The 288,358-nt window shown below is 30.8% G+C and overlaps 3 protein-coding genes across 5 annotated transcripts; 2 read left to right on the forward strand and 1 right to left on the reverse strand.

The window, feature by feature from the left end:
* Positions 1-611: 611 nt before the first annotated feature.
* On the reverse strand, positions 612-240,919 carry LOC134688378 (uncharacterized). 3 transcript variants are annotated; one of them, XM_063549057.1, is made up of 4 exons: positions 240,858-240,919; positions 145,250-145,299; positions 101,433-101,485; positions 612-2,286 (listed from the first exon to the last, which is right to left on the reverse strand). In XM_063549057.1, exon 4 carries the CDS (start codon positions 2,142-2,144, stop codon positions 996-998), a length of 1,149 nt encoding a protein of 382 aa, XP_063405127.1. In that variant the 5' UTR covers positions 2,145-2,286; positions 101,433-101,485; positions 145,250-145,299; positions 240,858-240,919; the 3' UTR covers positions 612-995. The 3 variants fall into 3 exon arrangements, with proteins under 3 accessions (XP_063405127.1, XP_063405130.1, XP_063405129.1); XM_063549060.1 differs by lacking the exon at positions 101,433-101,485; XM_063549059.1 differs by lacking the exons at positions 101,433-101,485; positions 145,250-145,299; positions 240,858-240,919 and adding an exon at positions 31,595-31,660.
* LOC134688073 (uncharacterized) lies at positions 133,288-140,386 on the forward strand. The gene is made up of 2 exons (XM_063548541.1): positions 133,288-133,305; positions 138,239-140,386. Exons 1-2 carry the CDS (start codon positions 133,288-133,290, stop codon positions 140,384-140,386), a joined length of 2,166 nt encoding a protein of 721 aa, XP_063404611.1.
* On the forward strand, positions 141,405-143,735 carry LOC134688074 (uncharacterized). Its single transcript, XM_063548542.1, has one exon. It carries the CDS (start codon positions 141,405-141,407, stop codon positions 143,733-143,735), a length of 2,331 nt encoding a protein of 776 aa, XP_063404612.1.
* Positions 240,920-288,358: the final 47,439 nt, after the last annotated feature.

Raw genomic sequence — 288,358 nt, forward strand, 5'->3', positions numbered from 1 at the left:
ATCGTTTCATGTGTACTTAAGTATAGACGCCATCGAGTTTACATATAAAGACTGTTGACAGTCATATAAGCAATATAAATATAAATATTGATATAAGAATATGGCGAACTCGTGCAATTGGATTTTTTCTATGTCTGTTTAATTTCATTTCATAGGTTAAGACTATATGTTAATTATCAATTTTACCTGAATATAAATGACTTTTCGTAGATCGAATCAGTCAATCAAATGATTTAACTTAGTTTCGCTTAAAGTACTGACATTCTGTACCCTTTGATAACTGAACACACATAATTTATGATAAATCCATCTTTAGCTAACGGGTTAAATAGAATGTCACATGAATACGAATGCGGTCGAACTATTCACTTATACGTGAATAACTCATCATCTATGTTTCTTATCTTATTTTGACACAATTGAACCATACTGGCTGCTAAAAGAGGATATTGTTTTCACTTTTTTACTTTCATCAATGCTTGATAATTTTGTTTTTAAAATTATTTCAATATCTCGTATCGAGTGCCCCTTTACGTGGGTGTTAATATGGTTCGGAAAACAATTTGCGTTGCGTAAAACAATTTTGTATCTTATATAATTCGACCATTGAAATAGATTGATAATGATTTATTTACAAGATAATAGTATTACTCATTTTTTTTGTCTGTGTTATGTCGTATCTATTCCATGGTAGACAGCAAGTACAGAGAATACAGGAATTTTAAGAGTTATATATTCTACATAATAGACTTATCTAGACGGATATCATACAGATATTTGGTGATAAAATAATTATTTTATAAAACTATTAGGAAAGTTGACTGAGAACTTTCCCGACGTGATCGCTGATCTCATAAAACTGTTATGCAAACGATATACATGTTTTTTAATGGTTTTGTCTGCATTCCTTTGATTTATTGTATGACAAATCACCGGTGAGTGGCTAGGCGTGATATGAAAGACGAGAGTTGATCTCAAGACACAATGGTGCGACATTACATGGTTTTCTCAATAACAATCTCTATTGCTCTTCCATTGTCAGTTTGTTGACTAACTGTTTGCATTTCAGAGAGAGAAGAACTTCGAAATAATCTTTTACATATGAAAGTTTGTTTCAGCGCTCTCCAAATCTCTTTTCTATATGGCCTTGACCCTAAGATATACAGTATTGGTTTGATAGAATATGAAATTGTTTGAAACAATTGTGCAATTAAAATCATTTCTGGGGGCTGCATTATCATAAGCACTCGGAACACTCCGTTTGTAATACTGAGAAAAAATGTAACGTAGGCCACTAACAAGAGTAACCCTGATGTTTTGTATTCCTTATCCTGCGGCACATATGCTGTTTGACGTCTGTGTAATCTAAAACCTGTTGATCTATTTCTTTTATAAAATTGCCATGTTTTGACACCTATAAGGCACGAAAGACAAAATATTAGCACATACGGAATCACCGAGACCACAACCGCATCAACTTTATTCAATTTGTTCCATGTTTCAAATAACTCATTCTCTGGCCATGGGTAGCAATACATGTAAGGGTAATCTGACCCAACAGTCCATGTAACATAATGATAACAGACAACGGCAAGAATCGCTAATCCGATGATTACACATTTAGCACGGAAAACAGTACAAAAATGGGCCTTCTTTGATGGCCAATATAATCCAATGAATTTCTCTATAACAAGTGAAGCCACATACCATATCGACAAAAACGTACAAATATGATTAACATACATAATCAACGGACACAGGCCGTGCACGTGGTACACACTTACTCCCCACTTTGTCAAATTTGTACACAATGTTGACAATAAGTATCCAATATCTACGATTGATATTGCTGAAAAATATCTAGACGTTGATACTTTTCGCAGTTTTGACTTTGTAAATATATAAAAACTCACTACATTCCCAATTACTCCAAAAATTATGATGAATAAAAACGCCCATCGGTTAAATTCCATTATATCTAACAACAGCTGACTCGGTGGTGGCGGTGGCATAAATCCTTGATAGTAATCGTCAGTTTTATTATATAGCACCATCACTGGAATTTTTGTATCATTCATACTGGTATGGTTGTATGATCCAACATAATAACTTCCCATCTCGTAATTGTTAGGGGGCAGACTCATCTCGTAGTAAATGTCTTATCTAAGTCTCAAATTAAATCATTTCCTGATTTTACAATATAAACGAAGAGTGTAATGATAGCGTCATTACAATGATTTCTCTATCACTTCTTGTCTACTTTAGCGATGATCGTCGTTTAGGAATCTGAAATGACAAAAAACTCTCAATTATAAAGGATCATTGTACTTTAAAATAGTTTGAAATGTAGAAAAGGGGCGTATAAAATAAAAATTGCAATAAATGCTGGAAAAAAAGACACCTGTCTAAAAGTACAGATCTTATGTCATTTCTTTGCACAAATCAATTAAATGTAAAGATTTAACCATCACAATTAACAGTTAGGTTTTCTTTCTATCGTTTCTTTCCCTAGAAAAGGTCGTTCTAATTATATATGTGACTATTTGTAAAGACATAACTAAGTTTGAACACAATTCCAAATAACATTTTCAGTTGTTTAACGTACGGCAACACATTTTTATTGACATCTGGAGTAATGCCACTTTGTCCTGTATATTTGAACACGATCCTAATTGTTGTTTAAGAAAAGACATATGACCATCTTAAACCTATTTCGTCTGATAGTTGCTTGTTATGTGTCCTTTTGGCTAGGATGTATACATATATAGACATATCCAGTCATACATATACCATCGCATTCAATAATAAGAGTAGTTCTATAATAGTATCGCAATATTGAACCATTTGAGTGAGAAAAAGAAATATTTCAGAACCTAAGTACTTAACCCTCCTTTTCCTGTGAAACTCAAAATTTCAATACTTTCATCTACAAGAAATGGGACAAAGGATACCGGACGGTCATTCATACTTATGGACAAAAAATAAACTGACAACGCCATGGCTAAAAAATAAAGCGGCAAACAGACAAATAATAATACACAAGACACAACATAAAACAAATTAAGACTAAGCAACTAGAACCCACATATGACGTGTTCCTATATGATAATGTTCGTTCTGAACTTGCATTGGTTTCTTGCATCTGTCATTAAACAAATGAACAGTCATTCAAGTAATCGAGGAAAAAGATACTATAATTGCTAAGAGGTCTTAAACAAATGGTTATAACTGTGACCAATTATCATGCTTGTAGAAATTGTGACGAGATAAACATAGGTTGACTTATTTTTTTATTTTAAATCGATCTTAAAAAATCCAGCGGTGATGTCTTAATTGTTTTTGTTTTAAATTACAAAAAAAGGGATCCTGATTTTAGCTTTTAATCTTTTTTCGACTGTTGTATTTTTTAACAAATGTATTACATTAGAAGAAGACCGTTTCAAGTATAAGGTTAAAGCGCTAATTTACTGAAAATTGACTACGTCATTCGTGAAGACATTTACAAAATTATATACTTATATTTCATTTTATCATGAATGCTATACATCTGATCCGTTTATTGTTTAAATCCTTGTTTTAAGTATATATTAGCAGATTAAGATTTCAATTACAAAATAATACGGGGGAAAACAGTGTCAGACAATCACCTACAACTGACACCCAAGTTACTCTGCAAAATAATAATTGTCTGAAAACTCGATCAATTGACTGACGTGAGAAAAAAAGGGTTATGGTAGAACTATTTAAAACCCGAAAAACAAAGATGTGAACAATAATTCTGGCATGAAAAAAATGTGAAAAACCGACAAAGAGAAACTTACAGCTTGGAATGTACTAAAGAAAAAAAAAGAGTATATAACATGACAGAAAATAACCAAAATAAAACTATTTTTAGCATAATTAAATTAATTCGACAACTGAATATAATAAAGCCGACACGTAAAATGAGTAAAATGATGATTAAAAAGACTAGAATGATCAGCATCAATATGTGCAAGTTCTGTTAAAATATTTGTTTCTAGCATTCAATTGAATTCGGTCATAATAACTTCCACTGCCATTGTTGTAATAACTGATCGTGCGAGAATGTCGCATTAAATTGATTGATTTCTACTAAATACTTTTTCCAGTTAGTTCATTTCTACATATTTCATATTTGTTTTAATGGAAAAAAAGTATTTATAGTGTGTACTCAGTGTTTAACTAATTCATTAACATAAATGGCAACACTCAAAGTGCATTATCGCTATTTCCCCCTCTTTCAATGTTTTGTAAATTGATAGGAAAAACAATAAAGAATCATTATCGCTAATGATGGCTTGGAATTCAAATGTAAGAGTTTTTGTAATCTGTAAAGTTGCACTATTTCATGCCGATTAACAATTATGTCTATTGATTATTTAAGGTGGTACCCAACACTTTCACTAAAATTAATTTGGCTCGTTTAATTTTCATAAAATTTTGTCAAAGTATCTTCTTTGACCTTTTAACAAAAATATTAAAATATAAAAAAAATTGAACCAACCGTTTCGTCAGAAAAATTACACTGGTTATATAGCAATTTGACAAACACCAATTTTGATCATTGAGAAGCTTAATATTCCTTTTACAACAAAACGTAATTAAAACGTTGAGCTGACTTTACAGAGTTATCTCCCTGTAGTGTTAGGTACTACCTTAACATTTAAAAAGAAGTTTTATCTCGATGAAAAATAATAATTTATGTTTTATCTATTAACATAACACAGTATAAAAGATCACGTTCATAATGTAAGTTCGTCACGTAGTATTTTCACCTCTGCGTGCATGTGACATCAACTATTTTCTCCTAGAACGTCTGATATTCAAATTTTTGTCACCCATTCATTCTTTCGTAATTGTACTTTGAGTTACATGTTTCCTTATAATTGTAAATGGCTAGTATATAATATTGATGCGAAACTCTGGATTATGTAAAGCATTGATTTTAGCTACAAGGTACAAGACACAACTGATTACAGGTACAATCATCGAGCCATGTGAAAATATAGGTTTAAGATTAAAAAGAAACACCAACAAACATCAGCAAAACGACAACATACAGCAGCAAAAAGAATATAACAAAAAATTCGAACTCCAAGGAAAATTCAAATTGGAAAGATTCTTATCAAATGGCAAAATCAGAAGCTCAAAAGTTTAACAAATGATACAAAATAAGAATTAAACTCAAGATTGGACACCTCCTGTAAAATCAAAAAGGATCATTGATGTGTGAATATGAAATGCTTACTTATTTATTTCACAAGCAGCACCTAAGTTGATCTATCAATATATATTTTGAGAAAAATAAATTGACAGTTATTACTTAAAACTGATAGTAAAATATCTAGTTGATAAATGTTTGATTTCTTTATTTGAGATTGATGTCACTGATAGAATTTTCATCAGGTTTTTCCAAATTCCTGTCTGCTTATATCTTACATTAAATTTTTGGAATGTTTTTGAAACAATTGCAAGATCCTGCCTGATGCTACTTCCAAGAATATTTTTGCAGTAAGGTCTTTCAGATGTCATCGCACGTGTTCTTGCTTATTTTTTTTTATCAACATTTGTATGCTTCTTTTATTATAAAATGTACTTGTCTTTATGCACTCGTTTACTCTCCAAACTGTAAATTTATAACATTCTTGTCGTATGTTGTAAAAAGGATTTCATGCAAAAAAAAAACGTAATTAAATGCTTGAATGGGTTAGGTATTATAATACAACTAATGTAAGCATAACCATGATATTAAAATAGAAATGATGAAAAGACCTACAATTTCAACTCGCTTGGGTAAGTGGCAATTGTTAATTTTTTTTAGCCGATTTAATTATAAAAATTGACGTCAAGTATTTCAAATTTTTGAGTTCAATGTTTCTGGTAAAGGTAAAACTGGAAAGCACTTCAGAATGCCCAACTTTTATAAATCGTATTTTCATTAATAAACAGTTTAATAAATCATTTTTGAAATCACTTCTGACACTATGGCCTTCAACGGCTATTTGATTGATTAATTTGTTTACGGTTTCTATTTGTGTAATCTGATAGCAGATTATCCCGTGCAAGTTTTAATCACTCCATGTTATTCTATTGATTTGGGTGAAATTCATATCCCTCGCCCAAACAAGCAGAAATTAGAATACTATGGACCTGCCTTTGAAGCAGGTACTTGACTTAAATATTTGTTTTGAGGTGGAACTCCTCCCTCTGCATGGATTATCAAAGTCCTTTTTGTTATGATTACAAATTAATTGTCGAATTGCACAATAACAAAATAATAATATTTTAAGAAATCATATTTAACATAATAACCTCACCTATTATATTGATTGAGGTAGACTAAAAAAAGTAAAAGCAATATCACAACCAAAAAATAAAACCGCATTTTTTGTCCTTTTTTTTTTAAAGCAACCTTCAGCAAACTTGCATCTTTTCGAAAATAAGTGTTTTAGAAGGTTAACGACATTTACTTTCCTGTCAAAGAACATTTAATGGACATTTGTTAGTCTTCTATGAATTATAATTACTGACAAACAACTTTGCATCAGCATTCACAGGATATTCACTTGTATTCAGACTGTTAAATAGAAACAAATAATTATAACGCTAAAAATGTATACCAGTCGTGTATAGAAATTATGTTTTTTTTCCAAAGAAGCGTTCTTTAAATACATGGACAATTAAAACAAAAACCAATTATAGTAAACTATATACAACTGCACAATCTAACAATTTTCATCAAATTATACTGTTACTGTTTTTGGACTAGTCTTCTATGTAAAACTTAAACCAGATTCGATTGTTTCAGAAATTCAGCAATGAAAGTGCTTCATCTAATAAGGGGCTTAAATGTTTATATCTTCGAGGTTACGAAATATAAATCATTTCATTTAAAAAAATGTATAATCAAGTTGATACATTTGTGGATATGTTAAAGGGATACAACCATGTTCAACCCAACTCAACCCACCTAAAGAATTTTTATTGCCATCTTCTAGACTGCGTCAATACAATTTCTTGTTAGTGCAGAAATTCAAAACGCAATCTGTTTTGCAAATAACAATACACGTTGTGTTTTTGAAGTACTGGTCTTATTCTATTGATAAATCTACCATAATAAACAGGATTTCAATTCCACAATTCCAACTTTTTTGTGAGTCTGTAATGTTCCGAGTAAAATAAGAAAGATTCGACGTATCATTCAATAGTGATTGTCTCTGTTGAAGTTAAGCTTTGTTTAACAATTTGAAACAAGGGTTATGATCAGCATTAGATCTATAAAAACTTCCTATATTAACCATTCGATAACAAATGTGTCCGAAAAAACGATAAATGTATTGGTTTTTTGTTATGAAAAGGTTTTCCACTAACCCTAGTATCAACCCCCTTCTAACTAGATTAGTGGGGAAAGATTATCAGAACATGTGAACTACACAATTAGTAGCTAAGAATAAAACCACAAATCTAATAATTGTGTAATTAAACAACAATTCTTGCAGCTGCGTTATTATTATTTCACATAGAAATATAAGCCAAATTACTAGTAAAACATTATCATTTTCATGAAATGAATATTTCAAGCATCTTCAATACCCTGCAGTTGTGATATTAATGCTGACTTAGATTAGTGAATTTGTACATCTTCTGCGTGGCATTGTTCGCACACCATTATGATTATTTAAATATATTTGTTTAATATAACTTATGATCATAAACATATTGTCAATGCCCTTTGGCACTTTTTGTGAAACGTTAAACTTTTCATTGCTTAATAGAAAATTAAAATACTAGATCAAACATGCCAAAAAAAAAAAGTATTTCTGTATTATCAAAATAAAATTCTTTTAAAAGGGTAATTTTGTGCTCTCTGTAGTTTCCTGATGTTGTACTGTCTTGTTTGTCACGAAAAAAAATAAACAACGATTTGGTAAATGTTTCCCAATGAATTAATGCTCTGAAAGCAAAGTGCATCTGTCTTTTTTAACTGACAGTAAAAAAGAAGAATAATTTGAAATTTTACCTCTGAGGAAAACTATACCGTACAATATAAAAAGCTAATAAACAACATTATATGAAGTTGGATAAGATATTTATATTTTTGTTCATAGTAGTTTGAAGATTACAGCAGTTCTGAAAAAATAATATCCGTAGAAAACAGCCTTACTCTAATTATAGCAATACCTCATGCAGACTCTTTGTTTGTGATCTTTCTTTTAAAACATCTGCTTTGATTCTATAGTACATCAAAATGAAAATGAGGTTTGCTGACTATTACTATTTTCAAGGTTGATATGCGACATCTTTCATGCCCAATTATAATATGATAATGATAGGTATAAAACAATGACATATACATTTTTACATCTATAATTGACAACAATTACCAGGATATGATATGTTTAGAACTGTTGTCTCTTGTTGGTTCAAAAGTCATAGTGATTGTGAGTTGTTCTTTAATTTATAAGACATATCACATAATGGGCTAAAATAAGTTGAAACGAAGCTAACGCAGTAAACCAAGGTTTCTTACTGCTCAAAATTCGACGCAAATAATTCTTATATTGACGCATATCACAAAGCAAAAAATGTTATTGCTTACCAAAAAAATTAACGAGTTGACTTATATAATGTGTCAGTTGAGTCATTGGTAAGCTCCATTCCAATCAGTATTGGTAAAAGTCGATAGTGTATACACTATCCAGGACACAATTTCCTCTTAAATGAGATTGGAAGTTTTTTATTATGTCATATCAGTCATGTTTACCATGAACTTTCAAACTAATATGTCGATAGAACAGATGTAATAGATTCTATTATTTGATCGTATTAATCTAAATGCAGCTTTATTTGTATAGGATCCATTAAGCGTAAAAGTGAAACTTATGTAATGTATTGCCACGCTCTGGAGGACTTTTTTCAACTGGTAATCAACAATAGTCTTTAAAAATTCATAGACAAACTATTTTATTCTGTTTATAACTTCTTTTTTCATTAGTTTCTAATTCAAATTCAGATAGTTTGATATATGAAATAGAACTTTTCGTTAATGATATATTTAATAATTCCATAGAGGAGTGTAGAAACATAGTGCACTCATATTTAAACGAACTTCAATATGCAATTATATAAAAAACTATCAGATTTCTAGTAGTTAAAATTAATATTGAATTCATCAAGCTGTTTTTGTTCCATTTTCCACACTGTTAAAATACCTATCGGAATTCACAAGGGATCTATTATTGAAGTGAAATGAAACATCAAACGTATTGCTATATCCTCGAAATCGTTAGTTATATAACAGAAAATGTAAAGTACGGAAATGTAATCCAATAATTAACAATAATATCTAAAAATTAAAGCAGTTTTTATGCTAATTAATAAAAATAATAGCTTTATATTTTACTTACATTGTTTTATATATAATTCCTAATAATATAATTGACCTAAAAGTTTAGCACCGGTCATTTGGAAACGAGTAACAACAATGATTGAATGCTACGTGAACATTGAATAAAATAAAATTTGAAAACACCTTACCTTGAAACGACAGACTGTTGTAACTAATAAGCCTATCCTTAACGTATTTGTTATTAGTTTAAATAAATACAAAATAGTATTTTGATCCAATTTCCTTCAATAACTAGACTAAATGATGGGTATCCTTGGTAAGTGTCAATGTATAAATGATTCCATACTAGAGGTTTGGGTTTAATTTAAAACCAATGATTACTATCGACACGCACGAGTTTGATTAAAAAGGCTTACTATCGGATTTCGTTATTGCAATGACGACAAATAGTTACTGTGGACAAACATAATTTTATAGCTTAAAGGGCGAAACCTGAAAAATGTTGAGAGGTTTAAATGAATGAGGAGAAAAAAGTTATAAAATGGTAGATTTATGTCGTTTTAGATAAAAAGAATGTTATTTTAAGGTTATATGCTGCCAGATAGGTTTACGTTATGAAAGAAGATTTAATGTATTTATTGGTATTCATACACTAACGTTCGAAGTTCGGGATTCGAATCATTTTATTGTAGAAAAAGAGGGAGGGGCATAATAAACCACAAGAGTACCAATTTGTTTTCTGATTGAAGGTGACATATGCTTTTTGTGTCAATCTCAATCCGCAACAGGGGAAAAAAAAACAGAAATAGGAAAAGAATTAAACAAATCTACACTTTTTTCATTACAATCCCAAAAACTGAAGACTGAGTAAAGAAACAAAAAACTGGAACAAACGGTTTTCCATTTTAAAAAGACGATATTAAGTATAGTCGAAGATGAGCAAATTTTTCCAATTTTACACATTTAGGCAGCAGCTCAAATGATGGGACCAGACAGGCTTAGAAACATGACCCTGTGTTAAACAAGTTTTGTTAGTATATAACTCTTTCGAATAACATATATCAGTTTAAGAATCATGAGACATGATTCAAGAAGAGGCAATAATAAAAAACGATTTTGAGACAAGATAACAAACAAAACAAAACAAAACTAAAAAAAAAAAACCACAAGAATACATGCTTATATAATTAATTATTAAAGGTATCAAGCATAAAATTGATCCGTCAGACGCACGTTGTCGTCTACATACAACTCACCAGTCAACGTTATACTATTTTCCTTTTTTATTACAGTATTATTACATTTGCGGCGACGAACAATTTACACTTGAGGCATCATTAAACTCCATATCAACACGAGACTAAAACAGTTTCATCAAACTTATCCAACAATGATGTAATAACTGGTAAAAGCTGAAGTACAACCTTAAGACACAGTTTAATACCAGTGTTGAAAAAAAAAGAAACGGTTCTTTGGACCATTATCTCGTTCACATAATCCAAATAGGTAAGACAATTGCATTACTTTGTCATTTCCATCATTGATGTCGAGTCTAACATCCCTTTGCTAGTGACAGTAAAGCATAGTTATAATTGTGTAAGCGTCATATTTACAGACTTTACTGAAGTGTCCACTCTTGTGTGCATTGTAGCTTTAGACAAAATTTTGGTATATCCAGGTCAATACTTGTTACAAAAATTAAATAAACATTATAACACAAGGACCCTCTCAAATGAGGTATTTAAACATGTTGATACAATGAAATTTTAAAATGAGACAGAAAACTGATTTTTCCTCTCAAACATTGCATTTTTGAAACATTTCTTATAATATGAGAATAAGATTAAGATAGAAATTATAATGCTAAATGTTTATTGATATAAAAATAAGAAGATTAAGAACAACCAGACATAAACGTCGACTTGATGTTGATGAAAGTGGTATGTTTTCTTACATAGATCCCACCCAAATAGTTAGAACAGGAATATCATTGCATTTATCATCTTTATATTTCTTTTCAGAAAATGGAACCTTTTAACCACTACTTTTAGAATTGTCAGGCGTATGTATTATATTGGCAATATTATTACTTAAATTAATGCCGCATCCCATGACAGATAATGTTTTTCTTTTAATATAACGTGTTTCCGACTTAAATAGTTCCGGAAACTCAACACTATTTACTATTGGATCAATTCTGGCAGCGCTATATCAGAACCGAAGCGTATTCCATTAATACAAAACTTTCTCAAAAATGTCAAAATCTGAAGAAATACTCAAATTTTATTACAAAAACCCGTTTGTGTTTAATTGTTTTTTTTTGTGTTTTTTTTTGTGTGTGTCCAAACGATACGTATGTTCTAAAATCCAAACCTGCATTTTTGGCTTTAAGCAGTGGTACTGAATTGGATAGAACTAGAAAGCCATAACATATTACATAAATTCGACAACTGTTGTTATATAGATTTCCTCTTAAAATGACTTATTTTAGAACACATGTCTAGATTATAAATGCACCAAAGTGATTTAAAACTGCTGTTTTGATTATGCCAATTTAGTTTTATTAATACGATACATAAACATTCAAAAACAAAGCACAGGATCCAATAATTTCAATCCACAAAAAGTATGTCAAAAAGAGGTCATTAGGAAAAATATGTAGCTTGAAACTTTTTTTTTCAAATTCATTAAAAGGAACGAATTTGTTTTTTAGTTTTTTTAGGGATTCATAAACATACGATGAATTGAATGTTTAAAAAGAAAAAAATGAAAGAAACAAGGAGCGAAGATACATAAGGGTCATTAAACTCTCGTAAGTCGAGAGAAACTGACGTTGCCATGGCAAACCAAAAGACTACGAGAGTCAAACAAGTTTACATAACACAACAGAGAAATCTTGAAACTGGTGGTTTGCATGAGTGATTTGAAATAGTTATAAACAACATATACAGAACTCCAAAAATAATTTAAATCAGAAAGTCCCTTATCTAATGGCAATTTCAAAAGCTCAAACACATCAAACCAGTGAAAAACAACTGTCTTTGTCCTGACTTGGTACAGGTATTTGCTTATATCAGAAATAGATTAACCGTAATTTAATATCTATTTAAATACCTCACTTAGAATAAACTCACATAAAATCCCATTGACAACAATTTTTGGAACAAAAAGAACTAACGTAGTAGGTAAACATTTCAAAATTTGGAATAGAGCCGTCAACACTGTGGTACAATCTTAATCTCAATCACTATTAAACAACCAAATATGTATTTAACCAATGGCATCCTTCGTGTTACTCTTTGGAAGTCCAATTTCGGGAATGATATTTGCTGTTTGAAATATTTTTTGTGATTACTTTCGCAATGAAATTTAGAGCTGAACTGTATGGACTGCTAAAACATGGTTATACAGTCTTTTATGCATGAAAAACCGTTTATATAATATATATTGATTCAAAAATCCTGTAATTGGTTTATCATAATTTTTTTGAGTTCAATCGCCGACTTTTTGAACAACATATAATGGTAGATATACTATGCTGCTTAATTCAATAGAACAAACGGTTTACTTTTTTAATGTCATAATCTAATATGTAGTGTTTTTATGTCCTAAGTAATGATCTTCCTTCTTTCGTTTGAATTTTCCCCCGGTCGGTGCAAATTACATAACTTGTCAAGCTATGCGTTTGATGTATAATCCCTGCCATCAATTATTATCGTCCTGCTGTTATTTGTCCTACATTTATTTATGCATTAATTCGTCATAGATAATATCCCATTTCACCATTACTGAATTTGACATAAACGATAACCTTTGTTTATACTTGAATGTAAAAAGTTCGTTTTTGGTGATGTTTATTTTTATGTGAAATTTTAGGAGAGTAAATATGATATGAATGAGTTTTAACAGCGCTGGATATAATGACGCCAATGTATGAATATTTAACAGAACCTAACACGCACTTTAATGAATACAAAGTACATCGCAGTTTTATACTCTATAAAGTCACATGACCAATCACTGACTATCTCTCTTTATTACAGCCATGTGAAATAGACACATTATCAAAATGAATAACTTCTACATTATATTTGTTAAATGATAAATGCTGATTTAATAATATGTCGTTTATCTGCTTGAAAAATCGAAGCTACAGTCGATCATTACAATAGATATTACAGAAACATTTTCTTGTTAGTCATTCCTAATCTTACATGATCTGTCTTCCTGAAACTGAATATTGCTTATGTAAAAAACATCAGATTTCATCCAATGTTAATTTCGATTTCGATTTTAAACAACTGACTATTTCAATGGGCGTTAGTTGTTATCAAATGGTACCAGGTTTATACATTTATATATCAGACGCACGTTTCGTCTTATAAGACTCACCAGAGGGGCTCAGATCAAAATAGTTAGGAAACCAAGCATGTAAAAGTTGAAGAGCATTCAGAGGCAAAACTTTATCTTTTAAAAATATGCCGCGAAACCATAGGAGACCTTTTTTGTATTAAATGATATTCATACACAAGAAATACATTTTTTTGGTGAGAACTAATTCGGTTATATGTGTTACTTGTTGCTGTCAGAATCTAAAAAAAGTGGACGGCATTTTGCTTACAAAATTACAAAAATATCAAATGTCAGTGGTTATCTGTGCTACAGACATCTCATACGGTCATTCAACTGAAAAGCCTGGCAAACGTTCATAAAGGAGACACCAATTTTGACCACTTTGAATCGTTAATTGAATAGCTTTCTTATAGGCAGCTTATCAATATCCAAGTGTGAAATATGTTCTCTTAAGTGATTTGCAGTTGTTTACGTCGTTCGTTTAAGCTTCAAAACTTCTTTTACCAGAGGTGTTATAAATTGACAATACAGTCTGTAACGCATTACAACACATGCGTTTAAAGAATTGATATTTTATCTGAAATTATGTAATTAATTTATCATACACTGTTCTTCATTTTTTCTATCGACTTTTTGAACAACAGCTGATGGTAGAGATTATACTGTGCTTCATTTATTTATTTTTATATGTCATAATCTATTATATACTGTTTTTATTTCCTTAGTAATGATCATTTGATAGTCTCTGTTATTATTTTTTGCGGTTGCTCCAATTTGCACAACCTGTCAAGCTATTTGTTTGATGCATAATGACTTTTATTCATTATCATGGTATTGCTGTGATTTGAACTACATTTATTTGTTATATAACCTTCAATATGAAATAAGGTGATGTGGTATGAATACCAATAAAACAGTAGCAATAATAGACAAATTCACGAACTTCAACAATGGGAAAACCCTATATCTCATAGTCGGATAGAAAATCTACGACATAAACATTTAAGAAACAATTCATTGGAGAAATTTACCTATAACGAAAAACAAGTATAACAATGCGAAAAAACGACAAAAACTGAAATACTGGCTTCTGACTGATGACAGATACATAAATATGTTGCGGGGTTAAACTTGTTTGATGGACTTATTCCTATTCTAATCGTGGACATTGGTGTACCAGTACAACATAAAAACGAACTACATAATCAGTTAAGAAAGGGCTTACGCAATGAGATGCTTAGCATACGCATAAAAATCTATCTAAAACAAAGACCGGACGTGTGATTGTATTCACAACACAAAAAAAAACCGCAGCAAAGTTCAGATCTGAGAGTACGGGCAGTTAATTGACCTAAATAACGTTTGTTAAAATATTATATTATCACAATGAACGACTTATACATTATATTAACTAAATTATAGCTGCTATTTTAAGAATAGGTCGTTAATCTTCTTTAGAAATGGACGCTAGAGTAGATCACAACAAAATCTATTACGGATACAGTTTTGTATTATCAATAATTATTCTTGCATGTTCTGTCTGAATGAAATTGCATATTGGTCAAACAAATAACATGAAATTTCATCCACTGCTAATTTCATTCCGATTCTGAGGAGCTCACATTTTTCAATGGGAGGAAAATCAATTACTTGAACTACATGTATTTATAGCAGCAAATGTATAATAAAATATTGAAATAAAATATTTAATGCACACCAAATATACAAGATTCTAGGAATACACAGCGGAACAATTCTGCTAGCCTTCATCAATGAACTAACGTACAGTCATCTATGAAAGCCCGACAGGAAACAAAAGTAAGTTTCCTTTAATTGTACCATATGATAGGGGGCGTTCAATTTTAATTTACCTCGAAAATCGGTATTTGTTTTTTTTTTTTTTTTTTAATTTTGTCTGACGGAAAATAATGAAACGAACACAAGTTGTTGCAAACTCAAGTAAGATACCAACCTGTAGTATTCTCAATTTTTTTACGATAATGTTATCGTTGTATCGATATAAATTGATGCTAACCTTCACGTGCAGACATACATAAACACTAAGGAAAGTTACCCAGGAGAGAAGTTGTGTTCTTCTTTCACCATTACAATTACAACGAAAACGTACTGTATTTATAATAAAATATTGAAATAAGAAAACTAATTCATACCAAACATACAACGTTTAAAATATCTGCTTTCTCCGACGGGAAACTTTTGAACGATCACAAGATGCTACAAGCGTCAGTGACAGATATGGTGTCCTTTAACAGAGGAGTCATTTTGTCGATACCTTGTTATGGTTAACTAATGGATCTACATGACTGGTTTTTTCATCATGCCTAAAGTTTGGTTGTTATTGTATAAAACAGTCTGGACTGTTAACATAATGTACGACAGTTTTATAATCACACACATATCGACGTTTTGAAAAATATGTATATGCGTTCGGTTCAATGTCAATGTCAGTTGGGCAGCAGAAAAAAAGGTGGCATGTAAATTATTTAAGATCATGTCTGCTGTTTGGTCGGGTTGTTGTCTCTTTAGTCTATTCTCCATTTCCATTTTCAATTTATTCCTAATTAATACTGAAATGAATATTCAAGCTCGATAATGAACCGTGGAAGTGGATTTGATAAAGCTGCATGGAAAGAAATATTGCAAATTATATTCTCTACAATTTGAAAAGTAACTATTACCATAGCTCATCTTATATCTATAAATATAAGGGTGATGATATACACTGAGACTACATATAAACATTTCTCATATTGTTGTTTTTAATATAATAATTATGTCACATATTTTGACTTCATTGTTTATGTTATCATCTAACATTATGTTAATCATGCAAAATAAAGACCCAAGTCGCTACCAAGTTTTATCAAAATCTGCTATGCAACCTTTAGTGGATATCATTTTTTAACGGAAACAAACGTCAAACGAATCCAGTATATATATAGTGTCCTTAAAAGTTCCAATGTCCCGGAGTTCATTTCCTTAATCATGTAACTTCCAGTACATATAAGCTGTCTAGGATATTTATTTATTTAATTTGATTTGTTGTAGCATCCAGTAACTATTCCACTGTACGTATTTCTGTTTTCTAGCTAGTGCTTTAAGGATTTAATTATCAGTGTTTGTGATAAAGCTAAGTTTAATAACACAATGAATAACCCATTGTAAGGCCGCCAATAATTCGTTAAAAGTATTATATGATTCACTTTCCATTGAGGGCGATTGTGTCACCTTTGGCAACTGGAATTTACATCAAGGACATTTACACATTGTAATCTAATAAGTTAGATTTGTGTAATATTTACTTATAACATGGTCCTTTCAATCATCTTGGCGTCAATGTGCTACCCCTATCATATACATTTTAAAATGCTAAATAAAGTATCATGCATTAAATTTCTACGAAGTCAACATGTTTCCTTACCATTATGAATCTTTAAAAATAAGGTTTAAAAAAAATAGCGGTTGATAAATATTTTGTTCAACTCATTCACATACGCATTCATGTTCAGGAGCCTAGATAGCAGTGTTTGTCGTTTGATGCCTTGTTACATATTCTTTTTTTGGCACATTAATCAGTCCGTTAGTATTCTCATTTTATTTGTTTTACATTTGTAATTTCGGGGTCTTTTATAGGTGACTATGCATGGTCTTTGTTCATTGTTGAATGCCGTAAGTTGACCTATAGCTGATTATGTCCGTGTCATTTGCTCTATTGTGGAGAGGTGTTCATAGGCAATCATACTGCATTTGTTTTTGTAAGAATTATTGTCATAGATTTTCGAGTTGATAGTCGTCTTTAAAGGATATCTTCGTAAAACATGTGAATGAAAAAAAAACGTTTATTATATGCTACCGTTGTCAATTTTCATTTTCTCTATGTTTTCACTATTGGTGTCATACCACCAATTAAAAGTCCCTATCTGTTTAACCAAATTTTACAATTTTCACAGCTTTCTAAATACTTTATCTTAAGTTGAACTTCATTGAAACCAGGTATATCATGAATCGTGCATGTGTCAGCTTTCTACATGCCAATTTTCAACAGGTGTTTAAAATCATATAAAAAGGAAAAGGTCTTCCATATAGGGGTACCACTAAAAATAACCCCTGGTTTTCTGGAAATCTAAAATTAGTATACAATGGAGTGCATTTATCCTCAATTTTGAATGCAGACTCATAAACATGTAAAAAGTAAAATCACAAAAATACTGAATTCGGAAAGACCATAATCACATGGCAAAATCAAATAACAAAACGCATCAAAAACGAATAGACAAGAACTGTCATATTCCTGACTTGGAACAGGCATTTTCAAATGTAGAAAATGGTGGATTAAACCTGGCTCTATAGCGCTAACCCTCTCTCTTTAATAACAGTTTCAACAAATTCCGTTATATTTACATGATGCGTTAAATAAAAAGTCACAATTAATAAAATAGTCAAAATATGGGTACATCAGTCATCATCGCATAACAATTTTAAAAGGGACAATTTAACAGAACACAAAAACATCTTTCTACGAACACATGGATTGACTTGAGTGTCTGACGTCATAATTTTTTTATAAGTCACATAAATTTGTCGTTCAATGTGCATACAAACAGTTTTAAAATTTACATAGGCAATGTAAGCATACAGAGTTAAAAAATCAAAAGTTTGTAAGAACAAATTACAGAAATAGACCGAGATTTAAACTAGTTCAAAAGTTATAGGTAGAATTTATGAGAATCCAAAAATAGTTAATTCCACTACGCGATTGAATGATTTTGACGTTTGTGGTTCAACGTATATAGTAATTCATAATAGAAATATATCATAGATATAGACCAAAATAATACTGACGGGATCTTTTAAAGTACAGAGTCACGTAATAAGAACAAAATAAATCCAAGAGTCGCATATACAAAACAAACCACCAAAAAATGAAAGCCAATACACACACATTGACGAGATGTATAAGTACCGAGCCACGTCAAACGGATATCACATAAAACCATTCAACAGTAAAAGTAATATTAATAATAGAACAAAGACAAATGACAGAACAATAAAACATGTTGTTAAGATGATAAACAACATCAGTACGCAGAATCTATACATCTAGACCATCGTGTATTATTTGAGAAGTTGATACGGAATATTTATCAACAAGGTCTTGGTACCTTCCGATAAACTTTTTTAGAAAAAGGACGAGACGTTCTTTGACATACCCCTGGTTCACCAACTTTCTACTCAGACACTGATGACGTTTTACAAAGTCTGAGTAGGAGCTGCAAGCTCTTGAATATCGAATAAGTTGGGAAATATATATCCCATATGCAGGTGAAGTTGGTATGTTGCTACTAAGGTGGGGGAAATTTATAATTTCAAAATTAAAATCGTCTCGTTTGTCATAGATTCTGGTACTGAGATGACTGTGTAAGTCACATTCGAGATATAAGTCTAAAAATGAGGCGGAGGAAGCGGTGTCTGTTGTTCTTTAATCTCTAGTTCTGGGGGATATATCAATGGAACCCAATCAGAAAAGTTCGGATTGTTTATGGAAAGAACATCATCAATATATCTGAAAGTGAAATTAAATAGTCTGGCTTCTCTGATCCTCTTGTTTTTGACAAGTGTCTGGAGGAACTCCGATTCATATGAAAATAAGACGAGGTCGGCAAGAAGAGGTGCACAGTTTGTTGCCATACGAATGCCGACAATTTGTTGGAAAAGTCTACCTCCAAACTCAACAAATATGTTGTCGATAAGAAACTCCAGCATACTGACCACTTGTTCTTCTGTGTAGCATATTTCACCTTTTTGTTTGTCACTATTAACGAAATATGCCTAATGAAATCCCAAAGTAATAAATGTATAGCGTATGCTACTATTGTTATGTTGAAAGGCATTGTGGATAATTTCTTTTAGGCGATTTTTCAATTTTACATGGGGAATGGTGGTATACAGGGTTGAAAAATCAAAAGTTTTGATGGAACTAATTTCAGAAAAAGACCGAGATTTAAAATTGTCTAGAAGTTCTTTAGAATTTTTAAGAATCCACACATGGTTAATACCACTACGCAAGTTAACAGTTTCACAGTATTTCTGAAGACCCTCTTTCACTGCGGACATAATCTTAGTCAATCTAATGGACAATTCTTTAGTGGAACATGAAGATGAGCCAGCAATATACCGTTGTTTGTACGGAATTTTATGAAGTTTTGGTATCCAATACAAACAAGGTAAGTCCTCCGATTTGGTCTTCATTGTAATGTTTATTGAAGCCATGAAGGACTTATGATTTGCTAAAATCTCATCCTTGTCAAATGATATGTCTTTGTATGTGGGAAAACCTGAGTGCTCCGTTATACCCAATTCTTTTACAAGACATTCGTAGTAATACGATTTACATACAAAGAAAATATTATTTGAAGCTTTGTTCGCAGGAACAACAACATACTTATCATGAAAAGTTGATAGACATTTCATGGCCTCTTTGTCTCAAAATGGTCTTAATATATTCTTTTTCACCAAAAGTTTCATTTTTGCCAATGTGTTGGTTAGTTTAAGTAAAACAATGACATCAAATGCACTATGTTTTGTCCGAGAAGGTCTCCTTTCACATACGTTCTAAATTTGAGGGAGTAATTGGTGGTATGACACCTTTTTTAACAAGTGAAATAACTGTTGGTCGTAATTTTATTACGAAGTCAAACTTTATGGTTTCTTAGAAGTTTTCTATTGTGGCGTGATAAAAAGAGACCATGTCTTTGTGTTAAACGACTGTATTCAAATTAATGGTTTCATTTATAAACTTTATTAATAACAAAATTAATACGTCAATTATATATTTTTATAACAAACTAGTTTTTGTTAAAATGGTGTAATCACCATAATTCAAGGGTTTGTCAATTTTGTGATATAATCTGGGTAAGTATAAAATTTTTTCAAATTTTTAAATTAAAATGCAAAGACGAATATGCATTGTCCTTTGTTTATTCCAAGAATTGATTTATAAAGGCTACATATAATTTGTTTTATTTTTTGCAAAGCGTGTGTCTTATCGCGTAAATATTGGTTATTTATATAATTTAGCAAGACCTGATTATATTCTAATACGATTACGACACGTTGCTTCATATGTTAAGTAGAACGCTGTTAAAACACACAAGCAAATTGACGATGGAAAACTAATAATTCTGAATAAGAAATAAAAATTAATATTATAGAACATTTAAAGAAATGTAACTGATCAAAGAGTTAACGATAAGTTTTACACTTAGAAGCAGCCACACAACACTACACACGCGTGACCCGATGCATTGTTATAAATCCCTAGATAGTTGGTTGTTGCATTGTTTTCAGGATAGTAGATTATAGATCGTATCAAATAATGTAATGTGATTGAGTTTTTCACGAGTCCATCTGCCTCTTCATGTGACTTTTCAACGATGAGTAAATTTGTCATATCATTTTTAATAGCAATGAAACCATCCAAATTCAGCTACTTAGTATATAATAATAAATCTAGTTAAACACATTGATTTGTGAGTTTCATTTATGAGAGAATAACTACCAACTTACCAGGAAAGTACATGTGTTCGACATTTTATCAATAAGCGGAATCAAATATCCCTTGAGATTTTTGCTTGCCGTATAATAGATCAAATAGTTTCGTGCTATTTCAAAAGTGTTACTGAAAAACAATTAGATTATCTTTTCAGAAATAATTGCATCAGCTCAATTGATCTGAATAGTAAACCATGAACGATTGTAAAGATTAAATTTTGTGGTGTAAAATTACATTTTATCAAAATATGACAGTGCAGCCCGATATCTTAACTGTATAATATTTTTATACTTGCTTATCTACAATGAGCTATTATTTAACCGATGGAAATCAAATTCAAATTGATTGAAAAAACAGCAAGAATTCATCTATTTTTTTTATAATGGGTAAATTGTTTACAAGGAATAAATATTGGTTGACAAGGAAACCAAAATACTGTAATAATTTTTGAGGGTTACTGTAAATGGTGAAGCACAGTTTTGTGTTTGGAGCACACCGATGTTTGGCTTCATGAAGGTATAAACAAGACTTGTTCTAACTGTAGTTTTGTAGCCTTGATCCGTTTAGGTAAAGTGTCTAGTTGTTTTTAAACACAGTGAAACTTATGGTAAAATGGTAAATGAACTAACTAGAAACGATAACCAAAATAAATCAATAGAATGACCACCAATATAGCATATCATTAGTGATCTGATAAACGAGAAGTGTCTCTATATTTTATTTCTTCTAAAATGTCTACTTATTTTGATCTGGTTTTGTGCGTTTTTCAACGCCAAGGTGGTGGGTGACAATCACACAAAACAATGTCAAAAGTAGAGTACATAATAAATAGATATAGAAAGATGTGGTATGAGTGTCAATAAGACAACTCTCCATCCAAATAACAATTTATAAAGGTAAACCATTATAGGTCAATGTACGGCCTTCAACACGGATCCTTGGCTCACACCGAACAATAAGCTATAAAGGGTCCCAACATTACTAGTGTTAAACCATAAGTTCTTTAAAACATAAATGTTGCCACGTATATTTAATTTCAGAACATAAAATGTAAAGTATTATGCAATATCTAATTGAATGGAAAGGTATGCTTTCTCACTTATCACTTATAAATTGTGATTGGTGTTTTTTGACCAAATAGTTTGCAAATTAAGCGATTCATAATTTAATACCTCATCTTGAACGAATTCATTGTCTGATTAAAAATGATATATGAAGACTATACGTGACTTGAAATAACTGATTGATTTAGGCTTAATAAAAGTAACTACTTGATGCAACACATTTGTACTGCCTTTTATTACTTTTAAACCGGGAAAATAACACAAAATAAAAGTTTTCAAAGAGATTTTGTTTTAATTGAAAAATAAAAGTGTATCTTTTAACTGTTAGAAAATTAATGGCCCGTCTATTGAAATAAAAATTTCTTAATCCGCTTTTTTCTTGCACTCAACGTTTTTTTTAACAAATGAAACATCTTTCAAATGAAGTGCACAGTACTTTTTCTTCTTTTTTAAGTAAGCCAATATTTATAAAACTATTTTAATACTTAACAAAACAAAATGAACAATCTAAAGCTCATGTTCTCAAATTTTGTCTGTGAGTATTCATTTGATTTTTTTCAATCAATGTTAATATGACTAGATATGAATAGTATTACTCTGAAAACTCTTAGTGAAGTAGATATAGTACTTAAATACAGAATATTATTTCATTGTACAGTCTTATTTGTCAATATTGTTTTTTAAAAGTACGCGTAATTCAGATCTACTACCTATGAGTCTTAATTTGTAATACGTTTGATATATAATTTGTAGGATGACAGTGTATATTTTAATAAAGGATTCCTGGACTGTTATTCCATGTTTTGTGCAGCTGGAATTTAGTTAAATCAACCGATGGTTTGGTATTCATTTGCATTTGGTCGAATTCTATCCGACGTCGCTCTTATTATCATTTATTTTTGGTTTGGCTGCGACATAATTCCGGTTGCATTACATTTATATGCAAAGTATGTAACTATTTGAAAATTAAGTGATATAAGAACCCTACAAAACAGACTCAAATTCATGAATGTTCAGCTCTGTGCTACTTAAGCTTAGTTCATAATTTTGGTGGTACTTGGTTTATTTCATTTTAGATTTTGCTGTGTTCAGAAATTTCATCCTATTTAAGTTCATTACATCAATTATTTTTGCCATAACTCTTTAATCTCAGATAAAAAAAATAAAAAATATGAGAATCCTGCATTTTGTATCCAATGGGAATCTTCTTTGTGATGATTACAGTTTGTTTTATATTAAAAGATTCACTAAATAACGTTTAAATTTAGCAATTTAGTCAACCAAGGAGATTTCATAACTTATTTACATCCAGGATTGGAAATATGTGTCAAGTTAAGAAGAATAAAAACTCGAATGTCTGTCCCTTATATATATTACAAATCGCATCAAATATACCAGAATTTTCGACACATGGAAGAAGCTTAAGGATGTACACCTCTGAATAGCCAAAAATTCTAGAATTAAACTTTTTTTCTAAGCCTGATTTTTGGGATCATAAGACTGTAACAAAATAATTGGTGAAGAAAAAATCATATGGTGGTGCACTTCTTTTTTTGCTACAGCCCTTTGAAAATGCCCAATGTTGATGATTTTTCCATTTTTCATCGATTTTTACCTATTTTTGGGCTATTATCGTGAAACAAATCACAGTTCCACAATTAAACTTTTTTTCATACTTTCTATAAAGATGAAGTGGACCAATCTGAATATTTTTTTCTAACAAAAACTATAGGTAGGTGTTAATATAAGAAAGTTTTATCATATTTTGACACTTTTTTGTGTAAAATTTACCTTGCTGTCAATTTTGTATTTTTGTGATTTTTCTCCGTTTTAAGAACAAAATGCATATTATTTTAACTTTTTTGTTATAAATGATTGACAAAATACATATCTAAGAAACTAGAAAAGACCAAAATGATATGGGATGTACATGATTCTTGTAAAATCATTTTTTGTATCCCTCACCCATTTTCTCAAAATTTTGGCTAAAAATACTTACTTGATTGGACGCAAAATTTGAAAACTGGATTACTCAAAAACCATTCATTGTAAATACAAAAAAAATTCACAGATTTATGTTTGATTATAATATTTTTAAAATTCATTGATATTTTCCACTTCTATCACATGATTAGGAAATAATTCAAGAACGAGATTTCAATGAGACTGAACGAGACTGAAAAGTCAGAAGAATACATCCTTAAATCCTAAAAGATCAAATGGCCAAATAAGGTTAAAGAGCAGTTTGTGTACTAAATATCAGTGAACTGAAAAATAGTAAGGTCAGAACACATGTCGACAGAAGCGATACGCTAGATAAAACATAAACATACAATTGCTTTGATACATCATTTACAGTGTTGTAAAATGGAAGTTAGCTTAAGGACGTTAAGAATGTGAAAATGTTTTGTTTTCTATATACAAAAATGTACTTTGAATAGAATTGTTAAGAAGGGATAAAATTACGATACTGTTATCAGGTCATTAAAGATTGCATATGTTGGCGTTAATATTGATTCACTTATAGGGTATTTGCATCGGAACTAAACACATTTATTCAATATATATATGTTATGATGGTATGATACTAAACCCCTAACCTGAGGAATTGTGTCTGATGTTCATATGATGAAATCATAATCTTTCAGTCAGTCTAATTGGAGTCTGGAGCTGGCATGTCAGTTAACTGCTAGTAGTCCGTTGTTATTTATGTAATATTGTCATTTTGTTTATGTTCTTTGGTTACATCTTCTGACATCAGACTCGGACTTCTCTTAACTGAATTTAATGTGCGTATTGTTATGCGTTTACTTTTCGACATTAGCTAAAGGTATAAGGGGAGCATTGAGATCTCACAAACATGTTTATCCCCGCCGAATTTTTGCGCCTGTCCCAAGTCAGGAGCCTCTGGCTTTTGTTTGTCTGGTATTTTTTTTAAATTTTAGTTTTAGTACAACATTAGTTCATTATCACTGAACCAGTATATTTTTGTTTAGAGACCAGCTGAAGGACGCCTCCGGGTGCTGTATTTTTCGCTACAGGGAAGACCTGTGTGACCTTTTGCTGTTGTTTTTTCTATGGTCGGGTTGTTGTCTCTTTGACACATTTCCCATTTCCATTCTCAATTTTACAAAATAAATTCCTATGAATGTGTAAAAGTTTAAAGGAAGCAGATCTAGATACACTTTTTAAGGTTACAAAATGAATAATGGTATACTAGTAATTTTAATTTAACATTACATGACAAATATTTTATGGCAAGAACTTCTCTCTTAGAAATATTTCATAAAGCTGACTAAATAGCAATAATACATACAATAACGACAATATTTCATCTCTGTATCGTATTAATATACAATGAACTGTTGTTGGACATCATAATGCTTTTGTAATATTTGCATTTTGATGACTGTTTATTATAGTGTAATACAATATAACGTTTCTGTCCTACCCCAATCAAGGCTTAAACTGTAACATCACAGATTCATAGGCTTCGAAGGAGATATAAATCAAAATAACGCATTAGATTATATCACACGACTGTCCGACGGAGATTGAAATCAATATGAAAATCTTTTGTACAAGTTTCTCAATATTATACCCAAGTTAATCATATCATTTTCATGTGTTATTTCAAACAATTTTTCGTCTATGTAGTACACAATAACCCATTCACTTTACTTGTGTTAATAACACAGAAATATTGTATTCCCTTAGTGCTGATAGTAACGAGGTATGGTCGAATTAATTACAATTGATAGAAAATAAGACATTAGTCATTCTTTAAAACAGAACAACATATATTTTGCATGCACTTTTGCCAAAAATTTGGTTGCTTATTATGATCAAAATCAATCTTAATGTAACTGTAATGAAAAATGTAATCAACAAATGTTAGTTATCCGGTTGAAAAAAGAAAAAATAGTTTGAAATGTTAACGTTTATTACAGCAAAATGAGATGCTGTTGTACATACGACATCAAACGGAGGAATCAATCTTGCATACCATGAACTTAATGAACTTAACAAAAATGGGTTTAAGGGAAAACACAGAAGTACTTTGTTACAATGTTAAAATATACATTATTAAATTCATATCAAATAGATATAGGAAGATGTGGTGTGAGTGCCAATGAGACAACTCTCCATCCAAATAACAATTTAAAAATTAAACCATTATAGGTTAAAGTACGGCCTTCAACACGGAGCCTTGGCTCACACCGAACAACAAGCTATAAAGGGCCCCAAAATTACTAGTGTAAAACCATTCAAACGGGAAAATCAACGGTCTAATCTATATAAACAAAACGAGAAACGAGAAACACGTATATATTACATAAACAAACGACAACTACTGTACATCAGATTCCTGACTTAGGACAGGTGCAAACATTTGCAGCGGGATTAAACGTTTTAATGGGCCCAAACCTTCTCCCTTTTTCTGAAACAATAGCATAACATCACAACATATAAAAACATACGATAAAATATCAATTAGCAGACTTAACTTTGAAAACGACAAGTGTTATTATAAATGTTTGGCTAAGTGAGAGTGAAATGAAATGTAGAAATGTAATATACAAATAATTGTTTGAACTATTTGATATAAAAAAGTACTATCTTCTAACAGATGGTTTTTTGTTGTGTCTATATGACATTTTCTAAATCCATCGTAGTGTATAGAAAGAAGAAATACATCTCCTTTTTGGGACACAATACATATTCCACCAGATCTGCTGAGTTTGGATATTAGCTGTGATCAATTGTAGAAAAGACAAACCCCAAAAATAATACCAGTTTTCATGCTGTTAGGCTACCGGACTGGTAGAATGCTCGGGGACAGATTGTGCACTAGCAGAGATTCCGGTCCGGTGTTGATAAATACAAGCAACAGTAGTATATCGATGTTCGAATTCATTTACTAGTTTTAATGCTGTTCGGCTACTGGACTGGAATCATTCCAATTGTCGCTACCTTACTCCCGCCTGCCTTTATGTATGTCCTATGAGACATATAATTGAACACACAGTGTGATACATGTGTATCCGCTTGTGCTCAACCGTCTAGAATATCCGAGAGCATCCCCTTTTTTTGCCTAGGTAGACTGGTACATGCATTGACAATTATAATCATTCTATTAATTATACCATGTATGAGTGTCAATTAGACAACTCTTCACCAGAAACATATGCCATAGAAGCTTACAAGTATTCAAATAACATGTTTTAATTATCATTTATCAAGTATTCTAAAATATTCGTTTTACATAATTGCTTATCTTCTTCATTTTATGATAAAGATAAAATTAAAAACAGGACCCGACCACGTTATTACATTACGTAGTCCGTTATTTATTGACATATGAGTTAGAATGTCACTCTGGTATATTTTGCCTCTAAAGTAGTTAAAATAAACCCAAATTACAGCCAAATAGACTAGAATTTAGATCTTGACATTGATATCAAGATTTGAAACACTATCTTACAAAAAAACAATGATAGAATATAACAAGATGTAATCTCCTTTTAACGAATAACCGATTTTAATTCAAATAATACAGATTAAACGGATACATGGTATTTCAAATTAATTCGATAATCTGTCGGAGTGTCGGAAATTTTTCTAGAGACAAACTTAGAAATACTTTGAATGCCCCTCATATCAAACTAAACAAATAATATAGATTATTTATGTTTGTATTTAAGCAATTATCATTTGAGATATTAATCAAACAACGTACAAGATGAATTTGAAATCTCTAAAGATATCAAAAGTCATTCAAAGGACGTATTTCGAAGCATAAGCAATATCATAAAATGAAAACATAACCAAGAGCAATAGATTCACACAGCAATGCACAGAAAACAAAAGATTGAAAACAGTTCACTCCCAAGGTAAGTTCAGATGGTCAACATATCAAGGAATATACTTTATAAGAAGAATAGAGAAACTATTATATATTGAATATTATTTCCGTTTAATTGTTTCGTTTAACTATAATTATTGTTAAAAAAAGTACAATTTATCTATATTCAACAATTGCAGTTCAAATTAGATATGCTATTAACGTAAAAAGTTAAATCACAAAATACTGCACTCCTAGGATAATTCTAAACGGAAAGTCCCCAACCAAATGGGAAAACTAAATGATAAAACACATCAAGCGAATGTACAACGACTGTTATATGTCTGGCTTGGTACAGGCATTTTCAAATTTAGAAAACTGTGGATTGTATGACAGTCAAAGAGAACAATTCATACATCTCTCCAATATTTTGTTTGAAATACAAAAGACTTGAACTAACCTTTCTTTCAGCTTTTATAACCTTTATGACCGAATAGGTTCTGCTTTTGCATCACGCAAAAGAATACATAGAAAGTTAATTGATTGTTTTGTTGGTTATGATGTCTTAGAATCAGTGGTATGGTTTCTTAGTTTGATTTAGTTTACGAAGGATATTTAATAAACTAGTTGACGTTTCCATAATCTTTTAAAGCAGAAACAATTTGTTAGCAGTACAATTAGATCAATTTCAAACTCTTTTATAATAATGAATAGAACTCCTAGCTAAATTCATATTTGATAACAATCCAGCAATATGATCTTTGAAATAATTTTAAAGTGAGCTGCATTAATTTCGAATATTGTAAAATTATACATTGTGACCTTAAACTTAAAAAAAAGTGTCCAGCTGCGTTTCCTAGAACGTGAACTATATTTAGTTGACTTCATTTTGTCCTTATCAAACAAATACAGCTAAATCCAGAGTGAATTAAGACTTTGAAATGTATTATTTAATGTCTCTCTTTCCTTTTTGTATGAACTAAAAATTAGTCTTTCGACTATTCACACTATAGATAATTCAGCTTCGATATTTTCTTATTTGTATCACGTTGAGATATCCCTTGTTTTGAATCTTTATTTTCTTTTTCGATTCTTAACGTACCTTGCATCTCTAAATTTAGTATTCACGCATAAAAACTGAATTGATTGAATACTGTCCTCTATCTGTTACAATTTGTGGGATAATAAAGCACAAGCTTAAGTGATTAACTTTTTTCTCCTATGATATATATCTTTTGTACACTCGATAATGTATGCGTTACAATCACTCTATCTAATTAAGTTTTAATTTAAAATGCCTATCTAATAACAAGCTTGTTGTTCGGTGTGAGCCAAGGCTCCGTGTTGAAGGCCGTACTTTAACCTATAATGGTTTAATTTTTAAATTGTTATTTGGATGGAGAGTTGTCTCATTGGCACTCACACCACATCTTCCTATATCTAAACCTAATGTTTTAATGCATCTTGACAGAAAAACAAGTCTAACTGAAATACGAGAAACAAAGTTTCATTATAACAAAACTCATGAGAACTAAAAACCGTCTGATGAACCCATACACATTCTTACAAACACCTCACATTAATCATTGTGAGCAATATATTCCAATTTACAGTCAAATTAATCAGAAACTAGATCACAAGATGTAAGGTTATAGCCGGTCATGGTTTCTTATTTGAGGAAGGATGGATATAATATTAAAAGTTGTTTATTATTATCAGGTTGTGTCAATAGCTACGATTACTTAAAGATTAACATGCTTAAGCGACATTTGTTTGTAATCGGAAGACAATTGTACAATTCATTTTCCATAACAATTAAAATAACCTAAACAAAGTGTAAGACATTGTTTAAATACCATGTTCGTGTAAGGGCTGCATGATTTTGTTCAGATATTTCAAGAATTAATGACTTTTTGATAATGAAATAACTTCTTCCAAACATAACATATGCTGTTAATTGTATATAAAATTGAGAATGGAAATGGGGAATGTGTCAAAGAGACAACAACCCGACCAAAATAAAAAAACACAACAGCAGAAGGTCACCAACAGGTCTTCAATGTAGCGAGAAATTCCCGCACCCGGAGGCGTCCTTCAGCTGGCCCCTAAACAAATATATACTAGTTCAGTGATAATGAACGCCATACTAATTTCCAAATTGTACACAAGAAACTAAAATTTAAATAATACAAGACTAACAAAGGCCAGAGGCTCCTGACTTGGGACAGGCGCAAAAATGCGGCGGGGTTAAACATGTTTGTGAGATCTCAACCCTCCCCCTATACCTCTAACCAGTGTAGAAAAGTTAAAGCATAACAATACGCACATTAAAATTCAGTTCAAGAGAAGTCCGAGTCTGATGTCAGAAGATGTAACCAAAGAAAATAAACAAAATGACAATAATACATAAATAACAACAGACTACTAGCAGTTAACTGACATGCCAGCTCCAGACTTCAATTAAACTGACTGAAAGATTATGATTTCATCATATGAACATCAGGCACAATCCTTCCCGTAAGGGGTTTAGTATCATACCATCATAACATATATGAGAAGAACATAACCCGTGTCATGCCAACAACTGTTATTAGAATAAATGTGTTTAGTTCCGACGCAAAGACCTTATCAGTGACTCAATATTAACGCCAAAATATGCAATCTTTAATGACTTGACAACAGTATCGTAATTATATCCCTTCTTAATAAGTCTATTCAAAGGTTTTGTAAGTTTATGAGGTGAATACTGACACCTTTGTGCTTTATAAAGAATATTTCCATAAAAAATTGGATGTGAAATACCTGAACGTATAAAAAGTCTGCATGTTGAGCTATATTTACGAATGATGTCTTTATACCGATGATAAAATTTAGTAAATGTTTTGACTAGTTTGTGATATCGAAAACCCTGGTGTAATAATTTTTCAGTAATACACAAATTTCTCTCGTTAAAATCTAAAACATTGTTACATACACGAGCGAATCGTACAAGTATGCACGCTCAGAATATGTTGAATTCTCACCATATTATCAGTTAAAGTGATGTGTAGAAATTATTTTGTATTTGTCAATTTCAGATAAAGACATTTCACTAGATGAATTCAAACATCCACAATGTCTTAATAACATCATATTATTTTACACAAAACCATCGATGCCTAAGACATGTAGAGCGATATTTTGTGATAATTTTATGACATCTCATTACAAACTATAGTAAGACATGTGTCCGTAAATTAATGAATTTTGTCGAAATTTCAAGAATATGTCGTAAATGTTATAGCCGATGTTATCTTTTACGCTATGCTTGTAAAACTGTCTTATAATTTATAACTTTCAGATACCATGGATAATATTAATGAAGAATGTTAACATTTTAACACACTTACCAATTTATTACATCTTTATTTTTTCAATGCAATGTTGATATATTGGCACAAATCTGAAATGAAATTTAGAAATGTACATATATATTTGTGTACCACATATATTAGCCAAAAGGAAAATGTTAGTAAATAAAGGCAATGGTAGCATAACGTTTTTTAAAAGTCTATAATCAATTAATCGAAAGCAAATCCGGGTCACAAACCAATACCGCGGCAAAAATTATAACAGTGATAAAAAACACCAACGAAATTACAAAAAAAAGAACTGTATCAAAAACAAATCCAACATACATATAAACAGACTATCTCATAACAAAAAACCATAGAGATAGTAACACAATATGTTTCTTTTAGAAGTTAAAGTAGAAAATCTGTCGATTAAATTTAAATTCTATTCTGTAATGAGTAATTGTATAGATTTGTAAAGAATGAGTTCAAACGCGGGTTTATGAAGATGATGATTAACCTAACCATATCTTTTATACTTTAGATTTTAAACAAGTGTTTGCTTTTTGCTTTTTAGGAGTGCGGTGATAGTCTCAAATAAACGTCTGAACACAACATACTTTTTTAATTGCATCTAATATAAGAGTATGTCAATAAGCAAACCCATGTTATAATTCGAAATCTAATACCACTATTTGTTCGCCGTCATACAGAAAATAGCAGAACAACTAACGCAGCGTTTGATAAAATACACAAATGACAAAAATCGTTTCCAGGAAGTGCGTAAAAAGTAAAAGATGAACGTTTATGAAAATACTGCAACAGAAATGATAAAACAATAACACCCCCCCTCCCCCCGGTACTGATAAACTTTAAACCAAAGTTATAAAAATGAAGAAAATACACAAAATAAAGAGAGGATATCAACCTAGCAAAACCCGAAATTATATAATTATCTCATATAAACTTATGTGATAACTGCTAAACAATCCGTAAAAAACAAAGAACCAAACACATTGGAAATTAAATTAATAAAATTGATCTTCATTAAGATTGGTTAATATCATTTATAAAACTGCAGGAGTTTCTTCAAATCAGAACCGAACAATCAGAACAATTGCAAATTTAGTTATAAGTGACAATAAAAGTTTCAGATATAATTGCTGCACCACGGACCATCTTTAATGAGCAAGTTTCCGAGTACACAAAAAGGGAATGAAAAAAAAGTTGAATTTTTGTTAAACTGCGTGTGATAATTTAAATTGTTCGTTTGTTACTTTGAATATTTTTTTTGTAATATTTTATGCATGAATTGGAATTATAAAATATCTTATATTTGTCTATTTATTTTAATAAGTTATGAATTTTCTATCATTCAAGTTCTTTTGTTTGAAATAAATCAAGCAAAACATTGCCCTAATTGCATGTGTTTATTTTTTTGCGTTCCAAATAAGAATTACCATATGCTGATGTACGTTTTTGTTTATTTATTGTTATCAAAAACAATAATTGATACACCTAAGAACATAAAACCAAAATAGATTTCAAGAGGTTAACATATTAAGTACAGAGTTCATGATTTTCCATAGTATTTCTACAAACAAGATAATAAATTATATGATATTACAATTAATCATGACAAACTGTGTATGGACTGTACGAGAAGTACTTCCCTTAATGTTCCTTTCAGACTGATGTAGGAGATAGTTAATTTAAATCACTTAAAAAAGTTAGTTGGAAAAGATGTTCAAAAAAATAATTTCTTGTTTACTTGCTTACTGCAATCAATGTATATCAAATAAATAAGTAAAGGACTACAATAACTTTGATCCTGAATATTGTATACTAAATTTGCACACAAAAAAAACAACATGTAAGCATATTGTCGTGATAATTCGTTCGATATTTGTATCATCATTTCAGCCCTAATCTTATTGTTTTAATTTAACGGTTGGAATTTTCTTAGCTTCTGAAATCGCATCCAGTGTTAAATTAAATGCGAAATAAACAGATAACACCATGCCTAAAAAAGAAACAGACAAACCAAAGTACAAATGAGACAACTTAGAAAACGCATGACTGAGCAATGCGAAACCCAATAAACACTTAAGGTGATCTCGGGTGCCCCGAAAGGGTAAACAGATCACACTCCATAAGTTGCACCTTTCGTGTTGCTAACTTTAAAACATATAAACATGCCTTAGGGAGTAAAAACTTTAGCATCTTATTAGTCTAACTACGAAGCTTGTCCATCTATTTCATTTGAAAAATGTCACGAAAAAAAAAGGTATATCGTTAAAACAACTTTAAAAGTATGTCGAAAACTTATTCCGATTGATCAGAGAACCCAATTTGCGGTTTACATGTCTGATGTAAAACTTTATATTTTGTATAAGTTCTGTAACATAAAGAAACTTCGACCACAAATCTGATAGAGTTGATTATATACAAAAAACTTACATAACATATATTCATTGAAAGCTTGCCATCAGGAAAATAATTTGGTTTTACCGATACATTTTTATGTTATTTACATGATTATATCACTACATGATAGATATTACGTTTATCTTTTACACAGAGGGGCATCTTCTGACAGATAAAAACATGAAAGTTTCTAAAATGATAATCATTAGCGGCTCTACTTATTCAATGCAACATAGTGTACCAAAGGGTGAAGGATCGTAGAGGGCGCAGTTGTTTAACCAATAACATAATAGAGTACATAACATATGTGTTACGTATAAGGAAGAGTATAGTCCTTGGAATACTGGTGATGTGGGTAAAACATATTGTCTATACATGCAGCAAACAAATACCACAAGGAAATACAAACTGTAATCTACAGCACAAATACAAATAATGTTACAAACCACATTCATATGACAGACACTACATTGGAATAATAAGATGAATGTTGTAATTGTACACAATAAAAGAGAGGCAAATGATACCAACAGATATATTAACGTATAAGTAAAAAAAACCCGGAAAATACGAAAAGACTGACAGCAGTTTACAGGCCTCAGCATTACAACTGAAGACTGAGCATCATGAATCCCACAAAAAATCGAATATGGTCTCAAGTGCTCCTGAAGGATGCTTATGTCTTGTTTCACATGTGACACTCATCGTATTTCACATGCAAGTACACACATGATAATATGGTAAAATCACTTGGTCAAAAACTGGCACAATATGACGGGAATGTGTTACCACACTTTGAACATATCTTTTGTCACTTATGAACACATATTAAATAACGGTCAGATAACTGTTGATAATATCTGTAAAAGTTTGAAATTTCAGTAGCTTCCTTGTACGCAAACCTCTAATATTCAGCAAATGAAGATAGTGAATGCCACCTCTGAATTATCGCGTCAGCTAGGATATATATACTCAATACGCAGGCGTAGTTTAAATGATATTACAGATAAATTGAAACTTGTAAAATGGAAAGCTGGAAATATCAATGTTGTCGTAGAATTTTGTTTGAATCGATCTACATTATTTTCAATTTCTTAGTTTGAATGTCCCTCTGTTATCAATCGCCCACTTTTAAGCCTTTATTTTGTGAAAAAAAAACAGTTTCAACATCATACGATGTATGAAAGGGTCTTTATGGTTTTATCTCTAGTTGGCCTCCATGACTACACATCACAGGAAGTCAAATAAAAAAGTTCACTTCTGATGACTGCATTGCTTAACTTTACAAGGCTAACGTTGTTGTATAACGAAGATAGTGCGTCAAAAGCTCGGGTAAAGGTAGCAGATTCCCACAGAGTGATAAGTTATATGGGTTGTCTGCTTGTGCATTCCATTATTGATATTTCATTCGTAAATTAAAACTAAAGCCTTTGCTTTTTAGAACATTTGTATCTAATTGAAAAGCTTTCTTTTCGAATGTTTTCTACAGAAACTTTGCAAACGCAGAAACTTTACGAATATTCCTATTTCAATAAGGATGATTCCTTCACACATTCAATGGACATTTCAACAGAACCAAACATTACATTTGCCTTTTCTACGTTCGATGTAAAGGTAAATACAAATGCAATATGTTTATAAAGCTTGATTTGAAGATGTGGACAAATGATGTAATGTGTACCCATGTTTTATTAGCAAAAAACATACCATTTAGTATGCCTGTATTCAATCGAAATAAATCAATCGAGAGTAATCAACAAAATGCAATAGACCTTATAATCCTCACGTAACTAGTCAATGTCTAATGTCTTATGCAGACATAAAACATATATCTAAGTGACAAAACTAATGATTTGTTTTTCTTTTTTAAGCAACAGTATTGGTAATACATTTACTATACAGAAAGTACAGTTTCCGACTCTTTTGCTTGACTCTTTTGCACTATTATTATAGCAAAGAGCTAATGCCGTTTCGTCTTTTCACTCCAAACAGTTATATACTTTTATCATGTTTTGTCAAATCAATTATAAAATCATTGCATTGTAAGAACGCTATATTAAAAAGGAAATTTCAAACTAAAATAGTTGGAAACACTTACCGTCAATTATTGATTTTAGTACTCCAAATTAGATATTAAAAAAAATATTTCAACATTAAACAAGAAACGCTTACAGTAAATGAAGACGTTGTTTAAATATTGTGTAATATGTATGCTTAATGTACATATTGTATGCTTCGACACTGCGTGGGTAGAAAAAAAGACAGAAGGCGTCTAAAGCACGTGCAATACCATGTATTGCCACACCTAAAATAAAAGACAACTTTATTATGATTGGAACTGTAGATCTCTTATATTTATCGATTGTATATTGCCGATATAATCCATTTTTTGAATACTTAAATCATACTACAAGTTTACTACTATATGTAAGTATAGGCCCCAACTAAAAAATAATCAGTTTATTTGTGATGATCCTTAATATTCCACTGGGTATATTAACAAAAACAAAGCTCCGTTAAGATAATGTTTTATAGCAAGCAAGATCCGTTTGTTGTATTTCAAGCCAAAAACGGAGTATGTCTTTCACAAATAAACAAATGTGATGTTTTCAGCTTATTATTTCTTCTGATACATTACTTATATACGATGTTAAATAATCTCTCAAATTATCTATGAGTCGAATAAATTACTGATTTTGATCAACGAAGTAGTGAAAAATGTGTCCATAGCATAATTTTTCTTGACAGAAGAGCAAATATATATAACTGAAGTTGTACTGTTTGATTGCATTACTTCGAACTATTTATCATTGCTGAAAGATGCATAATTCACCTTTTCAAGTGGTAATTCTAGAACTATCGAGAAGCACAAATCAGTAATCAAATTTTGCTAGCAGCTGAACTTTTCAAGTCTTTATTTACGGAATAATCTACTGCTGTTTGTCAATTCTTTAAAATATACATCTCTTTATAGTGGAAGAGTTTTCCAGTCTGTTTGTAATTATATTTCTGCAGTTGTTTTTGAGATAAATGCTGACATCGGCACTACACTATTTCAACGGTCAACTCCATGAATTGATTGACAGATACGATACGATATGTCTATAAATTTGCACTTTTTAGTATTTACTATTAAAGAAATAGGATTTTTTTAAATGGTAGAATTGTGTGAAATAATATTGTTATCTTTAAATGCTTTGCATGTCCGATTCTCAGTGTTTAAGACACACTCATATATATATATTCATGCCTTTCAAATGTCCTGGTTTGAAATTTGTTTTAAAGGTGATTCTAGAGTAGAATAGTGGACGCACGTTTTTCACAAAGTGTTTGCTTAGTTGAGAAAGTTCTGAAAACAAATTGTACAAATTAACATAATGCTTTTTCTGTAGGTTTTTGTTTTAAATCTAAATGATTGTCTGCAATGTGAAACCAACAAATTAGGACTAAAATGTATTTTCAAGTAATGATATGACAACATTTAACTTATATAAATTTTGTTGTTCATTTAATATGAAATTTTGACAGCAATATTTACACACTCATGTAAATGTCGTTCTGATCAATCTAATTTTACTTTGTCGATTACGGTCCTTGGAAATGTGTGACAATTTTTTATAGTTTTTAAGAGTACACTCAGATATATTTACCCTTTCAACACTATAAAGCTTCATATCCGTTAAAAGGTCAGACCGAAACTGCTTAGTTTCAATCTTCAAGGAATGTTTTATTTATGTCATAGAGTTTTATTTTGGATAAGCAGTTAATTTCCTGCAATAACATCAATAACTAATTGTCAAGTCGAGTTGCGTGTAATTGTTTTACGCAAATACAGTCCATTGATGTTTTCTATATAGTAAGTATAAAAAGAAGAACTTTTAATATCATTTTTCAGGTAATAAAATATACTTATCTAAATGTTTAATTATCTCAAATCTCGTTTTGAATGTAAATTTAAGTAATATATTTATTGATCGCTTTTATCTATCTAGCATAATGATATGCAGAAAAAAATGTTTTCTTCTGATTTCACATTCTATCAATTATAACAAAGGTTCAGTTTGAGACTGAGCGACACTAAATTTCATGCGTTAAACCTCATAAAGATGTTCAACGATAAACTTTTAACGGGGTTTGCTCATTGTTGAAGACCACACAAACAATAGTTATTATTTTCGTCCCTGTTTGTTTGTCAATAAATTCGTAGTCATCATATGTCCTTGTTTGTATACCTCTATATTACCTTAAATCGCCGACCTTGTATTTATGCATAATATATTTCTACGTGATTAGGAAATCTAAGGTTGATATTAGGATAATGATTAAATGCAGTCACCTTATTGAAAACAAATTCAACAATTAAAAATGGTGATGACTTTTTCACAAAGATTTTAAGATATGATAGGAATAAAATTAAACTTTTTAACAAAGATTTTAGGATATGATAGAATTAAAATTAAATAGGTTGTAACCCAGTTGAAACACTGCGAGTCGGCTTCCATAGCTTCATGAAAACGTTATCATTGGGTCGACGTTCAACGCATTCAGCTTAATCCTTATTAGGTTGTAGTCACTTCCTATATACAATGACATTAAAGGCACATTTCTAGTCCTGTTTTCCAGGATCGTTAATAGTTGAGTTCCTTTTACTTGATTATAAAGTCTAATCAACATGGTGGTTTATTGTTTTGACGTTTTATTACTGTTTTAAATAGAGGACCACAAATACACGTCTTGTAAATAAAAGCAAATTCCAAGTATCCTTCATTGTAAGTTAAATAATGAAAGCTGGAATTCATGTCATCTTTTTCTGAACTATTAATGCTATTAAACATGATAGTATCTTCAAATGCCTAAATCAAAATCAATAAATCTGATAAAAATACATTTTACATGAAATTGATAAATTAAAACTAGGCGGTGATATGCATTCTTTCGGCAGAATTTCCGTCATACAATGAAAGAAACACAGACTAATTTAGAGCAAATATGATAATACGTTGAATACAGTCCCAGATAAAATGTCTGGTAACGAATATGTTCCTATATCTCATGAGAGGCATCGTTACTTTGAAACGGAAATACATTCATATAAAGCTGAGGTTTTGCACGTCGTAAAATCGAATTGGACCCAACACTATCAATTTTCAAGAAAGCTTTCAGAATAGAAAGAAAAAGTAAATAAAAAGGACTGGTTTTGGAAAATATAACACATGTCTGAAATTGCAGTTTCTGCAAAATGTAGAACAGAGTATGTTATGAATAGTTAGTCGATGTATATATTTGTTACAATGTTTACGTAGTTATTTTTTTTGTGACTTGCGAGGGAGGTTCTAGGGAAAACGTGTCTTGCTAAAATTCACGTGTCTTAACTCGTGAATAGTCGTCTAATGTAAAAAGGTAAATAAACAGTTATTGTTCTGAAAAGATGCGTTTTTCATTTGTAGTAAATCCATCTCCGGTATTAGAATCCCAACAGTATCGTTATAATCTATTTTAGACATGACGAAGATCTTAATTGAAAAGAAGTTGGCTATATATATATATATACAATGCAGTAATCTATCAGCCACATTAACCGCTATTACGTCTTCATGCACTGTTCTTCACGTACATGTCGAAATCAAATTGATTAGAATAGTTTTACGTTTGATAAACAATACTGTTTATTTATGAGCCACTGTATCTACATGCACTGTTTAATTACGTACATGTCAAGTTCAAATTAACTAAAATAATTTGATATTTAGCATACAATGTTGATATTTCAGCAACTATTTCGACTCCGTGCACTGTTTTTTAAATACATGTTACATTCAAATTGGTGTAAATATATTGCCTTAAATTTACTCCCCCATGCCAATGCAAAAACAGCAACAGTCGTTTACCGTTATTCAAAAGACATAAATCGATTGAGAAAAAACGAAATCAATGAAACAAAAGAAACATTGAAGTGCAAAAAAAAACAACACAAAAAACGACAATGCAACCCACACAGCAACAACATATAAAATAATAACTGCCATTTTCTGACTTTCGAAGTCGGCTAGAAAAATGTTAAATTATTGTTTTCAATGTATCAATGATACTGTACATCACATCGATGCCAAAACAATATGTACAATTTTGTTATCTTAATTCATCGTTATCGTAACCTTTGCACTTGAAATATGAATACAGTGTCTTTTCAAATTCATGAAACAAAAATTTGATTTTAGAAATTTTACTTGCAGTATACAAAACAAAAGGGGAATATAAAAAAAGCGAAAAAAAGATAGAATTTTGAAACGAATTGTAAGAAAAGAGGTTTTATAATAAGTTTTGAGAAAAATAAAAGAAAAAATGGTTTCACCAAACTGTTTTTCTTGCTACAAGTGAAAATACAAAATTTCACTATCAGTCCAATATAATGTTTTTAATAAAAGAATTATCTACTCTTAAATGACTTAGTTGACAAAATAATTTTTCTAAAAATAATTATTGGCCATTTGTTTTTATATTTTGTATAATGCAATTAAACACCAAGTTTTTAAGTATTTAAACAAACAGTCTGACCAATAAATTGCAGATCTGTCTCCAAATTTGCAGATTTGGGCAAATAACTCGAACGATTGTGTACTGCGATTGTACAATCCAAGATGGCGGTATATCAAGAATCTACCATAAAACGTTCCGAAGGTAGCGAAAACCTTAGTACAAGCACGATTTAATCAACATTATTTTAATTATTCGGTGCCATCTTATATGAAAACCAGTTCGTGACACGTTTTTGTTATGGACATTGTAAATGTTTATATTTTTATACCAGGTTCACATTATATTAAAAATATGCAGTGAAAATGTACACGACTAACCAAGATTTCCTGAAAAATAGAACTTTTCTTAAGTATGATCAGAAAGCTGTTCTAATTGACGGTCGAACTTTTATTGACTATTTGGAAAATAAAAGAATTATCAAAATTTACTTTAAGATTATTCAATAACTAAACAAAAATGATAAAATTGAATATACTATTCGTCCTCAAATTGCAATGAGAGACATATGTGTGGGACACAAGAATAAAATAGATACTATTTTCAGAAACATACCCTATTTTTTAAGAATAATAGTCGAATGGTTGACAAATGATTTAAAAATGAAGAATAAAGTATAATTTGCTTTCCTCCTTTAATTAAAGAAATATAAAATGAACCAAATGGTGGGGTGTCATAATTATAAAAACGAAAGGATACGTCTATCTGATCTGTTTATCAATGACCAGTTAAACTAATTAGTAATAATGATGAAAGCATACCTTATAGACACCATACAGATAAGAAGAAGCGAAATTGTGTAAAAGATCAGATTTCGAGACCAATTAAAATTATCTAATATAAAATGTGTTTAGTAAGTGCAACAATTATTTTCTGTATTTCTCTGTCGGGAAGACATATAAATTGAAATTAACCGGTTAAAAAACAAGTGTCAATCTACATTATAATGTTTGTTGAATTAGTATAATTAACGACAACCAATATTTCAGCTCTTGATTTTAATGAAACTTGTTCATAAATCCAAAGGTGAATTCATATAAACTTGATATTAATGGCAAAATATCATCGTACAAGCAATGTCTAAAACTTAAATAATAATCAACAATATTCCGTTATTTATTTTCATTTCTTACTGTACTACTTAACAAAAAAAAACGCATCATAGATACTATAATTTACATATAGTGTATGTATCGTCTACAAAAGACTCCTCAGTGACACTCGATTCCAAAACATTAATAATGAAAAAACTCATCCATGACAGACCGCTTTAAAATTATTCACTATGACATTGTTGAAACATTTGATCAAAAACAAGAATTATGATTATTTCCAAATAAAAAAGCAAAATCGATGACAGATATGAACCAACGACAATCACTGTTTAACAGCCTCCTCACTTGGAACAGCAACACAAATAATGCGGAAGAAAGATGTTGGTCACTGTGAATGCGATATATGTTTTATCCAAGTAAATCCAAAAATTATTAGTCTTATTAAAATTGTAACACGTGTAATTGTAGAATAACCAGACGTATTTGACAGTTTAACAGATGATAAAAATACCACCCACCAATTCACCTGCAAACGTACAAAAAAAGACAAACAGTATATAACAACACATGGCCCAGGTAGCAAGCTGACTTTGTACACGCACCTTTATGCACGCAATAACCTTCTCTATAAAACTGTGCTAATAATATAAATAGTTATCATAGGTACCAGGATTATAATTTTGTACGCCTGACGCGCGTTTCGTCTACATAAGACTCATCAGTTACGCTCATATCAAAATATTTAGAAACTCAAACAAGTACAAAGTTGAGGAGCATTGAAGATCCAAAATTCCAACGAGTGATGCCAAATACGGCTAAGGAAATCTATGCCTGGGATAAGAAAATCCTTAGCTGTTCGTAAAATTCAAAGTTTTGTAAACAGGAAATTTATAAAAATGCCCACATTATTGATATTCAAGGCAACATCGAAATGTTAACTACTGAGCTGGTGATATAAAACATATTTCAAAATTGTCATGTTTGATACCCTTTATAGGCTGATGTTCTGCGTGAGCCATAGCTACGCGTTGAAGGTCGTACTTTGACTTATAACGGTATACTTTCACAATTTGTGACTATGAAAGAGCGCCGAAGATTCATTTTGCAATCCACACATCTTCTTTTGAATTTGAAACATTATATGAATTCCTTTTGTATTTGTAAAGTTTTACACCTTCTCTGAATTAAAAGTAATTGATGTCGTATTTCCTGCATGATTCGTCTTTGTGCGGAAGCCTTCCCTTCGACATAATTAAATTCAAATTGAATGCTTAAATAAATGAGTCATTTGAATTGCAAACTGAATAATCTGACTGAAGTTTTAAGCAAAAGTTCAGTTTTATATACTAGTTACGCATTTTAATCCTTGACGGCGAAGAACATTTTCATGGCACGTTTCTAAAGATTTACTAAAGTTGTTAGTATATGCCGTGACGAAATAAAAGGTGTTTATATTATAAATTGAATGAAGTAGCAGCATGACCGCAATTAATTTAAAACAAAAACAAACCAACAACCAATAGTCTATAGCGAGAAAGATATATATACATATATAATAAAGATACGCGACGTAGTTATACTTATTTTTTTAAAATGTACTTTTCAATAAGTGCTTTGATACAATAAACAACGTAAACATTAATCTTACCGCTAACACCAATACATAAACACAAAAAGTAATGCAATGAAATGAATAACCATTGCTTCATATATAGTAACTAGTAAATCATGAAGTCATACGTCTTATTGTAATGCAAGAAGACATTCAACCTTGTAGACTTTGGTTTTAATCAATTTACTAAATCCAAGTCAGACAAAAGTAAATTACACCGGAGTATTGTTACAAAAAACATCACAATAAGTGCATATAGGTTACATTCATAGAAATATATGCAGTCAGATCTTTTAAAAATTGCGTGTTTTTTGTTATTTGTGGACAATGCATGTCCAAAATGTGTTCCGTTTTTAACAGTAGAAACCTGATGAATAAACGTAGACGAAACAAGAAATCTCACTTATTAGTTCCGCATTATGTAGTTGATAGAATGCTGAAATATTTACTGAATATGTATATGTGTGTTTCCAATTTAAAAATTAAAAGAGCAGATCGTAAATTATTGTGCACTTACGGAGTCAACTCTTATAACAAGTAAATGAGCTATAATATCTTCCAATGTGTTTTCTTTTGAATTCGAATGAAATGTTGTAGAAAACAACTTACCACAGCTGGTATCAGATGCCGACATAGTATAATCCAAGAGTTCATTTGACCTAAAACATATCAAATAGAGTTTTTTTTCACATTTATTGTTACTCCGCTACGACATGCAGTCCACTGAATATAATTTATAATTAGCTCACGCTTTTACATCAGCATCACGTAATCAGTTTAAGAACTAAATGAAACTTATGTTTCGTATCTGAAAATATAATTTATATGTAATGTGTTCTCTGTTTAAGCATTTGCGGTTTTAAGATTTTACGCACAGAAAAATAATTGACAGCAATCAGAACTAAAACATATAAACATCGTCATCACTACGGTCCTATATATACTTTACGTATCAAACTTCATATAGTTTGATTTATACTCATGTCTTTTAGAACTGATAAGCAGAAGGTTTAATTAATTTTTGAGAGGGGTAAAAAAACAAGAATCATTCTCTTGAAATGTTGAACGCCCTCAAATCTTGCTATGTGCACTGTTCTTTTGATAGTAGATTCAGAGAATGAGTTTTTGTTTGTAGCAACAATTCTATATACCAATATCGAATTCATTTGTGTTTGAATGAGTAACAACGGGTTTCCAGTGTTCAATCGTCGTTAAAAACGTTATTGGATAATCGTCTTTTTCTGTGATGTAATACTATCAGCATTGTGGCATTACACATGTACAGGAAATGCTCAAATTTCAAAGTCAAAGTTCTGTGCAGACTAACAATTGTAATCTTTGATTTTAATGATTCTCAAGTATTTCTCTCTAACAGAAACATGTCAATGTGTTTACCACAGTTTATATCGTTATATCGTGTTTTCTGTTTTCATAATCATAATTTCTCTAAAGATAAGAGCACTATTTTATGTATTACTATATTGGAATCAGGGTATTTATAACTAATCAACCTGTTAAAATGTTGGTATGATTTTTGACAAATGTCATTTCAGCGTAACCAATGTATTAATGTATTTTCATTTGTTTTAATATAATGCATACATAAGTGAAAATTTACTCAGACTTTCGATGTCTGAAAGTAGCAATAAAACATTGCATCGAAAAATTCGTAAATCATGTTCATTAGACCGAACACATTGTCATTTGATATATTTGGTTTGAATGGCGGAGGTGCATTCTTTGTGCAGTTTATAATATTTCGCCAAGTAATATTTCAATGATCTTCTTGAAAAAGTATACGTCATTTATGAATTTAAATGACTATGCTGACGGTGTTATTCAATACAAAAAATTCATAAGATTTACCTTACTTTTTTCAACCTTTACTAGTATTTAGTTAACTTTAGATTTCTCTACTTCATTAAGTCTAGGTAAAAGAACATGAAACCAAAACTATTAGGTTGAAAAGTTTTCATGAAACAGATGAAAAAGGGAAAATACTTTTATTGAAGATTAATGAAATAAAAATCATAGTTTCAATGGCAGCAGTAATAAGAATGCCATTTCAAAGCTTACATCGTCTTACGTTTTATTAGCTAATACAGATAATGACCTTGCCATGATTAATCGGATATTGCGACGGAATTATTTAAAACGATTGTTTGCAAATTACGACAAATATCCTGATCAGCTTTCGGACTGTTTTAAAGTTTTATTAAAAAAATGTTCATACTTATTGACTTTGGTCTCTTTTGCATTTAATATTGAAACCTTTCAATGTTAAATAGGAGTTCAAAATGTCTTTTTGTGCTTTTATTGGGAGGTAAAAAAAAATCCCCGAACACGTTTTCTTTGAACCTCGGAATCTTTGTAATGCTATAACGAAGCTTTTTATTTGTTATTTTATGCATTATCGTCACGTTTTGACTAAGAGCATAGGTAATATATACGACGATTTAAATATATCTTTTCGAACGCCTCGGTCAATTAAAATTACAGTTCGTTTGAAACTTATTTCTAATGAAATTATTAAAATTTGACAAAAATATTGAAACCAACTATTCTACATAATTCTCCAAAACCAAATTAATATTTTTTTTAGAGTTTGGTGATAACAACAGGTGTATTAGGTACTTATCTGATTTATTCACAATTGTAATTAATGATGCATTTTCTATAGTAAAACGATCCCATGACAAAGTAAGTAGAAAGGACGATACAGATTTTAAGCCAGAAATGCATTTTCAGGAATGTCAAATTGTCAAATGATATTAAACTGAAAAGTGTTGTTAAGTCCTCAACAGGGAGTATGTGTCATGTGAAAATTTAGATGAAAAAAAAAATGAATATTTTAGCTTTGCACATAATCGATTTAACTTAGATTGTACTATTTACATTTAATTATTGAATCATACATATTAAAAAGGATACTATTAGCTTATATTCCACTGTTGTTTAATCTGAAAGTTAGAAATCATGTTACTAAATAAAACGCTAAAACACCTACGGTAAACTAAACGCCGACCATTTTAAACGACCTGACAGTTGACATGGTTCAGTAATCTGCTTGTATTGTAAATCCCGATTTATATCTTATCGTCCAAAGAAAAGATATAAGAAAACTCTGTTTAAAGTTCAACCTCTATTGGAAAACTTTTTTAATGTTTTTATTTATCGTATTGTTCTATATATCTAATTCAGTCACGCAGTGAAAAATCGTGACATACTCGGAAACACCCTTTGTAGTATAACCTGCTTCTAAACGCATGTGCATGTACGAATAGTATGACCGAACAAGAGAATCAGGTATTAGTGCCAATAAATAATTAAGGAAGAATGTTATTTTAAAACGTATACAAAATCATTTAATCTGAAACCATCGAGGAATTTTGTTTCCATGTACATTTATCTGATTAGAGTTTACTTATAAAAAAGAATTGCATCTCTTATTGGATTGGCGAGATGAACTCTTATCGGCTACGAAATTAATTCGGTTTATAGATAAAACATATCAGTATGCATGTCTTCAAACTATTCTGCTGCTCAAAATATAAGATTGTAAGATATACTAGTGTCTGCTTTAAATTGAAAAATGTTTTCATCAATCAAATTTTCAAAACAAAACAAAAAAATGCAATTTTATTTATACTGTTAAATTTCATTTTGTTACTAGAAAATACTTTTATTTTATATTGAATCGTACGAAGCCATTCTATTACAGATATTTGTGAAAATGTTATATAATGCTAATAAAGATACAGTTTCTGATGTTGGTATTTTACGAAATGTAAATCATGTTAACATCACCCATTGCTAATCAGCACACTTCAAAACCTGAGAGGCATCATCGATACGTTTCTATTAATGTCGTAAATCTGACAATTTTGTCTATCATAAGGTAAAACAGCATGATTTATCAACGATATATAAGGGAGCTGTCATATAGGAAGCCGACTTCATTTAGAGAGTAAATAAAATTAGATCTGTCGGAATTCCTTGGTTATATTTTCTAAGTATGAATAAAGTAAAATGTTGATATCATTGAAACAGAATACGGACGATACAAAAGTGATAAGACATCTATCAAACATGTAACTTACTAGCGAAGTATCAGACAATAAAAACACGGAACAATCGAGTTTGTCTGTAGTTTGATATTGACATTTGTTATTCGAATAGGACGATATCCCTCAAAAAGTGGCGTTTTTTGCAGAGCTAGAAGACTTGATTTTGATAGGCTACTTTTCTCCCTCAAATTCGAAAAAAAAAAAAATGGAAAAGACATGCATATGTATCAAACACGTGAACATGATTCAATAATTCATACAATATCATTCTGTAAAATAACAATACTTCTATTTTAAACATGTTAAATATGTTTTTCTTCTGTATTGTACTTTTATCAGTGATTTTAATTATGACGAAAGTGGTTTAACGCTGTTTAAAAGTCATATATGGATTGATAGAAAACACATTCCTATTACAAATTAAAGCCAAGGGAAACACATCAATCAATGGAACAACAGAAACACTAACGTGTTACAACACACACACGCCAACATACATATAGTTACAGACTATACGATTACAACTGCCTTATTCTTTTTATTTATATTTTGTTTTTGTTTTTGTAAAATTTGTTTAATTTATTTCCTTATAAAAACAACAAAAACAGTATCATCTGAAAGCTTTCAGTGACATTGATTGATATCAAACTAATATGTACAGAGTAAACACATTACCTCAAGAAATATGATACCCTTAATGTTGATTTCTGTACATAGTTTACAAAAATTCTATAAAAACCTCAATTACAAAATCTCCAGTTCAATATTCCATTATGTCTTATATATATAGCAAGTCTTTTTGCTTTCAATTGAACAATATACTAATTGTGTTAGATGGTATTCCCAGTGGTTAATTTATATCATATACAGTTCATACATTTCACTAACACTACACTTATACGCAGCTCAGTATAAAAGAACAAAGACATTTATGATGTAGAGAATTGATTTAATGTAAAAAAGAATCATAATCCTTAATAACTTGATAAGACATACATTTGTATCATGTTAAATGAATAACAAGTGATTTTAGATTATGGAACTTGTCTGTAGAGTGTCATAGTCCTGTAAGATAGTGATACAGATTTGACAGTTAGTTTGTCCTTCTCCAAAATGTTCTCTAAATTCTACGTTGAAAAACTAAGATATTAAAAAGAAATAAAGGTTACTCTCGAAAAGCAAAACCTTTTTTTCAAGATATTCAGATATGCTCTGTTACTCCCAGTTGTTCACCAATCGTACAAAAACGTTACCGTGAACTGTTTGGGTTACACCGTTCCCGATGAAAGTAAACTGCAAAAAGCATCTAGGAAATGCATAAAAGCTCACGTCAAGACATCAAAAATTTTCACATCTGTTTTTTTTTATTATTGTATCCACTCCGAGCTGAAGTAAAAAATAAATATCAAAATAATTTGACCATACACATCAAAGTTTGATTTTACACATCAACTTTCCATTTCAGACCTTATTTAAATTTACTATTATTATTCCTTCATATTATGTAACTAAATAAATATGTATAACAGTTTGGTTAAAAGGAATACAGACATCAACTTTAGAAAAGTAATAATACAGATATTTAAACGAGTAAATTACAAACTCGACACATAATCAGCTTACTTTTCTATCATATTAATTGCTCACAATCAAAAATCGCTATAGATTTGTACTGCTGCTTTTATGAAAAGCTCATTTTAAAGTTTGCTTTATCAATTTATGATATAACTTGAATTTTGGACAATTTTGAAGTAAAAGAAAAAAGTCATTTGGTAGCTGTTGAACTAGTCCACATTTCGAACTGCTCTCGGAAAACCAAAGCAGCCTAGATTCCTACAAACATTACGCAAAATATATTTTAGTGAGGTAAACTAACTTATTTGTCCATTGAAACTGTTTTTAAAGTATACATTCTGTTAGTCAAGGATAAGTAGATGTAATTAAAAAAACAATATATGTACAACACACAATGCAGTCATGATAGCAATCACATTACTTAAATGAATGTATTAGTAAGTATTTTTAACCTATATAAGATTATTGTAGAGAGACATGATATATATAGTATTGTCCTTAAGATTTTGAAAAAGTCATATATTCAAAAATATCAATGACTATAATACAGATCAATTAAATTTCAATTTTCTATCGATGTAAGTTTACTATATAAACAATTCAGTTTTTTCTTGGTTCATCTGTTACAGATGTCAATATCAAACAAATTCATTTCGAGTGGTATTTATGTACTTTGATGAAATTGTGAAATTGTGAAATTTAGCAATGTTGTTATTCGAAGTTTTACTTTTTTCAAATTAGAACTAACAAGCGGACATACAAAGGAAGAGGATGTAAACAGCTATAAATCAAAACACAGTTGTCAAAGATGAATCATTAACATATGTAGGTTAAAGTGTCAATAGTTCAGATGGGAAAAAACAAACAGTCTTAATTAAGTAAAAGTAATATTAAGACAACAGCCATCAATGATTTAAAGAACGTCAGAGTATTAAATGTCACATAAAAATAATGGCGGGCTTAACTATGATGCTGCTTTCAATCTAGGACAGGGTGTATAGCATCAAAACATATCACAAAATGTAAAAATCTAATAAATTGGATCGAGACAAAGCACATAAACAACGAAAGATAAAAGCACAAAGTAACAATCGGTCTCCAGCTGTTAAAATCATATCCAAATCAAACAAATTCCAAGTTTCCAATGGAAAATAAATATGGGATGTGATACCATGAACGCCGTGAATAGTCTTAAACAATTAATATGGGGGAAAATGATTAATTATAACTCAGTCAACATCTCATCCCATATAAATGTTTATTTTCTGTTTTAATTCAATCAGCTTGATATGTCACTGCTCCAAATATGCATTTTACATTTCGACATCTGTTTTGTCACGAATAAAAGATTAATGGTACTTCATGGAGGATGAGATCATCAATCGGAATCGTTTCAAAATAATTTCGACAACGAAACCTGAATGTGTTCATGACATGTAAACATTTGAGTCAATATATTAACTTTGAGCGGTCAATCTGAAACTTGTTCAATAGAAAGTTTTCGTTTTGATGTAATGAAGAAAGAAAGAAAGAAAACCGTAATTTTAACTTTATCTATATATATTTTTCTTATATATACCATCAAGAATCCGTGGAATATATATTGCAGAAATATGTTATAAAAAAGGTCTAACAAGTTTAGCATGCATTCATGATATAATATCAACTTTTCATGCTTTAGTTGAAATATTAGGTTTTTTACTTTATTTTTGTATCGCTCTGCATATCTGTGTATATCAAAACAAACATATTTGAATATATTTTGAAGAGAATTTATTGGAAAACCTGTAATAAAAGGTAAGGAAATGCAAATATGAATAGCAATCTTTTTTCTTAATATATTTACAGTTTTATGGTTCTCTTTGTCATATTGCTTTTTGATGTTTTTGGTCTTTACCATTATAAGTATTCGAGCGTCCCACATTTATGGTAAATCCAGAAAAGTTACTCAGATGTATGAAACTTATTGTTGTTTTAAAGTTTCTTTAACCATTGTAGACTATGACTGTGCATAGAAAACTACGTTATATGTTGAGACGATTTGCGGGAATGTACTTAATTTACAGTAACCTTCTCTGACTCAAATTGAGTTTTCACAATAACTTATTCACTATCAGATATTGGAATGGAATCAATAGATATAGGAAGATGTGATATAAGTGTCAATGAGACAACTCTCAATCCAAGTAATAATTTTTAAAAGTAAAGCATTATAGGTCAAGATACGGCCTTCAATACAAAGCCTTGGCTCACATCGAACAGCAAGCTATAATAGGCCCCACAAATTACTAGTGTAAAACCAACCAAGCATATATTTTTTTAAACATTTTACTGTTATTTCCAGCCTGCATTTTCACAAACACCAAAACAAAGCCAATCATTGCCCCTGTGAAAGCAAGGGAAAATCCACTTTTCGTCCATTGTAAAATATTATACAGATTATTCAAATGTGTCTTAATTACTAGAGCACTAAGTCATATTTATAAGAGTATTAACTCTGTCTTCATTCTATCAATTCACATACCAAATAGATTGATAATAATCAAGATCAACATAATATTGCAAACAGGCGAAACATGAAGATATATAGTTTGCTTCACGTGTTGTTTCTCTTATCGTCAATTTACATTAGGGAAATAAAATACACACTACAAATGTTATCGTAAGAAATCATACATGTTTCAAATCATCATATTTCTTTCTTCAGAGTTAAACACCAGGAATTAAACGCGAGAGAAAAATAATCTTTTCCACAACAACAGATATGAAACGAAAACACATATGTTGCTTGTTTCGGCTTATGACAGGTAGTTTACGATTGTTGATAGGTTACACAAATTTGTTACAACTATGATTATACCTTTCCATCATATTATCTAATTGAAAACTACATTACATTTTCAAATATATTTTATTTTATTCATCTTTAAACCAAAAAGATGATCCAAAAATGTTGAACGAGGAATACCGCTTTCTCAAAAAAAGCTAAGACAGGCCTAGGAATCAATCAAATTAAGATCATTGCTCAAGCAATTTTACGGTCGCCACCATGAGCTGATTGACCACTTTGACAAAAGTGTGTCAGAAATCATATCTAGTATTCTTCCACAGTCATAATAACCTTCCATCATTACCGAACTAAACAAAGAAATAACACGACGGGTGCCGTGTACGGTGCATGAAATGCTTACCCTTCCGGAGCACCTGATTTCACTCCCGGTTTGTAGTGGAGTTCGTGTTGTTTCTTATGTATTATTTAAAAATGTTGATGAACATGTCCTTTAGTTATGTGAGTGTTGGGTTACTCCTTGGTTTTGCTAGTTATTCTCATTACCGAACTTGATATCATGACAACTATTTATAGTCCTACTTCAACTGACAAATGATAGATCTCGTTTACAAAGACGAGATATCAATCCTTACGTATACGTTATTTGTGTAAAATATCTAATGGTTCATCAAAATTAACCTAAATCAATGCCAAAATGTAGACTTCTGATGGATATAGGAATACAAGCATAACATCGAATAGCAGATTCTGTTTAATAAAGTGTTATATAACAATATATTGTATATATTATAAATTATTGATATGCTTCCATTTTATTACACAATTTCATTTTATCTTAAAACTTTCACGAAAATCGTTGTCAGGTGTAAAACGTAAAGGAAAACTTCTGTCATTATTTATAACATTTCCAAGTCATTAACTAGTGCTTCTTTATCTTCAAAGCGTCATACCTTTATGCGTACACGCATATCAACTACGTTTCATTCTTTAATGAAGAATCAAATAATAAATCAAAATTGTCGAACATGGACGGTTAAGAAACAACATGCATGTCGTGCACAAGTTGGTATGACTGAAAAGGTAAAAAGTAAAATTATAAAAATACCGAACTCAATGGGCAATTCAGAACGGAAAATGGCAAAATCAAAACTTTAAACACATTTAACGAATGTAAAACAACTGTCATAATCCTGACTAGGTATAGGAAGTTTATTATGTAGAAAATTGTGGATTAAACCTCTCACTTGTATGACATTCGCATAGAACTGAATAATATTGACAACAATGTGTGAGGAAAATAAAAAGACGTAAAGGTAAAACTGTCAAAAATAGGGGTACAGCAGTCAACATTGTAACATGATCGCGATAAGTATTGATTAAAACAAATAGCTGAAACAACAGAAAAAAACACAATAAGGGATATAGACAAAGTACATATAAGGCAGAAATTATATACAACAGCAAGTTCTCACTAGATTACATATACTAGTCAATTGCAAGTAACATTCATTTTAATTTTTGGGTAAAAAAGCGATTATGGTGAAAGTTAAAATCAGTATTTTTTTTTATATAGAACTTTTATCGGTTTGTAAATCAGCTATGTTCGTGACTATATATAGGCTTCGATGTTATTTGACAATATATCTTTTTTTTTAAATGAGTTGAAAAGACACAAGACCTTAACACTTTTTTACGATTGATAGTGTAATGTAATTTATGTGTCACTTCTTAATGCATTACTTCTTGAGATTTGTATAGCCAATCAATCACATTCGAAACGAATTAATACTTTAAAGTATTATGGTGAAAACATAATATGCTGTAAAATATACATTTTATTTCCGTACTACATGAAATGTATGACGACATTACGACTTGTATGTATTATAATATTATAAAGTTACTAAACCCATTGGCCAAGTGAAAGCATATCTATCACAGCTTCTTCAATTTTTGTCAGCTTTGATTGACTTCTCAGATATTGGGACAACCACTGAAATACTGGCTTATGACTGAAGACAGACACATCGAAACTTCAATATCAAATCCGTATATCTTTAAAACATTATAAGTAAAGGTTTCAAGATGTTGGTGTTATTAAATTTTTGATAAAAAAAATGCTAGTAATGCATTTATTATTTTTAATGAAATCAAAAACGTCGCATCTAACAAGTCATTATATGGTGCCATCGAAAAACTCCGTTCACAAAAGTAACATTAACAATGAAAAAAAACAACACTTTACTCATTTATGCCTTGTTCTGGTTCAGCAAAAAGGTTTTGCTTACGGTAAACTGAGGTACCAGAATCATTTTGAATAACAATTAGCCCTCTCTGAATGCATGTAAATTTGAGATTTTACCGATGTCCGAAATAAATGATACACATACGTCTTAATTGCGAAAAACAAAATGTTGATATGTAAAGTATAATATACTTAATGCATTCTTTGTTAACTATGGAACATTTTAAAGGACTTTATAAAAAAATACATATATTATAGAAACATAAATATATTATCAGACATGCATTAAAAAATTTACAGTTAGTTATGAATCCCTTACTCTTAGTTTTAACCACTTCCATCCAGAATTGTAATAGACGAAAGTGTTGTATATTGAACTTGTTCATAGCCGTAACATTTATTTTATATGTGTCACTGCACGTGCACGTTAATAAAAAGTAAATATCATTATACAATTGCTTTCCACAACTCGTTATATCGGATCTATTTTAAGTACATCACAGCGTATTAACATTATTACAGCTTGCTTTATTTACTATTGGATTTTAGGTGAAGATTTATTTGTAACTTTTTCACATTTAAAATAATAACCTGATGTGAATCGATTAGAAAAATAGTTTTTTATATAGTCGAAAACATTTCCATGTACATTTTATAAAAATGGTTTGTTGATTGTGATATAATGAACTTGCGTTTTCAAATTAAATGTTCATCTACAAATTATTCAAATGTAGTACGCTATATTTATTATAGTCGTCTATGAATGTGTTGAGCTCTTGTAAAGTCACGATGACAACAATGCCACCAACTTTTCGTCTATTTGAATTTTTAACTGGTTAAATAAATCATATCGTGCCTCATGAAATCATGGAAGTCTACGGAATAGATAAGAAGAAGTAAGAGCATGTCATGATTTGGACAAATAAAATACTGTTATAAAGAGCAGGAAATATGTAATCTTGATGATTTATGCTCAGCTTCTAAATCACCAGTTATATAACATCGATTTAACAAGTAGATTTAAATTCCATTTGTCCGGAAGATAAACTACTAAGATATTTAATGCAATAAATACTTTTCGTAAAATTAGTTTTTAAACTTAAAATAGTGTTGATTTTAACAGCCTGATATCACATTAATAAGATAACGTCACTGTCGGAAAACTCATTCTCTATGATTTAGTTTTTTCTTCAATATCGGTAACACCAAAGACCCTTCAAAAGAATGCAATTTCAATTTTCAATTTGAACTTATAAATAAGTGATCTGATATACAGGCGCAATTGACCGTCGGAATCTCAAAGTTGATTGGACTGACACAAATAGATTTCGATATGCATGTAAAGTAAATTTAAATCAATTAATTTTGAAGGATATTTTTCGTTGGTATAACAGGTATATGAAGATAAAAGAGACAACACGATCGCGCGATTCAAATGTATAACCAAAAAATATCAAATGCAACACCTGTAAAGTTATATCCTTTATGAATGCATGACTTACGTACAAAATTTCGGTAAACTGGCACATACAAAACCAACGAAATCAAGAAGTATGTACACAAGAAGGGACCAATACAAGGTCAGAACAAATCGTGGACAATTATCAATAGAAATACTGCTTTTTCTGTTGTCGTTTTGTTTTAGGAATACCATGCGAATTATTATACTAATGCCATAACAAAAGGTTTTGTCCATAAAGAAAAAAAGAGGTTTTAAAATGAAAAAATAAGACCCTATGGCAATGGTAAAGACAAATCAACCCATTTACAAACAAAACTATGTGACAAACATTAAGTTAAATGTTTTTCAGTCACTGTTGTTTGTTGCAAAACAAAACGCTTGCTATGTTCTCCAACATCTTCCTATCTAATATTATCAATTTATTCTCGTTTTGGTTTTAACAAAAACAGAATTTTCGTTAAGGATAGTAATATTTTAATAAAAATGTTGACTAAATTATTGATGGTTTTTCGTCTATATATACATTGAATTTCCCTTTCCAAGGCCTTTGGTATTTTTTTCTTTCTTTTAATTAATTTATATTGTGCTAGTTATTTTCAAGCAGAGAAGGGAAAATTGTAGTAAACACGAATGAGTGTATACTTTCACCACTATGTAATTAACGACGCAGTATTCCAATCCTCATATTTTAGCGTCAATATTTGCATGAGCACAATAATGCTGCCTACAGTACAAGTTTTATTACCATACTTTCAATGTGGGTACAAAGAAATTCGAGCTTTTACTCATACGTTTTTCTGAACAGTTTATATGTTCTGTATAACCGTGGAAAGTTTATTAAGAAGGCGGTTTGAAGTATCTAAAAACTACTGCCGAACCACATTAATTACTTGTAGATGAAAACTAGTTAACACTAGTTGTAACCAATAAGAAACCTTTCAACAGACCAATACGAAATAGAATTAAGATCAGCTGCTTCACTGGTTAAACACTTAATTTATGTAATTTTTATCATTTATATTTTAAGGGCATGCTTTCTCTCTCAATGTCCAAATGCCTCATTTACTTTTACACGAAACACCCTTTTATCCTTGCGGTACCATACTGTTTTCCCTATTACATTTAACATTGATGGAATACATACAAATATTGAAAAGAATTTTGTAATCTAATAGCTATAAAGAATCTAAAATTCGATAATAGTCCTACCTATTTGTATTGAAAATGGATAATGGTTAAAAATACAATTAATAATCAACAGGTGCCCGTAAATTATATCATAGGCTGCTTCCCGTGCAATTCAGCAACATTAGAAACAGTTGTTTGTACCATTTAGCTTCTGTATATCTCACTTGATTAAAGAATATTTTAATTAAATTTGAAACTTATCAAACGAAATGAATTTGCTTGTTTTTCAAAAAACTTAAACATGTACTTTATCTTAAGATTGGCATGCGATCATGTTTTGCTTAATGGTTGTTTTTTGTAAGGTTGTATAGTTCAACATGAGAAGGAAATTTAAACTTGTTTTTATATAATATGTTTTTCTTTGATAAAGTTGCATAGAAGTATTCATATATGATTACATAAACGAAACTGGATTATCAAAGGTCTATCAATCTGCTGGCAATATATTTTTTAAAACTTGTTTATTCCATATGTATTATTTAATGTAAAAAAAGGAAAATAAAGGAAATGAGACACCTATAGACAACTACAGATAAATTAACAATTACAGGTCACTGACGGCCTTCAACAATGAACAAAGGCCATAACACAGTCAACTACAAATGACAATGTCAAACAACTCAATCGAGACTCTTTAAGCAAACCCGTCAAACAAGCAATATTTATTTCTGGAAAAAAAAACATGATCAGAATCATCTTTTTGAAATATTTAAAAAAAAAAAAAAAAAGTCTTTGGTTTTTTTAATTATGATCAATCGTCAATGGGTTCATTGAAGTTTGATGATATAGTCTTCTGTAGACTTCCATCAAAACATTGTTACATTTATGCATCCGTTTTGCTATGCAAATTGTATGAATTAAAACAACTTCCGTTTAGAATTCAAATATTAAATCTGAATCATCGTGTAAGGAAAGTACCACGTTCTGTGTACGAAAAACAAACTTATCTGTGTGTAGCCTATTGCAAGACATGTGTTCTCCAATGAAACTTACTATTGTTTTCAAAGTTAGTGGCAGCTCAAATTTTATACATTTTATCCATGTCGTCTCACTTTGCTAAACGTATATATTGTATTCAATATTTAAACCATTGTATGCTTGGCAATACTAAATAAACTCATCTTATATTAGATACCAGGATTAAAATATATTTACATCAGACGCACGTTTCGTCTACAAAAGACTTATCAGTGACGCTCGAATCAAAAATTGTTAAAATGCCAAATAAAGTACGAAGCTGAAAAGCATTGAGGACAAAATGAAAATCAAGGAAAGTAAAACAGCCATTGTATACTCAGCAGCTTTAAATGTTCAGGTGTAAATGTAGCAATTCTGATTGGATTTTTCCTGTTTTAATGCAAAATGTGAGATTTTAACGTTTTAAGCTATTTAAGATTTAACATTAATGTTTCTCTGTCAACTAACCAGATTCCCATTAGACATTGACAGATAATGTCAACAGACCCAGGTCTTGATAAACAACATGAGGGAATAAAATTGTTTAGTTATAGAACTTAATAAAAAATGAAAACGAAGTTACACTATCATTACTTGATAAAATGTTGATGTCAATTTTTCTACCGATTGCACCTTAAATCATTAAGGTCTTTATTTACAGTTGATATCTGCTCTTTTTGGGGTCATTTGTTAACATTAATGTACACTGTGACGCAAAGGATGAGAATAAATATCTATATATGGAATCCTGTCAAGCTAACAGGAAACGGACACAAGTTCAGTGTGAAACGTTAACAGTAATTTTAATAGATTTTATGTCATGTTTCTGAAACATCTTATTTCTGCAATATACAGTTATACATGTAATAGAAAAGAGACGACCTAAGTGTTAAAAAGCATAAAGTGCAAGATACAACAAATAGAATAATTTGATAATTATCAACTTTAATTTTAGTTAAAATTTGTTAAATTCTGACGGCTCTGTGTCCTATGACTCATGAATACGTAATCCAATTTAATGGCATTGCATTATCTTAAAAGTTTTTTTATTTTTGTTTTAATCAAGTTTTTAAATGAAACAAATGACGTCAAAACAGAATAAATCATTGTAACGAAAAATATTAGGGGTCAATTTTTTAAACGAAATCAACCATGATATTTAATACTGTCGCGTTTTATTTATTAAACACGATCATTTTGCAATGGATGCCCTTGCAATATTTTGATTTAACATAAATATTGGAATTAGAGTTAAGATCAATGAATTTTTATTTTTTTATTTTGATAACTTAGGAAATACACACAGTCATGAATACGCTGTGAACAGGAATTAGGTATAAACTAATAAACTTTTTAGTAATCTGAATTAAAAAACAAAAGTTTTACAATTAACTAAAGACATCAGTGTCTGTATATTCCGGTTATTTTACAAGTAAACTTTAACAAATAATTATCATTTTCACAAACATGTGAAGGGTGTAAACGCAGATTATGTAATGGGCAGGGCAAATGACATAAAGATTGATAACACAGAAACATATTGTATAGACAGATAGAGACAACGTGTTAATTACCAGCATTGATGTTAATCACTGAGGTGTGTGTGTGAATATGAAATAGAACGTATAGGACGATAACAGAACAGAACAGAAATAAAACTACATGTATATAAGCTTGTATTCGTAAGATATCTATTTGTATTTAAAGATTGTTGACATATCTGTTCATTTGTTTTTAAACAAAGAAGTAGTTTTGCACAGAGTATCAAACGATGTATAAACAATGTGTCTTCTCAGCTTTATGAGAAATAAAAAATTCGAAACATCGGTAAAATAAGCAAATATTACCTAGAAACGTCATACAACCAAGTATGGTCAATTGTAAAATAAAAACATTGTTATGCTCTTAAATAGAAAATTGTACATCAACTGCTACTACAGAGAACAATTCACATCAGCATTATTGGTAAAATGACAGTTATTAACACACATACTTGTTACTAAGAATAATTGACCTACGGAATATCTGTACTTTTTACCACAAAGCCTACTCAATTATAACGGGGAACTTTTTACACTTGAATTTATTATGATATGAGATAGTCAAATATAGTCAAATATGAGTAACTAGAGCACATGGTAGGTTATATTAAGTTTGATGTATGGACTTCTTTTTTATTATGTTTTATAACCTTGTATTGTTTTGGGTATTTTATCTCATATATAAGTTATTCTGAACAGACATAATTTATATTATGTAGAAAAAATAGTGTTAATGTATGGTTCTGGTATTTTCACTGACCTTGATCGATTAAATATTGCCTTTGCATAGCATCAAGGTTATTAAAAGGTTAAATAAAAGAGACTGATCATGTATTATGTGATGCCTTACCATCAGATACGTGTTTTCAATACTCTACGGGTAATTTAGGTGACGCATCTAAGATCAAGGTTCATGTCGAGGTTTGTTCTGTCCATAACGTTTTTTATGGACACTAGTACTTCTGTATCTATCTATTATTTGTTCTCGTGTATCGTCTTTTTTTTCTCTTGATTAATGGTTTTGATTGACCTCTGCATTTACTGTTTTTGTTCTAATGAACCTTATTAAAACGAAATATTTGTCTGGTGTAGGAACAATATCAGCATGGTATCTTTGATTAGTTTTTATAACTACAGGCACGTTGCAACTTCTGGTTAACGGTTCGTCACAGAGGGAATCACAATCTCAGAAGTACGAACTCTTGTTTTGTAATGAATTCTCATCAATACAAAATGTTTTCATTTTGTGTAAATTACCTATATATACAATTAAAAGTTATTAGAAAACTTATAAGGTTATATCTCCATGGCAAATGTTGCTTTGGTCGTTATTGAATACCTATTGACGTCCTGGGTTTTTTTCAAGTTTAACAAATTCGACAACAGATTTGAATTTTATTTGCCCTCTTTCTGTGTTATTAGACCGTCAATGATGAGACTTATGTAGACAAAACATGCTTTAGGCGTTGAAGGTATTAACCTGGTATTGTTATGAGGTTTTAAAACTTTGGTTTTCAATTTGTGTTACTGATTTTGTAACATGTACAGCAGTGTTGTTTCTTCTATGTGTTACAATTAACTGCACGAAGGGAACATTTGCCATGAAGATGCAAACCTAATAAGTTTTCTAAACACTTGACGGTAAATATGAGTAACGGAATAGGTGAATTAACACTAATGACACCCCAAGCCAGCACAATGCAATCTTTTTAGTAGACAACTAAACAAAAAACTCGTAAATCTCATCCTGCATTGGACACAAAAATTAAGTTATAACCATACAACATTATCCTGTAACGAGATTTATTTACTTTGGACATCAACACTTAGAGTTTGAGATTGACACCATCTTATCTTTATCGGTAGTATTACAAAAGGAACAAAATCATGCAGATAATAGTCCAGTAAAATGTGCATTTATCAATGCTTTTACAACCAATAGAAGGACAAACAAGAAAATGCATTCTTTATTTGAAGTTAACATGAATAATTTTAAAAAAGACAATATTTATAAGTCATTGCCAAGTTGTGAATGGATTCAGTGGTTGTCGTTTATGTGTTCCATATTTGTGTTTTGTTAATTTTTTTAAATAAATAAGGCCGTTAGTTTTCCTCGTTTGACTTGTTTTAAATCGTCATTTCGAGGTATTTTATGGCTTGTATAATGTAAAGAGCCTAACTTGTGTCGTATAACTTCAGTTCATTAATAAGATAAAAAAAAAAGCATTACTTTAAAAAGAAGAATACCATCTGCAGTAAAAGTTATAATAAACGTTACTTGTAATGTCAATAGTAAGTGATGATTCAACTCATATAATTTGGTTTTCTCCTCCTTCTCTATGGAGTCAAATTGATACAATGTAATTTGAAGGAGAGTTCCGAAATTGGTTAGGTGATAAACAACCACCAGAAATCTAAATGCCAAATGCAAATATATATGAAATACGTTAAGATGGTGGAATCATTTATCGAAAATAAACCTTATAATTTTGATTAAATACAGCGGGCATTTTGACCAATTTCTTACATGTTTATTGCTTCGTAGAATATTTTATTTGGCTTAGTGAGAAAAAATACTACGTGTACAATGATTGTAAATAGCAATTTTCTAGACTTTAAAACAACAATAAACTTAAAGCATATAGACTTTAAGAACATATTACACTTGAGAAGAGCGTTTTCAAATATTGCATGCTGAAAAGTATGCATTAGAGGTACTTTGAAGCTTTATAACACATTATAGTATTTCGTTGACCGCGTTCTTTAATGGTTAATTGGTTTAAGTCACTCGTCTAGACTTGCTTCAAGTCTCTTTCTTATCAGTTTATTTTCAATCTATAACCTATCAAGACTTTGTTATTATAAAACAGAATCTGTTTGCTGATAACTGACCTTATCGCCTATACTTATAACCCTGGGATACGGTCATCCCTCTCATTAATTATCAGCACAATTGCAATCAATTTGATTTCAGTACACTTGTTAAAAGTGTTTCAAACAAGATAGTAGATGTTTTGAAGTCCAATTGTTTTCCGAAAAATAAACATAACACCGAACCTAAGTTAATTGCTATGCGCATGAGACAATTTTCTCGATTCGTTTTATTCAAAAACATTTAAACATGAGATTTGAATACTAAGCGTGTGTAAATATCTGAATATAGCTAAGGATATACAATAAATATGTAAACAAAAAATTAAAAACACCAAACAAATTTGGCTTCCAAAATTAAATGGAAGTGTAATAATTCCAGAGATTTGCCATTAATTAAAAGAACCATGTTGTTTACATAAAGGTTGTTGACTTTGATGAAGTCGATTTATTATTTGATACTGATTGCCTCTCTGCAAAACATGTCACATTTGTGCGTTGTCAAAAAGATCGATATTCTACTATTATCTTAGGGTGGAATACCATATAAAATTGTTACCCGGTGCAATAGCAATTCGGCATTTTATTCAAGTAAAAAGGATTCAAACTCATCTTATCGACGACATATAAATGCTGACGTAGACGTCTTTCGGTCTCTAGTACAGATTTGTCTCATTGGCAATCATACCACGTCTATTGTTTTCAAATTTTACATATCTAAGCATAACAAAAACAAATGTTCAGCACAACATACTTGATCTTCAAATCCCCGTTTCCAGCAACAAAACGAGGTTCAATAGTGTTATGATTGAAGCATGATTATGTAGTACAAGGACAGTTCAAGTCACTTATCAATTAATGATATTAATTACCACTTTAGAAGAAAATGTCATCGTAATATATTGCAATTTAAAATAATTATCATTGACATGAAACGCATATTTTTTACTGTATTTGTCATTATATACAGATGGAGTCATCACGAATAAAATGAGTAACACACAATGTAACATAGTATCAATTTTTATTTTTAAATTTGTAAAAGTTTAACTATTTTAACACAATGAGTGCAGTTTTATCAAGTAAATGAAATGAAAGGCGGGAAATATCAAAGTTGATATTCAAACGTATGCGTCGACCACACATGCGTCGATAAACAACAATAAAGCACAAACTATACTACACAAAACACATATCATAACTACAGACTTACAAGAGGTGATATGAGATGATTAAAGCTGTTAATTTTCTCCTTGATAATATATATGTACGTTTCGCCATCAAAGTTTATCGACATGTTGTAGGTATCCCCATGGGCACTAATTGTGCCCCTTTAATAGCAGACTTGTTTTTGTACTATTACTAATCACAGTTTATGACTAAATTCAGTAAAGACCCGTCGAATTTGAATTTTATTGATAAATTCAACAAAACGTACCGTTATCTTGATAATATGTTTTCGTTAAATAATCAAGAATGTTCTCAATATACTGCTGAAATTTACCCAAAGGAACTTTCTTTAAATAAATCAAATTTATTTGGTAATAACTGTCCTTTCCTGGATTTAGATATTTCTGTTTTAAAGGAGAATTTTTCTTTTTCAGATGGTGATGTTCCTTTGGCACATTTTTACGGTTTTTATATTTCACAACTTGTTCATTATGACCGTGTCTGATGTGACGTTTTTGATTTTAACGAACGCAACCTATGTATTACTGGTAAATTATTAAACCAGGGATATCGTTACCATAAATTACTTTTACTAAATTTGTCCATAGATATAAAGATTTGGTATTGAAGTTTGGTTATACCTGTAGAAAACTTATTTCAAAAGGGATAGCAAATCGTCATTTTTACGGGAATGTTGTTAACCTTGCCCGGAAATTTAGAAATGATCCATGTAAACTTGTCGCTTCTTGAAATAAACTTATTCTAAAAGGTTACCTATTCAACACTGTAATACGGATTGATAGTTTAGTCTTAGATGCATGATATTTTTATTGGTTGTTCGTGACTTTGAACTAGCTGTCAGATAACTGCAAGTACTCTCAGTTCTGTTCATTGTGTCTTTTTGTGTCGGGATGTATAAGTACCCGGCCACGTCCACTTATATTTTTGTCCATCTGATGAGTTAAGCCTTTTTCAACTGATTTTTATAGTTTGTTCTTATGTTGTACTGTTATACCACTGTCCCAGATTAGGGGAGGGTTTGGATCCCGCTTACATGTTTAACCCCGCCACATTATTTATGTATGTGCCTGTCCCCAGTCTGGAGCCTGTAAATTAGTGATTGTCGTTTGTTTATGTGTTACATATTTGTTTTTCGTAGATTTTTGTACATAAATAAGGCTGTTAGTTTTCTCGTTTGAATTGTTTTACATTGTCTTATCGGGACCTCGTATAGCTGACTATGCGGTATGGGCTTTGCTTTGTTGAAGGCCGTACGGTGACCTATAGTTGTTAATGTCTGTGTCATTTTGGTCTTTTGTGGATAGTTGTCTCATTGGCAATCATACCACATCTTCTATTTTATATTAGAAACACGAACTTTACTATCAAAGAAGTGAAATGAGGTGCTACGCAAGGATAATCAGATCCTACCCTTTAAATGCATGACACCAATCATATTTTTTTTAAATGTCAAGTCTTCATATTGAAACATTAGGAGAAACAAATAAAGACTTGTATATTTTTCAGAATCAAATCATACACACAATTGGATTTTTTTGCGCTTGGATTAAACCTGATCAAACCTGGATCAGCAAGTTAATGTTTTAAAAAAATAATTCAACATTTACTTATTGTTCGCACATTTGGATAGTTCAATTCAATATCGAATCTGTTTCTATATCCATTGTACTTTTAATACACACAATATATCTAAATACTGAAGACAGTCTAAAAATCTGCACAATATTCAGCTTGAAAATATTTTTTTTTGTGATTTAGGCACATTCCTCTTACAAAGGCAAAGTCTAATGAATTTATTTTTCTAATAAATAACTATTCAAAATGTCATTTCCAAGTGATATAAATAATTATCAACAACAATAACTTTCATTCCATCGTCAAGTATGTACGATAAACAAACATGTAAATTGAGGAATTAATTAAACGTAACATCTTTATGGTAAGCTATTATATAATTACATTAACACAGCTACGTCAAAATATGACCCTGAAGAAGTACTTTTATTTGTTACAACAACAATTAAGTGTTCACAATTGCATGACCTCGATCATAACGATAAAACTTTATTTAAATGTGTGCTAAATAAAATAAAAACGAAATTATTAGCCTCTTTTTAGGCGAGCATATCAACTTCTCTATGCTGAATGTAGGCTTAACAGAGCTTGATGTAAGCAAAACCCCATACTATATAAAGCTGAGAAGGAAAAGAAGAATATGTCATAGTTACAACAATACAAAAACACACAGAAGAACATACTTGGGAATCAAATAGGTCTTTAACGCAGGGAGAAAATCCCGCAACCAAATGCTGGTTTCAGCTGACTCCAAATACATAAATATATACTATGGTCGGGTGGTTGTCACTTTGACATATTCACCGTTTCCTTTCTCAATTTTAGTTCAGATTATGTCTTCATCATGTGTAAATCAAGCACAAATCCTGCCGTTAGGGGATAAGTAACATGCCTTGATTTATTATTAACACTACCCATACCAAGATAACAACTGGTTTTAAAATAATTGTGTTTATATTTCAGCCAAGCACCCATGAGGAAATAAATTATCATTTCAAAAATTCCATTTTTAGTGACTTGATATCAGTATCGTTACTTTATTTTCTCTGAAACAGTCGTTTGGTTAGCTATGGAGCCAAACTTTACAAACTTTTGTAGAATATTACCTAAAAAAATTGGACACGAAAATCCTGAACCTACAGTGTATGCACGTTAATATATATTTGCGAATGATGGCCTCGTACCAAAAACAAATAAAGAAGAAATTTTGCGATATTGAAAAAGCTGTTGTCCGAACTTTCAGTAAAACAGAGATTTCTTTCGTTCAATTCAAGTACAATGTTACATACACAAGGAAACCGAAGAAGATGAGATATATGAATACCAATATATTGTTCCAGGAGAATACCACCATCTGGGAACGTAAAATTAACAAGAGCAAATAAAAAGTAATTTCTTTTATTGTAAGTTATAGTAGTAATCGTCCCTTTAAGATTAAAAAAAATGATGATACTCACATTTAGTTTTTGCGATATTTATGCGCAATATCGAAAGGTCAGAAACTCCTATTCGAAACCTTTGACCAAAACATTATTATCAGCTAAAACTCTATACAATATAACACAACACGTTTCGTAAAATTAGTTTTCCGACGTTATTCTTTATGAACGAGAGCAGATTTATCGACCAAATGAAGACGTATTGCAATTTGTTTTACAAAAAAGTTCTTACTCGATATACAAAAAGAAATAAACTAATATATTCTGATTATTTATCAATTGCTGTTATAAGTCCTACCTGTAATGATGTATAACATATTAAAACTCGTCCACTCCGTGTGTAATACATTCCCAAAATTACAAAATCATAAAAAGATATCGACTTCTCCATACATCCTACCGATCTAACTAACAGACAAAGTTTGTAAAGAGATACACGTTACAATTATAGTGAAACAGCTTAAGAGGCTACGTTTTTGTTTTGTTTTAGAAACAACATACAATTCTATTAGTTATCCGGAAAATGGATATGTTCATTGTTGAAATATAATTAAGATTGAAGTGCTGTTAATTAGACTCTGTTGTAGTAATATTATCTAAAAAGATTAGTCCGTTTCGTGGCTGCAAAAGACTTGTTTTACCGATTTAATGATTTTCCTATGATACCAAGAAAACTATCTATCGGATATCCTGCGGTAAATGCCATTTAATAACTGTATTACGTGTTTTGAGACAAAGATGTAAAGAGCTATCTTTTAGAGCTTACCAAACATTGATCATTGACTACTAAAACCAAGTGAAGAATGACAAAATAAAGACCAGGACACATTCAAAAACAAATAGTTGTTTCTGGAATAACTTGAATCAGGTTAACTCTTATCGAAAAGGGTTGGAAAGTCAGAAATACTAGTATACATTTTTTGAAGCATTTCGACCAATTCGCAAACGGGTCTCATAAATCAGTTTAAAAATTTTTGATAGATGATAACATACTTTATAAGTTAAATGGTCATGAAACTACCAGAAGTAATTCTTATAACGACAGATAAAATTAAGGAAAAAGCGAATGAGTTTTATGGTCTTCTAAGCTTTTGAAATAAGTACAAATGTATTACAGAAAATGTCAATGGACACGGAAGTGTTTACTTTACGCAATCGTCACATTTACACGACATTAAAGATGAATCAAATTGAATCATACTCTAAAATGCATGGCTTCTTTTAGATATAATTCAGACTGATTTCTTTATTAAGCTCATTAATTTATCTAATAAGTTAAACCTTAACAAGACATTACAAGTTTGTAAGTATCGAGATGACATTTTCGATTAACAATGCCAATTGAAAGTGCCAGACAAGATCTGCTAAGGAAAATAAACAAATATTATCATTTCTGATACAACTGTAACAGAGAAGTATTTAAGAACATATTTTAATTATTTGTCCGTTTTGGAACAAGACAATCCAATGTCTGAATATTGTATCCCATCATTTAAAACACAGAACTTTTTTCTATACGCAAAGTTCATATCAATTTTTCTCACCAAATATCTTAAAATATTATAGTTTTGTCTTTCAATACCCACTTTCGAAAAGTAAGTTGGACTAGAGAATATTTTACTACTTAATATAATAGTTCCAGGTTGAACCAGATTTTTACAATGTGGAAATATTTGAACAAACTACTTTTCACGTGACAGTTATTTGCTTTAAAACTTTTTGAATTGTTAATTGTAAACATGTTTGATCGACTGACCCCATTTTGCTAATTGTCTATATGCCTTTTGTGGGTCCTTGTTAAATGCCGTGGTTCCGTACTTATACATCCCGTCATTGTGCTATTGTACTATGGTAATTTTTGTATAGTTTATTTCATTATTAATCAAGTGCTATATATATATGATTTATTGTGCATCTTTGAAACCTTTTTGTTTGTTTTTATAGTGACTATGATTACAATGTTGACCGCTGTACCTCAATTTTTACCTATTATAAAATTGAGAATGGAAATGGGGAATGTGTCAAAGAGACAACAACCCGACCAAATAAAAAACAACAGCAGAAGGTCACCAACAGGTCTTCAATGTAGCGAGAAATTCCCGCACCCGGAGGCGTCCTTCAGCTGGCCCCTAAACAAATATATACTAGTTCAGTCTGTTTGTTTTATTCACACAGTGTTGAAACTATAAACTGGAATTCTATGCGACTTTCATACAAGTGAGATTTTTATAAAACAAGGTTTATTCTACAATTTTCTAATTAAGTAAATGCCGGTACCAAGTCAGGAATATGATAGTTTGTTTCCCGTCGTTTGATGTGTTTGAACTATTGTGTTATGCCATTTGTTTATGGACTTTCCGTTTTGAAAATTGCTAGGAGTTTACAGACCAACATACGAAACTAGAATTCATAAAACATAAAACCTTGATTTTGAGTTTAACTACCATATGGCGATAACCAGTAATGGTATATTGATGAAGCAGAAAATAAAGATTGCAGTTAAATTATTGATGTTGTACAAGATTTGCTATTAAATGGCATACCATGCAGACTGATAATTTGCAATAGACACGAAGTTTTCATAACGTATGATTTCTTGGTTGGCATAAAATATTACGAACGAATTTCGACATGTTAGTTGATTACAATTAAATTAACTTATTCTTATAATCTCTGAACTATTGACATACCACAAAATTATACCAATTTAACTCCTTTTTCGTTATATCACAAACACGGAAATTTGAACAGCTTTGTTATTACGGGAAAGAAGAAATTGTCACATGCGGTCTGTATTTTACAGTCCCTTTCACTAAAGTCACACAATTATTAAGATTAGTTATTGTCTGAACATGTACAAATATTGTTAAAAAGTATGGATTATGGCTAATTTCGTCCTCACATTCTCGGCTTAGAGAAAGTATCTCCACAAAAGATCTATGAAAGCATACGATTTTTCTGTTGTTTTCGTTTCTTATCGTTTTTGAATAAACAAATTAATGATAAAGCTGTTTATCAAGTTAAAACAACATAATGAAAAAAAATATTAAACATTAAGGCTACTGCAATATACACCTGTTCAACAGTCATAAATCGATTAAAAGAAAGAAAAAAAAACTGGATTATAAACTGAAACTGAGAGATACAAATCAGCTATAAGAGGGAAACAAGAAAACAACAAGAACTTTAAATTCAAAAATAAAAGCAAACGCCAACATACAAATTGTTATTATATCGTAGCTACTGGATGTCTATATTATTTGTTTTGTAACGATAACAAATCTGGGTATCAAACGTACCAATCGTGACAACAGTAATGCTTAACTTTTTGTCAACTGTCGTCAAGTTAATTTGCAGTCACTAGTTGTGTTTCTTCTATATAAAAGTCAAATTTATTCCAGATAATTACTTTATCTAATATTGAATCCCACACATGTAAAAAAGTAAAGAAAATTTCTAAAAGCACTTAAAAAAACTATTTTGATAAAAACGTTCATCGAAAAATAATATCTGCAATTATATTATCTTTCATGGAAAAATTCTTTTTTGAAATTTTATAATGGGAAATCATCATTAAAGTAATACGGATTTGCCAAAAGCAAATTAGCTTATTGGAGTGACGTAGACATCATTTACTGTAAAACTATGTCAGCCCAAATATCATTTTGCACTTAATTTATAGAATGACGGTTCATGAAAAAAAAAAAATTATTCATACGAAATTGGTTTTATAAAGCTTAAGTAGCATATTGATGACAAAATGTTTGAAATAACATAAAAGTGAATTGTATATATTTAAAATGTTTAAAGAAACAGTAAAGGGATAACATATTGAACACATAAATGAGATTAAATGGTCTGCTTATTGTTCACGAATTATCACAGAACTGTATATTTCCTGCATTCATACTATTGATTCAACATTTTGAATAACACTGAAAATGAAAGTAAAAAGTTATCCGTCAAAACTATAGTCAGGAATGTATTCAAAAAAACAAAACGGTTGTATGTTTTCCGGAATTTACGATAATTCTAACTTTTTTCAAAATTTGCCACTTTTTATTATAAAAACCATGATATTCAATGTTATATGCAAAAACAGTGTGTATACGTTGATATTATGGAAGTAACTTTCTTTAAACTGTAAAGCGATACATAACAATTCGATCAGTGAACTGTTTTACTTTTTAGTTGCTTAATTGTGGAAATCTGATGATTACAAATGAACTAAATGAACAGAGATGATGTGCACACAACGTTAATATGTTTTGAACGTTTATAGTTTCGAAAGAGCAAATAACAGGCGGAGATATCAACGGGACATAAAGACTGGTAAGACGAACGGAAACAGACATCGGTATTGCAAAAAAAAAACCGACAAAAACAATCAATTTTCCTGGTTTGTAGCCATCTTTTAGTTATCCATTTATTTTTCACTTGTTTATACCATGTTCGATTACATTACAATATGATATCAAAAACTGTTTTCCCTACAAACATGAACTTTTAAATAATCTCTTCCAAAAGCAGCATAAAAGCCGACTTTTGAATCAGCTGTTACAACCATAGTCTGCAATAAGTTTCGAAATAAATGAGAAAAATATAATTAAAAGTACCTCTTCATCAACTATACCAGTAACGGATATGTTTTAAAATCGGTATGGAGTATACTAATTTAATTTAGAAAGCAATTAGTATCGAACATAAAATATAAATACTATTTTGGCATTTGGGCTGCAGACAAGCAGTTATTGAAATGAAAAGAAAGTATAAGCTTTTCATATCGCACTTATAAGTGGTAATTGGTGAATATATGCCAAATCAATGTTGTTAACATTTCGTTGGGGATGTTATGAGACCTAAAAAAAAATACTTTCAAAATACTACATAAATCATCAAATGATTAAATCAGCCATTTGTCAATAAATGCATGAAGACTTTAAAATTATTAATACATTTTTCGTGACATATGATTTGAGATATATAGGTTATATTATGGCATTTTTTCATATCAGACCCAATATCAGTCCTATGTCAAGATATCAGCCCTACCTTAAGGATTGGTTTGACCATAGGTTGTTAAGGGGTCTGATATGTGAAGTTCTTTTTATCATATTCTTCAGCAGAAAACACACAGTCTAAGGTCTGTGTTGAAGACCGTACTTTTACCTATCAGGATTTACTTTTATCAATTGTGAGTTGAATGGAAAGTTGTCTCATTGGCACTTATACCACATTATTCGATATTTAAAACTTTTTTTTTTAAACGTTGAAATAAAATATATGTTGTTATATTTGTTTTGCATTTTCAATAATCACAAATTTTCTTGTTACTTAAATTTTTTTATTCAACTTTGTTATGTTTTACACAAATAAAACCGTACCGTTGAGGTGTATTTCGCGGAATTTGTCGAATGACGTCGAAATGTCATGCAATAATGTTACAAAAAAGCATGTCATGATAACCGTAAACAGTTGATATTAACGGAAAGCAATTAATAACAAAAGACATATTACACGGCTAAGGAATTCTTCAAATTTAATGATGAATAAATATATGTACAAATTAGTTTTATCATGAGTATAAGATGATTTATTATCAAATGACATTATCAGCACAGATAACTTATTTTTTTCCAGTACTGCCTGACGTTACACGGCATTTGGTGTTCTGTGTATGTCTTATTCTGCTCGCCAAAGTTAAATTTGCCAGGTTGTTAAAACTTATGGTCATGTTTAGTTGTATATGTTTTTATAGAAACATGTCATATAAATATTGAAGGTCATGCTTTGAACGAAAATCATTTAACAACATGCTATCGTACGATTCCATTTTACACTACAGGCTTTAAAACATATACGAGATGTTATTGACAACAAGGTGTTGCTGTTAGTACCATCTTTAATGCAGATGAAATTAGAATGACTGTGAGAAAATCAAAGTAATCAATATGTGAAAATTTACAAATGTAAAACATATATTCTCAGTTTGAAATTGTTCAATTTCATTTTTGCAATATATAGTGTTTTGAAAATCCCCCGAACTGAATGACACATCAATTGAATCAGTTGAACAGATGTTTTTCAAAGGTCAATGTTCTTTGATTTTTTAACTTTTGCTACACATATAGTATAGAAGATTTAATACAGCATTCAAGGTTTATGTTTTCTAAACTTCTATACTTGGAAAACATATTTCCGTTAACGGTTGATTTCTATTTAGATTGATGACAAAATTGTCTCTCCCGCTACTTGCAGTAATTTACCCTTTCCCAACCTAATTGCTTTTAGTTCATGAATTCAAACGTAGCTTTAAGAATGTCGTGTAAATATAAGACTTTGCACTCCTGAATAACACTGTGGGTGTGGGGTGATTGATCTATGTCCACACACAAAAATACAAAATAAATGAAAAATCTATACTTTGTTAAAATCAAAACACTACATCATCTAAAAATTGGAACCACAAGAGTGTAATTTACAAAGTTGCAAAATGAGTCATCAATCATAGTAGATTTTAATATAATGTTAAAGGAACCGACGAATATATTATCATATTAACTTCAACCAATGAATTGTGCATACTGATCCTTATACATTTTTTTGGGTTTTTTTTGTTTGGTATTTTTGTCTATGTATTTTATCTTCATACGCTAGATAACGACTTTGGATCTTAAAAGCTCCAAAAAGACACATTGTTTTTCAATATTCAGACTAATCCATCGCGGTAAATTCAGCACCATCGTGATTTATTTACTAATATCAGTTGTATTTTGTGTTGAAAAGAACTAGCTTTCCATAACATTGAGTATTCTTATTTCGATACTTTCTGTCTATTTTTTTTTAAAGTTGTGTTTGTTCCTAATACCGATATTTTAAGCTAATAGATATAGAAAGATGTGGTGTGAGTGCCAATGAGACAACTCTCCATCCAAGTAACAATTTAAAAAGTAAACCATTATAGGTTAAAGTACGGCCTTCAACACGAAGCCTTGGCTCACGCCGAACAACAAGCTGTAAAGGGTCCCAAAATTACTAGTGTAAAACCATTCAAACGGGAAAACCAACGGTCTAATCTATATAAACAAAACGAGAAACACATATATATTACATAAACAAACGACAACAACTATTACAACTGATTGTAGTTCAGTTGCTGTCGTTGTTTAATGACTGTCATATTGTTTCCGTAAATCGTTTGTTATGAATTTGGATGTCAATTGAGTCCATGTTTCTCATTTTTCATGGGCCGTTAATTGATTTATTTCTGAAAATTTACGTCGGGGCTTTTAATAGCCGAATATACGTACTTTATTAATTTATCTCAAAGCCAAGTGGCGGATCTGGGTATTGTTCCGGGGACCGGAACCCCCATTTTTTGGGGACGATCAATACATTTGAATGGAGACATTTAGTTGGAAACGTTTCTTCATTCTGGCTTTTATAGCCCCCTTTTAGAAATGAATGGATCTGCCCCTGAAAGCCTATATCCGCTTTATTTAAATTTTGGTGGATTATCGAGTCATAGACCATTTACCATATCTTCTTATTTTCATAACCCTGCCCAATAAAATATAAAATTAAGTTACTATTTTGATGAACCCTCCTAGACAGATATGACTACCTTACGGACATATTACACACCAACTTTTGCTTTCGTATTGAAAATAGTATGTAACAATAGAACCTTACCGCGAAACTTGACCAATGAATACTGAAACTTTTATTTGTTGTGGTATCTATTGGTGTTTAATTTATACTGAGTGCCAATGAAAACGCAACACTTGTTTTTTCCAAAATAAAATTTATATTAGAAATGATAATCTTTCAAAATAAATTGTTCTTGAAAATTAACAATTCTAACAAAAGATCGATATCAAACAAAAAAATTTCATTGTCATCTTTCAGACGCTTTAGGTAAACGAAACATCCAATGTCGAATCATCAACTCACAGTCCTAACAAAACATGTTACAACCCCGTTGTGCAGCGCAATCTCGACAGCGCCGAGGAATTGATCATCCCGGACGTTTAATGTGATCTCGAGGAATGTTGTTCCACTTGTCCCGCATATCAAACTCAAGCTGACTTTATGATATTGGTGGTGGTTTTCATCGTCTAAACCATCTCCAATCTGATGCAAAATTTGCTCGATCGGACCAAAATCGGGCGAAACACATGACTTTGGGCCAATATTGGTGCCAAATGTCTATGTAATCATTACTTACGGGTTTGGGTAACATTGAATGATTTTTGGTCTACAGAATTCAATATGTACGCCTTACGGCCATTTAGATGTCACTGAGGAAAGACTTTGGTGCTCTATAACAATTTCTGCGCAAATGGTGCTTTACTAAAATTGCTCCAAAGGATCTACCGTGACCACCATTGAACTCTCGTGACCTTTTTACACCCATCAGAGTCAATGTCGAATATGTTTAAGACCAAACGTATCGGTCTGGCTGAACGTTTCTTGCTTTTTGTACCCCGGGATGTCGCTTAACATTAAATGATTCATTTTTGGTTGAATTTGTGGATGATTTGGGTTATTGTAGAGGCTACAACTTCAGTCTTCTCGTAATTGTATGCAGCGAAAGGCTTCATTGGATCATGCTCAAAACTGCATGTCGCTGGTTGTCAGAAAGTCCTGGCATTTACTCAGATGTTTATTGCAGTTTCCTTACAATATTGGCGGGAAAATTAATGACATTAGCCAAGCTTTAAATGGCAAAATCGTAAAAATGGTGCGTATGTTGAAAAGCGGTGAACTCGGATTATGTCTGTTCAAAATAGCCCTTACTTCGCATTTGTTCCATTTATTTTTCACTTGTTTATACCATGTTCGATTACATTACAATATGATATCAAAAACTGTTTTCCCTACAAACATGAACTTTTAAATAATCTCTTCCAAAAGCAGCATAAAAGCCGACTTTTGAATCAGCTGTTACAACCATAGTCTGCAATAAGTTTCGAAATAAATGAGAAAAATATAATTAAAAGTACCTCTTCATCAACTATACCAGTAACGGATATGTTTTAAAATCGGTATGGAGTATACTAATTTAATTTAGAAAGCAATTAGTATCGAACATAAAATATAAATACTATTTTGGCATTTGGGCTGCAGACAAGCAGTTATTGAAATGAAAAGAAAGTATAAGCTTTTCATATCGCACTTATAAGTGGTAATTGGTGAATATATGCCAAATCAATGTTGTTAACATTTCGTTGGGGATGTTATGAGACCTAAAAAAAAATACTTTCAAAATACTACATAAATCATCAAATGATTAAATCAGCCATGTGTCAATAAATGCATGAAGACTTTAAAATTATTAATACATTTTTCGTGACATATGATTTGAGATATATAGGTTATATTATGGCATTTTTTCATATCAGACCCAATATCAGTCCTATGTCAAGATATCAGCCCTACCTTAAGGATTGGTTTGACCATAGGTTGTTAAGGGGTCTGATATGTGAAGTTCTTTTTGTCATATTCTTCAGCAGAAAACACACAGTCTAAGGTCTGTGTTGAAGACCGTACTTTTACCTATCAGGATTTACTTTTATCAATTGTGAGTTGAATGGAAAGTTGTCTCATTGGCACTTATACCACATTATTCGATATTTAAAACTTTTTTTTTTAAACGTTGAAATAAAATATATGTTGTTATATTTGTTTTGCATTTTCAATAATCACAAATTTTCTTGTTACTTAAAATTTTTTTATTCAACTTTGTTATGTTTTACACAAATAAAACCGTACCGTTGAGGTGTATTTCGCGGAATTTGTCGAATGACGTCGAAATGTCATGCAATAATGTTACAAAAAAGCATGTCATGATAACCGTAAACAGTTGATATTAACGGAAAGCAATTAATAACAAAAGACATATTACACGGCTAAGGAATTCTTCAAATTTAATGATGAATAAATATATGTACAAATTAGTTTTATCATGAGTATAAGATGATTTATTATCAAATGACATTATCAGCACAGATAATTTATTTTTTTCCAGTACTGCCTGACGTTACACGGCATTTGGTGTTCTGTGTATGTCTTATTCTGCTCGCCAAAGTTAAATTTGCCAGGTTGTTAAAACTTATGGTCATGTTTAGTTGTATATGTTTTTATAGAAACATGTCATATAAATATTGAAGGTCATGCTTTGAACGAAAATCATTTAACAACATGCTATCGTACGATTCCATTTTACACTACAGGCTTTAAAACATATACGAGATGTTATTGACAACAAGGTGTTGCTGTTAGTACCATCTTTAATGCAGATGAAATTAGAATGACTGTGAGAAAATCAAAGTAATCAATATGTGAAAATTTACAAATGTAAAACATATATTCTCAGTTTGAAATTGTTCAATTTCATTTTTGCAATATATAGTGTTTTGAAAATCCCCCGAACTGACTGACACATCAATTGAATCAGTTGAACAGATGTTTTTCAAAGGTCAATGTTCTTGGATTTTTTAACTTTTGCTACACATATAGTATAGAAGATTTAATACAGCATTCAAGGTTTATGTTTTCTAAACTTCTATACTTGGAAAACATATTTCCGTTAACGGTTGATTTCTATTTAGATTGATGACAAAATTGTCTCTCCCGCTACTTGCAGTAATTTACCCTTTCCCAACCTAATTGCTTTTAGTTCATGAATTCAAACGTAGCTTTAAGAATGTCGTGTAAATATAAGACTTTGCACTCCTGAATAACACTGTGGGTGTGGGGTGATTGATCTATGTCCACACACAAAAATACAAAATAAATGAAAAATCTATATTTTGTTAAAATCAAAACACTACATCATCTAAAAATTGGAACCACAAGAGTGTAATTTACAAAGTTGCAAAATGAGTCATCAATCATAGTAGATTTTAATATAATGTTAAAGGAACCGACGAATATATTATCATATTAACTTCAACCAATGAATTGTGCATACTGATCCTTATACATTTTTTTGGTTTTTTTTTGTTTGGTATTTTTGTCTATGTATTTTATCTTCATACGCTAGATAACGACTTTGGATCTTAAAAGCTCCAAAAAGACACATTGTTTTTCAATATTCAGACTAATCCATCGCGGTAAATTCAGCACCATCGTGATTTATTTACTAATATCAGTTGTATTTTGTGTTGAAAAGAACTAGCTTTCCATAACATTGAGTATTCTTATTTCGATACTTTCTGTCTATTTTTTTTTAAAGTTGTGTTTGTTCCTAATACCGATATTTTAAGCTAATAGATATAGAAAGATGTGGTGTGAGTGCCAATGAGACAACTCTCCATCCAAGTAACAATTTAAAAAGTAAACCATTATAGGTTAAAGTACGGCCTTCAACACGAAGCCTTGGCTCACGCCGAACAACAAGCTGTAAAGGGTCCCAAAATTACTAGTGTAAAACCATTCAAACGGGAAAACCAACGGTCTAATCTATATAAACAAAACGAGAAACACATATATGTTACATAAACAAACGACAACAACTATTACAACTGATTGTTGTTCAGTTGCTGTCGTTGTTTAATGACTGTCATATTGTTTTCGTAAATCGTTTGTTATGAATTTGGATGTCAATTGAGTCCATGTTTCACATTTTTCATGGGCCGTTAATTGATTTATTTCTGAAAATTTACGTCCGGGCTTTTAATAGCCGAATATACGTACTTTATTAATTTATCTCAAAGCCAAGTGGCGGATCTGGGTATTGTTCCGGGGACCGGAACCCCCATTTTTCAGACGCTTTAGGTAAACGAAACATCCAATGTCGAATCATCAACTCACAGTCCTAACAAAACATGTTACAACCCCGTTGTGCAGCGCAATCTCGACAGCGCCGTGGAATTGATCATCCCGGACGTTTAATGTGATCTCGAGGAATGTTGTTCCACTTGTCCCGCATATCAAACTCAAGCTGACTTTATGATATTGGTGGTGGTTTTCATCGTCTAAACCATCTCCAATCTGATGCAAAATTTGCTCGATCGGACCAAAATCGGGCGAAACACATGACTTTGGGCTGATATTGGTGCCAAATGTCTATGTAATCATTACTTACGGGTTTGGGTAACATTGAATGATTTTTGGTCTACATAATTCAATATGTACGCCTTACGGCCATTTAGATGTCACTGAGGAAAGACTTTGGTGCTCTATAACAATTTCTGCGCAAATGGTGCTTTACTAAAATTGCTCCAAAGGATCTACCGTGACCACCATTGAACTCTCGTGACCTTTGTACACCCATCAGAGTCAATATCGAATATGTTTAAGACCAAACGTATCGGTCTGGCTGAACGTTTCTTGCTTTTTGTACCCCGGGATGTCGCTTAACATTAAATGATCCATTTTTGGTTGAATTTGTGGATGATTTGGGTTATTGTAGAGGCTACAACTTCAGTCTTCTCGTAATTGTATGCAGCGAAAGGCTTCATTGGATCATGCTCAAAACTGCATGTCGCTGGTTGTCAGAAAGTCCTGGCATTTACTCGGATGTTTATTGCAGTTTCCTTACAATATTGGCGGGAAAATTAATGACATTAGCCAAGCTTTAAATGGCAAAATCGTAAAAATGGTGCGTATGTTGAAAAGCGGTGAACTCGGATTATGTCCGTTCAAAATAGCCCTTACTTCGCATTTGTTCCAAAAATCACTCAACCGTAAAGTTGTCGTCAATGGTCTTAAAAGTCATTTTATACCAACTATACAAAGTTTTAATATAAATAAAATAAAATTATAAGATTTTTTTGAAAAACAAAAGTGTTGCGTTTTCATTGGCACTCAGTATATTTATGCTTGTTTTTTTTATTTATCCTGTAATTAGCCTTTTATTGTACAAATAACAGGTACAAATTAATGTTTGCTATATTTGTATAGCATGCAAATTATGCATTGTGACCAGCCCACATGTTGCTGGAACTATTTTTTCACCATCTTAACCTTGTGTCACCTTGAAGCTTTGCAACTATGTAAACAATATGCCACTATCGTTTTCTTCTTTTTATATTGCAAAAAGTTGTGACTCAGGAACCAGCAAAATAATGTCGTTAGCAATAAATAAAACAAACAATCATTTTTTTTCAATTGTATTATTCTTATCTGGACAACGAACAGACAAATATGGTTTAGAAATGCATCTGTTAATTCAATTTTTTTAATGCATACCATTAGTTGAAATAACGTACATTGGAACACACACAATAACCAAAGGGAAAATACAGCGCAAATCATGCTTATATTGCAACATATTAAAAAATCAAGCCTTCGTATTAAAGTTTATCCTTTTTTGCAAACAACTAAAGATAGGTGACTGATGTAATGTGTCCGTTGAGTCATTGGTGAGCTCAATTCCAATCAGTATTGGTAAGAGTCGATAGTATATACACTATCCTGAACACAATTTCCTCCTAAATGAGATTGGTAGTTTTTTATTATGTCATATCAGTTATGTTTACAATGAACTTTAAAACTAATATGGCGATCGTACTGATGTAATGGATTATTCTATAATGTGATCATATTTATCTAAATGCAGCTTTATTTGTATAGGATCCATAAAGCGTAAAAGTGAATTTTATGTAATTGATCGTCACGATCTGACGGACATTTTTCTACTGTTAATCAACGACAGTCTTTAAAAATTCATAGAAAAAATATCTGTTTAGAATTACTATTTTCATTAATTTTCTAATTCAAATTTAGATAGTTTGATACATGAAATAGGAATTTTCGTTTATTATATATTAATAATTCCAAAGAGGAACGTAGAAACAATAATGCACTCATAATTAAACAACTTTTATATGCAGTCTAAAAAATACTGTCATATTTCTAGTAGTTTAAATTAATTACGAATTCATCAAGATTGTTTTTTTCATTTTCTATACTGTTAATTTACCTGTCGGAATTCACAAGATATCTTTTATTTCAGTGATATGAAACATCAAATGTTTTTCGATATCCTTCAAAACACAACATGTAAAGTTCGAAAGTTTTATCCAATAATTTTAAAAAATTAAGGCAGTTTTTATGCTTCATAAAAAAAGTAATTGTTTGATGTTTTACATACCTTTTGTTATATAAAAAAATCACTAATACATATTATTCCTCATATAATAACTGACATGACAATTTAGCACAGGTCATTTGAAAACAGATCTAGAGTAACAATGAATGAATAGTATGTTACCATTGAAAACAATAAAATGTGAAAATACTTTACCTTGAAACTACTGACTGTTATAACTATTTAGCCTATTCTATACATATCTGTTATTTATTTCAATAAATACAAAATAGTATTTTGATCCAATTCCCTTCAATAACTAGACTAAATGATGGGTATCCTTTGTAAGTGTCATTGTATAAATGATTCCATACTAGAGGTTTGGGTTTAATTTAAAACCAATGATTACTAGCGACACGCGCGAATTTGATTAAAAAGGCTTACTATCGAATTTTATTATTGCAATGAAGACAAATAGTTACTGTGGACAAACATAATTTTATAGCATAAAGGGCGAAGCCTGTTAAATGTTGAGAGGTTTAGAGGAATAAGCATGATGAGGAGAAAAAAGATATAAAAATGTCAATTAATGTCTTTTTAGATAAAAAGAACGTTATTTAAAGGTTACATGCTGCCTGATAGGTTTACGTTATGAAAGAAGATTTAATGTATTTATTGATATTCATACCAAAACGTTCGAAGTTCAGGGTTCGAATTATTTTATTGAACATAAAGAGGGAGGGGCATAATAAACCAATAGAGTACAAATTTGTTTTCTGATTGAAGGTGACATAAGCCTTTTGTGTCCAACTAAATCCGCTACAGGAAAAAAAAAGTAATAGGAAAAAAAGAAAACAAATCTACACTTTTTTCATTACGATTTCCAAAAACTGAACACTATTTTGAACTGAATAAAGAAACAAAAAACTGGTACAAACGGCTTTTCAATTTAAAAAGACGATATTGAGTATAGTCGAAGATGAGCGAATTTTTCCAATTTTACACATTTAGACAGCAGCTCAAATCATGGGATCGGACAGGCTCAGAAACATGAACAAGTGTTAAACATTTTTTGTTAGAATATAACCCTTTCGAATTAAATATATCAGTTAAAGAATCATCAGACATGATTCCAGAAGAGGCAATTACAAAAAACGAAACATTTTTGAGACAAAATAACAACGAAAACAAAACAAAATAAAAAAATAAAAAAACCAACAAGAATACATGTTTATATAATTAATTATTACAGGTATCAAGCTTATAATTGAGCCGTCAGACGCACGTTTACGTCCACATACAACTCACCATTCAACGTAATATCATTTTTCCTATTTCTATTACAGTTATATTACATTTGCGGAGAAGGAAAATTTAAACTTGAGGCATCATTCAACTCCATGTCAACACGAGGATAAAACAGTTTCATCAAACTTGCCAAACTTTGATTTAATAACTGGTAAATGCTGAAGTACAACCTTAAGACACAGTTTGTTACCAGTGTTGTAGAATAAAAACATTTTATTGGACCATAATCTCGTTCACATAACCCAATATACTAGACAATTGTATTACTTTGTCATTTCCATTATTTATGTCAAGCCTCACATCCCTTAGGTAGTGGCAGTAAAGCGTAGTTAGAATTGTGTAAGAGTCGTACTTGCAGACTTTACTGATGTGTCCACTCTTGTGTACTTTGTAGCTTTAGACAAAAGTTTGGTTTATCCAGGTCAATACTTGTTACAAAATTCAATAAACATTATAACCGAAGGACCCTCTGAGATGAGGTTATTAAACATGTTGATTAAATGACCTTTTAGAATGAGACTCAATACTAATAATACCTTCTCAAACATTGCTTTTTTAAAAACATTACTTATAATCTGAAAATAATATTAAGATTATAGGTATAATGTTAAAATTTCTATCGACATTAAAATAAGACGACTAAGAACAAACAGACATCAATGCAGCCTTGATGTTGATAAAAGTGGTATGTTTTCTTACATAGATCCAATTCAAACAGTTAGAACAAGAACATAATTGCATTTATATCGCTTTTCAGAAAATGGAACCTTTTAACCAGTACTTTTACAATTGTCAGGCGTATATATTATATTGGCAATATTATAACTTAAAGGGAACAGACGCCGATTAATGCCGTATTCCAGTACAAATAAAGTTTTTCTTTAATATAACGTGTTTCCGACTAAAATGGTTCCGGAAACTCAACAGTATTCAATATTGGATCAATTATGGCAGCGCTATTTTAGAACCGAGGCGTATTCCATTAAAGCAAAATATTCTCGAAAATGTTAAAATCTGAGCATTTTTTTTTTGAATATTTAGAAAAACTTAAATTTTATTACAAAAAAACCTTTGTGTTTTTAATTTTTTTTTTTGTGTGTGTCAAAACGATACGCATATTTCAGAATGCAAACTTGTATCGTATGGCTTTTTAAGCAGTGAAACTGAATTGGATAGAACTAGAAAACGATTGCATATTACATAAATTTCCGATAAACTGTTGTTATATAAACACCTCCTTAAAAATGACTTATTTTAGAACAAATGTCTAGATTATAAATGCACCAAGATGATTTAAAACTGCTGTTTTGATTATGACAATTTAGTTTTATCAATACGATACATAAACATTAAAAAAAAAAGCACAGGAACCAATAAATTCAATCCATAAAAAGTTCCCCAAAAAGAGGTCGTATAAAGGAACAATATGTAGCTTGAAACCTTTTTTGTTTAATTCATTAAAATGGAAAACAATTGTTTTGTTAGTTTTTTGGGGATTCATAAACATAAGATGTATTGAATGTTAAAAAAATGAAATAACAAGTCAGCGAAGATATATAAGGGTGATTAAACACTCGTAAGTCGAGAGAAACTGACATTGCCATGGCAAACCACAAGACTACGAGAGTCAAACAAGTATACATAGCCACAACAGAGAAATCTTGAAACTGGTGGTCTGCACGAGTAATTTAAAATGGTTTAAAGGAACATTACAAAAATACAGAGCTCCAAAAAATAATTTAAATCAGAAATTTTCTTATCTAATGGCAATTTTAAAAACTCAAACACATCAAACCAATGCCGTTGTCCTGACTTGGTACATGTTTTTGCTTATATCGGAAATTGATTAACCGTAATTTAATATCTATTCAAATATCTCACTTGTGATAAACTCACATAAAATTCCATTGACAACAATTTTTTGAACAAAACGAACTAACATAAAAGGTAAACATTTCAAAAATAGGGGTAGAACCGTCAACACTGTGTTATAATCTTAATCTTAATCACTATAAAAACAAACAAATATGTACTTAACTAATGACATCCTTCGTGTTACTCTTTGGAAGTGCAATTTCGGAGGATGATATTGAAATCGAGAAAAAGATAACGAATTTTATCTTCCAACAATTAAAAAATTATCCGTGGTGATTCGAAACACAGTTATCACATGCCGGCCATAAACTCGTGATGGTGTATACAATTTCAAATAATGTAAACAATTCAACCACTTGTAATTCCTGTAAGCATCAACCATCAATCAAGGTGTGACTGTCCACTATGCAGTTTAAAATATTTTTCAGGGATTACTTTCGCAATGAACTTTAGAGCTGTAACTGTATGGACTGCTATAACATTGTTATACAGTCTTTTATGCACTAAAAAACGTTTAAAGAATAGATATTGATTCCAAAATCCTATTATTGGTTTATCATTAGTTTTTTTTTTATTTCAATCTCCGACTATTTGAACAGCAGTTGATGGTAGATATGCTATGCTGCTTAATTAAATAGAACAAACGGTTTACTTTTTTAATGTCATAATCTAATATATAGTGTTTTTATGTTCTAAGTAATGAACTTCCTTTTTTCGTTTGAAATTTTTCCCCGCTCGGTGCAAATTACATAACTTGTCAAGCTATGCGTTTGATGTATATTCCCTGCCATCAATTATCATCGCGTTGCTGTTATTTGTCCTACATATTTTATTTATTCATTAATTCGTCGTAGATAGTATACCATTTTACCATTACTGAATTTGACGATAACCTTTGTTTATACTTGAATGTAAAAAAGTTCAAGCATACTGCAATTAAAAACGTTTTTGGTGATGTTTATTTCTATGTGAAATTTTGTGAGAGTGAAGATAATATGAATGAGTATTAACAGCGCTGGATATAATGGCGCCAATGTAAGAAAATTTAACAGAGGCTGACACGCACTTTAATAAATACAAAGCACATTGCAGTTTTATACTCTATTGAGTCACATGACCAATCACTGACTATCTCTCTATTTTACAGCCATGTGAAATAGACACATTATCAAAATAAATGACTTTTACATTATATTTGTTAAATGATAAATGCTGATTTAATATAATGTCGTTAATCTGCTTTGCAGAATCGAAGCTACAGTCGATTGTTACAATAGATATTACAGAAAAAAAAATCTGTTAGTCATTTCCAATCTTCCATGATCTGTCTTCCTGAAACTGAAAATTTTAATTTCGATTTCGATTTTGAACAACTGACTATAACAATGGGCTTTAGATGTTATCAAATGGTACCAGGCTTATACATTTATACATCAGACGCGCGTTTCGTCTTCATAAGACTCACCAGAGACGCTCAGATCAAAATAGTTAGGAAACCAAGCATGTAAAAGTTAAAGAGCATTCAGAGGCAAACATTTATTTATTAAAACTATGCCACGAAACCTTAGGAGACTTTTTTTTTAAACGATATTCATACACAACAAATACATGTTTTTAGTGAGTACTAATTCGGTTATATGTGATACTTGTTGTTGTCAGAATCAAGGAAAAGTGGACGGCATTTTGCTTACAAAATTACAAAAATATCAAATGTCAGTGGTTATCTGTGCTACAGACATCTCATACGGTCATTCAACTGAAAAGCCTGTCAATCGTTCATAAAGGAGACACCAATTTGACCACTTTGAATCGTTAGTTTAATAGCTTTCTTGTAGGCAGCTAACCTCTATCAAAGTGTGAGATATGTTCTCTTAAGTGATTTGCAGTTGTTTACGTCTGTCGTATAAGCTTCAAAACTGCATGTGCCAGAGGTGTTATAAATTGACAATACAGTATGTAACGCATTATATAAAATTATATAATTAATTTATCGTACTTTGTTTTTCATTTTTTCTTATCGAATTTTTGAACAACAGCTTATGGTAGAGATTCTACTGTGCTTCATTTATTTATTTTTATATGTCATAATCTATTATATACTGTTTTTATTTCCTTAGTAATGATAATTTGATAGTGTCTGTTATTTTTTGCGGTTGCTCCAATTTGCACAACCTGTCAAGCTATTTGTTTGATACTATTGACTTTTATTCATTATCATGGTATTGTTGTGATTTGAACTACATGTATTTGTTATATAACCTTCAATATGAAATACGGTGATGGTGTATGGATACCAATAAGACAATAGCAATAATAGACAAATTCACGACCTTCAACAATGGGAAAAAGCCTATATCTCATAGTCGGATAGAAAATATACGACTTAAACATATAAGAAACAATTCATTGGAGAAATTTACCTATAACGAAAAACAAGTATAACAATGCGAAAAAACGACAAAAACTGAAATACTGGCTTCTGACTGAGGACAGATACATAAATATGTTTCGGGGTTAAACTTGTTTGATGGACTTATTCCTATTCTATCCTTTGACATTGGTGTACCAATACAACATAAAAACGAACTACATAATCAGTTAAGAAAGGGCTTACGCAATCAGATGCATACCATACGCATAAAAATCTATCTAAAACAAAGACCGGTCGTGTGATTGTATTCACAACACAAAAAAAAACGCAGCAAAGTTCAGATCTGAGAGTACGGGCAGTTAACTGACTTGAATAACTTTTGTTAAAATATTTGTTTTTTAACACAAGCATTCTATAGTTGTAGACATATACTATTTCTTGCCTTTTGAACAAATGTATAACAATTGCCATAACGGGAGGCGAAACAGTGATATAAAAGAGTAAAAAAAGGGCCGTACTTTGACCTTAAATTGAAAAGTTTTTATACATTGTGAATTCAATGCAGAGATCTGTTACTGGTACGTATACCACATCTTCTTAAATACATCAAGAGGAAACGGCGCTGGATATACGGGCGCCAATATCTGACATATAAACTGAAGTTATCATGGATTTTAATGAAATAAAGTACATTGCAGTAGAACCATAATGGAGTCATATGACCGATCATTGACTATCTCTTTACGTTTCAGCAATAGGAAACAGACAAATTATCACAATGAACGACTTATACATTATATTAACTAAATTATAACTGCTATTTTAAGAAAAGTCGTTAATCTTCTTTAGAAATGGAGGCTAGAGTAGATTACAACAAAATATATTACGGATACAGTTTTGTATTAGCAATAACTATTCTTAAAAATAAAATTGAGAATGGAAATGGGGAATGTGTCAAAGAGACAACAACCCGACCAAAATAAAAAAACACAACAGCAGAAGGTCACCAACAGGTCTTCAATGTAGCGAGAAATTCCCACACCCGGAGTCGTCCTTCAGCTGGCCCCTAAACAAATATATACTAGTTCAGTGATAATGAACGCCATACTAATTTCCAAATTGTACACAAGAAACTAAAATTTAAATAATACAAGACTAACAAAGGCCAGAGGCTCCTGACTTGGGACAGGCGCAAAAATGCGGCGGGGTTAAACATGTTTGTGAGATCTCAACCCTCCCCCTATACCTCTAACCAGTGTAGAAAAGTAAAAGCATAACAATACGCACATTAAAATTCAGTTCAAGAGAAGTCCGAGTCTGATGTCAGAAGATGTAACCAAAGAAAATAAACAAAATGACAATAATACATAAATAACAACAGACTACTAGCAGTTAACTGACATGCCAGCTCCAGACTTCAATTAAACTGACTGAAAGATTATGATTTCATCATATGAACATCAGGCACAATCCTTCCCGTAAGGGGTTTAGTATCATACCATCATAACATATATGAGAAGAACATAACCCGTGTCATGCCAACAACTGTTTTTAGAATAAATGTGTTTAGTTCCGACGCAAAGACCTTATCAGTGACTCAATATTAACGCCAAAATATGCAATCTTTAATGACTTGACAACAGTATCGTAATTATATCCCTTCTTAATAAGTCTATTCAAAGGTTTTGTAAGTGTATGAGGTGAATACTGACACCTTTGTGCTTTATAAAGAATATTTCCATAAAAAATTGGATGTGAAATACCTGAACGTATAAAAAGTCTGCATGTTGAGCTATATTTACGAATGATGTCTTTATACCGATGATAAAATTTAGTAAATGTTTTGACTAGTTTGTGATATCGAAAACCCTGGTGTAATAATTTTTCAGTAATACATAAATTTCTCTCGTTAAAATCTAAAACATTGTTACATACACGAGCGAATCGTACAAGTTGAGATATATAAACACCGTAAGATGGTGACAAGGGAACGTCACCATCTAAAAACGGATAATTAACGATAGGAAATGAAAAATCATCCCTTTTATCATAAATTTTAGTATTCAGCTTTCCGTTAGTGATATAGATATCAAGATCGAGGAAAGGGCAGTGGTCATTGTTAGTATTAGCTTTATTTAAAGTGAGTTCACCAGGATAAATTTCATTAATATACATACTGAAGTCGTCATTATTGAGAGCCAAAATATCATCCAAATATCTAAAAGTATTATTAAATTTGTTTATCAGATGTTGTTTTGATGGGTCTTTGCTTATTTTTGTCATAAATTGTAACTCGTAACAATACAAAAAGAGGTCCGCAATAAGTGGTGCACAGTTAGTCCCCATTGGAATTCTGTCTGAATGAAATTTAATACGCACCAAATGTACAAGATTCTAAGAATACACAGCGGATGAATTCTGCTAGCTTTCACCAATGAGCAAACATTAATTGTACCATATGATAGGGGACGTTCAATTTTAATTTACCTCGGAATTCCTATAACAGAGGAGTCATTTTGTCGATACCTTGTGATTGTTAACTAATGGATCTACAGGACTTGTTTTTCATCATGCCTAAAGTTTGGTTTTGATTGTATAAAACAGTCTGGACTGTTAACATAATGTACGACAGTTTTGTAATCACATCCATATCGTTGTTTTGAAAAATATGTATATTCGTACGGTTCAGTGTCAATGCCGGGCAGCAGAAAAAAAGGTGGCATGTAAGATATTTATTTATCTTATTTTCACGTAATATATCATGTCAGCTGTTTGGTCGGGTTGTTGTCTTTTTGGTCCATTCTCCATTTCCATTTTCAATTTATTCTTAATTAATACTACAATGTATACTCAAGCTGAACCGTGGAAGTGGATTTGATAAAGCTGAATGGGAAGAAATATTGTAAATTTTATGCTCTACAATTTGAAAAGTAACTATTATCATAGCTCATCTTATATCTATAAATATAAGGGAGATGATAAACCCTTTAGGCTACATATAAACATTTCTCTTAATGTTGTAGTCATTATGATAATTCTGTAATATATTTTGACTCTATTGTTTATGTTCTTTTTAAAGGAAAACAAACGTCAAACGAATCAAGTATATATATATATAGTGTCCTTAAAAGTTTAAATGTCCCGGAGGTCATTTCCTTAATCACGTAACTGAACATAGTAAATTTCCAGTACGTATAAATTGTCTAGGATATTTATTTAATTTGATTTGTTGTAGCATCCAGTAACAATTCCGCTGTACGTATTTCTGTTTTCTAACTAGTGCTTTCAGTTTCATATAGGATTTAATTATCGGTGTTTGTGATACAGATAAGTTTAATAACACAATGAATTAACCATTTTAAGGCCGCAAATAATTCTTTAAAGGCATAAGGGTATTCACTTTCCATTGAGGGCGATTGTGTTAAATTTGCCAACAGGAATTTACTATCTGTATCAAGGACATTTACACATTGTAATATAATAAGGTATATTTGTTTAATATTTACTTAGAACATGGTCCTTTAAAACATCTTGACGTCAATGTATTAGCACTACCTTATAAATGTTTAAAATGCTTAATAAAGTAGCATGCATTTCTATGAAGATAACTTTGAATGTAAATGTGTTTCCTTACCATTATGAATCTTTTAAAATAAGGTTTAAAAAGTAGCGGTTGATAAATATTTTGTACAACTCATTAACATAGACATTCATGTTTAGGAGCCTGAGTTTCAGTGTTTGTCGTTTGATGCTTTGTTACATATTCATTTTTTTGGTACATTAATTCGTCCGTTAGTATTCTCGTGTTATTTGTTTTACATTTGTAATTTCGGGGTCTTTTATAGGTGAATATGCATGGTCTTTGCTCATTGTTGAAAGCCATACGGTGACATATAGTGGAGAGTTGTCTCCTGGGCAATAATACTACATCTTTTGTTTTGTAAGAATGATTGTCATAGATTTTCGAGTTGATACAGTCATTTTGTGAATGAGAAAAACGTTTATTATATGGAACCGTTGTTAATTTATATTTTCTCTATGTTTTCACTATTTTCACAAGTGATATAACTGTTTTTGGAATAGATTGGTCAAAATTGTATTATGACGTCAACTATTCTTGGTTTCTTTGAAGTTTTCTATTGTGGCGTGATAAAAAGACCATGTCTTTGTGGTAAACGACAGTATTTAAATTAATGGTTTCATAGATGTTTACGTCATATCGTAAAACTATATAAATAACAAAATTATAGATTTATATAACAAGTAGTTTTTGTTAAAAATGTGAAATCATCATAATTCAAGGGTTTGCCAATTTTCTTTAACTTAATTATACTAAAAGGTACAATATACAGATTAACAATAACTAAGTGATTTAATCTGGGTAAATATAAATGTTTTTCACATTTTCAAATTAAAATGCAAAGACAAATACGCATAGTCCTTTGTTTATTCCAATAATTGGTTTATAAAGGATACATATAATTTGTTTTATTTTTTGCAAAGCGGGTGTTTTTTTGCGCAAATATTGGTTATTTATATAATTAAGCAAGATCTGATTATATTCTATTCCGATTAAGACACGTTGTTTCATATGTTTAGTAGAAACACACAAGCAAATTGACGATGGAAAACTAACAATTCTGAATAACAAATGAAAAATAATATTTTAGAACATTTAGATAATATTTAACTGATTAAAGAGTTCACGATAATTTTTACCCTTAGAAGCAGCCACACAACACTACACACGGGTGACCCGATGTATTGTTATAAATCCCTTGGTAATTGGTTGTTGCATTGTTTTTGGGATAGTGGATTATAGATCGTATCACATGATTTAATGTCATTGAGTTTTTCCCGAAATGAACCCCATCTCCCAAACTACAACAGATAAAGACTTGCGGTCTTCACTACGGGTTTTATGTGACTTTTCAACGATGAGTAAATATGTCATATTATGTGTAAAAGCAATGAAATTATCCCAAATCAATTTCTGCTTAAAGAATTATCAATTTGGTTATACCCATTGATTTGTGAGTTCCAGTTTAAAGAGAATAAATACATGTACCAGACTACCAGAGCAGTGCATGTGTTTTATGACAATTCATCAATAAGCAGAATCAAATATCCCTTGAGATTTTTGCTTGCTGTATAATGGATCAAATAGTTTCGTGCATTCACTATTTCAACAGTGTTACTGAAAAACAATTAGATTATATATTTAGAAATAATTGCATCAGCTCAATTGATCTGAAGAGTAAACCATGAATGATTGCAAAGATTAAATTATGTGAAGAAGAATTATATTTTATTAAAATATTGCAGTGCAGCCCGATATATAAACTGTATAACATGTTTATACTTGCTTATCTACAATGAACTATTATTTACCCGATGGAAATCAAATTCAGTTTGATTGAAAAAAACAAACAAAAGTATCATCTAAATTTCTATAATGGGTAAGGTGTTTACAAGGAATCAATATCGTTTGAAAATGAAACCAATATACTATAATAATTATTAAAGGTTACTGTAAAACATGTAGAACAGTATTGTGTTTGGAGAACACCCGTTGTTCGCATCATGAAGGTATAAACAAGACTTGTTCTAACTGTAGTTTTGTAGTCTTGATCCGTTGAGGTAATGTGTCTTTTTTTTTTTTTTAAACAAAATGAAACTTTTGAAAATGGTTTAAGGACTAACTAGAAACGATAACCAAAACAAAAATTAATAGTATGACTATCGATGTAGCATTTTATTAGTGGTCTGATAAACGAGAAGTGAGATTTGGGTCATTTGGATGTCTCTATATTTAATTTTTTTCTGAAATTTCTACTTATTTTGATCTGGTTTTGTGCGTTTTTCAACGCCAAGGTGGTGGGTAAAAACACATAAAACAATGTCGAAAGTATATAATAAATGGATATAGGAAAATGTGGTATGGTGCAAATGAGAAAACTCTCCATCCAAATAACAATTTATAAAGATAAACCATTATAGGTCAATGCACAGCCTTCAACACGGATCCTTGGCCCACACCGAACAATAATCTATAAAGGGCCCCAAAATTACTAGTTTAAAACCATAAGTTCTTTTAAACATACATTGTGCCACGTATGTTTCATTTAAGAACATATTTTTTAAAGTATTATGCAATATCTAATTGAATGTAAAGGTATGGTTTCTCACTAACTGGTGTTTTTGTGCAAATAGTTTGCAAATTAAGCGATTCATAATTTAACACCTCATCTTGAACGAATTCATTGTCTGATTAAAAATGATCTATGGAGACTATTCGTGACTTGAAATAATTGATTGGAAGGCTTAATAAAAGTAACTACTTTATGCAACACATTTGTACTGCTTTTAATTACTTCTAAACCGGGAAAATAACACACACAAACAAATGTTTTCAAAGAGATATATTTTTGATTCAAGAATAACAGTGTATCATTTACCTGTTAGATAATTAATTGCCCGTCTTTTGAAATAAAAAGTTCTTTATCTGCTTTTGTTCTTGCACTACACGTTTTGGTTATTAAATGAAAAATCTTTCAAATGAAGTGCAGAGTACTTTTTATTCTTTTTTAAGTAAGCCAATATTATATAAATGATAATACTTAACAAAACAAAAGGAACAACCTTAAGCCGATCTAAGATTAGAACAAAAATGCATTATGAGAACCCTCCATTTTGTATCCAACGGGAATCTTCTTTGTGATGGTTACATTTCGTTTTATATTGCTAGATTCACTAAATAACGTTTAAAGTTTACAATTTAATCAACCTTGGAGATTTCATAGCTTATTTACGTTCAGTCGTCCAGGAATGGAAGGATGTGTCAAGTTTAGAAGAATAAAAACTTGAATGTCTGTCCCTTATATATATTACAAAACGCATCAAATATACCAGGTTTTTAATTTCATGCATCAGACGAGCGTTTCGTCTACAAAAGATACATGGATGAAGCTCAAATCCTAAAATGTTAAAAGGCCATATAAGGTTAAAGAGCATTAAAGATCGACTTCCGAACAGTTTGTGTGCTAAATATCAATGAACTGAAGAATAATAAGGCCAGAACACATGTCGACAGAAGCGATACGGTAGTTAAAACATAAAAATACAATTGTTTTGTAATATCATTTACAGTTTTAAAAACGAAGCTAGCTTGAGGACGTTAAGTATGTGAAAATGTTTGGTGTTTATATACAATATGAATTCCAATGAAGGTTTAGAAGTTTAAAGATAAAGATACACTTTGGGTTACAAACTGAATAATAGTATAGTTATGCAATTTTAATCAAATACTACATGACAAATATTTTATGTAAAGTTCCTCTTTTCCTTAGAAATATTCCATAAAGCTGACTGATTAGCCATAATGCGTTCAATAATGACAATATTTCATCTCTGTGTCATATTAATAAACAATAAACTGTTGTTGGACATCATAATGCTTTTGTAATATTTGCATTTTGATGACTGTTTATTGTAGTGTAATACAATATAACGTTTCTGGGCTACTCAAATCAAGGCTTAAATTGTAACATCACAGAATCATAGGCTTCGAAGGAGATATAAATAAAAACAACGCATTAGATAATATCATACGAGTGTCCGACGAAGATTGAAATCAATATGATAATCTTTTGTACAAGTTTCTCAATATTATACCCAAGTTAATCATATCATTTTCATGTGTTATTTCAAACAATTTTTTGTCTATGGAGTACACAATTACCCATTCACTTTACTTGTGTTAATAACACAGAAATATTGTATTCCCTTAGTGCTGATAGTAACGAGGTATATTTGAAGGGAAAACACAGAATCACTTTGTTACAATGTTAGCATATACATTATTAAAATCACATCAAAGTCTGAAAACGACAAGTGTCATAATAAATGTTTGGCTAAGTGAGAGTGAAATGAAATGTAGAAATGTAATATACAAATAATTGTTTGAACTATTTGATATAAAACAAAAACGTACTAGTACATATTTGTTTAGGGGTCAGCTGAAGGACGCCTCCGGGTGCGGGAATTTCTCGCTACATTGAAGACCTGTTGGTGACCTTCTGCTGTTGTTTTTATTTGGTCGGGTTGTTGTCTCTTTGACACATTCCCCATTTCCATTCTCAATTTTATCATCTAACAGATGGTGTTTTGTTGTGTCTATATGATATTTTTGAAATCCATCGTAGTGTATAGAAAGAAGAAATGCATCTCCTATATAGACACAAAACATATTCCACCGGATTGCTCGACAGAAAATATTATCGCTCTCAATCCTCATCATATCTTGGTCAGCAGAATTGCAAAAGAGCTTGAATTATCAGATCTGCTAATAGATAAAACAAATTTTACACATCCAATGGATTAAGGATCAAAACGCGTTCTACTGTTTTCGACAAAAATTATGACCTTGTCCAAAACTAATATATTAGAATCAATAGTGTATTGAAAAAAACCAGGGCATTGGTGTAGAATCAGACATTTTTTGTTATTTGTCAATTGGTAGAACTGAAAGATACAGTGTTAAAAGGTAGTTATACAACTGTAAATACATAGTCCTTGTAAAGAAACTTACAAATTCATGGGGTCTGTACAAGTAAACAATGTATGTGTTAAATTGAGAATATCATATTCTAAAAAAGTATTCGTATCTATGAAAGAATTAACTAAAAAGTTACGAAATCTCTTCATAGAAATAAGATCAAATATTTGTGTTTCGTTTAGTGAACATAACTACGTCTCCAGACACAAATGGGCATATCAAACGATTTCGACAATGGACACACCAATGGGAAAGGCAAAACTACATGTACCATTAAAATTAAATTAACCTTAACAGCAAACTATGGAATATCAATAAAAATAGCAAAAGACAATTAACGCAATTTATATTAGATTTATTTAAATTTGGTTCCCTTGGGTAAATTGTGTCGATATAATTAGAACGTTCTTGATTATTTAAAACAACAATCTCGAGAAAACTTCGGTAAATTTTAAATTTGTTTTCCTATCAAATGAAATTAAGACAGATGTCTACTGAGTTTGGTTATTAACTGTGATCAATTGTAAAAAATTAGAGACAAATTCATAAAAAAATAAGTAGATTTTGTTCATTTAAAGAATGACATGCTTCTTCAAAAATTTCTAGCTTTAGGGACGGGAAATCTTCTTTTATGATAAAGCTACTTAGAATAGAAATTTAACTATTGATTTTTTGAAGCATAATATAACGCTTTAAAATTAAGGGTTTCTAGTGGAAAAGATTAACCCATCACGAGTTGATTGATTATTTTTTAACATCGGTGTTACAGATAACCACGGTAGACAATGGCAGTAGAAATATACCGCTCTTCGAAATTGAAATACTCGTTTTTATGCTGTTAGGCTACCAGACTGGTAGAATCCTCGGGGACCGCTTGTCAACCAGCGGGAATTCCGGTTCGGTGGTGCTAAATAAATGCAACAGTAGTATACCGCTGTTCGAAATTCATCTACTAGGTTTCATGCTGTTAGGCTACCGGACTGGTAGAATCCTCGGAGACCGCTCGTCAACCAGCGGGTATTCCGGTCCGGTGGTGCTAGATAATGCAACAGTAGTATAGCGATGTTCGAAAATCATCTACTAGTCGTCATGCTGTTTGGGTAAAGGACTGGTAGCATTCCAATTGTCACTACCTTACTACCGCGCGCCTTTATGTATGTCATCGCCAAATGAGAAATATAATTGAACATACAGTGTGATACATGTGTATCGGTTTGTGTTCAACCATCTAGATTATCCGAGATCATCCTCGTTTTTTGTCTAGGTAGACTGGTACATGTATTGACAATTATAATCATTATATTAATTAGATCATTAATAAGTGTCAATAAGACAACTCTTTACCAGGAAAAAAATGCCATAGAAGCCTGCAATTATTCAAATAACATATTTCATTATCATTTTAGCACATTTGTCAAGTATTTCAAAATAATCGTTATACGAATTACTTTTTCTTCTTCATTTTATGATAAAGATAAAATTAACAAACAAGACCCGACCACGTTATTATATTACGTAGTCCGTTATTTTTGATATATGAGTTAGAATGTCACTCTGGTACCTTTTGCCTCTCAAGTAGTTAAGATAAACCCAAACAACAGCAATAATTGACTGGAATTTAGATCTTGACATTGATATCTAGATATGAAACACTATCTTACAAAAAACAATGATAGAATATAAAAAGCATTGACACAAGATGTAATCTCCATTAAACGAATAAACGATTTTAATTCAAATAATACAGATTAAACGGATACATGGTTACATGTATTCAAATTATTCGATAATCTGTCGGAGTGTCGGACATTTGCCACACGTAACAATAATTCCTTCTGTATATTTCTAACTACAAATGTATTCAAGTATCCGTTCTATTGAAACTGATTTTTCTACAACAACCGTCAAAAGAAATTGTAATGCTATTCGATGATCTATATTTATTTACATTCTTGACATTATTTGATAGATATTTGTTAGAAATTTGTCGTATTGGCAATACTTCATCATCTTCGAATTTATTTAGTATGAACTGTCAAACATAATATCAAGGTTCAACTGGAAGTATTATTAGTTCGGTTAATGTGGTTAAGATTCTCAGTCAGTTAAGTTAGTTATGTTTTAGCAAGTGTATCAAGTAGTTTACTATGATCTAAAACGAGGTAATGAAGATTTATAGTTAAATATTTTCCAAAGTTGCAACTGCTTTAAGAAAACCCGTACTTACGTTTCCCCTTATTTTGGTACACATGAATTTCAACTTAAGATGTATGAAGGAATTGTGTGAAGATTAGTTCAGAAGAGAAGTTCAAACGTCGATAACAACATAATCCGTTGAAGTTTGTGTTCCTGCCTTTGATAGATCATATATTATAATATTAGAAAAAAGTGTTTCTTTCATTACGACTTGTCTGAAACTTAAACTTTTTGATGAAAATCAATAAATTGGAAGTTTATAATCCTGTGTTTGTTGTTTATACTTGGCATAATGACATTTTAAATATCAAAATTTATAGTTTCAAATAGATTTTTGAAAATTGAGACATTGAATAATAATATGAATGTTCCCTTGAAGCTTGAAAATAGTTTCTTTTATATCAAACAATGTGTACTCTAAATGAGCCCGCAGTGTTAAAAAATGGAAAACAACACGTTTTATAATTTATTGCGTCCAAAGCGCTTTTCTGAAATTACCTTCATCAGGAACGCTCAAAGCCAAACATTTGAAATCCGAAGATGTACAAGTACCGAAAATCGTTGAAGAGCTATATGTCGAAAATACCAAAAATAAATAGCCAAATTAGTCTAAAGCCAACTTTGCCTGAGGGAGATGAAACCTTAGTTTCATAATAATTTCAAAATTTATAAACAGACAATTTTAGTAAAGTATGTTAAATCATGTCAGTACCGAAGCACTGACTACTGAGCTGATGATACCCTCGGGGACTGACAATCCACCAGCAGAGGTATCGACCCAGTGATGTAAAAAATGGAAAACAACACGTTTTATAATTTATTGCGTCCGAAGCGCTTTTCTGGATTTACCTTCATCAGGAACGCTCAAAGCCAAACATTTGAAATCCGAAGATGTACAAGTACCGAAAATCGTTGAAGAGCTATATGTCAAAAATACCAAAAATAAATAGCCAATTTAGTCTAAAGCCAACTTAGCCTGAGGGAGTTGAAACCTTAGTTTCATAATAATTTCAAAATTTATAAACAGACAATTTTAGTAAAGTATGTTAAATCATGTCAGTACCGAAGCACTGACTACTGAGCTGATGATACCCTCGGGGACTGACAGTCCACCAGCAGAGGTATCGACCCAGTGATGTAAAAAATGGAAAACAACACGTTTTATAATTTATTGCATCCGAAGCGCTTTTCTGGATTTACCTTCATCAGGAACGCTCGAAGCCAAACATTTGAAATCCGAAGATGTACAAGTACCGAAAATCGTTGAAGAGCTATATGTCAAAAATACCAAAAATAAATAGCCAAATTAGTCTAAAGCCAACTTTGCCTGAGGGAGATGAAATCTTAGTTTCATAATAATTTCAAAATTTATAAACAGACAATTTTAGTAAAGTATGTTAAATCATGTCAGTACCGAAGCACTGACTACTGAGCTGATGATACCCTCGGGGACTGACAATCCACCAGCAGAGGTATCGACCCAGTGATGTAAAAATTGGAAAACAACACGTTTTATAATTTATTGCGTCTGAAGCGCTTTTCTGGATTTACCTTCATCAGGAACGCTCAAAGCCAAACATTTGAAATCCGAAGATGTACAAGTACCGAAAATCGTTGAAGAGCTATATGTCAAAAATACCAAAAATAAATAGCCAAATTAGTCTAAAGCCAACTTAGCCTGAGGGAGTTGAAACCTTAGTTTCATAATAATTTCAAAATTTATAAACAGACAATTTAGTAAAGTATGTTAAATCATGTCAGTAACGAAGCAAAAAATTAAAGAATTTAAACGAGAAAAAATTACAGAATCAACTATGTATTATACCTGCTGAAAAAAGTTGTATATTTTGTATATTTTTCAATGATTATTAGGAAGATTGGTTTTAAACACTACGTTGAATTTCATGCGACTGTCATACAAGTGAAATGTTAAGCTAGCTATGAAACCTGGTTTAATTCACCATTTTCGACATAAGAAAATACCTGTAACAAGTCAGGAATATGACAGTTGTTTATCCATTCGTTTGATGTGTTTGAGATTCTTATATTGCCATTTTAATTCATTACGAACTTTCCGTTTTAAATGTTTTCCGGAGTTTGGTTTGTTATTTTTCTTTTTTTTTAATAGCATTGTCATGACAAGATGTTTATTGTCTGAATTTGAAATTGAAATACTTCTTCGTAAACAGAACGTATGATAGTTTTAAAGTTTCTAAGACATATTTTGATATACATTGAATGCCTCTCACATCGAACCGAAAAAATAATATCGATTATTTATGCTTGTATTTAAGCAATTATCATTTGAGATATTGATCAAATAACGTATGAAATGAAATTCAAATCTCTAAAGAAATCACAAGTCAATCAAATGACGTATTTCATAGAATGAGCAATATCATAAAAATCATAAAAACATTACCAAGAGCAATATATTCACACAGCAATGCACAGAAAATAAAAGATTGAAAACCATTCACTCCCATGGCGAGTTCAGATGGTCAACATATCAAGGAATATACTTTATAAGTAGAATTGAGAAACAATAATATATTTGAATATTATTTTCCATTTATAATAGTTTCGTTTAAGGATGTTGCTGCTCAGTTTTAAAATAAATAACTTTTCATGAAACTAGTATATATTGAAAGAGGATTAATTGAGGGTTCAAAAAAGCAAAAAAAATATAGGGGTCAATGTGCTCTTTTTTGAGATATAAGCCATTGGAATTTTGGCGGGAAAATGTTCTCTCTTGATTTTTCATGGCTTTATCATTGACCAGTCAAAGTAATCAGATACTATGAAAAAATAATATAGATTTTATGAGACTATTACAAATGGCGTATAATTATACATGTAAAAGATTTATAAAAAGAAAAATGGGGGTTCATGGGCATTTTTTTTAAGGCATTCAAATGGATAAACCAGAAGATTCTAAAAATCTGACAAAACTTCCAAAACATGACTGGCAGACATCCTTAACTATAACTATTGTTAAAAAAAGACATACATACAATTTATCTATATTCAACAAAAAATAAAATTCTGAGGATAATTCTAAACGGAAAGCCCCCAATCAAATGGGAACACTAAATGATAAAACACTTCAAACGAATGTACAACACATATCATATTCCTGTCATATTCCTAGCTTCGTACAGGCATTTTCAAATTAAGAAAATTGTGGATTTAACTTGGTTTTATAGCGCTAAACCTCTCACTTGTACGACAGTCAAAGAGAACAAGTCATACATCTCTCCTATAATTTCTTTGAAATACAACTGACATATCTATAATTTTAAAATTAATCTTACTTTCCGCTTTTATAACCTTTATGACTAAATCTTTTCTGCTATTGCATCACGCAATAGAATACATAGAAGGTTAATTGATTGTTTTGTTCGTCATGATGTCATAAAATCAGTGGTATGGTTTCTTAGTTTGATTTAGTAAACAGAAGATATTTAATAAACTAATTGATCTTTCCATAATCTTTATAAGCAGAAACAATTGTTAGCAGTACAGTTAGGTCAATTTCAAACCCTCTTAAATTTATGTATAGAACTCCTGGCTAAATTCATATGTTAAAAACAAACCAGTAATATGATCTTTGGAACAGCTGCGGTTCATAGAACGTGAATTATATTTAGGTGACTTCAATTTGTCCTTATCAAACAAATACAACTAAATCCAGATTGAGTTAAGACTTTGAAATGTATTATCAAATGTCTTTCTTTTGTTATTGTATGAACTAAAAATTAATCTGTCGACTATTCACACTATAGATAATAAAGCTTCGATATTTTCTTATTTGTATCCCGTTGTGATATCCCTTAATTTGGATTTTCATTTTCTTTTTCAATTCCTAATGACCTTGCCTCTCTAATTGTAGTATTTTTGCATAAAAACTGTATTGATTAAATACTGTGTGATACTCTATCCGTTACAATTTTTACGATAATAAAGCACAAGCTTAAGTGATTAACATTTTTTCTCCTATGATAAATATCATTTGTAGGTATTATACCAATCCCTTCCACCTAAGGTTTTACATATACACTCGATAATGTATGCGTTACAATCACTCTATCTTATTAAGTTTTAATTTAAAATTCCTATCTAATAACAAGCTAATCCTATTTCTTGACAGAAAAACACAAGTCTTACTGAAATACGAGAAACAAATTTTCATTACAACAAAACTCATGAGAACTTAAAACCGTCTGATGAACCCATACACGTTCTTACAAACACCTCGAATTAATCATTTTGAGCAATATATTCCAATTTACAGTCAAATTAATCAGAAACTAGATCACAAGATGTTAGGTTATGCCTGGTCAAGGTTTCGTATTTGAGGAAGGAGTGATAAAATATCAAAAGTTTGTTTATTATTATCAGGTTGTGTCAATAGCTAAGTGTACTTAAAAATAAAGCGACTTTTGTTTTTAATCGGAAGACAATAGAATTAAAATTCATTTTCCATTACAACAAAAAAAACCTAAACAAATTGTTAGACATTGTTTAAATACTATCTTCGTGTGGCCGCACACTTTTGTTCAGATACTACAAGAATTAATGACTTTTCGATAATGAAATAACTTCTTCCAAACATAACATATGCTGTAATTTGTATATACACGCTCATAATATGTTGAATACTCACCATATTATCAGTCTAAGTTATGTGTATAAATTATTTTTTATTTGGCACTTTCAGATAAAGATATTTTCCTAGATGAATGCATACATCCACAATGTCTTAATAACATCATATTATTTTACACAGAATTTGACAAACCATTGATGCCTTAGACATGTAGAGCGATATTTATTGATAATTTTATGACATCCCATTAAAAATTATAGTAGGACATGTGTTCGTAAATTAATGAATTTTGTAGAAATTTCAAGAATATGTCGGAAATGTTATCTTTTACGTTATGCTTGTAAAACTGTCTTACAATTAATAACTTTCAGAAAATATTAATGGAGAAAGTTTACATTGTTACAAACTTACCAATTTATCACATCTTTAATTTTTCAATGCAATGCTGATATATTGGCACAAATCTGAAATGAAATTTAGATATACGTTTATACAAATGTACATATATATTTGTGTACCAAATATATTAGCCAAAAGGGAAAAAAATAAAGGCAATTGTAGCATACCGTTTTTCAAAAGTCAATAATCAATAAATCGAAAGCAAATCCGAATCACAAACCATAACCGAGGCAAAAATTATAACAGTGATAAAAAACACCAACGAAATTACAAAAAAAAACCTGATACAAGAATGAATCCAACATACATACAAACAGACTATCTCATAACAAAAACCATAGAGCTAGTAACACAAGATGTTTCTTTTAGAAGTTAAAGGAGAAAAATCTGAAGGTTAAATTTAAATTCTATCTCTAATGAGTATGTGTATAGATTTGTAAAGAATGAGTTCTAACGTGGGATAATGAAGACGAAGAATAATCTAACCATGTCTTTTATACTTTATATTTTAAACAAGTGTTTGCTTTTTGATTTTTAGAAGTGCGATTATAGTCTCAAATAAACGTCTGAACACAACATATATAAATATTTATATAACTGCGAATTATATAAGAGTATGGCAATAAGCAAACCCATGTAATTATTCGAAATTTAATACCACTATTTGTTCGCCGTCATCCAGACAATAGCAAAACAACTAACGCAGCGTTTGATAAAATACACAAATGACAAATCGTTTCCAGAAAGTGCCTAAAAAGTAAAAGATGAAATGATAGAAAAATAACATCCCCCGGTAGTAAAAATGTAAACTAAAGTTATCAAAATACAGACAATACACAAAATAAAGAGAGGATATCAACCAAGCAAAACCTGCAATTATATAATTTAATCTCATACAAAATTATGTGATAACTGCTTAATATTCTGTAAAAAACAAAGAACCAAACACATTGGAAATTAAATTAATAAAATTGATCTCCATCAAGATTGATTGATATCATTTATAAAACTGCAGGAGTTTCTCATAACCGAACAATCAGAACAATTGCAAATTTAGTTATTAGTGACAATAAAGGTTTCAGATATAATTTCTGCACCACGGACTATATTTATGTATCTCGAGATGTAATGAACAAGTACCCGAGTAAACAAAAACGGGGAACAATGAATGAAGATGTCTCATTAAAAAAATGAATTTATTTTCAACTGGGTACGATAATTCAAATTGTGTGTTTGTTACTTTGAATAATTTTTTGTTGTATTTACTGCTGAAATGGAATACAAAAAATATCCTATGGCAAAATCATTGCGTTATGAATTTTCTATCATTCAAGTTCTCTTATTTTGAATTAAATCGAGCAGAACATTGCCTTATTTGCATGTGTTTATTTTCTGCGCTCCCAATAGGAATTACCATATGCTGATGTACGTTTTTGTTTATTTTTCGTTGTTAAAAACCATAATTTGATACACCTAAGAACATGAACCAAAATAGATTTCCAAAGGTTAAAATAATAAGGACAGAGTTCTATTTTCCCATAGTATTTCTACAAACAAGATAATAAATTATATGATAATACAATTAATTATGACAAACTGTGAATGGACTGTTCGAGATTATTTCCTTAATGTTCCTGTCTGACTGATGTAGACGATAGTTAATTTAAAACCCTTCAAAAAATTAGTTGGAAAAAATGTTCAAATAAATATTTGCTTGTTTACTTGCCTACTGCAATCAATGTATATAAAAAAAAGTGAAGGACTACTTTGATCTTGAATATTGTATACTAAATTTGCACAAAAACAACCCCTGTAAGCACAGTGTCGTGATAACTCGTTCGATATTTGCATTATCATTCAGCACTCCTCTCATATCCATTGATACTATTAAGTGATTTTTATGTTTTGTTAAGATGGTTTAATACAGGTTATGCAAACAAAAATTGCTTTAATGTAACGAGGAATTTTCTGAGCTACTGAACTCGCATCCAGTGTTAAATGAAATTAGAAATATACCATAGGAACGTTCAAACTCAGTCGAAAATAAACTGAAAACACCATGTCTAAAAGGGAAACAGACAAACCAAAGTACAAATAAGACATCAAAGAAAACGCATAACTGAGCAATGCGAAACCCAATAAACACTGAAGGTGATGTCAGGTGCCCAAAAAAGGGTACACTGATCACACTCCATATGTTGCACCTTTCGTGTTGCTAACTTTAAAACATATATTGAAGGCCGTACATTGACCTATAATGTATTATTATTTTTTTAATTGTTTTTCTGATGGAGATTTGTCTCATTGCCACTCACACCACATCTTCCTGTATATATATTTTCTGTGACTGTATCTTACATTAATTTGTAGGATCCTTTACTATAGATAATTTAGCTGATCTGTAACAATAACATCTTCATGCCTTATATATTATGTACTGTAGTACGCCGCTAGATTAAAACTGACGTGGAAAGGTAACACATGCCAACCGGGAGCTCTTTTATTTGAGAGCCCAGGTGGTCGTGTGGTCTAGCTGGACGGCTGCAGTGCAGGCGATTTGGTGTCACGATATCACAGTAGCATGGGTTCGAATCCCGGCGAAAGCAAATTTACAGATCTAACATTGTTGGGTTGATGTTTAGACGAGTTGTATATACATTATGTACACAGCCATGTATCACCATCATTGATGGCGATCCGATGGATACATCTGTTGTAGGGTTGTCACTGACTCAGACGTACTTATATATATATATATATATATATATATATGAAATCATGCCTTAGGGAGTTAAAACTTTAGCATCTTATTAGTCTGACTACGAAGCTTTTCCATCTATTTCATTCGAAAAATGTAACGTACAAATAGTATATCGTTAAAACAACTTTAAGAGCATGTCCAAAACTTTGTGGATGAAATTATCTTTAGAACATTCATCTGCAATAGTCTTTGATTAAACCAATTATTCCGATTAATCAGAGAAAACAGTTTGCGGTTCACATAATGTTAAACTTTATCTTATGTACAAATTCTGAAACATAAAGAAACTGCGACCACAGTTCTGATAGAGTTGATCATATACAAAAAACTTATATAAAATATATTCATTGAAAGCTTGCCATCAGGAAATATTTTGGTTTTACCGAAACATTTTATATTATTTACATGATAATATCTCTACATGATAGATATTACGTTTATCTATTACACAGGGGGACATCTTCTGACAGATAAAAACAGGGAAGTTTCTAAAATGATAATCGTTAGCTGCTGTACTTATTGAATGCAATAGAGTGTACCATAGGGCGAAGGATCTTAAAGGGCCTAGTTGTATAACGAATAACAGAGAGTACAAAACATACGTATTACGTATAATGGAGGGTATAGTCCTTGCACTAGTAGCACGATTTCAGTCTGAAACGGTCATTTTGGTCTGATCACATCTTGATTGACTGGATTTACCGCTAGAGGAAATCGTCGAGACATTTTAGACCGTTAAGACTGCGTTACGATCGATAGCCGCATCAGGTAAATCAGTTCGTTAAGGCATGTCCAGACGGAAAAGACTGAATCGTCTAGCGGGCTGTTTAGACCCGTTAAGACAGTGTCAGACCAAAACAGACCATGGATACAAAATTGCGTTCAAAATTTTCAGACCCTGTTTAGATCCGTTCAGTATATCGGTTTGATACCACGAGTTGCGCCCCTTCTACTCGATAATGCATTTTAGATTAATATACATGTATTTTAATATAATTATAATTTGAAGTATATTTTGGTTAATTAAAAGATAAATAAGGATTAAATCTTCTGTTGATTCTTTATTTCTTTTCTTGTTTTGTTGAGGAACTACTAAGTTATTCGTCTATATAATTGTTTATTTTTTAATAAATGTTAGTTTATATGAATATATATATTGATAATTAAATGCAAGGACGTATGTTTATTGTATACACACCAAAATGTATGCCATCAATTTAACCTTAAAATGTGAACACCGGTGAAAATGTGTTTCGTATTTGAAGATTAAAAAGTAACGGAAAATCCTAAACGTTACCTTAAAAAGTTAAGGAAATGTGGTATGATTGCCAATGAGACAATCCACAGAAATGCAACGGAGGCAAATTAACACATGCATATTTTTGTTTTATGTATTACAGTTGCTTTAATTCGTTATCTGTTGATATATGTCATAGTTTATCGTGGAAGCTGTTGCTTTTTTATGTTTTTTTCGTGCGAGTTACTCTATTAAACTTGGGAAAAAATATTCTCGACATCCGGAAATTCAAAAAAAAGACTTCCCGGATCCCGAAAGCTGATCATGATACTGCATTCAGTCTCTGTCGGGACCGTGTTAAAGTATCACCGTATAAAAATGTTCATTCAATTTCAAACAATGTTGTATCCTTATAAAATTTATTTTCTAATTCATATAATATGTATATAGTACTTAGTATATATGTATGGCGTTAATTTAAAAAAAAATCTGTGTTAGTTAAAATGGTCGAGTTCAATGGCACGTGCTAGTAATCAACCGGGTCAACAGGTAACAAAATCAATGATCCATAACGTAAGAAAGAACATGCCTATTATATTTTACAATTACTCTCATCATCATTCTTAATAAAAAGGTGCCGTAGAGCTAAACGTTAATAAAGAACTAATGAATTTGTGTATACACGTATTTAAATAGTGATGTCTGACCGTCAGTTTTTAATATACATGTCTTTGTTTTTCTTATATTGAACAAAATAACGAATTTGAATCTATTATACGTTAAAGGTTCTTACAATGTCATATGTCTAAACACTAAAAGACCATGCAAAATAGTTGAGCGCCGTAGGGAAAATCATTAAAAAACATGTACTGTTCGGAAGTTTGTTTACTATTCAAAAGAAACTATTCGCTTCTCTACTTGTATAGTTTAGAGATTATTCCTTTACATTATGTCAGTTACTTAGTATATAAAGTAGTGTGTATCATTGTATTCTATTTATTTGGCTAATTGTATAATTATAATATACATTTTGTATTTCACAACTATATATACTATAAGTTGTAGTGTGATTGATTGTTGGTTGTTTAAAGTCCAGTGGCAAATACTTCATGCATATTCAGGACCAGCTGTAAGTTTATGACATATATGGAACTCACTGGTGTAGTTTTCACGTGTTAACATGGATAAAAGAATAATTATTTTTTAAAATATCGAAACATCAGGGAGGAAAGGCGCATGGATTCCCCGCACTTATCAGTTCTTTTCTCTGTTTTGTGTTAAAAAAAATAATGGTTTCTTTTCGATTTTTTTTATATATGTTTTTATAATTTACGATAACTGTGGTGTATACCTGCTGTCAGACGAAAGAAACATATGTGCCCTCTAAAAAAAAATTATGGATTTTTTGCTTTCGCATTGACGTTTAACACACAACTTTAATTACTTACTGTGATATGTATGTAGAAATTCTGGAGTACTGGAAAATGAAGGATGCAAATCCAACTGACCAAGCTTTGAATTAAAATGGTCATTAAATAACCACACAAATAAAAGAACAAGTGTAAGTGTTGGAATGACATATACAATATATCACCAGGTGCATTGTCAGAGAATTATAAATTTTGATTTTACTTTGGTAACTAGACACAATTGAAGAGAGGCAGCCCAATCTTTTCTTCTTTGTGTTACGAGTACACATAAACTGATCTTAGTTATTTCGTGAAGCATTTCCTTTAAATGATAAAATCGCGCGTGATTATCTAACAAATACTCACAGTGCAGTGTACTGCAATCAGGCGCGGATCCAGCCATTTTAAAAAAGGGGGTCCCAACCCAGAGTAAAAGGGGGGTCCAAGTATATGCTCTATTCAAATGCATTGATCGGCCAAAAAAAGGGGGTCCAACCCCCGGACCCCCCCTGGATCCACCGAGACAAATTATATCAAATTATGTGACACAACACATGGTTATTTGGAATAGTAGTTTATTGAAGCCCGTCTGGACCAGTGTCCATAACGGACGGTCTCTTTTATACAGTAAAATACACAAGTATATATACAGAATATAAACAGTGTCAAGGTTTCTATTAATTTGACCATTATAGTTTAAATCAAAAGATGCAGGGATGAATATCTATTAAGCTGTCTCTAATTGACATGTTTTGACCAACCTGGAAATTGATGGTCAAAGAATACACGTATGTTCAGTGTTTTAACTAATTGTTATTGCTACATGTCTCCACATGGTATGCAATACACGTATGTCCAGTGTTTAACTAATTGTTACATGTCACCTCATGATCTGCATGTAAATATTTCATATGCAGTAGCGGTCAATTGAACAACTTTTACAAGGTCATGATTTTCTTAATAGATATTCCCCTGTATTTATTTTATTCAATTTAATAAACATTTTAAGAATATATAATCATCAATATAAATATAAATATATTTTATATATATTTATATATATATTTTTAGCCTATCATATTGTCACATTCCTCCCTTTCTTAAGAAATATAATTTATATTTTAGTTAAAATCAGTGACAATATGAATGCTTGCAAATTTCCCCAAATACAACAAAAATATTCATAAATAAAATCATTTCAAAAGTTCAACAACATCTAAATGTTCAGCAATGTATAGTTCATACAATTCTTGTGTGAATAACTAAGTTCGTAACATCAACTATTGGAACTTCTTATTCCTAGAAAAAGGCACAACCATCAACTGCGGACCGTCTTCATAACCCCGACTCCAGTGAACTGCTCCTCTGATCGTCGTTGTCAACTCCAACAATCCATCTGTTTATCTGCAACGCCAATTCCCGTCGTTTAGAAGTTCTGCACTCATTCCAACTTGCATGTGATCCACCATCCGTCGTTTGTAACTTCGACGTATCCACCATCCGTACTTCATGTGATCCACCATCCGTACTTTATGTGATCCACCATCCGTCCTTCATGTGATCCACCATCTGTACTTCATGTGATCCACCATCCGTACTTCGTGTGATCCACCATCCGTCCTTCATGTGATCAACCATCCGTACTTCATGTGATCCACCATCCGTTCTTCATGTGATCCACCATCCGTCCTTCATGTGATCCACCATCCGTTGTTGATTTACTCCTAACTGACCTAGCTTACCTACTCTGTTAATGCAGAGTCCCTGACTAGGTTACTCAGTTATCACCGGCTGAAACATTACAGGAAAATCTACCTGTGCTGCTGTAGAACGATTCCCTCTACCAATATAAAGTTATGTGATCGTATAGTTTTATGTACAAAACGTCTGCGTTGTGTCCAATGATCAAAGCCAATATCTAATACTGGATAATGGTTCTTAGTGGCTGATTCTAGTTATGGTGCAGAAGCTATTTTAACATCTCTGTAGGCAGTACCATCGCCCTCAACATCAGTTGACACCATTTGATCGCCACCAAGGTATCGTGTGACTATTTGAATCTCTCTATTACTAAATTCTCTTGGCTAAACACCTATTATTAAACTTTAGAATATATTAATAACAAAATACCTATAAAAATAGCAACAAAATAAAATAATGCATTTACTAAATTTGATAGTTCAAAGTTGTCCTCAAGTTCTCACTGCTTTAATTTTGAAAAAATAACTTATCGATATGTTAACTATTTAAAATAAGAATATTTTTTTTTAACTCAAATACAAAAACAATAAACTAATAAGATAAACTTTTCTCTAGTATTAGTACTGAAAAAATGTTTTTAATAAAGGTTTGACATTCAACCAACACTTTCCTTCCCTTTTCATAAACAAAGCTGTGATTCAGAGATTACTGATATTTATAGAATTTCTAAACAATCAACAATTTTTCAGCGAGCAATCTGAATCGAGAATTAGAATGATTAATCAAAACAAAATTATTTTATATACACATATATTTATTTAAAAACAATCATCACGAAGCCTACAACTACGACATGTCAGTCGTTCATTTTATCAAGATAACAAGATATGTTTGAGAAAAAGTTAAACATTAATTGATTTTTCTTTCAAACTTTTGAATTTTCGTTTATTTTTATTTCGTATTTTGATTTTATCAACAGGCATGTCTTGGCTACTTTCAAAAGTATGTCTATCAGAACTATTATCATATGTCATATCTCTTGAACTGGAATTTATAAATGACCCTATGTTCCTTTATGTTTTCTCATTTTTTCTTGGTTTGCTAATTTTCTTTTAATTCAATCAGCATCACATTAAAATATTTGCGGAAGATGTATCGCGTCATTGTTTATAACGATTAATCATATGATACTTATTTCCATATTTTAAATCCTAAATTGTTTTCTTATGAAACATTTTCATTTTTAACCCTCACTATATATTTATGTTCTCTATAAATAATCCTATATTTCATCTATCGCTTAAAACTGTCAATACTTTTAAAACTTATAGAAACCTACATTTCCCTAAGAGTGGACTTACCACTTATATCAATTTTAATCATGTATGCGCTATTTTCTGAAGATAGGTCCGACATTCTTTAAAAATGTCACAATAACTGTGCGAAAATAAAGGTTTGGATTCTAAATACCATAGAATATTTTGTTTCTCTAAACAAATGTGCTTACGCACTTACCAAACTGCGTCAACCATATTTGAACAACCATATGATTATAACATCGCAGAAATACCCTTAAATCCGTCGCCAAAAGTGTTCTTATGAAACTTTCTTATACCAATGTATATAGGCGCGCATATTTTAGAATTACAGATTGTCTCTTCAGAAAACAGATCAAAATATGAATCAAAAATTAAATTATTATATTCAAAATCAAGATATATTAAATGTTTTGATATCATCATTATTCGTGCATTTAAATACTTTAAAATATAACCAACATCTTTAAAATATAACCAACATCTTTAAAATATTTTTACCTATTGTTGTTTAATTTTTAGATATTAATAATCAAGTGTTGTTTTTTTCTTATTTAAATATCTATTCTGTCTTTTAAAAAACAGCATATAGAAACTTCTCATTATATCATTACAATATGTACGCAAAACTTATATATTGACTTATACTATCAAATACCTACAAAGTTGCCAGTCTTTTATATTGACTAAAACAATCAAATACCTATCATAAGTACCTCCACCCTTATGATAATGATTACATAAAAAAATATCAATAAAAAATAAAACCTTCACCATTTATAAGAAAAATTAAAAATATCTACATTTTCGCTTAAAAAAAAACATAATCTAATAATCCTTTTTTTTAATGAGTTAATCAGCAGCTTGATCATGAACAAATGTGCTCACATCTGATACACCTATTCCTAATTTGTCTGATTTTGAACCATCAAAGCTTTCAATCGAATTCATGCCTTTTTTAAATACTTTTTGAGTGAAACTTTGAACTTGTGTTTTTAAATTTTGAAAAACAGACCCTGCATTAAATTCTTGTCTAGCCATTTTGAGAAATTAAGTAAAGAGTATCAAATAAAAAGTCACTTTACCTTAATATCCTGGTCACGGCACCAAAAATAACCACATGTGACACAACACATGGTTATTTGGAATAGTAGTTTATTGAAGCCCGTCTGGACCAGTGTCCATAACGGACGGTCTCTTTTATACAGTAAAATACACAAGTATATATACAGAATATAAACAGTGTCAAGGTTTCTATTAATTTGACCATTATAGTTTAAATCAAAAGATGCAGGGATGAATATCTATTAAGCTGTCTCTAATTGACATGTTTTGACCAACCTGGAAATTGATGGTCAAAGAATACACGTATGTTCAGTGTTTTAACTAATTGTTATTGCTACATGTCTCCACATGGTATGCAATACACGTATGTCCAGTGTTTAACTAATTGTTACATGTCACCTCATGATCTGCATGTAAATATTTCATATGCAGTAGCGGTCAATTGAACAACTTTTACAAGGTCATGATTTTCTTAATAGATATTCCCCTGTATTTATTTTATTCAATTTAATAAACATTTTAAGAATATATAATCATCAATATAAATATAAATATATTTTATATATATTTATATATATATTTTTAGCCTATCATATTGTCACATTCCTCCCTTTCTTAAGAAATATAATTTATATTTTAGTTAAAATCAGTGACAATATGAATGCTTGCAAATTTCCCCAAATACAACAAAAATATTCATAAATAAAATCATTTCAAAAGTTCAACAACATCTAAATGTTCAGCAATGTATAGTTCATACAATTCTTGTGTGAATAACTAAGTTCGTAACATCAACTATTGGAACTTCTTATTCCTAGAAAAAGGCACAACCATCAACTGCGGACCGTCTTCATAACCCCGACTCCAGTGAACTGCTCCTCTGATCGTCGTTGTCAACTCCAACAATCCATCTGTTTATCTGCAACGCCAATTCCCGTCGTTTAGAAGTTCTGCACTCATTCCAACTTGCATGTGATCCACCATCCGTCGTTTGTAACTTCGACGTATCCACCATCCGTACTTCATGTGATCCACCATCCGTACTTTATGTGATCCACCATCCGTCCTTCATGTGATCCACCATCTGTACTTCATGTGATCCACCATCCGTACTTCGTGTGATCCACCATCCGTCCTTCATGTGATCAACCATCCGTACTTCATGTGATCCACCATCCGTTCTTCATGTGATCCACCATCCGTCCTTCATGTGATCCACCATCCGTTGTTGATTTACTCCTAACTGACCTAGCTTACCTACTCTGTTAATGCAGAGTCCCTGACTAGGTTACTCAGTTATCACCGGCTGAAACATTACAGGAAAATCTACCTGTGCTGCTGTAGAACGATTCCCTCTACCAATATAAAGTTATGTGATCGTATAGTTTTATGTACAAAACGTCTGCGTTGTGTCCAATGATCAAAGCCAATATCTAATACTGGATAATGGTTCTTAGTGGCTGATTCTAGTTATGGTGCAGAAGCTATTTTAACATCTCTGTAGGCAGTACCATCGCCCTCAACATCAGTTGACACCATTTGATCGCCACCAAGGTATCGTGTGACTATTTGAATCTCTCTATTACTAAATTCTCTTGGCTAAACACCTATTATTAAACTTTAGAATATATTAATAACAAAATACCTATAAAAATAGCAACAAAATAAAATAATGCATTTACTAAATTTGATAGTTCAAAGTTGTCCTCAAGTTCTCACTGCTTTAATTTTGAAAAAATAACTTATCGATATGTTAACTATTTAAAATAAGAATATTTTTTTTTAACTCAAATACAAAAACAATAAACTAATAAGATAAACTTTTCTCTAGTATTAGTACTGAAAAAATGTTTTTAATAAAGGTTTGACATTCAACCAACACTTTCCTTCCCTTTTCATAAACAAAGCTGTGATTCAGAGATTACTGATATTTATAGAATTTCTAAACAATCAACAATTTTTCAGCGAGCAATCTGAATCGAGAATTAGAATGATTAATCAAAACAAAATTATTTTATATACACATATATTTATTTAAAAACAATCATCACGAAGCCTACAACTACGACATGTCAGTCGTTCATTTTATCAAGATAACAAGATATGTTTGAGAAAAAGTTAAACATTAATTGATTTTTCTTTCAAACTTTTGAATTTTCGTTTATTTTTATTTCGTATTTTGATTTTATCAACAGGCATGTCTTGGCTACTTTCAAAAGTATGTCTATCAGAACTATTATCATATGTCATATCTCTTGAACTGGAATTTATAAATGACCCTATGTTCCTTTATGTTTTCTCATTTTTTCTTGGTTTGCTAATTTTCTTTTAATTCAATCAGCATCACATTAAAATATTTGCGGAAGATGTATCGCGTCATTGTTTATAACGATTAATCATATGATACTTATTTCCATATTTTAAATCCTAAATTGTTTTCTTATGAAACATTTTCATTTTTAACCCTCACTATATATTTATGTTCTCTATAAATAATCCTATATTTCATCTATCGCTTAAAACTGTCAATACTTTTAAAACTTATAGAAACCTACATTTCCCTAAGAGTGGACTTACCACTTATATCAATTTTAATCATGTATGCGCTATTTTCTGAAGATAGGTCCGACATTCTTTAAAAATGTCACAATAACTGTGCGAAAATAAAGGTTTGGATTCTAAATACCATAGAATATTTTGTTTCTCTAAACAAATGTGCTTACGCACTTACCAAACTGCGTCAACCATATTTGAACAACCATATGATTATAACATCGCAGAAATACCCTTAAATCCGTCGCCAAAAGTGTTCTTATGAAACTTTCTTATACCAATGTATATAGGCGCGCATATTTTAGAATTACAGATTGTCTCTTCAGAAAACAGATCAAAATATGAATCAAAAATTAAATTATTATATTCAAAATCAAGATATATTAAATGTTTTGATATCATCATTATTCGTGCATTTAAATACTTTAAAATATAACCAACATCTTTAAAATATAACCAACATCTTTAAAATATTTTTACCTATTGTTGTTTAATTTTTAGATATTAATAATCAAGTGTTGTTTTTTTCTTATTTAAATATCTATTCTGTCTTTTAAAAAACAGCATATAGAAACTTCTCATTATATCATTACAATATGTACGCAAAACTTATATATTGACTTATACTATCAAATACCTACAAAGTTGCCAGTCTTTTATATTGACTAAAACAATCAAATACCTATCATAAGTACCTCCACCCTTATGATAATGATTACATAAAAAAATATCAATAAAAAATAAAACCTTCACCATTTATAAGAAAAATTAAAAATATCTACATTTTCGCTTAAAAAAAAACATAATCTAATAATCCTTTTTTTTAATGAGTTAATCAGCAGCTTGATCATGAACAAATGTGCTCACATCTGATACACCTATTCCTAATTTGTCTGATTTTGAACCATCAAAGCTTTCAATCGAATTCATGCCTTTTTTAAATACTTTTTGAGTGAAACTTTGAACTTGTGTTTTTAAATTTTGAAAAACAGACCCTGCATTAAATTCTTGTCTAGCCATTTTGAGAAATTAAGTAAAGAGTATCAAATAAAAAGTCACTTTACCTTAATATCCTGGTCACGGCACCAAAAATAACCACATGTGACACAACACATGGTTATTTGGAATAGTAGTTTATTGAAGCCCGTCTGGACCAGTGTCCATAACGGACGGTCTCTTTTATACAGTAAAATACACAAGTATATATACAGAATATAAACAGTGTCAAGGTTTCTATTAATTTGACCATTATAGTTTAAATCAAAAGATGCAGGGATGAATATCTATTAAGCTGTCTCTAATTGACATGTTTTGACCAACCTGGAAATTGATGGTCAAAGAATACACGTATGTTCAGTGTTTTAACTAATTGTTATTGCTACATGTCTCCACATGGTATGCAATACACGTATGTCCAGTGTTTAACTAATTGTTACATGTCACCTCATGATCTGCATGTAAATATTTCATATGCAGTAGCGGTCAATTGAACAACTTTTACAAGGTCATGATTTTCTTAATAGATATTCCCCTGTATTTATTTTATTCAATTTAATAAACATTTTAAGAATATATAATCATCAATATAAATATAAATATATTTTATATATATTTATATATATATTTTTAGCCTATCATATTGTCACAATTATAGAGCAGTCTAACGGCTCCAACTCAAAATTTGAACCATTCTATGTTGGGGGTTGGGGTTACCATTTAGTTCGAAAGCTCAAAGTATACAAGCTGTTTCACCCTTTTTATTGTGATGATTGGGAATTTTCATTAAAGGGAAAATTCGCAAAAAAATCAAAAATTGATATTATGTTAATTCTGTATAAAAATGCTCAAATGCATGAATATTAAAGTTTAATTCTGCTAGATAAGAGATCACCATCGATTTTGAATTTAGAGTATCAATTCTCTCCGGTCGGCCATTTTGTTACCTTCCCTTGCTTTGCACCCAAGATATGTCTAAGGAACAAAACTACAGTTACCCGATGTAGTCGTAATTGCGTGTCGATATCTTGTCAATCGTACGGTTGTTTTATCCGACTAGTTAACTATACAAACTATGCTGATACGGAAAATTTTCTTATCTTTTTTTTTTTAATAACCATGATCTGTTATTTTTAACAATAATGATAATATTGGAATAAGTTAAATAGTAAATATTTCAAATCATAAATAATTGTTCCGTGAATCTTGAATTGTTTTCGGAAATCTAATTAGTTCATAATTCTTTTATGTAATAAACTTTATTCAAATAAATTAGGATCTTCGTTTCACTGATCACCTGCATGGCTAAAGGTATTACTCCCAAAGGTATTGCAGGGGGTGTGACACGTCCAGGTATTCAGGCGATTTCCTGTCGAGCTTGCAAATTCATGCATCGTTTCACGTCTTAGGGTATTGGTCAGTGTAAACGGCCTGTAACTTATAACTTTCCATTCTGAACTATTAGGTGTATAACGGGAAAAAAAGTCACAGGAAAAAAAGTCACAATATCCCTAGGAAATAAAGTCACAGGAAAAAAAGTCACAAGAAAAAAAGTCGCAGGAAAAAAAGTCACAATTTGTTTAAGATTAGTAAACTTATTTGTCAGAAATATGTTGGAATGCATGTGAAAAAATCACTATGTACATGTATGCAATAAATAATTAAACTGTAGTTTTCGAATGCATTGAAAAAGTCATAATATATTTGTATCGTATTAACTTTTTAAAACTATAAAGGAATTATATACGTGATATATATACTAATAAAAGTGTATCTGAATAAATCATTTTCTTTTTTTCAAAATTGACTTTTTTAACTAACAGGGAAAACTGATTGTGTCCTTTTATTTAATATTGAACATAAGTTGTATTTCATTGATATGGCTTCCTACGAAGACAAGAAATAAAAGGTCTACAAAGGGGGAGGTGCCACAAGAAGCCACACATCAATATCAACAGTCCCTAGATATATATGTATAAAATGCTAAGCTATTATTAATGGGAATGAGTTGTTTGTTTAACACTAAATTACAGAATACTTATCTTCATAAAAATCCAAAAAACATGTGGTCAAGTTATATACTGAACTTCTAACTTTTATTAAAATTAGGGGAAATTGTTGCTGTTAAACTCGCATCTCTAAGAGATATAAAACAAAAATAATTACAACAAATCCTTGAAAACATGTATGAATCTAGTACACCAGCATGAACATGTTCCATTTAAGTTATTTGCAATTTATATCTAAATTTCCAAAGCTAGTCGTATAAAATGAATTAACAAATGTCTATTTCCAAACAAATATCTATTGGGAAAGTTTCGCTAATATATCCATATATATGTGCGGCCTTATGACCATTTCCATAAGAAAAAAAATACAAACTGGGAATGTTTCTCCTGTTAATACAAGTATGTGCAGACCCTAATATGACTATTTCATGCAAAAAATATATATTGTGACTTTTTTTCCTGTGACCTTTTTTCCTGTGACTTTTTTTCCGTGACTTTTTTTCCTGTGACTTTTTTTCCTACATCTCTATCTTGTGTGTCCGAAAGTGATATTATATATACTAGTCATTACTAAACTCATACGCTTGTTTATGAATAACATTTCTGATGTAAAGAAAATTATTTATAAAAATATAGATAATACCTAAAAATAAACAACAGATTTGATGAAATAAAAATCTATATACATATTTTTTGTCAATGGTGAAGGACAGATCAGACTATACCAGAAATTTTGATTAAAAAAAATGTACGCACTTGTCGACCATTCGTATATACGCCAGGATAAAAAGTTACGGAACTATAGCACAAATTCAAATATATACATGTATACATTGTACATAAGAAAGAAACATACATTTTGTGTGAATTGGGGTAAAAGTTTTGTTACATGTAGTAGACTAGTCCACGTATGCCAACAGTATGTAATCATCAAATGTCGAAAGACTATTGTATACCAAAAGAAGAAGAAGAGATTTAAATACAGGTCGATATAAAACTTTCTTTGGCTCATTTATGGACATTTATATATCAATTAGATTGTTCTCGAATAAAGGAAGAAATTCGTCATCATCACAATTGTTCCGACATACATGTTATATGTACGCAACTGGACGTACACTAATAATCCCTAAGGGATGTGAATATTTTCCAGGAAAACTATAGAGTATCAAAGTTTCAAATTAATTTCGGGATTTATTTTCTTTCTTGATATTCAATGACAGCAATTTAAAGAACAAACTGCTTGTCCGCTTTATGGGTATTCTTGCCAGTTGAAACAGACTTATAACATTAAACAATAGGGAAAGATGACATTAAATTCGTTCTGTTTTTTTTATACATTGTTGGTCAAATAGCTAAAGTATTATATATAGTTTGGCCCGATATAGTTACGGTGTGAGACTATTCTGTTATAAAAGACATTCCCGATTATGTATAAATTTTGTTGATGGTTTTCACACTTGAAAAGCATATATGTTCGTAAATTTCGACGGGGGGATTTAGGGGGGCAGGGGTTGCCCCCTTTTTGAGAAAACATTTGGTCACTTTTATAGAATCACTGGAGCGGGCCCCCTCTTAGGCAGTTATTGGGCCCTACTTATGAAAATTTCTAAATCCGCGAGTGGATACTCAGTACCACAGAGGTCATACAATGCACATTTGGGTAATTGTACACGACATGCATGCTACAATTCATGTTTGATGATCTTAGACCCTTTATACCTCTATGTGGGCTATTTCGGTAACTTGGCAAAAGATCCCTAAACTGGATACACGGTTAGATTCAGCATGTCAGAGAACCCCAAATATCCATAAGGACTTTTGTCTATAAATTTGAAGACCACAAACTTGAAAAAGGGACCAAAAATATGAAAATGCATGCATGGGATACATTTGTTATTGAAGGCATGACTGTAACAATATGATGAAGATAAATAAATATCTTATTCTGGGGTATCATTTGGGGGGGGGGGGGGGGGTCTGATACCTGATCCCGCTTACTGTTTTGTCAGATTCCCGTATCCCGCTTATACTATGCAGTTCTGATTTTTTGAAACTTTCCGTGTCCTGCTATACTTTATTTCTCGTTTTCACGACACAATCATTTAACTTTCACGTGTCATGCTTACAAAAACAATCGGTAATTCAGCGTCACGCTTATACCACCCCAACGCTACTCACTATTCTACTCTTTTCTGACTCATATTAAGCCCATTATAAATATATCAAAGTGTGTTTTTATCCCTTTTTGTCCCGTTTCGTTTCGGTTTGAGCCATAGATAGATAAGATGTCGTATGTGACAATGAGACAACTCTCCATCCGAGTCACAATTTATAATAGTATATAATAAAAATAAGTCAAAATACGGTCTTCAACATGGAGTCTTGGCTGACACCGAACAGCAAGTTATAAAGGGCCCCAGTGTAAAACCTTTTAAACGGGAAAATCAACGATTCAATCTATATCAAGGTGTACGTAATTAGTGGTGAAGTGTCATGGAAATGGATAAAAAAAATTACAAGAATATGGAAATGGATAAAAAAAACAAGGATAAAGATCCCTATACGATTTATAAAAAATTAAATGGAATACATTTGAAATAAATGAAATTTCTATTGAACTTATTTAGAGTGTTTTAAACCCAAACTTTCCTCCATATGTTAAATTTTATCAAATCCGTCTCTTACTTTATCTATTGTTTGAGCAAGTCGGCTAAATTAAGGCTTTACAGCTAGTTTCCTAATGCATGTAAAGCAAAACTTTGGTTTACTTGCTTGCTTTTTTTGTATAATTGTTTATACAAATTTTGTTAATAAGATTGACATCTTTAAACAATATGTATCGGCATAGTTTAACCTGTAATTATATAATTATTATATTTGAATTAAATTTTGTGTTATCATAATGATTGTACAATAAAAAAAAAAACCAAAGCAAGCACGCTAACTTAAGTCTTGCTTTACATCATTTCATCATTTAATTTATAAGTGCACTTGAATTGTTTAGGTTTTATGTGGTTTGCAATTGAAGGATGGAAGAGTTATCATTGATATGTTCATAACTTATAAATTTATAGTTAACAAAATTTTGTATTTTTGAAACACTAAGGCTTTTTATCTCAGGAATAGATAACCTTACGGAGGATGAAATTGGGAAAATTTTTAGGTATGTTGGTCCTCAATTCTCTTCAACTTCGTACTTTATTTTGCCTTTTTTAAATTTTTTGATTCGAGCGCACTAGTCTAATGAGCCTTTTTTTTTTAGACGAAACGCAAGTCTTCCGTAAATATTAAATTGCAATCCTGGTTAACATAACCATAGTGTCATTAGAGAGAAAATTCTTCGATTAAAACACACTCGGGAATAGCAAGAAAGTTCACAAAAAGAGTATTGGGAACTTTACTGATTTTTTTTATCATATATATTTCTGATAGTTTTTCCGACCTATTAACATATTTTCAAACTTGAAAGGAGACCTCTTTCAGCGGCACGAGCCTGGAACATGTACATATGACAGTTTTAAGTAACAGCTATATAAATATAAAAGAGAAGATATGGTATGATTGCGAATGAGACAACTGTCCACAAGAGACCAAAATGACACAGACATTTACAACTATATGTCACCGTACGGCCGTCAACATTGAGCAAAGCCCATACCGCATAGTCAGCTATAAAATGCATGTCAAAGATACTATTATTAGAATTATTAGACTTAAAGGTTAAAGTACTTACAAAATATGTCATCTTGTAGAATGTGATTTCACAAATATATTATTTTCAAATTCGCAGTCCAAGTCAACGTTAAATCGGTTACACACATTTTTCATGTTATAACTCCATTCCAACAATATCATTTTAAACACACACTAGCTTGCCTTTTCATTAATTTGAATAATACAAATTCAGCTAAATTTTGTTTATTCCCATCAACAGAGATTTCTCACACTCATCCCAGACGTTAACAATACTCATGCACTTCAATTTTGATATTAAACAATTTATTGATACGGATGACTACGCTTTAAAAGTACGGTTACATCAGGGTGTAAAAAATGTGAATTTGTTATTAATTGAATTCAAAGATAGATTAAACGGTAGCTTTAATAGTGAAATGAACTAATATTTTGAAGACTCGCCTAAATGTTTGTTGCATAGATGTATTTGACCCCAACAATTTTATTTAGATCATGCTGTATAAAAATTATATTTATAGAATCATTTATTTGAAAATACCGCATACATCTGCTCACCGTTTGAATATAGAAACTTGCCGATTTTATAATATTGAGAGATATCAAAAATTTTGTAATATGTGTGATAAACAAGTATTTGGAGATGAATATCATTTTATTTTAGTATGTGAAAAGTATAATGAGTTTTCGAAAGAAATTTATCAAACCATATTGTTGAAGAAAACCGTCGAATCTTAGACTTTTTAGACGATCAATGCATTTGAATAGGGACATATAGTTCGTCCCTTTTTTTGATGCTCGGTTGTGACCCCCTTTTAAAGTGGCTGGGTGCTCACCAGTATCTGTTCATTATGTAAAGCAACTTAACAATTAAAGGGAAATTTTTATTTTTGACTGTGAAGGCACAAAATTAAATTCATTTGAAAATGTGTTATATTTGATTATACTGTGCTGTACTGTGATTTAAATGGGTAAACTTACTTATATGATTATTTGACTAATATAAATATATTTCACTGAGATGTAATTGAATATTTGTAATAATTATTTTCTGTAAGTTGTATTGCTTACGAATAAAAGATTATATTTTTAATAAAATAAACATTATGACTTTCCTTTTTTCATTGGATGACCATGCAGTGGTGTTGCAACGCCAAAGAACTGATAATAGAAAGCTATTTTAATTTGATACATAGGACAATGAATCTTAACAAAAGGTTCTATAAATTCAATTGTGAAAAAAAATCACAATACCGTGCATTAACTCAACAACCGTTCATCGACAAATATTACTTGATATTCATTGAAATGATAACAAGATAACAGTTATTATAAAAGCAGGGCAGCCTTAAATTCTAATAGTTTTGTCAAAAAAGATTCAAAGTTTTACCGATGCAACGATATTTTTATATATTTTGAGTTGAAATGGCCTAGTGATAGTCTGATCACTTCGAATCATGCGGCAACACGTTTAATCTGAGCATTCGTAAAGTTTTTAAACTAAAATAAGATCTATATTAGCATTCGAAACATATGTTATATGTAAGCTATCTATTATAAATCTATGAGGAGTTTCATGAAAAATGGGGGGGGGGGGGGGGGGGGCGGTTGAAGTCTAACTTTAAATATATATAAAAAAAAAATTCCCCTGTATTAGTATTTCTGGTGTATGAAATTCATTGTGTATATTATCCGTTCCATCTACAATATACGCGGAAGTGACACGACCGGGTATTGTAAAGCTGTTGAGGGACTTGCTAAATCTTTTGCTGTATATCACAGCTAGTGAATAAGTCTAAATGTCCGTACAGTGTATAGTAAGATCTCTTTTCCACACATGGACATTTCATAAGTATAGAAAGTTCGCTATAGTGTTCCATCATGGTCTTAGTGCAGTTTCGAGACCTTAGTGCACCACGGCGGCCAAGGTTGTTTTTAGACGCACCGTAAAGTCCCTGTCACACCATTGCAACAACGTCCTTTTATGATATTTTTTTTTAAATTGCTAGGACCATGATACTAATAGTAAAATATTTCACTTTTAAATAGTAATTGTTATGAATGATAATAGTTTATACATGTATGTATGCTGTCTCAGTTTTTAAATAGTTATTTGGTATAATATGGTGTCACGTAAGTCATTTTTGGACAGGATATTGTTTGTTTCATAGTATATGTATATTCTGCACGAATATTTTTATCGCTACCATTACATGTATAAAAAACTAAACTATGTGGACGTTATGAGATCGCACACGAGACAGCTGATTGGATAAGTGTGATGAATTGTTACGCCTTCATAAAACTGATATCCAATCGAATGCCAGCAGACACCTGTCAGTAAAAACAAATTGCAAGCGTTGATGGTTATAGATTTATTTGTGTATTCGATATATTTGAAAAATAAGTTAGATAGACACTATTCGTTTTCCCTTTTTTTCAGCTGGATTTCAATAACTGTTTTTATACTTTTTTTATGTAACAGAAAGGTATTGGAATAAAAGCGCACCACATGTAATGGAGATTTACAAGCATTTAATATAGCGACTTGTGTTTTCGGAACGTCATATTTTCAATAATTCACAGACTTTTGCAATAATATTTAACCTTTATTTTTTAACGAACGCCTCTAAATCTGGTATGTAAGAAAGTTATAAATGGTTTTTGGATTATAGACACAATAAAAAAAATATGGAAATCAAACGCACAAGTCTGACAAAATGAACGGACAATGCTATGACAACAAACAGAAAACGACAAAAGACATACATAGTACTGTTATAGTTTTTCCCTATCTTAAGTTTACAATAACTTAAATGAAATTTATATAGAAAACATGAAAAGTTAAATGATAATGCATATTATTTACAATATTAAAGAAAAGTAACATCAACAATTTAATAAATTAAACATATTTAGATAAACATATTTAGATTACGTTTTCAAGTGTTAATCCCTACATCCGTAATTTTTAAGGGTATACAAATTATCTGTAACGTCAAGTTGACACATTTCTCCCCACGGCACCAGTCTGTAATTGCATAAATATTTATTTACAATCACTTGTAAACCATTAAATATAAAGTTTTTGATGTGTATATTCAATGAATAATTATTAAATATAATTTCGGCAATCTGTTGATTTTAAGCTCAATTCACCACGGTTTGCGCAGCAGTATGACTTTGAACCACTTATGTTTTTTTTAATATAGAAAATGTTAAATAATTAAATAGGAAGAGGTATGAATTAGAATTGATTATTTTCTTTATTTAATTAAAACATGGCAGACTTTCAGTTAACATAAACCGTCTTCTTTTTAATTTTAAATTTATTCTTAAAAGGGGAGCAACCCCTGATAAACACTGGGAAAGTTTTACCCGTTTTCTGTCCAAATTAATAAAATCTGAACACGACTAAACACGGTCTGACAACATCTTAACGTAATTTTGTATCCATGGTCTGTTTCGGTCTGACACTGTCGTAACGGATCTTAACAGCTCGCTAGGAGATTCAGTCTTGATAATCTTGACATGCCTTAACGGACTGATTTACCTGATGTGACTATCGATCGTAACGGAGTCTTAAACGGTCTAAAAAGTCTCGACGATTTCCTCTAGCGGTAAATCCAGTCAATCAAGATGTGATCAGACCAAAATGACCGTTTCAGACTGAAATCGTGCTACTAGTGTTGGTATACTGGAAATGAGGGTAAAACATCTCGTTTATACATGCCAAAAAAAACCAACAACAAGGAAATAAAACCTGAAATCTACAGCACAAAGAGAAATAATGATACAACCACATTCATAAGACAGACACTAAATTGGAATAATAAGCTGAATGCTGGTATTGTAACAATACACAGTAAAAGAGAGGCAAATGATACCAAACGATATATTAACGTATTAGTAAAAAATGGAAAATACGAAAAGACTGACAACAGTTTACAGGCCTCAGCTTAACAACTGAAGACTGAGCAACATGAATCCCACAAAAATTTGAATATTGTATCAAGTGCTGCTGAAGGCTGCTTATGTCCTGTTTCACATGTAGCACTCATCGTTATGCACATGCAAGTACCCACATGGGAATATGGTAAAATCACTAGGTCACAAACTGGCAGAATATGACGGGAATGTGTTACCACACTTTGAACATATCCGTTGTCACTTATGAACAGATATTAAATAACGATCAGTTAACTGTTGATAATATCTGTTAAAGTTTGAAATTTCAGTAGCTTCCTTGTACGCAAACCTATTATATTCAGCAAATGAAGATAGTAAAAACCACCTCTGAATAATGGTGTCAACAAGAAGATATATACCCAAAACGCAGGCGTAGTTTAAATGATGTTACAGATAAATTGAAACTTTAAAATTGGGTAGCTAGAAATATCATGTTGTCCTGGAATTTTGTTTGTATCGACCTACATTATTTTCAATTTCTTAGTTTGACTGTCCCTCTGGTATCAATCGCCCACTTTTAAGGCTTTATTTTGTGACAAAAAAACAGTTTCAACACCATACGATGTATAAATGGGTCTTTATGGTGTTATCTCTGGCTGGCCTTCATGACTACACATCACAGGAAGTCAAATAAAAAAGTTAAATTATAACGACTGCATTGATTAACTTTACAAGGCAGACGTTGTTGTATAACAAATATAGTACGTCAAAAGCTAGAGTAAAGGTAGCAGATTCCCACAGAGTGATAAGTTATATGGGTTATCTGCTTGTGCATTCCATTATTGATATTTCATTCGTAAATTAAAACTAAAACCTTTGCTTTTTTTAACATTTGTTTTCAAATTGAAAAGCTTTCTTTTCGAATGTATTCTACAGTAACGTTGCAAACGCAGAAACTTTTAAAATATTTCCATTTCATTTAGAATGATTCCTTCACGTTTTCAATGGACATTTCAACAGAACCAAATATTACATTTGCCTTTTCTACGTTCGATGTAAAGGTAAACACAAATGTAATGTGTTCATAACGCTTGATTTGAAGATGTGGACAAATGATGTAATGTGTACCCATGTTTTATTAACAAAAAAACAAATCATTAAGTATGCATGTATTCCATTGAAATAAATCAATCCAGAGTAATCAACAAAATGCAATAGACCTTCTAATCCGTACGTAACTAGTCAATGTATAATGCAGACATACAACAGATATCTGAGTGACAAAACTAATGAAATCTTTTCAATTTGAAGTAAAAGTATTGGTTAAACATTCACTATACAGAAAGTACAATTTCCGACTGTTTTGCTCGACTCTTTTGCACTATTATTATAGCAAAAAACATAATGCCCATAATTGGGGCATAAAAATCTATTGTTAAAAGGGAAAATAGTGATTTGGCAAAAATGAAAGTAATGTAGAGATTAGCGGGAGGCCGGACCTTTTTCGGGGCGTCTGGATCGGGTGTTTTTAAGCTCGGGATTTGGGGATTGATCCTTACGAGATCCGGGAATCTATTTTTCGATTTCGGGATATTAATTTCTTTTAATTCTGCATCTCGGGATTTCATGGTTTTAAGCAAGGTTCGGGATCAGGACCCCTCCGATCGACAACCCCTCAAATTGGTCTTAGTCGGTATTAGTCATTTATATATGATTCAAATCCTACCATTAATAAGGCTTAAAAAAAAAAGTACTGATGGATTGTCATAGAAGCATATTTTTTAGAGTAATAAGGGTATAAATAAGAGAAGTTACATTTATTTCATGTTTGAAACGGTGCAAATTTTTAATTTGATTTGACTTTTACCAAAAGACGCATTGTTGCAAAGGAGAAGAATTGTGGTCGAAGGCCAGAAACACGAATATAATTGAATTTAACAGAAAGGAAACAAATATCGGACTTTGGAAAAGGGAAGATACATTTTGTACCTTTTATGTAATTCTCCATACATAATATCTTTTACAAAAAATCATCCTTCAACAGTTCACAAGCTGTATATGCCCGCGATTTTGCGGGTGTGTTCTAGTTCCTCTTTTAAAAGAGAAGCACAAATCAGTAACCAGATTTTGCCAGGATAGTAATAACGTCAGCTGAACTTTTCGAGTCTAATAAGGTTTCATGTGAAAAAAACTGATAGCTTCATGATAGAAATACTGCTTTATTTACAGAATAATCTACTGCTGTTTTTCAACTCTTTAAAATATACATATCTTTATAGTGGACGAGTTTTCCACAGTCTCTTTGTGGTTATATTTCTCAAGTTGTTATTGGGATGAAATACTGACATCGGCATTACACTACTTTAACGGTCAACGTCATGCATTGGTTGACGGATACGATCCGATTTGTCTATAAATTTGTATTTACTATTAAAGAAATAGATTTTTTCTAAATGGTAGAATGTGTGAAATAATATTTTGTTATCTTTAAACGCTTTGCATGTCCGATTCTTAGTGTTTAAAACCCACATATATATATAGTCATGCCTTTCAAATGTATTGGTTTGAAAATTATTTTAAAAGTAATTCCACAGTAGACTTTTGGACGCACGTTTTTCACAAAGTGTTTGCTTCGTTTCGAAAGTTCTGAAAAAAATTGTACAAACTAACATAACGCTTTTTCTGTACGTTTTTGTGTTAAATCTAAATAATTTTCTGCAATATAATAAATACCAACAAATTAGGCCTAAAAATGTTTTTTTTTCAAGTAATGATATGACATAATTTTTCATATATAAATTGTGTTGTCCATTCAATATTAAATTTTGATATCAATATTTACACAATCATGTAAAGGTCGTTCTAATTAATCTAATTTTACTTTGTCAAATACGGTTCTGGGAAATGTGTAACCATTTCTTTATAGTTTTTAAGAGTACAATCAGATATATTTACTGTTTCAACATTATAAGCTTCATATCCGTTAAAAGGTCAGACCGAAACTGCTTAGCTTCAATCTCCAAGTAATGTTTTATTTATGTCAGTGAGTTTTATTTTGGATAAGCAGTTAATTTCCTGCATACTAATCTATCAAGTATACAAATAACAGGAATAACTAACCATCAATTCGAGTTGCGTGTGATTGTTTTACTGAAATACAGTCCATTGATGTTTTTTGTATAGTAAATAGAAAAAAAAGGACTTTTATTTCAACTCTGGTTTTGAATTTAAATTTAAGTTATATATATATTGGTCACCTTTATCTAGCATAAGGATATGAAGAAAACATATTTTCTTCTGATTTCACATTCTATCAATTATAACAAGGGTTCAGTTTGAGACTGAGCGACACTTAATTTCACGCGTAAAACCTCATAGAGATGTTCACCGATGCCGAATTCTGTATCTGTATATCAGTAGACTGTAGTCCATTCGATGTCGTTGATCTTTAAATATTAGTTTTAATCAGGCCTGTAAAGGTTATAAACTTTTAACGGGATTTGCTCATTGTTGAAGACCACACAAACCATAGTTATTATTTTCGTCCCTGTTTGTTTGTCAATAAATTCGTAGTCATCATATGTCCTTGTTTGTATACCGCTATATTACCTTAAAATGCCGACCTTGTATTTATGCATAATATATTTCCACGTGATAAGGAAACCTAAGGTTGATATTTAGATAATAATAAAAACAAAATATTGAAAACAAATTCAACAATTAAAAATGGAAATGATTTTTTAACAAAGATTTTAGGATATGATGGGAATAAAATTAAATATGTTGTAACCCATTTGAAACACTGAGAATCGGCTTCCATGATTAATGAAAACGTTATCATTGGTTCGACGTTCAACGCATTCAGCTTAATCCTTATTAGGTTGTGATCAAGTCTTATTTACAATGACATTAAAGGGACATTTCTAGAACATTTATTGTTGAGTTCCTCTTACTTGATTACTAATGTCCTGTTTTACCGTGCTGCAATATCCGCTTTTAATGTACATTCTATATATTTTCAGATCTATTTCATATTTTTTGATTAATTGTATACTTGATAGATTAGTATGGATGCTACATCTATCAGTTTTTCATATTCAGATGCGGTTAAAAAAGCGTGCACAATCTCAAACTAATTTGTACAACTGCCTAATAACGTATAACTTGTCGTACCTGGACAGTCTTACTCAATTTGATAACACCAACAGACATGTAGTCTAAATAACACTGAACGTGTTTTCCACTTCAATATATATATGATAATGTAACACGTCAATATATTAGTGTTGTTATGTTATCGACATTTAAAAACGTCAATACTAAAAAAAGTAAAGAATTCTGAAACATAATTTTAAAACTGTTACATGTTTAGTAAGTGTTCATCACAATAATATAGAGGATCCCAAATACACATCTTGTATATAAAATCAAATTCCAAGTATCCTTGATTGTATGCTTACATAAAGGAAGCTGGCATTCATGTCATATTTTTCTGAACTATTAATGCTATTAAACATGATAGTATCTTAACATGCCTAAATCAAAATCAATAAATCTGATAAATATACATTTTACATGGAATTGATAAATCAAAACTAGAAGGTGATATGCATAATATCGGTAGAATATCCGTTATATGAAAGAAACACAGATTAATTTATTGCAAATATAATAATACGCTGAATACAGTCCCAGATAAAATGTCTTGTAATAAATTTGTTCCTATATCTCCTGAGAGGCATCTTTACTTTGAAACTGAAACACAATTATCTATAGCTTAGGTTTTGCACATCGTAAAATCGAATTGGACCCAACACTATCATTTTTCAAGAAAGCTTTCAGAATAGAAAAAAAGGAAATAAATAGGAATGATTTTGGAAAATTAAACACATGTCCGAAATTGCAGTATTTTCAAAATGAAGAACAGCGTATGTTTGGGATAGGTATTCGATGCATACATTTGTTACAATGTTTACTTAGTAATGTTTTCGTGACTTGCGAGGGAGGTTCTTGGGAAACGTGTCTTGTTAATTTTCACGTGTCTCAACTCGTGAATAGTCGTCTAATGTGAAAAGGTAAATTAACAGTTCTTGTTCTGAAAAGATACGTTTTTCATTTGTAGTAAATCCTTCTACGGTATTCCAATCCCCACAGCATCGTTATTATCTATTTCAAACATGAAGAAGATCTTAATTGGAAAGAATGTGCCTATATATATATATACAATGCAGTTATCTATCAGCCACATTAACCGCTATTACGTCTTTATGTACTGTTCTTCACGTACATGTCGAGTTCAAATTGATTAGAATAGTTTAGCTTTAAATATACAATACTGTTAATTCACGAGCCACTGTATCTACATGCTCTTTTTAATTACGTACATGTCAAATTCAAATTAACTGAAATAGTTTGATATTTAGTTTACAATGTTGATATTTCATTAGCCACTGTAATTGATATGTCGTCTTCATGCACTGTTCTTTAAATACCTGTTAAATTTAAATTTGTGTAAACAGTTTGCGTTAAATCTTAACCCCCATAGCATTGCAAAGTCAGATCGAATAATTATTTTTTAATGTATAAATGATACTTTTCATTATATCGGTGCAAAAACAATATTGACAAATTTGTAATCTGAATTATTGAAACACAAATTTAAATTCAGAAATATTACATGCACAATGTTGCTCTTCACAATAAAAATGAAGATCAAACAAAAAGAAAAAGAAAGAGAGAATAATTCAAACGTTATATACCAAGCTAGGCCTAAAACATACAACAGGGATAATTAGTACAACCTGAAAAGCCTACTTAAATCTTAATTTATACTTTGAATTTCCCGTTCGTATCTTTTGATTCTTTTTTGTTCTCTGTTCAAAAGAAAGCGCATTATTTTAGTACAAGCATAATTTGAATCAACACTATCTAAGTAATACGGTGACATCATATATGTTGTCCAGTTTGTGACAAGGTGTTTGTTATCAAAATAGTAAATGTTTATATATTTTATACCACGTATACATTTTATTCAAAGTAAGCCTAAGAGCGAAAATGTAGGCTACCCAAGATTTCTCAAAAAGATAACTTTTCTACAAAAAGACAAGAAAGCCGTTTAATATGACGGTTGAACTTTCATTGACTTTAAAAATTAAAGAATTGATAAAATTTACTTCAAAATTTTCTAACAATTTTTTTTTTAAAAGTAGAATATTTTATTTGTCCTCATATTATTATGAGAGACATTCAAGTTGCATTAACAAATAATAGACATTTTTTCTGAAACATACTCTTTTCTGTAAGAATTATAATCCTGTGGTTGTCAAAATGATTTGAAAATGAAGAATATAGTATAATTTGCTTTTCTCCTTCAATTAAAGAAATAAAAACTGAACAAAATGGCGGGATGTCATGATTAAAATTGTTCCTTAAAGTTCATTTCCATCCAAGATTACCTGATAGATGATAGAGCTATGTTAGTAATAATTACCAGACATTATTCGTCAAGAAAATATAAAATGCAGCTACCATTGAAATTATAAAACAGCATCATCTATCAAGATTTCATTTACTTAATTCGTAAATCTGTTCAATATAATTCAAACTGATGGCACGTCGTTATCCTGAAGCTTGCCACGACATAATTCCACAGGGTTTATTCTTCGTTAAAACAAAAAGGCACTTGATTGAAAAAAAAGATATAGATTAGACAATCTGCAAAACACCTTGAGTTACTTATGCTCTAATATAAATATTATCTTGCACAAGCATTGAAACTATCACTATATCTTCTTCGATGATATTTAAATCTGTGTCTTAGTTTGTTTACGTTTAGAAGATTTCTACAAACAGTCTTGTTTGCTATAAAGTTAGGAGGCATTTAAACCCAAACTAATTGAAATGTTTAACTTCAGTTTTACGAAATTTAAAACAGAGCAAGGTAATAAATTCAATGAACCACGAACATATCAATTTTACTATTAAGGTAGATTCATGGTATACCGCCATCTTGGATTTTTCAATCACAGTACAAAATTGGTATAGTTATTTGACTAAATCTACAAATGTGGAGACAGATTTGCAATTTATTGGTTAGACTGTTTATTTATATAAAGAAAACTTGTTAATGTATTGTTTCATTTAAAATATTTTTAAAAAAATCAAATATTTTGGTTTTTAAAATCATTGTTATCAAATGAGCCATTTAAGTGAAGATAACTCCTCTAATAGAGATTTTTTTTTATTTTTACTTGTAGCAAGAAAACAAGTTCGGTGACACTATGTTTTCTTTTTAATTCCTTAAATCATATTATGAAACCTATCTTCTCACTATTTATTTCAAAATTCTATTTCATAGAAAAAATTTTATGCACACTAATGTGTTTTTTCATGAACAAACTAACCAAATTTAGTCAATTTTCAACGACTCATAGCTTGCAAATAGCACGGTGACCTACACTTTTTATTACATTTATGAAAAAGAATAGAAAAATCTTCATTTTGGCAAATTATAAGAAAATTATGTCTCCAAAAATATATACGTATGATCTACCTTTAAAGTATCTAAATCATCCAACCATTTTAAATCCTATCAATCATTTTCAGTACAAAAAACAAAAGATTTTTTGAAAGCTTAAGTTAACTTCATATAAAAAACTAAATTATGCAAATGTAAATTGTAATTGTACTCAATCAAAACATTAGTTCAAAGGCCACATGAGATACAAAAACGAAGATTATTCAGAGCTATAAATCTCAAAAATATTGTGCTAAATACAGCTTATGCAATATAAACCCGGGAGTAGAAAACCCTTGTGTTATGATATTTTTGCATCAACTCTAAATTCTTAGAAAATGAACGTATCAAATGTTTGCACCGTAAACATCAGTTAGCTAACTACCTTTATTGAGATACGCTCCAAACAAAACGTCCTTCAATAGTTTCATTGACGAAGTGAATGCCAAGTCTTATCAACGATCCAGATTTTAGGCTTATAATTAGTAGTCTAAATGAAACTAAAATTGATGTGTTATGATTGCATGTTAGACAATTATCCACCAGAAGCCAAATGTACGGACGTAATCGATTTCGTTCAAACGTTTGTCGCCTTTCAACACATTTTACAAAACCTAAATATGAAATAAGGGTGTCACCATCAGTCCTTAAACAATTTACAACACCAATTCCACATAACTAGATATGAAAGGCTCTGCATGACAAATTTAAAATAACGCACATGAAAAAACTAACAATATAATTCAAATCAACAACTACAAACGAAACCCATATGATAAACAAAAACTACCGACAATCACTGATTCTTGACTAAGGGTAGGCACATACAGAATGTTGCGGCATTTAACATGTAAGCAGATCCCTAACTTTCTTCCTTTACCTGTGATGGTTATGTAACAGAACAATACAAGAACAACTCAATAACATGGTCCTGATTTCATACAATCATATATACAATGTGGTGGGGTTGCACATGTTTTCGGGATCCAATACTTTTTCATCACCTACGACAAATATGTTATACAACAATATTAGCACAAATTATCAAATCCAGATGACAATTACTCCACTGATCAGATCGATACAATGTGCAAAAACTAACAAATACAAAAAAGAAACAAACTACATATCTGAAAGAACTTGCAGCTTGTTCGGAAAGCCAACATACATTGTATCACCAGTAACAACTTATTGAAATATTAATGTATTTAATGGATTTAGCACAAAGGATATCGCTAACGATTGCTAACAGGCAATGATATTACGCAATGCCATAATTAAAGTTATCAACAGAATGTATGTCCATGTGTGTTCATAGTTGTATTGCAACCATACATACTTATGTTTGATTTATTGATAACAAAAATCGATATTGGTATCAATTACAACAATATTTTAGGATATATTTACTGTACTAAGTTGGTTATAATTAGCGTTTAAGTCTATTGAAATGATCGATAATTTGTTTAGGATCGTATCTAAAATCATTGGTTAAATAAAGAACATCGGGGAAATTAAGATGTGCTCTCCCGTTGAAATAAGAGATTTTAGGAGTACAGTTAAAACTTCCACACAAAAACCTTTTTAACGTTGAAATAATTTGGCAAAGGTTAATATAATGAATGTGTTGTTATGGAATTTGTTACTTGATAATTAACCTGTAGTGCATATTTAACATTTTTCGAAATTCAAAACAATAATGCGGGCATGGGTAAAGGTAACAAGTTACGATATTTTAACACTGTGACTAAGCCGTAGCTTACAAAAAGGAACCGAAAACCGACCCTTTATGGTCATTGTTTCGACGATATTCTGTTGTAAAACTAGACTATCTTAATCTACGAATTGGCCGTTATTGTTGTTTAAATATGGTCAATTTGTCAGTTTGTTAAGATAAAAATCAAAATAAAACCTGTCAAGCGAAATAACGTATACAGAATGTCATTTCAATAGGTAACGGCGAAGACAACAATCTAGTAGGAAAAATATGAAGAACTTATAAAAACGAAATGGATACGTCTATCTGATCTGTTTATTAATGAACAGCTAAACTAATTAGTAATGATGATGAAAGCAAACCTTATACATACCATACAGATAGAAGGAGTGAAACTGTGTAAAAGATTCGATTTCGAGACCAATTAAACTATCTAATATAAAATGTGTGTAGTACGTTCAACAATCATTTTCTGTAGTTTTCAGTCGGGAAGACATATACATTGAAACAAACCGGTTGAAAAATAAGCATATCAATCTACATTGTAATGTTTGTTTAAGTAGTATAACATAACGACAAACACTATTCCAGCTCTAGATTGAAATGAAACTTGTTCATAAATCGAAAGGGGAATTCATATAAGCTTTATGTTATTGACAAAATAACAACATACAAGCAATGCCTTAAGTTTAAATAATAATCAACAATATACCGTTATTTTTTTCATTTCTTACTGTTCTACTTAACAAATAAACTCATCATATATACTATAATTTACATATAGTATTTGCACCTGACGTGTATATTGTCTACAAAAGACTCCTCAGTGACACTCGAATCCAAAAAAAAATGATGAAAAAAACCACATCCAGTAAAATCCGTTTTAAAATTATTCAGTATGACAATGTTGTAACAAAAAAAGAACAAGAAGTATGATTATCTCCAAAAAAAAAAATCGATGACAGATATGAACCAACGACAATCACTGTTTAACAGCCTCCTCACTTAGAACAGCAAACAATGCGGAAGAAAGATGTTTGTGACTGCTCGACAATTTCCTAGCCTTGTAACACAAAGCAAATGACAGTTTCCGTACTAAAGTTTCAATTAGTAGGCATCCAAAGTATTAAGTGTAAAGGCGATCATAAACAGTCTGCAAAAACTTCTTAACCTTTTGCAATTCCAAAATAGCAGTAAATAGTATTAATTAAATGAAATTTAGACAGGTCTGTACCGAGTTGTGCTATAAACATTAGATGATTAAAAATAATCCCATAAATTACAAGTAAAAGAAGGATCTTCAGCCATGTGGTTTCGCTCAAGAACCATTCGTCAAAGGAATTCAATAAGGTATCGTGTTTATTATACTTATACGTAAATTAAAATTAATGTCCTTCGGTTTCTGTTTGATACCATAATTGATTCATGAGATATGATCATCGGTTACCTATTGTTATATACTTAATCATGTTACTAGATTTGTACTTTATAAAATGCAAACCCAGGGCAGTAAAAGACGTATTTTATCAAATACATTTGTCTTAATCGGAACTTCTGTAATTTACATATTTACTAAATTTTGTATTAGCATCGTTCAAAGTTTGTATTTCAAAAGTCATAAAAACGCTTCACACATTTGAAAATATTATTTAAAAAAATAGAATAATATAAATGAATCTTCGCAGTGAACAATTGAAATCTAATATGATTTGTGATGATGTTTCCTGATATCTTAATTTGTTTTTGCTGTCATCAGTTCTGTAGAAATAGTCTCATACATATTGCAGACTTCATTGATACTGTAAATATAGTCTTTACTTTGTGTGACTGTGTAAACAATTAAGCGTGTACCTTTTTTGAATTCTAATTGTTGATTGGTAACCTTGACATACTTCGTTTACCTAAGTAGCTAGTATCACCTGTTAGCAAATCCTTTCGGAAGTATTATTATCAAGGCTTTTCAACGTCGTACGTTTTTGGCCTTTAACCAGTTTTATTATTCGAGTGTAAATTTATAGAAGTACGCGTCATGAATACAAAATTATAATGCTGTTGTCAATGATGAGTTATCCTAATTAAATAATATCATTGACTAGAAGTACAGACATCATGCTGATAGGTGAATCACTGAAATAGGCCTGGTATAAACAGAAAAAATACAGATAAGCTATAACCGCTGATTCCTAATGTGTCAATGTAGTCTGTAATAAAGTTAACTGAGTGTTTGTTATACAAAGCAAACACCTTTGACAACAACATTGGTTTTAGAGCTACACCATGTCAATCAATTTTAGTAGAAACATGCAACTGTTATAGATGGGACTACTATTAGCTTTCTTTGTTACCTATAAAAGTTAACACAACATATTTATACAAATATCAGAAGGTGGATCGCAAGAAAGTATTTTTTGATTAATTGATAAGTTACATTTACACCACTTTATCATGTACACTTATATACGGTAATACATAAGGACATCACACTTCTAAAAAGTACATGTTCACCGCAGAAGCATTTTACATCGAGAGATCACAATCACAGTCACAATGATCAATTATCAGTCAGTTATACCACATGCATATTGAGGTGAGGGTGATAAAATCACTCTTCATGTCGGACAATTGATTTCGTGTTCATGGTGACTGTTATAAGGTAAACTGAACCTTATTATGTCAAGCATTTGATCTGATATGTGTTCCTAGGTTATATGCCATTTTCAAATATAAATTAGTTTTGCGCATTGTTTATTTCAAATTAAAATAGCCGTTAGTGCACATATTTAGTTTGAAACGCTCAGAACGTGACTTCTTTATGTCAAAATCGACAAAAACTAATAATAGCATATACCTTCACATAATAGAACACAATAAATTTAAACTTAATCTTGATATAAATGTAATCACTAGTTTTAATTAAAATACGGTGATTCGATTCTAAAGACAAAAATCAATTAAAACTTGATAAGTAGTTGAGTGTTAAATTCCTGACTGAAACGAACTTTTACTCAAAATATAAATAAGATGCATCGTCTTCATCCTCCTCAGGGGCGTATGTGATTAAAATATTGATATCAAGTGAATATCAAGAAGTTCTTTGACGTATCATATCAACAATTTATTTATATACAACCATTCGAAACATTCGAAACAAATTACACTTTCAAGTTGCTTGGTTATCTTACTAAAATGAATGCAATATATGTTTTATCCAAGTTATCTAAAATTTTCTCAGTCATATCTTAAATTTTAACACATGTAGTTGTAGAATAACCAGACGTATTTGACAGTACAACATGTACAAATGATATTAATACCACCCACCAATTCACCTGCAAACGTATATACGTACAAACAAAGACACACAGTCTCTAACAACACATGGCCCAGGTAGCAAGCTGACTTTGTACACGCACGTTTATGTACGCAATAAAATTCTCTATAAAACTGAGTTATAATGAACTTTGATGTATGCTGGTGGTTGAGCAGGCAAAACAAACAGGTTTATTTAAAAATATTTGTCAACAAATGCACATACCAAGTCAGAAATATGACAAAGGTTGTCCAGTCGTTACGTAGATTGATAAAGTCGAACGTTTAATTTTGTCAGGATGTAAATAATTCACTTTTTCGTATTTACTTCGGATGTCGGTACTTTTGTTTATACTTCGATTGAAAATCTAGGCCGTGTGTCTCTATAGTCTAAGATGATGATCATATGACAGGGAGATAATCATATGACAGGGTTATATTCAAAACAGGAAATACTCATTTTGTTGACACTTTTATTTTCACTCCGTTTCAAATGTATCCGATATTGTATCCCTACACTAATAAAAGAATAACTACCTCTCATCAATTGCGTGCGATATACATTAACCTCGATATCATTTCTTCATTATGATAGTGGCTCTAGTAGTGACAAACTAATATAATTAGTTATCAAAAGTACCAGGATTATAATTTTGTACACCAGATGCGCGTTTCGTCTACATAAGACTCTTCAGTTACGCTAATATCAAAATATTTAGAAAGCCAAAGAAGTACAAAGTTGAGTAGCATTGAGGATCCAAAATTCCAAAAAAGTGATGCCAAATACGGCTAAGGTAATCTATGTCTGGGATAATAAAATGTTTAGTTTTTCGTAAAATTCAAAGTTTTGTAAACAGGAAATCTATAAAAATTACCACATTATTGATATTCAAGTCAACACCGAAATGTTAACTACTGGCCTGGGGATATATAACATATTTCAAAAGTGTCATGTTTGAGGCCCTTTATAGGTTGATGTTCTGTGTGAGCCATAGCTACGCGTTATAGGTCGTACTTTGACTTATAATGGTATACTTTTACAAATTGTGACTATATATGAAAGAGAGTTGTCTCATTGGCACTCATACCAAATCACATTGTTTTCATTTGAAAATACATTTGAATTTGAAATGATAACCACATAATCAATGATATGCTGAAGATTCATTTTGCAATCCATACATCTTCTTTGACTTTAAAACATTCTATGAATTCCTTTTATATTTATAAAGTTTTACACCTTTTCTAAATTAAAAGTTATTGAAGTCGTATTAACTGCATGATTCGTCTTTGTGCGGAAGCCTTCCCTTCGACATAATTAAATTTAAATTTAATGCTTAAACAAATGAGTCATTTGAATTGCAAATTGAATAATCTGACTGAATGTTTAAGCAAAATTTCAGTTTTATATTTTAGTTACGTATTTTAATATTTGACGGCGAAGAGCGTTTCCATGGCACGTCTCAAAAGGTTTACGAAAATAGTTAGTATATGCCGCGATGAAATAAAAGGGGGATGTTTATAGTATACATTAAATGAAGTAGCAGCATGACCGTAATTAATTAAAAACAAAAACAAACCAACAACCGATAGACTACTTTATAACATAGTCTATAACTTTCAGCTAGACGAAGACCTAGACCAATTCGCTAGACGTTTACGCTTGAAAGATTTTTTCTACAATAGGGGCAAGAAAAACCTTGAAGAAGCCGGATTAACAGATTCAGATACTGACACCAATGAAGAAGTCACGTCCATCCCAAAATTTAGGAAAAAAAGTTCATGGAAACCACCAAAGAGTAAAAATGATAACTTGGAGTCATTCATTAACTACGTGAGGTCTGATATAAAGTCCTGTATAACAAATACAAGAAATTATAATTTATCCAAGTCAGAAAGTATAGCTTTGAAAGCTTTAAAAGATCAAGAGGATATTGTAATAAAACCTGCCGACAAAGGGGGTGCTGTGGTTGTCATGAATAAAACAGATTATATAGCAGAGGGGAATCGCCAACTTTCAAACTCTAATTTTTATAAACAATTAACCACAGATCCAACGCTTAATACTATTCGAAGGATCAACACCATCCTACAAGAGATGTTCGACAACAAGCATATAGACAATGACACCTTTGATTATCTCCGACCTCTTGAGAACGAAGCAAAGGCCGGACGATTCTATATGTTGCCTAAAATACATAAAACGGGCAATCCAGGTCGACCAATTGTATCAGCGAATAGTCATCCAACTGAAAAGATATCAGAATTTGTAGACCATCATCTAAGACCTCATGTGAAAGAACTACCATCATTCATTCAAGACACAACTGATTATCTAAAGAAAATGGAAAGCCTCAATCCTTTACCAAGCAATACTATACTTGCATCCATGGACGTGTCTTCTTTATATACCAACATTCCACAAGACGAAGGAATAGCAGCGTGTGAAGAGGCATGGAACACTCGTAGTGAAAAAAATCCTCCTACCGAGTGCATTGTTACACTTCTCAAACTAGTACTGGAGAATAACAACTTCTCTTTCAATGAAAAACACTATCTCCAGATAGACGGTACTAGTATGGGCACAAAAATGGCACCGTCATATGCCAACATATTTATGGGCCAACTTGAAAAACGCCTCTTGGCTAGTGCTCCATATCAGCCCTTATCATGGTTCCGATTCATTGACGATATTGATTTCAAATGGACAGATTCACAAGAACATCTTAATGAATTTCTAGAACACTGTAACTCTTTCCACCATTCAATTAAATTTACATCTGAATTCTCTATGGAGAAAATTAACTTCCTCGATACTACGAGTTACATCAAGAACGGAACCATTATAACGGACCTTCATACCAAACAAACGGACAAACATCAATTCCTTTCTCCAAAAAGTTGCCATCCTAAACATTGCTCCCGTGGTATCCCATTCAGCCAGGCATTACGAATCAAGAGAATATGCTCTAATGAAAATACGAAAGATGCTAGACTTGGACAACTTCGTAAACATCTAGTTGTTCGAGGATACAATAACAACATCATTGATAGCGCTTTCGAAAGAGCAAACAAAACTAGTCGCCAAGAACTTCTTGAGTACAAAGATAAGAATAAAGCAGCTAACAGAACACCCCTTGTACTCACTTACCATCCTGATTTTAAAAATGTGTCATCCATTGTTCAGAAGCATTGGAAAATTATAGAAAATGATTTAAATCTAAAAAAAGTATTTTCATCACCACCCGTCATGGCCTTCAAAAGACCTAAAAACATCCGTGACAAATTAGTGACTTCTGTATTAGTAAAGCAGCCTACTCCATCGCCCGGTTGCTACAAACAATGTGGTCGAAGGAATTGTTTGTGTTGTAAAGCTGCCAATACAAACAGTTCTTTCATCAGCTCCGTTACTAAACAAAATTATACCATCTACTCACATTCCAACTGCAAAACGGAGAACTCAATTTATATATTAACATGTGACACTTGTGGCATTCAGTATGTGGGAGAAACAATGGACAAATTTAATATTCGGCTTAATAACCATCGTTCATCGTACAAAACCAATAAAAACTGTCCTCTCACAAGACATCTTCGTTCTACGGAACATCCTTTTGAAAATGTCACTTTCCAAATTATAGAAGTCAACACCGAGTGGGACACCACGGCGAGAAGGAGAAGAGAAAACTTTTGGATCCACCAACTCCACACTTTAGAACCTGATGGTCTTAACGAAAAAGACGAGAAAAGATACAGGAAAGATAAAGAATAATTTAAAAATAAAGCATCGTCCTTTTTATCCCGTAATATCGGCCAATGGACGTTGCTAATTTCAACTTCCAATTATGTATTTTTAAGGCAGCTAAATCCCAGAGCAACATATACATGGAGCTGCAAAAATTTATTTATTTTTTTATTTTTAAGGCAGCTCAATCCAAATTCAACATAGACATTGAGCTGCAAAACTTTCTTAAATTTTTTTCTTATTTTCAAGGCAGCTAAGTTCAACATATACATTGAGCTGCAAAAGTTTCTTATCATCTACATCCGATTTCACCTGGATAGATGCACGCTTGATAAAGCTAGTTGGTCTAGCGAAATATTGCGTTTATTTTCATCATTTTGTAAATATTTTAAACATTCTTATATTTACATATTAAATAGTGTGTTAAAATTACATTGTTAGGCAATCTATAATTTTATTTGTGTAATTGAATTAATCTCTGTACTGATTAATCCACACTCCCATAGATTTGTATGTCATGTGCTGCTATTTATAGGCACTTATATTATTATCTCCAGTAGCACGCATTACACACATGTTTGTGTAATCCATTCAAATCTATCGCTATCTTTACAACATGGATAGCGCTCAGCATTTCAAGAAACTAAGATCTTTAACTAAAAAGAAACTACAAACTGAACATCATTTATCAAACTTACAAAATTATATTCAAAGTAAAACTGTACCAAAAGGTTTACACATCAAAGTGAGTCCCCAGGCACCGGGACACAAATCCAAAAGATTCATGAGCCGTTGGAATGAAATTCTGTTTAACTGCTCAATCCAGCTTCTTCAACTGTTACTTTCTTTTACAACCACAAATTACAATCAAATTGTAAATGAAATATCATATATCATCAACAATAGTAACATTTCTCGTGACGATTTAGCAATAATTAAACGTCGCCTCGCAGATATTGAAAAAATTGAACTATCGAAACATAAAGAAAAACAAAAAAATAAATTTCAAAGAGATAAAATTCAAACTGTCAATTTAAATCAGCCTATGAATGATATTAATACAACAAACCATAAGACCCCTAGAAAAAGAAAATTTAAAAGACGGAAACAAAAACCTGAAAGCATTGTTGTAAATTTGTCATCTAAAGAACTTACACGTGCTGAGGAATCTCTTTTAAGTAAAGGTTTAAATTTCTGTCCCATCCCATCAACTGTAAATAACTTTCAGCTAGACGAAGACCTAGACCAATTCGCTAGACGTTTACGCTTGAAAGATTTTTTCTACAATAGGGGCAAGAAAAACCTTGAAGAAGCCGGATTAACAGATTCAGATACTGACACCAATGAAGAAGTCACGTCCATCCCAAAATTTAGGAAAAAAAGTTCATGGAAACCACCAAAGAGTAAAAATGATAACTTGGAGTCATTCATTAACTACGTGAGGTCTGATATAAAGTCCTGTATAACAAATACAAGAAATTATAATTTATCCAAGTCAGAAAGTATAGCTTTGAAAGCTTTAAAAGATCAAGAGGATATTGTAATAAAACCTGCCGACAAAGGGGGTGCTGTGGTTGTCATGAATAAAACAGATTATATAGCAGAGGGGAATCGCCAACTTTCAAACTCTAATTTTTATAAACAATTAACCACAGATCCAACGCTTAATACTATTCGAAGGATCAACACCATCCTACAAGAGATGTTCGACAACAAGCATATAGACAATGACACCTTTGATTATCTCCGACCTCTTGAGAACGAAGCAAAGGCCGGACGATTCTATATGTTGCCTAAAATACATAAAACGGGCAATCCAGGTCGACCAATTGTATCAGCGAATAGTCATCCAACTGAAAAGATATCAGAATTTGTAGACCATCATCTAAGACCTCATGTGAAAGAACTACCATCATTCATTCAAGACACAACTGATTATCTAAAGAAAATGGAAAGCCTCAATCCTTTACCAAGCAATACTATACTTGCATCCATGGACGTGTCTTCTTTATATACCAACATTCCACAAGACGAAGGAATAGCAGCGTGTGAAGAGGCATGGAACACTCGTAGTGAAAAAAATCCTCCTACCGAGTGCCTTGTTACACTTCTCAAACTAGTACTGGAGAATAACAACTTCTCTTTCAATGAAAAACACTATCTCCAGATAGACGGTACTAGTATGGGCACAAAAATGGCACCGTCATATGCCAACATATTTATGGGCCAACTTGAAAAACGCCTCTTGGCTAGTGCTCCATATCAGCCCTTATCATGGTTCCGATTCATTGACGATATTGATTTCAAATGGACAGATTCACAAGAACATCTTAATGAATTTCTAGAACACTGTAACTCTTTCCACCATTCAATTAAATTTACATCTGAATTCTCTATGGAGAAAATTAACTTCCTCGATACTACGAGTTACATCAAGAACGGAACCATTATAACGGACCTTCATACCAAACAAACGGACAAACATCAATTCCTTTCTCCAAAAAGTTGCCATCCTAAACATTGCTCCCGTGGTATCCCATTCAGCCAGGCATTACGAATCAAGAGAATATGCTCTAATGAAAATACGAAAGATGCTAGACTTGGACAACTTCGTAAACATCTAGTTGTTCGAGGATACAATAACAACATCATTGATAGCGCTTTCGAAAGAGCAAACAAAACTAGTCGCCAAGAACTTCTTGAGTACAAAGATAAGAATAAAGCAGCTAACAGAACACCCCTTGTACTCACTTACCATCCTGATTTTAAAAATGTGTCATCCATTGTTCAGAAGCATTGGAAAATTATAGAAAATGATTTAAATCTAAAAAAAGTATTTTCATCACCACCCGTCATGGTCTTCAAAAGACCTAAAAACATCCGTGACAAATTAGTGACTTCTGTATTAGTAAAGCAGCCTACTCCATCGCCCGGTTGCTACAAACAATGTGGTCGAAGGAATTGTTTGTGTTGTAAAGCTGCCAATACAAACAGTTCTTTCATCAGCTCCGTTACTAAACAAAATTATACCATCTACTCACATTCCAACTGCAAAACGGAGAACTCAATTTATATATTAACATGTGACACTTGTGGCATTCAGTATGTGGGAGAAACAATGGACAAATTTAATATTCGGCTTAATAACCATCGTTCATCGTACAAAACCAATAAAAACTGTCCTCTCACAAGACATCTTCGTTCTACGAAACATCCTTTTGAAAATGTCACTTTCCAAATTATAGAAGTCAACACCGAGTGGGACACCACGGCGAGAAGGAGAAGAGAAAACTTTTGGATCCACCAACTCCACACTTTAGAACCTGATGGTCTTAACGAAAAAGACGAGAAAAGATACAGGAAAGATAAAGAATAATTTAAAAATAAAGCATCGTCCTTTTTATCCCGTAATATCGGCCAATGGACGTTGCTAATTTCAACTTCCAATTATGTATTTTTAAGGCAGCTAAATCCCAGAGCAACATATACATGGAGCTGCAAAAATTTATTTATTTTTTTATTTTTAAGGCAGCTCAATCCAAATTCAACATAGACATTGAGCTGCAAAACTTTCTTAAAATTTTTTCTTATTTTCAAGGCAGCTAAGTTCAATATATACATTGAGCTGCAAAAGTTTCTTATCATCTACATCCGATTTCACCTGGATAGATGCACGCTTGATAAAGCTAGTTGGTCTAGCGAAATATTGCGTTTATTTTCATCATTTTGTAAATATTTTAAACATTCTTATATTTACATATTAAATAGTGTGTTAAAATTACATTGTTAGGCAATCTATATATATATATGTACATCTGTTGTAGGGTTGTCACTGACTCAGACGTACTTATGCATATAATTATTTTCTGTGACTGTATCTTACATTAATTTGTAGGATCCTTTACTATAGATAATTTAGCTGATCTGTAAAAATAACATCTTCATGCCTTATATATCATGTACTGTAGTACGCCGCTAGATTAAAACTGACGTGGAAAGGTAACATATGGCCACCGAAAGCTCTTTTTTGAGAGCCCAGGTGGTCGTGTGGTCTAGCGGGACGGCTGCAGTGCAGGCGATTTGGTGTCACGATATCACAGTAGCATGGGTTCGAATCCCGGCGAGGGAAGAACCAAAAATTTGCGAAAGCAAATTTACAGATCTAACATTGTTGGGTTGATGTTTAGACGAGTTGTATATATATATATATATATATATAAAAATATATAATAAAGATACGTGACGTAGTTAAAGTTATTTTTTTATATACTTTTCAATATGTGCTTTGATACAATCAACAACGTGTACGTTAATATTACCGCTAACACCAATACATAAACACAGAAAGTAAATGCGATGTAATGAATTACCATAGCTTCATATTAGTAACTAGTAAATAATCAAGTCATACGTCTTATTGTAATGCCGGGAGACATACAACCTTGTAGACATGGGTTTTAATCACTTCACTAAATCCAAGACAGACAAAAGAAAATTACACCGGAGTATTGTTACAAAAGCATCACAATAAGTGCAATTAGGTGACGTTCACAGAATATATGCAGTCAGACCTTTTAAAAGTTGCGTGTTTTTTGTTATTTGTGGACAATACATGCCCAAGATGTTTATCGTCTTTAAGAGTAGATACCTGATGAATAAACGTAGACGAAATAAGAAATCTCACTTATTTGTTCCGAATTATGTAGTTGATAGAATGCTGAAACATTTACTGAATATGTATATGTGTGTTCCCAAGTTGAAAAATTAAAAGAGCAGATCGTAAATTATTATGCACTTACGGAGTAAACTCTTATAACACGTAAAGAGCTATATCATCTTCCAATGTGTTTTCTTTTTAATTTGAATAAAATGTTGTAGAAAAAAACTTACCACAGCTAGTATCAGATTCCGACACAGTATAATCCAAGAGTTCATTTGACCTAAAATATATCAAATAGAGTTTTTTTCACATTTTGTGTTACTCCGCTTCGACATGCAGTCCACTTAATATAATTTAGCTCACGCTTTTACATTAACATCACGGAATCAGTTTAAGAACTGAATGTAACTTTTGTTTCGTATCTGAAAATATAATTTATATGTAATGTGAATCAAGTTATTTCCGTAAGTTTGTTGTTCTCTGTTTAAGCATTTGCGGTATTGAGATTTTACGCACAGAAAAATAATTGACAGCAATCAGAACTCTAAAAAATATAAACATCGTCATCACTACGGTCCTATATATACTTTACGTATCAAATTAAACATGCTATATGAACAGTTTGATTTATACTAATGTCTTTTAGAACTGATAAGCAGAAGGTTTAATCAATTTTTGAGAGGGATAAAAAGCAAGTGCCATTCTTATGAAATGTACACCGTTCTTCTGATAGTAGATTCATAGATTGAGTTTTTGTTTGTAGCAACAACTGTATATATCAATGTCGAATTCTTTTGTGTGTGAATTAAGAGATAACTGTATTGTATTTGAAGCTTTAAGGACGTCCATCGGTAGTTTTACTGTCGCAAATTTAGTTTACCTGGCGACGCGGAGCGGAGACAGGTAAACGGGTATTTGCGACAGTAAAACTACCGATGGACGTCCGCAAAGCTTCAAATACAATACAGTTATCTCTATTCTAATGCAAAACAAGTTCATTATTAAATTTCAATCATTATTTCAGTGTAAAATATTCATTAAAGAAAATTCCGCGAAAAAATGTTATCTTCTTTGGTCCCTACACTAGGTGACGTCATAGTTATGCTTCCGGCGTCAAACATAAACACCGGGCGTTTTATGGCTTCTGTGCCGCTTCAAAATGTAATAAAATTTGATAAAAAGAAGATTTTTAGGCGCAACAAGTGAGTTTTTTTGTTTATTATTGTAGAAATAGCATGTCAATACATTCCGAAATTCAAAATGTCGGCTTCCCTAGTTACAGACAAGGAGATAGAGAATTTTACGCTTGCTGTCATCCAATCAGAACAATTGTTACAAAATAATTGCATTAGAATGAGTAACAACGGGTTTGCAGTGTTCAATCGTCGTTAATAACGTTATTGGATAATCATTTCTTTCTGTGATGTCACACTATCAGCATAGTGGCATTACACATGTTCAGGAATTGCTCAAATTTCAAAGTCAAAGTCCTGTGCAGACTAAAAATTGTGATTCTAATGATTCGAAAGTATTTCTCTCTAACAGAAACATATCAATGTGGGTTTATCACAGCTTATATCGTTATATCCTTATTTATGTTTTCATAATCATTTTTTCTCCAAAGATAAGAGCACTATTTTATGTATAACTATATTGGTATCAGGGGTATTTATAAATTATTAAACTGTTAAGATGTTAGCATGATTTTTGACAAATGTCATTTCAGCGTAACCAATGTATTAATGTATTTTCATTTGTTTTAATATAATGCATACATTAGTGAAAATTTACTCAGACTTTCGATGTCTGAAACTAGCAATTATACATTGCATCGAAAAAATCGTAAATCATGTTTATTAGACCAAACATATTTTCATTTGATATATGGCGGAGGTAAAAAATATCACCGAAGCCCGTTTTCTTTGAAGCGCGGAATCTTTATAATGCTATAACGAAGCTTTTTGGTTGTTATTTTATGCATTATCTTCACGTTTTGACAACACCTATGGTAAACTAACCGGAGATAATTTTAATCGACCTGACTGTTGACATCGTTAAGTATTCTGCTTTTATTGTAATAAACGCTTTATATCTTATTCGTCCAATGATAAGATAATAGAAAACAAAACTCTGTTTGAAAGTTCAACCTCTATTGGAAATATTTTTTTATGTTTTTATTTATCGTGTTGTTCTAAATATCTAATTCAGTCTACTTGTAAATACTTTTATTTTATATTGAATCGTTCGAAGCCATTCTACTACAGATATTGATGAAAATGTTATATAATACTAACAAAGATACAGTTTCTGATGTTGTTTTTATCACAAAATGTAAATCATTTTAACATCATCCAAAGCTAATCAGCACACTTCAAAACCTGAAATGCAGTATCGATAGGTTTCTATTTATGTCGCAAATCTTTTAATTTTGTCTATCATAAGATAAAGACAGCATGATTTATCAAATACATCTACATGAGTTGTCGGATAGGAAGCCGACTTCATTTAGAGAGTAAATACAATCAGATTTGTTGGAATTCCTTGGTTATATTGGTAAGTATGAATAAAATAAAATGTAGATATCATTGAAATAGAATCCGGACGAAATAAAAGCCAATAGACATCTATCAAACATGTAACTTACATTTTTAATAGCGATTTATCAGACAATAAGAACACGGAACAATCGATTCTGTTTGTGCTTTGATATTGACATTTGTAATGCGAATAGGACTTTATCCCTCAAATAGTGGCGTCTTTTGCAGAACTAGAAGACTTGATTTCAAAAGGCTACTTTTATTCTCCCTCAAATTCGAAAATTAAAAAAAAAAACGTATGAAAAAATATACATATGTATCAAACAACATGCTTCAATAATTCATATAATATTATTCTGCAAGATAACAATACTTCTATCTTTAAACATGTTAAATATACTTTTCTTCTGTATTGCATTTTTATCAGTGATTTTAATAATGGCAATAGTGGTTTAAAATTCAAATATAGATTGAAAGAAAACACATTCCTGTTACAAATAAAAGCCGAGGAAAACACATCAATTATAAGAGGAAAACAACGGTACAACAGAAACACGAACGTGTTACAAAAAAAACCCAAAAACGTCAACATACATTGTTACAGACGATACGATTGCAACTGCCATATTCGTTTCATTTATATTTTGTTTTGTAAACTTTGTGTAATTTATTTCCTTATAAAAACAACAAAAACAGTATCATCTGAAAGCTTTCAGTGACATTGATTGATATCAAACTAATATAAAAGTATATATAAAGTAAACACATTACCTCAAGAAAGCTGATACCATTAATGTTAATTTCTGGACAAAAAATCGATAAAAACCTCAATTATAAAATCTGCAGTTCAATATCCTATTATGTCTTATATCATGTATATATAGAAAGTCTTTTTTTTCTTCCAATTGAACAATATACTAATTGTGTTAGATGGTATTCCCAGTGGTTAATTTATATAATATACAATTCATACATTTCACTAACAATACACGTATACGCACTCAGAAAAAAAAGAACAAAGGAGTGTATGGTAAAGAGAATTGATCTAGTGTCAAAAAGAATCAGAATTCTTAATAACTTAGAAAAACAGACTGATAAGACATACATTTGTATCATGTTAAATGAATTACAAATAATTTTAGATTATTGAACTTGTCTGTAGAGTGTCATTATGTTCCTTTACGATAATGATACAGAGTTGACAGTTTTATCATATATCTCCAACACGTACTCTCAAATTCAACGTTGAAAAAACAAACAATTACTAGGTAATAAAGAGTCCCACATCAACAGGCAAAATCCATTTTAAACAAATTAAACTCTTTTCTGTTACTCCTAGTTGGTTTTCAAGAGTACACCATTCCTACATATCTAGGAATATATTGCTTTCAAATGATTGGGTTAGATCGTTCCTGATTAAGTTAAACAGCAAAATGCATCTCGGAAATGTTCACACTAAAAAAAACAGCTGTCATTTTGTATTGTACTCATTTCAAAGATTTAAAAAAAATTATGATATAACGTAAATGTTCGACAAATATTGAAGTAAAAAAAACTAAGTAATTTGGTACCTGTTAAATTGATGCAAATATCTAACTGAACTCGTAACACCAGAGCAGTCAAGATTCATGCAAACATTATGCGAAATTGATTTTAACGAGATAAACTAACTTAATTCCCTAGTTAAACTGCTATTACAGTGTAAATGCTTTTGGTCTAGGATTAGCAGATGCAATTGAAAAACAATATATGTTTAGTTTAAACATATTTTATTGTTCCAAAAAGGGACAAATGGATTAGACACAAGTTTTCCAACTTAGTAACGTCTTCTCTAATATATACATAAATATACACATGAATGAACATTACATAAATCTGACTTTAACCAATTATTATTTTAGCATGTAGATATAAAAATAAATTACATATAAATTTTTAGAATCGAATCAATGGATATTTAACACTTAATATAACCAATCGAATGCGCCTATTTTCAGAAGAAATAAATGCAAACACACCGAACTGTAAATTAAATATGTTAGTGTACATGACAAGTGACTTTATTCATGTGTGTGTGAATTTGTTTAAATGTAAATTACACACTCATAGTTTATAGTTACGGATTAACGGAAAAACGGAATAAATCTACACGTAATTGTAAGTATCAATTTTGTTTTTTACTTAAATCCATTGAAACGTTTCAGAATACAAAAGTCAACAATATATGTACAACACACAATGCAGTCATGATATCAACAACATTACTTAGATGTCTGTACTAGTAAGTACTTTGTCGCTATCTAAGCTCATTGTAGAGAGACATGATAAATATAGTGTTGACCTGTATATTTTAAATTAGATATCTATTCTTGAATATGAAAAATATCGACAAATTGTGTTTCAAATATCTATCTGTGATCATTTTCGTTTTAGACAATTTAGTTTCTCTGGGTTCATCTGTTTCAGCTGTCGATATCAAACATACTCTGATTTCAATTTTAATTTATGTACCTTTATAAAATTAGGCAATGTTATTAAACGGACATGTACTATTTCCAATTAGACATCCAACAACCGGATACACTAAGGAAGAGGATGTAAATAACTATTAGTCATAATACGGCCTTCAAAAATTCATCATTAACACATGTGGGTTAAAATGTCAATTGTTCAATGGAAAAACAAACATTTTTAATAATGTGAAAGTAATAATAATAAAAAACATAAGTAAGGCAGACAGCAGCAATGATGAAGGGATGAAGAATACTATAAAGATACTTAACAAAATTTGCCAAGTGACAGTATAAATCTCTAACGGCTACATCAAGTGTCGTCAGTTTTGCCCTTTTTGAATTACTAATGAGGTTGGTACTTTTTGTATAAATTTTATATAAACTCCAAGAAAGATGTTTTTTTTCCCTTTTAAGAAAATGCCAGAATATTGTTTTTTTTTTTTATTAAAACTGAAAAATAAGAACAAGTTTCTTAAAAAAAATAAACTACTTAGTCAACTGTAATTAATTGCACTAGACACGTTTGAAGGAATTTGACTTGACAATATGAACAAATTATACTGCACGTTCATGAATGGAGTGTACTGGACCGGCATGAAAAGTCTACAAACAAATTGGTTGATCATATGCACTGTTTGACTATACCTCTTAACATGTCTGGATTCAGTCTCAACAAATCTCGTCCATATTCGACTATTTATTAACTAGACTCGTCCAATCTATAGCATCAACAAATACGCCATGTAATTATAAATGATCAATATGAAAAGTACCAGAATGACAACAAATCTATTATAGTTAAAACTGTAGTATGATAAAAACACTATTTGTCCTTCGTAATACTAAAAATTAGCATATGTTTGTTGTTTTTTTTTGCAATTGCAAAACAAATGTTCTACTATTGAAACATATAATAATTTCCCATTTTGTGATGTTATTATGATCCTTCATATGGTGTGTATATTTCCCAACTCGTTCGCAGTAGTCGTAACTGTGGTGACGTTTCATATTTCAAGTAAAGAAATCAGGTAAATAATTAAGTCATATAATTGTGTCTTCTCGAGTTACTTAAAAAAATTAATTAATTCAATCATACACAATAGTATTTCATTTGGATATTTGGTTTTAACTGTAGATTTTTATTTTTATTAAAATGAGATCCTCATCCTTATTGTTTTTGTATTTTGTCTTTATGTTATATCAAGCCATTACCAACATATTTCTATAGTTGGTTCTTATATCGGACGACGATTAAAGGGATGACTGAACGCCAAGGTTTTTATGTGACTGTTCAAAGGCAAGGGCTTTCCGTTTATTGCTGACGGATTTTGCTAAAAATAAAATGCTAAACAGACAATAACAATCAAAACCAAGGAGTAAACAAAAATCACAAAACTTAAAATTAAGACATTTACATCAACAATTATAAATAATAAATAAGAAACAAACGAACTCCACTAAAAAGAGTATGTATCATTTTGAGTTTTCTTTACTTTCAAAAATTATTGAACATGTTAACTAGATGTGTTTAAGACAAATTCTTTATATTTGAGATGTTCCATAATGTATTTGCACCATATGAAAAGTTAAACACAATGTTGATGTAAAGTAAGGGATTCTGTGTTAATTCGTAAATAACGAAAGCTATGGTCAACATTAAATTAATTCTAATAAAAATCTACATATATTATAGAACATTATCAACATGCATTCACAAATTTACAGTTAGTTATGAATCCCTCATTTTAAATTTTAACCACTTTCACCCACAATATCAATAGACGAAAGGATTAAAGATTGAACTTGATTTTGATTTATTTTGTCCATATTCGTAAAATATATTTTATATGTGTTACTGCACGTGCACGGTAATTAAAAATAAATATCATTATCCAATTGCTTCCCACAACTAGTTATATCAGATCTATTGTAAGTTCATCACAGCGTACTAACATTATTACTGCTTGCTCTTGTTTACTATGGGATTTTATAGGGGGGTTTTAGGTGCAGAGTCGTTTGTAAATTTTCCACATTTTAAATGATAACCTGATGTGAATCAATTACAAAAATAATTATACACAGTTTATTAGTTATACAGTAAAAATAATTTATTGATTGTGACAAAATGAACTTACGTTTTTAAATTGAATATGCGTCTACAAAATACTTAACATGTATTACGCTACAACTGTTATAGTCATCTATGAAGGTGTTCAACTATCGTAAAAGACACGATGACGAAAATAACACTAACTGTTTGTCTATTTTAATCTTAAACCTGTAAAATAAATCCTACCATGCCTCATAAAATCATGGGAGTCTACGGGATAGATATGAAGAAGTAAGAGCATGTCATGAAATGGACAAATAAAATACTGTAATAAAGAACAGGAAATATGTAATCTTAATGATTTATGCACAGCTTCTAAATCACCAGTTATATAACATCGATTAAACAACTAGATTAAAATTCCATTTGCCTAGAAGATAAAAAGTAAAATCACAAAAATACTGAACTTCAAAAAGGAAAGTCCCCAATCAAATGGCAAAATCAAAAGTTCAAACACATCAAACGAATTGATAACAACTGTCATATTCCTGACTTAGAACAGACATTTTCTTATGTAGAAAATGGTGGATTGAACCTGGTTACAAAGCCAGCTAAACCTCCCACTTGTATGACAGTCGCATATAATTCACTTATATTGACAACTATAAACTACCAAGATATTAAAGGCAATACATATTTTTCGTAATTTTAGTTTTTAAACTTAAAATAGTGTTGATTTTAATAGACTGATATAATTCATAAGATAACGTCACTGTCAGAAAACTCATTCTCTATGATTTAGTTTTTTCTTCAATATCGGTTACACCAAAGACCCTTCAAAAGAATGCAATTTAAATTTTCAATTTGAAATTATAAATAAGTGAACTAATATACAAGCACAATCGACTGTCTGCATCTCAAAGTTGTTTGGACTGACACATATAGATTGAGATATGCATGTAAATTAAATTTAAATCTATTAATTTCGAATGATATTTTACGTTGAGATAACAGGCATATGTAGATAAAGGAGAGTTCAGCAACACGATTCAACTATATACACAAAATATATTATATGCAACAACCGTAACGTTATATCCTTTATCAATGCATGATTTACGTAAAAAACAAATCGTTAAACAGGCTTATATTAAACCAACGAAGGAACCAATAAAAGGTAAGAAAAAATTATGGAATATTTTCAATAGAAAATACAATATTTTTCTGTTGTCGTTTTGTTTTATGAATACCGAGTGGAATCCGTATACCAAGGCCATAAAATTGACAACGTACATAAAAAAAAAAGGTTTCGAATAGACAAAATGCAAATAAGGTCCTATATAACTGGTAAATTTTAGTTTCTTGTGAACAATTTGGAAATTAGTATGGCGTTCATGTTCACTGTTGGTGACCTTTTGCTGTTGTTTTTTCTATGGTCGGGTTGTTGTCTCTTTGACACATTCCCCATTTCCATTCTCAATTTTAAAGACAAATAAACCCATTTATAAACAAAAATATGTATAAAGCGTTAAATGGTAACTGTTGTTTTGTCAATCATTGTTGTCTGTTGCGAAGCGAAATGCTGGCTCCAGTCTCCAACATATATGAACCAACCTGTTCTAATATTATCAATTTGTTCTCGTTTGGGTTTCGACGAAATAAAAATGGACGCCAAGAATAGTAATTGTTAAATCAAATTGTTGATTATGCATTGATTTTTTTTCTTCTAAATATTGCATTTAATTTTCTTTTCCAGGTCTTTGGTATCTTTTCCATTCATTTCTAAAGTACTGATTGATTTATATTGAGTGTGTTATTTTCAAGCAGAGAAAGAAAAAATGAAGCAAACACGAATGGGTCTATACTTTGATCACAGTTACTATGATTAACTATGTATTAAACGACGCAGTTTTCAAGTCTATATTCATCAGCATCGATATTGGCACAATCACAATAGTGCTTCCTACAGTACAAGCTTTATTACCATACGATCAATGTGAGTACAAAGAAATTCGAGTTTTGCTCATACGTTTTTCTTTACAGAATATATATTTTTGTATAACCGTGCAAAATTAATCAAGAAAGGCGGTTTGAAGAATCTGAAAAAAAAATCAAATCGTAACCAAATTAATTACCAGTAGACATGAATTAGTCATTATATGTTGAAACCTTTAAACAGACTGAAATGAAATAGAATGGCAAGCAAAGCGGGTATAGACTGATACATATCATCATTCGCACATATTCAACATCATCTGGGTCAACATTTATGTTCTGTAGTTTTGCTCATCCATATTTTCAGGTCGTGCTTTCTCTCTAGGTATCCGAATGGCTTATTTACTTGTACAGCCAATACCCTTTTATCTATATGGTATCACACTGTTTTCCTTTATATATTTGTAGGACTCAAATCTATGGCGGGTTCCAAATCTATGGCAGATTCCTAATCTATGGCAAATGTGACGTTACGAACGCCAAACAACTCAAATCTATGGCAGATTTTTGTTTACTCCAAATCTATGGCAGATCTTGTGGAAAGGGTACCGTATAACGTCACAATTGAATATACTGCCATATTACATTTTCGCCACAGATAACGATGGCGAAACCCATAGATTTGAACACCATTCAAGATAAAGATATTTCCCTGGCAACAATTTGCGGGTGGTTTAAAGGAAGATGTGACATATTATCCCGAAGATCGACCAAATGCGCTGTACTGGCCGAGTCCGTCGATGAATTATGGCACTGCTATTTTAAGTAACGCATATTTTAGAAAAAATGATTTTTAGAGCCCTTTGGAGTTTGCTGTTTAGTGTGAGCAAAGGCTCCGTGTTGAAGGCCGTACCTTGACCTATACTGGTTTACTTATAAATTGTAACTTTGATGGACAGTTGTCTCATTGGCACTCATACCACATCTTCCTATATCTAGTTTGTAGTAGTTTACTGTATACGGCTGGCAAAGTTGCTATGATATATAAAATCACCAGATACAAATTTGATTTAAATCGTCAGAAAATAAAAAAAAAGATGTATTAACAATATCGCTGAAATAAATATTATTTGAAAATTCAAACTGTTTAATTTTCTTGGCCGTTACTTTTTTAATTTTATTTTTTATAATTAGCGGCCTCCTGGTTTGTTATTATTCTGTCTTTGTTTTATTAGTTTGATTAATGAATTCGTTAAACAGCTGGTACCATGCACAGATTAAAGAATGTTTATTTTTTACAGAGCACATCATTTTAATCTTGAAGTCTGAATTAAGGCATATGCTTTTATCATTTATGATGTTATTTTGGTTGACCATTATGGAATGTTTATTTCACAAATATTTATAGACATGCTCCTGTTGTCGTATTTTTTCCACTTGCTTATGACAAGTCATTTGGTAAACAATGTACTACATTGTTTTCCTTTTGCACAAAACTTGCCATATATTAGGAAACAACATAAATCCGCCATAGATTAGGAAATTACAAAACTTGCCATAGATTTGGGATGGCATGACGTCACATTTACCATAGATTAGGAATCTGCCATAGATTTGGAACCCACCATAGATTTGAGTCCTACATATTTAACGTTGAATAATACAAATGATGAGAAGAATTATTTAATGAAAATGGATAAAAAGAATCTAAAACTTGATAACTTCAATACCTATGTGTATTGATAATGGATACTGGTTGAAAATACAATTAATAACCAACAGGTGCCCGTACATTATATCATACGCTGCATGTCGTGCATTTCAGCAACATTAGAAGCAGTTGTTTGCACTATCTAGCTTCTGTATATCTCATTTGATTAAAGAATTTTTAAATTAAATTGGAATTTGATTATATGAAATGAATTTTGTGTGTTATTCCAAAAACGTAAACATGTACTCTATCTTCAGATTGGCACGTGAACATGTTTTGAGCAATGTTTGATTTTCATAAGGTTAAACAGTTAAACATTAGAAGGAAATTTAAACTTGTTTCTATATGATTTGTTTTTTCTTTGATAAAACTGCAGAGAAACATTTACATTTAATTATATAAACGAACATAGATTATCAAAGCATTATTAATCTGGTGACAAAATCTTTTAAAAAAACGAATCAACTTTTTAAGATGCCTCTTATAGCAAAGCCATCAAACAGACACTATTTATTTCTGGAATAAAACCGATATAAACATGATCAAAATAATCTTCTAAACTACTTTTTAAGAACGGTGTCTTTTATATTTTGTTAGTTATGATCAATCATAAATCGGCTCATGGGGTTTAGAAATATGATCCACTGCAGACTTCATCAAATCATTGTTACAATTATGCGTCCGTTTTGCTATGAGATTGGTATGAATTGAAACCATTTCTGTTCCAAATTGAAAAGTAAAATCTGAATCCTCGTTCAAGGAAAGTGCCATGTTCACTGTACGAAAAACAACCTTATCTGTTGGTAGCTTAATGCAAGACATTTGTTCTCAAATGTAACTAACTATTGTTTTCGATGCCAGTGGCAGATCAAATTTTATACTTTTTATCCATGTTGTATCACTTTGCAGAACGTACATATTGTATAAATTATTTAAACCGTTTTATGCTTGGCAAAACTCTACCACAGTTTATAAAATTCCATGAACATAAAAAAAAATTGTGAACTCAGCAGATTTAAAATACACTACTGTAAATATAGCAATTCTAATTGGATTTATTCCTGTTTTAATGCAAAACAATCTGTTTAAATATTAGATTTGAACGTTTCAACCTTTTTAGAATTTCAATATCATAAATTAATGTTTCTCTGTCAACTAACCAGATTCTAATTAGACATGGACAAATAATGTCAACAGACCCAGGTCTCGATAAACCACATGACGAGAATAAATTGGTTTAATTATAGAATTTAATGAAAAATCAAAACAAGTTAAACTATCATTACGTAATAAAATTCTTATACTGATTGCACCTTAAATTATATTTATGTCTTTATTTACAGTTGCAATCTGCCCTTTTTGAGGTTATTTGTTGACATAAATGTACATAGTGACGCAAAGGATGAGAATAAATATTCTTTATAAGGAATACTGTCAAGCTTACAGGAAACGGACACAAGTTCAGTGTGAAACGTTAACAGTATTTTTAATAGATTGTATTTCATTTTTCTGAAACATCTAATTTCCGCAATAGACAGTTAGACATGTAATAGAAAAGTGACGACCTGAGTGTTTAATAACAGTAAGTGCAGAATACAACACATAAAATTAATTGATAATAATTTTAATTTTATATATATTTTGTCGATTCCTGCCTGCTCTGTGTCCGATGACTCCTGATTACTTAATCCACTTAAATAGCGTTGCATTATCTTTAAAGATTTTCTATTTTTGTTGAAATCAAATTTTAAATGAAACGAATGACGTCAAAACAGAATAACGCGTTGTTACGAAGAATATCTGGTGGGGGATTTTTAATCAAATCAACCATATTTAATGTTGAGTGTAAACTGTCGCGTTGTTCTTTTTTTGTTAACATGATTATTTCGCAATTGATGCCTTTGCATTATTTTGGTTTAAAAGGAAGATTGGAATGAGTGAAAAGGATCAATGAAATTGAATCTTCTTTGTTATTAAGAAAAATTGGCTAATATATACATTGATACGCTTTGAGCAGGAATCTGGTATCAACTAATAAACTAGTTATCTGAATGGAAATACCATTAACCCTTAAGGTTTTTTTTCAAAAGGACTCAGTGTCTGTATATTCTTTTTTACAAGTAAATTTTAACAAATAATTTTCATTTTCACAAACATGCGATCGATTGACATGCATTGGTATCGGTACAAAGCGTGCTTTACAAAGAGAACGTCCGGTTTGACTATTTATAAAGGCGCCAGCTCTTTATTATTGATTTCAGTGATTTCCAGTTTGCATTAACAATTTTTACAGGTTAATACCTCAATATCTACAGATAGTGGCAGTGTATTTATACATCCCGCACATTAAAGTTGATTCCTTTAGCAGTACTATTTGCAATGTCCTTGAACAAAAAGGATGACAAACTCCTAATATGTACTAATGTATTAAGGTCAAGGAACAGATTTCATTTAAATTTGGCATACAACTCTGGCTCGATGAACTTCAACTGAAAATCGAAAACATAATGCATTTATCTCAATTATCATTTGAAATATTACTGATTGAATTCTTACAAAATGGGTGAACATTTGTATAGAAAGCACATAAAATCGGCGAAAACCCTTTTAAAATTTGTCTTAAAATCGCCAAATCTGTAATTCTACTCCATAGATTTTTCTTAAAAAACTATATGTTGTTGATACATAAATTTCCGTTATAATGATGCAAAATAAAGATAGGGTCACCGACTTCGTTCTTACGGTATACATCATTTAAAGTTGCGTTCTATGTGGAAAAATCAAACAAAACGTCGAAATAATCGTAACGTTATCGCGTTGCAGGCCGTAAAACGTTGATTGTTTACGTTTCTTTACTACAAACAAGGTTACAAATTGAGTATTAGACAAAAAACGAAGTCGGTGACCCTATGATTATTTTATATCATTAAAACAGAAATTTATGTGTCAACAATATATAGTTTTGTAAGAAAAATCTATGGAGTAGAATTCGAGATTTGGCGTTTTCAAGACAAATTTTAGAAGGTTTTTCGCCGATTTTATGTGCTTTCTATACAAATGTTCACCCATTTTATAACATTTCAATCAGTAATATTTCAAATGATAATTGAGATAAATGCATTATTTTTTCGATTTTCAGTTGTAGTTCAACGAGCCAAGGTTGTATGCAAATTTTTAGCAAAATCTGCGACATAGCCCATTTACTGTTCCTTGACCTTAAACGTTCCAAATTAAATGATATATAGGACGACTACAAAAAATGGTTTACTCAAGTTCTTTAATTACATTTGTTGTACTTTTACTACTTGCATATTTTGTTTCAGATCTATAAATAACACGAGATCCTGAAAGTTACAAAAGGAACATTCAAACTCACAGGTTGAAATAAACTAAAACACCATGGCTAAAAGATAAAAGACAAACAGACATACACCAGTATATAAAAAACACAACATATAAGCTGAAGACTGAGCAAGACAAATCCAACCAAAATCGACTGCGAAATATATATACTCCGTATGCAGGCGTAAGTAATATAATGTTAAACGGTATATATTAATTGTTTACAGTAATTAGAATAAACTATATCATGCAACATGAAACTGAACGATAGAAGTCAGACGACATCAATATATTGATACACATTGTAATTATTAATTTTCAAAATCATGTAACACAATCATATTTTTGGATTCTTAAAAATTGATCGAGACTTTATCTAAAATATTAAGCTCGGGTAGATGGCAGATTTATGACGAGTCTGTGTGGAACTAAGTCACAATATTTGTAGACTCGGGCTATTTACACCGTAACATACATCCTATTATGTTAAACTTTGTAGTAGAATATTGAAACCTTCAAAAGAGTGCAAGGTCATTTTATTGTTAATACAAAATACATACGTTTAAGATCTATTGCTTGATTTATTCTGTGTTTTAAGACATTTGAATTTGCTATTAGAAATAAAACTATATTAAGACTTTATGTTAAAATGTACGATACTTTTTTCATTTCATCGAGAATTATGTTAGTATATTCAAAGATCGTTGTATACGAAAGAGTTGTTAAGTCTGAGGCATGGATTATTATTTTGGATAACAAGGACAAATAATTGAAGTTTGTGAACAATTTGTGAATATAAAAACATTTGTATGGACATTGTGGTACTGATTTTGTAACATGTACAGCAGTATTGTTTCTTCTGTGTATTGCAATGAACAGCACGAATTATTACACTTTTCTTTTAACAGGCACATATTTCTTACGTGGATATTATACACTACGTACATACCTGCCAACTTTTCAAAATGCCCATGGGGGTTTTGCGTTCTAGATGGATATTATAGTCCTAAAATACCTTCAAGGGGACATTCAAATGTATATTCATGTTGTTTTTTGGCTTCTTCATACTTTTTAAAACCTGTAACCATTAAAAATTCATTATTTGGTTTAAAATTGAAGACAAAATTGCTCTTTCAATATTTTCATTTAGGAGCTTTCGTGGGGGAAATCCCCCGCAAATAGTGAGAGTTGGCTAGTATGTACGTGAGAAAACTTAGAGTAGATTCATTATTTCCATTTATGTTATTTTTTATTCGGAAAATATTTGTTTTCCCCTCCCCTTCGAACCAACAACAACAGGAAAACTCTCCAGTTCCTCAAAACACGAATGTTAATATTTGAAGCTACAGTCAAATATTACATAATAGTTCAGCGGTTACACATTATACTTAAACTTCAAATATAACTTAATTTGGAAAGCAATTTATGATTGTTGGAGTGTTGAATGGGACTACTGACAATTAAGGATTTATTCTTCTGACGTTTCAGTCTCGTTGAAATCTCGTTTTGGAATTATTTCCAAAATATGGGAAAAAAGTGGAAAATATCAATGAATTATAAAAATGTTATAATCAAACTGAACTCTGTAAACAAATTGTGTACCTACAAGGAGTAGTTTTTTGAGTAATCAATTTTTCAAATTTTATTACCAATCAAATCAGTCTTTTTAGCCAAAAATTTGGGAAAATGGGTAAGGGATACAATAAATTATTTTACTAGAAAAATTAACATCCAATATCACTTTTTCTTTTCAAATTTCTTAGATATGTATTCTTTTTCAATCATTTTATCAAAAACTATTAAAAAAAGATCTATAACCTCTGAAGACTTTGTTATTATAAAACATAATCTGTTCGCTGATACCTCCCCTTATCGCCTATAATTATAACCCTGGGATACGGATTGGCATTCCTTTACCTAATTATCAGCAAAATTGCAATCAATTTGATTTCAATTAAAAGTGTTTCAAACAAATAGGATAAAATTTTCAAGTTCAATCGTTTTCCTAAGGAATTAATATAATACTGAATCTGAATTAGTTTTTATGAACATGAGACGCTTTTCTCGATTTGTTTTATTAAATAACGTTTAAATATAATATTTGAATACTTAACGTGTATAAATGTCTGAATTTAGCTGAAAACATACAACGTATGTTACAAAATAACACCAAATTGGAAAAGACAAAACAATTTTTGCTCCCAAATTTGAATTCTAGGGATTTGCCATGAATTTTAAGTACTAAGCGTTTTATATGAAGGTAGTTCGCTGTTGCAATGTACATATCGCGTCGTATTGTAATTAAACACAAATAGGCAAACATAATCATATTCATTGCTTTTTAACACAAAACAAACACTAGGAACTTTTTTCTTTCTTTTAAGAAAGATTTGATGTTTTCGATTTATTATTTGATATTGATTGCTTCTCCGCCAAGCATGCTGTATTTAGTTTTGCGTTATTAAAAAGACACAAAGACTACTACTATTTCATAATAGATTATTATCATATAAATTGTTACCCTTTGAAATAGGAATTCGGCATTTTATTCAAGTAAAAAGCAGGATTCAGACTCATATCATATTAACATGTTGAAGTTATTATTTTTTTTATTTAAGATATGTCATTAGACTTCAAAATACGTTTTCATCTTTTCAGTCATCGTTGCTGATGATCATTGACAGCAATTTTAAGATCAACAACGTGATGTGTAAGTATTTTCTCAGTTTCTGGGGTCAATAAATAATCATAAATATGTCAATCTTAATTTTTCTAGTGATGACAGCATTTAAATTCCTATAATATTTTCAACTTTTTAAATATGGACCGTTGGGACTATGTAATAAATCTTTTTTTCAGCGATAGGGCTTTCCTACATCTCAAAATATAGACAGTTGTAATTTAGTCCTATAAAATAGGAAAAAACCAAATAATAGTGTTGCGAATTTTGGGAAAAGAACAGTATCTTTTGTGTTGAAGGCATAACAACATTTATGATTTAGAACAGTCTGACTCGTTGTAATTATGCTGTGTAACGATCTCAGTTCCTTCTATTGTGTCTATGCAGAATCATTGTGGCCGACAATCCAGAAGAAGTCACAATAGAATAATCTACAATTATAATGTGAGGATATGTCAAGTACAGACCTCCAATGTGTTTTCATGTAATATGATTTATTCACTCCCTGGATTGGTTTGTATATGTGTGGATATTTTGATAAATAACGTCCACTTGTAAATATAAAAGAAATCTTTAAAGAAGGTATATAAAAATAAACGCCCATGCACTAGTGTTTTTTTGTTTATAAATTATATAATTATATATTTATTAAAAATACTTTATTTATTTGACCCTCCGGCTATTTTGATTCGAGCCACACTTACGAGTCTTGTTTAAACGGAAAACGCGTCTTTGCACATACAATTAGTCTGAAGTGTTATGATTCATAAAGTTTAGGTTTTTTTTTCTTAATTTATATATATTTCTAAATACATCAATGTAAGTGCACACTATTTATTGTTCCTTTGGTAGTCTCGCTATATAAAATGCTTTTTAGTATTACCCTAATTTATCTTAACAACACATGGTTCTTTACCTTTTTATGTTGTCTTATAACCGATCAAGCAAACAAGGGCTAGTTTTCAGTGACATAAAAAGGCGGTCAAAATTTCTCAATTTCAATTTCATATTTTTTTATCAACTGGTTCCTAACTTTATTGCTGTTTATTTCCAATTAGTTAAAAAAGAAAAGAACAGAAAAAGACAGATTATAATTTTGATAACAGATCATTTGAAGAAATTGTGCAGCTTTGAAGTCTGATAACATTTATTAGAAGACATACATACACTTCAATTGAGATAGTCATCCTGTTCATGATTCTGTTGTTTTCAGATAGTAATATGAAAATAGTATTATTCTAATGTTTATACATATTGATAGTTTGAACAATATTTGATTGGTTGAGACTATCCCGCGTGTCATTGATCAAATCTTCATATTCCATTCTGAGGATCATATTCCCCTCTGAAATGTCGGGATTCCTTCGTGCGACGTTACGCGCGGTTAATGTTCATAACGGTCGGAACTTCTAATTCTTCTAAAAAAAGCGATAGCAAAAATCATTATCATGTTCAAATTTATTTCAGACGTCAAAAACAAAAAGGTCTATAGTTACATTTTGATCCGTAGTGTTTATCAATGAATATGTAGTGTTTCGTTTGACTTACAAAACAAGCGGATAAAAAAATGTATACAAAATAATATTTAATGTATTGATAGTAAACAAAGCATAGGCAGTGAAATAAACAAATTATTTCCCTTTGCCTCGGGAGATATGAAGATTTGCTCCTCCTCGAAAAATCATATTTTCCTCGGGCAGAGCCCTCGTAAAATGTGAATATTCTTGGGTAAACAAATCTCCATATCTCCCTCCGGCACGGAAAATAAATGTATAAACATCGCCGATTATAACTCGGTCTATTTATCACACATATAAAACAGATATTCATGTATTTAATGAACTGACGCGAACCATATAACATACAGAACAATATGTATAACACCAAAAAGAGACTACATCTGGTTGTGGTAGCTATTGAGAAGAAATGGAAATTCGTTCGATGCAAAATTGCATCTTTAAAAGATAAACAATTGTAATTGTATTTATGTTATAAGATACAAGTAAATTGAAGGGTCAATCCTGTTATCTATGGTGAGCTTATTTGCATTAGATTCGTGATATTCTGCTGCTTTTTGTTGTGTTATATTCTCACTTCCCTTACATACGTCTTTATGATATCCAAAGAAGATCACGAACATGGACAATTTTTGAACTAGCAAATTATTTAAAATGTAGAAACGTCGCAGGAAGAATAGAAATGGAGCATTTTTTTTTCTTTCCTGTATATAGCAAATCTGTTTAAAGGGTATCCGTCTTGTAAATAATTCAATTTACTTCAGATAAAAGTGGTCAATTCCATATGGTCTATTCTTTTCTTGGACATGTGAGACAGACTCCTAAAGGAATCATTAATCAGTACGACGACATTTGTATGTGCATTTTATGTTTGATATCAAATCAATTGATAAAATTCAAGGCAACATTGCATCATAAAAACCTTCCGCTATGACTGAAGCTTTGCTTTAGGACCAAGGGAATATGATAGATAGTTTTTAAGAAAATCTCATATGAAGTAAAATAAATGTTACCGCTACATAAGCATATTTCTTTTAAGAGATAAAAATATACATTTTTTCACAACATAATAGGATTTGAATTTGTCATGTATACATGTATACGTAGGTAAAACAAATATTATTCACATATAAATCTAAATACATATTTAATAAAGTTCGTATAGAACATTCTGATATAAATTTATCAGTGTTAGTTTAAAGAGAGGATAACTGCAAAAGAAAGGTAAATATAAAAAAACCAAACAAGCGAGAAACATGAACATTCAAGCCAGAACCTATGTCATTGCAAGCGTAGTTTTGACATGATTTGTCGTTATATACAGATGAAGTTATCAATAATTAAATTCACAACATTCAATAAAACACATCATCCATTTAAATTTTTAAGTGGAATTATTTTAAAACAATGAATGCAGTTTTATCAAAATAAAAAGGATATGTATCACTTTTTCTGAAAAAGAATGGCGGCAGATTTCAACGAGATATTCAAACTCATTCGTCAATTACAAACTGATAACGCCATAGCAAAAACAAAGAGACAAAATACCAAAACACAAACTACAGTACACAAAACAAAACGTTCTAACTACAGAATTAAAAACACTAACCCCACCATCAAAGAAGTGAAATCAGGTGCTACGCAAGGATAATGACACCCGGCTCATTTTGTAAAACTGTCAAGTCCTCATACTGATACATTATAAGAAGCAATGAAAACTTATACATTTTTCAGAATCAAATCATAAACACAATTAGATTTTTGCGTTGAGATTAAACCTCATTTTTTTATTTTTTTATTATTCTAATAAATAATTGTTCAAAATCTCAAAATGATCTAAATAATACTGAACAGCAATAAATTTTATTCCATCGTCAAGTATGTACGATAAACAAACATGTAAATTGAGGAGTTAATTAAACGTAACATCTTTATAGTAAGTTAGCTTATAATTACATTAACACAGCTATGTCAAAATATGAACGTAAAGAAGAACACTTCTGTTTAACAACAACAATTAAATGTTCAACAGATACATGACCTCTAAACGATCAAATCTTGTTCAAATGTGTGTTGAATTGAAAATAATGAGTTATAAGCGACTTTTCAGGAGTAGATATAGGAAGATGTGGTGTGAGTACATGTTTTCTTCTCTGCGCTTAATTTATTTTCAAATATTCTCGACATGAATATAGAAGTAATATACTATGTATCATATGGACATGATATTCAGTCTTTCTAATGAATAAGAAATGAGTGTTAAATTCTTTGCTTTTCTCATCAAGTTTAACAGGATGATATCTTATAGAAAAAACGTAAAATAGTATGTCTTCCACGTAGAATTGAGAAGGAAACGGTGAATGTGTCAAAGAGATACCAATACAAAAAAGACACCCAAAAGCCTCAAGAAAACAAAAAGGTCTTTGAAACTGCGTGAAAATCCCCCATCGGATGCTGGCTTAAGCTGGTCCAAATACACTAATGTATTCTTGTTCAGTGAATTGGACGCGATACTAAACAAAAATTCAAAATTACACACAAGACTAACAAATGCTAGAGGTTCCTGACTTTGGACAGGCGAAAAATGCATCAGAAGTAAACATGTTTTTTTAGACTTCAACCCTCCCCTATACATCTAGCCAATGTGGAGTAAAAAGCACACAACAATACACACAGAACAAATAAAGTTCAAAAGAAGTCACAGCCCAAATATTCGAACTTTAGAAACTGAGCAAAAACGAGGTCAACAAAAATTTAAATCAGCAAAGATCTACTAGCAGTTGCTGCCATGACAGTCAAAGCCCTCTTTTAAAAATGATAACAAAATTATGTCTTCATCATATGTAAACCAAGCACGATCCCTGCCGTCAGGGGTTCAGTATCATGCCATCATCAATCATATAAGAAAATAACCCGCATCATGCGAAAAACTAGTTAAAATAAATGTGTTTATTTTAGCAAATACCCCATGAGTGAATAAAAAATGCCATCTTTAATGACTTAACAGCAATAACGTAACTATGTATCATGATTATAAAAAACATGAACGTATAACATGTTATTCATATTTCCGAATAATGGCCTTGTACAAATGACAAAATAGAGAAAATATTTTGTGATATAGAAAAAGATAATGATAGAATTTTCAATAATGCAGATTTTTGTTTCATTAAATTCAAATAATTTGTTACAAACGATTGAACCTCTAACTTGTATGACGGTTGCATAAAAAAAGCTAAAAAAAAAAGCAAATATCAAATTTAACCACCACGTTCATTGCTTACTTATTTTTGTATTTTAAATCAACCAATAAAGTATTATATATTTGATGTCCTGTGACAGAATGGCTATGTTAACATCATCTCTGGTGTATAATCGCGTGTTAAACGTCAGAATGTAAACGTCACACAGATAGAGATATAAATGGTTGTCGTTCAAATTATTTTCAAAATTATAATAGAACAATAATATAATGGCATTCTAATAGAACAATAACAATAAGGCGGGATGTTTAACAGTACAGAGCCACGTCTTTTGTACCAAAGAAACACAAAAGGTTACACGTACAAAGCACACCAGTAACAAATAAATATAATACAAACAAATAAAATATAAACGAGAGCTGATTTATCGTCCAAATGAAGACGTTTTGCAACATGTTTTACCAAATAACTTTTAACTCGATGAACTGAAAGAATTTAAACAAAAGCAAAAACTCATACTCAATATACAAAATCAAAAATAAAACAAAAGCATAAAATAAAACAAGCAACACAACTGTATTTCGAAATTTTACTTTTAAACTGAAACCTTACTCGTATTTCTAGGGAAACGGGATCAGATAAGCTTCCAGAAGATATGACTCTCTATTTATAATTTTGTCTCTGTTTTTTTGCATTTACAATATAATACTTAAATTTTCAATTGTAAAATCAATCGCTACAGTCACATTTTAATTACTGTAATACATATGCTGAATCCGTTTTTTGCAATTTATTCAAGCGTCTAAAAACTATTAATGTCTGATTATTTCTCAATTGCAGTTATGATTCCTACCTGTTACGATGCATAACATATTAAAACTCGTCCACTCCGCTAGTAATACATTCCCAAAATCACGCTTTCATAATGAGGTATTGACTTCTCTATACATACTACCAATCTAACTAACAAACAAAGTTTGTAAAGAGCTACACGTTACAATTATAGTGAAACAGCTAAAAAGCCTACGTTTTTTTTGTTTTATAAACAACATACAATTCTATTAGCTATCCGGAAAATGGATATGTTCATAGTTGTTATATAATTAAGATTGAAGTGATGTTTATTAAAGTCTGTTGTAGTAATATTATCTAACAAGATTAGTCCATTCTGTGGCTTCAAAAGACTTGCTTTACCGATTTAATGATTTTCCGATGATATCATGAAAACTATATACCGGATATCCTGCGGTAAATCACATTTATTAACGTTATTACGTGTTTTGAGACAAAGATGCATAGAGCTATCTTTTAAAGCCTTAATAGATTATCAGCAATTTGTTTGAGTTCGAACACAAGATAAATATTCATTTTTTTCGTTCAAAACCTGTTACAAGTAACGTAAACATGACTGCAGTTTACAAAACATATATCAATAATTAGTAGAACTGTAGTTTTATTATCGAATCATGACCACTAACATTCATCAAATGGTTCCTTGCATGACATATTGCAAGGCAAACATTTTAATCTTATCAATAAACCTTTTTTTCACTACCAGACTAGGTTTTTCAACGTTTATCACGGAAAGCCAACTTTGTGAACTTTAAATATAATAAAATGTATTTCTATTTCATATACATCTGGTTTTGTGACTGGTTGCATTACGAACATACCGAACATACCGAACATACTGAAATTACCGAACAACATTGACTACTAAAACCAAGTGAAGTAGGAAAAAATACAGACATTAAAAAACATATAGCTGTTTCTGGAATAACTTGCATCAAGCTAATTTCTTACCGAAAAGGGTTGGAAAACAGATATATAAAATGTTGGAAGCAAAACCAATACGCAAACGGGTCTCATTAATCAGCCCAAAAATATATGGACAACTTTACCCATAATAACTGCAACGTTACTTTTTACACATTTACAAAATTATATAAACTGAATTGTAACAAACAGAAAGCACAATTTGTATCAAAGCAAAATCAGCAAAACAAAACACACAAAAGTTTTTTTTTTCAATTATACATTTTATCAACATACGGGAATTGAAAACTTATTGTCAGGTTTATCGTCATTGCATGATTTATAAATTAAAATGTACAATCATTGAAATTTCTATCACAATTAATGCATGTATCAATAAATATAAATATCCAATCACGGGTTTGAGCAAGCAAAATGTCATTATTTATATTAGTCAACGTCATGCACATTTATTCATTATTAATAATTTTTCACATCTGATAGAATACAAAATCCCTCATGACCTTTGTCTACCTAGACATGTACTAGTTTTTATATTAAAACATACAATTACAAAATATTAAAAGACTGCAAATTAGCACGTTTCAACACGAGAAATATAAATAAGCATGATCGTTTTAGTTTCCGTATAGATATTTTCTTTTTTGAGGAAATCAATTTACATAACATTACATAACGTAAATTACTTTTACATCACAGTCGGTTTGTTTCTAAAGAGTGTATGTCCGCTACTCTGATTTCTGACTACAATTACTGAACGTTATATTTAGCTTGAATTGATATCCCCACTACAAAAGTATAACGATTTCTATTACAGATTAGTCTATCATTATCAGACGAGTGTTTCATGTAACGCTGTATAAAGACCAAAAAATCAACCTGTCCCGTCATCCGTGGTGAATGTGATTCATCCTCAGCTTGAAACAACCTGTAATGTTGCAGATTTTGTTTTATATGAAATCGGTATCTCTTTTCTAGAATTCATAATTTTGTATTAAAAGCTTTGGTTTCACTCTATCTGGTTTGTCCTTTCTTCGATGTGTGTCTTGTGATTTGTATTAACAGTGATTGATAACTTCCTTTTTTTGTATTGATTTTTCAAAGTCTGTAAAAGATCCAATATATTACCATGTCAATCAAATATCTTTATCGGTTTTGTCATACGTTTTTTTTGTAACAAATTATTATATGGATAATGAATGAATTTCAGAAGATGACAACCCTGTTTTGGCATCTGACCTTGTACCGTTTAAAGTTCAGGTGAATCCGTGTATATCTTATGCCTCGTTCGTATGTTTTAAAAGTAAACTTAAAGGTATAAGGTCTTTACTTTACATCGGTATATCCACGCACTACTTTAATATTTCAACAATTTTTATTGGTATGATATTCTTCTTTTATTCTTACGTTTATTTTTAGAAAGAAGACAACTATAACTTTTAAAAAGACATAGCGATAACATAAAATATTCATATACTTTTAATTCTTTTTTTTATAGATTAGACCGTTTGTTTCCAAGTTTGAATGGTTTTACAGTATTATTTTTTAGAACCCTTTCTAGCTTGTTGTTCGGTGTGAGCTGAGGCTCCGTGTTGAAGGCCGTACCTTGACCTATAATGGTTTACTTTTAATAAAATGTTACTTGGATGGAGATTTGTCCCATTGTCACTCATACCACATCTTCCTGTATCTATTTGTTTCCAACCATACTGCTGTTGATAATTTGTCTGTATTTTGTCAAAATTTATTTAAAGAAGTGAGAAGACAAAAACAAATGACAGGCTGCGAAGAAGAGGAACCTACCTATCTCTAAAACCCTCAACAAACAGCAATAGATTTATCTGATGATAGTGGAAAAAACTGCTGTACAAGGCTATACAGTGGCTATTGTATCCAGGCATATATTTCATTCACAATGTAATTTAATTGTGTATTATAATGCAAATTCGATATTTTAAGGATAATGATAATGCAAAATACTTTTTATAACAAACAGCAAAATTAAGAATCTACTATTCGACAGTGTACCTTTGAAACCTTTTCGTTTCAATAGAAATTGTCTTATTCTAAAAGTGTCATGATGTTTACCAAACAATCACTCAAATAGTACAAATCATGTTCTAGTCAGACATAAGTAATAGCATAATATACTTGTGTATGCTGTAAGGGCGAGGCAATCATAATTTTAAAAATGTGTTAGAATTTATGTAATGATATGTCTTTTGTTTTTAAATATAACAAGATCATTTTAATTACAAATGTACATGAACACAAGTAAACTTAAGTTCACTAAATAAGTTTGATGACTATGTTGTAATGAAACCGATATTTTGCGATTGTCGTAGCTATTCTCCCGTTCCCTTTTCCTTGACCTATTATTTAATTCATGTGCATGAGCAACACGTCCAGAGCAATATATGGAACAGGGGGAAGGATAAACCTTTCGGGGACCCGAGTTCAACACAGGTACTGCTTTGTAGAAATCAGACATGACAGGTTTTTAAAATCAACGACAAAAAAGATATAACTGCAAATTATTTTAATGGGTGATGTAATATTTTTTTCTTATTTCATTGCACCAATTACGAATAACATAAACTATAGACACATACTTCATGAGAGTTATGTTTGCGTTGATATTTTTATAATTGTGATTAGCTAAAGTATTCACACACCAAGATGTGTGCTCTAAGATATGTGCAAATGTATTTTGAATTAACTTGTAGTTTGCTTGTTAATATAACGTTTTTTGTTGGTTTTGTTTTTACAATTATTTACTGTCATTATCAGTTCAATAGTGAAAAATAAATACAATTCTTAAATTCAATATTGTTTTTGTCTAATACAAAAACATATTATTCTCATAATCAACTAGGCAGATGTACGACATTCTGTTCATCTGTCTATATTGGGTAACATATCATTATTTTCCATTGCCGATTATTACATCATACTTGCTGAAAATAGTAATAAATGAATGTTTATCAATCTGTTTAGAGAATATCGATGACATTAGTTTGACGAAACAGTTAAGTAATTAAGGAAACTCAGATAAATACACCCTAATAGCATAATACAAATTTGATAGTATATGACTATATAGATGCGATTCATTTATATGTATTCTAAATAATGTAAAGAGCGTCTTAGCTACTTTTAACAAAGAAATGATTAGGTGCTTATGATTCAATTTTTTATCCATGAGGTTAATAAGTTATAGATAATGCATATTTTAAGGTTTTTCTTGTCGTAGAACACACCGAGGGGTGACAGGATTGATCAAATGAAAGACCGACCGGAGGGAGGTCTTTCTTTGACCAATCCTGACACCCCGAGGTGTGTTCTACGACAAGAAAAACCTTAAAATATGCATTATCTGACTTATATACCGTCAAAAAATATTGATTTTATAAAGATTTGTAAATCAAGTATCCTTTTTTACCGACAACACTAAAGTGGGATATTCCTTTCTAATGCGTTCAGGTTTAATACGCCCTGCGGCTCATTTAAAATGTGAAATAAAACTCACTAAATAATTTAGATATAAACCTTTTAAAAATTGTTATCCATACACAATAAAAATATTACTGTAACTGCATGAAGTAAGACACAAATGTATTGTTACCATCCGATAACGGTGTATGACAAATACAAGACACATTGTAAGTTATTTATTGTATCACTTAGCTTATGGAAAAGGGGGAGGGGTATGTGTGGTTTTTTTCGTTTTGTTATGTTATTTCTATCGCGGAAAAGTTGTTATTTATTTAACCATTTTACTTAAATCGAATGAAAAATTCAGAAAGATTGTCTCTCGAATAGCAATACATTTTAATAAAAGATAATCAGAATAAAATTATATACCCTCCGCACCGACCCTTTCTGGTTATTCAATGGAATGTAAGATTATTTTATTGGTTTATCATTTGATAGAGTAAAAGGTATACATAAATTCAAAAAATGTACGAACTCACACGAAGACGAATATAAATACATGTAGGTCACAGTATGATTTCCTATTCAGTGTGTATCGTTCTGAACATGCATGAAATATTTGCCACTGGACGTTAAGCAATCAACATATTCAGTTTGACTCAATAAAATTTCCAAAATCTTACACACGAATATTTTAAATCTGGATTTATTTTATGAAAGTCTACATTGAGATTCATCTGACCTATATGATAATGTTTCTTTATAATTATTATAGCGATATATCAACAAAACTTCACGTTATTTGTTTCTAAAATTAAATTGCGGGTCTATAATGACGGTGTCTTTTACATCTATCATCGGTTGAACTTTAGAAAATAATTATCCAAATCGGCACCAAAACACTATTAGACGAATAAAATTTTGAAGTAAATCATAGATTGCATGTTAATCAAGGAAAATAATGACCTTACACAGGTCATTATTTTATGCCTTGGAGCATATACCATTGAAACATGGTATCGTCCGGGTTGATTCTGAAAAAGAATGACTTGACGTTCTGAAAGAAAATAACTCCATATAGGTATATAATGACTAACAACACGTACTCTTAAAGTCGGTTGTATTCATGATAACAATAGCATAAACTTGTTATAAGTACAAAATAATAATTCAATTTTATATTTTTATGAATTTTATATTCACCAATGATTGACTTATTTATTTCTTGTGAAGACATTAATAGCACGATAAGTTATTTCAATATTTATATCGCCCAATGAGACAACACCAGACGGATGCAAAACAATATTGACGGATTAAAATGCATACCAGTTCCTGTGAGTGGGTACAGCATGCCGATCAAAACTAAGGACTTATCGCACTCTTAATTGCTGAAAAAAATTAGTTGAAAATAAAGTATGAAAGACAACGGATCAATTTTTCACGTTTCCCGAGGAAGGATTCAATGAGTATACATCAGAAAGAATCCACTATCAAAGTTCATTAAACATATAACTTCGATCAATGTCAATAATAATAAATTCTTAGCTGTATGTTCAAATGTATACTTTGGTAAATAGAATTTTTGATTTTTTGTTCACGTCGAATATTCAAGGTATTACAGACAGGACATAAACACGATAGTGTTTCCAGGTAAAATAAAAGATTCGAAAATGAACACATATAACTTGAACATTGTTAGTCAGTACAAAATGTATGAAATTCACGCAGCATAAACATGATACAGCACTTGTACCAATGTGTGGCAATACATATGTCTTCAGATACACGTTGCTCCTAGGGAGTATATGCTATGTATGCTTCATTCTTATAATCAATGTGATATTACAACAAGTAATTTAGAAAATGATTTCAAATTGCAGGTAGGTGAATGAAAGCACAAGTACTTACATACTAACATTACAAACAACTGCAACTTATGATAGTCACAATGATAATTCTTTAAATGATGAAATTAATGAACAACGCATCATTACCCTAAAAAATATTGAATTCTCTAAATTGTTGAATTTTCACAGAAAGTACTCTCAAAGCTTTCATATCAATCTTTTTCATGACTTGGGATACTCGCATAATACTTATACAGCAATGTAGAAGGGATGCGACTAAATTTCAGAAGAACTGGTATTCAATTTGGAATAGCCTTAGACAGTTTGATATTAAATATTAGCGAAATCACAAGACACAATATATATGCTTTACTAAACCACTTATTATAAAGTTGTGATATCCATTTAGTGCAAGATCCTTTGTTGCTTTTTTAATCAAATTCAGATAGGAAACAAGTAAATAATAATACAAATCGATAAAATGATATAAGTAGACGTAACACAATATCTAAGTAGGCTCGTATGTACTATTTGTACTATTACAAACTTTTCTCACAGAAGATTAAAGATAAAACATGTATCAATTAAAACAAGCCCAACACTGGTACCCTCGATGACTGACTGATAGATGATAACATACTTTATAAGTTAAATGATCATGAAACTACCAGAAGTCATTATTATAACGACAGATAAGAATTAGAAGAAGGCGGATAAGTTTTAGAGTCTTCTAAGCTTTTATAAATAAGTACAAATGTATTAGGGGAAAATGTCAATGGACACGGAAGTGTTTACTTTACTAGATCGTCACATATACACGACATTGAAGATCAATATAATTGAATCATACTCTAAAATAAATGGCTTCTTTTAGATATAAATCAGACTAATTTCTTTATAAAGCTCATTAATTTATCTAGTAAGTTAAACCTTAACAAAACTTTACAAGCAAGTAAAAGTATCGAAATAACGTTTTAGATTAACAATGCTAATTGAAAGGGACAGACAAGATCTGCTAAAGAAAATAAAGAAATAGTATCATTACTGATACAACTATAACATGGAAGTATTTTCGAACACATTTTAATTATATTCGTCAGTTTTGGAAAAAGACAATCCAATGTCTACATATTTGTGTCGTATCAGTCAAAAAGTATAACTATTTAATATACGCAAAGTTTATATCAATATTTCTCAACAAAAAACTTTAAATGTTATACAGTGTACAATGTAATGTGTTGCATTCAACTTTATCGTTTGCACTTCTTCTTGTGTCAAAGTTATTTCCTTTAAAATTCTAGGAATTGTAAATGATTGATCGACTATCCCCTATGTGCTAATGGGCTTTGTTTATATGCCTTTTATTTTTTCTTTGTTACATGACATGACCTGACGTGGCTCTGTACATCCTGTCATTGTACTGTTGTTCTATGATATTTTTGTATTTGTATTTCATTTTTAATCATGTGCTTTGTCTATTAGCCTTGTTGCGTTTTTTTTTAAACATATTTGTTTGTTTTCATAGTGATTAAGATTTCAATGTTGACTTCTATATCCCTATATTTGACATTTGTACCTTTGCATGTCTTTTTGTGTTGTTCACACATCGTTGTCAATATAATAGAAATTTATTGGACTGTCATACAAGTGAGAGTTTTATAAAAAGGTTTAATCCATATTTTTCTACTTAAGTAAATGCATGTACCAAGTCAGGAATATGACAGTTAGTATCCATTTGTTTGATGCGTTTGATCTTTTGGGTTATGCTATTTGATTAGGCAATTTCCGTTTTGAATTTTCATCGAAGGTCAGTATTTTTGTAATTATACTTTCTTCATATATTTAAAACCCAAAATCATTCTAATCGACACAAATAACAACAAAGAAAATCCCAATAAATATATTCTTTTTTTTTAAATTAAAAGGTATCTGTATACACTATGTTACGGAATAAATTTGCGTAGTCTAAAAAATGAAAACAACACGTTAGAAATTTGATGCGTCCGAAGCGCTTTTCTGGATTTACCTTCATCAAAGCCGAATATTTGAAAGTCAAAGACGTATAAGGAAAACGTTGCAATGTTTTAAACCAAAAAGGACATAAAATAGCCAAGTTTGTATATATATGTAACAGAAACAATCCATTTCAACACAAAATTCTCCAAATAGCAAACAAATGAGTTTATAACACAGGATAAACACTTTAGATATTCCTGAATATTGATTATCTTTCTGTCACAGATATATAGTAAAGTGCCTTTCTATTAAGTTAACATCAGCTTTTCAAACTAGGCCTTATGAATAATAACTAATATCTAAAAACAATTATTTTATTTTCGATTTGAAACGAGAAACCTGCGGATTACAATAAAATGACAGTTTTTCAGTATTGTCTTTTTTCATATTAGTTATGCAATTTATCTTCTATGAGAATATTTAAACGAGACAGTTTGTAATAAATCAATTTTTCTCGAGCCGACAAATTACATTAACTTAGACTTAATATTGCATGACCCATTGCATGTTTTAGAATATTAATAATATTTTATGCGCTTATTTCATACATCAAATATATATATAATTTCGCTTACACTATTTTGTGCCACATTAATGTCTTTCAAATTATTGCATAAATAAGAGAAGTATTCGTTAAGGTGACCATCGCCGATTCATTACCATTTGTTGTCATGTTTAAAAATCAATGTAAAGTTCTCAATCACTATGATAATAGGGAAAATGATGTGATAAAAAAATTAGACAAATATCAAGACAAGACCAAAAGACAATGATGTTAAGAAAAACAGATACGATAAAATATGAGACAAAAATCAAGACAAGACCAAAAGACAATGATGTTCCTCTGAATGTCTTTAAACCATACAAAACAATGCTTTCATCAGATGTAAACCACGGAACAAAGTAAATATTCTGATTGCAAAGTATCTTCTCTAGAATCTGTTGTAGAGCTAGCAAATATCGTTCGGTTCATTTAAATATTTCGAATGCGTCTTTAATTGCGACGACTAACCAATAAAAATGAGCAAACTATTTCATTTTATGTATTATACGCTTTTTTCAAATGAAAATATACGATACAAAGATTTCCTTTTGGGGGATTTTTAGGGGGTACGTGTTACGTGTACATAATTGAATACGTTCAATACTATTTTACCATATCTTAACTGCATTTATCTGTATCATAAAGTTATATCAGTCTCCTGTTGAATAGCTTACTGTATGCATTCCATTATTCGAACCTCAAACTCCATAGTGAAGATCTTTGCTCCTTCTGTTTAGATAAAACAACTGTCGTCTTTAATAACCTTGTGTTTATTTTTTTACATTTTTATGTTTATAGCATTTGTTTTTGTCTCGTACTTACATATTAAATATAATTGGTAAAGTGTCTGTTTTCGCACACCAACTGTTTACTTTTTTGTCATTTAACTTAAATCACAGTTAATATTATTGTTTAAGTTAATAACATAAAACTTGTTGAAAAGCTAAGTTATGGAATTGATTGGAATACTTGAAGTATGTTACCTTTTGCTTATTTTATATTTTTTAATAATAAATCATTATCTCAAATCATATGTCATGAACAATATATTATTAATTTAAAGTCTTTATACATTTGTTGACAAATTATAAACTAATAAAATTATGGGACAAAACCATACTACACAATAGTTTATACTTTAAATAGGATGGATTGCCGATCCATATTTTCATCGTTTCTGTTTTGACTACCATCACAAAGGTTCCTGGTTCGATTCCCGTTTCGGGATGAAAATTTCAGGAACTGAATTGTCGGCTCTCTGATAGTCCGTCGGAAGGGGACGATAAATGGCTGACCCGTGTTAAGAGAGAGTCATAGATTTTGAAAAAGTGCAGGCTAATGCCACTACAAGGCAGAACTCGCACCCGCGAAGAGGAAGGGATTAATATAAGCTGCAAATCTGGTTTCCCAATCCACTATAAATAAATATGTTTAAACTAATTAAACGAATCGTGTCTGTTGATTGAAACATTAAGTGTATCAAAACACATGATGTTTTAATAGAGATTTCCAATAGAATGACATTAATTGACATAACCGACCTATCTGACTGTATATCTTCCTATTGCAGTGAAGGTCGACGGAGGGGACCATAGACTGCATGAAGTTTTGACTCGTTGAATACACATACTTAGTTGAAATAAATATTATTTATAAACTAGCACAAACTGCAAATTGTCAGAAACATATCCTTCTTAATATTTTCCCCGAAACAAATGTTATAAAAAGATCGATACACTATAATGAAAGACAGAAAAAAGTATTTTGGGGCATTCATCTGCAAAGTATATTGAAACATAATGTTCATAATCAAAACTACGAAAGATAAACCGAATTGTACGTATGATAGGTATGGGATCCATTTAAATTTGTTACGTGACCTTATGTCAGTTAAACAAAGGCGGGAATCTGGAAAACCACGTGATCAATAAAAATGCAATATTTCTATCATTTTTCGTCATATTAAAAAAAAATCATATAGACGATTATTCCAGTGTGTGAAATTAAAAGTCTTGGAATATTTTGTTTAAACTTCAGAGACGTATTCAATCATATTTGATGGGTGGTAATTACCCGTCTCATTACGTCCGTACGTCGAGTTACGTACGTATGACATTTTATTGGAAATCTCTAATGCTACACAGGAACAAACATTATCATGAAACTTACACAATGTGAATTTAAGTTCTTGTAGTTTAACTTGTAATAATCTTATCTAATCATTTAACCATACACATATAAAAACCAAAATACGAAAACGTTTAATGTTAAAAATAATACTCAACGGTGGACGGTGTATCAATAATCTATGAAACGATGTTGCATTGTACATTTTCTGATGACAAAATAATAATAATTCGTCACATTAGTCTCTCATCAGTATTCTGGTGATATATTTTTTTATTTTGACGTGAAATTCTGCTTCTTTATCTTTTATTATACTTTTTCAAACATAATATGTGATGAGTCTCTTCGCGCAATTTCGGTTAAATTTAAAAACACTTAACTGTCGAATTTATCTTTGTTCTTTAACTTGTGTAAGTAGTGCTGAATCATTTATCAAGATACTTAATGTTATATGCAAAATCAGTTCGATCAGTGAACTGCCTTCCTATTTAGCTGCTTAAATGTGTAAATCTGATTACAAATAAACCATATGAACAAAGATTATGTGCACACAACGTAAAACGTGCATTTTCGAAAAAAAATATTTCATCAATATATTTTTGAACGTTTATAGTTTCAAATGCGCAAATAACAGGCGGAGATATCGACGGGACATACAAACTGGTAAGACTAACAAAAACAGACAACGGTATGGCAAAGAAAACCTCAAAACGACAAAAACAATCAACTTTCCAGGTTGTAGCTTTTTTGCGTTATCAATTTATTTCACTTGTTTATACCATGTTCGATTGCATCACAATTTAATATCTAAAACTGTTTTCCCTACAAACATGACCTTTCAAATTATATCTTCCAAAAGCAGCATAAGAAGACGACTTTTGTATCAGCTGTTATGACCATCGTCTTCAATAAGATTCGAAATAAATGAGATAAATATAATTAAAAGTAACTCTTCAACAATATCATGTAGCGAATATGTTTTAAAATCGGTATGGAGTATACAAATTTATTTTGGAAAGCAATTAGTATTGAAAATAAAATAGAAACACTATATTGGCATTTGGGCTGCAGACAAGCAATTATTGAGATGAAAAGATGGTACAACTTTGTCGTATCGCACTTATAAGTGGTCATTGGTGAATATATGTCAAATGACTGTTGTTAACAATTCGTTCGGGATGTAAGTACACTAAATAAAAATTCTATCAAAATCCCACTTAAATTATCAAATGATTAATCAGCCATGTGTCAATAAATGCATGAAGACTTTTTAATTATTAATATATTTTTAGTGACATATGATTTGGGATAATAGATTATAACATGGCATTTTTTATACCAAACCCCTTATCAGCCCTAGGTCATTTCATAAATTTCCTGTTTACAAAACTTTGAATTTACCGAAAAACTAAGGATTTTCTTATCCCAGGTATAGATTACCTAAGCTGTATTTGGCACAACTTTTTGGAATTTTGGATCCTCAATGCTCTTCAACTTTGAACTTGTTGGCTTAATAAATATTTTGATATGAACGTCACTGATGAGTCTTATGTAGACGAAACGCGCGTCTGGCGTACTAAATTATAATCCTGGTACCTTTGATAACTATCAAGATATTAGCCCTAGCTCGAGGATTGATTTGACCATGTGCCGATAAGGGGTCTTATATGAAAAATGACATGTTCTGTTCTTTTTATCATATACTTCAGCAGAAGACAAACAGTCTAATGTCCGTGTTGAAGACCGTACTTTTAACTATAATGGTTTACTTTTATAAATTGTGAGTTGAATGGAAAGTTGTCTCATTGGCACTCATACCACATCTTTCGATATTTAAAACTATTTTTTAAACTTAGAAATAATGCATTTGTTGTTATATTTGTTTTGCATTTTAAATAATTACAAATGTTCCTGATTTATAATATATTTTTCATTCAACGTTGCTATGTTTTACACATAAAAAAAAACGTACCGTTGAAGTGTTTTGGAATTTTGGATCCTCAATGCTCTTCAACTTTGTATTTATTTGGCTTTTTAACTATTTCGATCTGAGCGTCACTGATGAGTCTTATGTAGACGAAACGCGCGTCTGGCGTATAAAATTATAGTCCTGGTACTTTTGATAACTATTCACGGAATTTGATATTAACCGGAAGCAGTTGATAAATAGAGTCATATCATACGGCTCCGGAATTCTTCAAATTTAATGAATAAATATATATACAAATTAGTTATATCGTTAACTTTTTCAGGTTTTTAAAACTTATGGTCATGTTTAATTGAATAGATGTTTATTACATTGATTGATTGATTATTGGTTGCTTTATGCCGCATTAGCAGATGTTTATTCCAGAAACCTGTCGTATAAATATTTTAGGTAATGCTTTGAACGGAAATTATTAAACAACATGCTTTCGTGCGATTCCACTTCACACTGCAGGCTTTAACATATATACGTGATATTATTGACAACAATGTGTTGCTGTTAGTACCATCTTTAATGCAGATGAAAAAAGTGTGACTGCGAAAAAAGATGTTATCAATGATGTAAAAATTTACAAATGTTAAACATATTTTCTCAGTTTGAAATTGTTCAATTACAGTTTTTGCAATATGTAGTGTTTTTAAAATCCCCGAGCTGACTGACACACCATTTGACTCAGTTGAACAGATGCTTGTCAAAATTCATGGGCGTCAAGTTGGTTACTTATTCCCTATTCCCTATTCGTTACCTATTCCCTATTCCCTATTCGTTACCTATTCGTTACCTATTCCCTATTCGTTACCTATTCGTTACCTATTCCCAATACCCTATTCGTTACCTATTCGTTACCTATTCGTTACCTATTCCCTATTCCCTATTCGTTACCTAACCGAGCGCTGGAACAGATACATGCGCTCCAATAGGGTCATTTCATCTCTAAGAACACATTGTTACCACCAGAGACATGAACACAATCAAAAAACGATTTATTTCAAGGTGCAAAGTATACCCCGCGCATTAAAAGCGAATCAGGAACGAATAAGTAGCAAGGTATTATATGAGCGCTGGAACGGGTACATACGCGCTAATAGGGGTATTTCATCTATAAGAACACATTATTACAACCAGAGATATGAACACAACTGAAAATCCTGTTCTAAAAGGTGCAACGTACAACAAACGTATTAAAAGCGAATAAGTAACGAATATTTAACAGGGTATTATCCGAGCGCTGGAACGGGTACAAATGCGCTTATAAAGTTATATCACCTCTAAGAACCCAAATCTACCACCAGAGACAACAAAACAATTAAAAATCATGTTTTAACAGGTGCAACGTATGATACACATATTATAAGCGAATTATAAGCGAGTGATGGAACGAATTAAACAAGGTAGTAGCATGCTCCGAAACGATGTACACCCTGCTTACATGTTTAACCCCACCACATTATGTTAGTATGTGCCTGTCTCTAGACAAGAGCCTGAAATTAAGTTGTTATCGTTTGTTTTTGAGATACATATTTGTTTTCCGTTTATTTTTTTGTATATGAAATACGGCCGTCAGTTTTGTTGTTTGAATTGTGTGAGGTTGTCATGTCTGGGCCTTTTATAGGTGACTACACGGTTTGGGCTATGCTCATTGCTGAAGGCCGTACAGTGACCTATAGTTGATAATTTCTGTGTCATTTTGGTCTATTGTGGAATGTTGTCTCATTGGCAATCATACCACATCTTCTTTTGTATGCAAGCGCTAACACGGTGATTTCATCCCGTCGAACCAAGATCCATCTTTAAACATACGGACATAAAGCAGTTAAAATGTAGAACGTATAAAAAACAAATAAGGAATAAATGCGTATCGAACATGCAGTAAAAGGATCGGTTGAGCACAAACACATATAAATAGGTCATAAAAAGATCAGTTTACCTGAACAAATTTAGAACTATTTCCAGATATAAGAGTATTGACAACTAGATTTGTAATTGCTAGCAATAACGGATGGCACCCTTCCCCCTTTTGCCAGGTGAGCGGCAGCCATTTTGACAATTCCAAAGTCAAAGAGAGCATTTACAGATGTCTAGTAACATTTTTACATAGTTTCATTAAGTTTGAAATTTTGGATATTTTTGCTATTTCCATGGTTACGGCGGCCATTTTAAAAATTCCAACTTCAAAATCCGACTCTGCCTATGCCAGTTACCATTTCTGTCAAGTTTTATCCAGTTTACTCAAAATTCTTATTTTTGAAATTTTTGACCTTTTTGCATTGTTTCCATGGTAACAAGACCTATTTTGGAAAGTCAACTCCAAATGCCACATCTTCCAATGTTGCTCATCATTACTGTGAAGTTTCTTGAAGTTGTGAGCATTTTGAGAATTTTGAAAATTTTGGTGTAGTTTCCATGGCAACATAGTAGTTCCAATGATCGCCAACATCATCCAACACCTGTAAATAGTGGGCACCTACATTGTTTAAAATATGATGATTCTGAGTTGAAGCATATCTAAACAGTTCACCAAAAACAAAAAACTGATTTTTTTCACATTTGTGCCGTTTCCATGGTAACGGGAGCCATATTAAACCATTCCATGCCAAAATTAAAAAGGGGAAAGGATATTAAAAATCAAATAAGTAACGAATAGGTAACGAATAGGTAACGAATAGGGAATAGGGAATAGGTAACGAATAGGGAATAGGGAATAGGTAAAGAATAGGTAACGAATAGGGAATAGGGAATAGGTAACGAATAGGGAATAGGGAATAGGTAACGAATAGGTAACGAAAAGGGAATAGGGAATAAGTAACCAACTTGACGCCCATTCAAAATTCATTGTTCTTGTGCTTTTTTACTTTTGCTACAAATATAGTATAGACGATTTAATACTGCATTGAAGATTTATGTTTTTACAAACTTCTAAATTTAATCAGAAAATATATTTCCGTTAACTGTTGTTCTATTTAGATTAAGGACAAAAAAAATTTCACCCGCTACTTGTAGTAGTTTACTCTTTCCCAACCTCAATGCTTTTAGTTAATAAATCTAAACGTAGCTATAAGAATGTCGATTAAATATAAGACTTTGCACTCTATATAATAGTGTGGGTGGGGTGACTGATCTATGTTCACAAACAAATATATAAAATAAATGAAAAATCTATTTTTTGTTAAAATCAAAACACTACATCACCCAAAAATTAGAACCATTTGATTGTAAGTTACAAAGTTGCAAAATGAGTCATTAAACATATTAGATTTTATTATTATGTTAATGGAACCGACGAATATATTATTATATTAACTTCTACCAATGAATAATGCATACTGATCCTTATACTTTTTTGTTAATTTTTGTCTATGTATGTTATCTTCATTTCTCGTTCATTCATACGCTATACAACGACTTTGGATCTGAACAGCTCCTAAAAAACTAAACAATCACATGGTATTTCAATATTCAGACTAATCCAATAAGGTAAATTCAGAACCATCGTGATTGATTTACCAGTATTAGTTGTATTTTATTTTGAACTAGCTTTCCGTTACAACGAGTATTCTTATTTCGGTGTTTTCTGTCTACTTTTTTTTCTGTTTGTTAGTTGTTTTTGTCCCTAATACCGATATTTTAAGCTAAACCTATTGCAACTGGTTGTAGTTCAGTTGCTGTCGTTGTTAAATGACTGTCATGTTGTAAACTAGTTTTAGAGCCAACCATTCCATTCGCTCCTAGTAAAAATGATAATGGCGTATAGACAGGCTAATTTGATTTTTTGCTGTGAAGTCGTCCTGCGCTGGAAAATAAAATGCCTTTCAAGACATTGTTATTATTTGGTCTTGATCTTTTCCGAAGAATATGAATTGGTCGTTCCTACTCTGCTTAACATAATTATGAGAGGTTATTTTTTTCTGTGCATTTACAGTGACTTGGGGTGACTGATTATCTCTTCCCTACACCCAACTTCTACGTCTCCAGTTCGGTATTGCATTATTTATGTTAAGATTGGAGTAACTTAGCTACCTCTCAACTGTCTTTGGAATTATCTTTTTTTTATCAAACAAAGATATTATATGTTTAGAATCATGGTCTCCTATTGGCACACACCAAGTCTTAGTGATTGTAAGTTGTGCTTTAAGTTCGTGCAGATAAGTTCAAGGTCATAATTCATCATGATGAATTCTGAGTTATGATGCATATATGGGCAGAAATTAATATAGTGACTCTGCAAAGTGTTCTTATGTCATAATCTTTGAAAACGAACATATAAGTAAAGAGAACATTGTTTATTTATTTGCTAAAAACTGGTTTTAAACTAGCTCCCTGTAACAGCAAATATTTTTTAATCAGAAATTTCTGTTTGCAAGTATTCATATATGTTCTTTGTCCTTTGGTCTTTGTTGATAGTTGCTGCATTGTTAACCATACCACATCTCAAGTGATATGTATGCATACAATGAGTTGACATTTGGTACATTGGAACAAGCACATTATCTAAAGGGGCAATATAGCGCAAATTGTGCTTACCTTGCAACATATTAAAAAAATAAAACTTCCTGATGAATGCCATTTTTTTTTGTTTTATTTGATTGCCTAGCAAAATATGACAGAAGGTGACTTATGTAACGTGTCAGTAAAGTCATTGGTAAGCTCCATTCCAATCAGTATAAGTAAAAGTCGATAGTATATACACTATCCAGGACACAAGTTCCTCCAATGAGATTGGTAGATTTTATTTTGTCATGTCAGTCATGTTAACCATGAACTTTAAAACTAATATGACGATAGTACACATTCTATCCTGAACACAATAAAAGTCGATAGTATATACACTATCCTGAACACAATTTCCTCCTAAATGAGATTGGAAGATTTTTTTATTATGTCATATCAGTCATGTTTACCATGAACTTTCAAACTAATATGGCGATGGTACAGATGTAATGGATTATATTATCTGATCGTAATAATCTAAATGCAGCTTTATTTGTATAGGATCCATAAAGCGTAAAAGTGAAACTTATGTAATTGATGGTCACAATCTGAAGGACTTTTTTTCAACTGTTAATCAACGACAGTCTTGAAAAATTCATAGACAAACTATTTTATTCTGTTTATAATTACTATTTTCATTAATTTTCTTATTCAAATTATGATAGTTTGATATATGAAATAGGAGTTTTCGTTTATGATGTATTTAATAATTCCATAGAGGAGCGTAAAAAAAACAATGCCCTCATATTTAAAAAAAAAATAATATGCTGTCAAGAAAATACCATCAAATTTTTAGTAGTTTGAATTAATTTTTAATTCATCAAGATTTTTTTTCTACACTGTTAATTTACCTGTCAAAATTCACAAGGGATCTTTTATTAAAGTGAAATGAAACATCAAACGTATTGATATATCCTCGAAATCGTTAGTTGTATAACAGAACATGTAAAGTACGAAAGTTTTATCCAATAATTCATAATGATATCTAAAACTAAAGGCAGTTTTTATTCTAAATAAGAAAAAAATAGCTTTTTATTTAACATACCTTTATTATATTAAAATAATCACTAATACCTTAAATTCCTCATACTATAATTGACCTGAAAATTTAGCACCGGTCATTTGGAAACAAGAGTTACAATGATGGTACGCTATACGTGAACATGGAATAAAATAAAATGTGAAAACACCTTACCTTGAAACGACAGACTGTTGTAACTATTAAGCATATCCTAAACATATCTGTTATTTGTTGAATAAATACAAAATAGTTTTTTGATCCAATTACCTTCAATAATTAGTGTAAATGATGGGTATCCTTGGTAAGTGTCATTGTATAAATGATTCTATACTAGAGGTTTTGGGTTTAATTTAAAACCAATGATTAGTAGCGACACGCGCGAGTTTGATTAAAAAGGCTTAATATCGGATTTTGTTATTGCAATGAAGACAAATAGTTACCGTGGACAAACATAATTTTAAAGCTTAAAGGGCGAGTCCTGTTAAATGTTGAAAGGTTTATAGAAATGAGGAGCAAAAAGTTATAAAATTGAAGATTGATGTCTTTTTAGATAAAAAGAACGTTATTCAAAGGTTACTTGCTGCCTGATAGGTTTACGTTATGATATAAGATTTAATGTATTTATTGATATTCATACCAAAACGTTTTGAGTTCACGGTGAAAATCATTGTATTGTAGAAAAAGAGGGAGGGGCATAATAAACCATCAGAGGAAAAGTAGCATCGAACTTGGTGGGTCGATTTTATTATTTGTATGCCAATTTTGTCTGATTGAATGTGGTATAAGCCCTCTGTGTTCATCTGAATCTCCTTCTTGGGTAACTCAAAAATAAGAAAGCCAAAAAAAAAAAAAAAAAAAAGAACCTGCACTTTGTTCATTACTATTTCTCAACCCTATTTCGTATTTTGATATTGAGTAGGGTCGAAGATGACAACAAATTTTCCCAATTCATTCTTTTGACAGCATCTAAACTGATGGGATCAGACAGGCTCAGAAACATGAGCCAGTGTTAAACAAGTTTTGTTAGTATATTACTCTTTCCAATTACATTGATCAGTTAGGAATCGTGAGACATCATTCAATATGATCTAGAGGCAATACCAAAACCGAAACTATGTTAAGACAAAAAAAACAACAAAAAAACCCAAATATACATGATTGATTCAATCAGTTATCAAATGTACCAAGCTTATAATTGATACGCCAGACGGAGGTTTCGTCTACAAACAACTCACCAGTCAAGGTAATATCACTTTTCCTTTTTCTATTACAGTTATATTACATTTGCGGCGAAGGACAATTTACACTTGAGGCATCATTTCAACATCGAGGATGAAACAGTTTCATCAAACTTACCCAATAATGATATAATAGTCTGGTTAAAGCGGAACATGACCTTAAGGCACAATTTGATACCAGTGCCGTAGAATAGAAACGTTTTATCTTGTCTATTATCTCGTTCACATAATCCCAATATGCAAGACAATTGTATTACTTTGTCGTTTCCATCGTAAATGTCGAGTCTAGTTATAATGTACATCCCTGTGGTAGTGACGATGAAGTATATTTAGAATTGTGTAAGCGTCATACTGACAGACTTTACTGAGGTGTCAACTCTTGTGTGCATTGTAGTTTTGAAACAAAAATTAGTTTATTCAGGTCAAAATTGGTAACAAAAATTAAATAAACATTATAACACAAGGACCCTCTGAAATAAGGTCAGTACACGTGTCGATAAAATGACCTTTTAAAATGAGACTGAATACTTATCATATCATATCCTCTCAAACATTGCTATTTCAGAAACATTACTCATAATCTGAGAATAAGATTAAGATTAAAGGTATAATGTTAAATTTTTATTGATATGAAGATAAGAAGATTAAGGACAAAATAGACTTAACAGTAGCCTTGATCTTGATGGAAGTGGTATGTTTCCTTACAGAGATCCAATTCAAACGGTTAAAACAAGAACATAATTGCCTTTATATCGCTTTTCAGTAAATGGAACCTTTTAACCAGTACTATTAGAATTGTCAGGCGTATATATTATATTGGCAATATTTTTACCCAAAGGGAACACACGCCGATTAATGCCGCATTCCATGACAAATAATGTTTTTCTTTTAATATAACTGTTTCCGACTAAAATTGTTCCGGAAACTCAACACTATTTAATATTGGATCAATTCTGGCAGCGCTATCTTAGAACCGGAGCATATTCCATTAATGCAAAATATTTTCAAAAATGTTAAAATCTGAGCAGTTGTTTTGTATTTTTACAAAAACTCAAATTTTATTACAATAATCCGTTAGTGTTTAATTTTTAGATTCATTTGTGTGTCAAAACGATACCCATATTCTAGAATCTAAACCTGTATCGTATGGCTTTAAGCAGTGGTACTGAATTGGATATAACTAGATAGCGATAACATGTTACATTAATTTCCGACAACTGTTGTTATATAAATACCCCCTTAAAAAATGACTTTTTTTAGAACAAATGTTTAGATTATAAATGCACGAAGGTGATTTAAAACTGCTGTATTGATAATGTCAATTTAGTTTTATCAATACGATACATAAACATTCAAAACCAAAGCACAGGAACCAATAGACTCAATTCATAAAAAGTATCCCAAAACGAGGTCATATTAAGTATCAGTATGTAGCTTGAAACAATTTTTTTCTTCAAATTTATTAAAAGGGAAAAAATTGTTTTATTAGTTTTTTAGGGGATTCATAAACTTAAGATGTATTGAATGTTTAAGAAAAAATGAAATAAAAAGCGAGCGAAGATACAATAGGGACATTAAACACTCTTAAGTCGAGAGAAACTGACGTTGCCATGGCAAACCACAAGACTACGAGAGTCAAACAAGTTTACATACCATCTTGAAACTGGTTGTGTTCACGAGTGATTTGAAATGGTTTAAAGGAACGTTAACATAACACAAATACAGAACTCCAAACAATAATTTAAATCAGAAAGTCTCTTATCTAATGGCAATTTCAAAAGTATAATAATTGTGTTAACATTTTTGTGCTATTCAGAAATATGTACACAAAAAAAAAAAAACTTTAATATAAGTATCAATGTAGTATGCCCTTGTTATTTTTTGTTTTGTGCAGTACATGCATTTGAATCTTGATCAAAATTTATGGATTGAATTACTAAAAAACACATCAAACGAATGAAAAACAACTGCCGTTGTCCTGACTTGGTATAGGTATTTGCTTATATCGGAAATGAATTAACCGTAGTTTAATATCTATTTAAATCTCTCACTTGTAATAAACTCAAATAAAATTCCATTGACAACAATTTTTTGAACAAAACGAACTAACATAATAGGTGATCATTTCAAAAATAGGGGTAGAGCCGTCAACACTGTGTTATAATCTTAATCTTAACCACTATAAAAACAAACAAATATGTATTTAACTAATAGCATCCGTTGTGTTGCTGTTTGGAAGTGTAATTTCGGGGATGATATTGAAATCGAGGAAAAGAGAACGAAATTTCTCTTCCAACAATTACAAAATATCCGTGGTCATTCGAAACACAGTTATCACATGGCGGCAATCAACTCGTGATGGTGTATATAATTTCAAATACATTTTAACAATTTAACCACTCGTAACTCTTGTAAGCATCAACCCTCTATCAAGGTGTCAAGTATGCTGTTTGCAATATTTTTTCCGTGTTTACTTTCGCAACTAACTTTATAGCTGAACTGTATGGGGTGCTATAACATGGTTATACAGTCTGTAATGCACTTAAAATCGTTTAAAGAATAAATATTGTTTAAAAAATCCTGTAATTGGTTTATCATAAGTTCTTTTTTTATTTCAATAGCCGACTTTTTGCACAACAGTTGATGGTAGAGATGCTATGATGCTTAATTGAATAGATCAAATGATTTACTATTTTCGTGTCATAATCTATTATATAGTGTTTTTATGTCCTAAGTAATGATGTTCCTTTTTTTCGTTTGAATTTTTCCCCGGTCGGTGCAAATTACATAACTTGTCAAGCTATGCGTTTGGTGTATATTCCCTGCCATCAATTATTCATTAATTCGTCGTAGATAGTATACCATTTTACCATTACTGACCTTGACTTGTACGATAACCTTTGTTTATACTTGAATGTAAAATATTCAAGCATACTTCAATTAAGGACGTTTTTGGTAATGTTTATTTCTATGTGAAATCTGAGAGTAAAGATGATATGAATGACTATTAACAGCGCTGGATATAATGGCGCCAATGTATGAAAATTTAGCAGAAGTTAACACGCACTTTAATGAATATAAAGTACATTGTAGTTTGATTCTCTATCGAGTCACATGACCAATCACTGACTATCTCTTTATATAACAGCCATGTGGAATAGACACATTATCAAAATAAATGACTTCTACATTATATTTGTTAAATGATAAATGCTGATTTAATAATATGTCGTTAATCAGCTTTGAAAAATCGAAGCTACAGTCGATTATTACAATAGATATTACAGATACATTTTTCTGTTAGCCATTTCCAATCTTACATGATCTGTCTGCCTGAAACTGAATATTGCTTATGTAAAAAACATCAAATTTCATCCATTGTTAAAACCATTTCGATTTTAAGGAACTCACTATTTCAATGGGCGTTAATTGTTAACAAATGGTACCAGGCTGATTATTTGATACACCAGACGCGCGTTTCGTCTTCATAAGACTCACCAGAGACGCTCAGATCAAAATAGTCAGAAAACCAAGCATGTAAAAGTTGAAGAGCATTCATAAGCAAAAATTCATTTATTAAAACTATGCCACGAAACCCTGGGAGACTTTTTTTGTATTTAATGATATTCATACACAACAAATAAATGTTTATTGTGAGTGCACATTTGGTGATATGTGTTATTTGTTGCTGTCAGAATCTAGGAAAATTGAACGGCATTTTGCTTGCATAATTCAAAAAATATCAAATGTCAATGGTTATCTGTGCTACATATATCTCATACGGTCATTCAACTGAAAAGCCTGTAAAACGTTCATAAAGGAGACACAAATGTGGACCGTTTTGAATCGCTAGTTTAAAAGCTTTCTTGTAGGGACCTAACCTCTATCAAAGTGTGAAATATGCTGTCTTTAGTAATTTGCAGTTGTTTACGTCTGTCATAGAAGCTTAGAACAAAACTTTATGAGCCAGAGGTGTTATAAATTGACAATACAGTCTGTCATGCATTACGAATCATGTGTTTACAGAATTGGTATTGTTTCTAAAATCATGTTATTAGTTTATCATACATTGTTTTTCATTTTTCTACCGACTTTTTGAACCACAGATGATAGTAGAGAGCTACTGTGCTTCCTTTAAATGAATAAAATGGTTTATATTTCTATGTCATAATCTATTATATACTGTTTCTATTTCCTTAGAGATGATCTTTTGATTTTGTTTGTTATTTTTTGCTGTTGCTGCAAATTGCATAACCTGTCAAGCTATGTGTTTGATATATATTGACTCTTATTCATTATCATCGTATTGCTGTGATTTGTCCGACATTTATTTGTTTCATAACCTTCAATATGAAATAAGGTGATGTGGTATGATAACTAATAAGACAACTATGTACCAAAGAACACATGAAGTGGATGTAAATAAAGGCAACAGTAGTATACCGCTGTTCGAATTCATAAATCGATAGAGATAAAACAAATCGGGGTTACAAACTAAAACTGAGGGAAACGCATCAAATATAAGAGAACTACGACACAACAGAAAAACAACATTTAAATGTAGCACACATCAAAACGAACTATAATATAACAATGGCCATTTCCCTGACTTGGTACAGGTCATTTTATAATAAAATAGTGGATTGAACCTGGTTTTGAGGCATGCCAAACCTCCCTCTTTAATGGCGATGTTAATTATAACATTAAAATGACAACATTACATGACAGGACTACAATACATATAAATAAAAGTCTCAAAAAGTTGTAATCAATTCCCCTGGGACAAGAACATCATTATTATTTAGAATTTAGAATAATTCATACTTTTGAGATCAGTAAATTCGATTAAATGACTATATCATAGATCTACATGATTAAACTAAAGAAGTTACTAGCTATAGAATGGAAACGGACACATTACAACAATACACAGCCGTGTTAGCCAAAACCCAGTGTTACGCTCAAAATGACGTCACATTTGAATTTGTAAAACAAGTTCCCAAGAATTTGTATGGAATTCAAGATTAGATTTGTATGACTATCTTACATTTATTATTAACAGCGAAAATTACAATACTAATTAATATCAAATTGTAGCAGTAATTAGATAATTAATTGACTAAGTATTATCTAGCTATGCCGGTGTTTCTTTTGAACTAAACTGGAAACTAAATACATCGTGTAAGTTTCGTAGATCCAAATTAAAATTAAATAAATGAACTGGATGATCAATTATCTTTACCATATCCCACGAATACAACAGAAAAAGTAAGATTTACAACTACAAACGTTAAGGCATTTGACAAAATCCGATGACAATAACAAATATAACATCAAAACTAAATAAATGAACTGGATGATCAATTATCTTTACCATATCCCACGAATACAACAGAAAAAGTAAGATTTACAACTACAAACGTTAAGGCATTTGACAAAATCCGATGACAATAACAAATATAACATCAAAACTAAATAAATGAATTTGGGATGGATAAGTACCGTGACACGTCTTATAGCAATGCGAATTCACACGCATCAAAACAGTCACAATCGGGAATAAGTCACGTTCGGTAATAAAAAGATCAGACGACGTAATGACAAAACACAATCTAACACGTTGTTAAAATGTCCATAGTCAGTTTGGACAAAGATACATCGTATAGATCAACCAATTCGTGATGGTGTCCGTAAAATTTACGGAGTGTCATTTTTAATATGTCCTTCTCATAACATTGATGGAGTAGTTTCTGCGTTAGCAGCATACAATTATAGACAAATGAACGGCCTTCAACAATATAACAAAACCAATACCATAGATTCGGGTAGAAAAGCCAAGACTTACAAATATATAAAACAATTCATTTGAGAAATTTAACGGCCTTATCTATAACGAAAAACAAATATAATAAAAATAAAAAAAACGACAAAAACTGATTTACTGGCTTCTGACTGGGAACAGATACACAAAAACATGTTACGGGGTTAAACTTGTTTAAAGGATTAATTCCTAGTCTAACATTGGACAGTGGTGTAACAGTATAACATATTGATACCAGACGTAAAAAGATCTAACTAAAACAAAGACCAGGCCTTGAAGTCATAAAACTTTTGAGTCAGTTTTTTGTACTCATACTCGAAAATCAACCAAACAAAATGCTGGATATCATGTTTAGAGCATGACTTTTGTGCTCCGAGCACTGAGCAAAGTTTTATTATTTCAACCCCTGACGTGCAATTGTATTCACAACACAAAAAAGTACGCAAAGATCAGATCTGAGAGTACGCGCAGTTAATTTGCTTATGAAATAACTTCTGTTGAGAGATTTTGTTTTTTTTAAGCACAAACATACTATAAATATAGAAATATGATATTTCTTCGTTTCTGAACATATGTATATCAACTGTCATAATGGAGTGTAAAACATGGATATAAAAGAGTATAAAAGGATAAGTGAAGGGCCGTACTTTGACCTTTAATAGCAAAGTTTTTATACATTGTGCCTTGAATGCAGAGTTCTGTTACTCGCACTTATACCTCATCTTCTTATTCTCATCAATAGGAAATGGGGCTGGATATAAAGGCGCCAATATCTGACTTATAAACTGAAGTTATCACTCATTTTAATGAAATAAAGTACATTGCAGTAGAACCACAATGGAGTCATATGACCGGTCATTGACTATCTCTTTACATTACAGCAATGTGAAATAGACACATTATCACGATAAACGACTTCTACATTATATTAACTAAATGATAAATGCTAATTTAAGAATAGCGTTAATCTTCTTTAGAAATGAAAGCTAGAGCAGATCACAACAAAATCTATTACGGATACATTTTTGTATTAGCAATAACTAATCTTGCATGTTCTGTCTGAATGAAATTGCATATTGGTCATCCAAATAACGCGAAATTTCATCCACTGCTAATTCTATTCCGATTCGGAGGTGCTCACAATTGCAATGGGAGCAAAAGCAATTGCATAAACTATCTATAACAGCAAATGTATAATACAATATTGAAATAAAATATGAAATGCAAACCAAATGTAATAGATTCTAGGAATACACAGCGGATAAAACATTTTATCCTTCAACAATGAGCAAACGTACAATCATCTATGAAGCCGGACAAGACAAAACATTTCCTTTAATTGTACCATATGATAGGGGACGGTTGATTTTAATTTACCTCGGAATTTGGTATTATTTTTTTAACTTTTGTTTGACGGAAAATAATTAAACGAACACAAGTTGTTGCAAACGCAAGTAAGACACCAACCTATAGTATTCTCAATTTTATACGATAATGTAACCGTTTTATCGATATAAATTGATGATAACCTTCACATGCAGACATATATAAAAACTGTGGAAAGAAATCCCGGGAGAATATTTGTGTTCTTTTTTCACCAAAACAATTACAACTTAATAACATTTACGATAACATACTGTGTTTATGATAAAATATTGAAATAAAAAAAAAAATGATTCACACCCAACATACAACGTTCAAAATATCTGCTTTTTCCGACGGGAAACTTTTGAACGATCACAAGATGCTACAAACGTCAGTGAGAGGTCACTAAACGGTGTCCTAGAGGAGTCATTTTGTCGATACCTTGTATATGTTAACTAATGGCTCTATAGGACTGGTTCTCCATCATGCCTAGAGTTTGGTTGTTATTGTATAAAACAGTCTGGACTGTTATTATAATGTACGACAGTTTTATTATCACATACATATGGACCTTTTGAAAAAAATGTATATTCGTTCGGTTCGATGTCAATGTCAGTCGGGCTCCGAAAAAAAGTTGCATGTAAGATATTTATTTATCTCATATTCATGTAATAGATCTTGTCTGCTTTTTGGTCGGATTATTGTTTCTTTGGTCCATTCTCCATTTCCATTTGCAATTAATACTGAAATGTATATTCAAGCTCGATAATGGACCGTGGAAGTGGATTTGATAAAGCTGCATTCTATTCTCTACAATTTGAAAATTAACTATTATCATAGCATATCTTATATCTATAAATGTAAGGGTGATGCTAAACACTGAAGCTACAAATAAACATTTCTTATATTGTTGTATTCATTCAAATAATTATGTCACTTATTTTGACGTCAGTGTTTATGTTATCATCTAACATTATGTTAAGCATGCAAAATATAGACCCAAGTTGTCTGCCAAGTTTGATCAAAATCTGCTTTGAAACCTTTAGTCGATATAATTTTTTTTAAAGGAAAACAGACGACAAATGAATAAAGTCTTCATAAAGTGTTTTTAAAAGTTCCAATGTCCCCCAAGTCATTTCCCTAATCACGTAATTGAACATAACAGATTTCCAGTACGTATAAGCTGTCTAGGATATTTATCTAATTTTATTTGTTGTAGCATCCAGTAACTATACTTCCTCTGTACGTATTTCTGTTTTCTAACTAGTGCTTTTAGTATTTAATTATCGGTGTTTGTAATAAAGCTAAGGTTGATAACACAATTAATATTCCTATTTTAAGGCCGCCAATAATTCTTTAAAAGCATTAGGTTATTGACTTTCCTTTGCGGGTGATTTTGTTACCTTTGGCAAAAGGAATTTACTATTTGTATCAAGGACATTTCTAATTAGATGGATTTGTTTAATATTTACTTATAAAATTGTCGTTTCACACTTTTGACGTCAATGTTTAAGCATTACTTTGTATATTTTTAAAGTGCTTGATATTGTCTTGTGCATTAATCGTTGTTAATTTGCATTTTCTCGATTTTTTCAATATTTTCATATTTCACAGTCGATTGTTAAACATTGTGTTTCTAACAAGTGAAAGAACTGTCGTTGGTAAATGATTGGTCGAAGTTTTATAATGACGTAAACTGTTCATGGTTTTATTTGGAATTTCCTATTGTGACGTGATGAAAAAGACCATGTTTGATAACGTCAAATATAAAGAATACAACTTACTGTAAGTCTTTGAAAGGGAAGGACAACACTGATTGGTGAAACAGATTCCACCAACCTATAACTGGTGTATTACGATATGTTTTTACTCTCAATTGTTAAGTTTAGATTATTTAATAAACTCGGCAAGCCTCGTGCTTTAAATATCAAAATTTAAATTATATTCCGTTACACCGATACATTTCTTCAGTTTAATGTAGAACGAGCAAATAATTTTGAACACAAAGTATGTTTAAAAAATTATTTTAACTAATTGATATACGATTTATCTATTTGAGTAAATAGAATATATCTATTATAATCAAAACTAAGTTGTAAACAAAGTTAAATAACATATTTTTATTAAAGCCACATATATGTCAGAGTTTGCACCAATAGTTCTTAGGTTTAATCGTATTAAGAAATAGCCGTAAAAATACGTGTTAAACGGCAGGATTCACATTAATGGTGTCATAGATGTTTACGTAATATCGTTAAAACTATATTAATAACAAGTTTATTAATACGTCAATTTGATTTTCTTTTAACGATTTAGGTAAATAGTATAATCACCATGATTTATGGGTTTAACAAATGTTTTAACTTAATTATACAACAATGTACATTATATATATATACTAAACAATAATTAAGGTAGATCACAAGTATATATTTTTTGAGACAGATTTTTTTTATAACTTGCAAAAATGAAGATTTTACTATGCTCTGTTCAAAAATTTAATAAAAAGTATGGGTCACCGTGCTATTTTTCAAGCTATGAGGCGTTGGAAATTGCCAACATTTGGTTAGTTTATTCATGAAAAATCACATTAGTGTGCATAAACAAAATTCTATGAGATAGAATTTTGAAGTAAATTGTGAGAAGAAAGGTTTCATAATATGTTTTAAGAAAATAAAAAGAAAACATGGTGTCACCGAACTGGTTTTCTTGCTACAAGTAAAAATATAAAAATTTCTCTATTAGCCCAGTATAAATTTTGTTATCTCCCCTTAAATGGCTCATTTGGAAAAAAAAATGATTTTAAAACCAAAAAAAAAAATATATTTGTTAAAATATTTTGTATAATACGATTAATTAACAAGTTTTCTTTAAATAGAAAAAAAACAGTCTAACCATTGAATTGCAAATCTGTCTCCAAATTTGCAGATTTAGGCAAATAACTAGACCGATTTGTATTAAAGTGTGAGGTTTGGCATGCCATAAAACCAGGTTCAACCCACCACTTTTATTCCCCTTTAAAAGTGTCCTGTGCCTAGTCAGGAAGATGGTCATTGTTATAATATTGTTCGTTTCTCTGTGTGTTGCATTTTAACGTTGAATCGTTTGTGTTTTCTCTTATTTTTGAGATATTGAGATAAGACGTGGCACGGTACTTGTCTATCCCAAATTCATGTATTTGGTTTTCATGTTATATTTGTTATTCTCGTGGTGTTTTGTCTGATGATTGGTCTGTTTCTGTGTGTGTTGCGTTTCGGTGTTGTGTCGTTGTTCTCCTCTTATATTTAATGCGTTTCTCTCGGTTTTGGTTTGTTACCCCGATTTTGTTTTTGTCCATGGATTTATGAGTTTCGAACAGCGATATACTACTGTTGCCTTTATTTGTACTGTGATTGTACAATCCAAGATGGCGGTATCCCATAAATCTACCTTAAGTGATTAAATCTGGGTAAATATGAATGGTTTTTTTCAAGTTTTTTATTCACAATGCAAAGACGAATATGTATTGGCCTTTGTTTATTCCATGAATGAATTTATAAATGCTACATATAATTTGTTGTTTTTCAAATCGTGTGTCTTATTACGTAACTATAGGTTTACTATATAGGTATGCAAATTCTGATGATATTTCTATCCGATTACAACACATTGCTTCATATGTTTAGTATAACGGTGTGAAAATACACAAGCAAAACGACGATGGAAAACTAACAATTATGAATTAGATTTTTTTTAAATTTTAATATCGAACGTATAAATGAAATTTAACTGATTTAAGAGTTCAGAATAATTATAACTCATAAGAAGCATCCAAACAACACTACACACGAGTACCCCGGTGCATTGATGTTAATCCCTTGATATATGTTTTTGCATTTCTTTTTTGAACCATCGATCGTGTCAATTCAATTTAATGTGAATGAGTTTTGTCATGAGTCTATCTACTTCTTTAAGGTACTTTTCAACGATAAATAAATTTGTTATGTTTATTTGTAATAGCAATGAAATTATCTCATTTCAGCCACTTCTTATATAATTATAAATTTAGGTATACCCATTGATTTGTGAGTTTCATTTATGAGAGAATAACTACCAAATTACCAGAGAAGTGCATGTGTTCGACTCTGTACGTTTTAGGACATTTCGTCAATTAGCAGAATCAAATATCCCTTGATATTTTTACTTGTTGTATAATAGATCAAATAGTTTCGTGAATTCACTATTTCAAAAGTGTTGCTGAAAAACAATTAGATTATCTATTCAGATATAACTGTATTAACTCAATTAATATGAATAGTAAACCATGAACGATTGTAAAGATTACATTATGTGAAGAAGAAGACCATGTTCTTAAAATATTGCAGTGTGATCCAATATTCTAACTGTATGATATTTCATTCTTGTTTATCTACAATTAGCTATTTTATCCGATGGAAATCAAATTCATGTTGATTGAAGAAAAAAAACCAACAATATCATCTGAATTTCTAAAATGAGTGAGGTGAAAACAAGGAATAAATATCTTTTGACAAGGATACCATGCTACTGTAATAATTCTTGAAGGTTACCGTAAAACATGAAGCAAAGTTTTGTATTTGGAGCACACCTATATTTGGCTTCATGAAAATATAAACAAGTATAAACAATATATGTTCCAATTATACATTGTAGTTTTTGAATGCACTTCTAAATTTAAAGTCAAGTTAAAGTTCATCTTGTTCGTTCTTTACTAATTCACGTTAGAGATCTTAACTGAACCAATTAGCCACGTGAAATTCTTTTAGTTTATTAGACAGGGAATGAGATATTTGTTGCATTTGGATGGTACATTTTAGGATGTAAAAGAGGTCAAGATTACCGGTTATAACATGAATAGCAATCATATTTATGTATAATGATGATACGATTATTCCTCGGAAAATGGTATTTATTACAATATTACAAATATTTGATTTAGTGTAGTTGAAAATGAGTAAAGTAATACGCTTCCACTGATATAGATGTGAATATCAGATCATGCTCAGAATGTAGTACAGTTTATAACTATCGTTTAACAAAGGTCAGTTGTTTTTTTTTTTTTTAAATTGTAATTTCTGTTGTTTAACAAAATGAACAACACCTAGTAAAATGTTATACAACTGACTAACTTCATACGATAATACAAAAAGTTAAAGTTTTACTCAAGATATAGTATAGCATAGGTGATCTGATACACAAGAAGAGAAATAAGAGACATTTGGAAGTTTTATTATTATTTTTCTTCTGAAATTTCTTTTTTTTTTGCGTTTTCTACCGCCAAGGTGGAAGGTGTAAATCACATAAAATAATGTTAAAAGTAGAGTACACAGAAAGAAGGTAAGTTCTACCACATTCATTGAAGAACATAACTTTTAAAGTATTATGCAATATCTAATTGAATGGAAAGGTATGCTTTCTCACTAATCACTTATAAATTGTGCTTGTAGTTTTTTTGTTCAAAAAGTTTGCAATTAAGCGACTCATAAATTAATACCTCATCTTGAACGAATTCATTGTCTGATTAAAATTGATTTACGGCGACTATATGTGACTTGAAACAACTGTTTGGAAGACTTAATTGAAGCAACTAGTTTATACAACACATTTGTACTGGTTTTTATTACGTTTAAACCGGGGAAATAACACAAGAGACAATTCGCCGTTTCAGAATCTAATGCATTCTGGGTAATATTTTCTAAAGTGTACACCAAGGCGTCGTGATTGGTTAAAAACGTCCTAAAGAATTGAAATCCAACCAATGACGTGACGTTATTTTAATTTTGGGGTACGAACAATGAAATTACCCATAGTGCTTTAGATTCTGAAACGGCCAATTATTTTTAATTAGAAAAAAACTATATTCAAGTACAGAAGTGTATCTTTTTCATAAAATGACATGCTAGAAACATTGATTATCTATAAAAAAAAAAAGAAGATGTGGTATTACTGCCAATGAGACAATTGTCCACAAAAAATGACACAGACATTGAAAACTGTACATTTTTGTTGCACTACACGATTTGGTGATTCAATGAAAAATCTTAAATATTGATACTTTACAAGATGTAAAAAGGACACTCCTAAGCTTATATCTTCAAATATTGTCTATGATCACTCATTTGATTTTTTCAGTCAATGTTAAATATTATTAGATATGAATAGTATTACTCTGAAAACACTTACTGAAGTGTACCTTGTACTGATATACAGAATAATGTTTCATGGTGGAGTCTTATTTGTCAAATTAGAATATACGCGTAATTCAGATCTTCTACCGGTGAGACATAATTTATTATTCGTTCGTAATGTAATTTTTGTGATGACAGTTTATATGATTGCAAATAAGACAACTGTGCACAAGAGACACACACAGCACAGACATTAACAACTGAATGTATAAGGCTGTGTAGTTCGTACAATTTTGTCTACATTTTCATACTATTTTAGAAAAGAAAATACCCTGATTTCATCTGAAGGAGTAGTGGTTAGAATTTTAAGTACTTTTATCATAGTTTTTTTATCTAAATTGTAAGGAGCTGCATTCATGTTTAGTTGTTATCTTTTATATGTTTAACAGTTTTATGAATTATCATTAAATACAACATGCTTTAAAATTTAAGACTGAACTCAGTTGTTGCCACTTTGAATTTAGACAAAAAGCGTCTAAAAACTAGCATATTATAAAATGCTGAAATTGTGAAGAACTCATAATTATATTGGCTGCTGAGTGTGCATAGTATTGTAATAAAAACAGTTATTTTTTTAGTTACTAAAGTAATTTTCTTTTGAATAAGTTTTTATTTTAAGCATATGGTAAAAATGCTCAGTTTAGGGGGGGAAAGGCAAAAAGGGGTCCTACTGGGCTAACTCCTTTAGAATATTTTCTAATTTAAACTATGTTAAACCTAGTTTATTCAATTAATATCAGCAGTAAACATTAGTTAAGTCATTATTTTTCTAATATTTTGACTATCATGACTATGGCATAGTTTTCAAAAGTCCTATTGGAACAGATGAAAAAATTACAAATTCGGCGAAATTGCCATCATGTCCATCTTTAATTATGATTTTTTTGTAAGAAGGTATCATTTGCCGAGCACCATTTTCTAACATTTTGTAGATAAATATATAAGCTTCATGAAATATTACATTTTATTGAAAATAAAACATGATCTTACAAGATTCAAGCCTTTGAAAATATACAAATTTTGCTGAATCGGCACTTTTTCAAAACCATGCAATTTCAACGTGTCAGTAGGGGTATTGAGAAATGTCACAACTTTTTGAATTATCATAATTTTCTTTCATTTTAAGTTGTTTGTTAAGATATTTGTTATCATTTAGCTTTAATTTTTCTTTAACACTAAAAAAAATCAGGTCAAAATACCCTAAAATAGGCTTAATGAATGGCCTTTGTCAGTACAGAAATGGACAATTTTCGAATGTTTGGCATACACAAAAAATGGCTGAATATTTTTTCAAAATATTTTGCACAAATAGTTATTACATATGAGGTATCTAAAATACAAAATATCAGTCTGATTGGAATATTTTGGAATCGGACCATTTTGCATGGTTTTATGGCAGACTGGCTCTTAATAAGGATTCGTGCACTGTTATACCATAACATATCCATTATTAATCGCAGCCAAACTTTAATTTATTCATAATATGAGCTGCGTCGGATAAAAATAATGTAAATTGATATAAAAAAATCTGTTAACTTTATTCGGATTGATTACAAATATGAATGCAAAGTCGGTAACTATTTGAAAATAATAGAGATAGAAAGATGTGGTATGAGTGCCAATGAGACAACTCTTTATCCAAATAACAATTTATAAAAGTAAACCATTATAGGTCAAGGTACGGCATTCAACACGGAGTTGATATAATAACCCTACAAAACAGACCCTGAATGTTCAGTTTTATGATATCTTAGTTCAGTTCAGCACTTGTCTTATATTTGTTTATTTCATTTTTGCTGGTTTCAGAAACGTTAACGTATTTCAGTTCATTTCATCCTTCATTTTTGCCGTTACTCTTCAATTGTAACAAAAAATCATGATGAGAATCCTTCATTTCATATCCTATGGGAGTCTTCTTTGTGTGTGATGATTACGTTTTGTTTTATATTAATATATACACTAAATACCGTTTATATTTCGCAATTTAGTTAGTGTTTAGCAGAATGAAAACTTTAATGTTCCTTATTCACATTAAACAAAAACTCATCACAGATACCTGGTCTTTAATTCAATACATCAGACACGCTTTTCGTCTACTGAAGACTCTCAGCAGTAACGCCCAAAGACCAAAAATTATACAAAGTTGACGAGCATTTACAAACTACTTCCGAACGGTTTTTGTGCCAAATACAGTTAAAGAAATAACAGTGAACTGAGGAATAAGTTCAGAACGCATGTCGAAATAACCGATACTCTGTTTTTTTTAACCAGTAGCTACCAAATACATTCAAAGTTCAGCGCATATTATTACTTATTAAGATTGGATTAAAAGTGTCGATATTTGTTTTTAAATACGATGAAACATAAACATAAACATACTGTTATTTTGTAATATCATTTATAGTTTAAGAATGGAAGCTAGCCGTAGAATGTCAAGAATGAATATACAATATAAATTCCTTTAAATGTTTAGATTATGAACTGAATAATATTATAGTTATACAATGTTTATTTGATACTACATCAAAATTTTGTTATGGAAAGTATCTCTTTTCCTCGGAAATATTTCATAAAGCTGACTGGGTAGCCATAATGAATGCAATAACGACAATATTTCATCACTATGTCGTATTAATATACACTAAACTGTTGTTGGACATCATAATGCTTTTGTAACATTTGCATTTTGATGACTGTTTATTGTAGCGTAATAAAATATAACGTTTCTGGGCTACTCCAATTAAGGCTTAAGTTATAACATCACAGATTCATAGGCTTCGAAAGAGATATAAATCAAAATAACGCAATAGATAATACCACACGACTGTCCGATGGAGATTGAAATCAATATGACAATCTTTTGTACAAGTTTCTATATTGTACCCAAGTTAGTTAAATCATAATCATATGCTATTTCAAACAATTTATGTCTATTTACTACACAATAACTTATTCACTTTAGTTGTGCTAATAACACAGGAAATTTTGTATTCCCTTAGTGCTGATAGTAACGAGTTTTGATCGAATTATTTACAATTAATAGAGAACAACACATTAGTCATTCTTTAAAACAGAACAACCTATATTTTACTTGCACTTTTACCAATGCTTTGGTTCTTATAATGATTATAATCAATCTAAATATATTAATGTAACTAAAATGAAAAATGTAAAAACAAATGGAAGATATTGGTTTTAAACAAAGGAAAATGTTTCAACTGATTTGTATAAAAAATTAACGTTTATTAAAGCAAATATGAGATGCTTTTGTAAATATGACATCAAACGAAGGAATCAATCTTGCATATCATGAACGTAACAAAAAATCGGCATAAGGGAATACACAAACGCACTTTGGTTACAATGTTAGAATATACATTATTAAATTCACATCAAGTCTAAAAACGACAAGTGTCATTTTAAATGTTGGACTAATTGAGAGTGAAATGAAATGTATGAATGTCATTGGTAAATATATCCCTCACTAAAATTTGTTTGAATTATTTTATATAAAAACATACTAACAGATTGTGTTTTGTTGTGTATTTATAATATTGTAAAAACCAACGCGTTGAAAGTAAAAACCAACGCGTTGGAAGTAAAAACCAACGCGTTGAAAGTAAAAAACCAACGCGTTGAAAGTAAAAACCAACGCGTTGAAAATATCATACGGTATGTTCATACCGCCAATGACCCGAACGGCCACTCATAGAACAGAGCATCCAATGTGAAACTGAAATATCAATAAATAGATAAAGACCATAATTGCAGTTTATCTTGAATTTATTTAAATTTGGTTCCCTTTGGTAAATTGTCTCGGTATAATTAGAACGTTCCTAATTATTCAAAACATCACTATCGTGAAGGTAACGGTAAATGTTATAATTTGTTTTTCTATTAAATGAAATTAATGCAGATGGCTACAGCGTTTGGTTAGAAAATTAAATACAAAGTAAAAAAAAGTAGATTTTTTTCATTAAAAGAATGACCTGCTTTTCAAAACACTATTGCTCTAGGGACGGAAAAACCTTCTCTTTTAATTAAGCAACAGTGAATAGAAAAAGAAACTTCCCTGGATCTGATATCATTAATGTGCTTGTTTTTTTTTAATTTCCATATTTGTTGCATTTTAATTACGTGTTTTTTTAATATAAATCGATATTCGTATAATATAGGTTAACTGTAATCTTCTTCCTGCATAGTGTTTTTTTTATAAACTATTTTGATGACATTCTCAGAAGGAATAACTACAGCTATCACATAGTCTGGATTTTAGTATTTGACATATCCTGATCCCAACATTATTTGCCGTTCAACATTGGTCAATGTAAGAGTAAAGGAACAAAAGTAATGCATAGTATACAAATGAGACAAGATTCTACTATCATAAGGGTCAACAGTCAAAAATCAAGGTGGTTATGTGTTGCTGCACACAAATGTTCATCAATCGGAGTGCTACAGCTTGAAACTCATGCACCAAACCCATACCATATTACTGTGTCTCATATCTTAATTACCTTCTAGAACATTGAGGGTCGCTTAGAACTGAATTTAACGTGAAGTATGGATGTTTATTATTCTCAATTGAGGACCTTCTATATGTATATACATTCAAGTAGCGGCTGCATATGTAGCATATTTATCCTAGCTTATTTCCTTGACGCATGACAATCGCTTTTAAAACCAAGAGTTCCAAACGGAAAAGTTTAACCCAACTTTTGCCAATGTAACCTGGTACATATATATCATCAAAGAAAAAAATAATAGTTATAATCATTAGATTAATTAGATATTGTATAAGTGTCCATACGACAACTACCCATCAAAAACAAATGCCATAGAAGCTTGCAATTATTTAAATAGCATATTTCCTTTTCCATTATCGTTTTAGCACATTTATAAAATTTCCAAATTATTGGTTTTACATAATAACTTTCGCTTCTTCATTTTATGATACAAATAAGATTTAAAATGAAGACCCCACCAATTTATTATATGACGTTATCTGTTAATTATTAACATATAAGTTTGAATGTCCCACTGATATCTTTTGCCCCTCTTTTATGCATTTCTGGCTTATATTTCAATCTATGATTTAAAGTAAAATAGTTAAAATTAACTTCAATAACAGTCAAAATGACTGGAATTTAGATCTTGACAGTGATACTTAGTATCTACATTTATACACTGTTTACCCCCAAAAAAACAAGAATAGAATATGAAAAGATTTGACATTAGATGTTACCTCAATTTACAAATTACTAATTTTAATTCAAATAACACAGATTAAACGGATACGTGGTAATTCAAATTAATTCGATCTTCTGTCGCACTATCGGTAATATGCCTAACGTTACAATAATTTCTGCTGTATATTTTCTTATTACAAATGTATTGAAGCATCCGTTATATTGAAATTGGTTTTGCTACAAGAAACGTTAGAACAAATTCCAATGCCATACGATGACCTTTTTTTATTCCATCATTGTCATTATTTGATAGAAATTTGATAGAAATTTGTCGTATTTGCAATACTTTCACATCTGCTTATTTATTTCGTATGAACTGTCAAAAATAATATCAAAGTGCAAGTGGAAAATAGAATGATATTTGATTTTGTGTCAGTTCAGTTAGTTATTTGTTAGCGAGTAAATTATCTATCTATAATTTTTTTATGGCGATGAACATGATCTATAACGAACTAATGCAGATTTATCGTTAAACATTTACCAAAGTTATAGCTGCTTTAAAAAAATCCGTACTTACGTTTTTTACTTATGTTTGTACACAACTCCACAAGAATTATTAGTTTGAGATGAATGTAGGATCCCGATGTTGAATAGTCAAGAAGAGAAGTTCGGACGCCGGTTACAAAACATTCCGTTTAACTTTCTGTTCGTGTTTTTGATATATTTTTGTCTATTAAAATATTAAAAACTAAAGTGTTTTGTCTCATTTCGACTTCCCTGAAACTGAAACTGTTGAATGAAAATCCACAAATCTGAAGATAACAAATAATTTACGCAGTTTTCAATCCTGTGTTTGTCTGTACTCGGCATAATGACATTTTAAATATTCATAATAATAGTCTCAAATCTATTAAACAATAATATGATTTTTCCCTTCAAGCTTAAAAATAGATTCATAATAACATTGTATATTCTAAATGACCCCCTTCCCTAGTGTTAACAAATACAGAATGAAAACGAGTGAAACCACAGCATCAACTATGCATTTTACCTGCTCAAAGAAGTTGTATATTTGTCTATTATCATTAGGAAGATATTTTTGAAACGCAACGGTTACAGTTCATGCGACTTTCATACAAGTGAAATGTGTAGCTAGCTATAACACCAGGTACAATCCACCATTTTCTATATAGGATTATGCCTGTACCAAGTCAGGAATGTGTCAGTTGTTTCACATTCGTTTGATCTGTTTAAGCTTCTGATATTGCCATTTGATTAGGGAGTTTCCGTTTTTTAAATTCTCCCGGAGTTCGGTATTTTTGTTCTTTTCTTTTTATAAACATTGTCATGACAAGATGTATATTGTCTGATTTTGAAATTAAGATATTTCTATGTAAACCCAATGTATGATTATTTGGAAATTTTAATAAAATTGAGAATGGAAATGGGGAATCTGTCAAAGAGACAACAACCCGACCAAAGAGCAGACAACAGCCGAAGGCCACCAATGGGTCTTCAATGTAGTGTGAAACTCCCGCACCCGGAGGTTTGCTTCAACTGGCCCATAAACAAAATAAAATACTAGTTCAGTGATAATAGTCGTCATACTAAACTTCGAAAATATACACAAGAAATAGAATTTAAAATCATACAAGACTAACAAAAGACAAATGCGAATGTACATTAAATGCTCCTCATACCACACCGAACCAATAATTTCGAATTTCGATTATTTATTTTTGCATTTAAGCAATTATCATCATGCCAATTCGCAATAGATAATAACGTTGATCAAACAACTTACAAAATGAATTTGAAATCTCTAAAGATATCAAAAGTCAATTAAAGGACATATTTCGCTGAATAAGCAACATCATAGTAAAATGAAAACATAACCAAGAGCAATATATTCATACAACAATGCACAGAAAACAACAGATTGAAAACCATTCACTCCCAAGGTGAGTTCAGATGGTCAACATATTAAGGAATATACTTTATAATTGTGAAATCCCTTATTTTGGATTTTTATTTCCTTATACAACTCTAATTAAATTATACATAATAGCTTAACGTAGATTGTTTCTCTCTTTTTAGCAATTTTGCATAAACATTGTATTGATTGTATACCCTGTGTCTAGATGATCATCTATACGGAACGAGTCTCTGTCTTATATCTGTTACAATTTTTTAGAATAATAAAACACAAGTGATTAAAATGGGTAACAAGTTCTAATTTAAAAGTCGATTGCTGATTTTATTCATATGATTTATACCTTTTGTAGGTATTAAACCCAACCCTTCAACCACTGTTTATACCTATACACTCCGTTATTTATGCGGTATCATCTCTCTATCTAATTAAGTTTAAATTTAAAAAGCCTATCCAATAACAAGCTCATCCTATTTTTTCCATGTATCTTGACAGCAGAAACAAGTCTTACTGAAATACGAGAAACAAAGTCTCATTATAACAAAACTCATGAGAACTTAAAACCGTCTGATGAACTCATACACGTTCTCAGAATAACCTAACATTAATTATTTTGAGCAATATATTTCAATTTACAGTCAAATTAATCAGACACTAGATCACAAACTTTAAGGTTATGCCTGGTCAAGGTTTCTTGTTTGGGAAAGGAATGATAGAATATCAAAAGTTTGTTAATTGTTATTAGGTTGTGTCAAAAGCTAAGTATACCTAAAAATATAGCAACATATCGTTCACTGAATAAGAAGAGCTCAATAAGCATACAGATGTAATCCTTGGAAATTAATTTCCATTATTTATTAGCTAATTATGTATTTGATAAAAAAAATCTGCATTCAACAAAGAACCAAACACTTGGAAAATTGAATTAATAGAATTAATCTTAAGTAAACGACCAAGAGAGGTTATTACATTACAACCAAATACTCAAAACACAGAACAGTTGCACTTTTAGTTATTAGTGAGAGGAAAGATTCCTGATATATTTGCTGCACAACAGTCCATCATCATCACTGGCGTCAACATGATGATCGTAACTGCAATTACGATCATCCCAATAAGTCGGACACTAATATAGGGATATTTTATAGAAATCAACCAGAAGAACGAAAGTCGAGATTCAAAAAATCACGATGATGATCGTAACTTCGTCTATAGATGATCATAACTTTGACTTGTTTTTATAAAAAGATGATTGTAACTCCAAATTTTCGATTTTTATGATAAAAAGAAATGACATAAGGGGGATTAGCAGACTTATATGCAAATGTCCTCAATATTTTTTTCTTTTGAGTAATTGAGTTAACATTCAAAAAGGATTCACGTTGTTATGAAGTTGATATGAATATCATTCTCATGATACAGTTTAAGAATACAGGCCAAAGCTTTCTCTGAATAAAGTAAAGGAAGGTATGAAGTTACATTATCTTGATGACTTTCTATCGGTTTTAAATTGTTGCCTGGTCTTGTTTTTTCTTAATCAAACTATGGCTATTAAACATTGGTAGACTACAGAGGCGGACTCAGAGGGAGGGTCAAGTTGCTTGGGGAAAATTTGGTTGATTGTATAGGGAATCAATGAAGCATGACTGTAGCAGGCCTACTCTTAGGCAGCCAGTCTCCCATCCCATTATGAAAAAGACAAAAAAGAAGGATGAAAATTTATGTAAAAAAAAAATAGGACCGAAAACAGTAAAAATAAAAACGCAGGATAGAGATTTCAACATAAAAAATGCAGGACAAAATTATTCATCCAGGCCCCTCCCAAATAAAAATCAAATAGTAGCTCCCTTTATTGACGGTTTCATTGTTTGTTTTTTTCATTCAACAGATATGATTACACTTCTTACTGCTTTAGTTTTTCAATCTCTCCTTTAAAAATCGTAAATCTGTTAATACAAGAAACTATAAAGCCTGAATTCCCCAAAAATACCAGGTCCTCGAAAGGTACTATTGTCCCTATAAAGTGTAGGAAAAAGAAATGAAAAAATATCGAATTTTAACAAACTGGTCATTAATATGAACTGTCCAATACCTTATTTATATAAAACATATGAAATCAATATATAGTTGTTAACCCCCAAAGAATTTTAATATTGAACAAGATGAAAAAAAAAACGAAATCTCGCGAAGTCATAACCATTTTTGCACTTACCAATAGGACGTTACCCTCCCCTCAGTGAACGTTCCTCATTATTATCACAATATTAGCTGATAACGTATTTTTTTTTCGCATACTAGACAGCTTTATTTGTCCTTATTTATCAGAAAATGCTTCGTTGGAACAGACAGTTAAGATCGTCTTAAGTAAAAGTTACGATCATCGTTGATAAAAATAAATAAAAGTTACGATCATCATTGTGATTTTTTGTATCTAGATTTTCATTCTTCTTGTTGCTTTTCCATCTGTCCGAAAAAATATTTCAATGAAAATGCTTATAAAGATGTTTCTTGAAATAATACAAATCTGAAAATAAGCTGTAAAAGTGGAGAAATCAGCCTTATAAAATTTCCCTATATTTGTGTCCGCCATATTTGGATGATCGTACGATCATCACGTTGACACCAGTGATCATGTATCGTGAGTAAAATAAAATATGCCTTAGTAAACAAAAAATGGGACCAATAAACGAAGATGTTTAAAAAAAAAACTGAATATATAAACGTTCTTAAATGTTAAAAATAGTTTGTTAGTTATTTTGAATAAATTCTTATTTTATTTACTGTATTTATTTAAGAACTGAATGCTTCTTTTTGTAAATTTATTGGGTGTAAAAGCGTTGATCGAAGTACATTTTGTATGAAGCGCGGAAGCTTCATTCTGAGAATGTGCGCATGGTCAACGTGTTTACAACCCTATGAAGTTACAAATAGAAGCATTCGACACTTATTATTACATTTTTTAGCTAGAATCATGAAAACACGATTTACATCAAGTTTTTATTTAATTTACCTTTGCACTTTATTATGGGACCTCGTGTCATTATGAATGATAAGTTTTATTGTGTACTGCAATTGTTTACGGAATAACACGTGATGTGCAGTTAGCCAATCAGAATAACGTATTATAATGATACACACATCTAATGTAATTATTGTAATTTTAAAATTTATAATTGCAAATTCATGGCAGTATGCATTTTCTTATCATTTTAAGTCTTTTAGTTTTGATTGAAATTGATTTAAACATTGCTTTAATTGTATGTATTAGTTTTGTGCCATTCAAATATATACTCATGTGATGGTGTGCCTGTTTTTGTTTTATTTGTCAATTAAACACCTTATATAACAGAAAAAAATGCAAAAGGTTAAAACAATAAGGACATAGTTCCCAAAGCAGTTCTACAAACAAGATTATCAATTATCTTATTATACCGCTAATTATGGCTTATTGTAAAGATGCTAGGAATGAATTGTAAAGGATGTACTGCATCTATTGTTCCTTACAGACTGATGTTGAAGATAGTTAACTTAAATCACTATAAAAAAATAATTGATAAAGGTTATAAAAAAAGTACTTAATTTCGTGCTTACTAGACATCAATGTATAATGAATGAAAAAGTAAAGGACCACTTTCATCTTGAATTTGTATGATAAATTTGCGCACAATAAACCTGTTAGCATTTTGTCGTGATTATTCGTTCAATATCTTAATATCATTTCAACACTTGAAATCCAATCTTTAATTATTTTAATTATCTTAATTTAACGGCTTGAATGTTATGAGCTACGGAACTCGTCAAGTGCGAAATATACAATACGAACCTTCAAACTCAGTCGAAAATAAACTGACAACACTATGTCTAAAATGAAAAAGACAAACAAAAGTACAAACAAGACAACATAGAAAACTAATGACTGAGCAATGTGAAACCCACCAAACCTTTTGAGTGATCACAGGTGCTCCGAAAGGGTAAGCAGATCACACTCAATATGTGGGACCCTTGTGAAAAAATTAATGAAATCTTTTCTATTTGAGGTAACAGTATTGGTAATACATTTACCATACAGAAAGTACAATTTCCTACTCTTTCGGTCGACTCTATTGCTACTATTGTACTATATTACTTTATACTACTATTATAACATAGAAATAATGCCGTTTTATCTAAAAACTCTAAACAGTTAGATACTTTGTTTTTGTGTTGTCAAATTACTTATGCGAACATTGCATTTTAAGACCGCTATGTTAAAAGAAGAAATATTAAATTATGGATATATAGATTTACAAATTAAAGTGCATATATGGTCAGTTTTGGTGGATGTGGTCAAATAATTGTGTTGTACAAGTCAACTGGAGGTATCAAAACTACTGAAATTTTGTTATGTATCAAAATTTTTCAATACAATGAGGACATGCTGGTATCCTAAATTTATGCAAACAAAAACTTGTTGTTATTATATTGCAATATTGCTGTCCATTGTCATGATTGTATTATACATTGAATCCTGACATTAAAAATAAGGCTGATTTACTATGCTGGTATATAGATTTACATTTTAAAGTTCACATATGGTCAGTTTTGGTAATGCGGTCAAATAATTTTGTTGTACAAGTCAGCTGGAGGTATCAAAACTACTGAAATTTTGTTACATATCAATATTTTGAATAAAATGAGGACATGCTGGTATCCTAAATTTATGCGAACCAAATTTGTTTGTTATATTGCAATTTTGCTGTCCAATTATACATTGAATCCTGACATACAAAATATGGCTGATTTACTATGCGGGTATATAGATTTACAAATTAAAGTGCATATATGGTCAGTTTGGGTGGATGCGGTCAAATAATTTTGTTGTACAAGTCAACTGGAGGCATCAAAACTACTGAAATTTTGTTACGTATCAGTATTTTGAGTAAAAAAAGGACATGCTGGCACCCTTAATTAAGGCGAACAAAAATTTGTAGTCATTATTTAAATGAATTAAACTATTGCTGATTGTGGCTGCATAGTTCAAGGATGTATAACTAACAAGGACGTATACACCTAACATCAAATATACTTCTTTTCAAAAATATACATAATATGATTGAATTTGATCTCGGAATATATATATATATTCAGCGCCTGTTATCATTGTAATCGAGATCGTTTTTATAATAGATAGATTGTCAGATCACAGATAAATTTGTGTTACGTTCTGTGCGTACTTATTTTCAAGTATTTGTATTTTAATCCTGTTCATAAAACGGAAGGATTAATTTTCAAATTACTTTATTTTCGATGTTTATACTACGAAACAAAGATTTTTTTAAATCAACGAAGAACGGTCCTGGTTACAAGTTAACTTAGTGTTGAGCAGACCAGTCAGTTAACTTGGGAACAGGTCTGGTTTTGATCGGATTTGTCCAAGTAGAAGTTAACTTTGTGGCAGGACCGGTTTCCAAGTTAACTTATGTTAACTTTATGACAGGACTGGTTCCGAAGTTAACTTATGTTAACTTATGACAGGACTGGTTCGAAGTTAACTTATATCAATAGCGGACCTGTTTCCAAGTTAACTTTTTGGCAGACATAAAAACAGTCCTAGGACCAAGTCCGCTTTTCAAGTTAACTAGATTTTAGTCCTAGGACTGGTCAGAGCAGTCCTATATTCGGTCACAGGTTAACTTTGACCAGTCCAAATGACTGGTTATCAAGTTAACTTGCTGTACAGGTTAGGAGTGCACCCATCTGTATTTACAAACACTTACCGTCAAATTTTGATTTTAGTGCTCCAAATGCGTTTCCCTCGGTTTTAGTTTGTTACCCCGATTTTGTTTTTTGTCCATGGATTTGTGAGTTTTAAACAGCGGTAAACTACTGCTGCCTTTATTTATCATTCATGATATGTGATGTTAAATAATCTCTCAAAGCAACTATGAATAGCATGAGTCGAACAAATTACAGTATTGGATTAACAAAGTAGTGAAACGCGTAATCTTTCTTGACAGAAGAGCAAAATGATATAACTGAAATGTAACTGTTCGTTTGCATTACTGCACACTATTTATCATTGCTGAAAGATGCATACTTTACCTTTTCAAGTGGTAATTCTAGATCTATCGATTTCCTCTTTGAAAAGAGATGCATAACTAAGTAATCAAATTTTGCCAGGATAGTCACAACGTCAGTTGAAATTTTCAAGTCTTATAATGTTTCATGCTTGCTTTATGATAGAGTTACTGCTTTATTTATGGAATAATCTGTTGCTGTTGGTCAATTCTTTAAAAAAAAATATGAAGCAACACACATCACTTTATAGTGGACGAGTTTTCAATAGTCTCTTTGTAATAATATTCCCCAAGTCGTTATTTGGATGAAATACTGACATTAAAACTACACAACTTCAACGGTAAACTTCATGAATTTGTTGACTGATACGAAACAATATGCCAATGCATTTGTGCTTCTTTGTATTGATTATCAAAGTAATAGTAGAAATTGGGACATAATTTTGTTCGTATAAACACTCTGCATGTCAAATTCTTATTATTTAAGACGTTTATACATATCCCAACCTTGCAAATTTGTGTGTTTGTGCATTTATTTCAAGGATAATCCAGAGTAAGTTTTCGATTGTGCGTTTTTCACAAGGTGTTTGTTTCGTTTAGAAAGTTCTGAAAACTATTTGTACAAATTAACATGATGCTTTTTTTACGGTTTTGTTTATACATCTAATTTATTATGGTTTAAAACAAATATTCAAGTCATGATATGACATCATTGAATAACATACATTTTTTCTTATATGACTTTTGTTGTTCATTGCAATTATCGTATATACTCAGGCAAATTTGTTATGTTGGTGGCATCAATTCAACAAATAAGCTAATTTTGGTTCACAATTGAGTACTTGAAATTATAATAAAGTTATATACATTCATTTAGGTGTATATAAAATAATTATCGGTTTGTTTTTAACCTAATTTTGACCTCATTGTTGTACTATTATGTTTTTGTTTTTGCTGTTTCATTGTTTTCCTCATATAGTTGATGTTTTTCCTCCGTATTTTTTTGTAACCCGTATTTGTTTTTGTCTCAATCGATTTATGACTCTCGAAAAGCGGTATACTACTGTTGCCTTTATTTTTTGGACTTCTTGAACATCATTTTCTACTGTAATCTGTCTACCTTTAAGAAAAATACCTCCTCCTATATGGCATTTTATAATATAAAAACTAGCAATGTGTCTTGTTTGGTACATTGAATGTGTCTTTCGTTTAAATAAGGAAATGTCGTAAATATATACCAATTTCAAGGTAAGACTTAGTTCATTATTTTGCAGGCATAACGCACTTATATGCAATATTTAATTTTGAAAGAGATATTTACAAAAAAAACATGTGAATGTTCCAAATATTCTACTTTTAATTTGTAAATTAAGGTCTCAGGAAATGTGTTACTATTTCATTTTGGTTTGTAAAAGTACACTCAAATATATGTACTGTTACCACACTACACAGCTTCATATCCGTTCACTAGAAGCCCGATTTCAGTCTGAAACGGCCATTTTGGTCTGATCACATCTTGATTGACTGGATTTACCGCTAGAGAAATTCGTCCAGATATTTCAGATCGTTTAGTCGCCGTTCAGATCGATAGCCTCATCAGGTAAATCAGTTCGTTAAGGCGTATCAAGACGGAAAAGACTGAATCATCTAGCGGGTTGTTTAGACCCGTTAAGACCGTGTCAGACCAAAACAGACCATGGATACAAAGTTACGTCAAGATGTTGTCAGACCGTGTCCAGTCGTGTTCGGATTTTAATCATTTGGACACAAAACGAGTGAAACTTTCCCATTGTTTATCAGGGGTTGCTCCCCTTTTAAAAATAAAATAAAAGTTAGAAAGAAGACGGTTTATGTTAACTGAAAGTCTACCACGTCCCTTTAATCATGTTAATTAAATAAAAAAAATATTCAATTTGAATTCTTACTACATCCTATTTAACATGTTTTGTATATATTTTAAAAAATAGCTCAAAGTCATACTGCTGAACAAACCGCCGCGAAATGACTAAAAAAAATTCAACAGATTGCCGAAATAACATTTATTTATTGAATGTTAGCACCTGAACCTTTATATTAAAGGTTTACAAGTGATTACAATACATGTTTTTGCAATTACAGACTGTCGTGGGTGGTGAAAAATTTGTCATGTTGACGCAATAGATCATTTTTACACCCGTATTAAATAATTACGGATGTCGGCCGTGAACACACAGGCACTTGTCTCAGAAAATAAATTTCCTATATACCTTATTATAATAAGGTATATAGGAATATTTTTTTTCTGAGACAAGTGCCAAAAAATTTCCTATAAACCTTATTATAATAAGGTATATAGGAATTTTTTTTCTGAGACAAGTGCCTGTGCGTGAACACTTGAAAACGCGTGATCTTAATAATTATGTTTAATTAAATTTAAGATGTAACATTTTTTAATTTTGTAAATGAATGCATTCATTTAACTTTTAATGTTGGCTATATAAATTGCATTTGAGTAAGGCAGGGAAAAAAAATATATATAACTAGAATCTATGTCTTTTCTCGTTTTCCGTTTACTGTCATGCCATTGTCCGTTCATTTTTGCCAGACTCATGCGTTTGACTTTCCATCTTTATCTTTCACTTAGTCTATAATTCGAGAGCCTTTTATAAAAAAAAATATTACACACCAGAAGACTTTGTTAAAAGATAAAGTTTGAATATTATAGAGGCCAGTGTACCTGAAGTACATTTGAAGACCAGGTTATATATATTACATGAATACAGCATAATAAAGCTGGTTTAATTTGAATTACTATCCATTAGGGACATTTTCTGACGATAATTAATCAAATCTGACAAGTTTGATTAAAAACGGAAAATACGCCCGTAAACGATTTAACGTTACCGTACCCTCTTTACTTGTCGCATGTCGGCATCTTCAAATGGCAAATTTATTTTACACAAATTCGTTGACATGCCATGATGGTAGATGGACACTACAGCACAATATAAGCTGAGCTGGAAATTACAATTGGTGAGTAGAAATGAATAATATTTTAAAACATGCCTATCAGACATGAGAATAATCATTGATCCGGCCAAGAGTTTGAAGGAAAGATGTTTACATTTGTTACATTTGTGCATACAGGTATGAATTGACTTTCTAATACACCACATTCTTGTACAGTAACTTGTTCAAAGGCGACTTGGAATTTGGGCTTGTAAAAAAAATTATTCCTGTGATTGGACCCCCCCCCCCCCCCCCCCCTTTTTGGAAGATCAATGCATGATTTGAAAAAGGTACATATAAACTATGGTTCAATACACACCTGTTTATTGCCTAAACCATTGTGTGTATTCACAATGGTTTGGTTGGGGGGGGAGGGGGTCCTATTACCAGACCTAACCCCCTGATGGAGTAACCCTAGTCCAAATAATTATGACGTCTGGCAAGGCTATTTTATTTTTTTTCTGAGACGCCTTCCTAGGACGTTGTAGGAAGGCGTCCCAGAAAAAAATTTAAATAGCCTTGTCAAACGTCATAATTATTTGGACTAGAGTAACCCTACATATTCATATTTATTGTATGTTTAATAATGTATTGATAACTGTCACGTCCTAAAATTTGCATGAAATATCTGTCACTGGATTTTTTATAACTCATAACCAACCAATCTTCACATGTATGTTACAATGATGATGCACCTATTTATATAGCCACTGGTGGGTGATGTACAATAATTATAATTTATCACATATTTGTTATGAATACCTTCAAGGCTTGGGTTTGCATATGCAATAACCTCTAAATTGCCAGGGGCAAAAAAAAGAGTATATTGATATTGTGCCCTGATTCCAAATGATGTGACAGCATTGCGTCCTTAACGACAATTTTTTACACTTTTGTGATAAGAAATTTAAGATAATTTTCCAGGCATGTTTCATTAAATTGCAGGCGCGGATCCAGAGGGGGGTTCCAGGGGTTGGAACCCTTTCTCTTTTTGAGGATCAATGCATTTGAATTGGGACATGTAATTGGAACCCCCCTTTGTCCTGGTTTTCAAAATGGCTGGACTCTCCCCTGAATTGTTATCAATGATTTGTTTTGCTCTAAATTTTGTAGAACTTAAATATAACATGTTATAATCTATGCATACCATTGCTTTGTCATGTATGTAGTAATATTCTACAAATTCTATTTTGAAATAAAAAAGTATTATTAAAAGAATTTGTTGAATTATTATTACTACAAATATCACAAATCAAATACATGTAGTTACTGTAAATTCAGAAATTATTGCTTGCAAATTATTGCGAATTTTTCATTTTAGACTTAAATGCGATTTTAATTTTTACGATTTTGTGAAAAATCCTGTTTAATTCATATAAAATATCACAAAATGTGCGTTTAAGTTATTGCGTTTACAACTCAGTCGCATTTTTCGCAGTAATAAAAACCTCACATTAATTTCTGAATTGACAGTAGTATATAAAATAGTATTAATGCTATTGACTTATTTAATTTTATACATGTTATAGAAGTCGCATGTAATACAAGTTATAAATACTTAATTCTTAATGTAAATTTTTTTTGTAGATAAGATATCACATTGGTTTGAGCATGATTCCCAGCAAGATTATGAAGGGGCATATATATCATATATACATAGGAAATATATAGTGTCACTAAATTACTCTCATACGGTACCTCACCTCTGTAGCTGTAAATTGCGAAACGGTGGATTCATTCATAATTTTGAGTTACTTATTGCAATTGGAAATAACGTTGATAAAGCTAACAGCATTATGCCATGATGTTGATGGGATGTTCTGATTGGACAAAAAGGAAATTGTGAATTGAACAAATAGCAAACTTGAAATTCATAGGAAAAAAAGTAGGAAATTGCAATAATGAAAATTCATAGTTTCAGTGATTATCTTACAGTCATCATGATCATTGTCAATACTACAAGTGCATCATCATGATCATATATATCTGAATTCACCTTGGATAATTATACATTTAAAATAAGAATTTGGATATAATAAGAATTTCTGTGCTGGCGTTGCTACTGTTGGCTTCATGTACCACCAGCTGGGAGTGTTAAACCTTTTTGACCTTTCGTGAGGGTCTGTCACGGTCCGTCACAATTGGTTAGTGTCATATATGCATGATTATAAATGGAAGTTTCACCAACCTAGAAAGCTTTACAGCCCTGGCACGGTTGTTGGTTGCACTTAGAGTCAAATGACAGCTTGCTGTATACATTTGTAGTTCAAATAGTCTGAATGAATCTACATGTATGGTGACAATCTTCTAAATTACTGTTCATTCTGAAACTGGCATTTTATACTAGTACATGTAGTAGTCGAACATATTAAACAATACATGTACTTCAAAGTATCAATTTATTTTGTCTCGCCTTACATGAAAGTCATGAAAGTTGGTTGTATATATATATGCATGAAATATGTATTACAGTCTTGGGGTGATGATGTAAGCTATTTTTAATAGAGCTTTACATTTATAAAAGCTAAAAGAGCTGGTTCATGGAATGAGTGTAAAATATACTGTTACATTTTATTACATGTAATTGGATACATTTTATTGTATATGAGTACCTTGCAAGGTCTACTTGTCTATCAGGTTAGGTTGACCTGACCTTAATTTTATTTCATGGATAATCTAAGTGATTTAGGTTATTTCAGTTTAATACAATGTTAACATGGTTAGGTTTGTTTCTCAGATACTTCGTAATGAAATTAGAGACTGGAAATGGGGAATGTGCCAATAAGACAACAACCTGACTACAGAGCAGACAACAGCAGAAGGTCATCAATGTTTGAATTGTTTCTCAGAAGCTGTAAGCTATATTGAACATGTTGGAAACAAACATAATTTTTGTTTTGCCTAAGGAGATATGGTATCAGGGGTGAATCCATCCATTTAAAAAAGGGGGTTCCCAACCCAAGACAAAAGGGGGGGTTCCAACTATATGTCCCCATTCCATGATTGTCCAAAAAAGGGGGGTTCCAACCCCCTGAACCCTCCCCCTGGATCCACCACTGGGTATGAATTTTGATGAGACGACTTGCATTACTTAAACTATAAACCATGTAGACCAAGTGATTTTCTTTTTAGTCACTATATAATAGGTCACTGCACACCCTTCAGCAAAGACCAAAAACTTAAACTTCATGATGAGCACCCTATAAATGGCTCTGCTTGGAAAGAGCTAGGCTTCTAACAGAGTTAATGTAAAAAATTCAGACGAGAACCCAACAGTGATGACAACTTGATTTATACTAGTATACATGAGCTACAAACAAACAAATATGTGATAAACAGCAATCAACAAAAACACTACAGACAAAAAATTAAGGGGAGACTATTTAAATATAAAAAAGAAGATGTGGTATGATTGCCAATGAGACAACTCTCCACAAAAGACCAAAATGGCACAAACATTAACAATTATAGGTCACCGTACAGCTTTCAACAATGAGCAAAGCCCATACCGCCTAGTCAGCTATTCAAACGAGAAAACTGACGGCCTTATTTATGAAAATAAATGAACAAAAACAAATATGTAACCAAGGATTTGTATAGTGTCTCACTATACAAATCCTTGATGTAACACAAAAACAAACGACAACCACTTAATAACAGGCTCCTGACTTGGGTTTATTTACTTTAATGTAATTTAAAAGTAAATAAAATTAACTAATGTCTTGTACAAGTATTACCCTGACGTTCCGTGAAAATTGTTTTCAAAAATCTAATTTGTCCATAATTCTTTTATGTAATAAACTTATTTAAATAAATTCAGACCTTCACCTGTCTGATCACCAGCATGGCTAAAGGTATTACTCCCAGATGTATTGGCAGGTGACACCTCCAGGTATTCAAGCGATTTCCTGTCGGACTTGCAAGTTCATGCATCATTTCACTTCTGTCAGTGTACACGACCGAAAACTTGAATCTTTCCATTTTAAACTTTCAGGTGCATAGGTAATCATTTGATGATATACATCTCTGTCCTGCGTGTCCGATAGTGATACACTAGTCATTACTGTTTATAAATAACATTTCTGGTGTAAAGAATATTATTCATAAAAATTTAAATAATTCCAAAAAAGAGATTTGATAAAATAAAAATTTGCTTACACATTTTTTCCAATGATAAATTTGGGGAAATGTAAGTACTCGTTGTCAAAAGTAAAGGCCAGTTTGAAACATACAAGAAAAATTGATTTAACAAAAATATATATATACGCACTTAACGACTATTCTTTTATACGCCTTGATAGAAAGTTACGGAACTATAGATAGTTGCAATTTAAAATTATATACATTTTTACATTGAACATAGGAAAGAAATAAAATTGAGAATGGAAATGGGGAATGTATCGAAGAGGAAGCGGAAGGTCACCAACAGGTCTTCAATGCAATGTAACGAGAAATTCCCGCTCCTGGAGGTGTCCTTTAGCTGGCCCCTAAACAAATATATACAAGTTCAGTGATAATGAACACCATACTAATTTCCAAATTGTACACAAGAAACTAAAATTTAATAATACAAGACTAACAAAGACCAGAGGCTTCTGACTTGGGACAGGCGCAAAAAATGCGGCGGGGTTAAACATGTTTATGAGATCTCAACCCTCCCCCTATACCTCTAGCCAATGTAGTAAAGTAAACGCATAACAATACGTACATTTAAAATTCATTCAATTCAAGAAAAGTCCGAGTCTGATGTCAGAAGATGTAACCAAAGAAAATAAGCAAAATGACAATTAAACATAAATAAACATGCAATTTGCCCCCTCCCTTTTTGGGAAAAAAGTTGGTTGCTTATATAGGGAATCACTGAACCGTGACTGGAGCGGTCCCTCTCTTAGGTCAGTCAGTGGGCCATCACTTACGAAAATTCCTGGATCCGCCACTGAGCATGTTATCATGGGATGTCGATGGACTATTGTATACCAAAAGAAGAAGAAGAGAACCAATTTGAATTAAAAACAGGTCGATATTTAACCTGCTCTGGTTCGTCGAAGTAATGGACAAAGTAAAATCACAGATTTCTATTTAAATAAAATTGTTCTCGAACAAAGGAAGGAATTCGTCATCACAATTGTTGGGTATAATGTATTATAATGTGAACATCGTTCTGAAGTACTGTATGCCAAATTTTCTGTTCCAGCATGCACGTTATATATATGCTACTGGACGTCCCAAGAGAATTTTCTGTTCCGACATGCATGTTACCAAGAGATGTGAATATTTTCTTGGAAAAGTATTCAGTAACAAAGTTTCAAATTAATATCGGGATTTATTTTCTTTCTTGATATATTCAGTAACAGCAAAAAGAATAACTTGACTGCTTGTCCGCTAAATTGGGCTGTTCTTGCCAGATAAAAGACTTATAGTTATATAACTCGAAAAACTTTTAATTTGTATTTTTTTTTTATTTATTTTCATCACTAGATAGCTGAAATTTATTGGGAAACTTGCATTTCGGGCATATTCTTTGCTTCTTAGCTCGAATTAAAGAGTGTTATAAACTTTTTCAAATGTTGAATACGCAACCAACAAATGGAAGTTTTTAACGACCTTGACTGGCTATACAGCCCTTGCACGGTCGGCCCTGGCTTGCGCCTTTTTGGGCATTAAATAATTTAATATGTTTACCATGTGGTAATTTAAATAATTTAGGATGATAAGAAAATTTAATAAAAACAAAAATTTAAAAAGCAAAAATTTGGATAAATAAATGAATAAAAAAAGTAAAAAATTTAAGATTAAGTAAATAATAAAATAATAAAAGAATATAATACGCAACCAAATCTCCATGTATTATTTATGTATCTGGTAAAGGCGTTTGATTGGGTATTAGTTTGAGGTAGGCGTGTTTTCGGAAACATTCCTCCAATCAGACCTATTTGATATACATGTGTGCGCTGATGCGTGTACACTGGCTATTGTAACGGCACGTGTGCCTGTCTCATATCGAAATCTGTCGAGCGTGACCAATGTTTATTGTAGAATTTTTTGTCATGTGGTCAAATTATTTGACATACAAGTTTTAAATTTGCATTTTGAAAGATTATTTTCGGAAGATGTCCCGTATATACTATTCTAAAGTGTTAGAGAAAAAAAACCAAGACTTTAAAGGAAAGATACATATCAACGGAGAATATAACCTGAGAAAACTATACTAGTCTACTAGCATAATAGTCAAAGATATAAAACATGTATTATATGGCTCTGATATTAAATTTAACGTGTTCTGGAAAATTTTGACAAAATATAATTGCACGAATTTTTAATCGATCGCTGACCTTTAATTCTAGAAGTGACTTGTGACTGTTATAAACATGCAGAGACAATTCTATGCATTATGGTTTAAGTTTACAATGAACACACTATAGTTATACATTTTCCTTTTAAATATCAAATAGACAATCACCTTTCGGATAGACTTGCTTTTTCTTTCTTTTCGTAAAAATTATCATTTGTCCATTTAGAGACATAAATTACAAGTTAGATATGTCTCTGGTTTATTACATTTGATTACTTCAAAAATGCTTCAAAATACTATGAGCCTGTATTGGGGTCCCAACCGATCACACAAAAAAAAGGGGCGAGTTCCAACTATATGTCCCCGTTCAAATGCATTGATCGTCTTATAAGTTTATGACTCAACGGTTTCCTCCAACAATATGGTTTGATAAATTTCTTTCGAAGTTCATTACTTTTCACATACTAAAATAAAATGATATTCATCTTCAATTACTTGTTTATCACACATAATAGAAAATCTCGGATATGTCTCAATATTATAAAATCGACAAGTTTCTATATTCAAACAGTGAGCAGATATATGCGGTATTTACAAATGAATGGTTTTATAAATATAATTTACAGCATGATCTTAATAAAATGGTTGGGGTCAAATACATCTATGCAACATACATTTAGGCGAGTCTTCAAAAAAAAGTACATTTCACTATTAAAGCTACCGTTTAATCTATCTTTGAATTCAAATTAAAACAAATTCATTTTTTTACACACTGATGTAACCGCATTTTTAAAGTGTTGTCATCCGTATCAATAAATTGTTTAATAAAATTGAAGTGCATGAGTATTATTAACGTCTAGGATAAGTGTGAGATTTCTCTGTTGATGGGAATAAACAAAATTTAGCTGAATTTGTATTATTTAAATTAATGAAAAGGCAAGCTAGTGTGTGTTTGAAATGATATTGTTGAAATGGATTTATAGCATGAAAAATGTGTGTAACTGATTTTACGTTGACTTGGACTGCGAATTTGAAAATAATATATTTGTGAAATCACATTCTACAAGATGACATATTTTGTAAGTACGTTTAATATACTCTATAACCTTTCATTCTAATTATAGTATCTTTGAAATGCATTTTATAGCGGACTATGCGGTATGGGATTTGCTCATTGTTGACGGCCGTACGGTGACATATAGTTGTTAATGTCTGTGTAATTTTGGTTTCTTTTGGACAGTTGTCTCATTCGCAATCATACCACATCTTTTCTTTTATATTTATATAGCTATTACTTGCAACTGCCACATGTACATGTTCTAGACTCGTGTCGCTAAAAGAGGTCTCCTTTCAAGTTTGAAAATAGGTGGAAAAAAGCAACACCCACTTATAAGATATATACATGCTCTCAGTCTGACTGTTGCATTTTGAACAAACGAGTGAAAGTCCAGCGCCATGTAGAACAAAATAGTTTCAACATTCATTTATCATTATCATGATCTTGACCTGCATGGATATATGCATTTAACTTGCAACTGTACGGTTAAACAAACCGGTTATTGATGGCTGCACAAAAATCTTTAACCTCAGACAAAACATGAAATTGACTGTTCAGGAAAAACGAAGTCCATCTAGTAGTAAAATACGGAAAAATGAAAATAAATATATGCAATTTTTCTCCTGGATACTGTGTTTTGGACATAAAGAAGCCAATGTCCCAATTTCCCGAAATTCCATTATGTTTGACAACAATTTTGATGTAAAACAAAACTTTAACCACAGACTGAACCTAAATGCTGAATTAGTCGGCGTGAATGCTGACGACGGAACCTTTATTTTTTACCAATTAATTAAATGAAATTGCGCCATATTTACCTGTAAATATTTTTTTACCTATAGCAAAAGAAAAGCAAATGGTATGTTGTCAGAGCTACCTTAAAAAAATAATAAATCCAGAGCTCTTCAAAATTGAAGAAGAAAACTAAGAAAAGAAAGATTTAAAATATGTGCGTCAGTAAATGTATATAGAGAGAAGAAAACTTCACCGGCTCAACTTAAATTCCAGCCGAATTTCACTGAATAGTGGATGCTATTGGTGTTGTTACAAACAAAGATGATGACTTTGTATTGTGTAACGATCCAGAAAGCGGGATCATTTTATTAGGATGCAAAGCTAATTTAAAATTTAAAATTTCTGTGTACAATTTCAGAGGAAGTTTTTGCTGGTATCTATAAAATTTGTCCAAAATATTTCAAACAACTTTATACTATACATGCATGGCTTCAAGATAGGACATTATATATGTGTCTATTCTCAACTACAAATACCAGCCTTTAGTTCAATGATGTACAGAGACATTTTAAGGTGTAACTGTGTATATTTATACAAGTGAACGTTTTAATTCAGCATACTTTTTGTTATTAAAATGACTTTAACTCCGCCAGTCGGTAAACTGCCGATCCCGAGCCCGGATAAAGAAGGAGGGAAGTCAATCATTTAGTTATTTTATATAAATAAAAAAAAATTGGCGCAATTAGATGATTATTTTATTGGCGCAAATGATACCTATAGTTTTGAAAAATTAAGTGGCGCCAAAGAAGTATTGGCGAAATTAAGTTGTGGCGCAAATGAGTTACTTTTTGGCACAAATAGATATCGCCCGAAATAATAGCTTAAACCCTTTCAAACTATTCTATTAATCTCTCCATGCCATATGGCATAGGTTATGATTAGCCCTCGGGGAAAAACAGTCAAATGAATGGATAATTATTACAAGTACGTGTATTCCCGACAAACAATGACAATTACCAAATTCGTTCATTACGTGTAAATGAATGCATTTTGTAAAAACATTAAATCTGTATTTATATAACTGTACAAATCACCCATGCAGAAACATATATACACATGGAAAAAAGTATTGCAACACCTTAATTTTTTAAAACATGAAAAATTAGTCTCTTATTTTGGATGGAATATCAAAAATATTTGTAAAATAATATTGAAACGTAGTTAATGATAACATTGGCTTTAAATCGAACAAAAAATGTATGAAAAAAAAGGTTTTTTCGAACTAAAATTTTTATAACAAAATGAAGTGTTTTTTGTACAAAAAAATGCATTTTACAAGTTTTACTGTAGACGAACTTTACAATGTCAGACATTTCAAAATTAATCTTTAGAAGATTGTTCACATCATGGTTGGTCGTTATACGCCAAAGAATTAGTACTTTGAGCGCAGCTTCCATTCAATACGACGAAAGCAAGCGATCCATGGTAAAAAAGACATTTAAAGGGCACATATTTATCTTTCGTCTGACAGCACGTATACACCGCAGTTATCGTGAATTATATAAACATATAAAATAAAAAAAAATAACATTATTTTTTTAACACAAAACAGAGAAAAGAACTGATAAGTGCGGGTATTCCATGCGCATTGCCTCCTTTATGTTTCGATATTTTAGAAATTAATTATTCTTTTATCTATTTTAACACGTGAAAACTACACCGGTGAGTTCCATATATGTCTTCAACTTACAGCTGGTCCTGAAAATGCATGAAATATTTGCCACTGGACTTTTAACAACCAACAATCAATCACACTACAACTTAAAGCATATATAGTAGTGAAATACAAAATGAATATTATAATGATACAATTAGCAAAATAAATAGAATACAAATGCACACTACTTTATTTAACTGACATAATTTAAAGGAATACTCTGTAAACTATATAAGTAGAGAAGCGAAAAGTTTCTTTTGAATACTTAACAAACTTCCGAACAGTTCATGTTTTTTTGCTCAATTTAAAATATTGAAAACATAAGCATGTATATTAAAAACTGACGATCAGACATCACTAATACGTGTATACACAAATTCATTAATTCTTTATTAACGTTTAGCCCTACGGCACCTTTCTATTAAGAATGATGATGAGAGTAATTGTAATATATAATAGGCATGTACTTTCTTACGTTACGGATCATTGATTTTGTTACCTGTTGACCCGGTTGATTACTAGCACGTGCCATCGAACTCAACCATTTTAACTAAAATAGATTTTGTTTAAGTTAACGCCATATGTATACTAAGTACAGTATACCTATCATATGGATTAGAAAATGCATATTATACGGTGATACTTTAACACTGTCCCGACAGAGACTGAATGAATGCAGTATGATGATCAGGTTTCGGGATCCGAGAAGTCTTTTTTCGAATTTCCGGATGTCGGGAATATTTTTTTCCAACTTAAATAGAGTAAATCTCACTAAATTAATACACATGCAAACAAAAAGCAACAGCTTCAACGGTTAACTAGGACATATATCAACAGAAAACGAATTAAAGCAAATGTCATACATAAAACCAAAATATGCATGTGTTAATTTGCCTCCGGTGCATTTCTGTGGATCCTTAACTTTTTTAGGTTACGTTTAGGATTTTCCGTTACTAATCTTCAAATACGAAAAACATTTTCACCGGTGTTCACAACATTTTAAGGTTTATGGCATACATTCTGGTGTGTATACAATTAACATACGTCCTTGCATTTAATTACCAATATACATTTATATAAACTAACATTTATTAAAAAATAAACAACATATATAGACGAATAATTTATTAGTTCCTCGACAAAACAAGAAAAGAAATAAAGAATCAACAGAAGATTTAATTTTTCTTTGTAATTAATCAAAATAATACTTCAAACAAATCCTAATATAAAAAAAAAACCATATATACAAATTAATCTAAAATGCATTATCGAGTAGAAGGGGCGCAACTCGTGTTATCAAACCGGTATACTAAACGGATCTAAACAGGGTCTGAACATGTTGAACGTAATTTTGTATCAATGGTCTGTTTTGGTCTGACACGGTCTTAACGGGTCTAAACAACCCGCTAGACGATTCAGTCTTTTCCGTCTTGATACGCCTTAACGAACTGATTTACCTGATGAGGCTATCGATCTGAACGGCGACTAAACGATCTGAAATATCTGGACGAATTTCTCTAGCGGTAAATCCAGTCAATCAAGATGTGATCAGACCAAAATGGCCGTTTCAGACTGAAATCGGGCTTCTAGTGGTTGAAAGGTCAGACAAAAACGACTTACATACAGTCTTCCAAGAATGCTTTATTTATGTCAGTGAGTTTCATTCTAGATAAGCAGTTAATTTCCTGCATTCGTAGTTTTGTAACAAAAATAACTAATTGTCAAGTCGAGTTGCGTGTAATTATTTTACGCAAACAAAGTCCATTGATGTTATTTATTTGGTAAGTAGAAATGTAATCAGATAAACTAATCCAAATGTTGAATTATATCAACTCTAGTTGTTAAACGTAAATTTAAGTAATATAAATATATATTGATCTAAGTTCACCTTTATCTAGCGTAATGATATGACAAAAATTAATATTTCTTCTAATTTTACGTTCAACCAATTATAACAGGTACCAGAATTATAATTCAAATCTTCATGACGAGAATTTTTTTTGGGGTAGTAATCAACCTATGTTTTAATGTTTAACACCACAGAAACAACTTTCTGTGCATTTATAACAATTTATAACATTTTTTATATGAAAGCATATTGTCAGGGTGGGAAAAGCTAAAAATAGCACAAAGTCAGGTTTAAGGCTCGAAATTTGCAATATGTGACTTTTTGCTCCAAAAAAGATTAAAATATGGCTACTATTATTTCAAATGATTAATAAAATATATCAATTGTTTTCTGAATTTTGGGTTTCATCGCATTTCTCTTAAAGGTGCCAGACCACCAATTAAAAATCCCTATCTGTTCAACCAAATTTTGAAATGTTCACAGCTTTCTAAATATTTTACCTTAAGTTTAACTTCATAGAAACCAGGTATATCCTGAAATGTACATGTATCAGCTTTCTACATGCCAATTTTCATCATACCTTTAAAGCCTTCTAACAAAATAACTGACCTTCGAACAGAGGTACTCCAAAAATAACCCCTGGTTTGCTGGAAATCTTAAATAAGTATACAATAGAGCTCATTAATCCTCAATTTTTAATTGCAAACTCAAGGACAAGTAAATTTTGGTTTAAAATGGTCTAGATATATTTCTCTTTCGCCAAAAGTTTCATTTCTGCAAATTTGTTGGTTAGTTTAAGTAAACAAGACAATCAAAAGCACTATTTTGTGTCAGATTAGGGCTATTTTTACATACGTTCTAATTTGGAGGGAGTAATTGGTGGTCTGACACCTTAACTAGCGCCTATTTCCGGTTGAAATAAAAATAAACTCGTAATTTGAAAGGTATTTTTAATTGTTAACACTATATTGAATAAGATTTGAGAAGAAGCAATTTCAAGAGAACATAGACTACATTTTCGTTGCTTTCTACTTACATTCTACACAGTATAGATCTACTTCAAAATTTATAATTGATTGTATCTTTGATAGATAAGTACGAATTCTGCATCTATCAGACTCAGGTTTTAATATTCAGATGGAGTTAAAAAAAAAGTTCTAATAGCGTACAAGGTGTCATTTAACTTTGTAATACTGCTCAATTACGTATATTTTGTCATATCTGTTCAGCAGATAAGTCTGATTCAATCTGATAAAACCAATAAGTAGTCTAAATTAAAGTGAAAGTGTTATCCACTTCAATATTTATATGATAATATGGTAAGTCAAGATACCTAAATGGTAAAAGAAGTAAAGAATAATGCAACATTATTGTAAAAAAGCTATATGTTTAGTAAGTATTCAAAAAAACATTTATTTCAAAAGTTTTATCAAACTGGGGGTTTATTGTTCTAAATTTCTAATACTGATTTTATTGAACGACAACTAATGAGGCCTATGCACCATTAAACGCATGTATTTTTCCCCATTTATTTGTACTGTAGTCCTGTCATGTAATGTTGTCGTTTTAATGTTAAAATAAACATTGCCATTAAAGCGGGAGGTTTGGCATGCAACAAAACCAGATTCAACCCACCATTTTTATCTTACAATGCCCTGTACCAAGTCAGGGAAATGCCCACTGTTATATTATAGTTCGTTTCTGTTGTGTGTGTTACATTTTAATGATGTTTTTCTGTTGTGTCGTAGTTCTCTTATAATTGATGCGTTTCCTTCAGTTTTGTTTTTTCTCTATCGATATATGAATTTCGAATAGCGGTATACTACTGTTGTCTTTATTTATATGTAAATCATATTTCAAGTATCCGAAAGCTTGATTATAAGCTTATATAATGTAAGCTGTGGAATTCATGTCATATTTTTCTGAACCATTAATGCTATAAAACATTATAGTATCTTCAAATGCCTAAATCTAAATCAATATATCTGATAAATGTCCATTTTACATGACATTGATAAATTAAAACTACGAGCTGATATGCATGCTATAGGCAGAATATCAGTAATACAGTGAAAGAAACACAGATTAATTTAAGGCAAATATGATGCTACGTTGAGTTAAGTCCAAGATAACATGTCTGGTAATAAATGTTAGTTTAAATATCATGAGGGGCATCGTTAATATGAAACTGAAACAAATTCATATAAAACTGAGGTTTTGCACGTCGAAAAAGCGAGTTTGATCCAACACTATCAATTTCAAGAAAGGTTTAAAAATAGAAAGAAAAAGTAAGTAGATAGGACTGTGATGTTTTGATATCTATATTAAACTAAACATGTGGCCATAATTTCAGTATTTGGAACAATGTAGAACAGTGCATGTTTAGGATATCTATTCGACGAATATATTCGTAACAATGAATACTTAGATTTTTTTTTCGATACTTGCGACGGAAGTTCCAGGGAAACGTATCTTTTTAAAATGCACGTGTCTTATCTCGTGAATAGTCGTCAAGCATGAAACGTAAATAAACAACTATTGTTCTGAAAAGATACTTTTATCGTTTGTAGTAACTCCTCCTCGGTATTCCAATCCCAACACAATTGTAATAATCTATTTTAGACATGCAGAAGATCTAAACTGAAAAGAATTTGACTATAAATATACAATGCAGTTATCTATCAGTCACATACACCGCTATTACGTCTTCGTGCACTGTTCGTCACGTGTTTGTCGAGTTCAAATTGATTAGAATAGTTTGGCTTTTAGTATACAATACTGTTGATTCATCAGTTACTATATCTACATGCACTGTTTCTGTACGTACTTGTCAAGATCAAAGTAATTGAAACAGTTTGAAATTTAGTATACAATGTTGATATTTCATCAGCCACTGTTATTGGTATTTCGTCTTCATGAACTGTTCTTCAGATACATGTTAAAATTAAATTTGTGTAAACAGTTTGCATTAAATCTAAACCCCATATCATTGCAAAGTCAGATCGAAAAATGTTAAATTATTGTTTTCAATGTGTCAATGATAATATACATTTTCTCTAATTTTTGTGCTATTTTCACATTTCCTGACCGGTGTGAGAAAAATATTTCTCCTCACTAGTGAAAAATCTGTTCTCGGCAAATGATTAGTCGAAATTTGATTATGACGTCAAAATGTTTTGTTTTCTTCTCAATTTTCCTATTGTGACGTCATCAAAAAAGGCGACCTTGCCTGATGACGTCGCATATAAAGAGCACAATTTTCTGAAAATCTTTGAAAAAGAACGATAAAAAGCATTAGAGAAACAGATTCCGACACTATAACTTATGTATTACGATAATTCTCCACTCTCGACAGTTAAATTTAATTATTTAAAGGGCTCGGCAAGCCTCGCGCTTTAAATAATAAAATTTAACTGTCTTGAGTGGAGAAATATTGTAATACACTTGTTGCAGTGTAAGAATCTATATATATCGGTGCATAAACAATGTACAATTTTGTTATCTGAATTGTTCGTTATCGGAACCTTTAATTCATGAAACACAAATCTAAATTTGTTACTTGCACAATGTTGCAGTTTACAAAACAAAAGAAGAACAAAACAAAACGGAAAAAATGAGAGAGGATAATTCAATCGTTATATACCATGATAGGCCTGAAACGTACAACATAAATAATTAGACCTCCACTCGACAAGCTATCTTAAATCTAAATTACGACTTTTAATGTCCCTTTCGTATCTTTTGCCTTTCTTTAAATTTTCCAAGGATAACAAAGACATAGTACAAGCACTTTTTAAATTCAACACTATTTTAGTAATACGGTGACATCATATATGTTGACAAGTTTGTGACAGGATTTTTGTTATCGACATAGTAAATGTTTATAATTTTTATACCACGTATACATTTTATTTAAAATATGCCTAATAGTGTAAATGTAGATGACTACCAAAGATTTCTAAAGAAATAGAACTTTTCTAAATTATGACAAGAAAGCTGTTATAATTGACGTTGGAACTTTCATTGACTTTAAAAATTAAAACATTAACAAAATTTCCTTCAAATTTTTCAATACAAAAATCATATTATTGTTTATACTATTTGTCCTCAAAATACTATGCAAGACATTTGTGTTGCATAAAAAAATAGATATTTTTTTCGGAAACATACCCTTTTTTTAAAGAATTATAATCCTATGGTTGTTAAATCATTTGACAATGAATAATATAGTATAATTCGATTTCCTCCTTCAATTACAGAAATAAAAAACAAACAAATTGCGTGGTGTCCTAATCAAAAGTGTTTCGTAAAGTTCATTTCCATCAGAAATTATCTTATAAATGATAAAGTCATGTTGGTAATAATTACCAGACATTATTCGTCAAGAAAATATAAATTGCAGCTACCATCGCAATTATAACACAGCATCATCTATCAAGATTTGATTTACTTAATTCGTGAATCTGTTCAATATTATTTAAACTGTTGGCACTTCAGTCTCGAATTTATCCTGCAGCTTGCTACGACAGAATTCCACTGGGTTTATCTTACGTTTATACAAAGAGGCACTTGAAGAAATAAAGAAAAAATATATAGATTAGAAAATCTTCAAAACATCTTGAGTTAGATGTACTCTAATATAAATGTTTTCTTGCACGAGCATTGACTGAAACTATCATTACGTCACTTCCTCTATGATATTCAAATCTCCGTCTTAGTTTGTCGAAGATTAAACGATTTCTAAATAAGAAAATTGGTGGCTATTAGTTGGGAGGATTTTAATCCAAACCAAATGAAATGATTATCCTCAGTTTTACGAATTTCGAAACAGAGCAAGGTTAACAATACACTAAACGAGGTTAGTGTATTAAAATGATTTTACCATATAGCATATGCCACATCTAAATCATCCAACCTTTTTAAATCCTTTAAACTATTTTCAGTACAAAAAAGATATTTGAAAGCTCATGTTAACTTCAGTTTATATGGACTTGAACTATTTAAATTGCTATATGCCTGTACTCGAATCAAAACAGTATTTCGAATTTGAATACGTGTATTTCATAATTGTTTATGTACTTTGTCTTTATGCTATTTATTGATTATTTGTTGAAATATTTAGGTGTTTTATTAGGAATTAAGATTATGTTAAAATGTTGACTACTGCATCCCTATTTATGACGTTTTTAACAGTAATTTATTTTTGTTCACGCTTTGTTATCAATTAATGAATTTATGCGACTGTCATACAAGTGAGATTAGCTAGTTCATTTTCTACATAAGGGAATGTCTAATTCAAGTCTAGCATTGACTGTTCTTTTCCATTTGTTGAATTTGTTAGAGCGCTGGGTATTGTCATTTCAAAGAGGACTTTCCGTTTCGAATTTCCCTTGCAGTTCAGAATTTTTGTTATTTGAAAATTTAGTCAAATTTTATTGTAATGTTTGTTAGCGGAATAATTGACTCAATAAGTTACCAGTAGATAACGCTCATTAAAATCTAAACATCGATATGGACATCGTCATATTGAACGAGTTGGTATATATAAACACAGTAAGACAGTACCAAAGGAACACATACGTTTAAAAAAAAGAAAAATTAAAAATAGAGCACCAAAAATCGTCCAGATTATCTGAAAATTTTGCGTAGAATTTCTATTAAAAATCTAAAATATTAAACAAAACGAGCATTTGACTATTTTTGCTATCTATATGTGATTGATTTGCAAGTTTTTGAAGGCAAAACATAGAAATGGACATGAAAGAAAAGTGAAGTGACGTATATGTAACGGTGACATCAAGGATCCAGTTAGGAAAATCTAAGATAAATAATCGAAATCGATACATCAATATGATTTGTATTTCAATGACCAATAAAATTGACACTTAATGATGATGGAAGAATAGTTTTATAGACTATAAACAAACAAAAGGAAAGAAACTGTGCAACATGCCTGATATTGAGACCAATTAGAATTTGATCTAATATGAAATGCATTTATTAAGTGTGAAAATCTTAACATGGAGTGATCTGTTGGCGAGACATAGAAATGGAAAATAAACTTGTTCAAAATTAAGCAAGGCAGTCTTATCATTACATTTCGCTATTTGATTATATAGCCGGATTAATGGAAAAAAAAACAGTTTTCAAAACCACCTGCTTTTTATTTTAATGAAGCTTGGCAATGCATTGACTAGATGCTTTCTGTTTATGAAAAAATGCAAACATTTTGTTTATTTTCTTTGGTTACATCTTCTGATATCAGACTCGGAATTCTCCTGAACTGAATTTTAATGTACGTATTGTTATGCGTTTACTTTTCTACATTGGCTAGAGGTATAGGGGGAGGGTTGAGATCTCACAAACATGTTTAACCCCGCCGCATTTTTGCGCCTGTCCCAAGTCAGGAGCCTCTGGCCTTTGTTAGTCTATTATTATATTAGTTTTAGTTTCTTGTGTACAATTTGGAAATTAGTATGGCGTTCATCATCACTGAACTAGTATATATTTGTTTAGGGGCCAGCTGAAAGACGACTCCGGGTGCCGGAATTTCTCGCTACATTGAAGACCTGTTGGTGACCTTCTGCTGTTGTTTTTTCTACGGTCGGGTTGTTGTCTCTTTGACACATTCCCCATTTCCATTCTCAATTTTATACAAGCACTGCCTTAAAATCAAATGATAATTCAAGGTATTCCGTTAATTCATTACATTTCAAACGGTACTTCTTTACACTTTCAGGAGATTTGGTATGCCTGCGAAAAAGACAATCATCCATTAAAGTCAAATGCCATTGATGTAAAGAATAAAATGTCCTTTAACGATGAGAAACAGCCATATAGTACGGTCGATTCTTAAACTATCCAACATGACAATGTTGAATCATATTGAAAAGAAGTATGATTGACAAAAACAGTTAGGAAAAAACTATGACAGATATGAACCAACGACAGCCACTATATAAGAGCCACAGCACTTGGTATAGTAACATAAATGATGTGGCTGGTTAAAGATTTCTGTGAGCATGTGAGCGCTCGACAATTCCCTAGCTTCGAATCAAGAACAAAAAACAAATCATAAGACAAAACGTAACGAATGAAGATTTCTTGCAGGTACTATAATTTTCTTTAAAACAAATTACAGCTAATAAATACATGATCTTCTTCTGGAATTATGTGTCAATCAGTAGGCATCCAACGTATTAAGTGAAAAGGCGATCATAAACAGTCTGCAAAAACTACTTAACCTTTTGCAATTCCAAAATAGCAGTAAATAGTATTAATTACATAAAATATAGACGGATCTGTACTGATTTGGGCCATAAACATTAGATGATTAAAAATAATCCCATAAATTACAAGTATAGGAAGGATATTCAGCCATGTGGTTTCGTTCAAGAACCATTAGTAAAATGAATTTAATAGGTGATCATGTTTGTTATACTTAAACGTAGATTTAAAATTAGTTCCCTTGGTTTCTGTTTGATACCATAATTGATTCATGAGATTTAAACATCGTTTACCTACTGTATTTATGTACTTAATCATGGTTCTCGATTTGTACTTTACGAATGACAAACCCAGTGCAGTGAAAGACGTTTTATTTAACACTTTTTTCTTCATCCAAACTATTTCAATTACCACGTTTACTATCATTTTTTTCAAAACCGTTCCGAGTTTCATATTTTGAAAGTCATCAAAACAATTCACACGTTTCAAAAGTTTGTTTCCAAATTGGAATCATATAAAATTATCAATATTGTCAGTAAGCAAAAAACAAATAAAGATAATTTGGTATGTTGTTGCTTGGCATCTGAATTTCTGTTTTGGCTGTGTTAATTTTTATGTAAATAGCCTAACTCTTCTCTCATTAGAGACTACATTAATACCAATGTATTCTTTAAGTTGTGTAAATGTGTAAACCATTGAGAGTGTATCTCGTTTGGAATTTTAATTGTTGATTTGTATTTTTGAATTACTAAGGATTAACTAAACAAGGAACTTTACCTATATTTTGTAAACCTGTAAAAATTATAAGCCCTCAATCCTATATAACGTCGTACTTATTTTGGCCTTTACACTTTTTTATTGTCATTTTATTAAAGGGACTCGCGTCTTGAGTACACAAATTGTAATACTAGTAACTATGATGAGGTCAATTTATCAATTAATATATATGACACGAAATACAGACCGAAAGGAGGTTACCGAAAGTAGGCTTGGTACAGGAACATTGAGTACTCAATAGATATAACCGCTAGTCCTTAAAGTGTCACTGGAGTCTGCAATAAGGGATGACTATGTTTTTGTTAAAAACACATACATTTTAAAACATACTTGGTTCAAACCAACACCATATCAATCAACTTTAGTAGAAAAATGCAACTATTATGGATCAGACTAGTATTAGCTATCTTTGTTAGCTATACACGTATACAATATTTTGTACCAACGTAATAAGGATGATTGCAAAAAAGAATTGTTGATTGATAGTTACATTTTCACCATTATATAATGTAAACAAACTTGTATACGGTAAAACATAAAGATATTACACTTCTAAAAAGGACATGTTCACCAAAGAAACATGTTTACCTCGAGAGATTACAATCACTGTCACGATTATCAATTTGCAGTCCAGAATAAAACATGCATATTGAGGTGAAAGTGATAAAATCACTCTGGCAGTTGATTTCGTTCTTATGTTGACTGTTAGCTGGTGATAATGCATCAAGTTATAGCCCATATATTTCACTTTTGGGGCATTATTCTTAGGAAAAAGGTCTATGATAATAATCAGTATCATTCACCTTTTCTCACAATTTATCGAATGTAGTTCATAACCGAAGTAAGTCACTTACTCGCAGTTAGTTGCCGAAAGCTGTAGATTTTCTGCTTTTCAGAAATACCTGAGTTGTTGGTTTTCTTTATAATTACACGATGTCGCTTTGTCATCGTGTACAGACAATATTTTTATACTATAGTGTGTTTTTTTTGGAGAGGAGGAGGGGAAACAATCAATACGGTAAACTGAACCTTATTATGTAATGATCTGATAGATGCCGTTTTCAAGTATCAATTACTTTTGCGCATTGTTCATTTCTAAGAATGAAAATAGGCGTTAGTGCATATATTTACTTTAAAACCTACAATATGTTATACAAACGTAATAAAGTTGATTGCAAGAAAGAAGTTTTATGGATTGATGGTTGATAGACTGATAAAATTTACACCATTATAGTGTGTATACAAACTTATTTACGGTCAAACATAAAGATATAACACTTCTAAAAATGACATGTTTACCAAAGAATCATTTTTACCTCGAGAGATCACAATCACTGTCACATTGATCAATTTGCAATCAGTAATTATAATAACACATGCATATTGAGGTGTAAGTGAAAAAATCACTCCTCACGTCTGACGGTTATGTTGACCTTTATCAGTTGATAATGTATCAAGAGATAGCTAGTATTTCTCTTTGGGGGAGGGGACATTATTCTTAGAAAAAAGTCTATGACACAATCAGTATCATCCACCTTTTCTCAGAATTTATTGAATGTATTTCATTACCAAAATTATCACTTGTCCAAAGTTAGTTGCCGAAAGCTGTAGATTTCCTGCTGTTTAAAAAGACCCGTTTTGTTGATTTTCTTTATAATTTCACAATGTAGATTTGTCATCGTGTACATACAACATTTTTTTCAATTATGGGGGTTTTGGAGAAGAGGAGAGGGTAACAATCAATAAGGTAAACTGAACCTTATTATGTCAGGCATTTGATCTGATATGTGTGCCTGGGTTATATGTTATTTTCAAATATCAGTTAGTTTTGCGCATTGCTTATTTCAAAAGAATGAAAATATGCGTTAGTGAATATATTAAGTTTAAAACATTAAAGACGTGGCTTAAGTATGTGACATTCGACATCAAACACTGATAATTGTAGATACCTATTCATGACATGAACACAATGAATTTCAACTAAGATTGTGATACAAATGTGAACTCTCGTTTTCATTTAAGTACGTTGTTAGATTTTGAAGAGAAAATACAATTAAAACTTGATAAGTAGTTAAGTGTTCAATTCTCAAGAATTGAACCCCTAAACGAACCGTTAATCTTCTCAAAATATGAATAAGATGTATCGCATTTATTCTCTTACGAGGCGTATGTGATAAAATATCGTTATCAAGTAAATACCAAGAAGTTCTTTGACGTATCAAATCAACAATGTATTTTTATTTAATCATTCGAAAAACATTGTTTTGGCTGCCAAATTACACTTTCAATTTGCTTGGTTATCTAACTAAAATGTAAATGCAATATATGCCTTATCCTAGTAATCTCAAATTTTATTAGTCATATATTAAATTATAACACATGTAATTGTAAAATAACCAGACGTATTTGACAGTACAACAGATGATAAACATACCATCCACAAACTCATCTGCAAACGTACAAACAAAGACAAACAGAATCTAACAACACATGGCCCAAGTAGCAAGCTGACTTTGTACACGCACGATTATGTACGCAATATTCCTCTCCATATAACTGATCCATACAGAACTGTCATGTATGTAGGAGGTTTATCAAGCAACACAAACAGGTTATACTTAAACCTTCTTTGGCAAATACTTTTATAAAGTAAGAAATATGACAATAGTTTAAAGTCGTTACGTTGATTGATTAAGTCGACGTTTAGTTTTGTCAGGATTTATACAATTCCACTTTTTCTTATTTACATCGGAGGTCTGTTCTTTTTCTAATAGTTAGATTGCAAATCTAGGCCGTGTGTCTTTATAGTTCAAAAAGATACAATTGAAACCGACAGTGCAGCTTCCAATAAATTAACATTTTTTTTTAACTTTTCAATGCTTAGAAACTTCAGAAAACCTGATATTATTGTTCTTAATTAACCATGTTAACGTAACTTGACAATGTAAACCGATTTATTATCATTGATTATGTCAATTTGATTTTTTTTAGATTTCATTGTCATAAGTCTTTTTTTAATGTTCCTGGCTATGAAGGTTATCCTATGACGGGATTATCTGCAAAGCAGGAAATACTTATTATGTTGACACTTTTACTTCGTTTCAAATGTATCCGATTTTGTATCCCTGCACTTATAAAACAATAATTATCTGTTATAAATTTTTAAGATATACATTAACCTCAATTTACTTTCTTCAGCATGATATTGGCTCTAAACTGTCATGTTTTGGGCCTTTATCGCTTGCAGTTCGGTGTGAGCCAAGGCTCCGTGTTGAAGGTCATACTTTGACTTTTATCGATTAACTGTTATAAATTGTGATTACGTGAGAGTTGTCTCATTGGCACTCATACCACATTACATTATTTTTATTTGAAATGACATTTGAATTTAAAATGATAACCATATTATCAATGATATGCTGAAGATTCATTTAGAAAGCTATACATCTTTTTTTGAATTTATTACGTTCTTTGAATTCCGCTTGTATTTTTTAGGTGTCAAACCTTCTCGAAATTAAAAGTTATTGAAGTCATATTTACTGCGTGATTCGGTTTTGTGCGGAAGCCTTTCCATTCGACATAATTAAATTCAAATTGAATGTTTAAATAAATGAGTTATTTAAATTGCAAACTGAATAATCTGACTGAATTCCAAAACAAACGTTCAATTTAGTATTCTAGTAACGCATTTGAACCCTATACCCTGAAGAGCGTTTTCCTGACACTTTACCAAAGATTTACCAAATATGTTATAATATGCTGCGGTAAAATAAAAATATGGATGTCTTTAATATACATCGAAAAAAGCATGACCAACATTAATAAACAAAAATAAACAAAAAAAGCAACAACAACCAATATACTTCTATACAAAATACATTTGTAGTTCATATATATATAGATATATGACAAAAATACATGACGCACTCACACTTATTGTTCTTAAATATTGTTTTCAATTAGTACACTGATAAAATCAACAACGTTTACGTTAATCTTATCGCTTACATCAATACATGAATATAGAATGTAAATGCAATGGAAGGAATTAGCATGGCTACATAGTAACTAGTAAATCTTCAAATTATACGTCTAATTGTTATGCGAGGAGACATTCAACTTAATAGACATTGGTTTTAATCACTTCACCAAATCAAACTCATACAAAAGTAAATTATATGGGAGTATTGTTACAAAAACATAAAAAAAAAGGGCATATAGGTTACATTCATAGAATTTATGCACTCAGACCTTTGAAAAGTATCGTGTTTTTGTTCTTAGTGGACGATGCATACACGATATTTGTTTTGTCTTAAAGAGTAGATACCTGACGTATAAACAAGGAAGAAAAAGAAATCTCACTGATTTAGTTCCGCATAATGTCTTGATATAAAATGGAGAATGGAAATGGGAAATGTGTAAAAACAACCCGACCGTAGAAAAAAAAAAACAGCAGAAGGTCACCAACAGGTCTTCAATGTAGCGAATGCTGAAACATTTACTAAATGTTTAGATATGTTTTCCAGTTACGAATAAAGCACATCTTAAATCATTGGACACTAAATGGGTTAACTTTTATAACAAGTAAAGAGCTATCTTATCTTCCAATGTGATTTTCAATGACTTGAAATGATATATTATAGAAAAAAAACTTACCACAGCTAGTATCAGATGCATGGCGTCATAGAATAATCCGATAGTTCATTTTACCTAAAATACATTAAATAAAAACAAATTATTCTCATGTCGTGTTACACTGCTACGAAATGCAATCCACTAAATATCATTTTCATCATAATTATTCATCAGCATCACGACATCAGTTTAACTTTTGTCTCGAATCTGAAAATATCAGTTATGTAATGAGCACCCAGTTATTGCCGTACGTTAATTGTTCTCTGTTTTAACATTTACTAACCACTCACATAAAGGCAACAGTAGTATACCGCTGTTCGAACCAGTATTTTCAAATCTTAAACATTAAGTAAGCAAAGCTCGTTTTTCTTGTACTGATAGTTGAGAATTAACGCACAGTTAATTTAATTGACAGCAATCAGACCTCTAAAAATGTAAATAACATCATCGCTACGGTCCTATATATACCTTGCGTATCAAACGATATGAATAGTTTGATTTATTCTCATATCTTGTAGAATTGATAAGAAGTAGACTTAATCATTTTGAAAGGGGTAAAAAAGCAAGTGTCATTCTATTGAAATGTTTAACGTCTTTTATCATGCTCTGTTCACTGTTATTTTGTTAGTATATTTAGTGATTGAGATGTTTTTGTAGCAACAATTCCTGATACCAATGTCGAATTCTTTTTTGTATGGATGAGTTGCAACGGTTTAACAGAGTTAAATCAACGTTACTAACGTTATTGGCTAATCGTCTCTTTCTGTGATATTATGATATTAGCATTGTGGCATTACAAATGTACGCGAATTGCACAAATATCAAAGTTCTGTGTAGGCCAACACTAGTAATCTATAGTTCTATTGATTCTATAGTGTATAATTTAAACAGAAACATGCCAATTGGCTTATCATGTTATCAAACATATTTAGACATCAATTGTAAATGTGTGTGTGCTAACCATTTGAACACTAGGTTTTTAAAATGAACGTGGTGTCGTTTGAGGTTGTTATGTTTTTATTTTACAGAGAATTTTTGAAAACCTCACCATACTGCATGTATGACTTCATATATGTTATTATGTTATTATCTGAGTTGATATCGTTCCTTCTGTTATTATGTTCTTTTCGATGTTATATCATTATTTCCTTTGTTATTAAAGGGGTACAGAACACCTAAGAAAAGATAACTCTTACTCATAGTCTGATTCATTGTGCAATATGCAAGCTTTTAAAAGATCATGATTAGAATGTTACGTTATTGTTAAGACCAGCTGTACACCCTTTGTTTTTCATTTAATCCTTAAAAATCAATTAAAGTTAATCATTTTCAATAAATGAACCTTCAATGAGACATAATAGGGAAATTTCAAAGTGAAATAAATTTACCAAAAGAAAACAAGGACGTTTGAAAAGGAGGGAAACAGAAAGAGAAGGCACCATTACTGTTTTCGTTTTTTACTTGGCAATACATGTAGGTCTTAAATAAAATGAAATAAAGTGCAAAAAGTCTAAGGATGCTACCATTTGATAATAAGGGGGGGGGGGGAGGGCTAGGATTTATAAAACTTTGTCCTGCATTTTGTTTTATAGTTGAACTCATCATTATATTGTCCTGCACTTTTTATTTTACATTCTTTACGGACCTGTAATCTTCATTAGTTTACTGAAATTGTTTTCATAAATTGTCATCCTGTTATGCTAAATTACTGATCTTGCCTTTGTTCCAAAGCCTGTCTTGCCTTTTTCAAATTTCATCCAAGCCCCCCTCCTCAAATGAGGGTAGATATGACCTTTATCGGGACTCCAGGATCGAGTGTTTCTAATGTTAAGATTTAGGGATTGATCCTTTCGAGATCCGAAATTCTATTTTCGGATATCGGGATGTCGGGATTTAAATTTATCTAAATTCCGGACCTCGGGATTTCATGTTTTTAAGCCGGGATTTTATTATCAGGACCCCTCCTACCCTCCTCTTAAATGGTAGCTCCCTCCGACAATAAAATTTTAACCAAATAAATAAGAATCCCTGGACAATTACACAATGCTTATGTTCGTAGATCTTCTTATCAACTTGATTAAATCAAAACTGAATTCACTTCTCATACTTTTTTTTTGTTAAACGAAACTAGTATTTTTAAATAAAATACACTATGGCCATAGTAATACATGTAGTAATGTAAAAAACATTACGAATACTTCATGATTTTATAATTGCTGTCATATTATTTAAAGTGCAATTGAATATTTTATTGAATGATTTATATATATATTTATGTAAAAAGTTTGAAGATACCTAGTCCAAATAATTATGACGTCTGGAAAGGCTATTTTAAAAAAAATTCTGGGACGCCGTAGGAAGGCGTCCCAGAAATAAAAATAGCCTTGCCAGACGTCATAATTATTTTATTTGGACTAGAAGATACCTAGAGGGATACTCAACCACCAGTGCATCATTAAAATGTCAAGGAACAAGGCAAAAAGAAGAAAAAAACCTGTCATTCAGTAAAAAAAAAACTACACATATTTTTGATTTCTTAATTCATCTGAGAAAAAACTTTATCTTTCTAATATCTTTTTCCAACCATTATCTTGACATGTGTAGAAAATTAACGGCTGTATTCTATTCCGTCCGCAATTTTAGGGAAAGTAAAGTCTATATTTAGAATCATAGTTGAAACTGAAACTACACATGTATGATATAAATAGAACATGTTATTATCAAACTTCAATTTCGAAGGGATAGCAAAATTTGTTATTTTCTTTTGTTGTTCCATTGTCATGTTTGTGTATCTTTCCGATTTTTTTTTTATCAAATGCAATTTTGAAATAAATATAAAAAAGAACGTGTGATGTTAAATTGCAAGTGACAAGTGAAAATGTTTATTTTCAAGTCTCAATTCAAGATTATTACGGAATAGAGTACTCATTCTCTATCATAATAAGGGGCCCAAAAATAATGTGAAACTTGTAACTGCCGTGCTTTTAACTAAAAGTCAGTTGTACATGTATCTAATTGTCATATTTAAAAACCTCTGCAGAAATACTAAAAAATGGTCTATGTTTTACGAACTTGATTTAACAGTATAAGGATTTTGCACAGTCAGCTCTATTTCATCTCTCATAAGCCGTAATTCTTTGCACCAATGGTTTTGACGTTATGTTTTGAATCGTATATTTTTGAATCTGGCCAAACGACCAATAAATTGAAATCTTGATCATGTAAAGCATCTGCCAACTTTAAAGCTTTTGCCTATGTATCATGTGTACTTTTGGTGTGTCATGCTTTTAATTTCAACAGCTTGTATCTTAAATCAAAAATAAATTACATCCTTTTGTTCCCCCTGCAACTGATTGTCGGTTTGGGGGGGATGGGGGGATTTTTTTACCCCTGTCTGTCTGTCCCTTTATTGGTATATATATAGCTATTTGGCATAACTCCTCCTATTGTTTGATTCCTAGAAAGTTTTCACTTCGCTGTCTGTTGAGTATTTAAGTACGTACACTGCGCTTCAATAGAAACGATTATCTTTTCAAACAATTCTATGTGACTACATGTCCATTATGTATTCCGTGTGCATTGAATGGCTTGAAATGTCATAACATGTGTCTATATTGTTGTATGGTCGATTAAAGCTTTTGTTATATGATTTTTTTGAATAAATATGAATTCATAACTACATGAAAGTCATGGCATGTACAAGTGTTCTTACCAAAAAACACATATATCATTTTTGAGGTCAAAGTTCAAGGTCATATGAAGGTCAAAATTTAAGAAGGCACACCACCTCATGGTGATACATCCACATGCCAAAGGTGTAAGGCCTAAGTTAAAAGGCAAAGAAGTTATGGCCTACATGGTTGTGTTTTTCACTGAAAAGCACCCATAAAATTGACCTTGAGGTCACATTTGAAGGTCACACAAAGGTCACCATGATGCAAGACACTTAACCCTGTGATGATACATCCACATGCCAAATAGCTAAGGCCTAGTTCAAAAGACAAACAAAATTATGGCCATTATGTACTTTTTGAATAGATTTTGCTCTTATTTAATTAACCAATTTGAGGGTGGGGCCTAATTTAAACTTAAATTCCAAAAATTCTAACGGTTAAATTTTTTAAAAAATTTGCAAGAACAACCGACTAGTATAGCACTCCAAATGCTTAGTTTTATGAAAAAATTAAACGACACATATTTTTTCAAAAAAAAATTCTTCTTCAAATACTAGAAGCACAGCATTCACTTTTCGGGGCTAATTCTGATACCCCCTATTAAAGTTCTGGCAAATGTTTTTAACCGGAATAAAAAACTTACAAGAAGGGGGTATCAGTGAACTAATATTCTCCTCTATCATTATTAGCTATGCTATTGTCAATTAAGGATTAAATTAATTTTTTTTTACAAATTCAACCCTATACCCATATTTCAGAAACTTCCAATTTTGGCCGATACTAGTATGTAAAAGATGCCATATTTGAATTGCCAAATCTTTTAAACCTATGGTTCAAATCTTTTAAAATTTTTACAAGATGTTAAAGTTGGCCTAGTTTATCAATGAACAAAATTTAAGAAAAATTAAACGACAGGAATTTTTTGGGGTATAGTGTTGGGTACCCCCTTAATATTCCTAATTTAATATTTTACTAATATTTTTATCTGAGGCTATACTGGTATATCTATTATTATCTTAATATCTTAGGTTATATCGTGATTGTTGTTATTATCTTATTTGAGGTGTTACCATTATCTTTTCATATCAAATCATCTGAGGTTACACTGTTGTTTCTTATATTATGTTTTTATCTAAGGTAATACTGTCATATCTGTCTTCATATTTAGTCAAAGGTTGTATCGTTATTTCTGTTTGTATAATTATATTATTTTACTGAAGGGTGCTCGTGTAGTTAATATTTTATTGGTATCTAAGGTGTTTAAATCCGTGAAGGTATCCGAATGATTTCTTTCATTATTTATACATATATATATATATATATATTTGAATCTTCAGCGAAACCAGTTTATCGATGTATTTTTATTTGTTTTATTATAATACATACATAATTCAAAATTTCTGAAAATAATAAGATTACAAGAACATTCTGAACAACACATTAAAAGTAAGGAAACGAAAAAGATGACAAATATGAATTAGAAAAAAAGACACGCTTTAGCTAGCCCTAAACAAAAATGTGTACTTAGTTAGAAAATTTACGTTGTACAAAACTCCGAAACAAAAATTTAAAATAAAATATTTCGGTATAGGTATCTATATTGAGTTTACATACAAGACTAACAATGGCTAGATGATCGTGATTTAGGACAGGCACAAAATTTTTATAAACCTAGCACTAGACTTTTGCAATAGTTCTATTTAAGAATCAAACCATGTTTTTTTCATTATCTAATGATAAAAACATTCAAAAGCCCTTTTCTATAAAATAAATTCGACCATCATAGACACCTGGATTAAAATTTAATATTTGCGCCAAACGCGCGTTTCGTCTACAAAAGACTCAGCAGTGACGCCCGAATCAAATATATAAAAAAGGTTGAATCAAGTACGAAGTTGAAGAGCACTGAGGGCATAATTTCCTAAATGTTTTGCGAAAACAGCTACGCTAATCTATTCCTGAGGTAGAAAAGCCTTAGTATTTAAAAAAATCAAAGTTTTGTAAACAGTACATTTATGATTATGACCAAATCAATAATAACTCAAGTCAACACAGAGGTGCCGACTACTGGGCTGGTGATACCCTGGAGGATAAAAAAAACCCAGCCAGCTGTGTCACTGACCCATTGGTTGTACATAAACTCATCATTAATACCAAGCTTGAAATTTTATATTTGCTTAGAAGCGTGTTTCGTCTACAGAAGACTCATAAGCGAAGCTGGATTAAAAATGTGAACCTTGTACTTTTTAATGCATAACCAAAAAAGTTAATAAGTCTAGGCACTTGGAACCGACAAAGGTACGGTTGATTAGTTTTAATTAAACGGATGAAAGGGAATATACTTTTATTGAAGATCAATTAAATCAAGATCATAGTTTCAAAGCAACAGTAATAAGAATGACATTTCAAAGTTAATATCGTCTTACTTTTTATCACCTGAAACCTATAAATGACCTTGCTGTGATAAATTGGATATTGCCATGGAATTATTGGAATCATTATTTGTAGATTACGACAAAAATACTTTCAACTTTCAGACTGGTTTAGGTAGAAAAGAAGAAAATATACAATTTCATTAAAGTTTTGTTTATACATATTGTTCTTACTTATAGACTTTGGTCAATTGTATTGAAAAGTTTCAATTTTCAATTAAGAGTTTATTGTGTCTGTTTGTCTTTTATTGAGATGTAAAAGCGTTTACCGATCCACGTTTTGTATGAAGCGCGGACGCATTATAATATTATAACGATGAAATTAAGAGTTTTGCCAGTTTGTTATTTTATGCATTGTCTTACCGTTGTGACGGAGACCATGTGCAATATATTTACGGAGAAAAATATAACTTTTAGAACGCCTCGGCCAATTAAAATTACAGTTCGTTATTTCTAAAGAAATGATTAAAATCTAACAAAAATATTGGAACCAACTATCCTACAAAATTCTCCTCATGTATCGATTCCAAAAATATGATTAATTAAATGATACAACTACTATAGTTAAACAATCGCATGACAAAGCATTTACGAAGTTTGAAAAGATTTAAAGCCAGAAATGCATTTTCTGGAATGCTAAATTGTCAAATGATATAGAATTGAAAAGTGTTGTTAAGTCCTCAACAGAGAGTATGTGTCATGCAAAAATTTAGATCAAGATCAAATTGATTTCTTGATCTATGCACATTAACAACTTAAATTAGACTATACTAATTACATTCAACTTAAATTAGACTATACTAATTACATTCAACTTAGATTAGACTATACTAATTACATTCAACTTAGATTAGACTATACTAATTACATTCAACTTAAATTAGACTATACTAATTACATTCAACTTAAATTAGACTATACTAATTACATTTAACAAATGAATCATACGTAAAGGGATACTACTAGCTAAAATTTCACTGTTGTTTTAGCTGAGACTATAAAAATCATTGGAATCGAACTTAGAATTACTGACAAATATATTTCTAACATTTATGTATTTCACTATATTATGCGTTTGCAATAGTTCCCCAACTTTTTACGATTTTAATGACCAATCATCATTTTCTTTACCATATTTCTGAATGGGTGAATTCTGATAGAATAATTCAGATTTTTGAAGAACAAAATTATGTTTGATAAACTTGTTAAAACTCCGTTGTGTTGAAAGCTTTATAAACGCTTTGTATACTTTATATGGAAATTTGGAGAATCAAAGTTTTGTTTTTGTCTCCGCCTAATATGAACAATTGTTATGTGACATCGTGGCAATACCACCTTCATATATCGAAGTACACTCGGCGAATTGACCTTGTATTTCGAAATGCATATATATCTATACGTCTTCAGAGTTATATTCATTATATTAATTTTCAGATTTTATCGAGAAAAGTTAAAGAAAGATCAGTTATTTCTACCTGCATTACTACGTATCTATATATCTTGTTTTGAGCGCTCCCGATGACGTCAATTTAGACGCACGAAATTTATACAGTGGTATTTTCATTTCCATTCACAGTCAATCTTGTTAATTTTACTTAAACTCTCGAAAGATTAGCGGAAGGAATTGCCAAATATATATTTTTGTTATGAGCGTATACTAGTACAAACTTTCCATATATATGACGTTAGCAACTATAAACAAATGAGAATCACGTTAGTGAAGCAGTTATTCTGAAGTATTTACACGTCTTGAATAACAATTTGCTCGATGAGATGTTTTTATTCCTAAAACTTGTTATTTCATGAAATTGTATAACATATAACAGTTGTTTTTCGTCGTTCTACCATGTAGTAGAAATGACCAACATAAAAAATGTTAAAGTTACATTCATATAACTGATCCACAGCTTTTATTTCATATGAGACAGATTGAAGTAACTATTTTTCTACTCGGTGTTGATCAGGATTAATCCACCGAAGTCTGGGTGATGATTATCAGTCTAGCAAGAGTAAAGTGGGTTCAGAATCGACATAAAACCTAGACAAAATGATACTGCATTTGAACTACCAATGTGTGACTCAGCACGATTTAACCAGCGTGTCTTTATACTCCAATGAAGACGATTGGATATTGGACACTTGTAATTGATACCAAAAAAAATCAAAGCATATACTAACTAGAATAGGACAATTTGTATGTATATATTAAGGCAATAGAGATAAACTATGTAATTATACTAAGATAGTTTTGACCGTAAATAATTTGATACGATCTGCATTGTTTATGCATACTAGTTTAATTGTCTTAGACGTCTTATGTCTTATTCGCTAAAAAGACTAAATCTGAGTCCACCTTTATTGGATAACCATTCTTTATTTTGTTATCGTATTGTTCTATATTATATACGTCGACGCAGAACCAAATATTTATGTCAATGATTGAAGGTAGAATGTTCCTTATTTTGATTCTTATAACCACCTTATCTAATCTGAAGCTATCGTTGTTTCCATGTACATCTATCAGATTAAAGTTTAAATAAAAACGAGTTCTTAACCAATCCAAATATCTCAATACTATTCCTAAGACACAAATATCTTTTAACAGCATAAATCCACAGAGATGTTGAAATAAGAACGAGTTCTTAATTAATCCAAACATCTCAATATTATCACTAAGACAAAATCTTCTATTTTTGTAACAGTATATATAGCTAAAGAGAATCAATGTAAGATCTCATTATCTCTTCAATAAATGCATATTTAGTTTATTTTCATATATTTGAATTTTTAAAAATAGTCGGTCGATATTACTATTTGTTTCGTTTTGAACCAAACTATGTAGGCAGGTATCTATTTTATAATTCCTTCAATAGTTAAATCATACACGCATGTATACGCATAGATAATTGTAAGAAATAATTGATTTTATGATGTACTTTCACCTGGTGTTTCGGTTTAGGTTTTATATTACCTAGGCATTATCCTCATGAGGTGCTATAGCCTTACAGCAACATGATAAAAATAAACGAAAATTCTGGGGCACGACACTCGGTGAATCTTCTTTCAGTTTTCTTTAAATTGACTTGCGAATATTGTGATATAGCTTAATCGCCTATATTCTATTTTAATTTAGAAGATGTTAAATATTCTTTTAAGTTCTTGTGTTTCTGGTATGCAATAATGGGTGGTTTTTGAAAAAGTTGGTTTGCTGTGCCATCATTCGAAATTAAGTGCTAGTGTTTTTTTAAAGTTTTACCCAGTTGTTTAACTCTAGGAATACATTTTGTTATGAAACATAAAGGTGGTGATTTCCCTTTATTCCTAGTTATGTACCGTAATGTACTTTCCCTTGTTCTTTTCATTATTGTTGTTATTATGTGATCAATTTCGTCTGCAACATAACCCCGTTTCTGTAGTTTTTCTCTGAAAATTGAATTTGTGCTTCTATGTCCTCTACATTATTAGATGACCGAATACATCTTATAATTTCTCCTGTAATAAAACCTTTGAATACAGACGATGGGTGGGATGATGATCTATGCAGGTATTAATAGTTATCTGTTGGTTTGCGATATAGTTTAATATCTAAGATTTTATTTGTAATAAATCTCTTTCCTTTGTACACTGTTACATCTAAAAATTGAACGTTTGTCCTTGAGGTTTTTTGAAAGCGTGTGTAAATTCTTCTAGTATTTTAGAGATGATTTCAAAAATTCTCAAGTCTGTTAAGCTTGGCGACATAGGGGCTCCCATGGGAACACCCACTATTTGTTTATATATTAAGCTATTAAGCTCAAATTCATTGTTTTCTAGTGTAATTCTTAGTAATTCCAGAAATTCTGTCCGTGGTGGGAGTGGGATTGCATAATTATATGCTATAAGTTTAGGCCACGCTCTGTACATAGCCTGAATTATTTCTTCGTGATTCAGATTTGTGTACATACTGCTAATGTCAAAAGTCGCTAAAATGACATTATCAGTAGCCTCTATTCTTTCCATTTTGTTAATGAAGAACGTCGTATCTGGTGTAAATGTCCATAATTGACGTACAATAGGTTGAAGAAAGTAGTCAATGAATTGGCCAATTCTTTCATTTGAGCTATTACATAGTGAAATGATAGGTCTACCAGGTATTTGTACTCTTTGAAGTAATTCTTTATTACTCCATATTTCATTTCTGATGTTGAGGTCAATTTTGTGAATTTTAGGTAATAGATATAATCCGCCAACTTGGATTTGTTAGACTTTTGTGTCTAAAAGATATCTCAACGATATGTCATCTATGTGTGATTGTTCATGTAATATCTTAACTTTACTCTCTATTAGATTGTAAATCTCCGTACAGTGTGATATTGCAATTTGTTCGTAATGCATTCCATCGTTAAGCTGAGATAACGCTTGTTCAATATAATTCTTTTTATCAATCACTGTTCAAGAGTTTTTATCAGCTTTTTTAATTACTATTTCTTTATTTTGTTTCAGTGACTGTATTGCCATTCTTTCTGATTTTGTTAAGTTATCTTTGAATTTATGCAAGTGTATTCTTCCTAATTCAATTTTAGTTGCAAATATATAATTTTCTATAGCTGTATTAGCAAAGTTTGGTGTATATACTGATTTCATAGTAAATAGATGATTATTTATGACATTTTCATTGCCATAGAACAGAAATTTAAGTCTCATTTTGCGTGCCAATTTATCAAAGCTTTGTAATAAATTACGCTTGATGTTCTTCTCAGCAGGGGCAGGTATGAATTTTAACCCTTTAGGTAATAATGATATTTCAGAGTCGCTTGGTTCTGTTTGAGAAAATACTTCAATAAACTGTCGAGATAATTCTATCTTTTGAATGTGTCTATTTTTTCTGTTTAAGTCACTTTGTTTTTGTGATGTGTGCGAAGTTTTCCTATGTATTTTCTTGTTTAATTACATCACTTATTGAAATGGTTAGACGAACTCTTAACGGTTACGAAGTTAATCCGGTTTTTTAATAAAACATTTTATTAATCATTAATTCAAACTATTCTGGTAATTAAAATGTAAGATTGTAAGAAATACTATTTTCTGCAATAAATTGATTTTTTTTTCAGTATTTTTTTTTAAAGTCAAAAAAACTATTTTATTACAACCTTGTGTACCCAATTCTATTGTGTACTACTAGCAATTGTTTTTATTTTAAATTGAATCATACAAAGCCATTCTACTACAAATATTGGTTAAAATGTTATATAATGCTGAAAAAGATAAAAATGTTGATGTTGTTATTTTACAAAATGTAAATCATGTTAACATCATCCAAAGCTAATCAGCACACTTCAAACCCCGAAATGCACCATCGATAGGTTTCTATTAATGTTGCAAATCTTACAATTTTGTCTATCATAAGATAAAGACAGCATGATTTATCAGATATATCTACAGAAGCTGTCAGATAGTAAATCGATCTCATTTAGAGAGTAAATAAAATCAGAACTGTTGGAATTCCTTAGTTATATTTTTTAAGTATGAAAAAAGAAGACTTCGATACCATTGAAATAGGATCCGCATCATACAAAAGTCAAAAGACATCTATTAAACATGTAACTTACATTTCATAATAGCGATTTAATAGACAATAAGAACATGGAGACTGTCTGTACTTTGATATTGACATTTGTAATTCGAATAAAATAGTGGCTTCTTTTGCAGAGTCAGAAGATATGATTTTGAAAGACTTATTTTCTGCTCTCTCAAATTTGTAAATTAAAAAATAAGAATAAAAAAAACATTCATATGTATCAAACAACATGCTTCCTATCTTTAAACATGTTAAATATGCATGTCTTCTGTACCTATTATTTATTCAGCTAGATATGTGATTGTTTTTAGTTTTTATAAAGATCAACCTCAAATAATCAGTGTCGATATCGACATTTGCATTTTTTTCATGGATAAAACGCATCAAAGTTATGTCATGAAGTTATGTGTCCTAGACATGTATAAAAATGAAACTCTCTATAAGCTTTGAAAGGGCAATTTGCAACTTTGTTTACAATTTATTGTCGTTTCGACAAAATGAAGATAAAAAGAAAATAACGCGGTTCTTTCCTTATACTATGGAAGCGCTATTCTATATTTACCATCATTATAAATCTGTGGAAATTAAAAAAACTATATTACTAAAAAAAGTCCGAAAATCAAAAGTAAAAAAAAAAAAAAAAAAAAGTCCGAAAAGAATAGCCTTCATTCAGCAATAGTCAACTTTGCATGAGGGTGTCGAATTTTTTTTTTTTTTTTTTTTTTGTAATGTCTTTGGATCAAATCTTTATCTGTTTATATTCTGTAAAAACTAAATGTTTTAAACAGTTTTCTTTCTACAGAATCATATAGTTATAAAGGTTTTCGATTGTTTCGGTCTTTTAACATTCGTAGTATTCGTTCTCGAGCATTCCTGGTAAATAGCATCGGACGTATGCAACTTAAAGCGTGTTGTGTTAAGTTTCTTTAACCACCCCTGACTAAGATTGTGTATTTTTTTAGATACTAATTTGTATGTTAAGAAGAAGATAAGCGGAAATGTACACAAGTTAAAATCACCTTCTTTCAGTTTTCTGAATAATTTAATCACTTTCGAAAATTAGAACAAAATCAAATCATTATTTCTTATATAGATTTTACTTCATTTCCCGCCATTTTTTCTCAAACAGAAAAATACTTTACCAAGCCGACAATTACCCAAGTCGTAACAAGGGAAAATATATACTTTTTATTCCATAGGAAAACATTTTACAGTTAATTTAAATGTGTCTTAATTACTAGAGCGTTAATCTAGATTTAGAGGAGTATTAACTGTGTCTACTTCTATCAATTCACGTACCAAATAGATTGATAACAATCAACATCAAAACATTATTTTACAGTCGAAGCATGAAGACATATAGTTTGCTTCACTTGTTGTTTTTCTAATCGTCAATTTACATTAGGGAAATAAGATACACACTACGACTGTTTTCATTGGATATCTTATTTCTTTCTTAAGATTTACACATCAGGATTAAAACGTGAGAGAAAAAGTAGCTGATATTTAAACTGTTCACAACAACACATATGAAACGAAAACAAATGGATTGCTTGATTCTGCATTGAGACTGGCAATTAATGATTGTTGCTAGATTAAGCAAGTTTGTTACTACTAAGATTATCCCTTTCCATCATATTATCTAAATTACATTACATTTTGACCTATATTTTATTTAAGACATCTGTCAACCAAAGACAGATGAACCCCTTTACCGAACTTGATGGCATGAAAACTATTCTAAATCCTACTTTAAGCGACAAATGATAAATTTCGTTTTCTGAGACGAGATATCAATCCTTATGTAAACGTCGTTTGTGTTAAATATCTAATATTCTATTAGAAAAGATCTTAAGCAATGCCAAAATGTAGATATTGGATGGATGTGGCAATACTAGTATAAAATTGAATAGCAAATTATGTGTATTAAGGTTTTAAACGAATAGTAAATCTCAATGCTTAAATTTGGTAATAAAGTTACTCAAATTTGTCTACGTTGAAACTTCCGTTTTTGTTCACTTTTAAAATGTCATAAGTTATTTAACAATATATGTATATTAATAGTTATTGATATGATTCCAGTTTATTACCCAATTCTATTTTATCTTCAAAGTTACACGGAAATAGTTGTCAGGTGTAAAACGTAATGTAAAACTTCTGTCAATTCCGAGTCATTAACTAGTGCTTCTTTATCTTCAAAGCGTTAAACCTTTATGGTTGCATTCTTGTCTGATACGTTGCATTCTTCGATGAAGAATCAAATAATAAAGCAAAAGTGTCGAACATGGACGGTTGAGAAACAACATGGATGTCGTACACAAGTTGGTATGATTTAAAAGGTAAAGAGTTATATTATAAAAAAAAAACTCCATGGGAAATTCAAAACAGTAAGTTCTTTATAATATGACAAAGTCAAAACATCAGACATATTTATCGAATGAAAAAGAACTGTAATATTCATGACTTTAAAGGCATTTCCTTATGTAGATCTTTTTTTTTTTATTAAACCTCTCACTTATATGACAGTTGCATAGAATTCCATAATATTGACAACAATGTGTGAATAAAACAAACAGACGTTATATGTAAAAACGTCTGAAATGTAGGTACAGAGAAGTCGACATTGTAACATGATCTTAATAACTAAATTAAAAAAATTAGCTGATTCACGCAAAAGACACACACATAAGCATAAAGACAAGGTACATAAAAGGCAAAAATGAAAGACAACAGCTTGTTTTCACTAAATCACATTTACACATATCCTACAGTCATTTTTGATTCTGACGTTTATAAAACCGAGTATGTTGAATGTTATTATCCGTAATTTGTTCTATATAGAACTATTATCGGTTAGTTGTACAGTATTTTTCGTGACTATTGGCTTTCAATGTTATTTGACAATATATATTTTTCCAAATAAATGAGTTGAAAAGACACAAACCATTAAGGGCATACGATACAGTTTTGATTCCTTATTTTACAATGTGATGAAAATTTCCATTTAGGCTAATTTTTGCCTGATTAAATAAACTATGTAATAAAAAATATACCTGCATGTGCTATTTTTTAAGTTAAATGAGGTCGAAAGTTTGTATATTTGCTCAAAATTCGGATTTGTGGCCGTATTTTTTCTTTCGAAAGAAAGACATAACTTTTTTGTTTGAAAAGATAAACACAAATTCTTTTTTGTTAAATGAATTTTATAAGTATCCTAAAAAGTTATGCTTTTTTATTCAGAAATAACTCATATTCATCAAATGGTCATGAATTGAGAAAAAAACGTCATTTTTTGCTGTATATTTATCAAAATTTAAAAAATTGCACTATTAACAGTTTTATAAAATTTGGTCCTCATAATCTCACAAACATCAAAACATAACGTCGTTTTAAAAAAATAGGGGTCAATGCAATCGTTTTCAAATTAAACCAGTTTGAATGATAAAAATCAGTCGAAAAATGCATCTTTTCCTGATATGTCACAGTTTGACGTCGCAAAAATAACATTTTACGTTAGCAACGTCATTACCTCCCCTGTAACTGTATCGTATGCCCTTAACACTAGATTACGATTGATAGTGTAACGTTATATAAGTGTCACTTCTTAATTTATTACTTTAAGAGAGCTGTATTTTAATTATAATACTCGAACGGTACGACCAATCGAACAAATTAAAAGTAAAGTGGTAGCTAAAAACATTATGGTAAAACGTAGTATGTTGTAGGATATACTTTTTAATTCCAGTTTTTTTATTATAAAAAATAGGACAACATAACACATTGGTCGGGATCGAACATATTATAAAGATACTAAATACAATTTGTCAAAAAACAGGATAAATCTCTAATGGCAACTTCAAATGTCGTCAGTTTTGCACTTTTTGAATTACCACTGAGGTTTGTACTTTTTGATATACATTTTCAAAACTCCAAACAAATGATATATCACATTTAAAGAGAAAGCCGGAATAAGACAAAAATATTAAAAAGAGAACAAAATAAGAAAATGTCTTAGTCGACTGTAATAAATTGTACTAGATAAGTTTGAAGCAGTTGACTTGAACAGTATGAATAAATTGTACTGCACCATAATAAACGGAGTGTACTGAATGAAGTAAAGGTTTCAAGTGTTTGTGCTACCGAACATTTTGACCAAATAAAATTGCCAGTAATGCATAGATTATGTTCATAGAAATTCAAAACGTTACTACTGACACGGACAAAAGCTAATAAGACGGGATATATACATAACGTTACATGAGAAAATCTTAATATATTATCGAAACCTTATCAAATATAAATGCTCAACTTTGCAGCTAGTTATGAATTCCTCATTATAAATTTAAACCAAAAGGTGATAGATTGAACTAAATTTGATTTTTGGTGGCATAGGCGTGAAATATATGTTATACGTGTCACTGCACGTGCACGTTAATAAAAAGTAAATATCATTATTCAATTGCTTCCCACAACTAGTTATATCGGATCTATTTTAAGTACATCACAGCGTACTAACATTATTACTGCTCGCTTTGTTTACTATTGGATTTTAGGTGCAGAGTCATTTGTAACTTTTCCTCATTTCAAATGATAACCTGATGTTAATCAATTACAAAAATAATTATACACAGTTTCTTTTTTATTCAGTCGAAAACATTTCCTCTTACATTTTATAAAAATGGTTTATTACTTGTGATGAAATGAACTTGCGATTTTAAATTGAATATTCAACTACAAAATATTTAAATGTAGTACGCTACAATTTATATAGTCATCTTTGAATGTGTTCAGCTGTTGTAAAAGACACGATGACGAAAATAAAACTAACCTCTCGTCTATTTTAATCTTAAACCAGTAAAATAAATCATAGTGTGCCTCATAAAATCATGGAAGTCTACGGTATAGATAAAAAGAAGTAAACGCATGTCATGAATTAGACAAATAAAATACTGTTATAAAGAGCAGGAAATATGTAATCTTGATGATTTTGCGCAGCTTCCAAATCACAAGTTATATCACATCGATTTAAGAAATAGATTTAAATTCCATTTGCCTGGAAGATAAATACTAAGATAATAAATGCAATAAATAATTTTCGTAAAATTAGTTTTTTAACTTAGAATAGTGTTGATGTTAATAGACTGATATAACATTTACTAGTATATGATAACGTCACCGTCAGAAAACTCATTCTCTATGATTTACTTTTTTCTTTAATATCAGTAACACCAAAGACCCTTCAAAAGAATGCAATTTATATTTTAAATTTTAAATAATAAATAAGTGAACTAATATACAGGCACAATCGACTGTCTGCATCTCAAAGTTGATTGGATTGACACATATAGATTGAGATATGCATGTAAATAAAATTTGAATCTCTTGGAATGATATTTTACGTTCAGATAACAGGCATATGTAGATAAAAGAGAGTTCGTCAACATGATTTAATTATTTAAACAAAACATATTATATGCAACAACCGTAAAGTTATATCCTTTATCATTGCATGATTTACGTAAACAAAAATTAAACAGGCATGTAATAAACCAACGAAGTCAAGAAGTATGTACACTAAGGAACCAATAAAAGGTAAGAAAAAATTATGGAATATTATCAATAGGAAGTACAATATTTTTCTGTTGTCGTTTTGTTTTATGAATACCGAGTGCAATCCCTATACCAAGGCCATAAAATTGACAACGTAAATCAAGAAAAAAAAGAGGTTTCGAATAGATAAAATGCAAATAAGATCCTATAAAACTGGTAAAGACAAATAAACCCATTTATAAACAAAGATATGCGACAAGCGTTAAATGGTAACTGTTGTTTTGTCCGTCATTGTTGTCTGTTGCAAAGCGAAATGCTGGCTCCATTATCCAACATATATAAACCTACCTATTATAATATCAATTTGTTCATGTTTGGGTTTAAACGAAATTAAAAAAGGACGTCAAGGATAGTCATCTTTCAATCACACTGTTGGCTATATCATTGATTGTTTTTCGTCTAAATATTGCATTTAATTTCCCTTTCTCAGGCCTTTGGTATCTTTTTCTTTCTTTTGTAAATGATTGATTGATTTATATTGAGTACGTTATTTTCAAGCAGAGAATGGCAAATTGAAGCAAACACGAATGAGTCTATACTTTGACCACAGTTACTATGATCAACTATGTATTAAACGACGCAGTATTCAAGTCTATATTTATCAGCATCGATATTGGCAAGATCACAATAGTGCTGCCTACAGTACCAGCTTTATTACCATACGATCAATGTGAGTACAAAGAAATTTGAGCATTAACTCAACCGTTTTTCTTAACAATGTGTACTTTTTGTATAACCGTGCAAAATTAATCAAGAAATGCGCTTTAAAGTACATGTATCTGAAAACTTTTTCGGAAACAAATTAATTAATTAATCATTTACTATTTGTTGTAACCAAACTGAAACCTTTAAACAGACCGAAATGAAATAGAATGACAACCAAAGTGGGTATCGACAGATAAATATCATCATTCTTACATATTCAACATCATCTGGTTCAACATTTATGTTCTGTAGTCTTTCTCATTCATATTGTGAGGGCGTGCTGTACATCTAGATGTCCAAATGGCCATTTACTTTTACACCAAATACCCTTTTATCTATATGGTATCATACTGTTTTCCTTATATATTTAACGTTGAAAAATTACAAATATTGAGAAGAATTATTTAATGATAGTGAGTAGAAAGAATCTAAAATTTGATAACTTCCATACCTTTTAGTATTGAAAATGAATACTGGTTGAAAATACAATTAATAATCAACAGGTGCCCGTAAATTAAATCATACGCTGCAGTTGTTTGCACCATTTATATTCTTTATTGATTGAAGAAGATTTTAATTAAATTGGAACTTGATTACACGAAATGAATTTTGCTTGGAATTTCAAAAACTTAAGCATGTACTTTATCTTTAGATTGGCACGCGAACATGTTTTGAGCAATGTTTTGTTTTGTAAGGTTAAACAGTTAGACATGAGAAGGAAATTTAAACTTGTTTCTATATGATATGTTCTTTTCTTTGATAAAACTGCAGAGAAACATAACCATTTAATTGTATAAACGAATCTGGATTATCAAAGCGTAATTAATCTCCTGACAATATCTTTTTAAAAAACGAATCAACTATTTAGGATGCCTCTTCAAGCAAAGCCGTCAAACAGACAATATTTATTTCCGGGATAATAACGATGAAAAACATTAACAGAATTATCCTTCTGAACCTTTTTTAAAAACAAACGGTGTCTTTCGTATTTTGGTAGTATGATCAAGCGTCAATAGGCTCATGGGGGTTTGGAAATTTGACCCACTGTAGACTTCATCAAATCATTGTTACAGTTATGTGTACGTTTTGCTACGCGATTATTATGAATTGAAACCACTTCCGGTCCGAATTGAAAAGTTAAATCTGAATCCTCGTGTAAGGAAAATGCCACGTTCTCTGTACGAAAACAACCTTATCTGTTGGTAGCCTATTTTAAGACTATTTCTCCAAAGTAAATTACTACTGTTTTCGATGTCAGTGGCAGATCAAATTCTATACTTTTTGTCCATGTCGTCTCACTTTGCAGAACGTACATAGTGTATTCATTATTTAAATCGTTTTATGCTTGGCAACATTTAACCACAGTCAATAAAAATTCCATGAACGTAAAATAGTAATTGTGCACTCAGCAGCTTAAAAATTCACAAGTGTAAATATAGCAATTATGATTGGATTTATTCTTATTTTAATGGGGGAGAAATCTATTTAAATGTTAGATTTTAACGTTTTGACCTTTTTAGAATTTAATTTCATAAATTAATGTTTCTCTGTCAATTAACCAGATTCTAATTAAATATGGACAAATAACAGACCCAGGTCTTGATAAACCACATGACGGAAATGCATTGGTTTAGTTATAGAACCTAATGAAAAATCAAAACAAGTTAAACAATCATTACTTGATAAAGTGTTGATGTCAATTATTATACCGATTGCACCTCAAAATTATATTTAGGTCTTTATTCACAGTTGCATTCTGTCCTTTTTGCGGTCATATGTTGACATAAATGTACACAGTGACGCAAAGGATGAGAACAAATATTCTAAATATGGAATCCTGTCAAGATTACAGGAAACGGACACAAGTTCAGTGTGAAACGTTAACAGTAATTTTAATAGATTTCATATCATTTTTCTGAAACATCTAATTTCCGCAATAGACAGTTATACATGTAATAGAAAAGTAACGACCTGAGTGTTTAATAACATAAAGTACAAAATACAACACATAGAATTAATTGATAATAACCAACTTTAATTTTAGATAAAATTTGTCGATTTCTGCCTGATCTGCGTCTGATGACTCATGAATATTTAATGCACTTTAATAGCATTGCATTAGCTTTAACGATTTTCTAATTTTGTTTAAATCCAATTTTTAAATAAAACGGATGAGGTCAAAACAGAATAACGCGTTGTTATGACAAAATTTCGAGGGTCAATTTTTCAAATCAAATTAACCATTATAAAACCTGTGTGTAAACCGTTGCGTTGTTTTTTGTAAACACGATTATTTTGCAATTGATGCCCTTGCATTATTTTTGGTTTAACATGAAGATTAAAAAAAGGCTAAATAAAAAGACTGATCCTGCATTGTTTGATGCCTTACCATCCAGGTTCATTGTGAGGTTTGTGTCGTCCATAAAGTATTTCATGGACACGTTTGTATCCGTCCATCGTTTGTCTCCTGTATTGTCTTTTTCTCTTGATTAATGGTTTTGTTGTCCTCTTATTGTGTTACCTTTACTCTTTTTGTTCTGATGAACCTTATAAAAGCAAAACGCGCGTCTGGTGTAAGCACAATATCAGCTAGTGTATCTTTGATGAGTTTTTGCAACTTCTGGTGAACGTGTCGTCACAGAAGACATCACAATCTTAAAAGGCCGAACTTGTGTTAAGTAATTAATCCTAATTGATATACAATGCTTTTATTTTCTGTAAATTACTGTACACTCAATTTTAAATTATTTGAAAAAAATATTAGTTTTGCCTTTCCGCTGCAAAGGTTGCCTTATCCGTATTTTGAATACCTATTGACTTTCTGTTTTTTTCCAAGTTTTAGAACTTCGAACTATATTTACCTTCTATCGGTTTTTATTCGAGCGTCAATCATTGTCATTGATGAAACTAATTTAGACGAAACATGCTTTTGGAGTACAAAGTATAAACCAGGTATATTTCATGATGTTTTACAAACTTTGGTTTTCAATGTGTGTTTCTGATTTTGAAACACGTACAGCAGTGTTGTGTCCTCTATGGATTACAATGAACATAACGAAGGATCATTACACTTTTCTTTTACAGATAAATATTACTTACAACATAATTTGCAACGTTAGTATATTTGTTGTAGATTCATCGTGTACATTTAATTTAATTTCCATTCCAATTACATATTTTCTCCCTTCCCCCCAATAAAAAAACAAACAAATAAGCCCTAAAAAACAAACAGCAGGAAAACCTCTCCAGTCCCTCAAAACACGAATGTTAAATTTGAAGCTACAAACAAACGTTATAAAATAGTTCTGCGGTTACACATTAAACTTAAATTTCAAATATCTGTTATTTGGTAAAGCAATTTTTGATTATTGGAGTGTTAAATCGGATATCTGACAATTGATAGATTAGAGTCATTTATATCAATAAAAATAAGCATATTTCTGAAAACAGGCGCATCATGAAGATATATACTCATCTTCACATGTTTTTATTCTGATCATCAATTTACATTACCTAGATGAGATAAATACTTAGGATATTTAAACGTTTCATTTATGTATACTGTTGTCTTTCCACAATATGGTGTGTTTAAAAGGCTCCTTGGTATCATTTTCCATTTTTGTTTTGAATATTACTTTATCATATTGTATGAAAAATTTATATTAGATCTTACTTCATGATTGTTAGTTGTTGTAAACTCTGATACAACCGTTTGTACAAATTAAGGAGTGCCAAGGCAAGATTATTAACTCTACAAAAAAAGATTGAGATAACGGAATAGTATATGTTATGAAGAATAAACTACATAGGATGACTAGTGTTGCGATAAATATTAATCAACTTGTTTTTATCGAAATTTATAATATAAACCGTTCGCATGCAAGGGCATGCTAGTTTTTGAACACTTAAATAAGCGGTCAATATGTGTTAAAGAGGATGTGAAAAAACATTAATGAGATATCAACCTAGCAATATACTGTCTTTTAAACCAACAGAGCAATTTTTGATTATTGGAGTGTTAAATCGGATATCTGACAATTGATAGATTAGAGTCATTTATATCAATAAAAATAAGCATATTTATGAAAACAGGCGAATCATGAAGAAATATACTCATCTTCACATGTTTTTATTCTGATCATCAATTTACATTACCTAGATGAGATAAATACTTATGATATTTAAACGTTTCATTTATGTATACTGTTGTCTTTCCACAATATGGTGTGTTTAAAAGGCTCCTTGGTATCATTTTCCATTTTTGTTTTGCATATAACTTTATCATATTGTATGAAAAATTTATATTAGATCTTACTTAATGATTGTTAGTTGTTGTAAACTCTGATACAACCGTTTGTACAAATTAAGAAGTGCCAAGGCAAGATTATTAACTCTACAAAAGAAGATTGAGATAACGAAATAATATATGTTATGAAGAATAAACTACAGAATGACTTGTGTTGCGATAAATATTAATCAACTTGTTTTTATCGAAATTTATAATATAAATCGTTCGCATGCAAGGGCATACTAGTTTTTGAACACTTAAATTAGCGGTCAATATGTGTTAAAGAAGATGTGAAAAAACATTAATAAGATATCAACCTAGCAATATACTGTCTTTTAAGCCAACAGAGCAGGTGCATATACATATTGGAAAAAGTTGTGAGAACATTGAACATTAAACAAAACTTCGTGAAACTCATCCTTCTATGAACACTGCATTTGAAGTATTACAATACAACTTTGCGAATTAACCTCTAAAGAGAATCCTTAACTTTGGATATGAACATTAAGATTTTGAGATTGACACCCTCTCAAATTAATCGGTAGTATTACAAAAGGTACATAAACATGAAGCTAAGCGTTCGATGAAATCTTCATCTATAAACGCTTTTACATCCAAATATAAGTGCAAACAGAAGCATTCATTTCTTAATTGAAGATAACAAGTTTTCTTTTTTTTTTATCTATCTAGAAAACCAATATTTACAAGTCATAGCTCAGTTTTGAATGGATTTAATTAACTCCATATGATACTTTAATTAAAACAAAATAATAACTATGCATGTTAAGCATCTTTGAATATATAAGTACAATTTCAAAACACTTGTACATGGACTTTCTTATAAAGCAAAAGCCTTTATCTTAACAAAATCTTTAAATGTGTTACGAATGTGTTAATGTGTCCTAAAATAAAACGTTGGCAACCGCACTGTGCACATGCGATGGAAAACACACGAATCAAAGGGGGTAAACAAACATGCAATAGAACGTTATAACATTAAATGATTATGCAAAAACAAGGTTATACACCAAATCATTTTTTTTAATTACACATAGAAACGAATTTCTTTTGAATGTTGATAATTTATTAAGGTCGTGTTCGGTAATCTAAGCAAATAAAACACCAAAGGAAAATTTTCGCCGGATAAAATACTTTTTTGTCGATAATATGTTATGGATTCTTAATATTTGTAGAGGATTAAGCTAAGAATATATACATGCATTGGTACATTGGAAGCGCTTATTTCTAAAGAAAATTGAGCTCACGGTCAACGCTTTTACAACCCTATGAAATTACTAAAAGAAGCATTTACTACTTATAAATACATTTTTCAGTGTGATAATCAAAAATCGATTTTTATCATTTTTTTTCTAAATAACCTGTGCAGTCTTGCAACTAAGCCCGAGATATCACATCAAAATGGTGTTGGGCTTATCATCTGCACCACTTAAAAAAGCACCATAATTTCAAATTAAACTGTCACTCCAATTAAAATTTGTTAGATGACAGGAACCACATGTTATTTTATCCTGATCCACAAGTGGTAATTGTTGCACAAATGGATTAAAAGTAAATACACAGCACTGCCTTCCCCTTTTTGAGAGGTTTTATATAAAAAATGACCCTCTTTTTTATAACATACTATGTAAAAATGCATTTACGTTTGATAACTATATATTGATTTGGGGTATGTATGATCTTCTTTTCATGTATGAATATGCTATTCAGAATCTTAAATTATAAATAGTCAATGTAATTATACGAAATTAAACTCTATGAATTAATCTGAAAGTTCACCTTCAAAATAAGTTCCAAATGCCCCCCCCCCCTTTTTTTCCTGGGAAAAATTTGGTTGATTATTTTGGGAATCACTGATGACTAGAGCGGCCCCCTATTAGGTCAGTCAGCCCCCCCTCATCCCCTTTACAAAAAGTTTTGGATCTGCTCATGATTATAGGTGCTGAACGTTATGTTACATGTATAACAAAATTGGTACATTTTTTTAGGCCAGAATGGCACACCCCTACCATAAAAATATTGAGGTATCATTTAGTATCAATGGGATCTATCCCCTAGATGAAAAAAGACCTAATTGTTCTTCTAATTGATAGAACGTGTCATCATGAATGTTAAACTTCATTGGGATATGAAGGTGAATTCTAGAATGACGCACAAGCGTTGTTATCCAACTAAAATAACAGATTCTTCTGAAACATAGATGTAATGTAATTTTTACATTATAATATCAAGATTTTAACTTGTTTCGTTTGACTTTACTTCATTAATAAGATAAAAAAATCATTACTTTGAAAGTATAACTTCATCAGTAAAAGGTATTAAAGACATTAGATCGTAATGTAAATATTAAGTTATGAATAAACTCATATCATTATTTTTCTCCACCTAGTCTATTGAGCCAACAGATAACTGAAAGGAGAGTTAAAAAAAAAAAAAGAAAAAAAAGCTAGATGTCAAATGCTATTATAAAGAAAATACGTTAAGATGATGGACTTATATACTAAAAATTAATATTTATAATTGTGATAAAATAGAGCAGACGTTTTAAAAAAAAATCGTGCATTGTAATACAATATTTTTTTGGTGATAAAAAAATTTAAGTATACAATCATTTTAATTCTCTATACGTATAACAACCTTACTAGTTTTAACGGGATACCAACGGTATACTTAACGCATATAGACTTTTAGCAAAGATTACACTTGAGAAGAGCATTTTCTAATATTGCATGCTAAATAAGAAATAGAGGTACTTTGCAGCTTTATAACACATTATAGTATTTCGTTGACCGCGTTCATCTAATGGTTAATTGGTTTAAGGCACTCGTCTAGACTTGATTCAAGTCTCTTTCGTATCAATTTGCTTTTAATCTATAACCTCTCAAGACTTTGTTATTATAAAACAAAATCTTTTTGCTGATGACTCCCCTTATCGCCTATAACTATAACCCTAGGATACGGATTATCATTCCTCTATACAGTTATCAGCAAAATTGCAATCAATTTGATTTCAGTATACTTATTAAAAGTGTTTCAAACAAGATAGAAATAGACGTTTTGAAGTTCAATCGTTTTCCGAAAAATTAATATAACACCGAATCTTAAGTTAATACTTGGGGCATGAGACGCTTTTCTCGAATTGTTTTATTCAAAAACATAAAAAAACCTATGATTTGAATACTAAGCGTGTATAAATATCGGAATATAGCTGAGGACAATGTATATTACGAAATAACACCAAAATGGAAAACACAAAACAAGTTTGGCTCCCCAAATTGAATGAAAAATTAAGGATGTAGTTTGCTATTTGATGAAGTCGATCTATTATTTGATATTGATTGCTTATCTGCCAAGCATGTAGCATTTTTGCGTTATTAAAAAGACCCGTAGTCTAATTTGTCTCAGGGAAGAATATCATATAAAATTGTTACCCTGTGAAAAAGCAAATTGGCATTTTATTCAAGTAAAAAGTATGATTCAGATGTTGGAGCTTTTTTTATTATTATTATTTAAGATTTGTTATTAGACTGTCACGTCATCGTTGATTGATCATTGACAGCAGTTGATAGGAATTCTTAAGTCATTCCTGGTTTGCATTTCATATCTTTGTTTTTAGAAATCATGATCACGTAAAACAATTTTAAAGATCAACAACGTGATTTGAAAGTATTTCATCGGTTTCTTGGGTCAACAATGGACATACATATCTCAATCTAAACTTCTCTAGTGATGTCAGCTTATAAATTCCTATAATGTTTCAACATCCTAAATATGGGCCGATGCGACTTTGTATTTAATCTTTTTGACAGCGATATGGCTTTCCTACATCTGAATATAGACAACTGTAATTTAATCATATAAAGTAGAAAAAACCTAAATGATTTTGGGAACAGAACAGTATCTTTTGTAGTGGCGACATAACCACATTTATGATTTAGAACAGTCTTACCCGTTGTAATTATGCTGTGTTACGATCTCATTTCCTTCTATTGTGTCTATACAGAATCATTCTGACCGACGAAGAAGAAGTCACAATGTAATACTCTTACAATTTTAATGTGAAGATATGTCAAGTACAGACCCTCAATGTGTTTTCATGTAATTACTAGTGAAATCTGATTAATTCACTTCCATAATTAGTTTGTATTGGATATCTTGACAGATGTAAATATAATAGAAATCTTTTAAGAAGGTATATGATTTTTCCCATACAATTGTGTTCGTTGTTCATAAATATCGTTTTCTGAATGTCAGTGAATTGAAACCAAACAAAATCACAGCAGTTAAAGATTGACGATTGACAATTTGCGTTGTTTTTGTTTTTGTTTTGTTTTTGTTTTTGTTTAAATACTAGCATACTTTAAAACAATCCCATGACTCTGACTATGTATATTTATAAAAAAAAAAAATTATCTTTTTGACTCGCCAGCTAATTTGATTCGAACCACACTTCCGATTCGTGTTAAAACGAAAAGCGCGTCTATGTACATAATTTAGTCTGCAGTTTTATGACTCATGAACGGTTTTTTCCTGACCATAGAAACATCAAGTGATATAAAATGCTTTTTAGTACTAACCTAATTTATCTTAACAACACATGGTCCTTTATTTTTGTGGGTAGCCTTATAACATTCCAGCAAACAAGGACTAGTTTTTAGTGACACAAAAAGGCGTTCTATAATTCTCAATTTCAATTTTATAATTGTTTTATCACTTGGTTCCTAACTTTATTGTTGTTTATTTCCAAAAAAATCTAAAAAAGAAACACATAAACTGATCATTATTTTGATAACAGAGTATTTGCAGAAATTACCAGCTTTGATGTCTGATAACATTAATCAGGAGGCATACATATACATCAATTGAGATAATCATCCTGTTCATGATTTTGTTGTCTTTAGATAGTAACATTGAAACATAAGTATTCTTGTGTAGAAGAATGAGATTTCTTTAGTGAGAGTTATTCAAATATTAAACATTTCCGATTATTACTCGGCATATTCATTTCACAAATAAAACAGAGATGGATTTATTCAATGACCTGACGCGTAAAATAGAAATTCATTCGGTGCAAAATTGCATTTAAAAAATATAAACAATTGTAACTGTTTTCTGAAGTTAAAAGATACAATAGTCCTGTCATATTAAACCGTATAAACAACGCGTGATGTCCCTATCACGTCTTACATATGTTATTTCTAATGTTAAAATTGTAAAAATCCGATAACATTTATTCCTTTCATCAAGTCACTTTGACGACATAGATATGATTTTGTTTAATTTGTTTGTATAACTTAATAAAAATGTCTTTATATAAAAAAAAAAAGGGGGAGATGTGGTATGATTGCCAATGAGACAACTCTCCACAAGAGACCAAAATAACACAGAAATTAACAACTATAGATCACCGTACGACCTTTAAAAATTGATAATAGACTCGAAAATGAGTAACAGTCTTACCATCAAGATAGTCAATGCACAACCATTTTTTTGTAGAAAGCTCCTATGGTGGATACCTGTTTCATTAGGTAAGTTATACACATGTATAGTGAAATACTTTTGGAACATGCAATTTTTTCAAAATGTAGAAACTTCAGAGGAAGAATAAAATTGATTTTGTTTTTCGTGTGTATAACAAATCCATTTTAAGGCAACCCGTCAGGGAAATAATTCAATTTACTTCAGATTAAAATGGTCAATTCCATATGGTCTATTCTTTTCTTGGATATGTAAGACAGACTCCTAAAGGAATCATAAATCAGTACGACTACATTTTTATGAGCATTTTATATCTGGTATCAAATCACTTGATAAAACTCAAGGCAACATTGCATCATAAAAACCTTCCGCTATGTCTGAAGCTTTGCTTTAGGACCAATGGAAAATGATTGATAGTTTTAAACATAACTTTTTATGAGCGTCATTGATGAGTCTTATGTAGACGAAACGCGCGTCTGGCGTACTAAATTATAATCCTGGTACCTTTGATAACTATTTATATGAAGTAAAGAAATGTTACCGCTGCATAAGCATATTTCTTTTAAGAAATATCAATATTCATCTTTTTCACAACAGAATAAGATTTGAACTTGGCATGTAAGTAATACAAACGTTATTCACATATAAATACAAATACAGATGATTAAAAGTTTATATAGAACATTCTAATATAAATTCATCAGTTTTTGTTTAAAGAGAGGATAACTACAAAAGAAGGGTAAATATAATAAAAAAAGAAGAAAGAAACATGACCATTCAGATTCAAACCAAAACGCTACAAAGAAAGCTAAATACTTAGCTTCTCAAACTCTTTAACAATTGGATAAACACAAGTACTCAAAAGTTTAGATGTCATTATATAAAACTCATATGTTGTTGTATGATTGTAATGGACCAACTATATATCAGAGACAAAATTACGTAGAAATTATCAACAGTATGTTGTTGTCCATTCGTTTGATGTGTTTTATCATTTGATTTTAGTCATGTGTTTCGAGCGTTATACTGGTAAAATGATGAAATTAGTAAAAAAAAAAAACTTGAGACTTTTATATTCATAATTATGCATTATAAATAATAATAAAAGAACATATGTTGTTATAACTTATTTGCTGATATACATGAAAAGTATAGCCTATTTAACGATATGTTGTAATTCACGACTAACCCTTACCGGACATTCTCCATTCCCGAATCCTTTATATTATAACAGTTATGCATATGTGTACAGTACATTACTGAATTGAATATTATTTGTATACTCAATTAGTACCAGATCTTGGAGTAATCAAACGGGCTGCTGATATCGCATATGGTTGGTTTAGAGAAATGCTACATTTGGTGAAACAAAGATGACTTCAAACTCATATAACTTTATTTAAAGGAAATATATTATAAACATTTTTCTTTTCAAAAGAGTGGTATAATACCACTTGCTATGACTTCAATGTACTCTGTTTGACAATTGTATGCAAAAGAAATGTGGCAAGTATAGACATAAGTGAAGGCAGTAGTTTTCCACTGTTCAATAGTTATAAATCAATAAAACAAAAATAAATCCGGGTTGCAAACAGTTTAAATTCAGGATTTGTTATTTAATTAAGTCGAGAGAACTTAAAACTGTACTTGTCAAGATTAAATTATATTAATAATCATCTAAATATCACTGTTATATTATTTTAACAAAACATTGTTTGAAAAGACATTGTTTGTCGTAAGTGAACAATCTGTAATATTTATGCTTATTATTGCCATAAGTCAGGAGCCATATGTCAATTTGGGACCTTAATAGCTTCCTCAGCAGTATTGGTTTTGCTTAGGGTTGAACGCCGTACCGACGAAGACCTATAAATTTGTATGTCTATGTCTTTTGGTCTCTAGTGCAGATTTGTCTCATTAGCAATCATACCACATCTTCTTGTTTTCATAATTTGCATATCTAAGGATTACAAAAATAAATGTTAAGCACAACATACTTTATCTCTGAATCCCCGAGGTTCAAAAGTGTAATGATTTAAGCGTGATATTGTAGTACAAGGACAGTTCACGTCACTAATCAATAAATGATATTAATTACCACTTTCGAACATGTTAACGTAATATATTGCTATAATATAACGATAAGCATTGGCATTACACGCGTAGTTTTGACATTATTTTCGTTATATTCAGATGGAGTTATCAATAATTAAATAAGCCATGTACAATGGAACACAGCATTCATTTTAATTCTAAAATTTGTAAACGAAAACCATTTTAACCCAATGAATGTAGTTTTATTTCAAAAGAGGGACGGATATCACTTTGTCTGGGACAGAAATGCGGGAGATATCATTGGGATATTAAAACCCTCGCAGCCATTACAAACAGATAACGCCATGGCAAAAGAACCCCAGAAAACACATAAAAACACAAACTACAGTATCTCATACACAACGTTCTAACTACAGAATTAGAAACATGACAACCGACCATATGAGGGGCTACGAAAGGGACAACATAACTTGCTCTATGTATGGCATAATTCATGTTTCTGAAAATGACACGTCCTCATACTAATTCATTGTTTCGTATGAAAAAACAAGGAAAATCTATAAGTTCGCTATTTTCCAGATTAGACCTTTAACAACAAGTTATTTTTTCTTTTAAATAATTAAAAACATTGTATTGTACATTCATCTGAGTAAGTTCAATTTGATATAAAAGCTATTTCTATCTGCATAGTGCTTAAAACACAGTTGATTTAAATACTGAAGACAATATAAAATATGTATCTTCTTCCCAATATGCAGCTTTTAAACCAAAAGCTTTTTGATGATTTATATAAACACATTCATCTTCCAAAATAAAAGTCTAAAAGAAAATTTATTATTCTAATGAATAATCGTTTTAAATGTCATTACAAAGTGATATAGATAACTCTCAACAACGATAACTTCCATTCCATCGTCAAGTATGTACGATAAACAAAACTTGTAAATTGAGGAGTTAATTAAACGTAACATCTTTATGGTAAGCTAGCAAATAATTACATTAACACAGCTACGTCAAAATATGACCACGAAGAAGTACACTTCTTTGTAACAATTACAAATAGCTCTTCAATAAATGCATGACCTCTAAACAATAGAAACTTCTCTTAATATGTGTTGAATTGAAAATAAAGAGTTATCACAAGCGTCTGTTCATGTTGGTATATAAACTTCTCTGTGCTAAATGAATTTATTATATATTTTAGACATGAAGCAAAATACTATTTATCATATGTACATAACATTCAGCCTTTCTAATAATGAAGACATCTGCAATTTTTAAATATTCCTGTAGCATGGATAGTGGATTGCACAAACCCTTTGATTTTCTCATCAAGGTTTACATTATGATGTCGTGTTGAAAAGCAAGTAGGCTTTAAAGAGCATGAATTGAAAAGGAAGCGAGGATGTTTCAAAGAGAAAACAATACAAAAAAGACAACAAAAAAGCCTAAGGCCGCAAATAGGTCTTAAACAGCGAACAATCCCGCAACCGTTAAGCTGGCACCAATACAAACATGTATACTAGTTTAGCGAATTAGACACAGGAACTAAAAACTGAAAAAAACACAAGACTAACAAAGGCTAGATGTTCCTGGCTATGAAAAGGCGCAGAAATGCATCTGGTTTAGACATGTTTGGTGATATCTAAACTATCCCCTATACCTCTATCCAATGTTGAATAAACAAACACAGCATTACGCACTGAACAAATTTAGTTCAAATACGTCCAATCCCACCTACAGAACAGAACATCTTAGCAATATGACCAAAGTTCAACATACATTCAAATCAGCAAAAAAATACTAGAGTTGTTGATATGACAGCTCTAACACTAAATTAAAATGATCAAAAGAGTACGTCTTCATCATATATAAATCAAGCACAATCCATGGCGATAGGGGTTTAGTAGCATGCCATCATAAATCATACAAGACGAGCATTACCCGTTTCATGACAAAAACTGGTTTTGAAATAAATGTGTTTATGTTCAGGCAAACCTGTATATGTGAATCAATACTAATTTCAAAAACGCCATCTTAAATGACTTCACAGCAGTATCGTTACTTTATCGCTTTTGAGTCAGTCATTTGGCTCGTTTTTTTCACACGTTTTGCAACATTCTTGTAGAAAATTACCTTAAAAGAAAAGATATTGAAAACCGAAACGTAAAAGATGGTTTGCATGTTAATTTATATTTGCGAATGATGACTTTGCACCAATGATGAAATAGTGTATACATTTTGTGATATCGAAAAAACTGGTGTTTCAGGAATACAGAGATTTTTTTGGATTAAATTCCAGGACATTGTTACATGCACTAACCGACGAAATTGACAAAATAACTTTGCTCGGTATACCAAAAACATTAAAAACTGAACCATAAAAGCATACTCAATAGACAAAAAAAATCATTGATTAGAACAATCTACAATATTGTATTGTAACATGTTACTGTGTAACTGCTACCTAACAGGTTTTAATATAGAAACAGGCTTAGAAAATTTCCCGGAGGATCTGTCATTCTGTCTGAGATGTTTTATTTAATTTTGTGGAATCGACAATACATAAGTAAAATGTGCAATTGTTTATCAATCGCTACAGTAACATTTTACTGAACATATTTGCTGAATAAGATACTGCAATTTATTAAAGCTTCGATGGATTAGGAGAACAATTATATTATGCACTGCTTGTATATATCAACTACTGTTTTAATTCCTACCTGTTGATGCGTTAACATATTAAAAATCGTCCACACCACTGGTAATACATTCCCAAAACTACGCTGTCATAATGACATATCGACTACTCTATACTGACTACCAATCTAACTAACAGACAAAGTTTGTAAAGTGTAATTAACATCACTTCAATCTTAATTATATTTCAACAATGAACATATCCATTTACCGGATAGCTAATAGAATTGTATGTTGTTAATAAAACAAAAAACGTAGGCTCTTTAGTTTTTTCATTATAATTGTAAATACTTCAAAATATTCAACACATTTGTAAATAAACTACTGATCTCTGTATTGGTCATACTATATAATTCTACAGTATTTTCTACCTCATATTCAAAAATTTTAAAGGTGTCTACTGCTTTGGTTTTTTTATTGGAAACATAATGTGATTTATAGACTGAAAAGAACATTAAGCTAAGCAAATGATTTAGCGCATAGTATACATTGTCATGAATTTTGTATCCTATAACCAACGAATGAAGACTTATCACATGTTCGCCTATGAAGACTTTTTTAAGTAAAACTTTCATTGATTTCCAGAATGTTTTATGATATGAACATGTAATGAAAAAATGATTATAATTATCTATTTCATTGCAATATGAACACAAATTGTTTTGTGAAATTTTCCACTGAAAAAGCAATACCTCATTTGGCAAAATAAAGTGCATTAGTTTCCACCTAAACATTTTTATTTTATTATCTTTAAGATATTCAAAATTAAATTTAATAGAGTCTTTAAATTCATTTATTAGTCTCCCTTTGCTTAAGACTCTTTCCCATTTCAAAAATCCTACTGGTATTTCTGTTTTTGACACACTTAATACTAAGTTGTATATGTTTTTAGCATTAATAGTTAGAACATCATTACAATCTAGAAGTTTAGTTTTTGTTCGGTTGATATGGACTTTTGTTTTGATTGATTCTTCTGATTTTAATTTGTTGGTCCATTGCTTTGGTATGGATCTTTTTAGTTTTGAGAATTCAGAAATCCAATTCCTTTTATTTCTTAATTTTGAAATAATAATTTCTTCTGATATATTTCCTCTTTTATCTATTATGTCATTTATATATAGTATGTTACTATCAATCCAATTATCAAAGAACAGACATTTTCCTTGAAATTTTATGAATTTGTTTCCCTATATAACTTGTTTCCTGATTTCTAAATAATTATTGATTTGATCATGATGATTGTTTTCACAATTATTTACATTTATCCATGTTTTTATCATCTCTTGATAGAAGGTTGGTGTACTGTTCCATATGTTTTTATCTAGCAATTTTGTGTTATTCACATTCATCTTAAAAATAAGAAGGTTTTTTCCAAATTTATTAAGGTATAGTTTTGATAATACAGACCAATTTGCACTTTCTGATTCTAATATTTTTATAATCCATTTTAAATGTATAGATTTTATATAGGATTCTATATCAATCATTTTTAACCCCCCTTCTGCGAAGTTTTTTGTTATTATTGACCTTTTTATTTTATCTTTTCCTCCGTTCCAAATGAATTTATATAAGATTTTATTTATATTTTGTAGATTTTCTTTAGTAATGATACTGTTAGTCGCAATGTAGGTTATATTTGGTAAAAGAAGAGCTTTTACTACTAATATTTTTCCAAGTATTGTTAACTTTCTTTTTGCCCATCTTTCTACAAGTTTCGTTAATTTGTCCAACACTTTTTCAATATTTAATATTTGACACTCTTTTTTGTCATACCCAAAATATATTCCAAGGCTTTTGATTGGTTTGTCGGTCCAATTTATATTTTCATATTTATCTTTTGAACTTTTTAGTCGTCCTAACCATACCCCTTCAGTTTTATTTCTATTTAGCTTAAGCCCTGAAAAACTTCCAAATGTTTCAATTATACTGAGAGCTAAACTTATTTCTTTCCTTGACTGAAGAAAAAGTGTTGTATCATCAGCTAATTGACAAATTTTTAAATTACAAGATTTTCCATCTAATGTAATTTTTATACCTTTAAAATCTTTATTACTTCTAAGTCTTATTGCCATTAATTCTACTGTTATAACAAAAAGTAACGCTGAAATCGGACACCCTTGTCGTATCCCTCGAAATATTTTAAATGGACCTGAGACCCACCCATTATTTAAGATACATCCCTTAATGTCGTTATACATAGTTTCCACCCATCTGATAAAGCTACTTTTAAATCCAAACCGTTTTAGTGTTTCCGTCATAAAAGTCCATTCTAGTGAGTCAAAAGCTTTACTGAAATCTAAGAAAAGGATTGCTCCTTCTATATTAAATTTCTCAGAATAATCTATTATATCTTGAATTTGTCTGATGTTAAAACCAATATATCTATTTTTAACATATCCTGTTTGATCTAGACTAATAATAGATGGTAGTACTTTTTTAAGTCTCTGAGCTAATACATAAGCTAATAGTTTAGTATCAATGTTTAATAAAGTTATGGGACGATAATTATCTAATGAAAGAGGATCATTTTTTTTTTAAATTAGTGAAATTGCACCTTTCTTTTGTGAGTTTGTAAGTTCTTTTTTTTCATAATTATAATTAAATACTTTGACAACAATATGTTTAAGGCTTGTCCAAAATTGCCTATAAAATTCCACTGTCAATCCATCAAGCCCAGGGGATTTATTAAGCTTCATTTTAAAAATTGCATCAGTGCATTCAATTTCTGTTACTTTCCCTTCACATTGATTACTATCGGAATCTTTAAGCGTTTTTGTTAATTTTGTTTCATTAATATATGTTTTAACTTCATTTTCACAAGGATTAGTAGACTCATAATGTTTTTTATAATATTTTACTTGTAGATTTATAATTTTATCTTGATCAGTTGTTGGGATCCCATTTTCATCATATAGTTCAGTTATAATCTTTTTTGTTTGACGACTTTTTTCTAGTCCCAAAAAGTATGTACAGTCAAATTAATCAGAAACTAGATTACAAGATGTTCGGTTATGCCCAGTCAAGGTTTTTTGTTTGGGAAAGTCTTGATAGAACATCAATTAATATTTGTTTGTTAATATTTATTAAGGTTGTGTCAATAAATAATTAAACTTACATAATAAAGCATTATCTGAATATTCTCGAGAGACATGAATATGTTCAACTCGTTATCCATAACAATACAACAAAGGGATTTTTACTGCTACCTAAACAAAGAGTTAGGCATTGTTTAAATAACTATCTTTATGCAAAGACTGCCTGTTTTTGTTAAGACATTTCCAAAATTAATGGCATTACTGTAATGAACTTACTTCTATAAAAAATAACATATGCTGTAATTTGTATATGCAGGCTCAGAATATGCTGAATACTTATATATATAATTATCATACTATCTGTCTAAGTAACGTGTATACACTCTTGTTTATTTTGTACTTTAATTTACAGACATTCTAAAAGGTGATTTGATACATTCACAATGTCTTGATAACATCATATTATTTTTTCACAGAATATGAAATACATTCGTTCCCTGAGACAAGTTGAGCGATATGTAATGATAATTTTATGACATCTCAATTATAATGATAATAATCCATGTGTCAGTAAATTAATGAAATTTGTAAAAATTTCAGGAATCTGTCTTAAATATTATAGCCTGAATTAACTTTCACATTGTGCAATGTTGTGCTTGTAAAAATGCCTTACCATAAATAACTTTTGGAAAATTTATAGAAGAAAATTAACATTATTATCAACTTAAATCAAAAATTATCAAATTAATCACATCGTCAATAATGTTCAATGCAATGCAGATATATTGGCGCCTATCTGAAATGAAATTAAGATATACATTCATCATGTTGATTTAGCTATTTATATATAATTTTGTTAACACAAATATTAGGGACCACATGCAATTAGCAGAAAAAGGTTGGTTACCAATGATATTTCTATAAGAAATTAAACTGGAAAAATGTCGGTTAATATTTGATTTAAACTGTATATCTAAAGTATTTGCGGGTAATGAGGTTAAGAATATTATTATCATATATATGTCTAACTTTAGATTTTGAGCAATGAATATGAATCAAGAAAAAGGAAGCAAGTAGGAGAGCACAATTGGTTTCATTGTGAATATCAATTTTTCGATAATGTCTAATTCAGGGAACATTTTGTTTGAATCAGAACTGGATTGATATTATATTCTTTACCCACCTTAGAGAAGGTTCTGTTTTAAACAAAGTAAAACCAGTTCATTCTATTTGTCTTATTGTTTGAAATAGAAAATGTGTGTGCACAAGTTAGGAAGTCTAATTTTTTATTGCAAGCGGACAGCAACTTAAACTGGGAATAGTTTAACAGCTTTATTCACGTCGACCCTAAAGTACGTAGTTTCACAACAAATTTATGTAACTGGTTAAATAAGAGTCCTATTGGAGCAATTTATTACAGATTTAATCACTGTAAATGGAGACTGTGTACAGTGCAAAAGCATGAGCGAGTCATATTCACTAACCAGTTTAAATACTGTAATATTCTATGGTTTAAAAATAGGAAGTTGTCAATTGGAAAGTAAAACTTTTCACGCTTGTCATATATTCTAGTTGACGTTAATATATGTCAATATTAAACAAAGGTTATGGTATGAAACAAATTTATTTATTCTGGCAGTGATATCAAGTTACATGATATATAAAATACACAAACATTCACTGTATTGAGTGTAAGCTAACATATTCTCAAAAGAATAAATATATAAGTCGAATCCTTAAATTTTCGACTGTATCAGCACGACAACAGGTTTTTGATTTTTTATTGACGCTGGAGATAAACTAAAATGTAATCTCTGGTTGGCCGTCATGACTACACATCACAGGCAGTCCCAAAAAGAAGTTAACGTCTTACGACTGCATTATCTGGCGTCACAAAGCAAACATTGTTGTATGATTGAGATAGTTTGTCAACAGCTCGGGTCAATGTTGCAGATTCCCATAGGGTAATAAGTTTTATGGGTTTTCTGCTAGTAAATTCAATGATTGATATTTAATTCGTAAATGACAACCATTGCTTATTAAAGCTTTTGTTTAACTTCAAATTGAACAGACTACTTTTCGAATGAACTCTACAGAACATTCCCATTTCAATCAGGATGATTCCCTTCACGTTATTCTCAATGGACATTTCAACATGACCAATCATTGCATTTGCCTCTCCTACGTTCGATGTTAAAGTATGAGTAAATGTTATGGTTTCGAACGCTGAATATGAAAACTTTTACAAATAGTATAATGTGAACTCATGTTGAATCAGCATAGAACATACTATTAAGTATGTATTTAATCAAAATAAATCAATCCAGAGTAATCAGCAAAATGCAATAGACCTTCTAATTCTTACGTAACTAGTCAATGTTCAATGCAGACATTATAAAGAAATCCTGATAACAAAAATGATGAAATATTTTCTATTTGAAGTAACAGTATTGTTAAACATTTGCTATACAGAAAGTACGATTTCTGACTCTTTTGGTCGACTTTTTCATTAATATTATAGAAATAATGTCGTTTTATCTTAACACTCAAAACAGATATATACGTTTATCTTGTGTTGCCAAATTAATTATGAGATGATTGCATTATTAGAGCGCTATGTTCAAAAAGAAATGTTCAACTATAATAGTTGGAAAACACTTACCGTCAATCATTGATTTTAATGCTCCAAATTTGATGATAACATAAATATTTTAACATTAAACAATACACTTTTACAGTAAATGCACACGTTGTTTAAATATTGTGTAATATGTATGGTACGTGTAGATATTTCATGCCTTAGTAATGAGCGGGTCGAAAAAAAGAAAGAAGGCGTTGAAAGCACGTGTAATACCATGTAGTGCCACGCCTAATATAAAAGACAACTTTATTATGATTGGAACTGTAGAACTGTATTAGCTATTGATTGTATATTGCCGATGTTATCCATTTCTTGAATACTTAAATTGTACTGCAAGTTCACTAATATATACAAAGTATAGACCTGACTAATATCTGATTAAATCGCAGCTTTAAATTTTGTGATTCGTAATATTCCACTGGGTTAATTAACCATCGAAAATCTACGTCAGGATATTTATCTACAGTATGCAAGATTCGTTTGTTGTATTTCAAACCAAAATCTAGTGTCCCTTTGACAACTAAGCAAATATAATGTTTTGTTATTTAGTAATTATATATGATGTTAAATAATCTCTCAAGTTGCCTATGAATAGCTCGAGTCGATATATTTTAGTTTTAGATAAACAAAGTAGTGAAAAGTGTGTCCACAGCAAAATCTTTCTTGACAAAGGAACAAATATATATTACTGACGTGTTACCGTTCGTTTGCATTACTGCAAACTATCTATCATTGCTGAAAGATTCATACATATAATATACCCTTCAAGTGGTAATTCTATTTCTATCGATTTCCTCTTTGAAAAGAGATGCACAACTCAGTAATCACTTTTTGCCAGGATAGTAATAACGTCAGCTGAACTTTTCAAATCTTATAATGTTTCATAAATAATACTGCTTGTTTTACTGCTAGAAAATTTTGCCGATGTTGGTCAATTCTTTAAAATATATAAAGCAACATATATCTCCTTATAGTGGATTAGTTTTCTATAGTCTCTTTGTGATAATATTTCGCCAGTAGTTATTAGGATGAAATACTGACTTTAAAACTACACTTCCTCAACGGTCAACTTCATGAATTTGTTGACTGATACGATACGATATTCATGTATTTATACTTTTTTGTATTGATTTATAGGGTTTGTGAAATTTTCACTGGTAGAAATTGTGAAATAATATTGTTCTTACTTGTAGACATAATGCGTTTTCTTTATGTTTTTGTGTATACATCTGAATGATTTCCCGCAATACAATACTAATAGATTTGGCATAAAAAGCAGATGATTAAGTAATCATATCATACTGGCGTATAAAATTATAATCCTGGTACTTTTGATAACTAATATCATATGAATGAAAGACATTTTCTCGTATAACTTTTGTTGTTTATTGCAATTATCATAAATAATTTAAAAAACCTTACTAAAAACCCTAACCAAACATGAAACAAACTTTTGGATTTAAGTTTTAGAAATCATACCCTTCATTAAGTCAATTTAACATGAGCATAACAAAAAACAGAACACTCAAGCAAACTATGTATTATGTTAGCATCGATTCAAACAATTAGCTGATTTTCGTTCACAGTTGCGTTTTTGAGAGTAATTGACATATTTTGGTTTTGGTAAATATATATCTATTAAGGTGCATATGAAAAAAATAACGCTGTCTCATCTTAAATGGCCGACTGTGTATTTATGCATACTATTGATAAATATTTCGACCCGACCAAAAAATCTAAGGTTGATATTAAGATAATATTGAAATGCAGATAACTCCTTAGTGAAAACCTATTAAAAAATTGAAGATGGTAAATAGTTATCAAAGGTACCAGGATTAGAATTTAGTACGCCAGGCGCGCGTTTCGTCTTCATAAGACTCATTAGTAACTACTTCCAAACAAAGATTTCAGGTTATGCTAGGAATAGGTTTAGCAAGACTGAAATCAGGCATTATCTTGCAAAGATTTAAATCTAGGTGTCCAAGTTGATAACATTTGTTGAATGCGATAAGGGTAGGTATAAAACACCAAAAATCTGCTTCCATAGCTTCATGAACACGTTATCATTGCATGGGTTGACGTTCAACGCTTTCGGCTTAATCCTTCTAAGGTTGTAGTGAATTCTTATTTACAATCACAATAAAGAGAGATTGCTAATCCTGTTTACCAGAAATGTTAATTATTGCGTTCCTCTGTCTTGAACCTTGTTTTATCTAGCTGTTATTTTCTGTTTAAATAACAGAAACTCGTTATTTGAAAGGTACTTTTGAGTATCAACACTCTATTTTGAATACGATTTGATAAGTATCAATTTCAAGAGAAGATATACTGCATTTTCGACGTTTTCTTCTTCTATTCTACTCAATTACAGATATATCACAAAATTTGTTATTGACTGTACGAGTTATGCATTTATCAGTTTTTAATATCCAGATGCAGTTATAAAAGTTCTCATTGCGACGAATGAGTCATTCAACTTTGTAATACTGTCCAATTACATATACTTGGTCATAATTGTTCAGAAGAATAAGCCTGACTCAATATTTACATGATAATATGGCAAGTCAAGATATAGGTGTTGTTAATATTTTTTACATTTTAGTACCTAAAAATTAAAAAAATTGTAAACATTTTACATGTTTTTTTAGGTATTCTTCACCAAAGAGCATTTAAAGAGTCTTATCGAACTAGGGGTTTATAGTTCTCATTTTCTATTACTGACTTCATATAAGGACCACTAATAAGTCCTATGCCGCCTCAACGCACGTTTTGTGTGTAAAATTATATTCCGGGTATCCTTGCTTCAAAGCCTATATAATATAAGATTGCATTCATGTCATGTAGTTTTGAACCATTAATGCTAATAAACATGTGAATATCTTATAGATATAGGAAGATGTGGTGTAAGTGCCAATGAGACAACTCTCCATCCAAATAACAATTTAAAAATTAAACCATTATAGGTTAAAGTACGGCCTTCAACACGGAGCCTTGGCTCACACCGAACAACAAGCTATAAAGGGCCCCAAAATTACTAGTGTAAAACCATTCAAACGGGAAAACCAACGGTCTAATCTATATAAACAAAACGAGAAACGAGAAACACGTATATATTACATACACAAACGACAACTACTGTACATCAGATTCCTGACTTAGGACAGGTGCAAATATTAAATACTTATGCCTAAATCAAAATCAATAAATCTGATAAATATACATTTTACATGACATTGATAAATTAAAACTACGAGCTGATATGAATGCTATCGGCATGCAATATACAGTGATAGATACACAGATTAATTTAATGCAAATATGATGCCATGTCGATTATAGTCCAAGATGAAATGTCTGGTAATGAGTTTATATATCATGAGAGGCATCGTTACATTGAAACTGAAACAAATTCATTATAAACGAAGGTTTTGCACGTCGTAAAAGCGAGTTTGACTCAAAACTATAATAGATAGGACTGTTGTGTTTAGACATTTTTATTAAATAAACATTTGGCCATAATTTCAATATAAGGAACATTGTAGAACAGCGAATGTTTAGGATATCTATTCGACGTATATATTTGTAACAATCAATACTAGGAATGTATTCGTGACTTGCGATGGAGGTTCCAGGGAAACCTGTCTTGTTAAAATCCACGTGTCTTAACTCGTGAATTGTCTTCGAGAATGAAACTGAAATAAACTGTTACAATTATTGTTCTGAAAAGATACGTTTATCATTTGTAGTAAGTCCTTCTTTGGTATATCAATCTCGACAGAATCGCAATAATCTATTTTTGGCATGCAGAAGATCTTAATTGAACAGAATTTTACTATAAATATAAATGAAAATACAATGCTGTTATCTATCAGTCACATAAACCGCTATTACGTCTTCATGCACTGTTTTTCGCGAACATCAAATTGATAAGAATAATTTGACTGTAAATATACAATACTGTATTCAATTCAATATGCATTTTTCTTTACGTTCATGTCAAGTTCAAATTAGTTTAAATAGTTTGATTTTTCGTCTTCGTGTACCGTTCTTTAAATACATATTAAATTCAAATTGATGTTAGTAGTTTGCAATAAATCTAATCCGCTATTGCCAATGCGAAAAACGGCAACAGTCGTATACCGCGAATTGAAAAAATAAATCAATTGAGAGAAAACAAATCAGGGCTACTAAATAAAACCAAGGGAAACAAATCAATTTTAAGAGCAATCAACGAAACAACAAAAACATTGAAGTGCAACAACAACAAAAAAACACACTGTAACTAACACAGAAACAAACAATAAATTAAAATAATAACTGCCATTTTTTCTGGCTTGGAAATGTCGGATAGAAAAATGTGGGATTATTTTTTTTTATTTTTGACATGTAATAATCTATGTATCACATATTTTTAAGCAAGAGAAAACAAATAGATAAAATCAAATTATGTTTGATATTTCTTCAAAAATCAAAAAGATGTTTAACGAAAAAAAAAATAAAGTATCACTGCGGGTTAAAAAAAGTTCGTATCACAGTAGGTACAGTTAGGTGCAGACCAAGAATTACATGTAAACGGGCCTAAACATTTAACGCGGCGTTTACTCGCGTGCACTTCATGTAAACGCCGCGTTAACTGTGCGTTAACTCCGAAATTACAGTAGACATTAAAAGTAAACGGGCGTTTACTTTCGCGTTTACCTCCGCGTTAACGCAAAAACGGCGCGTCTTCTAATTTTGTAAAGAGTAAACGGGCGTTTACTTTCCCGTTTACCTCCGCGTTAACGTGGAAATATGCGCGTCTTCTATTTTCGAAATAAGTAAACGCGCGTTTACTGTTTGTAGTAAACGCCTGTTAACGCAGATTGTCATCGTAACCTGGAAACACTTACCTAAAATATGAAATGATAAGGAACATCAAAATTAATTGACCAACTGGTCATTTCTGCCTGACATATTGACGATTAAAGTTATTTTAAAATGTCACACATTTGTATTTAATTGAACAATAATTAAAGTAAATTTCTTGTTCTTCGCAAATAATAGTTTAAGTATGTTTATTCAAATACATGTAATTTAATCCTCACCTAAATCAAACAGTTTTCTCATCTTAGACAGACTGACTCGTAAAACAAAATTATTTGATATCATTAACTAAAACTAACAATATTTACCTCTTAACAAGTTATCTTATTCTATATAGAAGTAATTCAATTGTATTTTTATGGCATAATTGACCATATAATACAATTGACAGCAATTGTTGTATCAGCCTGACGGCCATAACTTCTTTTTATTTAAAATATTGAATAGTAAACAAAATTCAGTAGTTTTCATACATCAGACTAACTCGTAATATACAATTATTTGTTCGCAACAACCAAAACTGACCATATAAGCAATTTATTTTGTAAATCTATATCATGTATATAGCCCGCATAGTAAATGAGTTATATTTTGATATAAAGATTGATTGTATTATATAATAAAAAAGGAAGCAATATTTGAATATTATGACATAAACATTTTGCTCGCATCAATTTAGAGTGCCAGAATGTCCTTTTTTTATTCAAACTATTGAATCGTAAACAAAATTCAGTAGTTTTCATACATCAGACGGCCTCATATAATAAAATTATTTGTCCGCAACAACCAAAACTTACCATATAAGCATTCTTGTATGTAAATCTATATAGGCGCATAGTAAATGAGTTATATTTTCATGTAAGGATTAATTGTAAAATAAAATAGGTAGCAATATTTGAATATTATGACAAAAAAATTTTGTTCGCATCAATTTAGAGTGCCATAATGTCCTTTTTAATTCAAAATATGGAATCATAAACAAATTTCAGTAGTTTTCATACCTCAGACTGATTCGTATAATAAAATTATTTGCTTGCCACACACAAAACTGTCCATATAAGCATTTCATTATGCAAATCTATATATTTTCATGTTAGAATTGATTGCATAAGGAAAAATTAGCAGTATTTGAATATTATGACTAAAAATTTTTACTCGCATCCATTTAGAGTGTTAGCATGTCTTTTTTTTTCAATATATTGAATCGTTAACAAATTACAGTAGTTTTCATACCTCAGACTGACTCGTATTATTTGTCCGCAATACTCAAAACTGACTGTATAAGCATTTAATTATGTAAATCTATACAGCTGCATAGTAAATGAGTTATATTTTCATGTAAGGATTGATTGTATAATAAAATAGGTAGCAATATTTGAATATTATGATTAAAAGAATTTGTTCGCATCAATTTAGAGTGCCAGAATGTCCTTTTTTATTCAAAATATTGAATCGTAAACAAAATGCAGTAGTTTTCATACCTCAGACTGACTCATATAATTAAATTATTTGTCCACAACAACCAAAACTGACCATATAAGCATCTTATCATGTACATCTATATAGCCGCATAGTAAATGAGTTATATTTTCATGTAAGGATTGATTTTATAACAAAATAGGTAGCAATATTTGAATATTATGATTAAAAAATTTTGTTCGCATCAATTTAGAGTGCCAAAATGTCCTTTTTTATTCAAAATATTGAATCGTAAACAAAATGCAGTAATTGTCATATCTCAGACTGACTCATATAATAAAATTATTTGTCAGCAACAACCAAAACTGACCATATAAGCATTTTATTATGTAAATCTATATAGCCGCATAGTAAATGAGTTATATTTTCATATAGGGATTGACTGCATAATAAAATAGGTAGCAATATTTGTATATTATGACTAAAAAATTTTGTTCGCATCAATTTAGAGTGCCTGCATGTCCTTTTTTTATTCAAAATATTGAAACGTAAACAAAATTCAATAGTTTTCATATCTCAGACTGACACATATAATAAAATTATTTGTCTGCAACAACCAAAACTGACCATATAAGCATTTTGTTATGTAAATCTATATAGCCGCAAAGTAAATGAGTTATATTTTCATGTAGGGACTGATTGCATAGTAAAAAAGGTAGCAATATTTGTATATTATAACTAAAATATTTTGTTCGCATCAATTTAGAGTGCCAGCATGTCCATTTTTTATTCAAAATATTGAAACGTAAACAAAATTCAATAGTTTTCATATTTCAGACTGACACATATAATAAAATTATTTGTCCCCAACAACCAAAACTGACCATATAAGCATTTTATTATGTAAAGCTATAGAGCCGCATAGTAAATGAGATTTATTTTCATGTAGGGATTGATTGTATAAGAAAATAGGTAGCAATATTTGAATATTATGACTCAAAAATTTTGTTTGCATCAATTTAGAGTGCCAGCATGTCATTTTTTATTCAAAATATTGAAACAAATTTCAGTAGTTTTCTAACCTAAGACTGACTCGAATTACAACCAAAATAGACCATATTAGCAATATATATAGCTGCCGCGTAAATTATAGTTATATATCCATATTAAGATAGCAATATTTGAACATATAAATTGACTAGATGGTACAAATGTACATACTTATTTTACACTTTATTGATATCCCTTTCAATACACTTTACAATTTACGTTTTTTTTATCATTTGTCAAAACAAAATCTTATCATGTTAATCCAAGGCAAACAAGGTGAATTTCGATGAAAAATAATGTATTAAATGCACCGAGTTATAATTAGGAATTCGAAGAGACAATTATAAATGGGGAACGAAACAACGTAAACCATGATGTTTATATCCCATCATATAAAAATATTCTCCCGACGTCTCGGATAACCTTTCTTTCCGTATCGATATTTGTACATGTAACTTTTGAAAAGAAAATATAGAAAATCTGCTAATTAGTAAAAATAATGGACTTAATGCAACTGATTGTGTGTGATTGAATAAAATCAATATTCGAATTAAAAGAGTTTTGTAATTGTTCTGGTTTAAAACACATATATACGTAAAATACAAAGACTAAAAGTCGTTTTTATAAAATAAATGAACAAATGAACTTGAAGTTTATTTCTAAATTTAGCCAATCAGCTAACGTGAAAAGTAAACGCGCGTTTACTTTCAAGTGCACGTTAAAATACACTTTTAAAATCTGTAGTAAACGCCTGTTTACTTTTAAGTGCACGTAAAAATAAATTTAACGAATTCTGAAGTAAACGCCCGTTTACTACTGACTAAACGGACACAAAGTAAACGCCCGTTTACTCGGTAGACATTAGAAATTTCCATTTCGACCGCGTTAACGTAATTATAGTAAACGGGCGTTTACTAGTAAACGGGAAATTTGAAGTTAACTAACGAAATATGTGCACGCGGCGTTAACTTGCGTTTACTTTATGTAATGCTTGGTCTGCACCCAACTGTAAACAACGTTTTGTGAACAGAAATAATTAACAATAAATATATTAATTCTAAAAATTGCAAATATTAAACAACGTTAAAGTGTTGCATTTCAAATGTTAAAAATGCTTAGAAAGAATCCTATTTCGCTACTCATTCCAGTGTGGCTTCATATATTTTCTAAATTCTTTATGACGTCAAAATTTTACGAACACTATTGTCATTTCCCCTTTGATTTCTATTTTTTTCTTCTACAGCAGAATCGTAACTTTCTCAATTTCTTTTTATTGTGTTCAACTTGTTTACAAATAGTCTTTGATTGACAGGTTACCGGAAGTTAAACTCGGAGGGCTTGATATGGATTTCGAGGGCTGATGAGGGCTGATAACCAACCTTGACTTCCGGCTATTATTGGCCATGCAAAAACGTACATATCAGTACAAAATATGTGATAATGTACATTATATCGATGCAAAACCAATATGTACAGTTTTGTTATCTGAATTAATAGTTAGCGTAACATTTGAACTTGTTATGATCATGTAAATTGAGTACAGTTTCTTTTAAAATTCATGAAACACAAATTTAAATTTAGAAAGTTTACTTGCAGATAACGAAACAAAAAAAGACGAAAAAAAAGCGAAATAAATTTTAAGAAAACTGGTTTTATAATATGTTTCAAGAAAATTAAAAGGAAGAATGGTGTCACCGGATATGTTTTCTTACTACAAGGAAAAAGACAAAATTTCACTATCAGTCCAATACATTTTTCTAAATCAAAGAATCATCTCCCTTAAATGGCTTAGTTAAAAAACAAAAGTGACTTTTAAAACACTGAATTGGCCATCTGATTCAATATTTTGTAAAATAAGCTAAACACCAAATTTTCTTTATATAAATAAACAGTCAAACCAATAAATTGCAAATCTGTCTCCAAATTTGCAGATTTTGGACAAATAACTCGACCAATTGTGTACTGCGATTGTACATTCCAAAATAGTGATATATCAA

This window comes from Mytilus trossulus, chromosome 10 (genome assembly GCF_036588685.1).
Source record: "Mytilus trossulus isolate FHL-02 chromosome 10, PNRI_Mtr1.1.1.hap1, whole genome shotgun sequence".
Lineage (NCBI taxonomy): Eukaryota > Metazoa > Mollusca > Bivalvia > Mytilida > Mytilidae > Mytilus > Mytilus trossulus.

Coding starts and splice junctions, on each gene's coding strand:
- LOC134688378 (XM_063549060.1), bottom strand. CDS start 2,144: ATGAGTCTGCCCCCTAACAATTACGAGATGGGAAGTTATTATGTTGGA.
- LOC134688074 (XM_063548542.1), top strand. CDS start 141,405: ATGAATGATATTAATACAACAAACCATAAGACCCCTAGAAAAAGAAAA.